This window comes from Protomyctophum parallelum (genome assembly GCF_964188405.1).
Source record: "Protomyctophum parallelum genome assembly, chromosome: 12".
NCBI lineage: Eukaryota > Metazoa > Chordata > Actinopteri > Myctophiformes > Myctophidae > Protomyctophum > Protomyctophum parallelum.
In genome coordinates, this window is record NC_139712.1 from 39,441,097 (window position 1) to 39,648,596 (window position 207,500).

General features: G+C 43.4%; 5 protein-coding genes across 6 annotated transcripts; 2 read left to right on the top strand and 3 right to left on the bottom strand.

Moving 5' to 3' along the window:
• Positions 1–22,903: 22,903 nt before the first annotated feature.
• Positions 22,904–26,735, bottom strand: prdm14 (PR domain containing 14; the record flags this gene model as incomplete). The annotated part of the gene is made up of 8 exons (XM_083777789.1): positions 22,904–23,061; positions 23,259–23,466; positions 24,350–24,451; positions 24,818–25,020; positions 25,173–25,443; positions 25,607–25,767; positions 25,880–25,933; positions 26,084–26,735. The coding sequence occupies 8 exons, from the start codon at positions 26,733–26,735 to the stop codon at positions 22,904–22,906; spliced, it is 1,809 nt and encodes a 602-aa protein (XP_083633915.1).
• A 1,737-nt stretch (positions 26,736–28,472) lies between these two features.
• On the bottom strand, positions 28,473–129,548 carry ncoa2 (nuclear receptor coactivator 2). Its single transcript, XM_083778260.1, is given in 26 exon segments — positions 28,473–32,729; positions 35,177–35,372; positions 38,112–38,289; positions 40,306–40,786; positions 42,256–42,333; positions 42,881–43,177; positions 48,298–48,475; positions 48,697–48,826; positions 49,577–49,780; positions 51,533–51,739; positions 52,726–52,933; positions 60,400–61,777; positions 62,281–62,428; positions 63,821–63,961; positions 69,962–70,063; positions 72,115–72,186; positions 72,189–72,230; positions 72,233–72,301; positions 73,789–73,794; positions 73,797–73,867; positions 73,869–73,963; positions 84,278–84,381; positions 90,606–90,778; positions 95,025–95,132; positions 107,682–107,775; positions 129,408–129,548. Coding segments are annotated over 24 exon segments (4,659 nt in total). The 5' UTR covers positions 95,114–95,132; positions 107,682–107,775; positions 129,408–129,548; the 3' UTR covers positions 28,473–32,717.
• A 987-nt stretch (positions 129,549–130,535) lies between these two features.
• tram1 (translocation associated membrane protein 1) lies at positions 130,536–138,858 on the bottom strand. 2 transcript variants are annotated; one of them, XM_083778169.1, is made up of 11 exons: positions 138,589–138,858; positions 137,341–137,404; positions 135,523–135,641; positions 135,223–135,339; positions 135,069–135,127; positions 134,631–134,715; positions 134,285–134,355; positions 133,953–134,057; positions 133,653–133,796; positions 133,255–133,406; positions 130,536–131,811 (listed from the first exon to the last, which is right to left on the bottom strand). In XM_083778169.1, exons 1-11 carry the CDS (start codon positions 138,709–138,711, stop codon positions 131,741–131,743), a joined length of 1,110 nt encoding a protein of 369 aa, XP_083634295.1. In that variant the 5' UTR covers positions 138,712–138,858; the 3' UTR covers positions 130,536–131,740. The 2 variants fall into 2 exon arrangements, with proteins under 2 accessions (XP_083634295.1, XP_083634294.1); XM_083778168.1 differs by having other exon boundaries at positions 135,523–135,644.
• A 4,204-nt stretch (positions 138,859–143,062) lies between these two features.
• On the top strand, positions 143,063–145,253 carry LOC310867671 (XK-related protein 9-like; the record flags this gene model as incomplete). The annotated part of the gene is made up of 3 exons (XM_083777790.1): positions 143,063–143,121; positions 143,312–143,535; positions 144,480–145,253. 3 exons carry the CDS (start codon positions 143,063–143,065, stop codon positions 145,115–145,117), a joined length of 921 nt encoding a protein of 306 aa, XP_083633916.1. The 3' UTR covers positions 145,118–145,253.
• Positions 145,254–147,331: 2,078 nt separating this feature from the next.
• On the top strand, positions 147,332–150,590 carry LOC310868265 (XK-related protein 9-like). Its single transcript, XM_083778619.1, has 4 exons — positions 147,332–147,372; positions 147,931–148,397; positions 148,774–148,997; positions 149,947–150,590. Exons 2-4 carry the CDS (start codon positions 148,060–148,062, stop codon positions 150,582–150,584), a joined length of 1,200 nt encoding a protein of 399 aa, XP_083634745.1. The 5' UTR covers positions 147,332–147,372; positions 147,931–148,059; the 3' UTR covers positions 150,585–150,590.
• The last annotated feature ends 56,910 nt before the right edge of the window (positions 150,591–207,500 follow it).

Here is a 207,500-nt window from a genome sequence, read left to right on the forward strand (position 1 = left end):
TTCAGGCATACAAGACAGTACAATATGAAACATTTTGACGTGTCATTCCGTTAGGATCCCTGATTTTCCACTACACACCTGAAAAAGACCCGAAGGAAACCGTACCATCCTGTGGTGCTGCTGACTCATCAGCTAATGGCTTTACAACCGCACTCAAATGTATATGAGGACCCTACGCTTGAACTATAAGGAAAGGAATCCTCTTCAATTAGCTCTGCTCTATGTACTCCTTTTGGTGGGTGAACTTGCATTCTTCTGAACAATGCTTTTGCTTTGTCAGTTCTGTGCCCACAGGACTACTCTCCAAAATGAGTTTGAGGCGCAGGTGGTCTGTACTTTTACCACGCCGAGAAAATCTGCAGGGATAATTGAACCCTGAGTGTAAACCCTCCTGGACCCTCATGACTCACCCTCAGAATAAGGACTGAGCGGTTATTGTCAACTAAGTGTTAGTGTCACTTAAGATAAGTGTTAAAAAGTGCAAGTGCCCCAAAAATAAAGACCTTCCATCCCCTACGCCCCACGGCCTGTGGATACCCTTGCTGTGCGAAGAAATCCAAGCAGATTGGCCTCATGCTTATGCTAATTTAGCGAATCCCCACACCCCCCAAACGGCTGATGGATAAAGCTAGGTCACCCCCATCGGTGGCCTTAACATAGCCTACTCCATGACAAAGGCCCACTGAATGCTCCTTTCCTAATAAATCATGAGGACATTAACAAATAATGCCTCTGCTAAGAAAAGAGCACAAGAGACCCCTTCTGAGCGGCGATCTTTAACATTGATAAAACACTGCATTGATTGGCAAACAACAACTACAACTACGGCCTAGAATTCCCTCCTACCGAGAATGTCACTATGGGGAACTCTGGGTTTAGTAAAATTAACATTCCAAGCAACATAGTAGGCTACCTTGCCAATGTTTCATTGTTTCCCTAAAATATATAATATTAACTTTAGTCAATGACAATTTACAATTACTATGTAATGAGTGAGTGGCATGAATAGTCAACAAATGACAAATGGTCACATACTGTAAATTTAGTGGCAGGGAAACAATTTAGTGCTACAAAGCAACTAGGACACCAGGTAATTATCAAAGTAGACAACAACAATAAAGTCTGTATTAAACACATTAGTCATGATATAAACAATGCAATCATTGCAGATACAGTGACATACAACTCACAATAATAAATGCTTACAAACTCACACCTATGTAAGTTAATTACACCTTTTATCCATTGCTATGATTGTACTCTTTAAAAAAATGAAATCTTAATTAAAAAACAGCATGCCCCATCCATCTTAGTCAAAAGGAACAGAAAAGATCAAGAGTGCAATGATATGCTCGGAGAAATATAGACAATGATTAACTTGTATTTGTATTTCTTGGAAGCGTATTCATCATTTCAATGTCAACAACATTTAGGGACACTTCAGATTTATGTGGTGATAAGAATAATTCCTAAATCGATATATAGATAAAATATAAAGATAATATCTGTGAAGCTAGCTGACTATTAAAGGACAGGTAGATATGCTAGAAGGTGGAAAGAGCCATTTAGCCTTTTCAGAGGCTCAGCAGAGACCCCTAGTTTACTGTAAACACAGAGCTATTTCAAGCTCTCCTCCATACCTCTAAATGATATGGAAATGGTCAATACCTTCGGGGCTTTGACCCTCTTCAAGACTACAACACTTCCCCTCACAATGTTAGAGGGGGGGCTGCCAAACATTTCATATTCATGGGAAACAATTACCTCCATATGAATAAGCCTTATACTCCAGTAAGGCTTAAGCCACCAAGTGAAGTACGGCTGGGAGTTTCTGCAGGGCCCTTGGGCTAAGCTATTAGGTGATCACCATCAGTTCAGCTGTAGCTGTTTATAGGGAAGCCTGGGAAGGAACTGTCTGTGTGTGTGTGTGTGTGTGTGTGTGTGTGTGTGTGTGTGTGTGTGTGTGTGTGTGTGTGTGTGTGTGTGTGTGTGTGTGTGTGTGTGTGTGTGTGTGTGTGTGTGTGTGTGTGTGTGTGGCTTGTCTGATTGCTTGTCTGATTGCAGGTGTGCTGAATGGATATGTTAAATGTGAATAAGTGACTTCCTTTGTGCCTCTTTGTTTTTTTTAAAGGAAGCATTATAAATCCATAGTGATTAAAGGTCTGTTTTGTTCATTGGCTCCTCATTAACAACCCACAAGAAATAATAATAAAATGTTTACCTTGTTTAATTAAACCACACCAAGAAGATTGTTTAGTGAAACACAAGCTACCCAGCTTTCTGAATTTCAATGTCTAGCTGCAATCTGATTCATTTAACTAAAAGAGTTAAATGAACACAGAGTTTCAGGGACGCCTGAGTATGTGCAACCTCATCCCCTGAAGAAAAGGCTCATCTGCTCATCCCACTAATTACCAACTGGCCATACTGTAAATGGGCCACTCCTGGTAATCAGCCTAAAGCTGGGAGGATGGATGGATGGATGGATGGATGGATGGATGGATGGATGGATGGATGGATGGATGGATGGATGGATGGAAACAAGACTGCAAGGACTTTTTTCGGTGATATCCTTTTAGATTACAGTAAGTGTTTGACTGTACTCTGTACTGCCTAATAAAGTAATCAATGGATGGATGGATGGATGGATGGATGGATGGATGGATGGAAAGATGAATAGATGGAAGGATAGGAAGATGAATAGATAGATAGATAGATAGATAGATAGATAGATAGATAGATAGATAGATAGATAGATAGATAGATAGATAGATAGATAGATAGATAGATAGATAGATAGATACATAGATACATAGATAGATAGATAGATCAAAAGGGGAGATAAATGCAATAGAAAGAAGGTGTCATTCACTGACGCCGTTTCCCCCCTTTTTCTCTTTTGTACATAGTGTTTTGTTTTTGTTGTTGATTATTGTGTTATTTTTGTGCTATGCTGATTCATTGAATACATAGGACTGGTGCGGGGATGGGTGCATTTCAATAGGCAGCACCCCTGCAGAGAGAGACCCAATGCTTTGTGCCTTAAAACCCCAATCTAACGCCCTGCCTAATTTCCCAGTCTTTAACTCCTGATGTCTTTATCCTCATTCATGCTGCAGCTCAGGATTATCCCAATGCCAGGATTAGGGTTGGGGTTTTAAAGGATTTTATTCCTGAATGTAGATGTGAATCTGCCTTATAGTGAGGAAAAAATGATTTCTCTCTGCCAAAATCCACAGCACTGCACTTGCTGACAATATTACTTCAGTTTTGTAGAAGATAAATTCATAATTTAAAAAGTAAAACATGTATAGCAGATTTTAGAGTGCTGACAAAGTGTCCCGTTTCCTTCAACAATAGAATCGGTAGCAGTAGAATCACCTGGGTATATGAATGTTGAATTTCACCTGTTCTAATCGTAATCTCCGAGAGATATAGTTTAGATTAGAACAATAATGACTCCCAAATTTATTTGGCTTTTTTGGGCTTTCCATGATTTATGAATCCAAGTAGACTACTCAATATTTTGACAAGGAATTATATTTTTACATCCACATTGCCATAGTCGTGGTCAGTGCAAATAGTTTGAAGGTTTAGATGCGTCTCCATTTCATTCTAATGAATGATTAAAAAACACTGTTGTTGTTCCTTGCCTTGCACCCAGTCATCTGATGCAAGCTTGTACACACACACACACACACACACACACACACACACACACACACACACACACACACACACACACACACACACACACACACACACACACACACACACACACACTTTACAGTTCTAAGATGCTTGAAACACAGCTGGCAATAGAGCAATGCCTTCTGCCCCCTGATCCACACTTCTGCACACACACCCACAATGCTGTTGCAGAGGTGTTTGCACTGTAATTACCACTACACTGTCTTTGTTTGGGCCATAATCCAGGGGATCCATTGTTGGCTGCACGTGCCTGCTCCTTCATTAGGACTAGTATATGCCCTCCTCCTCGGACTGGGACCACCCCCCAAAAGGCTGTCTCCTTTTCACCCCCCTCCCTCCCCTCACAGGAGAAGTGTGCTGCACCACAAAAGGGCCTGAAGAAGAGCCGTAATTAGCCCCGCAACGGAGAGCCCTCAGCATGGGTCAGGAGGAATGCCGCACAAAGAACTAACTTTTATATGATGCTTTTAAAGCAAACACTGGAGCCTGCCGCCTCATGCCTGCCTCACTGACCACCGTGCAGCAGAAGCACTCTCATCACAGGCCTTTATTGTGACCAGCAAACAACATAGTCATTCCTCTTCATCTGCTGTGGGTTAGCCAGTGGCCAATCTGAGAACCCATCGTCAAAAAATAAATGGAAATAAATGGAAAAACAGCGCCCTCTTTTCCTTTGTATTTGATATTGATGGAGTCAACAGTCTGTCTCGAGAGACTAGCCAGTGGCAGACAGTGAAGGAAGAATAAAATAAACAAAATCAACAGTTAGGCTGTTCCTGTATTAGTCGAATCCCATGTCAGTCATTTGTACTGTTCAATGAGGGCAATTGGAATCTGGGAGGAGATGAACAAAATTACCAGTTCTTTTTGTACACTGTGGTATGTGTTGCTGATCATTTTAGGGACTGATTTTGCACGCATGCGCACAGATGTGAGCACGCACACCCCAATTCTCTGGACTACGTACCTATCCAGTCTTTGCTAACTAAGAGTCAGTACCAACAGGTTTCCAGTCTGAACCACATGTGTATCTGCCCTCCAGGATTCGCATCAATGATCGTCAGGCTTAAATAAACCCTCTGTGGTTGTTCTTTATCGATCAGGTGATCCAGTCATCAGATAAACTATCAGACCTACGGAGGACTTGTGCTGTAATTGAGCTGCTCTTTGTGCATGCTGTGTGCGCGACGCATGCATGCACGAATGTCTGTGTGTGCTCTGTATTTTTGTGTACAATGTTTATATGTATGTCTGTATGTATGCTGTTGGTGGATTATCAACAACCGTTGAGCTAACATTTGTCCATTTCAAACCAAATGGGGTGTGTGTGTGTGTGTGTTCCCCGTGCTAATTATGAGTTGTAAAGCGGATTGTGATTGTGGTTGCTGATTTGAGTCCCCAAGGGGGGTGAGTATTCATTCTGTGTACTGCACTGTGTGATTAAAAGGTGGGAGGGTGGGGGCAAAGTTTAGAATGAGAGGTGGAGCCAGTCAATAGAAACAGCAGACAATCATCAGGGGTCCTCCTTCACAACTATGTTATCCGCTGTCCACCAATAGTTCTGGTTCTGTGACATTATAACGTTATAACGTGCTTAGTTTTATTTTTTAACATTATTAAACATGCATTTAATTTGGTTTAATTGAATTTCCCTATTTAGTAGTCAATTAATGGTTTAAATGAATTACATACACAGTAACACCTAACGTGTGTGATATTAATGTCACCTGCCACGTCTCTTGCCCTGCCCCCCCCCCCCCCCCCCCCTCCAACAGGAGACAGGTTTTAGGTCAACGGTCACAATTAAGGACAGAGCCGGTCACTCTGACTCTGCCCTGAGGGCTGCAGCCTGCCGTCATTAGGAGTGGTTGTTGTTTCTGAACAGACAGTCTGATGGCCAGGTTTATGGTTAATAGACCAAAGTGGGATATAGCAGTACCTGAGTGTCCCTCGCATCGCAGCAAAACTTTTAACACTGGACAGCAAACCCTTTTTTGGGGGGAATGGGACACCCATTTACGTATAAAAAAATCACACCCGTCTGAAGTGCAGGGGCGCTAATATAATAAAGTCTAATTCATGTTGATTAGGACCTAATCAACATGAATTAGACTTTATTATATTTACATCACCATTAAATCACCATTACATCACCTAATCATTAGGTGATGTAATGGTGATGTAAAAGTTAAAAGAAACTGTGTCAAATGTTAAATGGCATTTAATGTTTGTGTTAGGGACAAGATGACGTAAATTTTCCCTTCATTGTCAATGGTGTTTTTAAAACAAACATTGAACTAAAAACAAACATAAAACCTGTATATAGGAGGGTCTAGCGCCCCTCAAAAATCATTGAGCACTGCAGTGATGTTCCAAGATACATGTAGCCTATCTGTCTCACCATGTTATAATAGCACAAGGGATGACCCTTTCATCCAACATCTGCCACAGTTCTTTTTATTTTTGTTCCTAATTTTTATCCCACGATTTTGCAACCCATTTCTTTCCACCCAGTGTCAATTATCTAATGTAATCCTGGGCACTACACTTCCTCTGCCAACCTGGGGCGGCAGCGGACTGACCTCATGCTTCCTTCTATACATGAGGGAGTGGAGCAAGTACAAAGGCAGGTTCAGTTAAGTATAGAGGGTATAAGTGGTTAAAACACGCCTCCTGCTTGGTACTAGCTGCAATTCAACAATGTCCTTATGCGTACAGAGGTTCACCATATAACTCAAACAAAGTTACCTGTGTGAACACGAGGAGGACTATATCTCAGCCTCTAAATCAGGCCCTGTAGCTCATTAGATTTCCCCCACCTTTCTCCTCCTCTCCAGCGGACACTAGTGATGGGGTTGCGTGTGGAGAAGCACCATCATCACTCACGGCTCCTCTCGTAAATCCAGCCAGGCTCGGCCGGGCCGCCGTGCAAACCAAATGAGCTCATCTTTCTCCTCCCTCTCCCCCAGTGTTGCCATTGTCTGTGAAATATTGAGGATGATGATACTGGTGATTATCGATGATTTCCATGGTTGTTTATGTCATTACAGGAGGGACTGTTGCATCCTATTTGAGACAGGATGAATCGGCTGTCTTCAGTGCACTGTTTGGATCACCTGGCTGATTGTATTTCAGCTGTTGATTAACTACGACTAGATTAAAACTGGGATATACAATATATGCCAAACAGCAAGAGCAATAACTCCCAACTGTGTGATTCTTTTGCCACCAAACAAATAAATTCCTCTGGAGAGACAGCAGACAGACTGATGTACCTTTCGCCTAACTGCACCTTGAATATGTCTGGAATCTATGGAATATACCGTAGACTAATAGGTATCCACTGAGGCGATGAATCACTGTGGCTGAAAAAGTAATAGATAAAAAAAGCTAAGATGTTAAGAAATAAGAATGCTGAAAGAAAAACAAAGTATACAGCTCGCATAAAAAACCTGGAAGGACAGAGAGAGAGAGAGAGAGAGAGAGAGAGAGATGATGAGTTCTCTATCTCTGTCCGTGGCCTCCCCTATAGACCCCCGCTCTCCTCTACTCTCTCTCTCTCTCCCTTTCCACGCTCCCTCTTCCTTTAATTACTATGTTCATGCTTGGCAGGCGCTGATGACTTGATTAAGCCTGCTGTGTGCAGTTCCAGTCTCTACCCCGCTGATGAATGAGGCTAAAGCTTATTAACTTACTCATTGTGATCAATAAGGCACTGGGCCCGAACATTGCAAGGACAGAGAGAAGCTGCTGCGTGCTGCCCTCTACAACAGGGAGGAAAAGAGCCAACACACACATGGTTAGCACATGTAAGCAATTCGCCACCCTTAGCAAATTCGCACTGGATTAAATTCTGACCTAAACAAGACTTTAAAACCTTCTTCAAGCAGGCTTTCATGTTATTTATTGCTACTCTAGCAAAACCAAGATTTTACTGTAATAATAATAATAAAACTTTATTTATATAGCACTTTTTTAAACAAAGTTACAAAGTGCTTTGACATCTTTCCAGAGGCAGCGGATGGTAAAAACCTATTCCCCTCGAGAGGCCTTTCAGTCCCACCAGGCTCCTGACAACTGAGTCGCTCATCATTGAAGCTAATGTGACCTCCAGCAGGAGCTGCCAGCATGCAGTATCCTATTCAGCTCGGATATTGTGTTAGGGGACATTCACTTCTGATGTAGTAAAGCCCAGAATATCCGATTATATGCATTAAGTGAGAAAAGTGCCAGATCCCACTGTCTATTTGTGTGCTCCTGACACTCCAAAGCCTAGTACAATGCATCTATTTTTGCAAGCTTTTTGGTGCTACGGGGTGTCAGTATCGATGTATTGCGGTCACTGATACAGGGCACACACACGTTAAGAGCTAAAAGTTGCCATTTGATTCATTTTTCATGTAGAAGAAAAGAGATGCTTCCTGCTTTAGAGAGGACACCTATCATATGATATCCCTCCATACGCCAGCCCTCTGTTGCCCGTGTCTGACTCTGGAACTATCTCTGATTGATTCAACAGGGGCTAACAGCACTTTGTAATGAGCACTATTAGACATCAGCGGGCTAGTCCAGGCTAGGCTGGCTAACCTACAGTACGTTAGTCCAGTCCTCACCAGGCTATAGGCTTAGGCACAGTGTTGCATCTATTAACCTCTGTTTGCCCTTCGCCTGTTGGTGTGTTTGGACTGTGTGCCTGAGTGTGAGCAGGCAGGTCTTCTGGGAAGAGCCCTTTAAGATGATGTTGTGGACCATTAACGCGCCTGCACTCGGCTCCATTTCAGAGGCATTGATCTGCTGCTCAACATTGCAGTCAGAGCAGTGGGGCAAGAGGAGCGTGGAGCAGAGGGGCAACAGTCAGGTTCTATGATGTGCTGAAAGGTACAGTATGGCTACTGCTGCCAGATCTACTATTGGATTCTAAGGCCTCTTTTAATATTAATTAATGTGGGAGGGAGGGTTGACTTGGAATTGTTTGAAAGCACTATCTGTCACACTTTGCTCAGTGCGAGGTAGTATGGGCCCAAAAAGGCATTAGATTCAAGACTCAAAGATGTTTTTATTCACCTTGTGTCCCGAAGTGGCAAAAATGGTGTTTTAACAAAACACAGCAAAACTATATACATGGCTGAACAGGTTGGCCCTCCTGGTCTACAGCCCTACATCGACTGATCCCCAGTGGCAGATCCTCCTTCTTATATATAGGCTAGGCCCCTCCCACTGGACCATACCAACCCTAATTGATTCCACAATTATAAAAGCCCCATGTCCAGAGACAATACTTTAACACTTGCATAATTCACATTTAAATCATTACACATTATCCACAATTCACATAAACCACATATTTATAATCAGAGTTCTCTCTCTATATACACACAAAACACTGATGGCATGTCCCCTACCCAAACCCACAGTTGGTAGGTGCAGCTCCCTACAATGGAGCCACCAATCAGTAATCAAGCAAGCGCCACACAATATACAGAGGTCAAAATAACAAATATCACTCTGCAACACAAATAATACCTCAAACTTTAACCCTGTGTTGAATTCAGTCTCAGTGGCAGGCTGAACTGCCACACTATCCCTGCCCCAATGTCATCTTTGATGCACAAAATAAGTTACGTAGGCTACCTTTCAATTTCCAAAAATATCAGCCAGGCCTGCATGCCTAAATAAGCACATCTAATTAGTCCTTTAACACCATTCTTATAAATTAGGCATTATGGTCGTGCACATTTTAGTTTGTTTAGTTTAGTCCATATTATACTTACCGTAATTATCTTCTTACATCATGTTTATGACATCATGATATCAGCTGGCAGCCTGGCAGCATCATGACTATGGCATCATTCTCATGGTGCCTTTCCCCACACCTGCAGCTAATTGAAGACAACGCTCTTTGATTGGTTGATGAATTGTCCACATTACCCGCACCCCCCCTGGTGTTCCAAAGTCCGCAACAACAAAGCATGTACTGTATAGATAATAGAATGTAAAGGCTATTGTGGACGTTGACTACTTGGGTTAATTTTAAGTCCGTTCAGCCTGTAGGCCTATAATGATCCCAGGCTGGAACCAATCAGCAGGGTTCCTGAAAGAAAAATGTAGGTTCTTTTTTGATCAGCTCGTGTATTTGCTCCCTATGATTTGCTCTAATATAGCTATACATCGTAGCTACATGGATTTATTTTAGAGAAAGTTTGCTGCTTTAATGTGCCAACTTCAGAACCTCTCAATAGGATTGGTTTATTGATTGATTTAATACTTTATTAACAGTTTGATGATTGTACAGAGGTATGGTTTACAAAGACTGTTAAAAACACAGAAGCCCTGGGGCTTGTTTCCGTTGTGGTTCTTTCCTCCATTAATATATGAGTACACAATGCACAAGGGTTGAAACTCACTCATTTAAATGTTCTAGATAGAAGCCAGCTTCTTTTTATATATATTGAAAAATGATTTATTTATCTGTTTGTTTGTTTCTTTTTCATTTGGAGTCTAGACACTCAACATTCCCCAATATTGACGCGAAATATAGAATACATTGTGTAGGCTAAAAAATTGATGCCTAGCTCTGCAGTTTTCACTGATTAATGTCCATTATGAGGGAGTTGGACTGCCTCTTACTGGCATCCAGACTCAGGGCCATCTTTCTGTGACTTCTATTACCTCCATCAATAAGCATTACCAATAATGTAGTCTCCGATGTATAGTTTCTATTATGTCAGGATTCATGTATTTTTCTTGTATTGAATATTTAATGTAGTCCATTGGAAAATGGTCTATTTAACCAAAATGTCCAAAAATATAAATGTACCAGCACTGCAAAAATAGTGATGGAAAAGGGACACATGGCAACATGGTAATTGATAACACATGACGAGAGAAAAGCAATAACGATTGTTGCCATCCTTAATTAATAGATCTAGTGTTGCCAGATGAATCAATGGCTGTCAGAAGATTGTCTGTGCAGGCCAAGATGAATCTCATGTGTTGGAGATTGTTAAAAAGCATAAACAGATCAATGGGGCTCCACTTTATAGGCTTGGATATGCCCTGGATATGCTTTCTTGCTGGTGTTTGAGCGTGTGGGGCCGATGGTTCAAATGGTAACTAGAGCTGTAACACAAAGCCGTTTAGCATATGGCATTTTTACCATGTAGAGGTAAACACAGTGGGGAGGCCTGGTGAACAGTAAAACACACTGCTACGGTCCCATCTCCCCATGGACTCACATAAGATGGACACACAAGCGTGCATGTGTGCACTGTGTGCGCGCAGTGCAAGCACACACACACACACACACACACACACACACACACACACACACACACACACACACACACACACACACACACACACACACATGCAGGGGATGCAGTGTCCAGTCCCAATGACAAGGCGAGGTCATTATGCTTGTTTATACACCAAACTATAGATGTTCTCTCCTTTTCTCTTTTTGAATCTGTTTTATTTTTTGGCATCTTTGTCGTGTTCTCTACCTCTGTTCTCAGTCTTCATATCTCTGTCTTCTTTCTATAATGTTCTCTAGCATTTCTGCCGGTCCCTTTTTCCTGGCTGCAGGTCACAGTGCATTTAAATCCGTCACGACACCAAAGGATGTTGATATCAGCTGTCAAACCTTAAACCCCTAATGGGACTTTTTTAAAGTGAAAACCTTAACAGATCAATGCACCCCCTTGGACTCGGGTTACAGAGGCCGTCAGTGACCACACGTGAAGGAGAGGAGAGTGGAGGACACAACAACACAAGCCCCATCCTTTAGATTAACCCAATCAGAGAAAGAGCAACCCATGAGACTGCAATATCTGCATGACGAACCATCTATGAACCAAGTTGACATTTGATTGAGTGCATGTCAAGGGCAGCGGTCATACCATGCCGGCTTGTGATGGACGTACTGTATTCATCAAAAGTAAATTTGTCCCATTTTGTCTATATGCCAATGTTGTTCACATTATAAAACGATAGTATTTCTACGTTAATGAAATCAGTGTTGTACCTATTCTGAAGAAAACCTGAAGACTATAGCAAGTCAGCCATACACTGACTGTGGCGTCAAAATGCAGCATGGTCCAGATCCATGTGTTTGGGATTTCATTAATTGTAGTATGACTGTACAGTCAAAGCTTTCATTGCACATTACATGAACAAACTAAGAACATTATAAAAAAGGCTTTTCCATATGGCATTGTCTTTATTAAAGATTTGCCTCAAACATGGACAAGTCTACATTTGTCTGTGTATACGGACACATTGATGACCCCTGGACTCCAGGGCCAATCACTTTGAGTGCTGCAGCCACCTTCTGTCCAGTCAGGAAACTTGCTTGGGTAAAAACGAGAGGCTTCTCTCTCTCCAAACAAACTGCTGAAAGGGCGTAAAAGGGCAGCGGTGGCAGGGTGTTAAGAAGTTAGATGCCGGGAAGCGGAGGCGGAGGTGATGCTAGGCTAGAGACAGGCCATAAAGCCACTGTTAGGGTACATTAGGTGGAGGAGAGGGTCATAAGGCTTCATGAATGTTTCAGCAGGACAGACCGGGCGGGAGGGAAGGGGGGTGGTGGGGCACTTGTCTTTCAGCTCCTCAGTAAAAAGCCCATCACAACTCGGTGGGGGAGAGTGTTGTGGCTCCAGGGTCAGGACACTCTGCTTCCCTATGGAACATGCGTGCACATCGTCGCTGTTGGGCAGAAACCTTGTATCCGCATTTTCCAACTTTCTGTGTTCTTTCTATGTTTTCCCTTAAGTCAGTGTCCTATGCTTTGTCACTTCACTAGTAATAGACCACACCTTCGCTCAAGATTAACAGTTTATTGAAACAGAATGAGATGAAACAACTTGGTTGAGAGATCGCAGGTGTATCTATGCTGTGGTGATTGCACCGGGGATTGGCCGGGTGATAATGAAAGGCAGGTGAGTTTGATAAGGAGGGAGGAGTTGTTGATAATGAGGGAGGAGTGGTTAAGGTCAAGCGGAAGGAGGTCTCTTCTCCCGAAACTGCGTTGTATAAATACAACTTCCCAAAAACAGTGTCACAAAACCTAGTGAAAACAGCCGATCACAAGCTCACAACAGGTTGCATCAGTATACTTTTGATTATTTCTTTAAGTGATTAAAGTGTGCGTGGGTTTTGTAAATATTGAACCAATTAAAAATATTAACAAGAGCTTGTAACTAAATAATAATAACTACATTGCATCCATTGGAACACAGACAGATTCTTCTTTTCCCATTTCCTGAAAAGGAACCGTTTTGGACATACAAGGTTTCCACCCGACAGTGCACAGGCCTGCACATGCCTTAGTGCCTCGGAAATCACTGCACTTCAGACACACCTCCACAGTTACACAATTATCTTGCATACACATACACACACATTGAGACATTTCTCACGCACACATGCATGCATGCACGCACGCACGTACGCACGCACGCACGCACGCACACTCTTACTTTACTTTGGTAGAGCACTCAGTGGTTGCCTCTTCCTCGGCAGGCTTCATCTTCATCACTGTCAACGCACTCATCAGCCTCTGGTTGAATCATTGCCTCTCTTACTTGGCGGAGCAGGTTTAGGGCCTTTGCATCTTGCATCCACTAACGCCTGGCGCCGCGACTAAGCATCAGGTGCTTAAACAGTCACTCCGGCGTTGCCGGTGTGGCCGCTATGCGCATCAACCGGGCATCAACACTTCGGGATCTTCGAGGGTCTTCTCCCCTTTGACCTCTCAGACCTTTGGGAGCTGCCTGGGGTCACGGCCAATTGTCCAGTGTGACAATAGACGAGGGTTTGGTTTGATACTGCCACACATCATTAGGCTGGTCTTCAAACAGAGTTTTGAAAAGGAAGACAGAGTCTGACATTGACAATGCCAGTGTTGATGCCCGAAGCCTCATTTATGCCCCATCATACAACCAGGTTGGGAAATCAAGTATAAAATATAGCTGCAAGCAGCTATAAGACGGGGTCACGCCCAAAAAGAAAAACATCACACTTGTGTGAAGTGAGGGTCACTCTTATCATCATACATCATCATACATCATACAAGGGGTTGTCTGTCAACTCTGTAGTGCCATAACCAGAGTCAGACTCCATTCGCATGTATGGAAATAAATAAAGATTTACTCATCTCAAACTAGGTCACTCTACTGTAGGTGGGTGCCTCGATCTACAGCCGGGGGGCCATTAGCGTTAGGTCACTGAGAAGTACTGAGAAGGCTTTTTATTGTTCAAGAAGAGCAAGTGTAACCGTGATTAGAGAAGCGAGGCAAACGAGGTGAACTAACTAGCTGATAAAGTGATTGTCCTTCCCTGTCTCCATGTCTTAAGCTTTGTTAAATGTGATTATTAACTATTGATGGGTATGACCCTGACCACTCCTCACTGCTCCCACTTCTATACATCATTGAGAGTGTATGTGTGTGTGTGTGTGTGTGTGTGTGTGTGTGTGTGTGTGTGTGTGTGTGTGTGTGTGTGTGTGTGTGTGTGACTGTGTGTGACTGTGTGTGTGTGTGTGTGTGTGTGTGTGTGTGTGTGTGGGTGTGTGTGTGACTGTGTGTGACTGTGTGTGTGTGTGTGTGTGTGCGTGCGTGCGTGTGTGCGTGCGTGCGTGCGTGCGTGCGTGCGTGCGTGCGTGCGTGCGAGCGTGCGAGAGAGAGAGAGAGAAATAGGTTGGTATTAGGCATGTTGGGTCTGCACTCTCATTCTCAGGACCATCCATGGGGGAATTGATCATTAGCCCTCCTGTGTGGCTGGTGACCATGTGCTCTGGGGGGGAGGGAGAGAGGGAGATGGTGGTGGTGGTGGTGGCGAGGCTAATCCAATAGCTAATCCAGTACAAGTGGGTTGAGATATCTCTGTCAACCTGTCCGTCTTCCTCCTCTCTCTTTTTTTTCTTTCTCCCTTTCTCACATGGACTCACACATGCACGCACCACGCAGTCCACGCACATACGCACGCATGCACCATGCACGCACGGACAAATAGAGAAAGAGAGAGACAGTCAGTATGCGAGCAAACAGTTCCTGTGTTTGATCAGAGTGGTTGGTCAGCCATACGTCTGTGAGTGTTACTGGTTAGTCTCTAAATGGACAGCTTAGGCGGGATTAGTTTGGCCAACAGAGGCAGGGATGTTGCCTGGTGGGGGCATGGACGCGCATGTGGTCAGAGTACAGTGTCCATATGTTGTGGAACCTGTCCTCCTCAGGGGAAACAAACACAACAGTAATTCTACTGTGTGGCTCACAGAATGTACACACCGTAAAACCCTGAGTGTCAATTTAACTCTCACTGTCTCAGAGTTAGATTAATACACTGGATTTTGCAATGCTCACAATTATTCTGGATCACTTATATAAATATATACTTCACATCTTTTGGGTAAATGGGTCTGTGATTATATCAAACTTAGACAAGGAAGATGGTGAAATGTTACATTTGGCGGAGCTGCAAAGATGGTGAAATGTTACATTTGGCGGAGCTGCAAGTACTATAATGGTGATCCGGATAAGCAGTAAACAACAAACAACATTGGATACTCCACTCTCTCTTTCCCACCCTCTCTTTCAAAGAAATTGAAACATTGATGTTGGAAATTAATCTTAAGTAGTAAAAAATTAAATAAAATAAAGCCATTAGACTAGAGCTAATAGAGCTTGCCCTGGTGAGAAATTGAATGTTGACCGTCAGATCAAACAAGAAATAGGAAATAGGACCAGAAATATAGGATTGCGTCAAAGGCCGTGTCCAACCTAGACACAGGATCTAAATGTGCAGTACCCCCCCCCCCCCCCCCCTCCTTTTTTCCTTTTTACATAATAGAGCTAAAAACGGCTCCTGTATTTTCTGCAGGACAAGTAAAGGGGCCAGCAGAGTGTGCCTTTCTACTGACCTATTGTACTATCAGCATGTGGTCCCACGGCCACTGTCCTAAAGCAGCAGTTAAAAGCCATTCCAGCCTTACCGCTGTCCCACTGACATTCACTGAGAGCGGTCCCACTGAGAGGTACATTCCCCAGCACCGCAGAGTGCTAGTCAGCATGAGGCAAACATCAACCGGTCTGGTACTTACATGACCACAGTCTGTTAAGACTAGTGGTTCTCAACCTGAGGGTCGGGACCCCCAGCCCAGCAGACCTTTTTAATACAAATAATAATATTAATAATAAATAAAAGACCATTACTGCAAAGTTATCAACAAACTATATTATAAGAATTGGTGAAACATTGGCCAAATCACATATATTTATGAGGCAAACATGAAAATAGCTGATCTACAAGCTCACAGCCCAAAGTGAGGCATTGTGAGCTTGTATAGATGTGCTATTTTCACAATATTTGTCAAACAACAACAGTTCCAAGTGCTTGTCAGGGTCCCCAGTTCAAATATTATTGTTTTGTGGGGGGTTGTGACTTAATTGTGCATGCATGCATGCATATTATGTTGGTCTAAAGTCTAAAATCACTGTGCAGTGATTTTCTCTGCACATGCAATTAAGTCTTCACATGGTGGTGGTTGTGTGCCATTGCCTGTGTGGAGGTGACATCATGCATGTGTGTACAAGTATAGAAGAGATGCAATGAAATACTGTAGTAGAGAGAGAGAGAGAGAGAGAGAGAGAGAGAGAGAGAGAGAGAGAGAGAGAGTACAGTATCTTCTGCTATAGTCACCCTGCTGCTGTCTTGATCACCCTGAGGAATAACAGTGGGGTCCATACAATGGCTCTGCGCATAAAGAGACATAAATAGCACACCAGGAACTATTGTGTGGCGTGGCGCATGGGGAGAAAACCCCTAGAACACTTTCTAACATTCTGAATGACAATGCAACATGTCAACCTACAAGCAGATTTACCTCATCACCAGCAGCACCGCATGCATCCCAATCAGCCTCGGGCTCACAGACAAGAATGAGGGTTCATTTAAATGGTTCAAACCGAAGTGAGAAAATGGTTACTTTAGGTTACTCTGACCAACCCAGATCCTTTCATATTCTAAAGCCTCCTCATTAACCAACCATAATGTAATTCGCCGTAACCTTCCATGTTTAATGAAATGTAACTTCTCTTCTACCCCGGATTTGAACCCGAGTCTCCTGCCAAGTGACATTTTTACCATTGAGCTAATAGCCTGCTTGCTAAAAGGGGATACATTGAATCTTGACCATCAGGTCAAACTTCATTTCAGATCCTGGGCTGTATTTTGCGTGTCTTAAGTACCAGGTCTTATTCCCTAACTTGAGTAAACTAAAGACCTGGAGGCGTGATCAATGCTCTTTGGCCACTCAGAATAGCCAAATGGCATTTATTTTATTATTTAAAGAATACTCAGCAAGAGTCCAATAGTCCATGCATTTCCTACAGCATCTGTCTGGTTCTCTAAATCCTGACCTCCAGGTAGGATATAAGTTAGAAGTTGGGATGGCTGTGCTGTGGGTGAAGTGGATTTAGGAGGTGGTCACAGTGTGCGGCCCCATGGGACCATAGTGGAACCCCACACCAGCCCCCACGACGTGGGATAAGGCCATCTGCCCTCTTCATGCACGCATCCCCCCTATAGCACGTGTGCACACATGCGCGCACACAAGTACGAACGCGTGCGCACAGCCACACAGAGCTCTGTAGCAGTATGGTGGAGCTTTGCTGACAGTGTTTGATCTCTCTTTCATCCATCCGACCAACAGCATGAGGGCCACTGAATCTCCCTGTCATCTGTAAAATCCTGGGTGTTCATTTAACTCTGGGAGAGTAACAATGGACCATTCAGCTCCAGTGTAGTACACCTCCCGCTATATGCCGTCACTGCCGGGCCCAGTGGAATGACACAATGCCACAATGTAGAAATGTGTAAAAGGCCTGTATTGGCATCAAAATATACTTAAGTAAATATAACTATTCAAACCGTATTAACAGTTTCAGCTAACGCAAGGATCATACAGAAAAGAATGCTACAGCTATACTACTATATACATTCAAGATATTCTTTCTTTCTTTCTTTTCTCTGGATCCTTCTTTTGTTCATTAATTTCTTTCTTTCTTGCTATATCTATCTCGCTCTCGGAGCTTAATTGTCACTCTGTCTTTGGAAGTGGTTGAGGTGCATGGTTCTATGGAGGCTTGTTGTTATGGAGGGATGGAAGGAGGGATGGAAGGAGGGATGGAAGGATGGATGGAAGGAGGGATGGAAGGATGGAGGAGACGGACAGATGAACAAAAGGCTGGTGTGGTTATAGCAACATTTATGAGTCCACTCAGCTGAGAGCCTGAGGGTCCTGTCTGGAACAGAGCCTAGCCTCAACGTTAGCTGTCTACAGCGTGCACGCACGCACGCACGCACGCACGCACGCACGCACGCACGCACGCACGCACGCACGCACGCACACACACACACACACACACACACACACACACACACACACACACACACACACACACACACACACACACACACACACACACACACACACACACACACACACACACACACACACACACACACACACACACACACACACACACACACAGAGAATACATACACTACACTGACAGCTATTAGACGATCAATAGAAGCTAATAGATCAGAGCAGCCGACCACTCAGCTAGACAGGCTTACTACTGACAGAGGAGAGGAGAGGAGAGGAGAGGAGAGGAGAGGAGAGGAGAGGAGAGGAGAGGAGAGGAGAGGAGAGGAGAGGAGAGGAGAGGAGAGGAGAGGAGAGGAGAGGAGAGGAGAGGAGAGGAGAGGAGAGGAGAGGAGAGGAGAGGAGAGGAGAGGAGAGGAGAGGAGAGGAGAGGAGAGGAGAGGAGAGGAGAGGAGAGGAGAGGAGAGGAGAGGAGAGGAGAGGAGAGGAGAGGAGAGGAGAGGAGAGGAGAGGAGATGCAGGCCCTCAGATAATATATTCAATTATACAAATGCTTATTCTATGTATCAATAAATTGCACATTTTAATCTGATTGAAGCAACATTTATCGGAGGCTTGACCATTGACTTGACATAAAGCATTGTGGTCTGCTATCAGGCATTATTTCAGAGTTATGGGCCCTTAATTTGCTTCAACCTCAGAGGGAATTAACCTAAGCGAACCTAAGCGATATAAAAAAGCCACTGCCCTTGTGATGGGAGGCTATATCATTAATATCACATTAATATAAAGATTAATCTGATGGATAGCTCTCCAGAGACGTGTTAACTCGCCCGGAGATTAAGTGTGAAATCAATTGGTATAAACGACCTGGATCAAAATTCTTCCTGACTGCACTGCCTGCACGGCATCTAAATCAACCAATCAGAATGATGCCGGTAAAGCGGCCTTGCCACTCGCTAACGGCCTGAGAGACAGATTCTCTGACAGCTCATTCTCTCTTCTTTTCCTTGTCTCTTTCCGTCTTTCATTCTTTCATTGTTTGGTCTGCCGTCCTTCTCCTCCGCCCCTCTGTTCTGTTGAACAACACCAAAGGGAGAGTGTCCTCCATTCATGGCAGTCCCTTCACAGGAGCGTGGGGGTTGTATACATGGGAGTGGCTGGCCCAATGAAGGTTGATCTACACTTGTTCAAGCATCCATATTTCTACCATTTGAAGGGAGAAGTAGGCTGTTAAACATTGGCTGAGAGGGTGACCCCCCTGACCCGGGGGCTGCTGTCCATCCGTTCTGGGTGATAACCAGGCAGGCTGGATGGAGGAGCCATGTTGCCTGGGGGACTATTAACCCGTCGCTCCCCCCCCCCCCCCCCCCCCCCCCCGCAGCAGCAACCATTTCAGCTATAGACCAACAGAGAATGCATGCAGCACACAAGTGGTCTGATCTTTCATTCTGTTAAAGCCAGAAAACCATCTTCCGCTGCTCGCATTTAGCTATAGTACTTATTTCTGCCACACCTTTTCCCCCAGCAAATGACTCTTGTTCATATTTCAAATATTCCTGTTGGTGACTTGTGTGTAACCACTTTGATTCAAACACAGGTTGCATGAGGAATTCTAATTAAAAAACAAACAAATCTAAAACATCTAATTCTTCAGTCAAACTGAGCTCACTGTAAAATACTGAGTGTTCATTTAATTATATATGTGTATAAATGAACTTTTTTTCTTTTTTACAGTGAGACATTATAGGCTTCTGGGCTTCAGACTGGGCAGTCCCCCCATGGCGTCTGTCTGCCCTGCTGGGAATCCAGATCCCCAGGACGAGTCCCTATACCTATAGTGTAGCGACCTGGATTCGAACCCAGGTCTCTTGCGCGGGAAACCAATCATCTATCCCTTAGCATTGTTAGCAACAGGGGAAGCCCCCCTCCCCTTGAACATGGTAGATATTAAAGTTCTGACCAGAATGCATGGGTACTCTGGGTACACTTGGTAAAATGTCAAATAAATAGAAATGTAGATAAATTAAAATAGTAAAACCAAAAGAGGTTCAGGTAACAGAAAAACAAATTCTGTATTTCTATTTATTCTCTCATCTTCTTCTTGCTCTCTCTCTTTCTAGAAGGTTGTTTTTCTTTTGTACAGTACACTCCTATACAGTGGTATCATCTCCCTGTCTTGTGGCTTGAGCCCTCCACGTCCGCATGCCGCTGGTTCACGCTGCATGGCCATCACAAAGGTCAAAGGTGACATAGAGGAACACAGAGACAAAGACTGAACACCGTGTCATCTGTCGGACCCCCCGCTGCCGCCACCATCGCTGTACCAATTGGAGCTTTCATCATCTGTCTCTGACTTTATACCCTGTTCATCTATATACCTCTCTGGACACTTTCTGTTTTCTGTTTCTCCACTTTTTCTTTTGCCGTTGCTTTTGTCTATACGTTGAACTCTCTCTTGTCTCTCTACAATCTATTCCTATATCTTACCATTGTCTTCCTCTATCTATCTGATTCATCTATCCATCTCATAACCATCTATCCATCCATTCATCAATTAATCAATCTATTCTACGCACCCATCCACTGCACCTATACTTCTCTCTCTGCTGTGATTTAGGACATGGGTCATCATCACATGCCGGCCTGTGATGGACATTTTTGTGAAACTTTATTTTTGCAATATACGCATAATAAGTGGTCAATAATATTACCAAAAACACCCACACCTGGCCCTAAATGTAGCCTACACTAGTGGACTCCTACAGTATATGTGCCAGTGTCCATGCCAATGTGCTATACACATTTTAAGTAGTATTTTTGCATTAAATAAATTGGGTGTCTTACCTACACTGAAGAACACTCCATGGCTGCAACAAAAATGCAGCATGGTTCAAGTTCTGTGGTTTCAATATAGGTCTTATCTGTACAGTCAGTGCACTTCATTTGCATATTGCATGAACAAACTAAAAACATAATGGGTCGGGAAAAAATATATGTTTTTCTTTTTTCAATCAAAGATTTGTCGCGGACAAGTCTTCCACTGGCACATTTGTCCGTGTATATATGGACACATTGATGACCCCTGCCTCATGCAGGAGAACACATTGGGACAGTTGCTGACAGTGAGGCACCATCAGAGTGCAGCAGATGGGTGTCCTTTGTGTCTGTGTGGCTGTTCATTCTCTCCTGGCAGGGACCACCTCATAGCTACACTCCATTGTCATTCATTTGGTACACAGAGGTTTGTTCATTTTCACTCAGTGGGCAGCGCAGAGCCTCCAGATCTCCATCCATCACACATGGGTAAATACTGAGGTTGACAGATGCATACAGTGAGGGTATACCAGAAGACTCGCCCCGGTGCTTGCCCGTTTTTCCTCCCGGAATTGTCACCAGTGAGGGGGATAACTTTGTAATATGCTATTGGCTGTTTGTATTCTTTTTGGAAAAATATAAAAAGGCTATATTATTTTACTTAAATTGACCCTATAAACAATTTAGTATTATTTAGTATATGTAAGGTTTTGCCCACTCAAATGGTACCTCGTCAGATAATCCCCACATAGCCTACAACAACTTCTGTGAACAGACTTCAATGTAGTAGCTTTTCATAAATTATATTTGTACTTAGGCTGTCTGCTGTCATGAAAGTTTATAGTTAGAGAAATTCAAAGTCCAGCCGTCTGCTGTCCAGCCTCTCCCACCCCTCACTGGGGGAAATTCTGGGAGGAAAACAGAAACGGGGCGAGTCTTCTTGTTACCCAGTGAGGAGGCTATATGTCAGGCTGAGGCTCGCACCTCCAGACCATCACAACCTCTCCGATAAACCTTCATCACATTTTTGTCTGACTGTGCGTGAAACCTATCGGTGGAAATGTGCTAAAACATTGTAGTAATAAACAACTGCATATAGTCCTCTTTATTTAACATTACATCTCGTATAGGCCTATGTTGCCTATAGGAGGCCCTTTGTTGACAGCAACACACAAGAAGGTAGAAACAGGACTGAATTGTTATTAAAAAAAAGAAGCTAAAATATAAATGTTGCTTGATCAAAAAAACCTGATTAAATATTCTTAATGAATCATCATGATAAATGACAATCACCGTTATTATGTTTTAGCTTTATATATTTATATATATTTATATATTTCTTTTTACAACTAATAGTTGCCATGATAGTCTATAGTATTTTTAAGATGCATGAATGAAGGCTTAATGAATGCCCACATAATAGCTATACTCGTCCAATTCATTATTCATTTTTGTCATTTCGATCTAAATTGCAAAACGAATAATGAATTGTTCCACTTTAACTTGACCAAAACAATAAGGAGACACATGTAGAAATATGTTCATGCTCAGAATTGTTTAGTAAAAATGTGCTCATGGTATACAAATACAAATACAGACACTTTCATTTGCTTTTGTGGCATAAATTAAGAGGTAGTGTAATGTTTGTAATGTTTTACACAAATTAAAGCTTAAAGCTTTTATCAACTTTGACGTCAAGTGAATAAGAATAATAGAAATAATACAATAATAATTATATAATAATAATACACGTATTTACATTGAGACTGACAAAAACATTGTAGAAAGAAAGCATTTATAGACACAAAACACCCCCATAATGCTAACAGCTCAAATAAATAGAGGCCTACATTTCTGTATTTTAACAATTTAAAATTGTCATATAGTTTAATTTAATATAATTATAAAACAAAATATTACATTTTAAACATATTCCAGCAAGCATCCAATTGGCACCTATGGAGCCGATGCCTCCTCCACCTCCACACATGAGGCCTAGTTCCATGGTCGATATTCCGGATTGATAACATTTAATCCGGCATAAGGGAAGTTTATTCCTGTGTGTTTCTGTGTGATGGAGTTGTCTTTTGCTTCATCCATGGAGCCTTTAGCTGGAGGCGACGGGACAATAGTGCTTTCCAAATGTGATCTGTCTGTAAAAAAGACAGGGAAGAAAGTTTATTAAATTACAGAATTGTAAATATGTGTCTAGGGCCTAATAACAGTAACATAAGCAATAACAGACCTATATCATAAGGCCCATTATAATAGTTACGACTATAATTTGATTATACTAATATTAAGTATTTTTAGTATTTTAATTATTTTGAAGATTGGTTAAATCTCTTACTCATGTGGTTCTTTAGGTCTTGCACGTCCTGGAACGCTTCCCCGCACACGTCGCAGGGGAACGCCTTTTCCTTGGCGTGCGTCCTGCGCACATGGCTGTCGTGCGCGGCGTGCGAGGCGAAGGCCTTCCCGCAGTGCTTGCATTTGAAGGGTCGCTCTCCGGAGTGCTGGCGAATGTGCGTGCGCAAAATGCTGGAAGCAGTGAAAGCCTGATGGAAGAAAATAAGAAAAATAATATTTAAATCCAGTGAGAAGTGAGAACAGTCACATTTAAATATACCAAATGTTAGACTTTTTCCTTAAATTAACAATTCGATTTGGGAACAAGGAGGGCGGGATAGAAGGGCAATTCGGCCCCCTTGAATAGGCCATTCATTGCGTTTTACGGCAAAATAATACACAGACAGACTGTACCGCGGCTTATCTTGATAACGAGGAGGAGGAGAAGGTCAAACAAAGCACTCATCGGGTAAATAAAAACAGGGAGGACAGCCAGGACAAAGAAACAAAAATACTTGGCCTCATTCGAGAGCCGTAAATTAAAAGTATAACCTCGGCGGACAAAAGGGTGGGTGTACATCTGGCGATAATTAGCATGTAAGTGTGTCCGTGGAGCGTGCCACGCCGTAATGAGCCAAATGTAGCACGAAATGAGGAAAAAAGCCAATTAGTGAATGGTCCGTTCAGATCTCTTATTTGTGAACGCGTGCATAAGAATAACGATGACGTCGACACGTATACGTTAACTTCGTGGTTCTGAACCTTTTCAGGCCGTGACCCCCAAAATAATCACATTTGACTGGGGACCCCTCCACCCTGCAGACAAGCACTTGGAATTGTATAAGTTGAGGCAATGCATTTTAGTAATGGTTGCCTCTTTCTTATTTTATTTGACAATTTGACTAGTTTTTATGTAGTTTTGATAACCTTTGATGAATGGTCTTTTTTATTTATTTTCTTATTTTTTGGAGGTATTAAAAGGTTCTTAAAAGTCCTTAAATTGGCACACGCCCAAAACAACAACAACAACAACAACAAACACGTGCATGCAGGGGGACCTATATTGCGTATATAATGCACAACCAAACCTACCTTATTACAGTAGACACACTTGTACGGTCGCTCTCCGGAGTGCACGCGCATGTGTTTGTTGAGACTGGACGACTGGGAGAAACTCTTCCCGCACACAGAGCACTGCGGATCACAATACAACATCATCAGTATTAGTTTAGATTCTAGACATGCTTTATTATTCGATCTGTCAATAAACATTTGCATTTATTTACGGCGCCATTGTCATTCAGCGCATGAAATGTGTTATGAAAGTGGAGGGAGCTGTCCTTTCAGCACCAAAGGCCCACACGCGCACACACACACACATGCATTCACACACACACACACACACACACACACACACACACACACACACACACACACACACACACACACACACACACACACACACACACACACACACACACACACACACACACACACACACACACACACAGCCACGCAATGGCAGTCAATATGAGTCATTATTATTAAATAAATGTATACCTTGTGAGGCCTGTGTTTCTCGTGCACGTGCAAGATGTGTATGCGCAATCTGTCTCTCTTCTCGAAGGACCTGTTGCACAGGTGACACGGGAACTTGCGGTCGCCCTGATCCACGCAACGCGTGTACTTGAGATGCTTGTCTCGATAGTACCTATATGCGAACACCTTCCCGCAGCGGTCACACTTAAAACCCTCTGCAGAATCTGGCAAAAAAGAAAATAAAAATGGGATATTAGGCTATAGTGCACATAGGAACATACTGCATGCACATGCATAAGCAAGGGAATATAAAGGGCTTATAAAGTTTCCCAAGTATTAGGCTATAATAATAACTATATAGGCTAATAATACTGACCTTCTGGGGGATTCTGCATCTCACTCTCCTCATTGGAGACCTTCAGAGTGAGTGGAATGCCCAGGAACTGCACGTAGCAGTCCCCATACCACACCAGCAGCTCCTTGCCCGGTGAGACCTCCTTACAGGCCTCGTAGAAGATCTGGCCCTGCACCTGCACCGCGATGAGGTTCTGCTCCTCCGGGAAACGGGCGCACTTCACCAGCGACATCCAGTTCCCCGAGGCCCCCCTGCCGTCCACGAAATGACTCAACCTGCCGTTCTCAAACACCTGCATGGGGGAGAGGGGTGTATGGGAGAGAATTTAGTTGTATGCTCAAATCACCCACTGTAGATTTGTTTATTTTAACAAGGAAAGAGATGATAAAAAGGACCAAAAAGAAAACAAGACAATCAATCCGCTGAACTTTTAAAGTAAAAATGCTATTTCTTACCTCCCACATCAGTGTGTTGTCATCGTATGTTTTGATCTCGCTGGTATTGACCAGTTTGCCCTGGAAGGGACCGAACCGCGTGCCTTTGGGGATGCCACTTTTATCCGTGAACACTCCGTAATGGGAGACGTTTCCACAAGTCTTCTGGAGGACTGTTAACCCTGCAAGACAGCAAATGGTATATAGTGTCAAACATTGGATACGTATTCAATTAGAAAGAGGAAGGAATTAGTCTATTAGGCCTCAAGTCTAAATAAAATGATATAGGCTTACCTTCAGGGAGTTCAAGAGTTTCACTATCCAAGGGGAGAATTCGGCTGTCAGAAACTACAAGGAAAAAATAGAAAATACATTTAATATAAAACCGTGATATGGGATACAAGCAATTAAACGTGCGTATAGGATTTGCACCATACTTTTATTTTGGCAGAGCATTCTCATATTATATTCCCCGAAAGAACCACGCGTAAAACGCACCTGACTTTTCGGGCATGGCGTGACACCCCACGTTCGGTTGTTGTTCGCTCCGGGAAGAGTAGCCGTAGAGGACCGCGAACAGGTCGTCTTCACTGAAACTGTAAGTGCGTGATTTATTTGGCTCCGCTGCGCCGCGGAGGAGGAACGATGAAGAAGAGGAGCCGTCCTTCGGCGGCGAGGTGGAGGCGGAGGAGGACCTGTCGCTGGAGGGGCTGCTGAAGTCCGACAGAGACATAGGTCCCACGGCGGCGTGCTCCGTCAGCACGGCGGCCACTGCAAGCTCCTCGTGGTGTTTGGAGTAAACGGCACCGTGGTGCCCGCCGGGCAGCATGTGGCTCAGATATGGGTGTTGCAAGACGTGTTGCACGGAGGCGTGGTGGTGCTGCTGGTGGCCATGGTGGTGGTGGTGGCCATGGAGGAACGGAGGAGCGCCGCCGGCGAAGTTGAGCGGCATGGAAGCTTGTGTGTCCGACACAAGGCGGCCCAGAGATTTGAGGGGATGGTGGAGGAGGCTGTGCGTCGTCCCCGTGAAGATGTCGATGTAGTGCTGCGCTCCATGGTGGGGGAGAGGGGCAGGGTAGAAACCCGAGCCGCGGCCAGGGCTGCCCTTGAGCAGGCTGGTGTGGTGGTAGCCCTTATTGTTGCCCTTCATCGCGGGAATAGTGGACAGTGATACAGACATCACAGCAGCGACTGTCCGTTGTTCAAATAAAGTTGATATTCTTTAATTGTTTGGATGGGAGAGAGAGAGAGGGTGGGGGGGTTAGTTGAGTTTATAGCTATAGCGAGGAACATAACAAAACAATTCATAACTTTGTATTGTATTTTTTTTTTAACTTAAGTTGATAGCTTATCTGATATATGCAGTTGTATTGAGCTGTCACTGTCACTGGCCCAGTTTGAGTATAGCTAATTTATTGTAAAAGATTAGGCTACAATATCTTGAATTTAAAAGCTCATTAGGCCTATATATATTATAAAACGGGCCCATATATATCACCCGAGTTAATGGACAAATGTTTTAAATGGAGGTCAAATGGAACAAACTGCTATTGATTAATGAAGACAGAGTTTGCAATATTTCCAGCTGAGAGCACACGGCACACGCAGAGTCGACTGATCATCAATTACAACTATCTTTATACGAGAAACACCAGATAGTGCTTTCTGTGATTTTTTTAGGAAGCGTTCCCCCAATCACTTGGTAAATAAATGGGACTTGAACCGGGAGACCTGACAAATCAGGGTCATGACACTCTAATTAAATCACACAATGGTTCAGCGGCAAAGGTCAACATTAATGAAGCATAGCCTTTTATAGACTTTGCAATAACAACGATTTAAACGTCAGCGGGACATTATTTGACTAATACAGCAGAAAACTCGATCGAGATAAAGGGGATTTAGACTAAAATTAAAAACGAATAATGACTCTGAGATGGTACGTATGGCCTAATTGTATATAGGCTATACCATTATCCATAGGAATGTTCCTTTACTCTGTGAATAGCTGTATTTTTTCATGCGTAAAGATATAACAACTGAACTTACCCGATAGCCTGAGTTTTTCGTTGTTGCGGAGAAATCATTTAAAGCTGGTGTAGGGTATCACTGAAGTAGGTCGAGTCATTTCAATGCAATTATAGCCTATGCCAAGCGTCCGTCCGTGTATAGTAAAATGAGAAACGGCGGTATATATATGTGTGGCAGGTAAACCTCAGAGCAGTCCTGTCCTGTTGTTAACTTAAGTGTGTGAGTGTTGATCTGAGATTCTGAGCCAGGCCCTCTTAAAGATGCTTCTCCGCGCGGTCTCCCTATTGGTCAGAAAACCCAAATGCATCTCAATGCCCACAGGAATACCTACCTTTTCACAGTAGTCACAGCATAATCACTGCTCACAGCATGCCCCCGTACAATCCATCCACCCCCCGTGCACCCCTCCTTTCATACCCCCCCTCCCTTTAGTTCAATTCAACTGGTTCAATTTCAATTGGGTTTTGTTGACATGGGAAACATACGTTTCCATTGCCAAAGCAACTATAAGCAAGTGTGAAAGAAAATAATCAAAACTATTATGTGTACAATTATAGGCCAATACTCCCTCTGTCTGATTTACGGCGTTGTTGATCAAAATGGGACATTGCCTATAATTTTGTGTTCTCATATCGTTATTCGTTGTGATAAATTATATAGAAAGTATCTTAAATAAATTACAATTAATCAGAGAATCCAAAAGGATATCATTGACATTTCTTTTCTTCATTATTCGTAATAGCTATTTGATTTAATATCGCTTTATTATGCAGGTGAATTAAATAAATAACGCCTCCCTTCAATGGCCCGTTGGCCGTTTCCATGCCTTTTCAAACGCAAAAAGGGTACTCCAATACACGTTGCAATAACAGAATTCTTTATTTACAAGGCAAATAGCATCAGCGAAGCCATATTAGTTCACAACTTGCATAACTGTGGTTTAACTTCTCTTGTATATCTAACTTTGCATAAAACGCTCACACTAGGGGTTATAAACGTCAATGCGGGTGTACAGTGTGATTTCCGTGAACAATGCAGGGAAAAAAAATACATTTCGGAACGCGCAACACTAAGCTTTCTCAAGAAAGTCCATATAATATATTACATATTGCTACATATTGCTTCAATATCCACATGTATCTTTTTTTCTCATACATAGTTCAAACAGTTCCGTGAGAGAGAGAGAGAGAGAGAAAAAAAAAACCGATATAGAAATTATAACACAGTCTTCAACCCAAGACAGAACAGTCTATGAACTGAGCAATGAGATAATGTGGCTTATTATACTTTTAGTAGCGCGCCGGTGTTTTCGCACCGAAAATAGTCGATCTGCAAGCTCACATCGCATGGCAGATCTGACATTTTCAGTGCGAGACACCTGATGCACAACTACGTATAAAATCAGGCTCGAGTCTTCCAGCAACTAAGATGAACTGAGCAATAATGCACTCAATAATGTACACGAATCATTTAGGCCTATACAAATTTATACAGACAGCTTAATGTACAAGAAAGAACGAGAACAGACGAAATCTAAGGCATTATGCTAGGGTTTTAGCATTTCAAGGTTCTTGCATTTTAGCTCTATGAAATTGGCAGACAATACAAAAACTACATTTAAACTTCTTGAAAACCATAGGTAAAGAAAACTCATTATTGTTAAGTGGGTCCAAAGCCTAGATGTATTTTTCTTAATTATCTCTTTTTTTGAGGGGCAAATATTTTGTGAGTTCCGTTATAAATGCTAAAAATGCACTGCTACACATGGCTTTAAGTCATTTCAAAATGTTGACAATCTTTGGAAATTTGCAAAGGGTTGTGAAGGGTTGTCATTCCTTAAAATGTCTCTAAAATGCTTGTTCTTCACAACTGCTGTTTTGTTTTATTTATTTATTTTTTTCTTACAAAGGAAACAGCATTTATCAAAACGTGTGATCTGTAAATTGTACAGCAAAGCTACTGTAGTATAACTTTATCGAAAGAGTCCCAAAGTTAGCTTGATAGAAAGTTCGAAATTCAGCATTACAATAATTCAAAATTAAAAAAAAAAGTTTGGGCAATATGCTATCTAAAGGCTTAAATGCAGTGCAACGGCACACCATGCTGCCAATAGGGCTTGACATATAGTTATTCTAGAGTCTCAGGCCATTAATGACAATACATTCAGATTGTTCCATTCTCAGCCCTATGATCCTGTAACATCTAACTTTGAATGCAAAGTGACATCAATTCGTTTTAAACCTGCTGTTCATGGGCCACAAAGCCTTTCTGTCCATTAGGTCCTTTTGTAAAAACCAAATAAAAAAACCAAGGCTGGCTTTTATTATTAAAAATAAATAAAAATAACATTATCATAATAAATCCAATCGAAAAGGCAAGGGATATTTGGCTTGCTCCAAGTCTTTCCTGGGTTAAAGTAGTTCATATCAAAAGTTTAATTTTTTTTATTTGAGGAAATACTTTTTGAGGTTATAGAGATGACTTTTGATCTGGTGACAGAAAAACCCCTATACTGGAGTCAAACAATGGCATGTTGTCACTGAACACTGTATAGTTGAACCAACTGCCTGAGGTCACAAAATATGGCTAAAATTTCTGTCAGAGAGGGTCAGTGACCATATGGCGGCCATGTATGACCGAACGGCAAAATGGCCACCATGCTATGGTCAGTGCAGTCTTAACTCTGACCTCTGCTATAGAAGATGGCTGGAGGCTGTGTCAATATGCAGATTAGATCCCATTGTCCATCTTCACATGATGGGTCATTTTGCTCTTGTCATATTTGATGATTGTAAAGAGTAAAATGTCCTCCGTGTATGGCCAAAGATCATCTGCACGCCTCAGTCAACGCTGCATAATCTAAAAGGACCGTGTGTGTGTACCAAGGTGCTTAAGTACCAGCGTCTTAAGGATGCTATTATACAGCTTGGCTACAGATGTAAACTACTTGTGTTCATATTTGGAAGCCTCTGTAATGTCCACAAATCAGTCGTGAGGGGCCTGCAGATTGCAGGCATGCCCAAGCCGAGAGCTAAGGCATCGGCAAAATTCTGTTCAGTGTCTGCAATAATTGGCAGTCGCCATATATGGAGAAGGCGATGCTTTCTGTACCCGTGATCTGTATCTGAAGCACTTGTTGTAGAGTTTTCTCAAGTTTGCGCATCCACTATTGTTTGTGTTCAAGAAATTTCTTGTAAAATGTGAATACAAATAAAGATGTTAAATGTGTGTGTGTGTGTGTGTGTGTATGTGCCTGCGTGTATGTGTAATGTGTATGTGAACTTTCTTGGTACAAATTGCAATAAAAAACTACTACTGCGTCCAAACACAGAGCAAACATGTCTTTCATCAGGAAACTGTACAAAAATTACAAAAACTAAACAAAAAGGGGCGAAAAAAAGAAAAAAGAAACCCTAAGATTCTCAAGTAATTGTTATTGCTTGTTTACATCACACCAGAACAGTTTGCACCTAGCAGCTTGTATGAAGCGTTGCACTCCAAACAACATAGAAAGCTGTTTATTCTGTTTATTTACTTTTTTTGAGTTATTGTATGGCTGTGTTGAATTTGTCCTGTTTATTTGACATTTTTTTCTTCTCCTTGATTTTTTCTGTTTGTCGTGTTCTACGCGAAAGGCAGAGAAGCAAGCGATTATCTGTACAGTGTATACACAGCACAGCCCCCCCCCCCACATCCCTGACCAGTAGAGAGACCACAAAGTCCTACTTCCACTCAGCCTCCGGACCCCCTGCGTCGTACCAAATCCTCCCATCTAACCAAACATGGGGGAAACACACATACCATACATATACATACACACAACCCTGCTCTGAGATGCAGTTTTAGACGAAACATTTTTGGGGTATAGGGAGGGGGCCGGGGGTACGAGGGGGACTACAACCCTAAGGAAGAAAATAAATAGGAAGAGAAAATGTTTTTAGTTTATTGGTATATACAATCTCTGTGATCCGTGATTTTAAAACCGTAATGCAGATTTTGACAACTTGTTCTTGTCTGAAAGTACAGGACCAAAGTATAATCCACAATCCAACTGTTATTAGAAGAGTCTCTTCAGAAAGAATACAACCATTACAGATAAAATAAAATTTCTTCTTTTTTTAAACAAGTGCCTCGTTCACACTTTTAACCATTTTAGAAATTATTTATTTTTTCCCCCGTCATTGCTACTAGAATAAAGAGTCATCTACAATAATTAAAAAGAATCTATACAGAAAAATAAAACTTAATTTAATACATGATAAACTTCTGCAGTGTTTGTCCAAGATCAGTTTTTCAAACCACATCTTCATTCTAGATTCTTATTCTCTCACTCAAAAAAAAGGGAAAAAAGAAAAATAACCTCAATTACTGAACAGCAAAAGAAAAAAGGCAAAACCGGCTGCATGTCCAAGCTCCATCCATAATCCACAACCTAACATGGAGGCTTTTGCTGCCATTTTGGAATCGCACAATCGAGGGAGAAAGGATGGTGTGTGTAAGGGAGAGGAGGTGTAACGAAAAGGTAAGGGGAGAAAAAAAACGGGGGGGCAAAAAAGACTGAGAAAAAAAAAATCAGTGTACATTGTTTTTGAGATGAGATTGTAAATGGCCGCAGTCCACTGAGAGGAATACATTCATCAGAGGAGGGATCCCCGCCAGACGCTATCCCCCCTCATCCTCCTTCAGCCAGTGTCTCCCCACCGGGAGGCCTACAGTAAGTCACAAAACGGTGAATGCAGCTGGACAGACAGACTGGCTCATCGCGAGGCTCTCCCTCTGGTGGGTTAGGCGTGTTGGGACAGCTTTACTGGGGGGCGATCCTTCCCCAGTCCTCGCTGCCTCCGTCTCCCCCACTCCCCTCTTCTCCCTGCCTCCGCCGAGGGCCAGGTTCCCACCGGAGAACACAAAGCAAAGGCAGGGAGAGGCCAGGTTGAGCGAGCGTGGGGACCTGGGGAGACGGGACAGGGGCATGGCTGGTGGCCTGGCTGATTCAAGGGGCCAAACGCCGGCTTGTTGGGTAGTCATGTAGTAAGAAGGACCAGCGTGCTGTGCTCCTTGAACCAGAGGCTCACTGAGGTGCTGGCTGTGGACTCCACGCGGGTCAACAGTACTTCTGCAGAGAAAGACAAAAGACAATTGAATTTTCCACTTGACGAAAATCATTGGATAGAGTTGCAATAACATCCAGGGGTTCATCCAAGTGTTAAACCTGAGTACTTTTTGCAAAAGCAACATCCATACATAATTGACATAATCTAAGTGGCAATATATTTCTATAAGCAAGAAAGGGGAGTAAATCAGGGGACAGATATAGCAGTACCTTATAACAGTCTGACGTGCACTGCAGACAATCAAATGGCACTTTGGTTAAATATTCATGGACTTTTATTGGGCTTAAAAGCATCAGAAGCAACAGCACTGTGTTTCCCACATAGCAAACAAACTGTAATAATGATTGTATGCATGGTTGGCATAAAATGAATGACACTGACCAGTAATGGAATGCGGAAGAGGTTGAAATATATATCTCAAGAATCAAGATACGATATATATCGCGATATTAGGTCCTCGATAACGATAATATCACGATATTCGATATATTGTATGAAATTTCATCAACGATATATCACGATATCTGCAACTCTTCGTGCTCGGACACAGGGAGGGACACACACATAGCTGTCTATAGGAGTGGTTGCACCACTCAAACACTAAATTAATACACAATAAACCTTTGCCTCATACTCTCATCAGAATACCTCACAAACACCACCAACTGACCATTATCACTGGTATCATCATAATGCCTCACAAACACCACCAACTGACCATTATCACTGGTATCATCATAATGCCTCACAAACACCACCAACTGACCATTATCACTGGTATCATCATAATGCCTCACAAACACCACCAACTGACCATTATCACTGGTATCATCATAATGCCTCACAAACACCACCAACTGACCATTATCACTGGTATCATCATAATACCTCACAAACACCAACTGACCATTATCAATGGTATCATCATAATACCTCACAAACACCACCAACTGACCAATTATCACTGGTATCATCAGAATGCCTCACAAACACCACCAACTGACCATTATCACTGGTATCATCATAATGCCTCACAAACACCACCAACTGACCATTATCACTGGTATCATCATAATACCTCACAAACACCACCAACTGACCATTATCACTGGTGTCAGTGGACTTGTCCACTGCTGGGGAAATGCATTCTGCATTTTGTATTCCCACAAAGCTGTTTGGACAAATCACCATCCAGTAATTCAGTACTTCTGGTTGCTGTGGAATCTGAGAGTGGGATTTGCTTTATTTTAGCTGGCATTTCCTCCTTTTCTAAACATGTTTTTTTGTTTTTTAATCAATATTTTAATAATCAATATCGATTATTTATCACGGGAGGACGTATCGATATATATCGCAATATCGATATTTCAGCACACCCCTAATACATATCAGACATCATACAATCCATTTACCGTACACTTCTGTTTTCCTGAGAAAAGAGTGTAAGGGATAGTACTCACCGCCAGCTCACCGTTTACAGCTTGATGAGTGAGTGTGTGTGTGTGTGTGTGGCACTGGCTTGCATGATTAGTCATCTTCTAGACTCAGCTACCGTATGACGATTTTGAAGTCCACACACAGTTCAGACGGTTCATCCTTTGAACTACAGTATGTACAGCAACGTCTACATGATGAGCTAATCGGTCTGGCGCTAAAGTGCCCACGGCTAATTACATCATTGTCCTCTATAAGTTCAAGTCAAGAAGCAGAACTCTGTCCAGAAGAGTTACATAAGCTAATGAGAGTAAATTATTCACTAGCAGTGCCGCTCAATAAACGCACACAGACACTTAGGGTCTTGCGATTAGACATATACCTACTTATGCCACTTGGAATGGGGAGAGGTAAAGAAATGCATTCAATTGTCCGGGGACCCCTTGTGCGGTTGTTTATTGTAAAAGAATAATCCTGTGGGCTCCATTTTATTTAAAAAGAATGAAGGTACCTTTTTATGGTTGAACTGTAGAGCTTCTGGGTTTTAAATCTCTCAAGAGGATCAGAACGTTGTCTCCCATCATTTGTCCACTAAAAGACCTTTATTATATTGTATAGCCATAGTCAACAACACATACCTGCTCTTGTCCCATCATTCCCATGGAGGGCATGCTGTTTTTTTGCGTTACTTTCTAACAAGACCAGTGTCTAACAAGACCCCGGAACGCACACAGTGACGTGCGCGCGCAAATAGCCTACATGTATCACGGGACAAAGGAGCTTGTGTCAGCATGTTGATCGTCTACTTTCTCCATTTGATTTGTCCTGATGTTGGGCGGGGAGATGGGGCTGCTTTAGCTCTGAGCAGATCCACATTGACACGCATGCAACTCCAGGACGCACGCAGGTAATTTATTTTCCTTCTTCCTTCACAGCCCCCCCATGGTGGACTGCACCGGTTGCACCATCAATATTTAAGCCACTGACCAAGACCATCCAGGACAGGTACACATACCTGTTCTTGACCCATGGAGGCCATGTTTGGCGAGGGCCCTGAAGCCAAGGAGGTGACACTCATCTGGCCCGCCATCTGACCCATGCTGCTGGGCGCCATGGAGACATTGTTGAGGTTCATTCCGTTGCCGTTGTACATGTTGCCATTATTCTGCTGTGCGAACTGGGGCGATGCCTGCTGCTGTTGTGTGAACATACTAGCAGAGAGAGAATAGAAGACAAGTTCAGAACTTCTGATGAAAACACAAACGAACATCACAGAATGAAGCAATGTAGTTGCTCACACAGCACACACAGTTCAGTAAGTTACATGCCTTCAATGAGTGAAGCGAGAGCTTTGGCCCTATGGTTTTGTTTTTGGACAGTAAACCTAGTGCACACTATCAAAGATGAAGATACTTAATTCAATTATTGTATCATTTGCAATTTCATTTGTGAACCAGCTTTATGAATAAAACCCTAAATGAAGAGGAGAAGAATCCGTTTTACACACTCACCAGTGGCCACACCTTCCTAGCCAGCTGAATCATGCATCCTACACTAAACAACAAATGGTTAATTTCAACATAAAAAAAAACAAAGGATTGGACAGATTGCGTTTCTAGCACATACTTTTATATATTTGATGAATGGGTTTGTTTGTTATGACCATTCATCAGAAATATAGATTGGGAACTAGGAAGATTCCTTTCGTATCTCAGCCCATTAAGGTGGTTGCACAACGGCCGCGTTTTTCGGAAAACCGATGGAGAAACGCAGCTAAAAATCTGAATTCGCATCCGATTCGCGCCCGGTGTGTGGAGAGTGGAGACCTTTAGTGCTTGATGTTTGTTGGGTGTGTGTTCAAGAAGACTGTCTTCTCTTATGGTGGTAAAAACAAGCAAACAAAATGGATTGCCAGTGTTGGCATGGATGTATTGATTGCCTGTCGTGTTCAGCCTCCACTAACACCGTGCCCACTGAAAAACATCAGAATGTGTACCAACAGAAAAGGGCTTTATACACTTGCTAATGAGAACAGACCAAAGAAGTGTGTAGTATTTTGTTCACAGCTAAAGTATTAATGCACACACACCATACTATCCACGTTTTTCCCCGCCAAGGCACTGGGGCTCCTTGTGTGTGTGGCTTTGCTTCCTTCAGGCCGCGTTGCCATGTCTGCCTATTATAAGCAACCTTTGACTTGTTGTTTTTTCTGTAAAGTCACTTGCAAATAAATTATTGGTAGTTGCTGGTTGATGTTTCTTTTGGGCTTGATTCTAAAGTGTACAGTAGTTGCTTATTTGGGCTTGCTTCCACATTTCTTCACATCAAGGAACCCCAGATGAATATGTAATTGTCCATGGACATACATCTGAACATTTTCTTTTGCCTTTTTTATTAAAATGTTTAACAAATATTCAAAATATTTCGATTTATTCTCAATGTGTTTTTAAATAACAGATGTATAACCTCACAATGTGTCGCTGTGAGCTTGTAGATCAGCTATTTTCATTTGTGGTTGTTTTCATAGACCTGGACACCTGGTTTCTCTTGCAAAACTGGCAAAACAGCAAGAGAAAGGAACTTGCACACACAAATGCAAAGACTTATGGGCCATATGAAAAAGATGAATACAATGTATGTTAAATTCACAGAAGTATTCTGACTTAATAGTGACATCTGGTGGCACAAACACAGTCTGCAGCAGTGTCAGAGCGCACCACGAGGCAGAGTGAGCGATCTCAGCCAAATAAATGACATATTTATAGTCATCGTGCTTGGTGCTTGTAGATCAACTATTTCCGAAATTAAGTACATTTTCTGGAGAAGAAAACAAGAATGACCGGCGTATCATTAACAGCCCGGTGGAACAAGCGTTCTCCGTTGTGCATCGGTCCCCCTTTTCTGCGGCGTTACAGACTGTTGAGACCATAGAGTTAACTTATAATGTATATCTAGAGAGCGGATGAGGAGCGACAGGCCTGCTATTCACTTCAATGGAAGTCTGGGGGCTTGGTTGAGAGTATGGGGTCAGACTCCCATTGGCTTAGGCGGCGTTTCAGAGGCGTCCCCGTTTGTCCTACCCGATTTCGCACCAGTGAGGGGTGGGAGGGCGATAGCCCTATACATGCAGATTCAAACACACTGCCTTATAGCTTATTTACTACAGCAAACAACCTTTACAATATTGTTTTAGTTCAGGATTCATAACTTGTAATATGCAATTGGCTGTTTGTATTCTTTTTGGATAAATATAAAAAGATACTCATGGAAAGGCTATATTATTTTACTTACTATATAAACCCTATATACAATTTAGTGTAAGGTTTTGCCCACTCAAATGGTACCTCGTCGTAGGATAATCCCCACATAGCCAATACAACAACTTCCGTGAACAGACTTCACTGTAGTAGGCTTTTTATAAATTATATTTGTTCTTAGGCTATCTGCTGTCATGAAAGTTTAGTCAAAGTTTCAACACCAAAGTAGTAGCTAGTAGTTGTGAATTAGCAAACTGAACATTTGTACTGAATGTTTCCTTTATCCTTGTGTTGCGCTTCTGTTTTCGCCGAAGCTTTAATACGCGTGTCCCGCCATGAGTGCCGTCCACAGGCCCCCAGCACCCTCCCACCCCTGGTGCGAAATCGGGTAGGAGACTCGGCCAGCCAATCAGGACTAGGTCACGCAAAAGGTCCTCATAGCTAACAGCAGAGATCATAAGCCAGGTTTCACCTGGCAAAAATATTAAATGCGTCAATGATTTCTTTGTACATAAAGTTATTGGTTATAACTGCCCTGTGCAATTTGTGATTACGAAGAATAAAAGGCAAAAATAGATACAAATTGTAACGTTCCATTGTTCAATGGATAAAACACAATTAAATCGCAATTATTTGTGTGACAATTAAATTGGTAATGGTGACAGTCCTATAACCCCGGCCAGTCATTCTCACCTGTTTCCCCCCACGTTGCCCTGTGGCCAGCCATTCATGTCAGGGGAGCCCTGGAAGGCAGCGTTGCCCTGGCCCTGCTGCATCATGGGGGATTGGGCGTGAGCCATGCGGGGGGAGAGCAGGGGGCTCTGTGGCGTGCCGGGACCTCCGAACCCTCCGTCTGCTTGCTGGCTCATACCTGCAGAGGGGAGTGACCGAGACCAGTCAGAGAGGCATAGCTACCACGCAACTTCAGTGAATGGAATAGTTCCAACAACCACTTACCAAAAGCTGTTACACCTCATGGAATTAGTTAGTTTGTAGCTTTTGCCATTAGTCCCTTGATTTTAATCACACATTAAAACTCACTTTTAATTAAATTTGTACCGTTTTACTTAATTTCCTCTCATTTATGTAGGCTACATTTTATTTTCCTACTGTATTTTTGGCAAGACATTTCCAGAGGAATGAATAAAGTTGTGTCTGAATGTGAAAATGTACTTTTACACATAATATGCATTAACAATGTGACAAAATAGTATAGCAAACGGCCCGTGGAGTGATCCTAATAACATTCGGATGTTTCACTGAGGAGGATTTCTCACTATTGTGGTGCATTGGTCTGGAATGGTGAGGAGGATTGCTCACTATTGTGGTGCATTGGTCTGGGATGGTGAGGATTGCTCACTATGGGTACATTGCTCTGGGACGGTGGTTACGAGTAAAGCAGAGGCAAGGTTAATATAACCTACATGCACAGCAGCACATTAGTAGTGAACAGGCAAGGGACTAGAGAGTGAGGGAATGAGGAAACAGAGGAAAGGAAAGCAGGATAGACACAGAGTTCAACACACAGCACCTTGACGCTTTATGTGCCAACCCACTGGCTGGTATCAGATTAAGAATGAGGGAACTGAACTCAAACATGTTGTTATGCCAACCCTGCAGGACAGCGATAGCATCCCAGATTATTAGATTATCCCCTGAATTACACCCCGCGGGGTCAGATCTATGGATTAGGTCTTCATTAGTGTGTTCTCCCTTTTTATTTGGCACTCATGAGACATGCGCTATATTTCACAGCATTCCAGTGTCCACAGTGTGTGGACATCCAGAATCATTGCATAGTGCCTGATTGTGTCATGTGCCCTTTGCGCCCTCTAGTGGTTACACAACAGATTGGTGATGTAATTATGTGGTCACCATGCAAGGCACCATTTTGAGCAGTACCTTGGACAATGGCAACATTATGATTGGAATTAAGGGATGATTACAAGTCTTAGTTTGCCTGCCTGGAGTGTTACGATCGGCCGAGAGTAGGACGTGCTACGTGACCCGCACCACATAATGGCGTTCAATGAATGCAGTCAATTGACGTGCGGCAATACGAATCATATGAGCGAGACTATGGGAACCATGTGATACTGTGTGACTGGAGACATACCATGTCCACGTGGACTGACACAATGACATACACAAACTGTATAGCTAAACCCCCCATTATTAACCCATTCTGACCTGAGATCAGATTCTAAAAATGTCTTCTACATCCTGACAGTTTTCTGAAAAAGCTATGTTTCTAGGTCAGTCATTCTTTGACTTTTCAAAAATAGCAGACCTACAAGCTCGTAGCGCGCCACCGAGTGGCACGCTATGAGCTTGTAGATCTGCTATTTTTCAATAGCTAAAGCATAACCTAATGCTAACACCAAAAGGGGTTCCCGCCCAAAATGGGTTTTAAGACCAGATTCTACAAATGTCTAAACAGTTTTCTTTAAAAACTATGTTTCTATATCAGTGCTTCTCAAACTATTTCATGTCAAGGACCTAAAAAATGATATGAATTTGGCCGCCGACCCCCCATCTGAAAATTCGTTGTTCCAGGGACCCCCCCAGAAGCAAAGATATGGGTTAAAAACCTTTACTGTGAAAGAATATATATTCAAAAGATTTGCGCCCGTTTTTATGATTTTTCAAAAATAGCAGATATACAAGCTTGTAGCATCTGCTATTTTTCCAACAGCTAGAGTTTAAAATAATGGTTAAAGTGATTAAAAGCTAAGGTGACACAGATGCGTTAATGTCTTAATGGGTCAACTCTTGAGAGCGTAAACATTAACCCAAACGGTAAGCGAACAATGAGGGTTTTGCTGTGTAGGCTGAGTGTGAAGACTAGGGGTGGAAGAGGGATGGAAAGGGGGGAGGGGGGCAGTACCTGAGTTGGGAAACTGAAAGACACTGTGCTGCATTTGTGGGCTGAGTACGGCCCCGTACTCCCTCATCATGTTTGCGTTTCCCATCATCATCTGGGAGGAGGAAGAGGAGGAGGAGGTGGAGGAGGTGCCATGCAGGTGGAGCTGGGGGTTGGGGGGGAGAGAGGGCAGGCTGGGGGAGAGAGGGGAGGAGAAGGGGCTGGTGGGGGGTGGTGGCGAGGCCAGGCCTGTACTGGTACCGTAGCTGGGCGGGTAGGGGAACTGCTGGGGGTTGGCCTGGGGGATCCGGGGGTTGCTCATGCCTCCGACGGCGGTGGCCATGTTGGGCGGCAGGTTGAGGCCCTGAGCCCGCATGGCCATGCTCCTCTGCTGCTGCGCCTGCTGGGCCTGCTGCACCTGCTGCGCCTGCTGCTGCCTCTGCCTCAGGTGGTTGGTCACCATCTCCCGCTGACGCTGGGCCAGCATCTGGGCGTTGATGGTCCCCTGGACGAGGGCCGAGGTGAAGAGGAAAGGCGAGACGGAGAAAACAAGAGACAGTGGTGTTGAGTTTATCCATTTGATTATCTAAGCCAGTGGTTAAGCCATTGTGGGTCAGGGCCCATGTGTCTGTTAGGTGCTATAATAATACAGCAACACATTATGTGAGCAGAGAAATGACCACTTAAACCCTATACATAGGGGATCTAATTCCCAAGGGCTCTATACTAGGCCCGCACTCATTTTCTTGATTTGGTTCTCAAACGTTTTTATGCCAAGGACCCCTGCATTGAAAAAAATCCAACATTGTCCTAAATTTTACATTTTTAAAATATCTTTTTCTAATAATTTCAAAAATAGCAGATCTATAAGCTTGTAGATCTGCTATTTTTTTAACTACTTTTGCTGCGGACCCCCTGGAAACCCCTTCAAGGACCCCTGGTGGTCCCCAGACCCCACTTCCCAATACTCTGCCTTCACCCTACCCCTGCTTTTGTAGTTTCCCTATGGAACGAAGCCATGAGCATAGGAGATAGTGATTAAAATGGGACACTTCACAACTTCACCCCTTTTTTCTTCCCCTAGTGGCTTTTCATGAAGATGAATTTGGCTGACAATCAAATGTTGTTTACTGGTATGGGTATCTACCTATCTATCTTTTCTTTTCTAAATCTTTTTCTTTTCGTTTTATAACAGTATGGGTGTCAAGTCAGATTCATAGAAAAAAATAAATAAAATATCAGATTTTAGTATCAGTGACTGGGGTAAACTGTATGATCGTGGGCAGACATAATGGAAAGACTGTTATTACTACCTATCTATCTACATAAGCCCACCTAATCTTTGATCTGTAACACATTTCACTGTTGTTCACTTTTCCGCTGTTCTAGCCCCCACATTTACAATTTAAATCTTACATTTCCCCAGACCTATCAGTAAATAAGCAGAGATCTCAGATCATGTAGCTATGAGAGACTATGTTGAGACATGGGTAACTGGAAGAGTGGGTCCCATCCCATATAAAATTACATTTAAGGCCCAATATGTCTAAAAATGCTACAAATTGCTATAAAACCTGTTTTATAGCAAGTTGAGAAGGGTAGGTCTGATAATGATGTACCGTGCTTGTTCAAATCATGTTACTTAACATGACTTGACTTCCGACCATTTTCCAAGGCATGCATTTATTCTTTTTACATTTTGGGGTGGGGGGGGGGGGGGGGAATAACAGCCTCAAGGTTTCAGGTGTCCACTGGACTTATAGCAGTGACAAGCATGGATCAGTATGTCTGGGTCACTGATGAAAAGGGTTGAGGCGCTTCATGATATGGCATCAGGCAAAGTGAACATCAACTGATGAACGTGAGGGAGGATTAACCAGTGCTAATAAGAAGCAAAGGAATGGCAACTGGCAAGTGTGAGTCACAATAATATGTGGAGTTACGAATGTTGTAACGAGGGCAGTGGACACTGACCTGGTTAGGAGCACTGGCTCTTAGAGGTAGGTTCACATTGGACACACCGCCTATCTGGTTCATCATTGGCTGACGGTTCTGGTGGAGGGAGGGAGGGGATGAGAGAGAGACAGACAGAGAGATAGAGAGAGAGATTTTAACTCATTCACTAATAAAAAAAAATAGTGTAATTATAGATGTAGCATCATGTGATTACATTTGCCACCCACTTCTTCAAAGTGTGGAAGTGGAAGTCTGAAAGTTCAAATGAACTAACAGTAAATTAACTGAAATCCAAAAACAAAGAGTACAAATTGTCTGGTCTAGTTTATTTTCATTAAACAAAGAACACCTACAGTATATCATAAATACCACTAGTGGCCAGCAGGCGGCAGATTAACTCAAATACCCAAACGATTGCAGATATGTACAGGAGACCTGCCAAAATGTCAATCCCAAGGCTAACTACTACACCCTCCCCCATATCTGTGTGCACGATCAAACAGCTATTGATCAACCGCAAGGCCGAGTGGTTGCATCAGAGCGAGGACATGTAGCGAATCAATGTAGAACATTACTTCCAGCAGTGTGCAGGTTTGTCAGAGTGTGTGTGTGTGTGTGTGCGCGTGCGTGTGCACACTCATACCTGCTGTGCCTGTAGCCGATGCTGCAGCTGAAGCCGTAGTGTGTTGGGCTGGTTAGGGACCGGACCGGTTGGCCGGAGCCCAGGCCGGGTCTGCATTCTCAGCATGGGGTAACCTGGCCGCGGGCCCATCTGTCCAGCCATGGGGTGGAAGGCTGGGTCCTGCATGGGGTTGCCAGGGTAGCCCCTCTGGGCCATGTGGGAGGCCGGGTGGCCGAACTGCTGGCCATACATAGGGGGCTTCTGGTCGAGCATCATGGAGGGTTCCTGGGAGAACTGGTCCTGCTCCACGGACTGGCCCTGTCGAATCATTATTCATAAGGACATGCTTAGAGGCATGTTATGGGGTATGTGTCCGTGTTTCATATTTCTAGTGTGTTGTCTTTCCAGGTGCTGCTCCCTCTCCCCTCCATTACACCAGTGCAGTGAGTGACTGATTGAGCACCAGGTGCACACCTGGTGTATAATAAAGCAATAAGCGACTACAGCTTATTGCTTTTCTAATACGCTGAACAAATCACAGACATATCCCAATTAACAAGAGTTTTTAATAACAATTTCACAAGACAAAGAAATGTCTACAAGAAAGTAGTCCCCACGACTACCAGAACAAACCAGGAAGTTGTTGAGCAAATCCCAGATTCGATTCCTCAGCATTTTGTTGAGGTGTCCCTGGGATGAAATAGGTCTAATTATTATTGTCATAATAATAACAATGATGATGATGATTATTATTATTAATAATAAAAATACCTTGGAAACACTTATGTGCTCTGTCATTTGATCCCTAGAAACACCCTTTGCAATGTCTAGCTTAGAAACCTTTGACCTGGAGGTAAATCTATACTGTAATATAATGATGATAATAATAATAAAACTTTATTTGTATAGCACCTTTCATGACATGAAATGCAGCTAAAAGTGCTTTACTTTGAGCTGCATTTCATGTCATGAAAGGTGCTAGGCAACGACATTAAAAAACAAGCAGTAATGCAATACAGTGAGGACATGAATAACAAAAAATAAAAGATCAATTAAAAGCAATGTTGTAGAAGTGGGTCTTGAGCTGTGCTTTAAAAATGTCTACAGAGGCTGCCTGACGAAGGTACAGTGGGAGCTTGTTCCATGCTGACGGCCCGTATTTTTTAGTTGACATCTTTTTAGGCAAAGCGAGCAGGCCAGCAGTGGAAGACCTTAGGGGGCGGTTTGGGACATATTTAGGCAGGTAGTAATATGTTCTGTCATCTTAGTTCTAGTTAAAACTCTGGTTGCTGCATTTTGGACAAGTTGTAATCTGTCAGTTGTTTTCTTAGGCAGTCCTGAAAAAAGTGCATTGCTACTGTACTGTTACTTTCTACAGTCAGGTTGCCAAGTCTGCTTATTATTGATTCTTTCTGCTCACTAGAACCGATTATGAGAACTACTGTCTTATCCTCATTTAGCTTGAGAAAGTTCTCACTCATCCAACATTTGATGATAGACAGACAGGTCAACAGCGGGTCTAAAGCACAGGGATCATCTGGAGCCACAGAAAGATATAGTTGGGTATCATCAGCATAGAAATGAAAATTGACTCCGTGATTGGTAATGAGTTCAACCAATGGCAGTATGTACAAGGAGAATAGCAGAGGACCAAGAATCGAGCCCTGTGGAATACCAGAACTGATGTTGTGTTTGTCTGAGTCAAACTCGGCTAGATTGACAAAGTAACTTCTGTTTGATAGGTAGGAGGAAAACCAGGACAGGGCCGTACCAGACAGGCCTATAGTATCCAGTGCTCCAGACGCTGTATTAAAATTGAATGATCAATCGTGTCAAATGCAGCCGTTAGATCTAGAAGTAAGAGAACGGATACATGTTTCTTGTCAGCAGACACCCTAAAATCATTCATTACTTTTACAAGTGCTGTTTCTGTGCTGTGACCTTTCCTAAAGCCAGATTGGAATTTGTTATGCACATTATTGTTCTGTAGAAACACATCCAATTGATGAAAGATGCATTTTTCTAAAACCTTGCCCAGAAAGGGTAGATTTGAAATGGGTCGATAGTTACCCAAAACAGAGGGATCAAGATTGTGTTTCTTGAGTAGGGGCCTAACTACAGCAGTCTTCAGTGAGTCTGGAAAGACGCCCGATTGTAGAGAGCTGTTTACAATTTTTAGGATATCTCCAATCACACTGTCTAAGACCTCTTTGAGAAAGGTGGTGGGAATTGTATCCAATGAACAGGAGGATGATATGGTTTTGCGGAGTTCGTCTTCATCAATTGCGCAGAAAGATAATAGGCTCCCCCTGGAGAGATCTACCCTGGGACCATTAGCTGCTGTTTGAAGGTTTGAGCTAGCAGCAGCACCATTCATAATATCAGCTCTAATGTAAAAAAAATTGTTATGAAAAAAGCATGCAAACTCATTACACTTAGCTTTAGAAGCCGGGAATGACTGCTTGTAGGACTGGGGGGGGGGGGGGGGGTTTAAAAGTCGTTCAATGGTCGAGAATAGGACTCTGGCATTTTTCTTGTTCTCATTAATAATGCCAGAGAAATATGCCTGCCTTGCCAGACGCAAGGCTTTGTTAAAAAGCGACTGTTGACTTTTTAAGAATCTCTAGGTGGATGGTGAGTTTGTTTTTTCTCCAAGCTCGCTCAGCTCTACGACATTCTTGCTTCAGTGAGTGTGTGTGCTCATTTATCCAGGGTGTTACTCTGGTGTTATGTTTTTTTTTTTCTTTTTCAAAGCAGCCACTATGTCAAGAGCTGACTCTAGTTTAAGATTCCAGATGACGAGAGAACTCGTCGGCTGCAGATGAGCTAAAAAAACGCTTTTTTATGGTATATTCAGTGATGTTTTTCTCTAGATCAGAGACAGTCATATTAAAACACAGCAAATAGTGGTCTGATAGCTCAGGCCTTTCAATAGTCCTTTCCACAATGATGTTCAGACCTCTAGAAATCACCAGGTCCAGAGTGTGCCCATGTTTATGTGTAGGCCCAACAACATGTTGGATAAACTCAAAGGAGTGCAATAACTCTAAGAAACCCATAGCCACAGCATCTGTAGCATCATCCAGGTGAAGATTAAGATCACCTGAGATAAGAGTTCTGTCATAGTTAGTGGATCAGAAAAGTTCTGATATTTCTGTTAGAAATATTGCTTTACTGCATTTTGGCGGGCGATAAATGCTAATCATTGGCATAGATAGAGGATTGACCATGTAGTATAGTGGCCTGGTATTCAAAGGATGAAAAGCTGCCAAGGGTCAGAGCCTTGAATTTTAAAGTGCCTGAAAATATTATTGCCAGTCCACCTCCTTTCTTAGAGTGAATGAAACTGTAGTTTGCGGGACAGGCTGGTGCTAGGAGAACAGCTCCATCCGAGCCAAGCCATGTCTCTGTTAGAAAGATTATATCTAGCTTCTCTTTACAGATTATATCATTTACAGAGGAGGACTTATTTGTTAGTGACCTGATGTTAAATAAGGCAAGGTTAAGCTTGTTATCACATTTTTGGGGGCTGTGATGCCTGTGAGGTACAGTAACCAAACAGCATTCTCTCTCCAGACCACTCCTTGTCTTGGACACTATTTGAAATAGAAATGTTGTGAACCTCAACCTGTACAGTGATTGAAACACCAGGCTTTCTAGAAGCATGGGGTCCATACATGTTTGTTGCTGCGCATAATGGACCCTGTTCATATCAGTTATCAAATGTATTTTCTAGGCTATCTGGAGCTGGGCTTGACATATGGGACGCCACCAGTCGGAGACATCCTCTGGTAAGGGGGGTCGACTTTATTTTATTTATGTTTATCAGCTCCACCATGATAGAAGGCAAGAAAAAATAAATGAACCCTAAAAATGTTAATATCCACGTACGGATATGTTATTTACTTGTGTGCGGCAGCTGCTGTCTTTGCCCTTGTCGCTGATGCACATGCAACGCTGCCAATGTCTCTACACCGAAAACAATGGAGGTGGGGCATGGAAGCACCTGCTGTGTGTAAGCACCTACCACAACATTTATGTTGCCTGTCCCTGCACGCCAACACAGTACTGAAGGGCACGAGGACATAGAATCAGGGACCTTGCAGGAGATCTTTTTTACAGTCTAAAAGACTAAAAGACAAAGTAATTTATTGTCTTTGTGGAGAAGGAGCATTTAGTTTTTATGCACCACATATCTGGAACAAACTCCCAGACAATGGCAGGTCTGCTGCCACTCTCATTTATTTTAAATCACAGCTAAAGACCTTTCGGTTTGCCGCTGCCTTTCATTCAGGTTCTTTTGTGTTTCCTTTGCTTGATGTTTTGTGCAAAGCTTAAGCATATTGAATTGCCTCGTTGTTGAAATGTGCTATACAAATAATTAACGTGCCTTGCATTCTTTATAAGCACCGATATGCCTCATTAAGCTCAAATGGGAATATTTATTTGTGTGCCGATGCATTTCTGACAAGTAGTGAGAGCTAGGCACTTTGTAGCATAAGCCTAAAAATGGAAAACTGTTGTTCATTAAAGCTCAACTATGGCAGAATTGACGCCTTTTGTCAGAAAATATTGGACACACCCAACCCTGCCATACTGAATGGCTGCTGGTTGAGCAGAGGGGCTTTGCTCATCGTCATGAAGTGGTGTTCGTGACACTGTCTATCTTTAACAGGTGTTCCGGCACCTATAGGTGTTTCTATATTAGTAAACCAACAAAAGGTTTAAAAACGGATAGGGGTCTATTCCTACGAGTCCGCAACAATTGGATCACGCTCGGTGAAGTGAAAGGGAGTTGGATGCTTGCAGGCAGAATGCTTCTGTACAGATGTGACAAATAAATTAAAACGTTGCGGGTGAAAACCTAGCCAATCTACAAGCTCACAATGCCTCACATAGCGAGGCGTTGTGAGCCTGTAGATCTGTTATTTTCACAAATTTTGTACTCTCTTGTATGAAGTAGGGCATTAATTAAAAAAACAAAAATAAAATATAGAGATACAAGGTTTCTGCCTGACAGCAACAATGTAGTATATACAATCCTGTTTTGTCCTAAACCTTGAATCAGTAATCTAAGAATGTCCCCATTCTTGTTTTGAGTTGTGACTAAATACTATGACAGCATTTGTGCTTTTCAGCTTTGGGTGCATGTATGCATGCACGCGCACACACACACACACACACACACACACACACAAAAAGGTTATCCGTTATCTCTAGAAATAAAATGAATTTGACACCCCTGGACCAGAACAAACATCATAATGAAGACTTTGATGAAACCCAAAACAAAAACCCAAGAAGGAACTGAAAAGGATTTGATCACAAGCTACACGAGGATGAAGTACAGAGCGCCACTGCGCCAGTAATAATAATAATGTTAACAACAATGTTAATGTTAATAATTAATGGATAATAATAATGTTGGTGGGTCTCACCTGTCCTACCAGTCCAGGGATGCCAAGCGCACGGTCGATCTCCTCCAGGCCATCAAAGTCCTTCAACACTGTGTAAAGCTGGGACAGCAGAGCGCCCTCGTCTGACACACCTCCGTCAGCAGAGCCAGGCCCCGTCGTGCACAGTCCCAAATCATCCTGGGGACCCGGGTACACCGACCTACGGAAAGGACAGATTTATTTTTAAGAAGCCCTCAATGTGAGGAAAAACTAAAAAAATAGGTACCAGGGTAAGTCTCTGTAAGATTATTTTTATGTAGTACAAAATCAAACAAACTACGGTATGCCCTGGAAAGTTGACAGCAGTCATGTGACGTGTCAAATGTGGTATGAATTGTGGTGCTTTTTTTAAGTGATAGTATTATCAGTTAAGTATCTTACCTGTTTTGGTTGACAAAGGACGCCTGGTCAATGGGCATCATGCTGTCTGGCCATGGGGCTGTCTGATTGGGAGGGGGCTGCTGCGTAGAGAACTGGTGGGCTGCCATACCCATCTCCATACCTGGCTGGGCTAAAGGACCAAGGAAGGACAACATGTTAGAGAAGCCTCGGTTAAGGCGGACATTAGTTCACTCAGGAGTTGTGGAACAGCCTCCCCAATCCCATGGACTTGAGAGTGCCGCAGACAAACAGGCCTGAAAACGTTCCTATTTCAGAAGGCCTTTTTGTGTTAAATTGTTGTGACCGATGTCCTTTTGCGCTTGACTTTCTTTTTTAAATAACCCTGGATTTTTTCTATATTCAGTTATTTTAGTGTAGATTTTCGTCTTACACATTGACAATAAATGGAGAATTTACGTTTCCATGTCTGATCAAATCGACATATTAAGTCATGATGTACGATGATAAGAGTGCCCCTCACACACATTTTATTATCATAATTTCAGTATGAACTACAACCCATTGTAGTTATGAGACTGGCTTAGATATTATGAGACTGAGATGAGATTACTTTCTATGTTGTATCATGATAAGCCACAAGGTGGCAATCTTTACAACACTGAAGCAGTGATATTGCTGCTAATAGGCCCAGAATTGATCCAATGAGGTAAAAACTGCAAGTGCATTAAACTGGTGTGGTGTCTGTAGTGCAATGCTATGGCACACTTCTTTCAGGCTTGGTAAAGCCTCACTTCCCACCTGAAGAGAAGTATCTACTAGTAGTGAAGTGGGGGCTTTACTCTATTTGGTCAACATGAACGCATGAAACCGCATGTTTAAGCTACAATCTGCATTGCGTTCGAGTAGGACAGGCTCTCACCGTTGGCCATCATTGGGGACTGGAGCATCTGCCGGGGCCCTGGCTGACTGTTGGGCCTGAGAGGGGCGGTGTTGGGACCCATTCGGCCCTGCATGGCACCCTGCTGCCCGGGGCCAGAAGCCCCAGGAGGAGGTGCTGAAGCAGACCCGACCCAGCCCTCCTGCTGCTGCATGCCTGGCCGAGGACCGCCGGGACCCATGAGCCCTGGATGGAAGAAACACAAAGCCACGGCTGACAGTAAGGAACAGCAGCAGCAGATGCCAGATGAACTACAGATGCGGTATTGGTCTGAGACATCCACAATATAGTTCTAGAGGATATCACATGTGACAGTGACAGAGTTCTGCTCCAATGTGGTTGCCCCTAAATTTCCTGTGCAAGGAAGTGAGTCACTCTGCCAGCTGTGACTGACAGAGAGAGATAGATGTAAGTGATAGAAAATGCCACAGAATTGAATCACATGTACTGTAAAAGAGGCTTTCTGCAAAATGTCTGTGACAAAGTGGGCTGGCCTGTGGTTTCTCCATTGCCGTGGTTGGATTTACGTCAGTAACAATTGACAATAGAGGAAATCCAATGCTCGGTAATGCAAACTAGTTTGCGCAACAACAGATCAGTGTTACTTGTTAACTCCTGAGATTGATGTGGTAAATCCAACACTAGCAACCAGCCAAATGCAACTGAATTGCTGCAGTGCCTGGTGAATGCGTCTACTCCAGCTACCTCTTACTTGGCAGGCAACCAAACATCACTTAGAGGTTATACTTTACACGTCAGGGACGTGAAATAAGGTGCTTCTAAAATTTGTGATTTACCATCTATTGTTGCCAGGAGACCGGCTGTGCTGTGATTTACTAGAAAGACTTCTTATAATAAACAATTATTTGCCTAACAGAGGTGGCAACTCATGCACATTTTACAGACATACTGCATCTCTCAAGTTCTGACAAAGTAATTGTTTCTAACTTTGCTGTAACAGTCTTTAATTATGATAATTTGTCTTAATGCAGACGGTTGCTTTCCAAAGGTATGTTGCCCTTTTTCTTTTATTGTAGGTACCTTGCAAAGGAGCCAATCAGTATACAGTCTTTATCTATTTTTCCGGGCACACTGACAACCATTTACATATTTATCAAGGGATCAAGGGAGATGTTGCCAAGAGTGGAACAGCACTCAAAACTAGACGACACACAAATCTAGACCAGTGTTTCTCAAACTGACTGTAGGATAACAGGACCCGATCAGAACAGACCTGAGGAAATCTCTTAATTACTGGACCCAGTCCGAAAAGGAGACAAGGATCCGGAGCCGAGGATCATTAAAATTTCTTAGACCAGATCCGTACTGGAACCGATGCACAGGATACATTATAATATATACTTACAGTATAATGGACCCTTGCAGGTCTGCAACTCTGAGTATACAAAATTAGTAGTAAGTGTAAGTAAAAGTAAGTGACTTTAAAGGGTGTGTAGTGTGGTGCGGACCACGTTCACTGCACAGCCTTATGCAACGGTTTAAACTATTTCATTAAATATTGAACATTTTGTCAGGTTACAAACGCCTGGCTGGCACGCCCTGCACATAATTCTATTCAAACCGTTACAATTCCTACGCCAATTTTTCTGCTGCACTGATGATCAGCACAACAGCAAATATTTCTAATGGGATTTATCCGTCCTCAAATCTTCTATTAACGTCTAGGTGTGCCGTCATGCTCATTTCAGCTCGGCTGGAGAGCCCATTTCAAACAAATGCTTGGTCAGAAGAACTACCTGTAGTAATATTTAAATATTTCATTCCACTTTACTATTTTTTCTTCTTTTTTGGGTGACTCCTCTGAGTACCACCAGGGGTACTAGTACCAGTGGTTGGGAACCTCTGCTCTAGTCTAGACGATGGGACTATTTGCTGGCAAGCGGCAACACCAAACACACGCAGGCCATCTCCACCCACCTGCATTGACCATGCTGGCCTGATTGGCCATCATGCCGTGGTTTCCCGCCATGCCTTGCTGCTGTTGCTGCTGCATGAGCGTGTAGGGGCTGCTGGCCCTCATGGGGTACTGTAACGAAGGCTGCTGGGGGGACATGTTCATGTCCAGGGAGACGCTCCTCACAGGCAGCCCCCTGCCTGGCTGGCCCTGTCGGACAGCAGCAAAGTCTGACGGAAGAGAAGGACGTGTTGCGATGAGTAGGGCAAGGCAAGTAGCCATTAGAACCAATGACTGACTTAATCTTTGTGTAGAACGAAAATAGCAGATTTGCTCGTCTACATATCATCAACATACTATAATTCTGTCTGAATGTCTGTCTGTGTGTGTGTCTGTGTGTCAGAAACACCACCAATCACTCCCACCTTTCACACAGACATTGACCATAATAATATGGAGGTCTTAACGAAGCCCTTTTTCCAATTTAACAAATTATAAATTAATAATTAATTTATTAGTGAATTAAAAATGCGAAAACGCACCCAGGGTGCAGTACCCCCCACAGCCACAAAGGGGGGTCAATATCTCGGGTAAGGGCTAGTAACGTAAATTCTCCATTCATTGTCAATGGGATTTAATTATTGATTTTGTGTTAGGACAAAAATCTAAACTATAGCTGAATATAGGAGCAATTTTTTTTTTATCGTTCGCAATCGAGGTAAAAGATTTAAATAAAGTGGGATATTGATTTGAAGTGGTATCGCCCAGCCGTAGTTATGAGTAGATTGAGGGACAGGGTATAGTATAACTTCTTCGGCTGCGTTTACGCTCTTAAAATAGCTTTACATGACTGAGAGGATGATCAGTATAGCCACTGTGAGCTGCTCTCATGCAGTGGGTTTGTGCCACAAGTGTGCGTTTTGCGGACCAGGTGAATGCATAATATAGAAGAGCGCCTGCAATAAACTATTGATACTTCGCGGGTACAGGCTTTTGTGTAGACATAATATTGGCCCGACTGTCATTAGACTGACAACCTACCTCAAACCCTAACCTAACCATAATCACAAGCACGGAGCAGCGACCGTTGTTTCCGCATGTCGGTCCGTTGGTGTGTCTAATCTGCATCCCTACTTCGCAACAGTGCATCAAAAACGTGTCATGAGAGGAAGTACGGCGACATATTGCAGTGTTGATTTCTTTTGTTAGGACTCACTTCCAGGGACCATGCCAGGGCCCATGCCCCTGTGTTGCTGCTGCTGCTGCTGTGCGACCATGGCCGGGTTGGTCTCCGACATCTGCAGGATGTCGTTGATGATGTTCTGCTTGTCCATGGCGCTGGGCAGCGACACGGGCCTCTGCTCACAGAACAGCTGCGGCTGAGAGCTCTGCAGGTCGTTCAGGATGTCGTCGAGCTCCGATGACTGGGCAGGAGGCACAGAGAGAGAGAGAGAGAGAGACACACACACACACACACGAAAAACATTAGAGGAAGAAGAGTTTTCTAGAAAGATGTTATGTACTGTACACTATCCCCCATCCTCCTCCCCACCCACACAGGTTCTCAAACTATCTACAAACAAATATTCCAGATAAGAACCAAAAAAACTTTTTTGAAACTAGATCTAGAAGTTCACGTGTCACATTACACATTTTGAGCTTATATATAGGCTATTTTTAAATAATAACCGTTAAAGTGGTTAAACTGATTTTGATGCTATATTAACACCACAGAACTCCCAGGCCTAAAGGACCCCTGGGGGTAGCCGGATCGCACGTCTTTGAGAACCACCGACATCTTCTTTATCTGAGACATAAGGGGCCGGCTCGGCCTTGCTGATAATAAAGCAGCAACCCCAGCCTGAAATGGACCACTTTTCCTGAAAATCTAGGCCAGACTTCACATTGACTTGGCTTATCAGAAAACACATTACTCCTCCGCTGCTTATCGCCTTCCGTTTGTTACGTCAGACAGACACACTCACTACTACAGTTGCTCCTCATTTCCATGCCCAATATATCTTTGAAAAACATATTATAAGCCCCCCCCCCCCCCCAATAGCCGATCTACAAGCTTACACTTGTCAAATATATTTAGTGTGTAGCCCGTGGGAATAATATGGTACAACTAAATACAGGGAACATTCGGAAATACGGTCAACTAAGCACACAGGGTTTTAGAGTTGTCAAAGCTGTGATATAACAGAAAGGCTTTTTCAGGTTGACACGATGGGAGAAGGAAGGGTTATTATGAGATGGCTGGAGCTCGGTGGCCGCTGCCAAAGTTTGCACTGCTCTGTGCTCCCCTACTGAAAACACGTGCACTGGGCCTGCGCAGTGCAGTGTGCTGCCCCAAGGCTGCATTCACATGGGGACGCTCTGTTCATACAACAGCCTTAAACATAGCAAGGCCGTACTGGGAAAACTTGCACATATATACACAAACAGTGGGTGTGTATATACAGTATATATATATTATATATACACACACACACACACACACACACAACTAGTCCATAAGTTACCCATCGTTTCCAACCACCATCCCTCAGGGCTATGGGACTGCTGTCTGCAACCATGACAGACAATCATTGTCTGTTCACAAAAAACACTAACAAATTGCATCAATCTGTGCAAAAAGTGCAAAAGTGGTTTTGTCACTGTCATCGTACAGTGATTATGCCAATACAATGCCCGTGTGAAAGTTCAGATCGATTTGTCAGCCCACTGAGGAGAAAACGCAGTTCCAGACAGACGTTTTTATAGTAGGATAGTATGATAGGATACATATATATTTACACAAACTGTATCCAACCCGTATGTGCAAAACTAGGGCTGGGCAATTAACCCAAAATATATTGAATAACTGATCTGAAGTAATCTTGCTCATGTCGGTTAAACGAATAAAAGGTAAAGAAAACAAACTAGAATTAAATTTCTTCATGGTCGAAGACCAAAGCTGTATTGTTTTTGTCCCCCTCAGCAATAGTGTATATACTTTCGTTTTTTTTGTCGGTTGTTTTTTTGTCTGTCTTTTTCTGCCACTCTTTTCTTTTTGTCCTCCTGAAATGTTACAATCCGAAGTGATATTGCCCTGTTTGTTCCTGTTTTAAGTGTGGACTTGATGTCATATGAAAAAGGACTATACAGAGACATTGGAGTTGGAGCCACATGGAGGGGGGATGAGGGAGGGAAGAGGGGTGGGAAAAAAAAAGGAAGAATCTTGGGAATTGCTCGTGTGTCATATGTGAAAATGCTATCTGTAATGTACTGCTCTTTCCAAATAAAACAAATATTATAAACAAAAACAAAAAATTGAATTTCTTATACCAACGAATCGACAGGCGAATAGATTTGTCTTTATAATAGAGTAGACTAAACGGATTAGTCTGATTAAACACTTAACCCTGCATTATACAAAAACAGTGATGAGAGCCAATCAGCAAGCTCTCAACGTGCTTCACAGCACTTCACACATGCGTTGTGAGCTTGCGGATTGGCCATCTTCATTCATTAATTGTAATCGAGGCAACATTTCAAGATAATTGTGATATTGATTTGAAGTCAGTCACACACAAACACACACAGTCAGTCACACACACACACACACACACACACACACACGTACATGTATAGTATATTATATTATACGTATAGTGTGTGGGTGGAGTTCCAAGCATCATGGTTGTAGACTGTTCCTAAAGCGTGTTGGATAGAGATGGGTAAAGACACTATGATCTGCCACACAAGGAAGATTAAAACATTTAACATTTAACTAAAGTCACTGTTGGTAGATTCATTGTCCATGCTTATTTGTCTGATTAAAAACAAAAAGAGAATACCCTTTTTCCTCCAACCTCTCCCTCTATGCTTTTTCTCCATCATGTTTATTCATTGATGTTATGTCAATAACTAAACGTGCAGCAGCCGTCTTGGCCCCCTGTGTGAACTGGATTCTCCACAGGATTTGTTCAGATAAACAAAGGTTAAGTAAAAAGCTAAAAACAGGAAAGAAGATGCTCACTACAATAAAAAAGGAGTATAGTCCACATTATGCTGAACCATCAACATTGATTTTAGTATGCGCAGTGCTTCAGGGCGAGGGGGGCCCATGGGACTAAGGTAAATAAGTTGCACCGTCTGCGAGCCGCCACCAGAGAGCAGCACACAAAGTATTCCCTGCCACAGGGCCTGAATGTACAGAGAAACTGAGGGTTGTCCCTAGATGGGGTCTATGCTGGCCAATAACGACCTTAAAGTGACATGGACCCGTCCAGATATACCCACTACACTTCCTAGGAACTTCCTCAGTCATATAACAACAACGTGCCTCCGGATTCTATCATTCGTCCACTGACATGTGACGTCACAGGTAAAAGTTAGATCATTTTTTATTAAAAAGAAAAACAAATATAAAAATGTGTATATCAATGCTGTAGACGTCAATATTGCTCAGTAGTACATGGTGGGGTCAGCCATATTGGCAATGGCACAAACTAAACACCATGACTAAGGCAAATTATTGACAGTAATGAAATAGTAATATGCACAAAGTAACCCACGGAGTGTGCTGAAAGTGTGTCTCCGTCGATGCTCGACCATGTGTTCATCCACACCTGTCCATGCATACAGAAACGACAGCCACACACACACAACAAACAAACATATCTGCTCATTCTTTCTTACAGTGCCAGCCATGTCAAGATACGGGATATGGAGGGAGAACGAGAGAGAGAGAGAGAGAGAGAGAGTCCTAATGAGGTCAGGAATGATGTAATTCTCCTGTATGCTCTCAGATTGCCCTCTTCTTCCTCCTCTCCATTTCCCTCCCCTCCCACATTCTATTCTCCCCACTCCTTTGGTTGTCTCTACACCCTTGATGGCTCCTATTTCTATCAATCTCTATTATCCTCTTCTGTCCCTTCCCTTCTGTGCATCGCTACTCCTCTTGTGTGCATCGCGAGCCAGTTGTTTGGACCCGTAATGGAACGGTACATTATTATTACACACACAGCCAGAGGACTCGTGTCGTCACTGCTGACGCTTAAAGAATAAAAACATTCTGCTTCACATTAATGCTAGCACATACCTAATTATCATGTTCTAATGTCAGAGCAGGCTGTGCCTGCGATCGGGGCGGGAGGGAGGCAGCATGAGTCATGAGACATTTTAGAAGAAAGGGAACAGAGAGGAAGATGTGGGGAAGCAGAAGTGACAGTCCTGCTGAAGAAGATTGTGGGGGGGGGGGGGGGGGGGGGGGGGGGTTGCTTAAAATAGTCATGTTGAGAAAATTGGTGTATCCTCAAAAACAAATGAAAAAGCCTCTTGCTGAAGTCACAAGTGGGGCCGCTGCTGCAACCACAACAAAGACAGTTACTGCTGTAGGTGGTATATGACGTCTGACCACAGGGTGGGGTGGGGGGGAAGTCTCACAGAGAAAAAAACTAAAGCTCACACTGTGATTTCATGAGTTAGCGTCACCTTACCGCACTCGTTATCTTGTTATGCTTTGAACACGTAATCAGTGTTATTTTATTCTCTATCGTTCCATCTATCACAATATGCTGCTGAGGCTTGTGGTTTTGGAAGGCTGTCACCTATAACATGGATTTCCTTTTTTTTCTTTTCTTTTTTGAGTTTATAAAAACTGTTCTTGGGTCTCGTCTGTGGCGGTATCAACTCCATGCATAACTGATTCTCTATCAATTTGTTTGTTAATGTATTTGGGGAGAATAGCCGGCTTTTAGCCTAAATATAGGGGGTAAAGTTTGACAGTGTTCAATGGCTTGAGAGATGCTTACATAGAGTCAACATTAAGCTCATTGTAGGGTGGTTTCCTCACAGCTTTATCATACACTCATATTAACCAACCAAACATCATGGTCGACGTAAACCTGGTAGAGATAGGTAGATTAACCTTTTTTCTCATTTTGCGCAAAGCTGATGTGGAAACGGAATATTGCTTATTTTTGTCCCCCTCCGGTTTCTGCAGACATTTTAACCCATTTTGGGCAGGAACCCCTTTTGGTATTACTTGCTTTACGAGCTTGTAGGTCTGCTATTTTTGAAAAATCGAAGAACCACTGACACAGAAACATAGCTTTTTCAGAAAACTGCCAGGACATTTTTAGAATCTGATCTCAGGTCAGAATGGGTTAATGGTACAGTCTGTAGTCTCCACACACACACACACACACACACACACACACACACACACACACACACACACACACACACACACACACACACACACACACACACACACACACACACACACACACACACACACACACACACACACACACACACACACACACACACACACACACACACACACACACACACACACACACACACACACACACACACACACACACAGTGTTGATCTAGAGATAATACAGACCCCCCTGAGGCCGCGGAGATGCCTGCAGGTGATGCTGATGGGAGACCAGCGTGTACTGTACTGTACCATACCGTCACTACTTTCAGCCATCAGCCCAGCCTCTAGTGCTGAAAGCATGGCTCTGATTTCTCATTTAGCTCCGCTCTGGCCATCAATAATTCAGCCCTCAAACAATGACGGAGAGAAAGAGAGGAAGAGACGAGAGAGAAAAATAGAGGGTTTGATACATGGATAGATAGCTGGGAAGGAGAAGGGAGAGAGGGAGGGAGGGGTCAGCGAAGGGGGAGGGATTTTGCATGACAGTACAATCACTCTTCACACATGGCCAAGCAGTGATTCTCTCATAAAAGAACAGAAACTTGCTTGCACAAATATTAACCGCTCTAATGAAGTCATGGCTTGCTTAATGCCTAACAAAAGCCCTCTTTCCGGGCTGACAAAGAAACCTATGCTATTGTAGCCACCGGAAAATTTACATTAGGCCTCGCCATCACTGCTCGAAGCTTACAGTACGAGTGCTTTAATCACTGGACGACTGTGAAATGACAAATGAGACATCCCTCCCTCTGCTTCTTCATATTCTTTCCGGTTTGTAAGTGAGGGTGTAAAACCAATGCATCAACCGGTGCAATTTAGTGTGGTGTGGCGCAGCACACTAGTATCTTCATACAGACATACAGTGTGACAATCCGTCCAGTCTCAGTGGTATTGGATTCAAGTCAAATCGTTTGTCAGTTCCACAATAGCAGCCACTGTCTGTACATTGAACTGCTCAATCCCGATTTGACCACACTTTCCGAGGTCGTGTGGTTTAGTCTAAAATTTGACCCGTGACAGCAAAGACAAAACACCCCGACTTGGTGACAAAGTTACTCTGCAAACACACAGACTGCGGATTCCATTATGCCAGGGATCGCAGTCTTTCTCCAAGACCCTCGGAGGGCTCGACGACGACATGCAATGTTTGTCCCTGCGAGTCGACTCCCCTACTCCATCTGTTTAACCTTATTCTGCCTCTGAGGCGCCATCTCACCATACCTCAAAATGAGCGAGATGTTCCATTGTTTTTTTGTTACAGTTTTTTCCTCGCATGCACCCTCCCTCCCTCCCTTCTATATTCCCAAGCACCTCCTCCCACCTTCTCTCCTCCATCGCCATGGTAGCTGGTGTGGGCGGGGGGAGGGGGGTGTTATGCACGAGGCACGAGCATATGGCTCATCATTTTCACTGTGCCTGCCGAGGCTGGACTCTCTCCTGCTGGGAAGTTTCTACACCTCTCTCATCATCATCCCCACCTCCTCCCTCTCTCTCTCTCTCTCTCTCTCTCTTTTTCTCTGTCCTGCCTCTTGTTCATTTCAGCAGCAAAACTCATTATCCGCCCCATCTCCTTCTCTCTGGCGTATAAGCCCAAGTGGCCTGGCATATACATGCAGCTTCAATACACCCCCCCCCCCCCCCCCCCCCCAAGTCGTCTGTTTCGAGGGAAATGTGCCTCAGAAAGGGAAGAGAGAGGCAGAGAGAGAGAGAGAGAGAGAGAGACGCAGAGAGAGAGAGTATGATGAGATGTTCCGAACAGGCTCACTCACTGACAACAACTACATTGCTGCCTTCTTTCCCTCGAATCCTGCAGGAGGAGTCCAGGGCAGGACACACTACAAAACATGACCTCGTCGCTTCCTCCATTACATGGAAATATCAGGTTTCATGCAGGCAGCGCCGCCCTCCTCCTCTCATTCTCCCCTGCTCACGCTCTCCCTTCTCTTTTCCCCCCGCCTCTCCCCACTCTTCTCTCTTCCTACTCTCACACTCCGTCCAAGTGCCAGGGCTGACCAGAGCTCTTTGCCAAACCCCAATGACGGTGGCCAAATGCAACCAGGATCAAATGTGCTTGAGAGCCACGGGGGCTTTCTTCCAAATGTCAGTTGTTTTGAAGCCTGGGCTGATGGCTTCCCTCTAGCCTGAGTCGAGCCTGCACAGTACACAGAGCAGTGAATACAACCAGATGCAGCATGTGGATGTGCACGAAGGAAACCGTGCATGGTGTTTGTAGCGAGTGTGTATGTGGAAAGACAGAGAGAGAGATTATGTCTTAATAATATCGTCGACAAAGGCTGTACCCTTCACACCATGTGCGCATCCCGTGCGAATGCACAACTTGGTGGAGCATGCTAGACATCTGCTGTCTAACCCAGATTAACACTCACACAGTGGGGGAAGCAACTGGAGCAGTACAGGGTCACAAAGTTTTGGGCCCTTCTCGCTGTAATGGGCCAGTGAGAAAGGAGGTTACAGTAAATTTGAAGGAGCCTCGTGTCTCACAAGTTCGACAAGGACCCGCGCATGGAGTCCACGGAAGCCTGTGATTCAAGCATGACGACAAACTCTTAACAGCGCTCCCTGGACGTCCTTTGAGGGACTGATTTAGTAGGGTAACTGAGGTAAGTAGCACACATGAGGGGTGGGGGGGTGTGTACCAGTCAAACGTACCTGTTCAGCTCGGTCGTATCCTGCGTCCTGCTTCTCCGTCTTGATCAGAGGATGTTTCCCTCCCTCCACTTTCACCTCTCCGGGCTCCAGCTTGGGCACTTTGTCCTTCAGCCCTGAGTCGTCCTTATCCAGCAGGTAGCGCAGGAGCGCGTTGTCCTTCTTCTTGGGGCTCAGTGGCTCCTGTTTGGGGGTGAGCTCCCCCGATGCAGCAGCACCAGGGCCCGCGCCTCCGCCCCCTTGGGCCTGGTCGGCCATCTCTTTGCCTGTGGCCTCGGCGGTCAGTTTGGCCAGGTCCACAGGAGAGGTGCTGTTCTGGAGCAGCTGGTGGAGGATTTTGTGTTTCTCTTTGAGGGACGTGGCGTGGGCGCTTCCTGCCGGGTGGCCTCCTCCCCGGGACCCCGCCGCGGCCTGGTCCTTACCATCGCCCCCCGCATTGGGCGAGAGGGGCGACTCCAGGGGCTCCGACTTGGTGGTGAGAAGCTGCAAGAGTTTGGTGTGGCCCTTGTCGTGAAGACGGCCATGTGCATCGTGGCCCTCGGGGGGCGGCTCTCTCTCCTCTTTGGGTTCTGCCAGGTTACCGTCCGTCTGGCCCTGGCCGTGACCCTGAGCTAGCTCCGTGTGAGGTCCAAACGACTCACCTCCTCCGCTGCCGGGAGTGCCGTTGCCTCCACTGAACTTTGACATCAGGTGTTGGTTGACCCCCGACCCCAGTGTGACTCCACCTGGAGAGCCCATCTTCCTGTCGGGGGACCCCAGTGAGTGTGTGTGGGGATGTCCATGGCCGTGTCCAACCCCGTGGCACTCACTGAGGGCCTGCAGAGCGGACAGAGAGCTGCTGGTGTAGCTGTTAGCTTGACTGCTAGCTGCACCGCTGTTGCCCACACTTGCAGGCCCGGGCCCGCCACCACACATCCCCACCGGCGAGGGCGAGTGCAGGCCACCCGCAACACGAGGACTGCTCGCCCCTCCAGGGCTACCACGGTGCCGGGGAGACAACATAGAGTTCTGTTGGGGTGGATGAGGTCCTCCAGCTGGGCTGGGGCTGCCACGAGAGGGGCTGTTCATCCTCCAGTTGGGGCCCTGCTGTGGAGGCTGCATGCCCGCAGCGTGGCTGTGCAGTGGGGGACAGCCAAAGCGGTACCCCGGCATGTGGCCACCCATGGCCATTGGTTCCCTGGGGCCGGCGGGGCCCGGAGGGGAGAAGGGCGTGGTGTTACTGCTGACCGTCGTGTCCTGGCCCTGGTGCCCTGAACCGGGCAGACTGCCCGGGATTGGAGGAGTCATGGAGGGGGTGGAGGAGGTCACAGGTTTGGGGCCCATCCCTGTGGCCTGGCTGCCAGGGCCCATGTCCTGGCCCATACCACACACAGTCTGCTCCCTGGAGGTTAAACACACAACACAGTTGGTTAGCTTACAGTTCTTTCATGGCCTTGGGCGATCTCATCACATACCAGTACTTCATAACCACAAAGAATGAAGGGTGTTTAACTTCCACACAGAGACGTCATTGTAAGTCCCTCGGCCGTGTGAGGCCGCAGATAATCGCTGATCCACTGCAATGAGTCCATGTGAACACTGAGACTCCTCTGCAAACAAATGGCAGCTCGTCACTCACAGGGGCAGACGCACCATCCACGGACACAGAGCATGCAGGTCTGCACTGTGGCTTAATCCCTCTCTTAACGCCGTTTTCACCAGACTCAGACCACTGGCGAGCTTACATTCATTACTTACTGTATCTAATGCACACGGGACATATGCAGCCATGAGCTACGACAGGTCAAAACAAGAAAGTACCTGCTTCTCTCTCTCTCTCTCTCTCTCTCTCTCTCTCTCTCTCTCACACACACACACACTCACAATGGTAGGAAACAGGCATACCTCTGTAGAATGTGCAGTGACATGTAGAGCTGGGGTTCGTTGGTAGCAGGGGAGCGTACCAGCTTACTCTTGGTATGGGCTGACACGATGGTTCCATCAGAGAGGGAAAACCGGTAGATGGGACTGAATGCTTGGCCGTGACGCAGCACTGCGAATGCACAAGCGCACGCACACACATGAATGCACGCACACAGACGCGCGCACACACACACACACACACACACACACACACCACACACCACACACCACACACGCACAAGTACAGGAATTCGATAAGCCGTTTTGTAAGCCATTCATCATTTACACACTACATTGTGATAGAATGTCACATAGATTATTCAAAGTTAGTTTGTGTAAAGTCCACGTGATAAGCTCAGCAGCCATGCAGCAATTTAAGATATTACTTTATCAATTAGTCGTTTTAACCACTTAAGCCCCATCTACAACTAGCTCACACCAGCTGCTCAGCATTGAGCAGGTTCACAGGTTCACACGGTTCACATGGGAACCGCTCACCTCCCATGTATGACGTAAGAACTAAATGGCCACCGTATGAATATACAGTAGTAAATTACAGTAGCATAGCATACAGTACAACTGTACTGTTTGAACTTTGCCAGAAAATCTGTTTTCTGTTTAATCTAAAAAGGCAAGGTAAGTAAAAGCACTGGTCAGCTGCATATTAAATTTCGCTTATGGCATTAGGGAGTAAAAAGACAATTGGGCAGCGCCCCCCAGGTTGATTACATGATTACAAAATAGGGAGAGCAGGTTGAAAGTGATTAAGAAAAGACGTGAGAAGAAATGTTGCATTTGAATGCCATTTTGCATATTATGCATCATCTTGAACAGACGGGGACAGGTTTTAACTGGGATGTTCCTAGCCGAGGGCAGGGTAGGCCCGTCACAATTATTACATAATCGCAATTATTTGAGATAATCAATCGTTTCCATGTTGAAACATGTCCATAGATTTAAAAAACAATTCAAGAATATCAGAAATAGCAGATCTACAAGCTTATTACAAGTTGTAAGCTTGTAGATCAACTATTTCTGCTATTTTGTAAATGTTTTGGAAAGAACAAAATATTAAAAGTGATTGAATGGGTCAGTGATTTCTTTGTATATTTCAGTTATCATTATTATTCAGTTTATTATTCATATTCATATTTGCCCATGTGCAATTTGTGATTAAGAAGCCTAAAAGAGGCCTGGGCCGTGGCTCAGCGGTCTGGCTGGTAATCCAGTCTGGCAGTGTGCCGCGGGTTCGACTCCCGATCCCGACGGCCTTTACTGGATGTCACCCCCCCCCCATCTCTCTCTCCCCATTTCCTGTCAGCCTACTGTCTGTCCCGCCATAAAAAATATAAAATAAAGGCGAAAGCCACAAAAAAAAGAAAAAGCCTAAAAGAAACGTTCTAATGTTCAATGCCAAAAAACCCAATTAAATCAGTAATCACAATGATTTGTGCAACAATGAATGGTCAGATAAAATGTGTATGCCACGGTGAGAGGCCGAGGGCGGGGCTCAGTGGCTCACCTTCCTGCTGGTGTCTCTTGGCAAAGGACATCTCTCCATCGTTCTGCAGGTGAAACCTCTGGATGCAGCGTCGCACCAGGTCCTCCCAGCCTGGCTTCATCGACGCCCGCAATAGGCTGGTGTCCAGGGATGTGATCTTACCTGCGCGCACACACACACACACACACAGTTAGGAACCGATAGCCATTTTCATGGGGCAGTAGTGTGCGCCAAGCCGCCGACAACACAACCACTCTCTTGTTTCTGAAATCATGGACAAGGTCCTGGATTAGTATCTGAAGAAGAACAAAGACCCAATTCTTCCCCAATTGAATTCGTACTGTCTGACAGCTTCAGCAATTGACCACCCTCACATAACAGCCATTTTCGCTCTTATGTCACCGTTGCTCAGTGGTGTGTTAATGGAGTATGTGAGTGAGGGTGTTTTGACTATGTAGTGCGCACGCGCGCACACACACTCTTGTCAGGCTGCAGTACAAATGGAGGTAGCGATGCGTTTAATGGGCTGACAGACAGACAGACTGCTGTGGAGAGTGACAGCTGCTGAGACTGACTAAACACCTGTCACTGTTCTCAACACACAGCAAGGACACCACTGGACTCTACATGACACACACACACACACACACACACACACACACACACACACACACACACACACACACACACACACACACACACACACACACACACACACACACACACACACACACACACACACACACACACACACACACACACACACAAAAGGAAGCTAAATTATAAATTCCCGTCAGCCAGTGAGTGATGGTGTGTGTGTGCGAACGCTGTGTGAGAGAGCGTGCATGTGTGCAGATGCGTGTCTGTGAGTATGCCACACACAGACAAAACTATCACATCAAAGGGCAGGTGAGAGACAGCCGACGGTCTGTGTCTACATGCCAGTGCTCAGAAAGGTACTTTACCTCCCAGAGAGAGCTGGGATGGGAGAGGCGGGAAGTTGATGCATGGAACATACATTTTTAAATCCTAAGGGTATTTAACCAAGGATATAATCATGTTTTAAATATTTGAATCTCACAGGGATGAATTATGATGCGGTGGTAGCAGGGCCGTAGGGGGATTGGGTGTTTCTTCTTTAGCTTAAGCCGCTTGGTATGCTAACGTCTTTAGCATTGTTTGGATTCATTCACATGTGTTCAGCATTGAGCAGGTTCACACGGTTCACCCTCATGTCACATTCTCAATTTGTTTCTTTTTTTAAATATGCAGACGACACAACTGTCGTTGGCTATATTAAAAATGGTGACGAATCAGCCTACAGGGCAGAGGTGGCAGCCCTCGTAGACTGGTGCACTTCGAATAACCTTATCCTAAACCTGGCTAAGACCAAATAAATTATCTTTAATTATCGGAAAAAGGGGATTATGCCCCCATCCCTGGTTATCGATGACCAGCCTGTCGAAAGGGTCGACAGTTTTAAATTCCTTGGCACCACTATATGCTGCTCCCTGAAATGGGAAGTTAACACTAGTAACATCTTGAGTAAAGCCCAACAGAGGCTTCACTTCCTACGCCTCTTAAAGAAGTTCGGTGTGACTGGGGAGGCGTTGGTTCACTTCTACAGAGCCACTGTGGAGAGTGTCCTCGTCTTCTCAGTCACAGTGTGGTATGGTAATAGCCTGGTTAATAAACCAGACCGAATTGCCTACCGGCGGATTTCGGTCTGGAGAGGCTCAATTGTACGCCCATTTTCTACACACGAAAACGTGTGCGCCCAATAGGGACACGGTATGCAATATGCGCGGGCTTTGGTACAGTGACGTTCAATGCTTGAGACCTTTGACTGACAGTAGCTCTGACCAATTGCGTCAAAGAGAAAATGTTTCCCTGGAAATGAAATCCAAGCTGAGCCTCCCCAGACTAATATCCCGCGGATCCGTGCGATATTAGTCTGGTTTATTAACCAGGCTAGTATGGTAACACCACCGACTTAGAGAGGAAACGTCTGGAAAGGGTGGTACACACAGCGTCAAAAATCATTGGCCTCGACCTCCCATCCGTCTCCTCTATCTACACCATACGCACTAAGCGCAGAATGCAGAAGTTGATCGCCGACCCCTCCCACCCTGCCTGCTCTCTTTTCGCACCCCTGCCCTCAGGTAGGAGACTCCGGTCTCTAAAGTGCAATACCTCCCGTTTTAAGAACAGCACTTATCCCGAGGCTGTTCGCCTCTTGAATGCTGACCCTCTTTTCACTCGCACTTTACAGCGTGAAGCTGCTTTGTAAAACGATGAACTGTGATGAATTTGCTATTTATTTATTCAACATGAATTGTAACGTTTTGCATTCTTCTTATTTATTGGTCCCCCTCATATGATGTCTGTACTTTTGTATCGTGTTCTGTCTGATTATGTGATGTGAATATGTGTATATATCGTATGTATGTTTTTAGTGCACTGAAACAAATTCCAATCAACTCTGTTGACATGGCAATAGTCTTGAATCCATGTGAACCGCTCACCTCCCATGTATGATGTAAGAACAAAATGGCCGCCGTATGAACATACAGTAGTAAATTACAGTAGCATAGCATACAAAACAACTTTACTGCCAGAAAAGCAGTTTTTTGTTTTTTCTAAAAGGCAAGGTAAGTAAAAGCACTGGTCAGCTGCATATTATTTCGATTATGGCATTAGGGAGTAAAAAAAAGAGGGGTGCTGAGCTACATGACATGTATGACACAAATTTGATATGTTCAGAATACAGTGTTTCCCATAGGATAAAGTTGTAGCAGCAGTGGTGAAAATTCCTCAAAATAAGTCTGGTGTCTTTCATATTGACAGGTGTCGTGGTGGCCCTTTGGACACCTCCAGGCAAATATACTCTGTCTTTTTGTATTTGCAAGATTATTAAGACTAGTCCTTACCCAGATATTTGCCCCCCCTTGTGGCCGTGAAGGGTACTGCGCCCGGGTGCGTTTGTAATTGACTAATTAATTAATTAATAATCATTAATGTGTCAAATCGAAAAAAGGGCTTCGTTACGCCCTCCATATTCATATGGTCAATGCCTGTGTGAGTGGGAGTGATTGGTGCAGGCAGTAAGGAGCTACGGCAGTGTTTCTGACACACAGACACACACACAGACACACGGACAGACATTCGGTTAATTATAGTATGATTGATCTTAATTCACAGATGTTTCCTTGCACCTTTCAATCAATTGATTATGATTGAGGTAACGGTATTGCATGCTTGACATTAAAAAAAGGGTATCAACACGTTGCATTGCAACACAATCTTTTGGGGAGGCCATGCAATCTATGGAGTAAAGTTACGGGACTCTTTTTGTCTTTGGGAATTATCCTGATCATTTGGTTTGATTCAATGTTTCAATTGAATCAAACCCAGTGCCCGCTGTATGTGCATGCATAAAGTGAGTGGCAAAGTGAGTTTAACGTTGATTAAGATCATCTAATGCAGGGGTAACCAACCAGGGGTTCGCAAGCTACCAGTAGCTCGCACGAGCCATTCAAGTAGATCCCGGAGTGAGCGGGTGTCAGACTGACAGGCAGCCAGTCCATCACTACCAATACACAGAACGTGCATTTAGAATAGCTCGCCGTGATGGCCCCAGACATGTGTTGGGCCATCAACTGCGGTGTTTGTTTGTCTGACTATTATGCACAACTTGTGCATAATAGTCATGCATATCAGAACAGAACAGTATAAAAACCCACAGAGCTAAACAGCCTCTCACTCACTACTATACCTACACAGGCAAGCATGCAGTGACTACTCTACTCTGACTATGGAAGATCTGGCGGAAATAAATCATAAATAAATAATAATTTCCACCAGGAATTGGGAGCATGCATCCTTCCGACTTAGCCATGTTTTGGCTCAGTGCAAGGAACCATTTACGGACAGGGACATCGTTTAAGAATTGCTGAATGTCACGGTGGCCTGCTTGTTTTCTAACCATAAAAACAAGGAGGAATTTAAAGCATTGATAAACGTTTTCAAAGACTTGTCAATATGTGAATACTTTTCACTTCAAGTCCACTGATATGCCACGGACACCGCCCAGCTAATTGTGTTTTTCCCTGATTTTACCACCAAAGAGGACTTTCTAGCCCTTATTCTGTTGGAAAAAAAGGACCCGGGGTGAGGATGTGTACAATGCATTCAAGGATTTAATTGCGTGAGGACAAGATTCCTCTTCATAAAATCCTATCAATGACAACGGATAAAATGGAGATTTATGAACTGGTAACTGACTATCCACTGGAGGACAGAGCTAAAAAGCAGGACTTTTTTGTTTACTTGTGAGCAGAGAGAAGTATCCCCTGATTGTGTCTTGTGCACTCAAATGCCTATTTTGGCTCCACTTATGTTATGTGAAATGGCCTTTTCACAAATGAAAATTAAATCCAAGTTTAGAACTCGTATGACTGACTCATATCTTAATGATAGCCTCACACTGGCAATCACCTAAAAACGCTTGCAGATAATGTGCAGTCACAGCAGTCTCATTAAAGGTGGGCTGACACTGTCTGAAAGTATTGTATCAGTCACCATAACTGTTCAAATATATGATCATGTACTGTATGCATTTGTCATTTGAACATCTGTAAATATGAATATTCATCGAACTGAGAAACTAAATAGTGTGCTATATAAGCAATTAATTTCATGTCCTTTGCGTTTTGTTTTATTAAAAAAAAAACTCAACAAATAAGATAATAATATGTATATTTCTAATACATTTGTCTTCATATTTAGGCATTAATTATATAACTATCAGTTATTTATTCGTAAACTATAGTCTCTGGATGTGTGCACATGAATTGAGCCTGTCAGAAATCGCAAAAAACAAGTGTTTTTTTTAAACACATTTTAGTGGTAGATCATGGCTTACAATTGGAAATAAAATGGGCTCTTGGGCTTGAAAAGGTTGGTTACCACTGATCTAATGCAATCGGTTTTCTGTTTAGATATATGGGCTGTCAAAGCCAGAAAGTAGTTTTTTGCCACTCAGTAGGTGTTCCCGCATAACTTCCGGCTATAATGATGATGTCGCGCGCACACCCTCTATATGCTAGTATTGATGATCTGGTAAACGCAAAGTTAATTGACCTGAATATGAGGCGATAAACCTTTCTGCATACTAGTGGAAATAGACGGAGCTATTGAGAGAGTAGGACTACGACCACAGACTTCCATTCTAAGCTGTGAATATTTAAATATTCAAACATTGATTGCCAAAACCACCTTACAATTAATTCAAAATGTGTGTTTCTGTGTGCTCACAGATAACAAGAACAAGAAAAATGTGACATGAAGCTACAAACTGACTTAAGTGTGACTTAAAATTACAAATCTACAGCTACAACTCCAAACCACAGCTACAAATCAAAGTTGAGCTGATCTCAAAGTTTTACGTCACCAATTAGAGCCAATAATTGCTGCTCTGTTCTGTAAACAGAAGAAACCCTAGCCGCAATTTGCAACATTAGATTTTTTTAGAATGGGGTGAATCTAGAGTTGCAATACCCTCCATTGACATCCCATTGATCCAAATAGCATTTCTGATCTGCTTGTATTAACACTTAACCCGCCGCCATGAATTAATAGCGTATTGCCACTGTCCTACTTGGTGTTGATGTGCTAACGAACGGTGGCTAACGATACAATCGGATCAAAACATGGATTAAAGAATGTAAACCCTGGAAAACGGAGAAGCCGCGTTTGGCAGGCTAGTACTAATTTAACCCTCACCATTATCCTCTTTCAAACGGCAAAGCGTCTGTTTCATAAAAATCCACCGTAAACATATCAGCTACTTTCTGTCAAGAAATTCTGTGCAGGTGATTATTTTTCTAAGTGTTGGGGTTTGCACGAGCGCAGGGGTTCAGAATATGAGATTTAATCGATACAGATTTATCTGTAGTAGTATTATATTAATCAAAATTAATCCTACCGCTTTCTCTCGATTTCAAGGGTCATTTTTGTGCTGTTGGCTGTTAACCCATTTTTCAGAAAGCTGTCAAGATGTAGAATACATTTTGATATCTGATCTCAGGTCAGAATGGGTTAATCCTACCGCTCTCTCGATTTTCAAGGGTCATTTTTGTGCTGTTGGCTGCTAACCCGTACCTTGTAGGTCTTGGCGTGTGGTGAAGCTCTCATGGGTGGGCAGCATGGGCCTCTCCTTCATGGGCACCCTGCGAGCCACGCAGATCAGACATGACTGGAAGTCTGTGAGAGAGAGAGAGAGAGAGAGAGAGAGAGAGAGAGAGGTATAGACAAAGATGGAATGGAGGCAAAAGAAGGTGATAACAGCGAAGGGAGGATGGAAAACCGATGGAGGGAAAAGGAACAAGGGAGAGGAAAGAAAGAGGACACAGGAGAGAGGAGGGAAAAGGAGAAGGAGGATGGGGATATAATGAGAGAGAAATGAAATGCATGTTATTCCCAGGCAGCGTTATTAATACAGTTATTAATGAGCAGAGGGAACACAGCCCATAGCTCGGATCATGAGGGGGAGGAGTTGCTATTGCTGCTGGTGGGGGACATGATGGAGTGTGACCTTTGAGAGCTAGATGTGTGTGTGTGTGTGTGTGTGTGTGTGTGTGTGTGTGTGAGAGAGAGACTGGGTTCCCCCACCGAGCCTTCTCAACACTGGTGACATCTCCCCTGGCCCAACATTAAAGGCTGCTATCCCTCACTTCTGACAGTCGCCAAACACACACACAAGTCCGTGCCAAGTCCAGGACTGGGGTGACCCCGAAAATCTGCCATCCCAGCCTTCCAGTGTCAGTAATTCCCACAGACACACAAATACACATTCCTCGTGACTTGTAAACAGGCCCTCTTGGTGGTCTGGGCTTTAGATCTGCAAGTCTCTCTCAACTCTCTCCGTTTTCTTGCTCTCCTTCCTTCCTTCCTTCCTCTAACTGGATACATTCGTGCAAATGTAACAATTGAACACACACACACACACACACACACACACACACACACACACACACACACACACACACACACACACACAGGGCTCTAGGTGGTCTTTTTGCCAAGGTATGGCAGGCAGAACTGGCAGAACAGCTGCTCACAAAGAAAAGGCCCAAAGAGGATAAAGGCACAGAGAGACTGGAGCTCTGGAATGAAACTGAAGCCTTTTCACTACGTCTCTGTTACATTTAAGCAGAGCTGCAGTCAAAGAACTGGATTTAATATAGGTGTATATATTAGGGCTTAATTCTTATTTGTGCTTTAAAACACATTCACAACATAAATAAAACAAAAGTGCTTGTGACTAGATTCTAACTACATTGGATCCTTTGGAACACAGTTCTTTCTTCCATTTCCAAGTAACCATGTTGGACATAAGGTTTCCACCCGATATCAGCGTCAATATGCCATTTGAGGTCGTCGTGGTCTTTCAAAACAACACGGATGAAAACTAAAACGACTGTTTTGGTTATTGCGGTGACGATCATGCTCCAAACCGCGGCATTGTGCAGTTCCAAAGTGTAAAGCCGGGGAAAGCCAGCTGACCTCTCTGTGACTGTTAACAGACGGAAAAGAACAAACAGAGCGAACCAACCGGTTCCGAGGAACGCTTACAGATGTTTGCACGGGTCACTACTGCAGCGCCATGTCTCTGATTCTCCAATGCGTTGAAAATGCGAGAATGTTGAAAAATATATATATATTCATGTTTTCCACATGCTGTTGCTGCTACACTGAAAGCATACTCATGAATCCAGAGTGAAAATATCTGCGCTTCAAGAGTCAGAGGAACCCATTTGTGAGGAAATGTGGATGAATTATGAATGCACTGTGTAATGAATGCTGTCCAGTGTGGAGCGATGCAGTGGATAGAAAACGATGATCTTCACTTGTCCAACTTTTTTCCTTTTACCGTGACTAAACTACCCTCCTCTAGAGCCAGGCCGATGGTACATATCGGTTTGGCGAAATATCGGCCTTTAGTATGGTAATTTGTAAATTAAGTAATGCAGATGTTTAAGTATAATTCAACTCTTCTCTAACGGTCCATTCAGTTACCAACTTTCTTTTTAACCCCCTCAAGAACCACTGTGGTCCCGGACCACTGGTTGAAAACCACTGGCTAAAGTGGTTAAATAAAAAGTTATTTGTCGGTCAATATCAGAAATCTGGCATTGTCGGGCTCTACCCTCCTCCCTGGACATTGTGAGTCCAGAGAGGGGAAAGGGGGTGACTGTGCTGCACTGTGCTCAATCAAACCCCATTGGCCCCCTTTTCTCATCTCCTCTACGTACCATCTCCTTCCTCCTTAATGGATTTGGGCTCCGACACGGCAAAGCACTGCATAGTCTCGTATTTCTGCTGCTAGGCTCGTGCTCGCGGGACTCGTCCTGGTTGTCGCCGTGGGGTTCACCAGCATGCGACAGTTGAACGTGTGGCTGTTCCTCCTCGGACCCTCGCTGGACCACGGGACGCCGTTGACTAGGAGGAGACAGGGGGGAGAACGAGAGGTTGATTAGACAAAAAAAAGAGGCTTATTGTGGTTCCATTTAACATCCACTAAAAACACCTGCAATAAGTGTGACGATCCTCCTTCGTCAAAGATACGGGCACTTCAAAGATATATATATATGAGAGAGAGAGATATATATATATATAAATATGAGAGAGAGAGAGAGAGAGAGAGAGAGAGAAGAGATAGAGAGAGAGAGAAGGCAGCAGAGAGAGAGAAGCAGCAGAGAGTAGTTGCAGGGTAGAGATCAGTCATGATAAGCAGTTGTAAGTGTGAGCCCTGAGCCATCGCTCCACAGACATGTATCACAGCCAGGGCTCCATATGCACGTCCTCTAAAACGCCCTTGCCAATCTTTCCCTTCTCTCCTGACACACGCAAGCGCACACACACACACACGCAAGCGCGCGCACACACACACACACACACACACACACACACAACTTTCGCGCTAGCAAACTCCCTTTGCACTCCATCTGGTTGGTGATCTCATTGGGTGCATTGATAATCTCCCAGTATCTGGGACACGCAGCAGCCCTGCTGATCATTTCCAGGGTGCTCTGCTCTGCCACCCAGATGGACAGGCACTCAGATCTCCTTCTGAGCACCGGGAGGGATGATGGACCGATGGGCGGAAGAGGAGATCAGAGTAGAAGAGAGTTGGAGAGAGAGATAGAGAGGAAAGGGGAGACAGGAGCTCACTGCTGATGGAGGGCACTGACATACATTATCACCACCCACCTCTCTTGGGAGAGGACCAGAGAGCAGCAGAGTGGTAATAGAGATGGTCAGTTAGGGAGAAAGAGAGAAACAATGAAAAAAGAGAGGATGAGAGAAACAGTAAAAGAGAGGAAAGGAAGGGCATGCGATGAAGAGTGCACAGGAGTGATGCAGCTGACAGCGGAGAGAGACGACCAAAAAGGAAGTTAATTAGTCAAAAAGGAAGGGTGGGAGGGGGAGGGGGAGGGGAGAGAGAGAGAGAGAGAAAAGGCAAAAGACCAAGGCTGAGCATCAGCAACAGAGAGAATGAAGGGCACATAGTCTCTAAGCATGCAGTGCCAACCCTTGTGCCAATTTGGGGGTTTTTGGGTCCAATTTTACACAGTCAGAGTTAAGGAACACCGAGGATTTTATGGTGCTTACAATTGCTTATAGTATGCTTTTGAATTGGCCAGCTGTTCCATTTCAGTTCTGCAGCAGTTTAACTGGAAACGCTCTCCAACACATGAGCTAACGAACGGAGGAGGAGAAGATGGAGGGTGATGAGAGAGAAAGAACCGACTACTAGACACTAGAATGGAGGGTAGGGAAGGAGGAGAGAGAACCGTGTAGACTAGAGACTAGAAAAGGATCGAGGGTGGGTAGGGAAGGAGAGAGAGAGAGAGAGAGAGAGAGAGAGAAGACACAAAACCAACAGCAACAGACATCCCGTCAGAGAAGAAGAGTTGAGGGCTAACCGAGGATTTGGGCAGCAGGTTCTTGATGAACTCGGCGTGGTCGCCCACATGCAGGACGCTGTACACGCTGGTGTTCATGCTCCTCCTGGTTGTAGCGCAGATACTGCGTCACGTTCTCCGACACAAACACGATGTTGCCCTCCATGTTCACGACGAAGAAGAAGCCGTCCAGGGCCTGGAAGAGAAGAAGAACCGTTATTGTCACGTCACAGGTTGAAAATCGGTAACACTTCCAACACTCAGAAGTTCATGGTCTATTCGATGCATGCATTGATCACATTTATAAATGTTTATAATCAAGCATGACAACTTATAACCACGTTTAGAACGTATTAGGGCTGACCTCGATTAGTCGAATAGTCGACTAATCGATCGGAACGGGTCTCAGTCGACTGACCACCTCTTAGTCGATGTTCATCAAAAATAAAATAAAATAAAATTGTATATAAAAATACAATATTTACAAAAATATACAAAAATATTGTATTATTCCACTAGGTCTGTGGGGGACATAAACACATTTGAACATTCTGACTGTTCAAATCTCCAATGTGCATGTGGAGTGTGTCTGCCTGTGTGGCAATGTGCCACTGCCTGTGACTTCAATCGCACAGTGCGCTGGCCTGATAGACTCCAGAATCTCAATCTCACCTGCTGTGCTCAATCTGGCTAATGACAAGCCTCTCAGTTGTTAAAAAAAAGATTTGAACAGTCAGAATGTTCAAATGTGTTTATGTCCCCCACAGACCTAGTGGAATAATGCAATATTTTTGTATATTTTTGTAAATATTGTATTTTTATATACATTTTTTTTTTTTTGCTCAGTCGACTATTAGTCGACTAACAGCAAATGTATTCATCTATCAGTCGACTATACAAATCCTTAGTCGGGGACTAGAACGTATTATAAGTGCTGGTCCTAATGCATTATAAGCTCAGCAGAACAACACACTTATAACCGTCTTTGTTATAAATTGTTATGCATATTTATTTATAAACATTTATAACAAGTGTTAGGGGATGTTATCATGTTAATAGTTAACCCTTTTTTTTCCACTTAATTTTTATTGAAGGAAGAAACAGACAAGAAAAACAACAAACAGGACTATACGGAAAGAAAAAGAAGAGAAAAAGACAAAAAAGTAAAAGGGCTGCATTTTTCATATTACAAAAAACATTCAATGAAATCCTATTGCAATATCGCTAGGCTGAGAAGAGATTCCACTTTTCCCACTTTTTATAGAATTTATCCTCTTGTAGTCTAAGTATGAATGTTAGTTTTTCCATAGCATACAGTTCCTCAATAATGTCCACCCATTGATCTTTCGTTGGTGGGTCCTGTTGGCACCAGCGTCGTGTGATTGCTTTTTTACTTGATGCTAAGAGGATCTTGATTAAATATTTATCATGTATTAGAAACTCTTCAGGGATATTTCCCAACAGTAGAAAAGAAACAGTCAGAGGTATCTCAAAACACAGAATGGTCTCCAAGGTGGAGTGGATATCCTGCCAGTATTTCTGAATTTTAGGACAAGACCAGAAAATATGAGCATGGCCCGCCCCCTTGTGGCCACACTGTCTCCAGCATGGAATCTGTTTTCAATTGTCTTGACTTGATTTTGGGTGTAATAAAAAATCTCATTAGGTTCTTCCAACAGAATTCTCTCCACATTCTTGAGTTGGTGGATGTAATTTGTGTTTTGCACATGTTTACCCATTCCTCTGATGTGATGGTAATCTCCAACTCTTTCTCCCAATTAGTTTTAATGTACTCTGTGGAGTTAGTCCTAGCTGAAACCAGGTCATTATATATACTGGATACTACTCACTCATGCTTATATGCCTGAATAAAAACCTGTATGAGATCGTTTGAGGCCACCGGCTCGGATGCTTTCACCTCCCCCATGAAGTACTCTCGTATTTGGAGGTAAAAAAGTCCTTGTTATCTATACACATACACATATTTTTCAATTGTTCAAAGTTCAATAACACATTGCCTTTCATGGCAGTACAGTAAGAGGAAAAACCATACCGAGCCCATCGCCTGAAATGGGCGATCTCAACACCCTGATTGTCCTCTCCATTCTGAACTGTTTCACGACTTTGAACCAGGTATTTAAAGTAAATATTGTAAATGGGTCTAAAATGTCATAGTATGACTTAGCCTGGTCTTTGTTCCCAATTAAAGACTGAATAGGGATGTTGATTGATTACATTTCCAAAGCTTTCCATTTAGCCTCGCATTTATCATCACACCAACATATTAAAGGTCTTAATTGTGACGCATAATAGTAATCCCTCAAATTTGGGAGGGATAGTCCCCCTCTTTCTTTAGGGAGTTGTAAAGTTTGGAATCTTTTTCCGTTCCAGATAAATCTAGATATCATTTTGTCCCATTCACAAAACTGTTTGGCAGGCACCTCCACTGGTAGAGACTGAAAGAAATATAATATCCTAGGTATAACATTCATCTTGACTGCTTCTATTCTAGAACTTAAGTCCAAGGGTGACAGAGACCATCTCTCTATATCTTTTTTAATTTGTGTGATTATGGGTTGATAATTTGCTTCATAGAGTTTAGATAGGTCCTTAGTCAACCTTATTCCCAGATATTTAATTGATTTAGAGTTCCAATTGAAAGGGTAAAGTTCTTTTGATTCCTTTGAGGGCTTGTAATTATAAGAGTGTATCTGTGTTTTATCCACATTGAGTTCATAGACTGAGAACCGACCATACATTTCCAAGGAGCTCATTAATTTGGGGAGGCATCTATCCGGATTTTTAAAATAAATTAACAAATCATCTGCATATAAAGCTAGCTTCTGCTCATCATCATTTATAGGGATTCCTTGTATTTGAGGGTCTTCTCTGATTGCCTGGGCCAGGGGTTCTATAAAAATGGCGAACAGTGCTGGACTGCAGACGCAGCCTTGACGGACGCCACGTGACAGAGTGAATTGGTTCGAAAGGTGTCCATTTATTTTAACTCTTGCTGTGGGTTTTGTGTACAAAGTTTTGAAACATTTAATTGATTCTTCAGTAAAGCCAAATTTTTGCTTTAAAAGCATCGAGGCTTACTAAGACAGAGCTTATTTTATGTTGTTTTACGTGATTCATGACATGTAGAGTCCGCCTTATATTGTCTTGTGTTTGGCGTCCACGGATGAAGCCAGTCTGGCAAGTTTCGATGATCTCGGCCAAAAAGGTGTTCATGCGTTGGGCCATGATTGAGGCATATAATTTGTAATCAACATTCAGAATAGATATTGGCCTATATGAGCCACATAGGTCCTTATCTTTGCCCTCCTTAGGAATCACTGTTATGATTGCTTCGCTCCATGAGGGAGGGATTACTCCCTCCTTGAGAGTAAAATTAAAAGATGTCAGGAGTAAAGGCAAGATCTCAATCCGAAAAGTTTTAAACCATTCTGCTGGTAGGCCATCACTGCCTGGAGATTAATTTGTTTTGAGATTAGAAATTGCCTTTTCTATTTCCTCTATTGTTATTTTGGCAGTCATGATTTTATTTTCACCTTCTCCTATAGAGCACTGAAGTCTGACGTCACTTTCAGTAGAGGGCGTCAGTCCCCAGGTTCATGTATTTGTTTAGTTGCATTGAAATCGCCATAGGAGGATTTTTTGATTGCTTCATATAAGAACTGTGTTTGAAAAATAAACATGTCATCCCGGCCGCTTCACTCATATTGATATGAAGAATCAACTGACTGAGAGAAAACGCTATTGTTACTGCTGCTGAATTAGTTAGATTTTCGCTAGAAGCAGACTATCATATATGAGTGACTGACTGTTGCAAACGATACAGAGACACCTCCCTGACAATAACGCCGAGACAGCTTGTTTATTTTTGGACCACAACGCTTATAGTAGACGATATTAAGATCACCCCATGTTATTCTCCATAGAGAAACTATTTCCGCGAACCAGGGGAATCGTCGGGATGAGCGAGTTACGTCAGGACTTTGGTGCTCTATACAGGGGAGGTCTAAGGAATCCAGGAAAGATGTTGCTGCTTCCTTATTCACTTGAAATGGTTGCGTGTACAGATTTTTATAATACGTCTCAAAGGCTCCCTCGATATCATCCAGATTACTATATGTTTCTCCTGTTTAAGGATCTTTAATTTTATGGATTGCGTTATGAGTCTGTTGTTTACGTAGCCGCCTGGCCAATATTTTCGTAGCCTTTGGGCCTGATTCATAAAAAGTTTGTCTAATAAATCTGCATTTTTTCTCATAGTCATTCTTATAGACATCATCAATTTCCTTCCTAATACCCTTAATCTGTTGTAACTGATTATCTTGCTTGTCCTTATGTTGTTGTTCCAGTTGTTTTAATTTTGTGGTTAATTGTTGACGTTTGTAATCCTTTGCCTTCTTCAAAGTTGAAGCAATGGCAATCATCTTTCCTCTAAGTACGGCTTTAGCAGCATCCCATAGCATCACTGGGTTCACCTCACCATTATCATTGTCCTGTATATAAGTTTTAATATCTGATTTGATGCTCTCTGTGAGTAATTTGTTATTTAAAATTCCTGTATTGAGTCTCCATAGCGTATTTCTTGGTCTGCTGTCCAGATGTAAAGTCAAATAAACAGCAGCATGGTCAGATATATCAGTTGAACCCAATGCGCAATCTCTTATTCTATGTCTGTCACCCTTAGACATGAATATATAGTCAATTCTCCTGTGTACAGAATGAGGCACTGAAAAATGTGTGGTCTCTCTCGGACGGATGGAATTCTCGCCACACATCAAACATGCCTGATTCCTCCAGTAGAGCATTTATTGTTCTTGTTTGTGGAGATGTAGTTACCATTTTATTTGTTGTGTCCAATTTACTAAGTATATTATTTGCATCTGTTGCACAGATCAATATTCCTTCTGACTCTGTTATTATCAAGTTTACATTTCACCATGACATATCGTCCTTCTTTGTCATTATATTCTTTTATAATTTCTACATTTAAAGAGTTTGGGATTAATACAGCCACACCACGCTTATTTTCCGATTTAAAAGAGCTGTAGAAAGCATTTCTAAACCCAAACTTTTTCAGTTTCTCATGTTCCGTCCGAGAGAGATGCGTTTCCTGTAAAAATATTATTTGTGCCTTTTCACGTTTCATTTTACTGATGACTTTGCTCCGTTTAACTGGATTATTCAGCCCGTTTACATTGAGGGATATCACCTTAAAATTTCTATTAGCCATTGTACTTGGTTTTCACAGTAATAATGATGTATACAGCCCACAAAAACACATAAAAGCAAAAAAAAAACATAGAAAGAACGGATGGACAAAGGACATAAAACACAAAGCACCAGGTGGCTTCCAAGAAAGGAAAAAAGCTCCTGCCACCTCATGTCGTATCCCGATGGGAGGGTGGGGGGGGGAAAACTACACTCAAAGGTGAAGGCCCCCGCTGTATGTGGCTAAAAAGGCTAAGCTAAAATCCACACAAGCTGTGTCCACTATGACATGCCTGCTCAAAACTCCTTCGGTATATACAGTATATGATCTACAGGAGTCAGTTTCAATCTGACGAAAATAATAATGGTTATATTAGCCATGGTTCATGACTCTCGTATTCATACGAGAGTCATGAAGAAACTTTTTTGCGCTCGCTGCATTTACAAGATTTCCGTATATATAAACATTCAGATTTCATATATAAAGTACTCACAATTTGTCCCACGGGTGTTAGTTAGTTGCAGCTCCAGCGATTAGAATTTCTGCATCCCGCGTTGTTTAATAAAAAGCATTTTTATCCCAGGTGTTATTTTGCCATTGGCTTTCAACTACGCGCCCCTATCGGTCGGGAGGAGGGTGGCACTCGGTGTGTTCGATATACAGTAGGTACGCTGACCGCCCTGCCAATACAGACCAATAGGCGAGTGCGCTCCCAGTGTGCAACTGTGGATTTCCCAAACGAACCCCGTTTGAAAAAAGTAGCCGGGGAGCTCGGACAAAAATGCTTTTTATTAAACAACGCGGGACGCAGCAATTCTAATCGCTGGCGCTGCTACTAACTAACACCCGTGGGACACTTTGTGAGTACTTTATATTTGAAATCTGAATGTTTATATATACGGAAATCTTGTAAATGCAGCGAGCGCAAAAAACAGGGCAAAGTTTCTGCATGACTGTCATGATAATCATCATAATAATCATGGCAGTCATGTTCCAAAGATCCAAAGATATACTATGCCTAGAGATTCCTTTGCATTCAAGCACCTAACTCCAATTATTGGTCACTCATTTCACGAGTGGACAGAAACAGTATAGGCTAAAAGAAAAAGTTCAAACAAAGTTCAGTCAAGACTGTTCCGTAAATGCCTCTATACTCCAGCCTTTACTCAGACTAAACCCGCTCGCCTAAAAATAAAAAAATAAAAGAAATAGCCTATAATAAAATCATAGGCTTAGCAGGAGGGAGGGTGAGATAAGAGCCAAACATCTTCTCGATATATAAATTATGTTAGTTTCCTTGTTTCCTTCTATACTCCCCTCCTCATCGATAACTTAACCTGCAATGTAAATCATAAAATTATTACAGCCGTGCATGTACCCTGCAGGCCGAGCGTAATTAGGCGGACTATGGAGTAGAAAAAAATGAGAAAAAGGCCCCGTATGGGAGACTGAGAGGATCACACAAAAAACCCGTGTAGGACGTAAGACTTATAAAAAAAGAAAAAGAAAGCTGAGCTATAGCAATTAAGGGAGGGAGATTAAAAAAACGATCATCCGTTATCACCGCTGGTCTAAAGAAAAAAAAAAAGAAACTCAACTGCCCGGCCTAACCAAGGCACCTAGTAGTGTATAGTCATAGCGGTAGATGATCATATTAAGAATAATAAAAAGGTAGCCTATGAACCCCCAAACAGAACCGGTGTTATAAGTAGGCTCCTTCCAATCTCCCCCCTCGTCCCAACAGCTTATTCAACGGTGCGTTAATCAAAAGGTTAATCATCAGCCGTGCGTGCAAGCCACGCATAATTGAAACACAATTAGGTGTGATGAGAAAGACCGTAACAAAAAAGAAAGGCCTATATATACATACATACACAGTACTCATATATATACACATGCAACACACATACATAATTGCATATACATATATCCACACCATACACTCACACACGTGCACATACATACACAGGCCATACATACGAATATATAATAGCCCATATATATATATATATATATATATATATACATACACATAATAGAAATAAAAAGCCAAAGCATACGTCTACCTCTGTCAGCAAAGGAAAAAATAACCAATAAACTAAACCACTCAGTAAAGCCTCTATGAAAATAAAATAAAAAGGCTCGGCCCAAGGCCCCTCCTAGAAAGTAAGGAATAATAATATCAAAAGACTCATCAACCTCATAGGAAATCTAAGCTAAAATACCCTAAGTGCGCTCTGGATTCATTCGGTACTTATCTTTCTTCTCTTATTTAGTTTGGCCGGATTGGCCCCACTGGAAAGCTTTAAGTTTTTCTTTTGCTCGTTGAACTGCTTCGTTGCGGCTCGGCTTCCCTCCAGTGCGTTGCCACGGCATTCTGAGGTCTGAGGTCATCAGTTCTTTTTTCAAATCTTCTTTAAAAGAGGCTATCTCACTGGTCAGGTCCTTTTTAAAGTCTCTTATTTCTTTGGTGATGTTTTTGCCTTCTGCCTTCTGGAGTAAGTCACCTGTTGCTTCCTCGTTGCCAACAGCGTGTCCTGCTTCGTCCATTTCGTTGAATTCTGTGTTTTTTCCCCGTATATCTTTCACTGTATGACTCCTTGTTTGTCTCCTCTCGTTCATTCCAAAAGGAAATTTGCAATTAAAACATTTAAATTCGATTTTAGAGAGGTTTATGCATTTTACCGGAGAGAGCTGAAAAGTCAAGCGGCCATGTGTTTAGCCACTCCTACCGGAACTCTAGTTAATCAATTAATTGATCATTAAGAAACTCAATTAAACATAACAGTTAACAATGAATCGAGAATTCTGTGGTTCCATCATTGGGTTGTTTTCTGTGAATGTAATGCTGTCTGCGTGCGCGCTGCCAAGGAATGCATGGGTTAAGAAAAGCCCCCCCCTCACCTTGGTAGCCACAGAAACGTCTCCTTTTGCTTGTGATGTGACAGACAAGACAGTGCAGAGTGCACTTTTGATTTCATTTTATTCCTCATACAAAGATGCCATTGCCTGGACCTGTATCTCAGATGGTTTAAGGAATATAATATGCCTTTTGTATTCTTTCTGTATATCAGCAAAATGTACATTATTATGTTAGTCATTGAGGGAAATTAAGATTCTCCGATTATTATTTTTTAAATGCCGCTTATTTGGCAGTTATATGGGGGCCCACTTGCTATATCCTCACAGCCTCACAAGTTGGGAATGGCTGTAATACAGACACTACTTCTAAGCTGCCACAGTGTGCATGGCACATCCGTCACTTGTGCACATTGAAGCATGGATGATGTGGGAGCAGGATGATGGGTACATGTACATGACGTGTGTGCGGGAGGTGGATGATGAGGGAGGGGAAGTGCCTAATTGAAAGAATACAGCCCCAGGTCAGCCATTAGGTACAAGACGGTGTCAATTAGGCCTTCGAAACGCTCAGGCCCCTTGGGGCAGGGAGGGAGGGGGTGACGGGGGGTGACTGTAAAGCTCCAATGGCTGGTGTCATAACAAGAGAGCCATGCCAACATTGCTGATCTGCACATCTGCTTAAAAATCAACGAGAGTAATCAACAGGAGATTAATCAAATGAAACTCGAACTACGGGTTCGAGATGGTACACAAACTTTCCATAAACTGCACATTTTCAGAATCAACTGAAACCCCACTGTGGATAACTTCAATCTTTCGCCGCATGTCAGCGGGCCATTTTAAAAGAGAGTCGTGTGGTTGTGCAAGTGCCGTCTGTGCGAGTGCACGAAGGCTGCACACACTGGGCAAGTAGGGCAAACAGACAGAGCAAACACTCTCTTCTGCCAGATGTTGCCTTCTTCCACACGTTCTTTCACAACAGCGTTAGCAAACACTTTGATTTACAATGCCCTGATTAAATATACACTGCAGAGACGCCCCAACACAGCGACACATGTACACAATCGATTTCTCAGTGCTTCAACATTCCCCCACCACACACACACACACACTAATCTTCCATGTTATCTCTCTGCCCCCAAACCGCTTGGCAACTGGCTCCCTCCTCTGCAACATGACATTATGTTGCATAACTGCCCACGTTAACTGCCGTATTAAATGAAGTGGGAAGAGTGTGTGGCAGCCCCTGTTCCAAGTCCGGTCACCCATAGGGACAATACTACCGATTTCACCAATCTCCCTTATAGTAAGGACTGAAGGAGCAATATGTGCTCACAAAGTGCATAGAATAAATTATTGTTATGACTTCCGAGATATAGTAGCAACTAACAAGCAGTGGCTATCTGCTGGGGAGTGCTGAGGAGTGGGAACTGTGGTTGACCATGGCAGAATTTCGACATGACACAAAAGCAACAGTTTCTGATTAAATTCATGAAAATCATTTGTGCCCAGTCAACATGCCGAGTAGTAGCGGTGCCATGCATGGCATGCAAACCTTATGCCTGTGTGTGGCACAACAAGGCTGGCTCCCAGAGGGTTAAAACAAAAGCACACGGTTTTGTCAGGGACTTCTGTCTGCCCATGCAGGCATAAGGGTGGGCAGTCAAGGGCCTCGGAGGTAGGTCGCACGGCCGAGTTTCCTGCGGCGGCCGTTGCCCACAGACCATGACGTAATGAGCTCCTGCTGGAGGATGGGAGTCGTGGCGGAAGCTGATAGCGGGTGTGAATGGATGGTTCTTGTGTTTTGGGGGCTGCTGAACATATGGGAAAGCATGCAGCCTGCACTGGGCTATTTTTAGACGTGAGTTAGCATGTCGATTCAGTGACGCTGGACCAGGAGAGCTATAAATAATCCATGACAAGACAAATCGAGCTGTGAACAGAGGGAAGAACACTGCGCTAGAGCACGAGAGAGAGAGAGAGAGAGAGAGGAAGAGGAAGCAAACAAGAAAAAGAGTGGGAGGTGGGTGGGTTGGAGGAAGAGCGGAGAGACTCAATGGACTTATTCATCCACGGCTGTTGCTTTCTTTCCCATTAAACGTCAGCACTTCAGTGGCCCTCCGTAGGACAACGAGGCCATTGCTCTGCCCTGTGATTTACGGCCATTCTGAGGCACATACAAGACGCTGGCAGCATTATTCCTGCACAGCTACACACTCAAGACCCTGCTGCTGATGGCCCACTTGGGTGGCTCTCTGTGGACAGCCTTCTTCATTGTAGCCCCTATCACGACGTGAAAGGGGAAATATCTCCCTAAATATTTTAGGGAGGTTCCTAGTCTTTTGCCATCATGTCTGATATAACTAACTCATTGAACTAAACTCGCGTCCTTCCCCATGGAGAGGGACAAACGCTACCCACCTCTAGCATCATTGGTCCCAAGGCATCTTTGTCGATCACACTTTGGCCCGTCGACGAGACGTCAGCCTTCTGCACCTCTTCTTCATTGGCTGCTGCTGCCTTCTCTGTGGATGAGGAGTCAATAAGAACACAATAAGAAAAGGAGCATGGATCCTAATTAATTAAATAAATGGTACATTGCTCTGTTTGCATGCTCAGTTATTAAGCTATAGAGTGAAATAGTTTGTGGTCCTAAAACCTGGAAAGTGAGTCGACAATCGGTTCCTTCATCGAATTTTCAATGCTTTTTCTGCCCATAGTTTCGTTCTATGACAACTTATGGCTGTAAATCACAAGTTCACAACCCTTCATTTTAAACTTTTGTTAAAGTGTTGATTTGTTTTAGATTATCTTGTTAGCTTTAACACAACTGAGCACAAACGGAATCAAATTGATGTGATAACAAAGAAAAATAAATAGGGCTGTAGTGAATATCATCTATTCATCCAGTTAAGTGTTATGTCAAAATATTCAGTGGTCAGCCCAAAAATCAGCGATTGCCAATACAGGTACATACTGTACATATTCACACGAGAACATCTCCCCAGTCCTTAACGCGTCCAGTGCCACGGCGGGGTTACTATAGTAACGTGACGGCAGTCTCTCATTTGAGGAGCACAAACGAGATTAAATTACATGTCTTTCTGCTGGCGAGCACCTGTATCTCACCATCTAGCTGACCAATTTGTTCTTTTCAGGAGTAAAGCTCACAGCAATGAGAGGAGACCAAGTGACGTTCACGCAGTGTAGACTATACTGTAGAGTACCATCCTACCCCAGTGTAGACTATACTGTAGAGTACCATCCTACCCCAGTTTGCACCTGACCATTGCAAGCAACAATGTGGCGAATTGGAAACACACCCATCTAAGTTTCATTTTAACATAGTTGTCGTCTTTTTAATAAGACGGACAAAATAATAAATCCTGCTGGCTAATCAATCAGTCCCTCTCTCTCTCTCTCGTAACTAAAGGGACGTGTAAAGTGTGTGGGGCACAGGGGCAGCCAACTTACATTTTAAATCGCACCCTTTGATTAACTGGTGATAAAAACATAAGCGACACAAGGAATTCCTATCCAGACTTTGCAGATTACAGAGAAATTTGAATGACAGCAATCAGTTAAGAATGATGTGCAGGATCTCATGAGAGCAGGGCAAATGTGTCCTTGCACCGTCAAGCGTGCACTGCACAGCGATGCTTTGCATACTATTTAGAAACCAGCTACTGTAGATATAAATAATTAGGTTTCACTTACATTTTTACGGCACGTCTTAAAAAAAATAAACAAGGCTTTGCTCTTAAACCGGTACAGTAGCTAATAAAGAGACAACTAAGAAATAGAAAGCTATTTCCTCTCTACTCCGCTCCATTCAATACCGGGGACAGGATACATTACATTGGAAAAATAAAATGTCAAAAATCACCCCCCAAAATCGTCCCCAAAACCCGCAGACCATGGACTCATAATTGCCAATATGCAATCTCCCAAGCCTAATGAGTGTGCGTATGTATTTTTCCAGGCATAACAAAGGCCTCCTATAGAGCCAAGCCGTAAAAATAATAAAATCATCCATCGGATTAAACGACTTAGTCGTTTTTATTAGGCTAAAATCAACTGTCTTTAAATAGAACTCATCAGTTCCATCATCAAGTAGGCCTAGATGGCTAATCCAATAAGGACATAAAATAATGATTAAATAATAATCTCGCCCTGGGCTTATAGCAACTCTTAGGTAATGAATTGAACAGTTTTGATTGGTGATGCCAGCCTGTGGCATCAGAGAGAACGAGAAAGAAAAGTTTTCTCTAATGCCACAAGCCAGGCTTGTTTCTCCAGGCATTACAGATCAAAAACTGTTCAATTAGTGCCTACGCTATAGCAATAGCAATAAAATAACCTCTTTTTGCAAAATGATAAGGCTTATAGCAACATTATGCTACAATGGCAATGGCAGAAGGAAAACAAGAATGACTCACGTCACTCATAACTGCCAGGTGCAGCAAAGAGACTATGGGTTTTTATCTCCCATTGGTTTAGAGGATACGGCTTCATGTTGCAGCGTTCAGACTATGGGTTTTATCTCCCATTGGCTTAGAGGCACCCAATCGTGAAAAAGTGTCCACTAGGACCTCACTACTGTGATCTTTTATCATAGACTATTATTATTATTTCTTTTTTATTATGTAAAAAGGTGGGCAAAATAAGCTTTATGCTTCAGCCCATACCTTTTGGGCTAAAATAGTCACTATGTTGACTAATCAATGTAAATTGCTTAACATGGTTGTTAAGCAATTTACATTGATTAGTCAACATAGTTTTGTTTTTAAATGACCGAAATAAAGATTCAAACTCAACTCAAACTCAACTAGTCTCAACATGGACAGTATAAAAACAGGGTAGCGGGAGCTGTAACCTAAAGAGAGAGTACTGTTCCTAGTGGTCTTGGACTTGATAAGTTATAGTATATCAGCTTGTTTAGACTATACACGTCATTGTCACTACTACTTTAGCATAAAAAAGAGAGGCTACCGTTCCCAGTGGTCTAGTACGTGATAACTTTTGTCATGTTCTGGGACAAGAATATCAGCTTGTTTACATTGTCTGGTAGAGCGTCTACCAGAGTATCAACGTCATGACATACAAAATGCTATTTTGTACAGAACAAATTTTATAAAACTACATTTACTAACGTGAATGTATAATTGCCAGTGGTGACAGTGCTTTTGCACGTTTCAGGTGAATATGGGAAGTGAATAATTTGGTCATTATTTGGTCAGTGTAGCGATGTGATGATACTGGAGTGATGATACTGAAGTGATGATACTGGAGGATTATGACAGTGTGTCACTGTCACATTAGTTCTGTGTGTGCGCGCGCGTGCGTGTGTGTGCGTGAGTGTGTGCGAGCCGTTTGAGATCTGCTTTAGAGGTGCACAAAATCAAATAATATATTTTTCGAGAGCTCTTCCAAAAACAGCAGTTCACATGACAACACGGGCCTACAGCTCACTTATTCAACCGAAGCAACACTGATCTCAAGCGTGGCAACAGAAACACTCTTATACAGCGTTAAAAAGGTTTTACTTTATCTTTTAAAACAGTCCGGTGTGCTTTTAAACAGGTCACTTGTGAGCCAGACCTTTTAACAAGGCTCTCTCTACTGTCACAAAGCATTCACATGCTGCCCCATTGTCGAAACACGTTGCCATGGTGTAAACCCAGGCACTTAGCAACCGATGGGGTGAAAGGTTGCGGTAAATGAGTGCAAGTGAGTTGGAGCATGCAGCTGCCATGCTGGTTCTAGCCATAGGATGGATGGCATCGTCAACGTACCAAAAGAAAGAGCTATTATGGAATGAAGGAGAACAACCGCTTCTTCCACTGGGTAAACAATTCCTGATTCCAGATACGAGCTGGTTTATAATTTCTGTATAATCGGAAAACAAGGCATCATGTTTGCCCCAAAACAGAATTATTTATAACCCTCACCTAAACCAAACCTCAACTTTATGGGAGATCCTAACCTTACGTGACACGTTGAAGCATTTTATGATCATCGATCTCTAAAGGGATGCGTTTGTTGCTTCTCAGCTTAGTGTGAAATATAGACAGCTGCCTGAGACAGCTGAGTGTTGAGCGGACATTTCAGTATACAGGTTAACGTTAGTCACCAACGGCATGTACAAAGAAGCCATGGGCTTATAGACCTGAAAGCCACAAGACAAATGCATTCAGTATGTCTCGTCAGATAAGATAAGATTGCTTTCATCTGCAGTCATTAAGACTCATTATTCAGTGAGGTAGCTGTTATTAGGTTATAGTTTTTTACATGAAATGAACATATGGAGTATACTGCAGGCTCCAGTCCATCCCATACCTGCAAAATGAAGCTCCCCATTTCTCCATGTGAGTGATTGGGTTAATAGCCGTGCAGAGAAGCCTTATGTTCAGAGTGCGGGCTGCCCTACTTTTGAAGATGATCATGAGAGGAGGAATGAGGGGGCCAACGGAGTAACTGGAGGGGGACGCATTTGATTGTTGCACTGCGCCCATGTGACGGCTGACCATATGGTGAGGAAATTCTGTGGCCCGAAAAATGGGAACAAATCCATTGCCTTTCGGGGTTTTTTTTTGTGGTGGTGGTGGGGGGGGGGGGGTACAGATGTGTGTGAGGAGGTTTCGCCCTGCTGCGGTGGCACACGCACCGACTCTCTCATTCTCTCACACAGTATTAATGATGTTTGCATCAGCAGGGCCTCTGCAGGCCCAGCAGGGCCCAGTAAACCAGCACAGCTGCCCCGAGTACAAAGCCATCACTCAGCACCGTGGCAGCCCTCAGTGGCTCCAACTATCTCCTGCCAGGCGCTACTGTCCTTCTGCAGGTACACGGCTGAAACTAATGGCCACGTACACCATCCAGACATCTACCAGATGTTTCAAGCGGTATTAGTACAGTTCTGTAAACTGGCATTTAGAACACTAGGAAAAGTTAGGGTCACCAGTGACCACAAATTTCTCTTTAAACACAGGTCAGTGTTTATCAGGCTGAATGTAAGAGAACTCCTCTCTGATCCAAGTGCAGTTCAGAGCAGATCAGCCCCCAGACTATTGGGGCTGAGTTGTAATATAGTATTAGTAGGCTAGCAGCCCAGAGTGTAAAAGTAGCTATAAAATTCCCTGCTATGCCATTACTTTATGGGCACTATAAAGAAATCAATTACCCGCCATATTGTCTATTAAGACCAAACAAGCTTGAAACATTGCCTGGCTTAGTGGGTGAGTCGTCCCCCCCCACCCCCAAGTACACAAATCCACCCAGAATTCAATTAAGGAAATGTATGGAGACAACATGAGATAAAACATACAGGGATACATTAAGTGTTGCCTTTGGAGGCCTCTATTTCAAAGTCCATCCTCAAAGCAAAAGTGTCTTCTTGTGTTAAATCTGTGCACTTCGAGTCCCTGCATCCGGTATAGTGCTACCATAAGCAGTTACTGGAAGAGGAAATAAGAAATATTCTCCACTGCTAAACTGTTATTTCCACAGTCTTACAATCCCAGTCACCAGGGAAGTGGACCAGGACTTATGGTAGTGAAGTTCTAAAACAACTGCCGGTGTAAAAACTTCTAAATGAGGTACCAGGGCTTACACGGTTCATAAAAAGGGTATCAGGGAACAAGAAACAGACGTTTTGTGCCCTCACTGAACTGTACAAGAACTGTACAGTTCTTTACAGTGTCTCTTCCAAGGCGAATAAGGCATCTGTAGTTGGCGGTGAACAAAGAAAAACAAGTCCTGTTAAGCTTTGTGGTCCATGTACAAACAAAATAACTGCCTTCAGAGGGCGGGCAGGGGATGTCACTCTGACTCCAGCCTGGCATAAAAAAGGAGAGCAACGAAAGCAGCTGAGAAAGGGAGAGAGGAGCAAAAGAAATGGGTGGGGGAGGGAGGGACGGAGTTTGTGTTTGTGTGCGAATCATTTTTTGCATCACATTGCTTGCCATTACATAACGCCTGGCTCTATGCGAGTCACAAAAAAAATAAGTCGACATCCTCGGCCAGCCAGTCTGACTCACATTTACCTAGAGCTCTCCGCTCATTGCTTAGTAGATTCATGCTACTGGTTCTCACGGAGGGAATCATACAAGTTCATCATAAACAAATCAACATTTACAAATATTCATTCTAATGTACAAACTTTATACTACACAAACATTTATAGATTACTATTCAGTCTAATTACTAGGAATAGCCTCATCCTATTCACAACATACGTACAAAACAGCATTACCTTTATCCTATTCACAACATTACAAACCACAATAGAAACACTGCTATTCACCTAACCGTATACACCTTACACACAGTTTAATTAACTAGGTTATTTACACGACACATTATATGGAGGCTTTTATCAGGGTCTTATCAGCGGTGTGGCGAAGGTGTGAGAGACAAAGCAGCCAAGTTGAATGGTAACTAAGGATTCATTACAGCAGTGGCTCACGATGGAGAGCGGCCGTCTTGGAATAAAACGAAGTTTCCTCCAAGACACCCCAACTGCTCCCGACGAGCAGGTTGGTGCCTTGCATGGTTACCTCTGTCATCTGTGTGTGAATGGGTGTGTAAATTGTACATTGTAAAGCGCTTTGGAGAAAAGCGCTATGCAAATGCAATCCATTGACCAGTTACTATGCCGAAAGTCCTATTCATTAACACTGAGACTTTATTGAACAGGCATACGCCGTAAATAATTAAGAGTCAATGCTGAAAATGGTGCTCCTCGTACCTTGCTCCTTTATCTGTCTGATCTGCTTCACAGTTTCCTTAAGGATTGCACATTTGTCAGGCTTGACGTTGAAGTTGTCGATATCGTTGAAGTTGGCGAAGATCAGCTCGGCCAGCTCCTCGATGTATTTGTTCTCGTGCTCGCGATTGCGTTTCTCGTTGCTCCGCTTGGGGCTGTGAAGACAAAAGGGAAAAACCATGTAGTGATACGATGGAACAGGGAGGAACAGAGGATGCCAGGGAGACGTTAAAGCGAGAGGAAGCCGAAGACAAAAAACTGAAGGAACACAACCTAAGGAAAGGGTGAATAAAATGATGCTAGAACGTAGTATTAAAGCAAGGGTGTTCATGTGTGTTTGGTACTGTCAAAGAGACACAGAGAGAGAGAGAGAGAGAGAGAGAGAGACAGACAGACAGACACACACACACGCACACAAACACACCACATTCTGCTCACAGCAGGAGAACAAATAGGTGAGCAGGGCACAGAGCGTGGGGCAGAACATCAAAGCAGTTCAATGTATACACCTCCACCAAGGTTCAGTGTCATCAGTCATCTGTGGACAACACGGCTCTAATGGCTTCCACCGCACAGCATTCACGCTAACCTTGGCATGGAGCAGAGTTCGGAACGATGGTGAAGGCCGGGGTCAAACTATGCCCCCCTGCCCCCCCCCCCCCCCCCCCCCCACACACACACACAGCTCTAGCTAAATATATCTGCAGTCAGCCAGTCAGCATTTTCTTGTTTTTTTTTTCTTTTCTGTTTTGCAAGCATGAAGCACCGCTGCATCAATAAAGACAACGCCTGTGTGCCTGTCTGCAGATGAATTATGCAGATTTACATTTATAGGCTTCAGCAGACTCTCTGTACCCCAGGGTTAGAAGTCACAGTGACAGTAAGCTATTCTTAGCGACTGTGCCTACTTCATCACAGGGCCCCATCAAATTGAAGTAGTCACGAATCGGATATCCACTCAAGTTAAATGTCTTAAGTGTTACTGCTACGGTCGTCTTTGTTCAACCAAATATGGCAGAGATGAACTTGTTAAGGGGGGATGGGGCATAGTTTGACCCGCTCCGTGCCCTGTTCACCCATCTGGTGGCGCATACCTAACTGCGGAGAGACATGGGAAGCCAAACAGCTCCTATTCAGTACCTCTGATAACATCAAGGTGGAGGAACTGATGGAGAGGGTTCAGAGAATCCAGGAAGCACAAGGTGAGGTCTGGAGGGTCATCAATGAGATGACTGGACGGAAGGACTGTGAGGGACTCAGCCCTGAGAGCCCTCCGAGTGACAACTTGGTTCAACCACTTCCGAAGGTTGCTGGGCACAACGTAGATGGAGAGGAGGAAGACATACCACCATTCCTCCAGAACCTCAACATCAACGATGGTCCCTTCACGGTCAGTGAGTTAGCCAGGGCGAAAGCCTCGCTGAGAAAGGGCAAAAGTGCTGGGCCGGACGGCATACCCCCAGAGGTTGTAAAGAACCGTGGGCTCAACAACATCATCCTACGGTTCTGTAATCTTGCCCTGCTAAACAACAAGGTGCCTTACATGTGGTCTCTCTCCAACATCATCCCGTGCCTGGGGGGACCTCTCAAAGCCAAACAACTACCAGCCTGACATGTATCACAGCAAAGGTCTACAACCGTATGATCGTGAACCGGATACGGCATTCCATTTACCCTCACAACGCAATAGAAACCATGTACGCAGGGACAAGGGCCAAGGTGGTGACCCCAGATGGCAGCAGTGAGGAGTTTGACATCTTGGCTGGGGTACTGCAAAGGGACACCCTTCCTGGAAGGGACACCCTTTCTCTTCGTCATAGTCCTGGACTACACGTTAAGGAAGGCCATCAGTGGACGAGAGCAGGATCTTATTCTTGACCTCACCCTAACACCAAAGACGACACCCCACAGTAGTCCTGACGGACCTGGACTACGCGGACGACATCAGCCTGCTCTCCGACCACGTGGAACAAGCTCAGGAGTTCCTGAACAGAGTGGAGTCAGAGTGTGCCAAGGTTGGCCTCTGGCTGAATGCCCAGACAACTGAAGTTATCACTTATAACATCCCAGCTGAGCATTCACCTCTGATAACAACAGGAGGCACTGCTCTGAAGAAAGTCAAGGACTTCAAGTACTTTGGCTCATGGGTCAACTCCATGGAGCAAGATCTTGCCAGTGTATGGAACTCCAACCTCTCCCATCAAACCAAACTCAGCTTCTTCTATGCAACGGTAGAGTCTGTTCTCCTATACGGCAGTGAATGCTGGATCCTGAAGCCAACCCTGCAAGTCTCTAGACGGGTGCTACACCAGAATGCTGCATGCTCAGCAAGAGACTAGTACCCATGTGCCAACAAGAATCTGTATGTTGGAATGCCATGGGTGAGCCAAAGAATAGCAGCCAGGAGAATGAGACTAGCACGACACTGCCAAAGACACAAGTTAGTGCTGTGGCAACCAACACACGGGCACACGAGGAGTAGAGGACGTCCCACATTAACATATGATATGTGGATGTACTACGCAGGAGCACAAAGCACCAACGAACTGGCCAGATGTATGGAGAACCGGGATGACTGGAAGCGACGATGGAGGGCTCATCTGAGGACGACCCAGAGAGAGTAAGTACAAAACTATACAAGAAAAATGTTGGTGTAACTAAGATATCCTCCATTTAAAATGCATGTATTGTCAATTCCAAGTCTCAATTACAACTTTCACAGTAGGCATTTCCTGGATTCATACACGGCCAGCACAGCTTCGTGTTTTGTTGATGTTAGTTCGTGGTTCTTGTGTTTTTGCTGAGAGACAGTTCTTTTGCTGAGAGACAGTTCTTTTGCTGTCCAAACAAAGAACTGATTAGAGATTAGCTATGGATCCAAACCAGCCCTCAAAATAGCTTGATGGGAAAGGGATAACAGTCGGTTTACATTCCAATCATTCGATAACCTTTATCCAATGACACACTGCCTTTATTATTACTATTTAAGTTTGTCTTGAATATGTGCTCCATGGCACTCAGGGTTATTGTGGTGTCTTGTTTCTTTGAGTGGTTAGTTACAAAATGAATGAACAATGTTACTTTCTGTATTTATTTTATGTGAAAACTAGAGTTGTTCCGATACTGGTATTCAGTACTCTGAACTGGCCCCGATACTTTGACCCGAGTACCAAAACATCCAATTGACACTTTGCTGAACAAATGCAACGGGAGCAAGTCTGACTCAACACTGCAGCAAATCGTCAAAAACAGCCAAAATTAGGGCTGTAACAATACATTTAATCCATTATTTTCAAAAGATACTCAATAATCTACAAAATAGCTGATCTACAAGCTCACAGGCGTGTAGCTTGTGCAGTAGATCTGCAATTTGTGTTTGTGACCACTGACCTTGTAGACCTGCTATTTGTGCTATTTTTTTGCGACACTAAAATATAGGGCTTCAGAGCTTAATCATACCAATTAATTTAGTAAATTATAAAACATTCTATTCAAAGTATTCATGTTGATTTGAATTGATAATAGAATAAGAGAATATCTATATTAACAAGTGAGAAGTTGTCACGTGGCGCAAGCGAACTAGCCAATGAAAAGATGTGCGCAAAGCGAACTAGCCAATGAAAAGATGTGCGCATGAAAACAGTTCGCAACCCCCCCCCCACCCCCCTCCCTCTTTGGCTGCTGTAATGTGATCTCCCCTATGGATCTCCCTCTCCGGCGTCTCCGCACTCCGCAGAGAAACCTTACCTCACGGATAGTCGCCTCACCATTTAGCTTATTCCTTCTAAATCTCTGAATTTAAAATATAGCTCGCTCAGCGAATGTCTTAGTTACATTAACATTGTTCTTATAAAGTACTTGGTTTGTACCTAACTACTACGATTAGATAGATCGCGTTTGTTATTTCGCTACTGCCAGTACTTCTGATTGCACGCACGCGCACACACACACACACACACACACAACACTACCCCGTGTCCCACACACACAACACTGACTGAGAGGGAAACAAGCAACCAGGTCTATGAAAATGTTAACAGGCCAGATCAAGTCAGAAAATCCGAAAAAGTCAGAAAATAAATCTAGAATAAGCAACAATATTGCTGACTGTCAAACATCATTGTCCAATGTTGTTTTAGAGCAGTGGTTCTCAAACATTTTCATGTCATGGACCACTAATATTCTATATATATATATATATATATATTATATATTATATATATATTTACTATATATACACACCGGTATATATACAGTGTGTATATATACACACTGTACCCCCCGAAAAAAGGTATCGATAGCATAATCACTAAGAAGATAATAACCAAAATAATAGTTAATACCAGGAGGTCTTTAGGGAAAGTCTGTCCCCCAATTTGAGTGTGGATTGGTAAGACTCACCTGGGGCCCAGGAGTTCGGTGGAACATTCTTTGCGTTTTCGTGACTCTGCCCTGGCAGGGTCAGATGGGTTTTCACCGACTCCACTCATCCTCAATGCATATCAGCGTCTGTGCAGGAGAGAGCACACACACATACCAAAGTCTGTTAGGATTTAATATGTGACGGTACGGACAACACAACCAGCAGAACAACTTCTGATGGGTTGACCCAAGCATGCCCTGAAATGTAACAACTGCAATGGGAGGGGGTGACAATTTGTTCCGAGTGCATAGCCATGGACACGTACACTTACACACAAGCACAAACCTGTGCTGGGGGCACTGGTTGATCCACTCCCGGAGAAATGAGCCAAAATGGAGCGGAGAGAACGAGATTCAATCATTTCTCACTGATGGTACAGCGTTCCCCAGAGAGGAAGAAATGGGAGCACAGTCCCCCCCCCACCCCACAGCCCAAGACTGTGTGTTCAGCTAGGGAGGCACTAAGAAAAACCCATACAATACCATATAAAAAAGGCAGGCCAAATCACAGCAGCAGCAAACATCATGTTCCCGTGTTTACGGACGATAATATGAGCTATTCAGGTTATGGAATCGCCTTACCCAACTGCCAGAAGAGGGGCTTACAAAAATTGTATTTAATTGGAATAAAATATGTAATCATCCGTGGATAAGAGAGGTCTCCTCAATTTTCTCAATTTCTGACTTAAAACAAATTTTTTAAATAACCTTCATTGTAACATTAATACAGTCAAATATAAACTGTCAATGTTATCAGCAGAAATGGAGGGTGGACATTGTGAAGAAGGCGAAATTGAGAAGTTATATTCAATTTAAGAGGATTACATGACTGAACATTATGTTGCATTTAATTTAAAAAGAGGACAGAGGTCCCTCTGTGCCCAGCTAAGATCTGGTGCTTTACCTCTGGCAGTTGAGGTTGGCAGATATACTGGCCTTCCTGAGGAGCAGCGACTGTGTGCTCTTTGTGACCTGGGAGTTTAGAGGATGAGTTTCATTTTGTTTTCTATTGTCCACTATACCATGATTTAAGAAACGTTTTATTTGAAAAAATTCAGGATAAGAACCCAGATCTGTTTTGGATGTCTGAGTATTGTCTGAGTCTGGGTATTTTATGTTAAATTGGTTGTTCAGTAATGAAGTTTTTGTTTTTGGAAAATGTATAGAGAAAGCATGGCAGTTACGTTGGAGAACGATGTATCCATGAGTAACTGTCTATTTGTGTATATGTATTATTATATATGTACAATTTTGTGAGTGTCTTGTAAGCCCATGCGGGCTGGGCATCTTATGATGTAGGACACTTTAATAAAAACTCTATCTGTCCATCTATTGCAATTTCCAAGAGGGTTTCCTGCACAATGTTATTGGCATGGTGCCGCGCCATGCTTGAATTTAATCCCGCCATGCTAAGAGATGCAAAAAAAATGGGAATCATGGTGTGTGTGATATGAAATGTGAGCTTCCATCATATTCAAGTGCTTTTGGAGATAAATGAGAAAGACCTCATGCAGTCACTTTCAGTAGTAGAGGGGAGCTGTATGTGTCTGTACACAGGTGATGGTCGTTGATGCTCATTAATACATCAGGCAATTATGTTTCTGCCCTGTCAAATAGGTCTACATCTATCCTAAGATGCCATCAAAGAAAGCTTTTTTTACATGTTAAGTTTGTTAACTCGAGCTAGGTTCTAAACAAGAAAGCATGTTTATAGTTGTTGCACAGAAATTAGGTCATTTTACATGAAAAGTAATGCTACTTTTGCAATGTGTGTGCTGGCTCAACACCTGCCAACACACACCTGCAGATGTGCCAGGCAGTCACAGGTGTGTGACTGGCACCAATGAGCATGGGTCCTGCAACTTTGACAGAGATCAGTCTGTGGTACAGTTGTGCCTGTAAATCTCTGCAAGAACAGGGTGAGGAACCCATCTTTTTGGGATGCTGTCTCCCTGGTATACGGCCACTTCGAGGTGTCTTTGACTGGACCTGTCAGGACTCTGAGATCTTGCTGTGTGGGCTGGATTCTGCAGCATGTTCTGGTGCCCCCGTTTACAGAACGTGGTCTATCATACATCTAAGCATGGAATTTCAAATAATTATCATTATAGTCCTCATGCTCGGTGTGAATGGCGCTTAAAACATATACCGTAATTTCCGGACTATAAGCCGCGACTTTTTACCCATGATTTGAACCCTGCTTATACAACGGTGCGGCTAATCTATGGATTTTTACAGCTAACGCAGAGCCATCTAAGGCTCTGAGCTAACGAAACGGCCGAAAACTAGGGGGCCACCTGCGGCTTATAGTCCGGTGCGGCTTGTATACGTACATATTTGGGATTTTCCCTGAATTTGGCTGGTGCGGCTTATATTCAGGTGCGCCTTATAGTCCGGAAATTACGGTACTTAACCACAATGTTTTACATATTTAGCTCACTGTCTATAAACAATAAAACATATACTTTTTCCCATTTCTTGACCTTCATTTCAGTATGGTATGCAAATTAACTATACTTAACTTGCTTGAGCTAGGTTATCCATCACAGTGAACCTTTGTTTTACGTCAAAGTTATTAACTTTGCCCAATGACTTGTAGACAATCTGCAAAACATGCAATAACGTTGGTATTGTGCTTTAAATATCAAATGATGTATCCAAGTATCCATCTCATGTTATTGTAATAAATAAACTTTTGGACTAAGAAAAGCCCTAATGAGAAGGCTTCACAACCTCTCCTTGTCAGGGCCATCTCATGAACCAATTAAGCCCGATGTGACACATTGTGAGCTTGTAGATCAGTCATATTTTAAATGTTATATTTTTAAATTAATGATTTGTGCCAGGATGCTAGGTAGAAACTAGTTAATGGTCCAGGCTAGATGACCTCTGTGCCATTCTCGCTGCTTTATCCTATCTGAAAAACCTATTTTAAAAAGTCTTTTTATCAAGTAAATAAAAAGATATGCATATGCAAAGTAAATACCGGTATGCTATGCAAAGAAATAAGAATGCACTGTTGCCTGGTTGCTATAGATCACTCTAGCAGCAGATATGTTTTGTGTATTACTACTAGTATACACAATGTAATGACAATACGGCTGAAATGTTTTGTGTATTACTTTTACTACTAGTATACACAGACAATACGGCTGCCTCCAGTAGTGTAAGTGACACTGCACACAGCGCTACCTTGGATTTCCTTCTGACCTTAGATTTAAATGCCATCACCTGATGGCATTTAATCTGAACCGTGTCTTCTGATCTGAATATAAACGTAAAGAAAGAGTGATGTGACAAGATGAGAGCCCCAACTGGAGAGGCATGCACAAGTTCATGTCCTCATGAGATCCGGAAAATTCTCCATAAAAGACTTATCCCTTCCCTCCGCCTACGAGTCGTCACAGAGTTTTGTCTGTGTTGACCACGGCAGTAAATGAAAAATGATTAATTATTCAAAGGAGTAATGGCTTTTTAATCACCACCATCATGTGCACCACAACCTGATGGCAGTTAATGGAGTTGGCTTTCAACATGGGTGGATATATCAGTGCAGTAAATCAGATCAGATGCGTACTTTGGCACAATTGTGCACCCCTGTATATTCTTCCAGAAAAAAGGTACAGTACAGTTGAAACTTGAATGACAATGAAGTGAGAATCCTGCTCTGCCCATCAGCCATATGCTGCATTCACACTTGCGGCGACATGTCGGCCATATGCTGCACTCACACTTGCGGTGACAAAACGACAGGCTACAAATAATTTTCAATGGAAGCCAATGACACGAAGGTACAAAAACACTTGTCGCTGCATGACGGGCAGCGCTCCAATGACGCATTGAAGCGTCAATCAATTATATGTTTTTATTTCCCCAGTTCCACTCCCCCTCCCTCAACCCACAATTCCTGCTCTGTTCCGTAAAAGGAAGATAAATTCCTTCTTGCCGTTAACAAGTTCCCTGTGCTATTTAAATCTATTATTATTATCTAACCTATCCTCTACATTTACGCAGTATTGCTTGAGCAACACTTTTAAATGGAGACTTGCGGCAATGTAGCTGGCTGCGCTTGGACGCTTTGTAGCTTTTGTCACCACAGGTGTGAACGCATCAATACTTGCAGCATGGTCAGGTCGTACCGAAAATTGGTGGGCAAAATGAAAGACAATACAGAAAGCGACACATACCGAGGCCGTGGGTAGATAAAAATAACAAAAGCATAACCATGGAAACAGCGACAGCACACAGTGTTCGCTCCTCAGTCATTACATAAGGCAGAGCACAACACAGCACAATCTAGAGCAGAGTGGGAACAGTGTAGCTTTGCAGAAGCCTGCGTAACTTAATGGAGAGCTAGCCACCATGCTACAGTACCTTGAGTCTAGCTCCCTATTGGCCTGCAGTGGCCTACTTAAAGCGAATGGTAGGGGCCCCGTGTGCTCAAATGGCTGAAATCAAAGCCGTGGTGACTGGGCAGAGGGGAGGAAGGAGACTCGGAAGGGTGGAAAAACACACAGACTCGATTTCGTGACAGTGACTTGAAAGCGAGTGGCTTTCATCGGCCTGTGTAACATATGGATTCATTCGTTAAACAAAGGGCTGGCAGCAATACAGAGACACAGATAAACAACCGGGGTGTGTTTGGGTGTGTGGCACGCTTTGTCCTCACATTACAGTCTTTTTGGGAGCCGTAAGGGGCGTCTTTATGCTGTGGTACGGTTCTGTCCCTGAAATTACACTAGGGTGTCTCTCTACACAGCAGAGGTTACACGCCTTATTAATGACAACAGAAACGGGCCATTAAACTATGGTAGCCGAGCCGTGCTCTCCAGTCTCCGTCCTCATTGGTTGTCTCCTGGTCTTCCAGCGCAAGTTACCATGGGGATTCCAAAGCTGATTGGCTGCACTTGTCCCTTTGGGTTGAAAATGATTGGTTGCCTCCCTCTCCTTGACATGGCAAAAACGGTGGGGTCACCGTTCATTGAGAGAAATCAGGGACACTGGATGTACATGGCACGTCTCAATGACACCAATACAGGCGGTTGGCTGGACAGCCAGGCCGGTAAGCTGACAGACAGCCACGGCATTGCTGTTGCTGGGGAACCCAATCCTTGCATGAGCAGATCTGGTGTTGGGAAAACTTAGTTCTGAAACTTGTTCATGTCAAAGGACCCCCAAATGAATATGTATTTGTGGTTAAACCGATGTTGAAGATGTTGAAGTATTATCAACTAACTTTGCTGGGGGCCCCCCACTTTGAGGACCACCATTATAGAATTCTCAGACAATACCCCAAATCCCTACATTTAGAGTGGTTACTGTAAGGTGCCATGTCATTGAGTTAATTATCTACAATACATCAGTACAGTGGAGAATAGCTATTCCCCGAGCAAAGCTCAACGTCAATCGCTAAAGGTCAGTAATGTATAGTGCTATACACTGTGTATATACATACAGGGATAATATGCTCACAACTCTTCATTTCATTTAAAGTAAAGCCTATGCTGTTTGCATTTGGTGGACAGTTGAAAGTTGGGTCCAGTTCCAGTCTACACATTATAAGAAGCATACGGGTCAATTATTCCTGAGGTACTCTTGCGTCATGTGATGAATAATGAAAAGGCCGTGATTCATAGCAGTTGATTTCACACGCACGGAGGACACGCAAGCACGCAATCAAGCTATGATTAAGCTTTAATTATAAATAATAAAGTACATTCCCACAAATACATACTGCATTGAGTTATTAAAAAGATGGTCGACAAAAGGAACTTTCTCAAGCTTTATGAAGATTTTCATATAACACTACTGCTGTTTGATACAAATTGATGCAGCCCCCTGCTACCCCCGCCCCCCCCCCCACACACACACACACACACACACACTCACACACACAATATTAACAAACAGTGGAGCTGATGACGATTACAATGCCCACAGTGTTAATGCTTTGAATGTGGTCACCTCTCCGTGTTCCGTCCCTGATGATTTTCTCTCTGTCGTAGGACAAAATGTCCATTCATTACACAACATAAACAACAACAAAAGAATACGAACAAAACAAATAAATAATATGGCCTAGGCCGTGGCTCAGCGGTCCAGGCACCTTGGCTGGTAATCCAGTCTGGCAGTGTGCCGCGGGTTTGACTCTTGATCCCGACGGCCTTTACTGCATGTCGCCTACTGTCTGTCCCTCCATAAAAAATAAAAGGCGAAAGCCACACAAAAAAAACCATTTAAAAAATCTAAAAAACGAATAAATAATATGAAATAATAATAGCACACACACAAATCAAATTTTCACCTTGCCATTTAAATAATTTCACTGAGAGAAAAACAAGAAACGATGACAGTCATATTATTACCAGCTGCTTGTATATTTGCTGTGGTGGTCCACAGTAAAAAATAGCAGATCTACAAGCTCCCGAGAGATATGAATAATATGATGCATTGTGAGCTTGTAGATGGGCTATTTAACCATTTTATTTTAATTTGTTTATTTGTTAATATATGTATATTTTGAAAAGGAATGGTTTTGGTCATATAAGGTTTCCACCTGACAGCAATATATGGTTCAGTATCAGTCAGTATGAGCAGATTCCATTCAAATTGGCTAATATGACCGCCTATGAATTCCACAGGCCTGGGTATACAACCTGACCTGGCGGGGATATGTGGCCCGGGCCTGGCCGGCCGCTCAGCACTCACATCAAGTGAGTTGTCTCTGTTGCGAGTGACTAATTCTCGTACCCGTTGCCGTGGGGCAACGGTCTTCCCCACGCCCACCCGCTCCTCTAAGCTCACTAAGTGGCTCGGTAATGAAGTTTAAAAGATGTATGCACATAGCGCAAACAACACATGTTAACTGAGCCATGTATGATAATGTAATAGACGAACAACACATGTGTGCGACCACGCGACAGACTATCAAATATGAAGGACTGACTATCGTAAACGATACAGACTAGAGACACCTCGGCAACAATATCGCAGAGACAGTGATTTATTTCCCAAATGCCTATGGTCATCAATTTCCACATGACTGTGTTGTTGCTGTGAATCTTCATGCCGTGCAGACGGTGTGAGGTTGCCAACTGTCGTGCCAAAAATAAGCTAACCAACCTCCAAAAATCAGGCAAGCAACTGTGGGGGAAAAAACAATCCAAGTGTGGCTGGAAATAAGCGGACTTGGCAACCCTGGTTAATGCTGGCTTACGACATTGAGGGGGCAGAAAACGGCGCGCTCGAGCACTGTTCATGCAGCCTGAACTGGGACAAGAGCTATTTTAAGCATGTGAGCCGCCATTGGACTGGCCCCATGAAGTGAATGGAGTTATCAGACGACAAACTAGGTGGCGAACTTGTCATGTACATTTCCAGGGTATTCTGCTTTGCAAGCAGCTGGTAAAAAGTAACAAATATTTTCATTCAACTTTCGCAATCTTCATGAGTTTCGCTTTCACTTCACCAGAGATTCCAGCATTTCGTGTCCATTTCATTGTAGTTTGTCTACTTTTTGGGTGGACTGACAAACATTTATACATACAGTACATTATGTATGCATGTACTGTATGTATGAATGTACGGACGGACGTATGTCATACATACGATCAAATGCTGTTATCGACATGGTGGCTGAAAATGTCCAGAATACAGCTATAAAGATGTTGCAATGTTTTTCTTAAGTGCTCACTCTGGTTCTAAAGAGTAGGAGATAGTGAGGGCCAGAGAACAAAAATCACTTACTGCTAGTTCTATAATTACATCAACATTGGGGTATCTGGCCAGTAGCTGATGTAATAACCTTATGGGGTCACGTTACAGTTACCAGCCTGCGGAATGGCTCTGGAGCCGTCAAACTAAACAGGAAGTGCTCATACAGCCGAGCATAGGCGGGTTAAATCCCACAGTACAGTACAGAATTCCATTTGCATGCAGTTCTCCTCGGCTCAGAGTGAGAAGAGAAAGGTGGTGGTGGGCTGATAGGTCAATGAAGCCATAACTTCATTAGTCGCGTGATTGACTGGCACTTTCTGGACGGCCTCTGCCATCACTTACAAGTTCAGGCTGTCATCTTCTGGGGTTCATTTGGACCGGAAAGTCAGGACATATGGCTCATCAATCATAACACACTACCTTGTGTCAGGCATGGATGGAGACCCTAGAAATCACTGGGTGGGGGGTTGTCTGGATTCACATGGGAAATCCATGCCATATTTTACACAAACTGCTCTCGAGCTACCGTCTTTCAATCTAGTAGCAGGTAATGTCACATTTCCATACCAGCAACACAAGGGGAACCGTGGAAAAGGGTGGCGTCTGCAGCACTCGGGCTGAACTCTCCCATGTATGTATGAGCATGTCAGTTCCATACAAACAGGACATCACAGGAAGGCGCTAGTCACAAAACTCAACCTTCTAGGTGGATGCAAGTAGGGAAGGCAGAGTGGTTATGTAACGTTAGGCACCAAGAGTGGTTTTCAGTTGGTGAGGAGCCAATGTCACACAATACGGGGGTGGCTTTTCACACTTTTGGGTATGATATCCGTGTCTTCGGTCTACTACTTGGGATGCTTTTTTTTTTTTTTTAAGCAGTGCTTTAGCTTAGAAATCTTACTGGAAATGAAAGCTAGGAATATATGACTGGAAAAGAGGCAAAAGGCTACTGGTACTGGTCCACTACCCTCCCATATATAGTAGTTTTGCTGCTTCCAACAGTTATGATGGAGCTTAGGTTTCCACTCGCACAACTGTAGTAAACAGTAAACACCCATGCCCTGGGGGAGCAAACACACACACACACAGTCTCACACACACACACACACACACGACAGTAACCACACTTCTGTGTTTGCATGCTGACGTGTGAGCCCTGCCTGTGTGAACTCAGCATTTCTCAGTTCATTACAGCGTTTCATCTACATCAGGGCTCATGTGTTCGGCTGACTCAAGGGGTGCAAATGATGGGTTAGATTATTATGGCAACGTAGCGGCCATGCCACTGCCTGAGCCACATGGCCTCAGAGCAGTGTCGTCAACTTTCCAATACCTCAAGTGGCTCACCTTGCGAAAAGTTCAACAAACAAACGGCATGTACTTGTCAAAGCTACAAGACATTTTGAACATTCTTTCGGCATTCTTTTCAACTCAGTGATGTTGTTAGGTACCAGTCCTGCATCTCTGACGTATTTAAATCCAAAGGACGCACTGTTACTTACTTACTATTGATGCTTCCAGTGACACACCCAATTTTACCCAGATAATACTATACTATTGTTTCTACCTAAAACCACTCAACCCCTCGTTTCCTATGTGTTTCATCATGGGAAAAAGCACAAGATAAGCACTACCTGTCAGACTGGCAGCACCTCGCTAACCGTCTGCTTGCCTCTTGTTTGACATTAATTATCAATTGCTTCTCACCTGAAAGACCTTTATGCAGCAAGCAGCTTACCAACCAGCAGTAGTGAAGTTCATTTGAGACTGAACAATCAGTGAACATTATAGACACCGTGGCAAGTTGGTGATGTAAAAATAAGAGCTACATTGACTTGTAATGCGTTTATGCGTTTTTGAGTGGTGCAACCACTCCCTTACGGAGCTATGCGTGTGTGTGGGTGGGTGGCTGGCTGGGTATGAGCACGAAAACAGCATGGTTGTTTTTCACCACCTGTGCACAACCTAACACACACACAAACACACACGCATATATTAAGTTTAACTGTATATATATATATATATATATGATGCTTTCGGGTGTGCCAGTACAGTACAGTGCCAGTACAGTACACTAGAGGGTACAGTAGAGGGACCGCCACACGGTAACTGTCATTTCTCAACCATTTCGGACGCGGGCGGCTTGCCGGCCCCCTGGGCGCGTTCCTGGGGGTCTGGAACTGAAATGTTACACATTGAGGTAAATTAAGATTCTCAGATTTCTCTTTTTAAATGCCGCTTATCAACTAACCGGTTAATCAATCAATAAGGTTATCAATTATCGATTAATGAATGAATCGATAATTGACATCGCTAACACAAAGATGACTATGCGTTACGGACAAGTAATTCAGAAATATATATTACACATTAACCTTTATCATACATGGTGATAATGTTGCTAAACATAGATCTGCGTTATCCAACTAGCTAGGCAGGGACAGAACCACAACAGCAAGCTTAAGAAAGACTAAACAATGACAGGACAGCTCAACAAACAGACAAACAGACAGACAGACAGACAAACAGACAAGACAGACAGACAGACAAAACACAGCCTAAAGTTTGAAAAATCAATTGACTTTGAGATCCCAGAGTGTAGTTGAGTGTAGGTGATTGGAGGTGTGTGTGGTTGCTCATATCTTAGGTGACACAGGAGCAGACTCTCCTGGTCTGAGCTGGAGCCACACAGTCTGGCTAGGAGGAATGCAAAGACAACGAGGGGGGGGGGGGGGGGGGGGGCTGCTGCTCAAAGTGTATCCAGACAGACAGAGTTTCTCTGTATTGCACACAGCGCATCACCCACTGTATGACAGCACTACAGAAAACACGTCAAAGCACTACTAACAAACACTTGTACCTTCACCTGTGACTTAATGTCAACAAACAAACAAAAGAACGACCAATACAAATACCCTGCCAATCTCTGCCAGTGGTTGACTGCCAAGGGGGGGGGCTTGTGTGCCATTCCAGTAATCATGTGGGTTAGCAGGGCTTTGGTTGTATGAGGCACACCCAGTGCTTACGGGGGCCCCAGAGAGTGCCAGGCATCAAAAGCCAGTGGGGAAGTGTTTGAAGTCTCGTGCACTGTAATAATGAAAGCCCTTACAGTGGGTGCCAAACCACTCCAAAACAGCTTTAGGAGGGCACTGAACAATGTCTGCTTGGTTCCTGGGCTGTCCTTAAGCGGACAAAAAAAGAGAAAGAAGCAGGACCGTTGAGAGAGACAGAAAGAAAGTAAACTGTTACTGAATACTGTTGCTGCTGTGCTGCTGGTCGATTGCATCACTGGACACTGAAACCCTCCCCCACCCGCTCCTGAAAGCAGTGGCTGAAAGGGGGTGGAGTGGGGGTGGTGGTGGGGGGGCCATTCTCAATTTACAGCTCAATATCTGCAGGGGTGGGAGAGTTGCCGGGAGAGCCAAGACACATACAGAGACATGGTTGGGATCGTGTCAGATGGTATTAAAGACAAACACGTGTAATTAAAAACATTATTGATTTCAACACGGGCAGCGGGAGTGAACCCTCCGGCCTTGCAGACAACTGTGTTACCTCGAAACAGATGTTCTGCCATCGGCTCTATGCAGCGAACATAGAAGAACACCATGGTATCCAACACACCCACAACGTGCGCAATTTTAGATATGTAGGTCTCGCAACACTCGCAACACTAAGGGATCAGATCAATGGGCGGACACGAGCTATAGGGAAAGAGAGTGATTAAACTGTATGCGGAGAGCGAGAGAGAGAGAGAGAGAGAGAGAGGGGGGGGGGGTGAGAGAGAGAGAGAGAGAGAGAGAGAGGGGGCGAAAGAGAACGCACAGGAGGAGGAGGGGAAAACAGAAGATAATAAGCAGGTCAGGAGTCAGAGCATGTCTGTCTTTATTCCTGTGCCATATATGGTTCAGTCTCATTCTTTATGCAAAGGGGGTGGGGCGGCGTGGTGAAGCGAGTTGGGTTCAGACTCCGGCATGCATACACAGTACACAGACACTTTGCATTAGTCCTCGACTGCCACACGGTTCCACTCAAGAGCTTCTCCACCCCAGAATCACTGCAAGGTAATGGCTCTAAAGTGCCAGAGCCCCCCCCATTTACCGAAAGCTGATCATGCTCATGAATCTTTAACACTAGGAGTCACTTCAGAATGTCGCAGAAAGAGGAGAGGAGGGCTGTTACAACATAAGTTGCGGAATATGGGGAGAGGGGAGGGTGCAGACGTTCCGACATGCGCTGCGGCTTAAAAATCACCCGTGCTGCGGGTTACAAATCACCTATTACAATAGAAACCAGATTATTCTACATGAAATCGACAACTGATACATGTGCACACAGCACCTTATGGACAGTGGGACACGTTATTTAAAAATGCATTTCGACTAATGGTAGCCTCTAATTTCAGAGCAGCTGCTGTATTTGAAGACAGCGGTGTGTGCTGGCAAAACTCCAGGCAGCGTACGTGCATGAGCATGAGAGGGGAAGAAGTCTAGATATGCAGGCCATCTCCCTGCAGCAGCTGCACTCATCATGGTGGCCAGAAAACTGAGATAAAGCAAGATGTTCACACTCATAGTGTCGCTCATCAAATGGTGGAGAAACTCAGCTCAGATATCACAGCCACCCTTTACGCACTCAAACTACAAAGATACAGCTGAGAAAACACCTTTTCTCCAAATCAATGAGCCTGGATGGAGGGACATCACACATGAGAACAAAAACAAAGTGCATGATGCAGTATAGGGTCATGCCTGGGGCGAGTTCCAATGAACATGGTTTAGGCTTAAAAGAGTAGCCCTTTAATGAGCAGGGAGAAGGCTTCACCGCGGCTGTTGGTGTCCCTCACTGTAGTGTTGGGAGGAGGTTATATACAAGGCATTATTACATAAGCAGAAAGATGGCCATGACTGCACTTCTCACCTTGGCTTCAGTCCAGGGGATCCCTCAGGGCATAGTTGCAGGAATACAACACTGGGAAACCTTTTAGAATCATCCACGCCTCCCTGCTGAAGAACTGTAAAAAAAAATGAAAGGAATAAAAATACAGTCAGGATATACAGTATAGTAGTATATACAGTTACTCAGAATTTTGTCAGAACCGGCACAACTCAGCAACATGGTCCAGTTAAGGTAGCAACAATAGTCCAAGTGGTGCTGAAGCAGGACAATCACAGGTCCTTAGTAGTGTTAAATGCAAGACTGAAACTAGCTACGAGTTTGTCAATAGCTCCACTTAGCTAGTCGTTAGCAGACTAGTAACAGGCCTACAGCTCTGCACTGCACATGATTAGCGTTAGTTTAACGTAGAGCTCTAAGTGGAGTGTCTACAGGGTCCATCTCCTGGGAGACCTTGCAACCTTATTACATCCTGGAATACAGTACGTCTTTTTAATCATGACACACAATTAATTAGACAGGATAAAGGGGTTTCAATTGAAGTCATCTTGTTCAGATAATTAGGAAAAGCAACTACTTGTTCAAAGAAAATGAAACAAGAACAAATGACATGCAGTAAAGTCACTGTGACTGGGATACAGTCACCTTTTAAAGCATGAAGCCTTTCCAATGCTCCTTTATTTGTAAATCTGTGTATATAAAACATATATCCCTTATCACATCTCTTAATTACACCAACATTGTTCATGTGAAGCAGTTTGTTTATCCTTATTTACTGAAATGATAACCGCTATAGTTATTTGGCCTCCGGCGGGGTAAGCGAGCCCCTCTGGCCAGGCACATAGCTCGGCAGAGGGGGCACAAAGCCGCCTTGATGGCTGGCGAGTAAAGACGACAGTCAGCAAATGTAAGTAAGTAAGGTTGTTTGTCACGGTGTAACAATTAATAAATGCATGTCAACGCCGGTAACACCACATAGCCCACTTTCATTAATATATTGTCAACCAGTAGGTGTCCTACTCGACATTTGGCAGTGATCCAGGAACAGAAACCAAACCAGATGGCATGCTAATTTCCAAACGGACAAGGTGTTAGGTGGGTGCACGATCAAAACATACAATGATAGGATAAACAAACCAGCAGCAATCCATAATGTCCTTTTCACAATTTTATTTTCCTCACAAGACCAACAACGGACGTGTTTCAGCTCAAACAGCCTTCATCGGCGTTGTTGACGACTCAAACAGGACATAATTTGATTAATTGAGAGCACATCATCAACGCTACAGGTTGTTGTGAAGGAAAAAAAAAAATCACACTCAGACTCAAAGTACAAGCTCGTACTGAGTTCAATGCAATATTAATCAATACTGAATGATGTTATCTATTTATGGAAACAAGCTGTGGCAGTGCCATCTGTCTGTCCCGTCTGTACCCAGCCCTGTTCCCAGCACCAGCCAGCGGAAGCCGCACATGTGTCCGCTGTGGCCAGCCAGAATATCTAGCGTACAGCTTCGGAGATCCAGAACGCGGAATCTGTGACCGCCCCTTTAGAGCGATGGGAAAAAGAAGGCAGAAATTCTCATGAAACGCCCACATTCCAGGATGTAGTATGTAGGACTTGGGATGGTCTCCCCGTCAAAAAAGGACTCCATCGTGGCATTTGGCAACGCAGTAATGAGGCCAGAGAATCATTTTAGAGGCACACACGCACACCACACGTAGCCGATGTAAGTAGAGCCAGCCGGCCCTTCTACACTGTGGAGATTTCTCTCAAATACCTGCCAACTGAGCCAGCTGAGGAATGCGTTCACGTGAGGTCATAATGTGATGACGTAATAGGAGACCGAATCCCCTTTTGAACCCTGGCCTGCACAAGTTCACAGCCAGAGAGCCATGCGGAGAGGCTCACCCAAACAAAACAGGATGTGATGAATGTGTGGGATTTTCTAAAGACGACAGGAGATAAGAAAACGGATATTTATTGGAATATATGTTGTATTAGTTGTAAAGCAAAAAAGGAATCCCCAATTGCCACAAATGCATTCGTAAACTAAAACTATGGTTTGTGTTCTGCCGTCACGTCTGCTTTGATATTTCAAAACAGTGTTTTTCAACTCCGCCTTCCTCTTGGCCCCCCCGACCCACCCAACCCACCTCCCCCTCGGCTCTCAGTTCTCATCCTCTGGAGGAATTTCCTCTGAGCATTAGTGCTCTGTCACATGTTCAGTCTCAGCACTGCCAGTGACACTCCACCCTCCCACCCACACACACCCCCACCGGCTGCTCTGTGGACTGCTTTGGCCCCATTATGGAGAAACTATACAGAGACAATTTACCATATTGATTGAAAAGCATCAGGAGCCATCACAGCCAATCAAAAAGCGTGGATTGTTCTATTGGGATGTGAGTGTTATTAAATATATATGAGCATATCTATGGAAAGGATCAGTGGATCATAGTGCTTCTATTTGAAAAGCAAATAAGCGGGTACAAACAATGATACCGGAACTTGATTTTGAATAATTTAATTTACACATGGAACTTTACTCTTTAACATATGCTCTCGCCCAAAATGTAAAACATTTTTCGAAAATAGATGCATAGCAGGTTGGCAACCCAGCGTGAGCAGCTTGTAGATCTGCTATTTTAGAACCAGCAGTGACAACGGCCAACGGGACCACCAGTGGTCGCCGGACCACAGTGAACATAGTAGAGATGTTTTTCTTTATGAAAATATTATCTGTTCTAAAGGCAATATTGTCATCCAAACAGGACAGGGCTATAGGCCTACCAAAGTGTGCCTGGGATGTGTCTGTGTAGCTGCATGACTGAGAGGAATGTGACTGGAGTGGAGATTGACTCCAATCAAGATACAGGTTTGGTGGATTTAGCAGGTGTTGGGAATTCACCACCAGTGGTCCTTGAGGGGGTTCCAGGCAAGGGGCCAGCTAGGCACTCCAATGTTGAAGCGCTGGGCCCTAGTGGTAAGAGGAAGGACTGTAGGTGGACCCGTGGATTCATGACGAGGAAACCCCGTGCAGCTGAGCTTTAACATTGAGCGCTCGGTTGCACTTCCGCATTTGACCTCCAAATTTTGGAGGTCAAATGCGGAAGTGCGCCCAAAAAGGCGGAAATAGACGGTCCCTCCGGCGGCTTCAAAACGCCACTGAGCAACTTCCACTGACATGAATAGCGGAGGGGCGGAGCTTCGCGCCAGTTCAGTCTCTATCCTTTTAATACTCTATGGTTCCAGGTGGTCCTCATCTAAAAGATGGAGTTAGTAACCAAATGGACCCTTATTAACTCTCAAGAGTATTGTTAATTATTTACATTACTTAATTTCCAAGATATGAAAAGAGTTGAAACCAACTGCATTATTGGTGCTGATTGAGACAATTTCCGCAATTGAAGCTTTTATTTGTAGGGTTCATATAAAAAAAGTCCACCCCCCCCCCCCCCCCCCCAAACGGTTAATATTGAATTATACCAATTGATTTTCATTTTGGACACATCCCTAACACATAGTAGACCTAAAATCAGAAGCGACTCTAGCGAGTGTCATCACACACACACACACACACACACACACACACACACACACACACACACACAACTTCTGAAAACGTATGTTGCCGTTATTACATGCATGCATAGTTTTTTGTGCGTTATGAACTGATTACAATGAGCTTTTATTACATTTTAGTTATTACATTGTGAGGCGTAATTACATGGATAGTGTAATCTAACACTATCCATCTAACACATTGGCGTAATCTAAACAACCACACACACACAGCCCTGCCAAGTCTGACACTGAGCCTTACTGCACCTCCCCCCAGCTGCCTCCAAAAAGACAAAAAACGTGTGTGAGTGAAAACACAACTTAGAAATTCATACTCCTTCCACAATGTTTTACAGGATAGGACATATACCTGAAAACACATGTGAACACAGATGCGGTAAGAGACAGTATACAAAGCCGTATGCCTGCACACTCAGAGGATCTTTGGCTTTGGCTCACTGACCAACACATCCACTGTCCTCCTGCCATCTGTTGGCATTTTGTGGGAGATCAGAGTTCTACAGGTTAAAAGTTCAAGCTCCCATTAAACGGACAGCAGCCAATTAAAATGTACCTATGGAGTGAGAGAAAAGCCATAGTTTCCACGGTCTTTATGACAAACAACTCGATATCTGTCAAAGGAAAATGAAACTGAATTGGTAAAAGTTACTAATTTAAAGAGCGTTGCTGATGATGCGGCTGGACTACAATTTCAAGTTCACGCAGTGGTGACCATGGTACACAGAAGCTTAAAGGATAGGGAGTATCATTTTGTGACCTCAGAACTCACATTTCCAACCGTGCGGAGACAGATTCTAATCTCTGGGCCTACCGACAAAGGTCTCCGGTAGACAACTTGCTTGTCTCCCGTCAGCACCATTTAGTGATGATATGATCAGACTCAGAGTATGTGAGCAGGACAGTCTTAAAGCCAGAGATTCAGACCGAGTCATTGTAATCCACTACTTTCTCCTGGAGCGGAGATGAACTCCACTTGTGTTAAAAGGCTTTGTCGCCCGGGCTCTGCTAACAGCGCTAACAAGCCGGGCGGCTAATGATCAGCCCTCTCAGGAGGCTGGGGATTAGATGGGGACCAGCAGCAAATATTTCACAGAAACAGAAATTTACCATAATCGCCAGGTCACGGGGGCTAAACACCAATGGAGCCCCTGCTGGCAGCCTTTTGAATAGCCCACTAATGGCCCCTTGATTCAATAAGAATCAGAGTTGATGTCTGACCTAATGGCAGCACCCTGGGCTTGTGCTGCTCCATAGAGGTCGGGTCAAGTCTCAGCCAACATCCTGCTCCTAACCAATAATCAATAGGCTTTGTTCCACCTTGGGAAGTCCTGCAAACAAACAATTACCCATCTAAGGTGTTGTGACACAGGATTATCAGCATAATTAACCGCTATTGCAACCAAATGTGATACAGAATGACTTGGAATATTTGGAAAATCTTGGTTGTGAAAGTCATCATCAACTACTGTCCCAAGTGTAGCTTACACGTTTGCTGGGCTCAGGTGGTAGAGGGGCTGCTTTGGAAGGTTCCTGGTTAAATCCCAGGCTCCTCCTGGCTTCGTGTGTTCTTGAACAAGACGATAAACCCAGAACTGCTCCCAATGAGCAGGTTGGTGTCTTGCATAGTTTTCCATACCATCGGTGTGAATGTACAATATGTGAATGTAGTGGGTGAATGTAATAGACAAACAGATTGATGGAGCGGCCTTTTATGAGGGGGGGGGGGGGGGGAATTCACCCACTTCTGTATACCTGTAGAAACTTGTGATGTGACAAAGCTGATTATAATTCTGAGCTTTGGATATGCACCATTGGATTTGGAATGCACCAATTACTGGGTAGCTCAGATTACTGTTAACTAAATTAATTGAGTGGGTTGTGCTAGAGTTGTTCCAATACCGATACTGATATTGGTTACTCGGGCGATAACACAATCAAGTACTCGTACTCGGAACCGGCCCCGATACTTTGACCCGAGTACCAAAACATCCAAAATCCAAATGACACTAGGCTGAACGAATGAAACAGGAGCAAATCTGACAAAAAAAACAGCCGATCTACAAGCATAAATGACAACTGACAAGTATAGATCGGAGATCAATCTGCATCTATGAGAAAAAGGGGCTCAAATAAGTGGTTACTCAACAAAAATAAAGTACTCGTATCGGCGAGTACTAAAAATTAAGTACTCATACTCTGTCTGAAATAAATGGTATTGGGACAACTCTAGGTTGTGCTGAAGAATACATTTTGAATTAGGCTGAAAAACCTTTCCATGGCTAATAATAAGGGCCCTGCATGAACTCCACCTTCAAAAAGACACTATTATTTATTGCACTGGCCACGTGCCTGCAGATTTCAGCTCTCTTCTGGGTGCAGTTGCCTCATGTCTTTATCCAGCCATATGCCAAAGGCCTTTACATCTGTTGCTCAAATAGGAGCCCTGCCAGCTCCTTCGGCTGTGACCACAGGGAGGATAAACACAAATGTGTTAGGCCTATTATCAGGACTGATAAGACGCGTTGTAAAAAAGGTGAGTCATTCCGACACGACAAAGCAAACGTGTGCTTAAGAGTCAGATAGATAATGCAGACAGTGAAATGAGAACGAGATACGAGGGGTGAGAAAATTACGTTTGTAAAACTGTACCATCCCTTTAAGAGTTTGTGCAGCTCATCTTGTGACCACATTCTGCACGTCTACTGCATGTCTATTGTGCCTGCTTGTTTGTGCCTGCTTGTGCCTGTGTGTGTGTGTGTGTGTGTGTGTGTGTCTCTCTCTCTCTCCCTCTCCATGATCCCCTTCCTGGCCGAGACTGTCACGGTGAGTTAGGAATTAGTTCCCCCAGGGGCCCGGAGGCTGTACAGTAGCAGCAGACCAAAGATAAAGCAATGCCATCTAAAGCAGCAAGAGGAGTGGAGAGAAATCAGCTGACACAAGTCTGTCTCTTGATCAGCTGCGCACTACAGAGAAGAATGGTGTGGATGTCCACCAATCAGGTTCACACAGGGGAGTGTAACATGCACATTGTACACAATCACACGCAATAATGCATGCTAACCTAGAACAATTCCTGTTCTCAACCTCTTGAGGGGGCAGCGGCTGTCCACCTCTGAACAGCGCTCAGTGGGTCAATGGAGACCCAAATCGGTCTCCATTGACCGAATGAGTTGGTTCCAACTCCATATTTTCCCCCTGGTCCCCTCTGGGGTTTAAGAGGTTAACTCCTTGAACACCGTGATAGTATAGAACCCTTTGACTGCCCCCCTTCCTTAACCTGACACCGCCAGCTGGTGGCAGCAGTGAGGTCCTCCTCCTGCTTCCCATCTGGACTCTCTCGGGCAGAGACGATACACTCCGATCAAATGCTGATCGGAGCGATATGCGGCCGTATGCGGCCGCTAGAGGCGGGATCAACACGAGACTGGTGACGTATTGTAGCTGTGCCACAGTGCAGATGTAAACACAACCTAACACGACTACAACTCGAAATTATTATGGATATATCAGATTTTTGTCCCGCTGCTTCGGGTTCATCGTTTCTGCTTGAGAGACCAGATGCAGGCAGGAGGAGGTAACTTGTGAACTCAATACTGCCGCAATCTGGCAGAGTTTAATTCCAATACGTTTTGTATTGTATGTAGTATTATATGAGTTACTGATTAGTACCGTTAATAAAATATTAAATCAATATATATATATATTATGTAGCTACTGCCGTAACTCTGGACTTTATCACCCCGGCTGGGTCACCCGAGTGAGGGGTATGATGTTCGCGAGACCCGAAACCCCGATGACCTTGTGATACATCACTGAGGAGTGAGGATACATCCCAGGTGCATCCAAGCAATATATTTTCGTTCTATATATTAATTATATGCACATAAAATGCATGCCCATGCGCGCGTGCAGAGTCTGCACACCCACACCAAATCTATGTATAGTCGATGTTTTTCATATTCTATAGAATAGCCTGGGTTGCTCAGGCGAATACTGGACAACTCGCCCCGGTGCTTGCCCATTTTTCCTCCCGGAATTTTCCCCAGTGAGGGGGATAACTTTGTAATATGCTATTGGCTGTTTGTATTCTTTTTGGAAAAATATAAAAAGATACTCCTGTGGAAAGGCTATATTATTTGACTTATATTGAACCTATAAACAATTTTGTCTTATTTAGTATATGTAAGGTTTTGCCACCTCAAATGGTACCTCATCAGATAATCCCCACATATCCTACAACAACTTCTGTGAACAGACTTCACTGTAGTAGCTTTTCATAAATTATATTTGTACTTAGGCTGTTCTGCTGTCATGAAAGTTTATAGTTAGAGAAATTCAAAGTCCAGCCGTCTGCTGTCCAGCCTCTCCCACCCCTCACTGGGGAAAATTCTGGGAGGAAAACAGAAACGGGGCGAGTAGTCTTGTTACCGCTCAGGCAGAGCTTCAATACCGGGCACCACCAACTCAGCGTGTGAGTAGCACGACTTGTGCGGTAAGTATTTGGAGCTGACAGTAGGTGTGGCCGGCACTCTACCTCAGCAACCCGTCACCTCACCGGTCTAGTAGTCCATTGTATTGCTCGGCTGAATGATAGACAATAAGCCACTCCAACCTAATGTCCTTATTTATTTTATTTAACCAGTAAAACCACATTGAGACTGAAGTCTCTTTTACAAATGTGAACTGGCCAAGAGAAGAGGCAAAATAAGTGACACAGCTCTGCCACTGCCAGTAACAATAAATATGACAAAAAACAGGACAAACATACAGTGCTCCTAATACAGTACCCACTACCGAAGGAGCTCAAAGGGAGAACAGGAACGTCTAGAAAATGCAAACAAAAAAGACTAATAAATAAAAACTAAGCAACGAACTTTGCTAGTAAACTAAAAAGCAACATTTGCTATACGTCAAAGCAGGAGCAGTGTTTGGGAAGTGTGCCCATGGCAATCCTTTTAAAGAAGCACAGCAGCCAGTCTGGTCTGTAGGTCATTCCAAGACCAGGGTCCGAAATAAGCAAGGCTTTATTTCCAGCCTCAGATTTTGTTGGGGGCACGACTAGGGATGTCCCGATACACTTTTTTTGCTTCCGATCCGATCCAGATACCTCAATTTCTGCGTTAGCCGATACCGAATACAGATACCAGTGTCGTGATCTCATGTTTTGTTTATAGCTATATCTCGTGTTGTGTTTATAGCAGACTCCTCACTCAAATGTGCACTTGCAGTTTGGGCAACTCCAAAGCAAACTCCACATGTCCCAACATTGTATTTACCTGCCATAGTGTCAACCCCTTCCTTACCCCTGTGTCGGATCTGTGGTTAGACTGGCATATTCACCGATACCGATATGACCCGATATGACAAATAAGGGCCGATCCGATACTTTTCCCGATACCGATACAGTATTGCACAACGTAGCGCAGCCAAGCATTTGATCTGAGATTGAGAGTTTGACAAGTTCAAATTTAGAACAAATGTAAAGTGGGAGATTGCCAAGATTACCTATAGAAACAACAATAGATGGTATGCGTGTGACATCATCATAACCGGAAGTTATGTGTGAATGCCTACTGAGTGGTAAAAAACTACTTTCTGGCCTTGACAGCCCATAAATCTAAACAGAAATGTACTGTATCTGATTCCATTACATGATGTTAAACAGTGTTAAACTCAATTTGCCATTCACTTTATGCATGCGCATACCTTCTATATGTACAATAAAGAAAATCTCTCCATGCATGTTTCTACCCATCTCTGTGTTCCTACACATCCCATGTTGCATTTTGCAGGAAAGCACCAACCTGGCACGAACATACAGTACTTTGCCTCCATCATCAAACCAATTCATATTTGCTGACATCAATTATTGTATTTACATACAGCAAACAAGGACAATGTTGCTAAAGCTAGCTAAAAAACACTCCAGTGACGTCGCTGGCGTAAACCTTTCAGCAGAACTTAAGTGGCGTTTCAGAGACACACAGACGACTGGCTGGTAATGCAACATTAGCCCTACCAGATATAGAGATAGCTTTTCAATTTGTGATAGCATTACTTTAATGCCGGGTTGCTTTGTTAAAGCAGAATTCTCTTTTCTCCGACCAATGTTATAGCAGCAGGATAATGGTTCTGTTGAACATGCTCAGGGTTGGACTGCTAAACCTCAGTATTACCTGATTAAGTCCTGCAGCCTGCTCTGACAGCGGCACACATAATTGGAACAGACAGAGTGAAGAGCAAAGCGAAGCGGCTTTCTCTTCTCATTCGTCATTTGCCTCCCATTTGCACGATCCCCTGGTGAGACACCAAGACACAGCCGGGTCAGGTAGACCCTAGAGCCATTGGCCATTTAACCTTTATAGTGGAGTGCGTGTGTGACAGCATCTCTTTTTTTATTTTTATATATATATATTTTTTTTGTCCCACGATTTTGTAACCCATTTTTCACCCCTGTGTCAATCATCCTGTGATGTGATCCTGGGCTCTACACACCCTCCGCCAACCTAGGGAGAGCAACGGACTTAACTCATTCTTCCTTCATGCTTGAGTGTCCAAGTTGCTCCTTTACACCTGACAGGGGGGAGTTTCCCTGGTTGGACGTAGCGCGTGCAAAGAACACGTTATTCCAACCAGTTCCTTTCCCCTCCATCAGGCGTCCCGGCTGGCCAGGGGGAGGCAGTTTAGAGACCAGGATTACTGCATGTTTTTGTGAGGGTAACTACCCTAGGGGACACAGGGAGAACATGCAAACTCCACACAGAAAGGCCCTTTCGCCAACCCCGCCTTCGGGTATGGGCACTGATGACGCGGAGGAGGAAACACGCCGCCAGCACCCACAGCGTCCCGAGCGGGAATCGAAGTGTGACAGCATCTCAATTCTAGAAGAGATACTTCTAGTATCATGTTGACTGTTGAGTATTCAGTGCATAAGGTCTTACTTCACCATCACTCGACATAGTTTGAGGTAGGCTAAAATGCCAAGTGAAGGGGCTCAGGTCCGATTCTACTGAGTGTTTACAAAGTCAGTCAAATACAATTGCAGTGTTTAGGAACACTGTGTTTAGGAAATACAATTTAGTGTTAGTGTTTACCGGTAGTTATATAGTATTTACATATTGCATCTATTGTTATTTACATAATTTCTGTATAAATAATTATTGATCAATTTATCTTGATCTTGGGTTCTTGCTTTAGGTGGTCTTAAAAACAGTGTGTGAAATGGATTTTGATGTCGTTCCCTTTACACCATCTTTCAAATCACTCTGTAGCAACAGTCGAAGCTCCACCTGGTCAAACGCCACTGCCATTCGCCTGCCCAACCACTGTTTAGTATGGTTTAGTTTAGGGCTGCACAATATTTCAAAGGAATAGTCATAGCAAATTAGCAATATCAACATGTGCAGTAAACGTATCGCAAAAGATAGCTTGGATTGGATTGCAATGAATGGTAGAGCTTAATTTCATCCAGAGCTTGACAGAGCTCAGCTCCGGTACCTGTCACTTAACCCATTCTGACCTGAGATCAGATTCTAAAAATGTCTGTTTGAAAATGAGTTTTCTGAAAAAGCTATGTTTCTATGTCAGTCGTTCTTTGATTTTTCAAAAATAGGAGACCTACAAGCTTGTAGCACGCCACTCGGTGGCACGCTATGAGCTTGTAGATCTGATATTTTTAATTAGCTTAAGCATAACGTAATGCTAACACCAAAAGGGGTTCCCGCCTAAAATGGGTTAAGTGTTGAGGCAGCTCCGGTACCAGTAGGGGGCGCTCCGCTATGGGAGCCTCCCATATGGGAGCCAATTGGTCCTATACGCAGACTGCGCAGGGCCCCCAATTCCATAAAAGGCCTCCAAAGAACTACATTCAAAGAACGTCTTTGTGCAGTGAGTGTACGCTGCTCAGAAGGATGAAATCTTCCGTCAGCCTTAGTGATCAGAGACATGCCGACGCCGTAGTAGTTATTTCTACCACGTGGAAACGCCCCCTTTCAAAGTATTTTTGCTTCGGTGTAATCGGTTCAGGTTCGGACGGGAGAGTTTATTTTTAGACAACAACACACGGAATCTATCAGTCTATCATCATGAAGCGACTTTATCCGTTCAGGATATGAAAAAAGAAAAGGCGTCAGACTGAACTACGGCAGCAGGAATCAGGTAAATAAACATGTCAACTTGCAGCCTTGCAGTGTCCTGTGCTGTGAATGTTACTTCTTCTTGTCAGGGGTGTCACTAGGATCCAAACGGAGCTATCAGGTGGTCAAAGTGTGTGTGTGTGTGTGTGTGGGGGGGGGTGAAATCACCTATACACTAGTGCGGGTGTTGCGACTCAGTGAATGGTGGTGACGCGCCTGGTTGTTGTTGTTGTTGTACAGGCTGAGCCACGCTGGTGGCTAGCGGTCGGGCTAGCAGTACTGCTGCTGCAGTTTGTAATCAATAATCATCTATCTTATCATGGCATGGTGACTCGCTGTAGTCTCACTCTCTGACTGTACAGTCCGTGGCTGTGCAGTCCGATTTGTGAAAAAGTGTTTGGTAGTGTATTGGTACTGTGTTTGGTACTGCCTGGCTGTCACTCTGGGGCAGCATTACCACCAAATAAGCGGCATAAATACACCCAAACCCGACGAAAAACCGACATATGAATGAAGTTTAAGTTTATTACTTAATATGCAAATATGCAAAACACACGCTCACAGGTCACAGCTAAGCCTCTCACTGGGACAAATAGGACAAATTGTCAAATGAAAAAATAAAATGAAAAAATAAACAAACTAGAAAACCATCTTGCATCCAAATTGGTGTGACATTGAACACATGAGATGCGAGTTTGGTGAAAACAGGGGGGGGGGGGGGGGGGGGTAATGGTTTGTTATAAACTCTGTTTTCCATATGTAATAAAATGATCAAATGTTTTCCAAATGGGAGAGGTACATGTGTCTGTCGTGTGTTGACACTCCTGTGCTGCTAAGGCGAACTGTCGGTGCCGCTCGGCACATCATGCTTGTTGTGGTTTCACTGGTTTGAGAATAGATCCCATCGTCCCAGGGTGTGGGTATCTTAGCAACACTGAATGCGCTGTCCCATTGGTCGTGTGCAGCTCTGAGCTTCCGAGAACCCGGGTTCACAGCTCACACAGGGCAGTGGCACAGACAGGTCCGTTGACCGTGGAACAACATGCATCCCGTTAATTACGGGACTCATGACAGGCTGCAGACAGTTGGGACATAGCCGATAGCACTGCTCCTTCTGTGTCTATTTTTTATTATTGTGCAATTTGTGCTTTGATGCACCTGCACAAGTTGTGTTGCTTACAGGAATGCATAGTTGCGATAGTCAACTGCTGCAAAACAAAAAACAGTTAGCCTAAAGAATTCTGAGGCATCATGGCGGCAGGTTCAAGTTTCATCAAAGTAGTGTCGGATGGTTTGACTTCATGGCCATTCAGCTAGCATCGCATTGGCCGCGTCGTTACCTGTTACCTACTTTTAGTTTCATAAAAGTAGTGTCGGATGGTTTGACTTAAAGGCGCAGTGAAACGGAAATGGTGAACAACATGAAAATGGTGTTTCCACATGAAACACCGGTCTGAAGTTTCTGAACTAATCAGAGCGTCGCATCCCTTCAGGCGATGGGACGGTAGCTAGGGACGGTGGCTATGCTAAACGCAACACGCATGGTGTCTGTTTGTTTACCAATCAGATTGTCGGCCAGCTACACCAGTTTACTGTTATGTGGCTTATTTCTACCCTATAATGTTTTCGGATACATATTTTAGCGTGATGATTAAGTTGAAACCGAGTAATACACTGTCTGGATGTTATATTGAATGGGAACAAAAACTGAGGATTTCTGTAATCAATAGCAGCTGTGCTGGACGGAGGCGCAGTAATGGGGAATTAAACGGGTGAGCTTCATTGTTATTGGCTTTTATCGATGTGTATCTCTACACGTCATCACGCAGCACGTTTTCGTTTTAATAAATAAATAATGCAATCGTTTTTATGGACCTTTGATATAAAAACACACAGAAATGAGAATTTTCACATTTATTTGGCATCCATTGTTAGGTATGCCCATATGATGACCACGGATATGGTTTAAAAGTGTGAAAAACGTCTTTTTCATTTCACTGCACCTTTAATGATGTTCAGCTAGCATCCCATGGCTGAGAGGTCGGCTAGAGGCAAAGTGTGGCTGGTTGCCTAGATACGAGGCAACCAATACGGCAGGCAATGAGAATGATAGCTTGCTAGTACGACGAGGCAGCCAATGAAGAATGATAGCTTGCTAGTAAGGGCACTATGGCAGCCAATGAGAGATATCTTGCTAGTCCAGAAAGGCAAACCGATCGTTCATAAAACAGTTCTGCTGTGCTTCACACAGCAACTGATAAAAAGGGCAGGGTACACTTTGTTGTTTTTCTTTTTTTCTAAATATTTGTTCTGCCCTTCACTTCATCTCCGCCTGTAATCTAGGTTACTTTGTTATTGACAACGTGAACACACCCCCCCCCCCCCCTCGGTCATAAACCTTGTTTTGACCAGAGATAAAGGCGATTGAAAGAAACAGAGTGGATGAGGGTGCACGAGAAATTCAAGATGGCGCGCTCCATTGTTGTTGACAACATCAGCTAGCAACCCACTGCTAAAGTAGTATCACGACCCGATCGATCATAATCGCTATACAAGACCATTTGGCGTAGATTAACGCCATTGGCCGTTTCAAATTGTGCTACTGTTATCTACTACAAATAATTAAAGGGACATTTCACCGCTGGAAGAAACTGCAGTCACTTACTTAATGTTAATACCATTTGTACTAGATAAAAGTAGCACAATTTTAAATTTGCACACTATGGCCAGAAGAATGATGTCTATGTGTTTGACTAGGTTTGCAAGAATTGCTGAATTCATACAATGCCCATAATGCATTAGTGCACTTTCCCTCCTTTGTTGAGAGGGGGGAGGCTGCATGGAGGTGTGACTTTGTAGTCCAGGAAGGAAGTGAGACCATGTTTTCATGACAGGATTTTGGTCATGAACATGGCATCTACAAAAACATATTACACACATAAAAACCCCAAGAAAGTGTTTGTGTCCTAAACATCATTAAAATAAGCTCTGGTTGCAAAAGGGGTGAAGTGGCCCTTTAACATTGAGTGACTGCAGTTTCTTCCAGTGGTGAAATGTTCCTTTAAGTCAGCTGTGTAAGCAAATCCCAAACCAGTTGTTCTCAAGAACCCAATTGCTGCGATTGGTCTAAATGCGTTCAGAGAACTTCAGACTCCTACTACTATAGTAGGAAGTAGTGCAATTAGTTTAGAGTAGAGCAACAATATATATTGTTTTTAAAGGAAGCTAACGATTATCCTCAGAGAAAACTCTCTCCAGTCCTTAGTCTTGTGAAGTCACCCCAGATGCCTGCCTGCGGATGCATGCGTGTGCCGCTGCCAGGCCCATAAATCATGTTAACCCCCAACTGAAAAATATATAGTCAATGTACTACAGGCAGCCCTTGCTAACCATAGGGTGAAAGTGAAGGTTTTTTTAAACTATCCTCAACTGAGGGGAATCGCTTGGATACTGCCTGTATGTCTGAAGAACAGTAAGCACTGCAGGCAAAACACATATGTCACCCAAGAAACACAGCTGAGTCAGCAGGGAGAGAGCGAAAGAGAGGGACACTGACATGCCTTTATTTCAGTGACGCCTGGTATCAGGCTGGTCAGAGTTTGACCCTTGCTCTATGTACAGAGTGAAAAGCCAGAAACTGAATCCACACATTTCTCTGGCTTTATGTCAAGAGGACGAGAACCACCCCTGTTCTCACCATGACGTGTCACACACACACACTACCTCAGCCCAACGCATGGTGTACCAGCAGTGGTACAGTGTTGCACTACCTTCACTTGAAACAAACACTCAACTACTCAATTTCTTCACTAGTCATTCTCAGAAGATATTTTTGGGCCACCCACCCACTCTAGCAGGCGGATAACTCAATCAAACTTCTCTCTACCCGGTGCCAAGGATTAATTCCACCATGGGCAGTGGGCATATTGCCAACCACATGCTAGCATCCAGCGCGCCACACACACACACACACACACACACACACACACACACACACACACAGGAACAGCATCCTTACTAGTTGGCTCATCCCAATATGAATATAAATAAGCAATTCATTTTAAATCTTGTCTCTTACAAGCATTGAAATGATGAGAATACAACACAGACAATCTCTTCTCTAAGTGAAGTTGAAACTGAAATCCTGCGTGTTTCAAAACTAACAACAAACTGCTAGTTTCTCACAGCTCAGCAGTTTGGGAACTCGGCCTGTGCCGGCACGGTATATACGACGCCATGAGGGAAAACAGCAGCAGAAGCAGCACTGTCACACTCGGTGGTCATGTGACCTCTGTAGGCCCCTCCATGCAAGTCAACCTGGCTGAGGGCACCTTCTTTGCAATGGGGAGCAGACAACACAATATCATCTGGCCTGGGGAAATCAATATGCACTTTACTGTGGCTGACCTATGTAAGTGGAGAGGAGCCTGGCCTGTCAGAATCATTGGGTTGCCTAAGGGCCTGAAGATCACTGGAGCCCTGCTGAGTTTTTTGTAAAAAAAGAAAAAAGGAGGTTACTGAATACCGATTACATATTCTCCTTCTTGCATTGCAGTATTCCATTACATCATAGCTATTGCTGTGTGAAAATAACAGGTGTTTCCAGCAACTAAGTAGTTTGTTGTAACCAAAACAGAAAATGAACAACATCCGTGGTCGTTTTAGTAGAAAGTTGGTGCAATGTGATGCTGCTACCTGCATTCTGTCCTACAATTACAATACAATGCCCGACAATTTTTGATTTCAGATTAGCATGCACCTTAATGCAATTGTCTTCCATACTAGTCCTCTTTCCTTATTGGCTGGCTAATGTGTCGAGTTCATTCTAGGTTGATGATTGATACAATCATCCCAAAGGTAATTATATAGGCTATACCGCAAACAAGAACTGTTAACTCTAAGCAAGAGAAGACCAACTCTTTAGCATTGATGGATTATGAGGTCAGCTAATAATCACAATTTGACGGCAAGAATTGGAGTGGAACCTGAGAAACCACAACTTCTCCTCCAAGTCCTACAAGCTTGTACGCTCCCATTTTTCCTCCTACCCTTAGCTACTTTTCCTCTCTCTTCCTCTGTTGCAAAAATAATGTGCCAGGCCCATTACCCCACAGCTCATCCCTCACGCCCACCGAGGACCTGTCACACCGCTGTTGCCATGACAACACAAACGCAGAGGCAGCAGGGTGAAGATGCTCACTTGCTCACCGAGGAGACAAGGCTAACAGATACAAGGGGTAGGGGTTAAAAGGTCTGTGAGTCATGTAAATAATACACTGTGGGCCACATACGATATGTGATGGACAGAACACATCTATAGCTCAGTTACAATGTGAATCTTCTGAAAATGACTTGCATGTTGTTTAATTGGTCACATTATGCCAAGCCGTCTATCCGTCAGTTTAGAATGATTGAATTATTCAGCCATTAGCAAAAAAAAAGGGGGGGGGAGACAAAGTAACAGCTGCAGATTACTTCAGTAAACAGTAAAGAAGGGTGCACTACATCTTTCTTTGCCAAACGCAACTCAGCAGCGCTGTAGTGTAGTTCCTTCTAACATTGGGTCTTTGTGTGCAGTGTGTTGTTTTATGCAGGGCCAAGTAGCAAGTTGCAACATCATTATGGAAGCCTAGATTTCCTCCAGCCTCTTAGCCATGAACACTGTCATTTGACACCCCACATTAAAAGAGCCTGTATGAGACGGGAGGCATGGTGTTGTTCATAAGATCGCCATGCTAAGCACCAGAGACAGGGATGTCATTTTCCAGCCTGGTTCAAATGACTCAACCTAATGTCTAACACATTAGGAAAACAGTGTGGAAACCAGAGCAGCGGTGTAGTTCACTGGTATTTTTGTCAAGTTTGGAAAGAGTTTCTCCATTTTATAGTACCTTTAAACACAAGGATAACTAGCCTTAGAGGACAACTTTCGTTTTTTTCAACCAAGGTTCATGTTTTAGGTTGTTATTAGAGAAAGTAAAAGTGTGTTAATTTCTTTTCATTTGCTGCTTTCTTTCATTTTAGAGATTTTAGCTCTTTTTGACAGGGGGGCGGGGGCATTCGAGCATGGGGCTAAATATGTATTTTTTTTACAAAATCTTATGGTGATTTATCTTTGTATTATTTACTATAGTCCTAATAAACCCCAGGAAATTACATCTGGCCACAGAAGATCACAGGATCTACTGAATGTGAAGGTAGCCTACTGGGGGAAGGCTTATACTGTGTGTATAGGCTCAATATGTCAATATGACGTCAATGTCAGTTTGTCATAACAACCTAAAACATGAACCTTGGTTGAAAAAAACTAAAGTTGTCCTTTAAGGAACAGTTATTCAATTAAGACCCACTTCTACAACATTGCTTTTAATTGATCTTTTATTTTTTTGTTATTCATGTCCTCACTGTATTGCATTACTGCTTGTTTTTTAATGTCGTTGCCTCACTTTTCTTTTATTCTCCATTGTTCTGTAAAGCACTTTGAGCTGCATTTCATGTCATGAAAGGTGCTATACAAATAAAGTTTTATTATTATTATTGTTAATAGTGTGACTATGACATTTCAGCAGCACGTCACTTCACGAACTGTGAAGCTATACATTTGTCTGCCAAATCTGCATGAAGCCAACGGTAACGAGTAACAACTCAAGAATAAACTAGCAGTGTATGCGTAGAATAGATGCAAGAGAACAAGGGTCAAATGATTACACAGTATCACTCAAAGTGACACAACAGAGCCATCTATCACAGGGCAAAGGCCAATATGAGTACAAGATGAGATTTGACTCAAAGCACATCAGAATTAGTTCTTTTTGCAGATTTCTCCTGTGGGTTACCGTACATGAGAGTACGTCAGATATCAGAACTGTGGATGAGGATGGATTGAGGGAATAAAAATGACTAGAAAGATTGGAGTTGGCTAGAGGTAAAGGAGGAACAAATTGGGGATAGGGAGAGAAAACAAAAGTCAACTATGGAGAAAGACATATCAAACGAAAAAAAGAGTGAATAGACACCAACATTTCCCACATACTTGTATGAGCATGACAAATAAATCTCTTGAATCTTTAAAGAAAACAATTTGTTTTCAAGTCATGTGAATTGTGAAGAGCAGGGCAGTAGTTTGGCACACACAAAAGAGAAATTAGATGTTTGCCCGGAACCCAAACTAGTGAATATAGCAAATCTACAAGCTCACAACACGTCGCTTGTAGATCTACTATTTTCACTACTTATTAAACATGTTTTCTAATTTATGGAATTTTAGATTTTCTCCCATTCATTTACTGAAAAGAAATCATCGAATTTTGCTTTGAATTAATGTAAATCTTTGCTTTTTTGGGAATGTTTTTTGAAATTGTTTGAAATATTAAAAACAAAATGTAGGAAACAAAAAATTAAAAGGGACCCATAAAAATGTGTTCGCGACCCAGTGTTTGGCAAACAGTGCTCTAAAGTCTAAACTTTAAGCATTCAGGCAGAGCCATAGTCCATAGTTCTAGGTAACAGACATGCATTGTGCCTAGTTAGTGTGAGAAAACCTCCAGTCTGATATCCTTGTATAAACATCCACATACTAGTCACTCACATGGATTCCTAAGCTGTCACTATGCCACCAGCACCCTCATTCTTGCATTGTTATTTTGTCAGTGTTCACTAAAATGACCTTTGTTTTCACATGTAACAGAATGCTAGTTTCAACTAATGCAGAGTTGCACACTATGCAACCAAGCATTTATGATAGCAGTATACAATATATGTATACAAGAATACTATAGCAGTGTGTGCTGCCAAACTGTATCACTATCAAGCCATGGATCTGTGTGCAATATAGCCACTGGTTTAATTTTAATGTCCATTGTCCTCACCTACCACACACACAATGAGAATAAGTTCACTTAAACTTGCAGTTTTCCCTTTCAAATGTTTTGCTGTCCAAGGACTAAATCGGGCACTGCCCATATGTAAGCAAAACTTAAATGTTTTGAGCTTGTAGATCGGCTATTTTTGCTACTTGTGTGTGACATTGAAAGACAAAGTAGAGCATTAATTACGAAAAAGGTCAAAATACCGAGAACATGTTTCTACCCGACAGCAATGTGGCCCTTTGGAGTGGGTGTGGAAATATAGTGGCCCTTGCTCCATCATCAAAGCTGCCCACTCCTGGGGCCTGGACTAATTCATATACCATTCATTGGATGAAACCAAATTGAGGTACTAACCTAATTCTGTGTGGTAGTAAACCAAAATATGACCCACAATCCAGGAGTTAGGTCGTTTTTTTGCACGTAACTACTACTAGCTAAGGCTTGAATTTATCCCACCGTCATAGTTGTCCAACATGTCAACACTCATATCGGTGATGATTGACATGAGCGCTGCTCACCTCAGGTAGGAAGAGTGATGATGATGTAACAGAACACTGCTTGACTGGTTCCACAGGCTGTGTGCGTTCCAGAGCATTAGGAAGAGCAGCGTTGACAAACATTGAAATTACACAAGCCATCCATCTGCCTGTATAGCCCTGAATCAGCCAAGCAGCAGTGCCAGTGCTCAATTCACAACAAATACAACCCACGAGTTGGAGCTCCACGAGTTGGAGCTCCACGAGTTGGAGCTTCAATTTAAGAGAACCAACAGTCTATTCAATCGACCACACAGCTTCTACTTAATGTCCACAAAGTGCTATTATCATCATCATCATCATCATCATCATCAACAGTAACCTATTAGGTTTGACTGTAGCACCTGCACGCACGGCCCTGCGATTTCGACCGTTGACCACTACTTAATAGCAGATGATGCGCAATGTATAATCTGATCGGAACAGTGGCGAGTATTACAAGTTCAAAGCGAAGGCTTTAACGTGTGATTAAAGGGAAGCAAAAACAGCAACACAACAGGCAAAAGAGACAACAGCGGTTCACCTCGCCGCTGTCGTTTATATGCACAGTGCCGTGCAAAGTTCACACACACACACACACACACACACACACACACACTAAACTGAGCCGAGGGAGACGATCTAAGATACTTGTTTCATTAGTTATTCACTTTGTTTTCAAGCGACAGCAACGTGTTGTCAAAACGACACCGATAATAAAACAAGAAATGTAGAACAACAAGTGAATTTAAAAGCCCGCTCGACACGAACACACAGATTCGATTCTTCTGGAAGCGTTGTGGCGCTTGCCAAAAATAGCAGATCTACAGAGACGAGATAACGCGTGATTGTTGTTATTAGCTTGTAGATCCGTTCTTTTTTTGGCTAGCGACACCGCCGTTCGTCCAAGACGAGCAAAGGAAGGCAGCAGCCAGTCAGTCAAGCTGAAGTAGCGAGTTAGCATGCTGCTAAGCAGAGAGAGAGAGAACTTGGTGCCCCAGTGCTTCCCTGCGTGTGTTGCACTCAGTGCACTCACTGTCACCCCGCTTCACACACACTGCCTGCCCTGTACTGTACTGTACCGTTCCGTTCCTAACGTCACTCAACACGTTATGTCACACGTATAACTTAAGTGACCCGTGCAACAACACCAAAAAAAACAACAAACAAAACGTGTCGGGACACAAAACATTGCACACTTTTTTGGACATTTGCATTTTTTTTTATCGTCACACGAATCTTTCCTTTGCTCGACCGACACCACTAAAAGAAAATTACGATATTTTCACTGTAGTTTAAATAAAAGTGTATGCCCCCCCCCCCCTCCTGAAAGCTTTTTTTTTTGTCGAGCGAAGCGAAACGGCTCGCGCGACGACGTATAACAATAATAAAATAAACCAAGTGAGTTCCGCCGCTGCAGTTAATATAAACACTGACACAACATTAGCAACGACGCTAACGCTAGTAGCAAGCAAGATCAAGCTAATGCCGAGCAGGCAGAGCCATAGAGAAAGAGAGACCGCTGGCTCAGTCCAGACACAGCCGAGATTGAAGCCCCCTTCGTTTGCTCGCGTTGTGACCCCACACATTTCATAACAAAAACAACAACGGCGGAGACCACACACTCAACGCAGCTCCGTACTTACGATGGTAAACTTTTAGGGTTGTTATCCTGGCCGTTTAAATCCCCGTTACCACCGCGAGCGGCTCTTCTCCTGACCTTCGCAGTAGTGGAACAACATTTGTGCTGCTGGCTAACTGTGCCGCCATGTTAAACTCCTCCTGCTCAAACCCAACCAACGCTGCTGACTGTTTATCTCGCTGCTGCTGTCTGTCTGTCTGTCCGCCAACCCCCCCCCCCCCCTCCCCCTCTACCACTACCACCACCACACACATACACACGCATGTATGTAGGCTAGTACGCACGTCACACACACACACACACACACACACACACACACCACCAGATCACGGGGCACCCAGGATCAATTCAGTTTAATACCGGGGGTCTGTGTCAACATTCAGCAGTGAGTAACCTGTCAGATGACACGGTGTTATTTCCTCTCTTCTATGACTTGATTGTCAGATCGGAGATTATGATCTCACGTTATATTTATTTATATATTCACACACCAAATTGTTTAGTTTTTTTGTATGTGACAGTATGCACGAAATGATCTAGACTGCAGCAGCCACGAATAAATAAACCGATCAGGGACAGGGATCATTACATACCGGTAAATGTAATTCAATTTCAAAAGATGTTTGTCCAAAATCACTACAATCTACTGTTCATGAACTACTATAGTTAGATGCGCCTTTTAAATCAAAATGTGTGCTACAGCGCCACCAAGTGGATTATGGATACCACCTAACCCAAATAAATCCCAGACCCTCTTGGTCACCATAGCAATTCATTATTTAAGTGTTTTCTCTTTTGCCTGGAGGTGCAAAGTCTTATACAATAATAACCAATAATAGGCCCATTCAAATCACCAACAATAGCAATATCTCGGTTTAATCTAAAATCAGTCCACTACACTTGATATGTCTGTAAATTACTTTTTAATGGAAATAAGTGAAATGGAAACATAGCCTATAAATGCTCTATCATACTGCTTCTCAATTGGCACAAGTGATGGTAGGCAAAACAGAAAACAGGATATACTCACTCAGTCCATGATTTTACGACAAATTATATTCTTGTGGACATTTTCAAGGTACGCAATAATACGCACGGGCAAACAAATACAAACCATTCCTCAAGTCATACATAGAAAATAAATGTGGACCACACAAGACTTTAATCAACCTTAATACTCCTCAATACAGTCTACCTTACCATTAAAGACTCATTTCTTAGTAAACCATGAGTTTGCTCATTGGTTTATAGTGTTTTAAATAAAACTGGCCAAAGTTGAATACATGTCATTTGTATACATGGCGTATTTAAAGTGATGCGTTCTATGGTGGGCCTCTTGGTATGCTGGGCTGACACTGTTAGATGTAGTTACATGGACACCTTAGCTGGCAGTGTTCCATTAAATATTTAGCACACTACAGGGCTGAGAATCAACCCATTGCCACTGTAATGTTACATCCTTCCCTTTTAAGCACTCTCTTCTCTATTCAGTACAGAACATGGAAAACAACTTAAGGTTTCTTGTATGTACACATTCTTGTGGTCCTCTGTAAATGAGTCAGTGACATACAAAAATGTTTAGGCTTAAAAAAAAAAACAGGGCCTGGGTTCATTTTACAGCTCCCAGAAATGGAAACCTCCAATTACATGTGTGTATGTTCCTCTTCTGCTAGTCACATACTAAATGATTTGTAATTAAAAAAAAGATTGTGTTTGTGTGCAACTGTCAATTATAGAACAGTATTAAGTGAAGGAGAATTACAAGGTCCCAGCATAGTGTGTAAATACATCTCTCATAGAACGTATAAGAGGAGATACAGGTCAAGGCTCTGAACTAGCAATTATAAAAAAACGTCAATACATTTTTGTTTAATTGCCAAAAAAAAAGAACAAAACAATCGGGTCTATAAAGCATCTAATACAAATGCATGAAATGATCTGACTAGGAAAAACATCAAACACTGAAGTCATCATTCCTGAATTCTTAAATCCAAACACCCTGTACAAAACAACTGGTATCAATAGGCACTTTTAAATAAGATCTTTTTTTTTTTTCTTTACTTTTTTCTTTTAGTTTGTTTGTTTTCGGTTTAATTTGTATTGGCACAGCAGAGCAATGATTCTTAAATCAAGGCGTGCTGGACAAACTGGCAACAAGCAAAGCTAAATGCATTCTGGCCCTTTGAGTCCAGCTGGGAGGTCAGTCCTGTGTGGGAGCTTCAAATGCATATTATATTGGAGAGCTGGAGGATTGGTTAGTGGGATACAGCCAGTGAGGCTCAGGGAGGGAGGGGATCTTTGGGAGGGAAAAGACAGGAAGGATCCTGGGGTGAATATTTATGACGACTTCTCTTTTCTTGCTCTCGGTGAATCCGCTCCGTTGGCACTAACTCCATTCACCCCATTGGCTGAAAACAAATGACAGGTCAAAGTTACACCTGATGGGATAATTAGTTATACAATACCTAGTACCATACTGTATCAATGGGTTGTTTTCAGTTTTCACAACAGGGAGTTTGCGAGGATAATTCTTAATACTGTACTTTGATAAAGGTCTGTTTTCATGGTAAATACACTCAACACAGAGCCATAGAGTATAGACAGAGTTATGCAAACTCTGTTCACTTCATGTGGCCAGTCCAATGGCGGCTCTTCTACATGCTATTGGTTTGTCCCCAATCGAAGGCTCCACATAGGGACAACCGGAAGTTTACGGAGTGCATTGGAGTCTATGGGCTCACGCAAGTACATGAACCACGTGACCGGGCTATTTTCTGCCCCCTCAATATCGCAACTCTTCTATTAGATGGCCCTGGGGCCAGATTCAGGAAGGAAATTCACAACCAGGTGTAAAGGAAGTGCTTAAATGAGAGTGTATAATCCGTACGATCAATCTCACGTGTCATTCACCAAAGGTGGTGTAATGGCTTAATTTGTGCGGATCGCGGGTGTATCTCATTTCGCCTCTTTCCCAAGCTATTCGCCTGGTGTCGCCTGGTGTAATTGAAGATCCACGGTCATTTCACGCCATATACGGCAACAGGAAATATCTTTCCTCGGGTGAAAAACGTCATCACAGCCAGGGCTGCAATATGCATAGATCTCCAAGCTTACAACTGTGAACGTGGTGCTCCGCGATGCATCGCACCATATTAACTTGTTGATCAGCTGATTTTGACAGGTGAGTCTCTCGCAATGTCAACGGACAGATCTTCAAGCTAACAGCGTCGGTACCCTAGAGTAAACAAAACTGTCGGAACCAGGTCGGGAAGCACGGTGCACCACATAGCAACATTATTATAAATTAATACCGCGACACAAATGGATATGGATAGGTGCTCATGCAGGGACATTATGGCACGATAGTCTTATTTAAATCATTACGTGAAACTTAATTTGGCTGAGTGTCAACATGCTGAGTGACCTAGCTAATAATTCAGCTCTGAATGAAACTCATAGCCTACAAAATAAATACAAATACAAAGAGTGGAATTTGCATCATGCCTATATTATGCATAACATAAGCTAAGCAACACCTTTTTTTTCTTTTATATATGCATGCATGTAAATGTTTGGCACATACATATATTGTTTGAGGTTTGGTGACCATTAATTGATTCAGCATGAAGACTAAAGCATTCTAAATACATATACTCAATTACGCATGCCTTGATCACTGGCACGGCACTCTCCGAGCTGACGTGGAAATGAGCGGAATGTACGACCAAAGTCACGGCCAAGTTCAAATGATGAATTCCACACATAATGTGGAAATGGTCGTAAATGTCGGTACCATCAAAATATGAGCGTAAACGGCGTTGTGAATCTGGCCCTTAGTGTTTTTCACTCACCTTTGTCTTTCTTTGACTTGCTCTTGGCAGGAGCTTGTTTCTTCTTCAAGGTCTGAGCCTGGGCATGCTCCCTCCACCGGCGAAGCTGGAAGTTGATGAACTTCCACATCATGAAGGCCTGAGTGATGCAGATGGCAGCCAACAAAGTAATCCTGGCAGAAAAAGAAGAATCGGTAAAATGCAAGTAACTTGAGATGCCAGTGTAGATAGAGGTTATATTGATGGCTTCTCCTCATTATATTGGAAACTGTATTTTGAATGACTTGATAAATGTTCAAGTTGAAATGCAGTTGCTTGTAAACTTCCACAGCAGAATCTTTAGCAAGAAACTTTGAATAATAATAAAGTGTTTTATTCTAGAATAATATTGCCTCATTTCCCATTTCACACAAACTTACCGAACAAAGAGTACATTAAAGTTTCCTGCAGCCAGATCAAGGCCTTGTTGATCAGCTGTGGCGAGGCCAAAGCCCACAGTGAGTACAGATAAGGACAGAGTCAGCAGCCGTCCAAGGACAAACAAGATGGCCCATATGGTAAACCTAGAATGCACATGAGGTTAGACCACAAAGATAATTTCCTCTCATTTCTATAATTCTAAAAGAAAAATAATTTAGAACATAAGACTCAATAATAATATCAGTATCTCAGTTCGGGTGAATTAGGATTTCCTTAAACAAAAGGAGGTGAGAACTCACCCTGTCTGCCTGTTCTCATTGCTGAAATAGACCAGACGGGAGATGTGGAAGAGTAGTTCAACAAAGTAGTGCAGCACTAGCAGGACTAAACCCAGACGATTCAAGCTGAGAGACACAAAAAATAAATCATTATTCTCCTTTGTTACAAGCAACATGGACAGGACAGAGGCAGACCCTGGAAGAGCCTTGGGCCGCGCTCTGATTACCTATGATGTTCTTTCACGCGTTACATTCTCTTCAAGGACAGGCTTACAATGAAAGGAAAATGCACATGTACAGAGCAATCAAGAACACACTTTTAAATTAAGGCTTTGCAAAGTGATAGTTCTTACTTCAGAATATAAGCGCCTGCAATGTGGATCAGGTACAGGAAGATGTACACCAGCTGGCGTGGAATGTCCTCCTAAGGAGAAACCAGAAAGACAGCCATAGTCAGCCATAAACACAATATTTACAGCACTGTGGATATGGATCTGCATGTACACCATCTTCCATTGTCTCTGTATTAATAGCAGCGCTTGTACACAAAAAGAATGGTTCTTTAAAACAATGCAATCATACTGAAGGAAGTCAAACAGGAAATAGCCTCTGGGTCCAACTCAGAGCCACGTCATGCTATTATTTAAATATGGGGTCAACCATACGTGCAGGTGTGTGCATACTCTGCAACACACTTACCCTCTTAGTCTTTTGGAAGTACAGTTCTGGGAGTGCATGTAACCAGTATCCCATCTGACAGATATAGTAGAATTTCATCTGGAATCTTAACAAAAAAAATACCCACAACAAACAAACACACACTTGTTTGACATAATCCATCTGGATTGAACTCTACCAATGCAAGTGTTATAAAGACCCACTGTGAGCATACAAATGAGTGAAATCCAATCCCATCTAATTCCTGAACGCTTATGCAAATGTGTGCTTAGAAAGGCAAAATGGCATGCTTGGCAAACCAATGGCTTCAACTAGGCTATTCGAGACTGGATTAGCTAGTAGTAGTACCTACTGTTTATATGCCATTTTACAACTGTATAACAAGAAATACTAAACTTGAAGACAAAAGCAAAGGATTGACCATGTTAGACTCAATGCAGTTAGTCCGTGAATACTCACGGCATCAATGTATGGGGATAACCTTCCCACAGGCTCACAGGATTGGATAGGAAGTTTTCCTGAAAGAAATATCAGGTAACCGAGTTGAAAGTCACAAATCGCACGTGGACAAAATGAACAATGAAATACCAGTGAATGCCAGTGAATTACATACAGACATCAGGATGCTTGTACCCCAGCCAAAGGAGAAGAGGTAGAAGGCACTGAGCTGGCCAGACTCATTGAACTTGCTGTGCTTGGTCTTGGAGAAATGCATCTTTCTGTTGATTTTCTGTACAGAGAAACAGTAAACAAACAATATATAACAGTGAATTACGGTAGGATGTAAATTGTGTTGGGTTTGTATGCATGTGCAAATATATACTATATAACACTTACATATATAACAGTGAATTAGGATGTAAATTGTGTTGGGTTTGTATGTATGTGCAAATATATACTATATAACACTTACATCTAGTACATACTCCTGGATGATGGCATGCATAATAATGGCCACCAGCATGTAGAAGAAGACTGTAGCCAGGTCCTTGATACCGTGATGGAAATGGTTGATAGCCGTCTCCTCTGGGCCTTCTGGAACACAGAGGTCACTGAGTAAATCAACAGGTACAGTAAAACCTTTTCATACAAACATCAGCCCTTGATTAACATTAATTATGGAAGTGCTTGAATGGCCAAAGCTCTACTCTGACTAGCCTCGGAAACCCAGACGTTCTTGTTTCCAGGGAGAAAACTCTGTGACTGTCTGTCTGACAGTCACAGAGTTAATGTAAACTAAAGTTGTCATGAAAACTGATGACAGTTGTGTGAACATATGCATTTAAAGAAAATCATTACCTATCATAGCAGCACAAGTAATAACAATGATGATAATAACTGTATTTATGTTACACCTTTAGAGCCCACAGCAAAAACTGCTTCACCACACTGAACCATCAAGAGTCAAATCAGAGTAAAGAATAACACAAAATGTATCGGTGCCCATCTCATTCTAGACTAGTGTATCCCTTATCAAACATAATGGGTATGACCCACTTCTCTACTACATACAGACTGAAGCAGGATCCCATGTGTACAGTCACACGTCACAGTCAGCATAAGTCAAGTAAGTATGGGGCAGTGAGAAGTCATGTGACACTGTCAGTGAAGTGCAGCCAGCATGTCTGTTACGTACATCATCTGCATCAAGAGGGGATGAGGATATTTTTTTACTAATTCCTCATAATGGCTGCTCAGAACCAGCTAGTCCAATCAATATAACTAGGTGATAGACAAAATCAAATATTACAATATCTTAAACCGTTTAATCAAAAATCAAAAATAAAGGTTGATATATGTTGCTGTACACAGCAACAACCTCAAAAGGGGTTCATGGAGGGAAAGGTATAGTTACTGTATGTATATGGGTTCCCGGTTTAAATGAGTTAAAACAACATCGATATAATAATGTATTGTCCTGCTCTATATCACACATAACTCCATATAGAAATATCATGCGCAACGCAAATACCACAGCACCTACAAGAAACATAAATGGCTGTATGTAAGCATATTTGCCGTTATTTATCTTATTAGATACAATGAGTAAATGAGTTACAGAGATATCCAAGTATAAGGTCCCTCTGATAAGGGCACAAGCTCAACCACCATCTGGCATCTAAAATATAGTTAGTGACATTGGTTTCCCAACATTTTCATGTCAAGGAGTCAGGACCCCCAAATCGATAAGTATTTGGCCACAGACCCCATTTGAAAATATTTTGTGCCAGGGAACCACATGACATAAGAGAACTTTGAGAGCCAATACTGTAGAGAACACATTTCTGAGGATGTACGTACGTGTACCACTAGACACTAATCTATCAGACATTGGCAAAGAAAATGTTAACCTTGAGATGAGCAGGACTTGATTTGAGAGGCCTATATTGCACCTTAGCCCAAATTTGCCAAGAACAACCTTGCCACAAGAGAACTTTATAAATCAGACAGACTAAATATAGCTCCAAAGGAAAGCAACGTGCTCTCAAATGGGTTTTCGTGTAAGGCCATGCAAGTACCGCTCTAGAATCCTAATGAGTAGTATCTAATAAGACATTCCAACTTACATAAAACTTCTGCCTTTTGGCCACTGCACTCAAAATAATAAACTACCGTCTGTCTGACTCACTCCACACTCAAAACAGCACAGAGTGTGTGTGTGTGTGTGTGTGTGTGTGTGTGTGTGTGTGTGTGTGTGTGTGTGTGTGTAACAAATAGAATAAAAACATACCATTTGTTGAGATAGTGACGTTGTATTGGACCGTTATGAATAACACCGCAACTTTTGAAGTGACCTGTACAAAGGGAAATGTTTTAGACGATGTGATCATTATGATGATATATGTCGATATGTACATTAATAATTATATAATAACCAAATATTACCAAATGACGGTAAATATGTGATTATGTTCTTTTTGTGGCATATTGAAAAATGTACAGACTTACATTTGACCATACACGATTCCCCATATGTCCATATGTCAAGTAAGGGAGTGATATTTTCGGAGTGGCATTTAAGGATTTGAAATGTAAACACTATTTACAATTATGATTCTCTGGGCCTTATGGATGACAAATAATATGTAATGTACATGATTATTTTAAAAGGTAAGAACATTAGATGATCAAACTCAAAGCATATATGCATCACCGAAGTGTAATGACCAGAACAAAACTGCAACTCCCATGATGCAAGTAAATCCAGGAGGAAGTCGGTCTAGCGCTCAGTTTCACTAAAGGATGAAATGCACTTGATTTCAAAAACTCATATTTGAGTGGAAAGATTGTCCACCGTAATGTAAAGCCACATCACAGCGCTGACGCTAGTCGGCGTGTCTATCTTAAGCCTTTGGGGTGGTTTCAAAACCATCTTCGCCTCCTCCAAAGTCAACTTAGGCTTTTTCGATCAAGCAGGTTTTCGTTGACAGTCGCTCTGTGATTGCCACGTATAACGTACTCTACGCATAAAACCCAAACCATGTTGTTGTATTGCACAATACTATAACCATATGGCGTCTGCATCGCCACTCAAATCTAACAGAATGTGTCATTCCGTAAATCAGCACTGAAGGCAAATAACAGCTTTATGATCTATTATATCTGTAATATAATGATTCGTAGTAATGATTAATAACACGAGAAGGCGCGAGAGGTGGACGAGGGATACCAATTATATGTCCAGCACGCTCTCTCAAAAACCAAACACTTATATCCAAGGCCAAAATGATCGGAATATCTTTATGATCCCCGAGATAAGATAAACGAACCCAATAAACCAAAAACTTTCGATTTCAAGAGGAAGTAGTGTGAAGAGCAGAGGCAGACAGCCATGTCAGTTTCCAACAGGGGAGATGAGGACAGTCCCCCTCCCCTCTGCATCATCACTCACTATAAGCGACCTGTTCACTGCCAAACAATACATTCTCTCCAAATGGACGGACATTAAAGGCCATTCAACATGTGGACGGGACCATACCTCAAACATGAGCCCGAGAAGGAACACCATAGCAACACAGGAAACAATATCTGCATGGTTCTGGATGACAAACTCGTGGCTGAGAACCGGCGGCGTCTTGGTGGTCTTTTTTCGGATTCCCATTTTGAGAGAAAAAGATCAATGCAACTTTTCTCGGGCCACGGCACCAATGCGATGCAACGCGTGTGTTGTTATTGTGTTTTTGTTTGTCGCTCTTTCTGTCCTGCTCCTCAGTCACAACCATGGGCCAGGCAGAAATTGAATGGCGTGTCACTCTTCTTCTTGTGGGAGGTTCTACAGAGGAGGACCCCGAGCCTAGATCCCATAGCCCGTGTGTGAGGACGATCGGCCGGGCTGTGATTGGCCAGTTGTTGTTGGTTGTCGGGGCAACCGTATTTTCGCTCTTCTTTTTAAGTGGTGCAACCACTTCATTAAGTAGCTTTGTGTGTGCCTGGCTGGCTGGCTACCTGTGTCTGACTCTGAGCACGAAAATAGAATTTGGTTGTTTTTCAAAACCAAGTGTCACTGTTGTGCAGCCTAACACACACACATATTAACTGTATATATGATGATTTCAGGTGTATCAGTACAGTACAGTACAATATGGGACCCCCTGGGGACCCCCACATGGTAACTCTGTCATTTGTCAACCATTTCGGACGCAGGGTGGCTTGCCGGAACCGGCCCCCTGGCCACGTTCCTGGGGGTCTGGAGGACCCCCACAAGGTAACTCTGTCATTTCTCGTCCATTTCGGATGTGGGGCGGCTAGCCGGAACCGGGCCGGCACCCTGGGCGTGTTCCTCTGGACCTGGAAGTTGCACGGAGTTGCACCACGGGTGTGATTTATCTTAAAAATGAAATTTCCTTATTCCCTTTTTGCTGTTGTCAAACTTTTTCATGACCCTCATCTGAAAATATACTAGGCCTACACAGTGCCAGGCTTCACAAATATTCCACTTACGGTATCTCTTTTTGAGGCCCTCCTATGTCCATATTTTAGTGTGTGTGCAAACACAAACTTTGTCCTAATAGTCAGAGAATATTGTCAGAATAATGTCAAATCTGGGAATACATTCCAAGAAACTTCCTCACCAATGTGTTTGTAAAGGTGTCTACTAACATATTCCACAATGTTTCTTTCTATTCAGCAAGTTGGGGTACCATTAACATATAAGGCAAAAAGTTCTAAATTTCATTATGCTTTAAGTAGCATGATGTGACGAGTGGCATCCTAACCAGATGCCCCCACCTAAACTGTCTCCTTTTCAGGCAAGGAGCAGCGACTCTACTCCGAGTCTCTCTCGGGTGACTGAACTTCTCACCTTCTCACCCTATGCCACACCCGTCGGAGATTGACTGATTGTGATACTATTAAAGTTAAACACATTTAGCTGGATACCCCTGGAACGCCCCAAGGACCCTTTGGGGTCCCTGACATGTGATTTTGGAGAAAGCCCCGGCCTCAAAACTTTAGATGTGTGAAACTGGAAACCACGTGTAAATTAACATAGCAACCACTTCTAAAATATCAGACTATTTTTTTCTGCTCACAAAATAACGTCGCCTCGAATTGAAACGTCAGCGGTTGCCTGAGAACAAACATAACCCATCATCACAGGGCTTCCCTCTGGGCCATGGGATCTTGTAGCTGAGAAACGTTTCATCCACAGGCGAGAACATGGTTGTGTGTCGCCCCCTGCATGTGTGGAGTAAGGAGGGCACCATAGTGGACAGTTTCAATTTCACGGACTTCCAATTTGATATAAAGTTGGCCATGGCAGGGGCCACCATTAAAAACGATTTTGTCTTAGGCACTCCAATTAATAAGATATTTTATTGTTTAGAGTCAGACAATAGAGAAAGTCTGGTCATTTTTCTGCAGAGACCCACAGGAACCAATTTTATATAAAGAACATATCAGCAAAAAAAACACACAAGTCTGGTTGGGAGTTGTTTAAGAATGTACAGTTAGAGTTCCCTATACAGTTTTCCAACGAAAGCCCTATTCATACTCCTATTGATTCACCAACCTATGTGCCAGCCCCCCCCCCCCCCCTCCTGGTGTGTGTGTGTGTGTGTGTGTGTGTGTGTGTGTGTGTGTGTGTGTGTGTGTGTGTGTGTGTGTGTGTGTGTGTGTGTGTGTGTGTGTGTGTGTGTGTGTGTGTGTGTGTGTACGCGTGTGAGTGTGCGTGTGTGTGCGCGCATGTGATTGCATTCACATGCCTGTGGTAAGTTCAGTTCATGTCATGCTCCCATGGCTTACAGCATGTCTTTGCCACACACAGAGACACAGTGTGTGTGTGTGTGTGTGTGTGTGTGTGTGTGTGTGCATGTGTGTGTGTGTTCACGTGGGTCTAATTTCTCTAAAAATGCCGAACCATATATCTGTACCATATATCATTTCTGATATATAGTACAGATATTTTGTGATGTTTTTTATATTGGCTAAAAATAAATATTCCCCATAACTTTTGATTATATAATATGTATAATATAATAGCAATAACTGGAATGGAATGAGAAACGTGACAGGTCTCTAGCTCTCCAGCAGACAGAGGGCGGTGACTACTACGGCCTAAGGAATTATAATTTATGACTAATGCAGTAAATACATTCTAGGAGGACACACAAACCAGTTTTTCAAGCCTCCTTTTTTCAATGCAGAGAAAGTTTAACATACCACTTTTTACGTCGAAAAGGATTCATGGCCCCACATTAAAGTTGCTGTTTTTAATGCAAAAAAGTGAAATAGCCCCTTTCTACAAGTCTCTTAAATGTAATGCTGGTGTTTAATTTATCTTGAGAGCTTCCAATAAAACTGAATCATCATGCTGTCACCCTTTTGGACTTTTTGTGGTCCTAGTTTCCACGATACCCGCTGCCTGTCACACAGCCCTGCACTGAGAGGGAACTGGGAACTTTTACATTTCAGGAAGTTAGTCTGTGGCAAAGACAAAGGGAGCATGACATGTAAATGTAGTATATCACACCACAGACATGTGAATACAATCACATGCATGAACACACACACACACACACACACACACACACACACACACACACACACACACACACACACACACACGCCCACATGCGCCCACACGCACCCACACACACCCACACACACATGGGTGGAGCTTGTCACGCGAAACTCCACGCGGAGTGCTGAGAGACACCTGCCACTATATAGCCTATGCTTGTAGTGGAGGCTGTAGAGCACTGTACAATGGACAGAAGAAACCGGTAAGTACTATTAAAGATCATTTATTTTATGGCTGTTTTGTGCCACGTATGCTTGTCAACTTTGTCCAATTATATGAAATAGATCTACCTATTTCAAAACTATGTTTGATTAAACTGTGATTGGTATTATGTGAACAATTCACAATTCATCTACACTGCAGGGTCTGTATCTAGAAATAGATAAATAATAGATGTATAGATAGAACTTTGTTAAATGAAATACCGGTATATGTGAGGAAAATGGACCAAACCAAAGAAGCTGCCAGTCTTTGGTGATTTGGTGCTACCTGTAAATAAATCTAAACAAGTTTAAATTACCTGTATATCAGAAACAGGATATAAAAAGCCTATATGTTATGTTTTAAGAGTCAATGTATTAATGTGATCTAATCAAGGGATTTGAAAATGTCTCTCTGGTGAGTGTGATAAAAGCATTGCAAGCTAGTAGATTAGATAAGTGAGCAACATTATGTCATGGTTTTATAACCCCTGTTGATAATCTTGCTTGTTATTTGTCCCATTGCACAGATAAAGCCAAGGGCACTGTGAGACATGAATGTAACAATTGCTTTAAGTTTAATTTGCACTTTTATTCATTAGTTATATAGTAGCACAAAAACATATAGTATCACTATCTTATGTTTATGATGCACAACTGTAGGTCCTTTGTGGTTGTCTTTACAGATAGTCCAGAACCTGCAGCAATAAGACATCCAATGAGACACCAAGGAAACAAACACGGAACCATCTCAAACCACTTGACACATCTACATTCGATAAACAACAAAACCTTCAACAGAAACAGCAACCAGAATGCCAGGCTATAGCTACAATAGACTGCGATGGATATTAGCCTTAACTGGACTGGTTCTCTATGTTGTGGACATTGGGTCAGATGTCGGACTGGCGCTGGAGTATTTTAGAGACGGACATTATGCATGGGGTGGGCTGACTCTTGCGTTTGTACTGATTGGGCTGATTGGGACTCAAGCCTTCAGCTATGCCTGGTATAGTGATGATATACAAGAAGAGTTACAAGATAATACCCCTGTAATGAAGGACTCTGATGTTAATAACCTAATATCATCTATACAAGAAGAGTTACGAGATAATACCCCTGTAATGAAGGACTCTGATGTTAATATCCCTATACTGATAGCCCAAAAACTGATGACTGACGTATCAGGGATGTCCAGAAAGTCATGTTTTCCATGCCTCCATCTATTTGGCATGGGCATCTTCACCAGGTATGAGACCCAAAATGATGATGATGATGATGATGATGATTGGTATGTGAGCCATGCTGCTAGTGAATGATGATCGTATAATGGTATCTGTAGCAAGTGATGTTGTCAGTATACTTCAAACTGGATGGACTGTATTGTGTACTGCATTTCAGATGCAGACATCTGGAAGAGTCTTGAGAGTAAACATGCTTTCTAAGTTGCCTCTCCACTGTTTATGCCTGTCCACTGTTAGGTTTTATCGCCTGCTGAAGAAAGGGTTTCTTGTGCTGTGGAAGAAGACGAAGAAGACACCTGATTATGAGGAGAAAATCACCCAGCAGCACAAGATTCTGGTTGACATGGCTACTGATCTGAGCATGCTCATCATGTTTGAGGCATTCCTGGAGGGCGCCCCCCAGCTGATACTCCAGGTTTATATCATGCTGCAAAGTGATACCGAGCCATCCAACTTGCGGTGTGAGTACTAGTAAGATGCCTGAGGGCGAGAAGCGACCTCGCCATATATGGAGCGTGTCTTGAGTGTACAGGGTTTTATGAGGTCAGATCAACATATGGAATGTCAGAACAGGTCAGCTCCATATATAGAGATCTAAGGGTGTCTTGAGTGTACAGGGTTTGATGAGGGCCCAGGGCCAGGTAGGGCCGGGACAAAATTATTGGGCCAACAGGGAGACATCGAAGAGGAAGGACGGATGGGGAAGGATCAACATATGGAACAGGTTCTGACATATATGCATATACTAATATTGATGACATCAGGGATCTCCATATATATAAGAGCTTAATCCCTGATGATGTCATAGTAATGTTACGAGACCTGGGCACAATATATGGGGGCTTTCCCCATGTATGGGTATTTTGAGTGATAAACGCATGATTTCATAGTTACAGTAACTGCAATAATGTACTGTGGTAATTGTTCAGTATAAATCAACACACTTGTCTATTTGAGTCTCACTATCCATAGGCCTATATTCAGAATTTGGTGGCACCATCAACAAAACCAATGCAAGCTAACATTAGAGCTGTGCATGAAGGTGTGTGGCCATGTTGTGATTTAATTACGTAATAGGTACAGCAGGGTACCAGCACTCACTTTTTATCCATTTAGGATTCTTTATTAAAGGTATCCCCCCCAGCAGCATGCTGCTGCTGCTGCTGGGGTGGATACCTTTAATAAAACAAATAATCCTAAATGGATAAAAAGTGAGTGATAATATTCCTTTCTATAGAAAATTCCTACCAGAACCTTCTTATACTGTGAAGTGTGAACTACTCGGCTTCTCCTCTCTTCAATAGGTAAAGGCCCAGGGTGACATACAGACACACAGCCTCATCGTCATCATTGCAATAGCTTCATATATCAACTAATAACTTTGATCATATCTGTTACCTTTCAGATGTAACCACGGCACTATCCTTCTGCAGCATCGCCTGGGCTTTGGTGGATTACCAGCGCTGGCTGCGCAGATCTCTACCCCAAGTCAAAGAGATGCCATGTGGCTTCCCACTAGTCTTCTACCTCCTCTACAAACTCTTTACTATCACCGCCCACATCCTCAGCTACTGCCTGCTCCTCACACTGAGCATCTACAGTGCCGTGGCCATTGCTTTCATCTGGCTTCTGGGGACAATCTGGGCCTGCCTTCTTAAAACTGACTTCTGCGGACAATGGACAAAACTTGAGGGGCTCTACAGGGCGATGATAGGAGTCGTCCTCACATTCAGCTTTTTCAATGCCAAAGGAAAGGACACAAAATTACCAATGATTTTCTATTACTTGTTGCACTTCATCTTAAACACTTTGGCTCCGATACTGCTGGTAGTGATCAAGCCAGAGGTGTGCAGAAGTAAGTATTTTTTGCCAGTCACTTGGGTGATCTTTGGAGGTACAGTGCTCGGGTTCTTCTGTCTTTGTGTTTACTATGCTGGCCTGCATCCCAGTAGAAATCAGAGGGCGGTAGATGAACCGGATGGCCTGGAAAAAACAATACAAACAGCTGCCATGCAGAGAATGAGGAACTTCATGCAACCTTGATATGGCTCCTTCTTCCACAATAATCACTATATATATTTTTTTTAAGATATATTTTTCGTGGCTTTCGCCTTTATTTTCTTTTTTATAAAGAGGGATAGGTATACAGTAGGCTGACAGGAAATGGGTAGATAGAGATGGGGGGTGACACGCAGTAAAGGCTGTCGGGATCGGACACACACACACACACACACACACACACACACACACACACACACACACACACACACACACACACACACACACACACACACACACACACACACACACACACACACTTTAAATAATTGTATTTATTTACATTTTATTTATTTTATACAATTTAGAGCCAGGACATGAGTGGATTTAATGATGTCCTGTATGTCATAATGTTTGATGTGGACCTCAGGAAAAATAAGTGCTGCTTCTTTCAAATGAAATGAAATTTAGCCAGATGTAGTTTCCTATAGAAACCTTGCACTTTATATATTTTTTTATGGAATGGATGACTTACCATCTCTCTTGCCAATGTATGATAGAAAGTTTGACATGATTCTGTGGATTGTATCTTGTATTTTGAAGCCTTTTACAATGTCAAAATATGCTGGGTCAAATATACCGTTAAACCCTGAGTTTCTCTCAAGGTTATAAATAAACAAGTTTCTTCAGGGCAGTGACATAGAATTGTGATGTAGGATTCTTTCATCTAAATTCGACTGATGTCCCCCCCCCCCCCCCCCCAATATTATTGTTAAAATGTTTCTAAAATACTCAAAATGTTTCACATTTCTTCAAGATCTGTAGAAATTAGTCGATGCGTGTACAAGCTCACAGTGCATCCCTTTGTAGATTGGCTAATTCAAATGGCCAATCTTTCCAGGGTGTACAGGGTTAAACTGATTGTGATGCTATAACTCATTTTAGTTTGGACTCCCCATAGCCCCATCAAGGACCCCTAGAGGTCCCCGGACCTGACTTTCAGAACCACTGGTATAAAACATGGATTTCACAGCTGTACAGTGAAAATAGCAATAACTGGAATGGAATGAGAAATTATTTGACTGGTCTCTAGCTCTCCAGCAGACAGAGGGCGGTGACTACTACGGCCTAATGAATTATAATTTATGACTAATGCCGTTCAGTCAGACAACTCAAGAAGGATGTAATATATATATTTATTGAATATAGATGAGCAAAGCAGAATATTTATTATGGTTTGGCGATGTATTGGATCTGCTTTTTAGGTACTCAGATCAAGCGCATCAGTCCCGGCCATAGGGACTCTGAATCCCCCGTACCTAAACAGTAGATCCAAAATGACAGGTGGTAGCTGGGGTGGAGGTGGGTGAACAGCAGGTTTGTATACAGCGGCTCGCTGAAACAGCAGCAGCAAGCAAGCAAGCAGGCAGAGGAATGCAAACCTCCAGTTAAAGTAGCCAGTATGAAGATGGATTGAGTGTGTGATTGGCTGAGTGAATCATGTGAATGAGAGTGTGATGCTGAGGCGGCCCAATTAACGGCCGGCAGCAACTGCACTGAGGTTCCCTGACTGAACTTGCTCTGCGCATGTCTACGACAGGCACAAATGCTCATTAAATACATTCTAGGAGGACACACAAACCAGTTTTTCAAGCCTCCTTTTTTCAATGCAGAGAAATTTTAACATACCACTTTTTACGTCTGAAAGGATTCATGGGCCCACATTAAATTTGCTGTTTTTAATGCAAAAAAGTTAAATAGCCCCTTTCTACAAGTCTCTTAAATGTTAATGCTGGTGTTTAATTTATCTTGAGAGCTTCCAATAAAACTGAATCATCATGCTGTCACCCTTTTGGACTTTTTGTGGTCCTAGTTTCCACGATACCCGCTGCCTGTCACACAGCCCTGCACTGAGAGGGAACTGGGAACTTTTACATTTCAGGAAGTTAGTCTGTGGTTTGCCACAGACTAACTTCCTGAAATGTAAAAGTTAAGTTAATGCAAAGGTAGCATGACATGTAAATGTAGTATACCACACCACAGACATGTGAATACAATCACATGCATGAACACACACACACACACACACACACACACACACACACACACACACACACACACACACACACACACACACACACACACACACACACCCACACACACCCACACACACCCACACCCACATGGGTGGAGCTTGTCACGTGACTTTCAAGAAAGAAACTCTACGCTGAGAGACACCTGCCACTATATATGCGTGTAGTGGAGGCTGTAGAGCACTGTACAATGGACAGAAGAAACTGGTAAGTACTATTAAAGATCATTTATTTTATGGCTGTTTTGTGCCACGTATGCTTGTCAACTTTGTCCAATTATATGAAATAGATCTACCTATTTCAAAACTATGTTTGATTAAACTGTGATTGGTATTATGTGAACAATTCACAATTCATCTACACTGCAGGGTCTGTATCTAGAAATAGATAAATAATAGATGTATAGATAGTTGTTAAATGAAATATATGTGAGGAAAGTTTTAAGAGTCAATGTATTAACGTGATCTAATCAAGGGATTTGAAAATGTCTCTCTGGTGAGTGTGATAAAAGCATTGCTGGGACATTGCAAGCTACAGTAGTAGATTAGATAAGTGAGCAACATTATGTCATGGTTTTATAACCCCTGTTGATAATCTTGCTTGTTATTTGTCCCATTGCACAGATAAAGCCAAGGGCACTGTGAGACATGAATGTAACAATTGCTTAGTTTAATTTGCACTTTTATTCATTAGTTATGTGAAGCACAAAAACATATAGTATCACTATCTTATGTTTATGATGCACAACTGTGCTTGTCTTTACAGATAGTCCAGAACCTGCAGCAATAAGACATCCAATGAGACACCAAGGAAACAAACACGGAACCATCTCAAACCACTTGACACATCTACATTCGATAAACAACAAAACCTTCAACAGAAACAGCAACCAGAATGCCAGGCTATAACTACAATAGACTGCGATGGATATTAGCCTTAACTGGACTGGTTCTCTATGTTGTGGACATTGGGTCAGATGTCGGACTGGGGCTGGAGTATTTTAGAGACGGACATTATGCATGGGGTGGGCTGACTCTTGCGTTTGTACTGACTGGGCTGGTTGCGACTCAAGCCTTCAGCTATGCCTGGTATTGTGATGAGATACAAGAAGAGTTACAAGATAATACCCCAGATGATTATATCCTAATATCATCTATGACTGACGTATCAGGGATGTCCAGAAATTCATGTTTTCCATGCCTCCATCTATTTGGCATGGGCATCTTCACCAGGTATGAGACCCAAAATGATGATGATGATGATGACAAAGATGCTGCTGTTGCAGCTTTGACCACAATAATGAATGTTCCTTACAATATACTGTAAACAACACATTTCTGGTACATAATACCAAGATATATTCTTCTCAAGCAGCACAAACTACTGCAAGTCTACACCCTGTTGGTTGACTATGATTGGTATGTGAGCCATGCTGCTAGGGAATGATGATCGTATAATGGTATCTGTAGCAAGTGATGTTGTCAGTATACTTCAAACTGGATGGACTGCATTGTGTACTGCATTTCAGATGCAGACATCTGGAAGAGTCTTGAGAGTAAACATGCTTTCTAAGTTGCCTCTCCACTGTTTATGCCTGTCCACTGTTAGGTATTATTGCCTGCTGAAGAAAGGGTTTCCTGTGGTGTGGAAGAAGACGAAGAAGACACCTGATTATGAGGAGAAAATCACCCAGCAGCACAAGATTCTGGTTGACATGGCTACTGATCTGAGCATGCTCATCATGTTTGAGGCATTCCTGGAGGGCGCCCCCCAGCTGATACTCCAGGTTTATATCATGCTGCAAAGTGATACCGAGCCATCCAACTTGCGGTGTGAGTACTAGTAAGATGCCTGAGGGCGAGAAGCGACCCCGCCATATATGGAGCGTGTCTTGAGTGTACAGGGTTTTATGAGGTCAGATCAACATATGGAATGTCAGAACAGGTCAGCTCCATATATAGAGATCTAAGGGTGTCTTGAGTGTACAGGGTTTGATGAGGGCCAAGGGCCAGGTAGGGCCGGGAAATAATTTTTGGGCCAACAGGGAGACATCGAAGAGGAAGGACGGATGGGGAAGGATCAACATATGGAACAGGTTCTGACATATATGCATAATTATACTAATATTGATGACATCAGGGATCTCCATATATATAAGAGCTTAATCCCTGATGATGTCATAGTATACGAGACCTGGGCACAATATATGGGGGCTTTCCCCATGTATGGGTATTTTGAGTGATAAACGCATGATTTCATAGTTACAGTAACTGCAATAATGTACTGTGGTAATTGTTCAGTATAAATCAACACACTTGTCTATTTGAGTCTCACTATCCATAGGCCTATATTCAGAATTTGGTGGCACCATCAACAAAACCAATGCAAGCTAACATTAGAGCTGTGCATGAAGGTATGTGGCCATGTTGTGATTTAATTACGTAATAGGTACAGCAGGGTACCAGCACTCACTTTTTATCCATTTAGGATTCTTTATTAAAGGTATCCCCCCCCCAGCAGCATGCTGCTGCTGCTGCTGCTGGGGTGGATACCTTTAATAAAACAAAGAATCCTAAATGGATAAAAAGTGAGTGATAATATTCCTTTCTATAGAAAATTCCTACCAGAACCTTCTTATACTGTGAAGTGTGAACTACTCGGCTTCTCCTCTCTTCAATAGGTAAAGGCCCAGGGTGACATACAGACACACAGCCTCATCGTCATCATTGCAATAGCTTCATATATCAACTAATAACTTTGATCATATCTGTTACCTTTCAGATGTAACCACGGCACTATCCTTCTGCAGCATCGCCTGGACTTTGGTGGATTACCAGCTCTGGCTGCGCAGATCTCAACCCCAAGTCAAAGAGATGCCATGTGGCTTCCCACTAGTCTTCTACCTCCTCTACAAACTCTTTACTATCACCGCCCACATCCTCAGCTACTGCCTGCTCCTCACACTGAGCATCTACAGTGCCGTGGCCATTGCTTTCATCTGGCTTCTGGGGACAATCTGGGCCTTCCTTCTTAAAACTGACTTCTGCGGACAATGGACAAAACTTGAGAGGCTCTACAGGGCGACGATAGGAGTCGTCCTCACATTCAGCTTTTTCAATGCCAAAGGAAAGGACACAAAATTACCAACGATTTTCTATTACTTGTTGCACTTCATCTTAAACACTTTGGCTCCGATACTGCTGGGAGTGATCAAGCCAGAGGTGTGCAGAAGTAAGTATTTTTTGCCAGTCACTTGCGTGATCTTTGGAGGTACAGTGCTCGGGTTGATCTGTCTTTGTGTTTACTATGCTGGCCTGCATCCCAGTAGAAATCAGAGGGCGGTAGATGAACCGGATGGCCTGGAAAAAACAATACAAACAGCTGCCATGCGGAGAATGAGGAACTTCATGCAACCTTGATATGGATCGTTCTTCCACAATAATCACTATATTATTATATTATTATGAGAGCACAAAAGGCATACAGTGCTGCCGAAGCTTAAACTGTGTACAATCGAAGTGTTCTTTCTGCTCATTGACAATGACTTATAGGCCAGCCAAAAGCGTTGTGTGTGTGTGTGTGTGTGTGTGTGTGTGTGTGTGTGTGTGTGTGTGTGTGTGTGTGTGTGTGTGTGTGTGTATGTGCGTGTGCGCGCGCACACACACACACACACACACACACACACACACACACACACACACACACACACACACACACACACACACACACACACACACACACACACACACACACACACACACACACACTTTAAATAATTGTATTTATTTATATTTTATTTATTTTCTACAATTTTGAGCCAGGACACAAAGTTTGACATGATTCTGTGGATTGTACTGTATCTTGTATTTTGAAGCCTTTTACAATGTCAAAATATGCTGGGTCAAATATACCGTTAAAACCTGAGTTTCTCTCAAGGTTATAAATAAACAAGTGTCTTCAGAAAGTGACAATAGAATTGTGAAGTAGGATTCTTTCATCTAAATTTGACTGATTTCCACTTTGCTGTCCGGAAAAGTCACACAGCACAAAATGATAGCAATACAATGTCACCTGATTAAGTGTTGCGTGTACTGTACTGGAGGTAATTTTTAATTGTAAAGCTGCAACTGCAAGTCATATATTTAACACAAGGTGGCACTACTGGCTAGATTGACACTTTTGAAACAAGTTGATGTAGTAGTCTATGAAGCAGACATACTGTATGGTGTTATTCATCACCACTACAGGGCCAACATGATAATGATTACAGACTGTATCTTCCATTTTTAGTATTCCAGGGTTACCAATTCATGATCTCAAAATACAGCATAGAGAGAGGATTATCTGGTAATGAGGCAGCTTGATGTACTGTACAAGTAAACCCCCTGGACATGATGTACAAGCCCCTGAACAACCCCTTGAACATGACGCTAGTATGTCGCAGTATTAGTATTATCCCAATCCAACCCTTGATGCTGAGGGGTGCATGTGTTTGGCCCGACAGGCATTAATCTGACACCCTACCCAAAACCCCAACCCTAACCTCACAGAAAGCCACAGGTTAGTTTTAACCTGCCACGGGTTAGTTTTAACCGGCCTGCACGCATGTCGGGAGCAACGGTGTTGTCGGACTAATGCCTGTCGGTCTGTTAGTATATCTAACCAACGTATGCACCCCGATGCTGAGTGCCAATTGGGGAGGCACTGGGTCCTTTGGTATGATCCCAGTGTCCCAGTCTCAGGGCGGACACTCTAGTTTTGAAATGATACATTTTCAAACACATGTTAAGTAATACCAGAGGTTCAGGCCCTGAGATCTACACCCACATCGCACTCGATCTGACCGATATACCCTATTCGGGCGTATCAGGCACCCACGGGACACATAAACAAATCGGTGGGGTTAATCATCATCATCTTTCGGGGAGGAATCAAAAACGACACATCTAATAATACATGGTTACTGTTGTGTCAGTAACCTGACTTAATTGTGTCTGTTGTGTCGGGCCCACTGTCGTCACCTGCCTTTGAGGAGCCCCCACTGGCCCGGGAGGACCTGGAGGGCCTCCGTCCTACTCGTCCCGCCAGGTGCCACCCCAGCCCGTAAGAGTGACAAATATCACTCTCCACACTCAGCTTCCCTCTTTCCCTTCTCTTATATGCTTTAGACCAGCGGTTCCCAAACCTTTTTGGCCATGCACCCTCTGTTACCTCCCGACCTAACTGATGCACCCCCTGCTACCTCCCGACCTAACTGATTCACCCCCCACATGGAAATATAAATTGCATAAGCAATATAGAGACGTATATTTCCTTTGTATCCACATACCTGAATATGGCATATATGCAGCATAGGCTATATTCTGCATTACTTGCCATATATTGGCATAATATGTTAATATATTTCAAATAAAACCATAGCACCACCATTAGACTTTTCATGTTGTGCACCCCCTAGAAGGCGCTCGCGCACCACAAGGGGTGCACGCACCACAGTTTGGGAACTACTGCTTTAGACAGAAGACTAAATAAGGAGGAAATAACATCACTATATGAATGACTTCTGAGGTCATCAGTTTAACGCCACAAAACATTTAATTTGCCAAAAAGAAAATGTATGAAAAACTAAAGGTACCCCAGTTGAACTGTGCTTATATCAATGTTAAAACAAAACAAAAGGCCCTTCTTGACTATTATGATTTAATGGAGTATGTAATTATGGGACTTGGTGATAAACATTGATTTTACTGCCCTCTTCTGGCCAGCCACTTTTCCAAGGAAAAAGCATGAGCAGAGGACGCTGTACGTGATGACTCTGAGGTCCTCATCATGGCATCAGCAAACAAATCAGTCAGCTCTATATGGGCACAAAAGGGGGCATCCCCATATGAGCATATATACTGATGACATGGCAACCCTCTCGACTTGACTCTAACGTAATGGTGCTTTATTGTGCATACTCAGACACAGACAGACAGACAGACAGACAGACATGTACACTTAGGCACACTCAGTCTTGCGCTCAGGCTTGCACACACATATAGAACCACATATAAGCCCTCCATGGGTTTCTTTTCTCACCTGCACATGTTTCTTTTTTATTGATGTTACCTTTTTTTGTGCGAATAAACTAAAGTAAACATCAGCGATCTGGGCATAAAAGGGACTCTCCATATTTGAGCATAAAGGGGACATGAACTGACAATCTCCATATATGGGCATATCGCATATACTGATGACATCAGGGATATCCATATATAGGCATGAAAAGAACAAGGCTGACAGATACAGAGATCTCCATATGGGCATATCAGATCGGAGATGCAACATAGACCTTTAGTTATGTGAAGGCTTGTAATATGGTTTGTTTGGACGAATGCCTTGTTGCAGCAAGTTTGGAATGCTATGGTTGCCATCTCTGCTGCCCTGACATCATAGCAACTCCATACTCCATCCATATACTCCATACAGTATATGGATCCGGTGGAGACATCTAGTGTTGACATCATGCTGATGTGAAACTCCAGCTCAATGTGACATCAGAGAGCCAAACAAGGGTTCGGGGTCGCGGCACGCCATGAGAGGATATTAAAGCAGTGTTTCCCCGAATCTGCACTTATCTAAATAATTCTCAATAATATCTTATCAATCAACCTTCAAGACTCTAGACCAGCCTCCCACCAGGAGAGAGTCCAGCACCATACACACCAGGCTATTAGGCCTTACAACGCAACCTCTGCCGTGTACAGGCCAAACTCTTCTTAATCACAAGGGACTCAGTTAAGTTCTTATCCAACACAGATCAAACTAAATTAAACTTCTACTACTAAAATTGGGATATGCAGGTAAGAAAGACCAAACTGATTCCTCACATCATGACACTCTACAGGAATTTACATTGACCAACATTCAACTGCCTGCTAACCAACTGACATGGTTAGCAATCAACGTACTATTACATGCATTATGAAAACTTCTTGACATCTTGAATTATGTAGTTGGTTTAGATCAGTGGTTCCCAATAGGGCTGCAACAGTTAATTGAATGAATCAATTGAAAAAAAGAAGAAAAAAAAAAAGAAATTAAAAAAAAGAAAAAAGAAAGAAAGAAAAGAAATGTGAATCAATAGTTTAATACAATAATAGTTTAGTAATCAATCCCTATTTGGGGCATGTGAGGGCTTATTACCATTACACTGTTAGTTGTGTTTTTGACATCTAACCATAGTCTTTTGCTTCCCTGTCTCTTTTCCCCAGGCTGATGTCAGCCAGTCATCGTTTAATACAATCAGCCAAGAAAAAAACAAGGCATGAGTGTAAATGTATGTAAGCAGTGTGACAAGACCTTCAGGAGCTTGAGCTTGCTGACAAGACACATCCGTACCCACACAGGAGAGAGACCATTCAGCTGCGAACAGTGTGACAAGTGTTTCAGCCAGTTGGGTACACTGACAAAACACCATCTTAACCACATGGAAGAAAAACCTTTCACCTGTAAACAGGAAAAGTGTGGCAAGTCCTTCAGGTGGTTAGATGCCCTGCAAAGACACGCTCGTACCCACACAGGCGAGAGACCCTTTCACTGCAAACACTGTAAAAATAGTTTCTCCCAGTCAGGTAACCTGAAAATACACTAATGTATCCACACAGGAGAGAGACCTTACCACTGTGAAAAGAGTTTCAACCAGTCAAGTGCTCTGACTACACATAAGAAGAAACACACAAACTGAACTTGATTTTTGCTTCACCATTGTGTTTAAACTAATAGATAAGGGTTTCATGAAAGAATGTGGTGTTTGTGCAGTTTTCTCAACAGCTTTTGAGGAATCTGCTATTGAGTGCCCGTGTAATTTGATATAACTCTTTAATGTCATTTAGACACATAACTTCTAAATGAGCCGGCTGGTGCCTTATCTTCAAACATACTGTAGCACATTATGTTTGTTTTTAAATTCTGTCAATTACAATTTAGTGGCAAAGGTTATTCTTGTACATTAAGGCCACCAAAAAGTTAAAATAAATACTCTTCAAACCACAAATTCAACGTGTAATTTCGTGACGAATGCAACAACAGTGATTCTTCCTCAATATAGCGTTGAGTTTGATTACTTTCACTGTGAAAAACCAAATTATTATTATTATTCAGTTTCCTCATCATCTTCATCTTCTTCTGAAAGTTATCATCTTTATCTTCCTCGTGTCATCATCTTCTCATAGTCATCTTCTGTGCTTTCTGCTCTTAATTTCCGTTTGTTGCTATTTAGCGATATGGGCATCTCTTTTCTGTAACATGTTTTCTTTTACGGGGTGTAAAGTAGTTAGCCCCACGCCCAACCCCCAACCTGGAGGGCTAGGTGCTGCTTTTCGTCGGACCTCTCCCCATAGACGATCTTGACTTTGCTGATGACCTTGCTCTTCTATCCCACACCCAACATCAAATGCAGGAGAAGACAAACATAGTCTCAGCCATCTCAACACGCCTTGGCCTCACCATCCACAGAGGAAAGGTCCTTAAAATAAACACTGACAACGTTACTCCCATCACATTAGAGGGCGAAGCACTAGAGGAGGTGGAGAGCTTTACCTATCTAGGCAGTATCATGGACAAACTGGGCGGGACAGACGCTGACGTGAAAGTTAGGATGGGAAAGGCAAGAGCAGCTTTCCACCCTGGCTGAAGAATGTCTGGGGATCCTCAGATCTTCCCAAAAAAAACAACAACATCTTTAACTTTAAAGCCTGTTCTGCTGTATGGAGCAGAAACTTGGAGAATAACTGTTAACACCATGAAGAAACTCCAGACTTTCATAAACACCTGAGAAGAATCCTCCGAATCCACTGGCCTAAACACAATCAGCAACCTGGAACTGTGGCAGCAATCAGGCCAACACCCTGTGGAAGAAGAAATACTACAAAGACGCTGGCGATGGATTGGCCACACCCTTCGCAAGCCTGCATCTAGTATCACAAGATAGTTACGGCCTGTTCTGGAACCCACAAGGGAGAAGGAAAAGGGGCAGACCAAGAAACACCTGGTGGCGTGACCTGATGTAGATGGGAAGAGATCTGGCCATACATGGGGACAGCTGGAGAAAATGGCCCAGGACTGAGATGCCCGGAGAGCTCTTGTTCGTGGCCTATGCCCAAGGTTGGGCGATAGGCGTAAGTAAGTACAGTAAGCATCTCTTTTACGGAAATTGTTTTATTGAACTCAGCTGCCTGTAAACTGGTTTTGGCCATGCCAGTAATCATCCTTTTAATCATTATATCCTTTGAGCTTCCCTTTCCTCCCATAATGATGTGTGTTCATAGTTACACAATCATATTTATTAACCACTTTCAACCTGTCATCCTTATTTTTCATTTTTTTTATTACAAAAATAGTAGCTTGCAGATTGCAATTTTTGTTTTCAATTGGGCTTAAGCGGTTAAATAAACCTACCCCTCTCAACTACCAAACATTGATTCTTGGTCATGAGTGGCAGCTAAAATGTTCTCCCCACCCAAGAAATGATGAACACAGGGGTCATTGACGAGCTAACTAGGAATAACAAACCGGGGCTAATTTTGTTTTGACTACCATCAAAATATTGTGCAAGTCAAGCTGTAGAGCTGAGGACACCGTTTCCTCCGAGCTGGGGCAGTGGAGGATGGCGCGTGCACTGTGCTTGACTGGCCCACTGTGAGCTCACCTGGGAGGAACGCTGACAAACCACAGGGTCCACAGACCACAACGGTAGTTGGCTCTCAAATAAACGAAGGCTTCCCCCCCTCCCCTCATTTAACTCTGCCAAACCTGGGGCCTTTTGACTTGTTTATTTAAAGGGGCCACTTTCACTTTCATCTGTCAGTTGCGTTCTGTCAAAGGTACTCTATAAAATGGCAAATCTAGGCGAGGAACTTCTGTTGGATCGGAAATTATTTTCTTCCAGGTAATTATTAGAGACTAGAGTGGAGTTTTACATCACATTGCCCTGCAATGGACAGTACAGCTCTTCAATTCTTGTTCTATATTGACCCAGACAGAGCTATTCTTGCACAGCAGATGAGATTTGAGACCAGGAACAATAATAACACTGGTGGTGGGTCATTCCACCTGTAGAGAACTCCCTGTCTATGGCTCTTCATTAAAAAATAAAATGAAACAAGACTTTGTCATCAGAGGGGCAGATGATGAATGCTTTCCTTTCAGTGTACTGTATATTTCCATGGTTTCAGTGGTCTAATGCAGTGTAAACCTGCCAGGGAGAGGGATTTTATTGGGAGGGGAAGATGCATTATTTTGTCCTGAAGCCCTCTGCCCCCTTTCTCTCTCTGGCTGCAGATGCCTCTGGCTGTGACTCACCCCATAGCCCTGCCAGGGACCAGTCACAACCCATTGAGATGAGAAGTGTTGAGTAAAGCATTACCTCCCTCTCTCGAGGAGAAAACAAGCAGAGAAAACTCTGGCACTGACAGCCATTCGGTAATTTCCACTTCTGGCACTGAGAGTTTAATACCTAGTAATCTCTCACTCTGATCTCACTATAATGCACCTCCAGAGGGCCTGGACAGTATGGTGAAAATCTGAGAAAATAATAGCAAATCAAAGATGATTACACAAGACAGTCAGAGATTAATCCAATACAGTACACTGTTGGCCTTCGTTTATTGCAGCAAGAGGGATCAAGGGCTTCATGCTGACTGTTGATCACCGGGTACATCTTGCATGAGAACATGAGCACAGATATGTACGCACACACGCAAACACGCACGCATGCACACACACACACACACACACACACACACACACACACACACACACACACACACACACACACACACACACACACACACACACACACACACACACACACGCACACGCACTACTACACTACAACTATCAAAATACTACTTCGTTTGAATAAGAGGCTCTTGGGTCTTAACCATTGCCAGTCTCTGACCCCTCTATAGCCATCACTAGACCTACTGCTTTTCACCGAATCTTATCTATTTGTTTTCCATCACCACTTCCTGTAACACACGGTCAGGAGCGGGGCATTCCAGCGCACGGCCGTACCCACAATTTGTACAGACACAATAAACCCCGGAGAGGCAGGCTGTTTTTCATTAGGGCTTCAAAGTCCATATAAACCATGATTAATGAAGCCCTGAGATGTAGTATGTCTTTAATTATTATGACTTGACTGCTGCACCAGCGCCTCAGATGCATTAGCAGTGCCGGCGATCTGTACACGTCTGCCTGGCTCATTCTGACATGGACCCTTTGCCTCATTCCTGGAGAATTCCCTAAAATTGGGACTTAAGGGGGTTGGGGCGGAGAGAGAGTGGTACATGCCCCCCCCCCCCTCTTTTGCAATGGCACAGAAGTTTCTTTAATCACTGTACACGCACGCTAACAAATGAGTTTGGGCAGTGACAGATTGGAGAGCGGGCCAAGGCTAATTACATGCAGTGGGTTGCTGTGTGATCAGAGGGTGGCATTGCATTACCCAGAAGGCTCTGTAAATAAAGCCCTCATGCAATGAATGAGGATACTGTAAAAATGCATTACGCCGCCGAGCACAATGGCCTAGCCATTGTTACTGTTTGGACCTCTGCCCCAGAGTACCTAGCTGGCATACTGTGAGAAAGACTATAAATGGAAAGGCAATCTGGGCTGGAGCAGAAATAAAAGTGAGGTCAGTTGTTGCTATAAAGCTGACAAGAGGCACTGATTTGTAGGCCTGTGTTGCCTGGCTGTGTGTATACACAGAATCAACTTCAGGTAGGGCACCTCCGATGCGGGAGTGGATCCATGACTCACACTTGTTTCTTATTCTCATAGAGGCTTTTTAATAGGCACTTTGTCACCTGCAATCCAATAGGTGGCAAGGGAATATTAATAGCTAGACAGACTGCACTGCACACAGTAAAGGCATGGCTACCTCCTTAGTAAGGTTGTAGTAACTGTGAAATAAGAATAGGCTTTTCTTGCAGCAGCACAGATATAGATCAGCCCTGAAAATTTTAAATTACCTTTGCTTTATTGTTTTACCACTTACTGTAAGCCCTATACTTTTAGTTTTAGTATGATGAACAGCGAAAATAGCTGATCTACGTGCTCACGAGTCACAACGGGTCATATCGCAATGCATTGTTTGCTTATAGGCTATTTGAGAATTATTTAATATTTGAGTGGCGATAGCCCGTCCTATGTCCAGCTTTTGGTGTGTGTGTGTGTGTGTGTGTGTGTGTGTGTGTGTGTGTGTGTGTGTGTGTGTGTGTGTGTCGCAAAATTTGTTCAAACACAAACATTAAATGCCATTGACAATGAACGGACAATTCTTTGTGTTTGTGCAAACACAAACATTGCGTAACACAAACATTGATGACGAAAGTGAGGATGAAATTGTGATTGGCAACAATGAGATGATGTATGATGATAAGAGCGCCCCTCACTTCACACGGGTGTGATCGTTTTGCCTATAATGACATGCCTAAAATAGGGACACTAGATTTAAAGTGTCTAATTTGTGCTATTGTTGTCAGCTGGAGTATAGTGTAAGGAAGGTCCAACATTGGGAGACAACATACATCGATACAGTGTACAATTGTACATGGAGAGCTGTTAGGGAGTTACAGTGTGAATATCTTATTCTGACATTGGGGCTATATCACTCAGCTTGATTAACCACTTCCTCTTTGAAATCACATTTTATTCATTTCTAAGGAATGCAATGTGATTTAAAGTTAAAGGTTAAAGTCCCATACTATTTGTCACATACATTTCTGTATGCGACATTTGTTCTCCAACCCTTGATGCTGAGTGCCAAGCAGGGAGGGTCCCATTTTTACAGTATTTGGTATGACCCAGCCAGGGATCAAACCTCGACCTCCCAGTTTCAGGGCGGACACTCTAACCACAAGGCCACTGAGCTGGTTTCAAAGAGGGCTGAACCAGGCTACCTATCGCCGCCCACATCCAAATAAGGAATGGTACTGTAGTGTACTGTAGTACTGTAGAGTAGAGTGCACAAAGATTTAAGTTGGATTAATTATTCCAAATGTATTACCAACAAACCAGTCTCAACTTGATAAACTGTTTATTATAAAAGTAATAAATTACCTTAGAATGACCTAAGACTCTTGAGATCCAGACAACCACCATCCAGCCAGCTCAAACAATAGCGATAGATTTCTAATTAACATCATGGAAACTCAAACGTGTTCCTTCTTGGATATTTCTCAGTACAGTATTCACAACTTTCTTTACTGATTTGGAAACTCTAATAGGATACAACATTTTTAAGGTGTGCTGATTTCACTCAATGCTAATTTCCAAACACCAGCTCAAATTAAAGGTCAACTTCGCCCATTCTTAACCGTATTGTGAAATCAGATTTTCACAGTTAACCTCGCAGTAGAACAATATGGACTGGACAGTTGGCAAAGTTGACCTTTAAAGCCACGAGAGGCTTCAAGCATTCAACGGCCAATGAAATGAAATAGACAACAAGCCACTCTGCACCGTGCACTGCACCCCAGCCTGCATTCAACAGGACAACAAAGCAAACATAGACTGGAAGCTCATTTGTATCATCGTCGTTCACAGCAGGTGGGTTGTTTCACAGTCGTGTTAATCTGTGAGTCCTAAATAGAGCATACAGACATCATATGCTCTCTCTGCTGCTCACGCGCGCACGCACGCACGCACGCACGCACGCACACACACACACACACACACACACACACACACACACACACACACACACACACACACACACACACACACACACACACACACACACACACACACACACACACACACACACACACACACACACACACACACCACAAGGAGATAGAAAACAGAAGCCATGTTTGTATTGGGCATGCTCCCGGTGCACACAGGATGATGGATTATAGAGTGTTCCTGTTTATTTATGCTGGGCTGGGCAGAGGGATATGGGCATGAATCTCGTGCATTTATCCGCCCCACGTAGGGTCCACACACAATCAGCCAGAAAATACAATTGTATGTTATGAATGGGCAACGGGGCTCGCCCACACCCACGTGCGCACGCACAAACACACACACACACACACACACACACACACACACACACACACACACACACACACACACACACACACACACACACACACACACACACACACACACACACACACACACACACACACACACACACACACACACACACACACACACACACACACACACACACACACACACACCTCCCATGGAAGGGGAAGCTTGTCTTGATTAACCTGGCCAGTGGAGCCCGACATGTTTTCCTTCATACGTCATGGCCTGTTCCCAGCGTGGCTCAGTGGAAGCCATCCATTCTAGTTTGTCTGCACTTTGTCTGTTTGAATCTTTTCCTAATCAGTATTTTTCAGCGACGTCGCACTGGCCTTGTCCAGGAAGTGATGAGTGATGACTGTCATGAAAAAAGGAAGTTTTACTCATTTCATTCTCTCTCCCCTGTTGTTTTTCTTTTTCTTTTCCTTCTAACTGCTGTAGCGAATAAAAAAGCAATTTGGATTATTATGGCAGAATAAAAACGTGGAAAAAGTATTGTCAAAGTATTGCTGGAACAAAATTCCAGCAAGAAGAGCGCACGCACGCACGCACGCACGCACGCACGCACGCACGCACGCACGCACGCACGCACGCTCTCTCTCACACACACACACACACACACACACACACACACACACACACACACACACACACACACACACACACACACACAGTACAGGAAACGGTCTTCAGATAAGAGTTGACAGAGGGAGGAGAGCATCAGCATGAGCCATGAAAACAGCGAGGACAGGAACACAGCATCTGTATCTGCTTGACCACGGCGACTGATGTTTCTCTTTCACAAAACGTCTCGTCGGGCCATATACGACACACACTACAGCTTAATACCCCCTCGACAACACTCGGTGTCACCCCAATATCAGTAGGACCACGGATCCTGGATGGAGAAAAAGATGCTATGCCTGATTATAACAGGAGGTCAGGTCTTTGATGCTGGTCTGGTGAAATTTGTTATACGTTAAGCCAGTGCTAATGTGATTATGGACATTGATCCATTAAATCTACTGTAAAAATGCAGCCTGCACTAGTTTTGAACTCGATACTGGGGAGAAACGTGAGAGGCACTGTGAAACATTAAAGACTCTTTGATGTAATATTTAACCCATCTGCAGCGGTCGAGGGGGGGAAATGTCCATAAAATGCATTTGGGTCCGGAGCGAGAGGGACAGGACGATGTGAGAAATGGGATGTGTGATTTTCTCTCTGGTCTCTCGCGGTGCCGTGGCAGTGGGCATGAAAAGGGACAACTGCCCGCCACGATTACCCCCGGAGGACTTTTTATCCGGGCCATAAAACCAGGCTCTCGGTGCCCCGCCGTGGAACTCCCCCGCCTGCCAGGATCAGACATAAGTCTCAGAGGACTTTGCGAGCGCCTGTCACCCCCTCCTCTTCTGCCACGGGTAACAAGGGCATGGTTTTACTCCAAGCATATACTAATGCGGGGGACTAGTCTTGCATGTGCTTTTGCATGCATGTCTGTGCGTTGCTATTCGTGAATATGTAAGTTCATTACTCAGCATTGTGTAATATATAGCGGCAAGTCAGGATATGTAATATGGTCTAAGAACGGTTTACGATTCTTTCATCCTGTTAAGAATAACCAACATTTAATGCGTTGTTGTTCAAGTCCCACCTTCACTTTCCCTCCAAATGGTACATACTGTATCTCCTTTGGATATATTATAATGACCTATACATACCTACACCATATATATATATATATATATATATAGTTTAGAAAAACTCTTAAAAGGTGAATATATGTATATATCTTTTTCTTTCTTTCATTTTTCAAAACAAATAATAATAATTGAATATGATACATTAAATAGATGAATAGTAGTGCTAGACATGGTCAAGGAATAATCAGACAATACATTTAAACGGATCAGTGAGCAAAATCTCTGCTTTTGTCCCCCTTTGTTTGAGTGCGTATACCGGCCTACAGGGACTTCCCAGTCAGAAATTGGTGTCAAATAAAACCGTAAACTGCATGTTTTCATTTATGCACATGGGTAGAACTTTATCAACTTCCTCCATTTAGAAAGGTAAAAACACAGAAGTGAGATCAGATTAGCATCGAGGGGCCGTCCGTCTGTCTGCGCTCTTGCGGGTGTCAAAAGGCTGTCAGTGCAGGGTCTCCCTGGGATGTCTGCGGGGCACGGCCTTTCAATCTGGCGCATAATGCAACAAAGGTGTGGTGACTGAGTAATCTCCTTAAACAGGGTCCCTGGTGAAACCAGGGGTTCAGTCCCGCGGCCCCGGAGCCACTACCGCTCTGTTCAGAAGGGAGGAAACTATGGTCTGTTCCAGCCCCCATTCAGATCCCAACCCAGATAAAAACACACCAGTGACATCATCGTCTCCCCCTGTTAAAAAAAGAAGAATCCCAGCGGTCCCCCTTATTAGCATGTGCAGTGTAGCGGGCAGCGGGAATAATAATGTGTTCTCCCTCTCACACTGACCGGGCTGTTTGGGCCGAAACCACAGAGCCTGAGTCAGCAGCCAAGCTAAATAACAGTCAGGGTGGAAGATGGTCGAAGCATCACAATTAGAGATAGTTTATTTTGCATGCTGCCCATGCCAAAGGGAACTCAGTTATAGGCTATAATTTGCGCCAAAGATGTTTGAGAGTTTATGCTGTTGGAGAAATCCGTGCAAGGTTTCTGAAGTTTCTTGGAGGCTGGGTGAACGCTTGGTAAAGGAGCAGCGTGTTATTCTAGATGTCTACGAGGCCTGGAGAGCATTCAAAAGAGTTGGTGCAAATCTCAATACCTCAAGGCAGGCCTTTATACATGCAGTGTGTGTGTGTGCGTGCATGCGTGCGTGCGTGCGTGCGTGAGAGAGAGAGAGAGAGAGATGGAGAGAGATGGAGGGAGAGAGAGGGAGAGAGAGGGAGGCATAGAGAGAGAATTCGGGTGAAACTTCCACCGTGGAAATAAGAGCTTGTTATTCGAAAGCCACTGGAGGAACTCTGCAAACTCTCCCCAGGGCTCCAATATTAACAAACTACTCTGTGATAGGAGCTGTAACTGTGACTTATGATTATTATTGATCATTTTACGAACGCTGTGAAGCGCAGGTATGGTTTATGCCACTCCAGGGTCCTCTCATGGCTGCTGGACTCAACCATATAGACCCTGGGAGGGCCCCGAGTTCAGGCAGACCCCCCACTCCATCCCCCCGCACCCTATCCAATCACACGCACGCACGGCACACGCACGCACGCACGCACGCACATACACACACACGCAGGATCATTATGAGGCTCCCACAGCACCTGTATAGCAGGCAGTGCCCCTCAGGGTTGTTGGCTTATTTATGTGGCTTATAGGGCCCTGGGCTGCTGCTGCAACCCGAGGGTGAGATGGGGTCGAGAGAGGAAGGCACAAACCTTAAGGTGACTTTAAGGTTGCTAAGGATACACACACAGTCAACCAACCAGTGACAGTCGTGGACAGACCCCGAGGATTCATTAATAAGGTGAAACACTATATGTGCCCCCCACCCCCACCCCCTAACTGTTAAACAGTCCCACGTGCCATTGACAGAAATACTGTATGCTGTCATGAGTAGACTTCAGTGCATCTATCCAGCTCATTTAGAAGTGGGTAAAAATATACATGTCTACAAATTTGTGAAAATAACTTTAATACGGTAAATATGTTTGTCCGCAGGACACCGGGTTTAAGTTAATTGTAGAGTTCTTTGAGAATGATAAAATGTTATCAAACGAGTTATCATATTACACTTCCTTCAACTACTGTTTAGTTTAGTGCATGTATCATGTGCATGTTACTCTCTTTGCCCAGCAGATGGCGATATATATGCATGAAAACGATGCACACTGCATACAGGCCGAGGGCAGAGGCCTTGCAGAGGTTTGTTATTGACGGCCCTTCTCTAAGCAGAGGCCATTGGTCAGAAAGACACTTGATACGGCATCATTACCGTCATAGCCACTCCGTGCTAATTAGACTGGCCCAAGCTTTATTTGGTGAGTTACACGAGCGAAATGCTCTTTGCCTAATTACCTCTATTAATAAATGGGCCTACCAGACTACTAGGCTACACCATATGTATTGTTTTAAAGACAATATGCCTCTAACTCATGTTACTCCGTTGGAGAAGCAAGCCTAAGCATTGATGTTAAAATATCCTAAGTAAATCAAGGTTCTGTTTTTCTATCTAAAAGGGACAAAATGGTATTTGGTAAAGTTTGTTGTACAAAATGACCAAAAACTAAAATACAATAAATAGAATAAAGATCATAACAAGAATACGAAAAATAATGGAATAAAAATTTTAAAAAGAATAAGAATAAGAATAATGGAAATAATTGTATAGGCTATATTCTTTTTCAAATAAATAGAAACAATAATAAAAGCACAAAGGCACATAGCCTACTGAATTAATGGATTAATATAGGATTTCTCTAGTGTAGTTTATTTCAGTTTTTTAAGTTTAAATGTGTTTTAAATTTGGTATCACAATGATTAAATAAGCTTTGTGTGTTATTAATTAATAAAAGGTAAATTATCCACGTCAACAATTTGCATCATTGTTAGTAATAATGTAGATAACGTAGATTATTTTAGTCTCTTGATATTGAAATTATCAATGCTTAAGGTTACAATTTTAACATTATCTTGTCGACTTACAGAAATATAGTGGAATTAATTAGGGCTTTTAATGGGCTATTTACGTCAAGTTATATTAAATAACATTAGGATTACTAGTATTTATGCTTTAGGTAGCCTAATACACTTATAGGTTATTTGGCCAATATAATTTCTAATAGGCCTATACCTATCAATATCGAACGTGGATATTGATATAGATAAATATTATTATTTCTCATTGTTAGGTTATTAGGTTTTTATTAAAAGATTATTGGTTATACATTTCTATATAAACATTTCTCCGTTGGCGGTCTAAATGGCCATAAATTTCACACAATATTATCCATCGATTTATTCAACAAAAAAGAGCAGCTCTCTCCGGTATGCTACAGTACAAGCTACTGTAAATGTCCCCACTCATAACACCAGGTGATCAATAACGTGACGGTAGATTCCATGGGAGAGGGAGAAGCTTGACAGTAAAAGGAATATTGTGTTTCAAGACGCCTGATTGAGAGAAGTTCAAGTTTCACGTCTAAAATGAAATGGCCAGCAATACAGCACACGATTAATGTTAACACACAAAAATAGATGTGGAGGGGAAAGTCTAAAAGTTTTTGAAGTGCAAATAAATGTGTCAATAAATGTCAAAATCTCAAAATTCTAATCTTAAACAAATGTGGTCTGATCATTACTAGCATTGTGTATTATTGCCAAGATAGCTATAGGAAAATATTAGTAGACTATTAATCAGATCTCGCTAAATATCATTTGCGAGAGACTTGCGTTCCAGATGGGCGGTGCTTAGTTGGCTATAATGAGAGCCAACAACCACAGGCTAGATGTACACTGTATATTTGAAGGACAGCTTGACAACTAACTTGCCATTAGCCTATCTGTACTGTCCAGTAAACCCCTTTAGGTTAAAAGCCTTAGAATTATTTAGTATATGATCCGGCTCTTAAACCAAAACTCATTTTCTCATGCCTCCAGCGTTCCCACCTGTCAGGTAACATGGACAGTGATAAAGCCTCCCATCTCATTCAAACACTTTGCCAGGAAGTGACGGCCTAGTGCACCTACTTAATGATTTCCACAGGAGAGGCCGAGCATGACAGACGCCAAAGAATCAGACCTCATCTCTCTCTCTCTCTCTCTCTCACACACACACACACACACACACACACACACACACACACACACACACACACACACACACACACACACACACACACACACACACACACACACACACACACACGCACACACACACACACACACACACACACACACAGCATCCCCATGCTATCTATCAGAGGGATACTCTACTTGGTCCAGCGCGTCCCAGTCTTACCAAGCCCTATGTTTGTATAAGCTTGATTTTCACAACTGGAAAGTGATAGCCATCTGCCCAGGCAGGCTGGAGGGATATCATATGTGAGCAGGTAACTGACAGCTATTAAAATCGCACAGACTAAGTCCCCGGTCCCACTCACTCTCTCTCTCTCTCTCTCTCTCCTTCTCACACACGTCGTACACGCACGCATGCACATACGCACGCACGTCAAGGGAATAGAGTTCAGCAGCACAGTTCACAGAGTTAAAAGAGACTAAAAGAGAAAGGGTGATACAGAGAGAGAGAGAGAGAGAGAAAGGGAGAGAGAGAGGGAGGGAGGGAGAGAGAGCTATGAAATATAGCGCTTTGAAACAGGCGCCAGTCCGACAGATATCCTAACAACGGCAGCAGGACATACCAAGCAGAGAAACCTAGCACTGATGTGGATGGTGATTTATGAGTGCAACATTTGATAAACGGACTGTAACAAGACGTTCAATTCCGACCGATAGTAAAACTGAGCGTGTAGACCACGGCTCAGGTGCAAAGTGTATCCACCAAAAAATAGCAAGTATACATTCAGGATGGGCAAAACAGACAGACAGACAGACAGACAGACAGACAGACAGACAGACAGACAGGTCGGTCAGGCAGGTATACAGGGAGGTAGGTCAGGGAGGTAGGTCAGGGAGTCAGCAGTGTTCCCTGCAGGCCCTGTTGCTGTCTCCTGCTCTACAGGTAGTGTGGGAAGTCTATCCCCCCTCACCCGCCTACCCCCCCCCCCCCCCCCCTCGGTCGCCCCTCTCAAAGGGCGTGTGCGACCCCGTGATGACATATGACCTCTTCAATGGCCCTCCCGAGCCGCATCTGTCATTTCTCCCCCAAACCGTGTTCCCATTTTCATCTCAGGCCCTGCAGTAAGCTCGAAATTACAGGAAAGAACCTTGCTAGCTTCCTCCTCCTCGTCGCTGGACTTTTAAGCCCGGTTGACACTTTATCGTACGGCGGTGTCGTGCGCCGAAAATAGCAGATCTAGAAGCTCACAACTCGCCACATTCGCGACGCATTGTGAGCTTGTAGATCGACACATTTTCGGCTCACGGCATTGTTGTACGACAGAGATTAGGCATAACGCAATCTCACCTAAACTTCAACAGTGCTGATTTATTGACAGGAAACAGGTACACCGCATGTGATTGTAATTGAAATATGTAGCATGGATCGGTCACAAAGTAAATTTTCTGACATAAATTCCACGCTATAATAACTAACATGCAGATTGTAGCCTACGTATGTACAGTATTATTTGTTTTAATCTCACAAATCACTACAGTCATCATAAATGTAAAATGTTTAGGTTATAATACAAGGATCGTTCTGTAATTCAGCACCAGATATGTCTGTAAAATAATATTTTCTTTTTTCTGAATGAGAAATGCACAGCCCACGTAGAGAGCATCAAAAAGTGAGATGAACATCTTATTATTCAGAAAGGGGGTCTGCCATTCCTCCAGCTATCTGTAATGGTCTAATTACACTGTAAAGGCCTCTCCATTGGCATCTATGTAATGACTGAGCCCCCCAGTAGAATACAGGTTGACATAAGACTGGCTTCAGCTCACACACACGCACACGCACACGCACGCACACGCACACGCGCACGCGCACGCGCACGCGCACGCACACGCACACGCACACGCACACGCACACGCACACGCACACGCACACGCACACGCACACACACACACACACACACACACACACACACACACACACACACACACACACACACACACACACACACACACGGCCATCCAGGCCTGTAGCATAGCAGACCAGCACTGATCCATCTGACAGAATGAGCGCATTCGGAAGCCATTGAGGTGGAACATGCAGGAGAGCTCCTGAGTCTCTGACAAGATAAAGATATCAGGAGCAGACAAGGGCAAAGGAACATATTGATGGAGAGGGCCTCTCTCTCAGGGCACACTGACACCAGATACCTGCTATTTAAAACAGTGGTTTCGCTTGCTCATGGATTTGTCCACCCTGCACTGCCATTGTCCAACTGCGAGGGCGACGGCGAACTCCTCTCTCGGTCTCTCGGTTCTTTTCGTTGTCAGTTGTTATGTGTGTCTCTCTCTCTCTCTGTTCTCTTTGTCTTTCTCTCTCACTCTATCCCTCCGTTTCTTTCTTTCCTCCTTTCTCTCCCCTCTCTCACAGTCTCCATAGCTCTGATGGTCTTTTACAGAGTGTGAAGCAGACGAACACAGTCACCCCTATAACTGCTAATGCTTCAGGCGTAAGGCACCGCCTTTGGCCCCTAATGAAATCGGAATATGGGTTATGGAGTTCCAAACTGGATCATATTAAAACGATCCTCTCCGCAATGTCTCTTCCTCATGTCTCGATTCAGAGTTAACCATTAGAGTCACTCCAGTCTTTCAGGGCGAGGGGGGCCCCCGGCTCGGGGCTGTCTGTCTGTCTGGCAGGGGGCCAGTGCCCCTCTGTGGAGGGATGCTGAGATCCACTCTAGCCATTGGCCGTTCACGGGAGTGTCAGTGACAGTGAGGTTTGGGCAACAGCTGAAAGAGGCTGGCAGCGTGAGCCTTTATGGGGGAGGGTTCACTCCTTCTCTGTCGGTTATCAGCAGAGTTCTGCCTAATCTCTCAAAAGGGGTAACAATATAGTAGCATAATGTGGAAGGGTAGTGAGCGTAACTTGAAATTCAGTTGTCAGTGATGTTCTTTTTTTTTTGCGCATTGTTCGAATAGTTTTTCGCACAAGCTTTACACAAAAAAGTACAAGAAGTAGCAGGCATGGGCGCGCGCACAAACATACGCACACGCACGCACACACGCAGACAAAAAAGTACAAGTAACAGGCACACGCACACACGCGCACACACACAAAGCGCATGCACGCATGCACGCATGCACAAACATAAAATGGCATGAGAAAATGTACATTTAAATTGCCAAAGTGTCAAAAGTTATCCGAAAGAAACGGGGGAAGTATGTACAGTTGGAGGGGGTTCAGCATTGTGTTAACATGCACGCATGCATGCGCACACACACACACACACACACACACACGCACGCACCTTCATTGTCGCCCCCGGTCTCAGACAGACACCCCTCCCTCCCAGCTCCATTATCTCATTCCATCCTTCTACAGTGCACCACCCTCTCTCCCCTTCCTTGTCCCCGGCCCCTCCCATGTCCCAAAGCCCCCTTATAGCCACCCAGTCCCCCTGCAGCCCTCTGTGCTCCAGCCCCCCCCCCCCCCCCCCCCCCCCTCCAGTCACATACCCGTGCCCCTGACCTGTCACTCCCCTACACTGATGGATGGTCGGGGTCAGTGGTTCAGCTGTGGAGTTCAAGTCATACTCCTGAGCCCCCCCGTCCCCCAACCCCCCCCAACTCCCTTCTTCTTGTACTCCTGCCCCCGCCCCACATCCACCACCCCTTTCTTTTCCCCTCCTGCTTTCCTCCTTGCCTTCGCGGATCAAAACAATGTCAGAAACCTAAAGCCCAGCGCTCAGCTGAGAAAACTCATAACTCTCCCCTCAGCACCCACCTTCAAGCCCCCCCCCCCCGCACCCCACCCCACCCTCCCAGCCCCTCCTGACACCCACCGTTACCACTTTCATTCCTCGCCGGGTCCTCAAATAGCGCAGGCTTGCAGGGGCCACAATAAATCACCAAGGAGGGTCAGGCGGGGCCCAGAGTCAAGCCTCACCTCATATAGCATGGATAGAGCCAGGTCACTCACTGTCACCGGCTTCACCGCACCACGAGTTATCTCTTTATAATGACGCCTGGGTGCTGTCTGTGAATGCATGACTCTGTGTAGTAAACGTGCTTGTGTGTGTGCTTGTGTGCGCAGGGAAACTGGAAGTGCCCTCACTAAAAACGCCGGGACAACGCTCCACACGTCCCAAACTCTTCTCCCTTCTGGCTCCAAAACTGTGGAATGCACTTCCCATTGCAGTCAGAACTGCAGCATCACTCCCAATCTTCCGCCGTAGCCTGAAAACCCACCTTTTCAGACTCCATCATGGCCCATAGCACTTACCCTAACCCCTTCGATAGCATTTATGTTGGCTTAGATAGCATTTGACACAGACTTATAGCATGTTATGTAGACAGCACTATAATTGTATTGTATATAGTCATAGCACGCCATAGTACATATGTATAGCATAGTAGTGAATATGTATAGTTTATTATGTATAGTGTATGTATAGTTGAGTATGTATAGTCATATAGATATTCCGCTGTTACCTTCTTAGCTTACGCATGTTTCATGATAAATGCTTTTATGTGATGTATTCCCATGCTTTTGTTCTGCCTAAATGTAAGTCGCTCTGGATTAAGAGCGTCTGCTAAATGCCTAAATTGTAAATTGTAAATTGTAAATTGTTGTGTGTGTGTGTGTGTGTGTGTGTGTGTGTGTGTGTGTGTGTGTGTGTGTGTGTGTGTGGAGGTATAGTATACAGTAAGCTAGGTATGTACGACGTGCGTGGCTGTGCCGTATTGTCCGTCCATGTTTTGTTTACACAGTATTGGCTCCGGTGCCTCTGAGGGCTGCTCCCCTATAGCTGTTACCATTTGTTTCACTGAGTCAAAGAAACACTAATGTTTTAGCTGAAGTGCTTTTGGTGGCCTGTGGCTAATGTTGAAAGGCTGTGTTCCGTGCGGCGCTATTTACTGACTGATTGCTTGGTCTCCTGTCTGTGGACCTCGGGTCGTGTAGTTCCTGATCCCCCCCCATGTCCTAACTGCTCCATGGCAGAGTGTCTGGAGAGACTCAACTACCAGAGCTGAATCTAGACTGACACACGTTCTGCTCTTATGCTAATCACTCTGTTTGGGAACACTGAACCGACAAGGGGGTCGGTGCAGGGCTGGACGGGGGTTCGATGGGAGGCCGACAGATTCCAGTAGTTTTGAAACGTGGCAATTATCAGCAATAGCCTCCACCCCCACCATCACCACCACCAACCCCCGACCGAACCCACCAGAGTGGGCGGAAATGGCAGCAATCAGGCCCAATTTCCCTCAGAGAGGCTGGACGGGCAGGACTCGCATCCCAGAGACATGGGCCCTCGGTCGGGGAGGGAGAGCAACGCCAGACCCCCGTGAGGCCTGACAGATGGGAGCTGAGTGGGGCAGGTCCTGGGGCTGACAGCAATGTTGCCAAAATTGCTCTTGGATCGACTAACAATTAAGATATCAAAAGAGATCACGGCAGCTCACTGACAGCTGCTTCAATTGTTTGCACCTGCTGCTCTGGTGTTCTGCACATGTCTGGCATGGATTAGGCCGACTCGTGCTGGCCACATTTCACCTTTCCACAAGTGATTTACTCCAGAATCATCCTCGTCACCTCGCTAGCTCACCAAGTACACCCTGTAGCTGCTTTCCAATTACTAAAGGGAGGAAAAGGGGGTGGGAGTAGGCGGCTAATAGCATCATCATCATTAAAGAGTATCATTGTTTATCTCTCATCTGTCCTCTCATTGTCGCTCTACAGCAGTCTGACCCAGCTTGTGGCTTCCACTGTTGCACAACGTCTGTGTTCACAATTGCAACTTTCCACATGAATTATGAAAAAGCCACATGTGACCTGAGACCTCTGGTGTTTGCCAGTCTCTTTTAAATTCAGTGCACGTCACAGCTGTATATATTGTAGATAAAGAGCGTGTTGCGAGACAGTGGCTAGTGTGAAACCCCAGGGGTGTTTTCTTCTTCTTCTTTTTTTACGTTGCATGATTGGGTTCTCAGCACACTTGCAGCAGATCTTGATAAGCCTGTGAAAAGTGAACTCTCAGTCTGAACCTTAGAGTAATAAAGACAGCCTTTGTACTATTGGTACCCAATGCTTGATGGATGGATGGATGGATGGATGGATGAGTGGAATGCTGGATGGACATATGGGTGGATGGATGATCGGATGGGTGGATGGATAAGTTGACAGAAATGCTGGATGGGCATGGGTGGATGAAGGGATAGATGGATCATGGATGATGGAGTGATGGCTCAATAAAGGAAAACACAAAGAAATGTAAAAGATTTAAAAAAACAACACACCTGTGTGAACTGAGCAGTGCAACTATACGTACATGACTGTCGTACAATACTGCTGCAGTGGGCAATGGGTGTGTGTGCCACCCAACAGCGCCACCCCAGGTCACATAGCGCTACTGCAGCTGTCCGTGCTGAAACAGACAGACAGACAGACAGACAGACAGACAGACAGACAGACAGACAGACAGACAGACAGACAGACAGACAGACAGACAGACAGACAGACAGACAGACAGACAGACAGACAGACAGACAGACAGACAGACAGACAGACAGACAGACAGACAGAGCGAGCTGCGTGTTGGAGTGGTAAGGCACTGTTCAAAAAATTAAAAAAAAATGCTATGTCATCTACCAGAGCTCAGGTGCTATTGTGGGGAGGGGAGGGAAGAGAGAGAGAGAGAGAGAGAGATGGGAAACCTGCCTAGATCTTATACTCCATTGTATTGTGGCTACAAACCATAACTCTTCATAAAGTGATTATAATGTTTACATCCCGAATGAGTAGCAGATGGGGTCCTGTCTCTTTTATCAACTCCAAATGGTACTCTACAGTCTACAGGTACTTCTCAACAAAAAAAGAAAGTTCTGATTCTATACTGGTGTAATAAGTGTCTCTGTGTGTGTGTGTGTGTGTGTGTGTGTGTGTGTGTGTGTGTGTGTGTGTGTGTGTGTGTGTGTGTGTGTGTGTGTGTGTGTGTGTGTGTGTGCGCGTGCGCGTGTGTTTGTATGGACAGGTGGTGAGCATCCTTGGCTTTTGTCCTCAGGCATCTGTGTGTGGAGAGAAGCAGCTGAACAGAGAGACAGACACCTGGGAGATGCGCACGCACGCACGCATGCGCAAGCAAGCACGCACGCATGCAAGCATGCACGCACGCAAGCACGCACACACGCACGCACACACACACAGAGGTGTAATATTTGATTACCTGATGTAACATCCGGTCTGCCCTTTTCTTAATCCAATTCATGTAGCTATATAGGTGTATATATTTTAATGCAAATGATTGGGTTTGTACTACAACTACAAACATACACATAAAAAGTAATAATAATAATAATAAATAAGTAATGTTTTGCACCTTCAAAGTTAAATAAAAATATACTGTGTTGAAACCAGTCTTTATACTATAATATTAGAGGATGCACTGCCAACTAAATCTTTCCTACATCAGCCTGCTGATTGGCTGATGATTCATCATGTGATTACCTCCCATTATGTTTCCATCGGCTCTAGGCTCCATTAAAACCCCCTCCTGCTAGAACACAATAACACCAGTATATCCCCATCTGTGTGCTCTCATTGTCCTGGACTATAAGGCACGGTCGCCATGCTTTTACCTGACCGAAAGCTTCCTCTCTGGACGTGCGCGCGAGTTAGCCTGTGTGTGTGTGTGTGTATATTTGTACATGTTTTTGTATACATATTCATAGTGTGTATGTTTGTATAAGTACACTTAGTGTGCGCAGATTAGTGTCCACACAATTCTGAGGCATACCTGATATGAAAGCAATTTAAAAAAAAACTAAAAAACTCAAATGAGGGGCAGGAAGGAAGGATATGGAGGTGGCAGCCGGGACCCAGTCCCCCTCCACACCCTCCCTTCATCTGGCATGAGGAGACAGGGCCAGTTGTACCCATTGCCAACCCCTCTGGAGCCGGGCCAGTCCCCCCGGACCCTCTGGATCATATTCTAGCGCGGGCCGTTCCGTTGTGGCTGGTCGGCCCCCGACTGTGTAACTTTAGCTAGGCCTCTGACACAGCACAGGTATGTCCCCTGTGGCCCAGATTACCAGGGGACTGTGTAAACAGCACTGCTAATCTGAGGAAGTATTCTGTTGGCATATTTGCGCGGGCCGTCTCGGCGACAGGTCTGATATTTCATTTGGCTGCCCGTCACAGACGTCTGCCTCGCCGCAGCCGAGGGTAGAGAGGGGACATGCGAGTCATTTGTCCACTTCCGGTTCCAGTGTCACATGCATTTTGGTACAGCCTCACCAACTTAATGCCACGGAAGGTCAAGGTCCAAAGGTTGTCTTTCATTGTCTTCTTATAAGAGTAACATTTATTTTAGTTTCGCTCATTGTAGCAGCATAAGTAATAGTAATTAAAAAATATATATTACTAATAAAAAGTATATGATACAAGGTATACACAGTACAGTACTGTATAGTATAAACAACACATGTACTGTACTAGAACTTCGCCGCCCGATGGTTATTGCTTATAGTTTTCACCATGACATGAATAGGAGGCTCATAATTGGAGCGTCCCCCCGCTTCATAGTCTCCGACTCTCCGACACAGCGGAGAGAAAGAAAAATGGTTAAGTGTTTCTTCAGTGAGGACGTGCTGGTCTTCACCGTGTCATAGGAAAGCACAGTAGTGTCACACTTGTGTGTGTGTGTGTGTGTGTGTGTGTGTGTGTGTGTGTGTGTGTGTGTGTGTGTGTGTGTGTGTGTGTGTGTGTGTGTGTGTGTGTGTGTGTGTGTGTGTAGTGTGTAATTGCCGGGTGGTGCATCGGATGGTGTGTGTGTTGTGCAGAAACTCGGGTGGGCACATGTTGTCGTCGGAGCCAATGGAAAGACTGAGTCTGAGGTCAGAAGAAAAGCCAGGGCCGCTTTTTGTGAGCGAGTTGTGGTGTTTTAGTTTTGGTGTTTGTAAGGTAGCGTTGTGGGCCTGGCGTTGTTTGCGTGGACTTGGCTTGTTATATCTGTCACACAGTTTAGCAACAGTGTGTTAGTTCCGGGGGACTGGACATATATGGGTGTGTTAGGTGCCTGGTTTTCAAATGTATATATATAGATACAAGAAGTGAAGAGAAACAGTTTTGTACTGCTGTCCTAGTGCTTAAGGTGCCTCATAGGTTATCATCTAATGTAAACATATGATATTATGAGCATGCAGAAACTGTAAAGCGATCTGTGCCACTGTGCCACATTGAACTAAAAACAAACATTAAACCTCTCATCATTGTCAATGGCGTTTTTAACGAGGCCCATGCTGCTCTTCAAATGACTTTAAGAAATCCCTATATTACCCAACTGGCCTTTGTTCAATGGAGAGAAAGACTCCCTGTGTCTTTAAGTCCCTTTAATCTGCTAACAGCTTGGGCTTGAGCCACTTGGTCATTTCTTTGGCTCTCTTTCCATTGTCCTATATGTCATCTCCAGGCAGACACTGTTTAGATATTAATGGCTGCATGATGAGATGGCCTCCTTACAAGCCTGCCCTCACTGGATAATTGATCATGTAGTGAATGACAGGTGACGTGCTTCAGGTTTAGGTCCACCTGCCTCGCCGCATTACCCATGATTGACTGTTTACTTTGCTACACACCTTTTCCCCATGGTGTCTGCTCTCAAGGCCCCCAGGCCCAGATTATTTTACCTGAATTTAAAAGGTTTGGTTAGTCTTTCTTATCTAAAAAAACAATCGTCATTGCAGAAAAGTATTGGAGGTAGAATGGAACAGAACGGGGAACACATTGCTTGATGTTGCCGCGTAGCTGAGGTGGTGGGGTTCAGAAAATTCAGAGAAACAAAAGGATAAATCAGGCATTTCGGTAATAATTCTTACTGTGCAATGCAAACAAGGTCGAAAATCTATGACCGGTTGCTATGACAACTGCGCAGTGGAAGTAACTAATCCCAGAGCCAAATGAGAGAAGTAATGAGCATTCTTTTCTGACATGGCTGTGTTTATAGGAGCGCAGCTCTAGCATGTAAAGAGAGACGCATGGAAGCACTTCACTTCCTTGGAATAAAGTAATTAAGGATCTTGCTCCCTCTCTCTCTCCTTTTCTGTGTCTCTCTTGCTCTCTCAGCCAAAGAGCCCAGCTTCCCACGTCAGTCGATCATCGCCGCAACTTGACATCATGACCCGGACATTTAATTTATTGATCTTCATTTTATTCGGATGTTAAGGACCCTTTGCTCCTTTAAATTAATCCAGGTTAATTTGGCCAGGCCCCCTATCCCACCCAGCATGAATGGGCCCTCTGTTGGGCCGGGCCCCCGGCCCCTGGCCACCCAGTTTTATGGGAATCTGCAGTGAATTAGAAAATCTGTCAATGCGAGAGGAGCCGTGCGCGGCGCGGATATGCCGTGTCACTCCACCTGTAAAAGAGCTGCTCTTTGTCCATTATCTCCCAGGCTTACCTGAGGAGAGTTAACCTCGGGGTCAATGACATCTCTGTGGCGTTTCATGACTGGCTGGAGCTGGGCTGGGGTCTGAGGAGAGCCATTGTTAACACGGGGGGCTACAGACTCACGCTTCCTCCTGCCCTGGCTCTCGCCGTCAAATACCTCTGGGAAACAGATCTGTAAAGGGCAGTGATGGGAGCCATAAAGACATGATCACTTTCACATGGCACAGCAGCCCGTTCTATTGGCGCTTTATCACAGCAGATGGCCAGAGTGTCAATGAAATGATCAGCATCACGGTTTTAAGTGTTCCTTTGTTTAATTTACACCACACATTTTAGATTTGAGAGTAACACCTATCATCTTATCAAAAGAACACAGGGTTGTGATGGTTTGGGCTTTGCTCTCGTAACCTCTCTGCCTCTCTCGTTTGATTCTCGCCCATCTCTCTGTGTTATTTAATTATTCTAAGCATCCCAGAATGGGCTGTAATTTGCCTGTGTATATCTATTGCTCTCCCCATTATCACCAAAGTGGAAGATAATTGTAAAATTGTAGGAAAGATTTTGACATGGTGCAAATCCCCCCCACTGTCCAGACCCCGATTGTGAGTACAAAGAAAGGTATGTGTTTGTGGTTGTCTAGGGATAGTTCCAAAAGGAATCACAAAAAGCTTCTATGTATTAAGCACACGTTTCACAGATATAATCAGTCATTTTTTACTGTGGTCTAAATTTTAATAATGCCATTATTGTACCCGCAGAGAAAGCATACAAACTGAAGCGTAATCACGAGTCAGTTGAGGGTGTCTGTTTTGATAGGCTCCCCTGTTTAGACAAGTGTTATTTGAATAGGATTTGACATGCATGTAAATAGTGTTCTGGTGAGAGGCAGAAGGACAGGTGCAAAACACACAGATCCAGGTGTGCTGTCACAACTATACTATACTCTGTGTCACTAGAAACCACCTAGAAACATGAGCAATAAATAATACGTTTAATAGTATGTTATTTACAGTATCCTGTTTGTTGCAGTGGTATTCTATATCATCATAATATAAGTCTAGCCTGTGTGTTAGAATCTGAATTGAGTGCGCGAGGAATGAAAGGATTTGCCTAATTTGAGCGGTATTTTCAAGTCAGTCAAGCGTTTGTCAACAAAAGCCAACAAAGCGAGACAGACAGCTCTACGCTATATGCAAGCTGACTGCAAATTAAACAGTGCTGGACTGATTGCTGTCCGCTGTCCAAAATGGATTTATTTCAGCAAACACAAAACACAGAGAAATATGTCTTTTATGCTGATGTCCATGGGAAACGTGACATTTTCCCTTTGCTAAGCAGGACCATGCTATACAGAATTCAGCCTGTAAGCCAATCACACATAGATCCCCTCTTGTTGAGGACAGAGCCCCTTCTCTGCCTTGTTCCTTTTCTTGGAAAACTATGTATGTTGTGGCTGCATTCACCAACAGCCCCGTGGGGGTGCTAAGCAGGCAAGGGAACATGGCAGGCCAAGCACATCACCTGTTCCTCCAACCAAAATAGGACACAACTTGAGATTCAATTTTAGCAGCCAACGGGACCAACCAACAGCAGCGACTGGGGCACAGCGACTGGTGATGACTGACAATCTCAGGCCTCCAGTCACAATCAACAGTCCCCCCGTGGCCTCGTTTCCCTGTACCTGCCCCTTAGCCTGCCCTGGCTGCCACTAATTATAGACCAGGACATTTGCATTCACTTTTAAATGCAAGCCTTGTCTGCAGTGTGCAGTGACACAGGGGGGTTATCCTGTGCGAGCACGTTCCATTATACATTTATATACCATCCAGTTCTCTGTGCTTCTGAGGAATGTTTCCAGAACTGATCTACAGAGCAACAACAAAAACTAAATTGTCCATTAATTAAATGGCAGAGGTTGGACAAAATTGCTTTATTTTGTTTCTCAACTGATTCTGACAGGACATTAGGTCTACTAGCCAGGATAGAAAATCTAAACACTCCTTGGGCTAAAAACGTCCATAGCTGTCATCACAAATGTGATGAGGTCAGCACATTTTGGGGACAAGTAGCTATGGTCAAATTTAGTCCAAGGAGTGTTTTTCATGCAAAAATAATGCTTTGAATGGATTCAGAATCATGAAAACCCCCTAGTTTGACACGTCACATTCTACTAAAAGCATAATGAAATTTAGAAAATATTACTTGGTACAATGGTGACATCTTGGATTAAGGCAAATTTAGGGTATTTGCAGTGAGCAGATTAGGGTAGATTTTTTTAATCCTGGCTAGTAGACCTAATGTCCTGTGTCAGTTGAGAAACTAAATAAAGCAATTTCGTCCAACCTGAGAGGTCTTTTTTTTACTTTAATTACTGGACTAAAAATACAACATCTTCTTCCTCTTTTTTTTCTTCTTCTTTTATTTTTTTGCTGAGACACATCCTTTAGAGTTAAGAAAGTGAAAGAAAGAGAAAAAATAACACTCGTGTGAAGTGAGCGGTACCTTTCATCACAATGATGACAGACAGATTTACACACAAAGCTGTGGATTGGAGCAGCTGCACCACTCAAAACTAATTATAAAAATAAATGCATGAGGTAGCACTGTATTCTAATCCAAGGAGCTTAATCAAAACATTGTGACTGAAATAATCAAAATGAACAATAATCAAATCCCCTCTGGCCCTCTCAAAGAAAGACTTTATTGGGTATCCGTGATTACAACAGCTGCATCTCACCGTATTCTGTATTGAATTTGTGAATCGTCTCACTGCCATGTATATAAAAATACAATAAACCGCAAAACAAATGTTTAGTTTTTTGGTTTTTTATTTTTATTGTTTTTATTTTTATTTATTTATTTTGGGGGGAGGGGGGGTGGGGTTGAAATCAAAACCAGCCCACTTGCAGCTCACGCTGGCTCTGTGAAATCTAAAGTGACAAAGCATTTCTCTCGCCATCTCTCCAAAGCCATGTCCAGACATTATAACCTGGTAAGCCGCGCACGTCCCACTCACTCATCATATGGAAAATATATACGAATACCTTTATTCTCCCCATCTCCATTTAATCCATTGTGACGTTTGCAGTGATTTTGGCTTGTAATTTGGCTCTTTCCATTAAGGAATATTACTGCTAAATGGATCCATTACCCAAGGGCCCCCTTCGTCATTGGTAAAGACTCGACCACCGCAGTGCTGTGAGGGAGGCATGCAGCCTGCAGTGCATGACAGGACAGAACAGACTCGCACCTGAGACAAACGCAGAACACACAGGACTCCTCTCTGGTCATCTATCGAATCCTATCGTACTAAGTATATAGACTGCAAACAATCAATTGCCTCCAAATATTGCTCAGGGGTCAGACTTTTGCACAGGATATTTTTTCCTTTTTCAATGTGCATATCATTTTTACACTTTGCATAAACAGTCGATCTGGACAAGGGCTGTAGAGTGATGCATCGATGTAATCGTTTACGTCAATGACTTAAGCATGTTGATTTGTCTGGAATGCAGCGATGCGCCTCACTGTTTACATTTATTTCCAGTAAACGGAAATGGCCTATACCACAGCAGCATACAGTAAATGCTGCAGCATCATGCATGAATGCATGCAAGAGAGAGAACACATAGCTAGTAGTATTTGGACTATTGCAGTGAGTGATGTCTGATTGTTGGTTGGTAGCCAATGCCTGGCAGCCGTCTTTTGTTGTGCTCCACACAGAGAACTCAAACTAACTGAGAGACGCTCGGGTGGTGCAGTGGTAAAGTACCTGCCCACCACCGCGGTGCGTCCGGCTGTGTCGAGCGTCTATACTACGAACACAATTGGCCGGTGATTGGGGGAGGGAAGCCGAGGGGGAAGGCCCGGGTGATATTTGTCACTGCACGTGCTTAAGGGCTGGGGTGGCACCTACCAGCAGGAGGAGTAGGATGGAGGCTCTACTGGACCGTTCAGTTTCACCTCATACGTCAAGTGGTTAATGTATGTTTTGTAATAATAATCGAAATCTACAAAGTAACTAGTAACTAAAGTTGTCAAATAAATACAGTGAATGTACAATATTTTGATCCAAAATGTAATTAAGTAGAATTGGAGTAAAAGTAAAAGTAAAGTACTAATATCTCAAAATTGTATTTAAGTACAGTACTTAAGTAAATGTACTTAGTTACTTTCCACCACTGCACTAGACCAAAGAAGACATCTTCAAATCAGACTCATAGTGGTGCTCGGTATACCAGCTGGTCACCGTAGCATAGGTTGTAAATCAAAATTACAAACATCCACAGTTCACATATATATGATATGATAGTTTTGCATTAATGTGAGTAGAAACCAAGTCCAAAATAAATGTTTGATGAAGATATTGTGCTATACTAACATTGCTCATACAATTTATTTATATTCGTTGCTGTCGGGAGGAAACCTCCTAACTTTATTTTTTAGGTTTTTGATATATATATATATATATATATATATATAATTTATTTATAAATCAGTGCTATTGAACACCCTTTACATCTGTGTGTTGTTTCAAAAATATTGAACCAATGGAAAGTAGTAAAAAACACTGGACAAAACCACTTAATTCAAACTGTCTGCTAAAGCAACTAACTCCACCACCTCTCCCCCTCTCATGAAAGTAATTCACAATATATAAAGTCATCAACTTTGATGTTATGAGGCAGTACTGCTTTGCTTTCAAAATATATTCTTAATTTCCTGGAAAAAAATATTTTTTTAATTTCCTGAAAATTTTACATTTTGTAGTTAGGTGGTTTCTTCCCAACAGCAGAGATATAGTTATGTAGACCTTGTTATAAATTAGTGGGGGGAATACTGTTTCAGCTTCACCCAGGTGATGATGATGAGTGCACTGTGGGGGCCATTAGGGGTCAAGTGTCTTGCTCAGGGACACTTTGACACGTATTACGGGGCGGGCCGGCAGGTGTTCTGGTGACCTGATTACTAAACGATCTCTCTTAACCAAGATTAACCTAGTCGGCCATCCCACCCATGACCTTACATTCCATTATAAAATAAAATGCCAGATCATGGAAATTATTTAAACAGATACAAGGGGTTTAAACATTGAGTATAGCATCATTTTGTTTCACGAGGAGTCAGACAATGAGTGCCCATTATAGCCATTAGTTATCTTTGTCTAATTTCAAACAAATAATAAAATTGCCAGAGAATAAGAGAATTCTGGAGGACAATCACAAACACAGTGAAAAAAGGCATTCGAAAGTATCAAAGTATTCTTATTACCTATATGTTTATAAAATGTAGAAACATTGCCCTCTTTCCACAGTAGAAATTGCTGTGGATATGTACTATGCAGGCAGACAGCACTGCAGTAATCCATCTGTCAAATCCATGCATGCAATTTAAGGAACAATCACGCCAGCAAAAAGCACATCCATCACCTGGTGAAAGAGGCAACATTTAGCATGTACAATAACAGGGGCCTTATATAAGAATCACATTGTCTACTGAAGACCTGTGTTGAGATGTTGGCTATTTTCCTCCCTGTAAGGATCATGGCAGCATTGACAGAGCCCTATAGCCCGTGGGCTTTTTTGTCACCGATATGGCTGCACTGTCCCCTAAATGGGTGACACTGACACTAGGATGTCACCCGTACTTTGTTCGTTAGCGTGCCTCCACCTCTCCACCCTTCACCCCCTCAGGGTGATTCCCAGCCTCGGCTTCTCTCACCCCTCCCTTTGTATTGAGAGGGCAAACAATGCAGCTTGTGCCCGCGAGGTTACTTTTACACCTCCGAGCTTTGTTGTCCCCTCCTCCCCCTCTTCCCCTCCGCCCTCCTCCTCTGACATCTACAAAAATGACATGGCCGATCAATTGCACAAAAAAAAACGTTTTTTGAGGACTTTTGGATAAGTGCGAGTGCATGCATGTGTCCCGCGGGGCTTTTTCCCGAGCAACAATACACGCAGGGCCTCATTGTTGTTTGTGTGTCATTATGATGGCAGCCTCGGCGCATATAGCGTGACAGCGTCCTGACAACAGCTCCGTTCAGATTTAATACTGAGCGACGTATCACTTGATAATCATGAACAGATTCAAATCCTCCATGCAGTTCATATTAAAGAATAGCGTAGCTGGCATTGGAGATGTCCGCAAGGAAACCGTGCTTTATGGAAAATCACTGGTATTACTATTATTATCATTTTTTTTACAATGCTTGATTTGCGTTGATGGGAAGCACTCAAGCACACACCCTGACCCAAATGAAAGATTGACGTCTTTAGATTTTCTTTTGTTTCAATAACATTGGCCGCCGTGGCTTTGGATGGTGTTTTACTGTGTGTTGAGTTCAAATACGTTTCCTATAAAAGACATGCAGCTGTGTCACAGTAAACCCGGGGAATTCTCTGCCTGGTCAACTGTGTCTGACTGAGGACCTCAAGTCATTAGAGGCTAATGTACATCCTGACATTCTCCTTTGAATTACGATCACTACTAACAAATGTCATGCCACCCCACGGTTTACTTAGTTGTTACGTGTCGGAGTTATGTAATTGGTGCCCGTTCTGCCGACATTCTGCCTCGCCGGTGAAGCGTGCCCGCAGATCTGTTTCCTCGTTGCTATTAAGTGCCTTGTATCCTTTCTCTGGTCTTAACCATGATGACAATGCTTTCCAAAGCCCAATCATTTAGATTCCTGTAAACAGACCACTACTTTCATGAGAGCACACTACACAGTGAATACCCTCTAATAGCGCATATCAATTGCTATTAGGAACAGGAGAAAAAAAGAACGGGGGGGGGTGGAACACAGGGTCTGATTATCTCAGAGACTAATAGGCCAAATAAATAGTACGCTCTGAGTGATTTGGCCCAGATGGACCCCCGAGTCTTTGGGAGTTTGAGCAGTCCAGGGTTTAGGAGAGGAGTCAGGGGTACCTGCCCTGCCGCTGCATCCCCTCATCATTAAGAGCTTAGTGTCCCAAATGGATTTTACAGTCACTGCTCTGGGAGGCAGGCAGGCATGGAGGCTAGCAGACGCTCCAGGCTATACACAGTCCCAATGAAAAACACTTGTGGAGTGAGTCTGCCATACACATGCAGATCAAACAACCTGTGCTCTACCATGTTTGGGCCTTTTGAACACACAGCACTAATGGCTATGCTATCAGTGAACAGCTAAAATGTTTTAAAAAGTGAAAGGCGAAATGGGTGAATTTTACAGAGTAAAACTACATTTGCAGAGTTGTGCCAGTGAAGGCTGATGGAATCCCCCCAAAACTGATTGTGCAGCAGAATGCAACTCCTGGCTAGCTTCCCATTAGATCAACGTATGTCTGTCCCCTACTGTCTGGCTAATTTGTGTAGTGTGTAAATAAGCCAGAGCCGCAACACTGGGCTTTGTCACAGTCATGGCCATGGAAATGAGCCATAGCATGTCAACAGAGTCAAAGCTGTTCAGATCAACTTCCTTGTCCTGTCTCATTTGGGATTTAATTGTCATGCCGTTGGGACAATGCTTAGGCCCGCCTGTCTTTCGATGACGTTTGTCATTGCTGTTGTATACTTGATTTACTAACAGTCAGTCTGTCCATCTCAATGACTGCCAGCCGTCGGCCTGTCTGTTTGTCTGCCTGTCACTCTCTCACTTCCTCCCCTTTGTAACCTCACTCTTCTGACAGTTACTCTCATCAGTATAGGAACAATGAAGGGCGGAGAATGAAATCGTGAGGTGGCTCCAGGACTGGTGCGCGCGTGTGTGCGCGCATGCATGCGTGTGTTGAGTGTGTGACTGTTTTTCATATTTTAAAAACTTCACCATTAGCCAACAACCTCTTCTCATGTCTGTCGGTCTCTCAGCCACAGTGACCTCGAATAATTTACGCAATTTGCTCCTATATAAAAGAAACCCTAATAAATAATAATGACTGTGCGTAGCAGCCAACATTCTGTCATAGCGGAGCAGCGAGTGCAGCAAAGTCCAGAGAAGCGCAGTCCCATTCGTTCCATTCTACTTTCTATTCATTGGCCTGCTATGTCTATATGCAGTGCCACATGGTTGCAGTGAAGTTGACCCCAATCTGGCCGGTCAGTCCCATTTGTGAGACATGGAGCCTGTCTTTTATCAGTACCCATTAGAGGGGACAGGGGTTTGGTTTGAGTGCATTTTAGTGCGTTTTAATGCATGTAGTGTTTGTGTGGGTGCCAAGTTTATGTGTGTGTGTGTGTGTGTGTGTGTGTGTGTGTGTGTGTGTGTGTGTGTGTGTGACTTTTTTGAGAAGCCACATTAATCTCCATGAGTGAGCGCTAGCAGGTGTTAGCCTATATCACTCCTAATTGTCATGGCAACAGAGTCATGGCACCTGGAGGCGGCCACTGAGGCCATGAACACACGCAAGCGACACACACACACACACACACACACACACACACACACAGTGGTGTAGGTGACAGTGTCTTTTCCATATAGTGATTGCCAATGATGGCAGACACAGGACAGTATTTTACTTATTTTACTAATTGTTTTCCGTTTCTTTTAGCCAACCGTGGTTCTCACACAGACATCTTATGGACATGATATGACCTAACCAAATCAACGAGGCTATCTTAAAGAAACAACTAAATAGAAGACTAGAAGAGCACAACTCTGTTCAAGGGCACCATCTATTTATCCCCTACAGACTCTTAAGCACAAGATGAGACTGACCTTAAGTTCAGGCTCGACTATGAAATGTCTGTCTTATAGTGTAATCATTTCAGCTGGGGTCAAGTACTGATGGGTTTTGGGAAGAGCTCTCTTAATGCACCCTTAAGTCCTCCGGCTCTTCTACTACATATGTCTGGCAGACGGAGGTAAATGACAGCTTGTGGAGGAAATACTTGAGGATGACGTTGGGATGTCGTTCCGGCACTGCCAGGAGGGCCCAAAGTGGGTGACACGCACGCCACGATTGCCAGGGGACACTTGCCGAGCCTGGGCCTGGATCTGCTATACATGATTCTGGGTTCATATATCCTAACCTAAACATAACCGCAAGCATGGGAGCAGTGTATGTTCGGGCAGTTCCCTCCCCATATATCAGAATGTTTTGGCCACTGCCATCAGCTCCCCTCTATGTGTCATCCGTTCTAATGGCCTGGTGGCTACACTGGGGACGGAACAGAACCGTACACAGGTAGGTGGCTGCACCGATAATCCGTCCGTCAAGCGCAGAGTTCCGTATTTATTTATTTTGAAGGGAATGCGAAGGGCTGCGTAACCACCGAGGTCACGCGGAAAAATAGAGCAAGATTCACACACGGAGCTTACACACAACCTGCGCACCCACCGCAGCTTGGTTCCATTTATTATAGTGACAGGCAGCCAATTCCGTCCCCAGTGTAGCCCAGGCCTAAGAGGTAAAGGTGAGTGTGGTACTCCAGTGTAGCCCAGGCCTAAGAGGTAAAGGTGAGTGTGGTACTCCAATGTAGCCCAGGCCTAAGAGGTAAAGGTGAGTGTGGTACTCCAATGTAGCCCAGGCCTAAGAGGTAAAGGTGAGTGAGGTACTGTACACACAATAAGGACAAATATCAAATCAGAATAAGTGAGATAGTGATAATTAGCAAAACAGGAAAGGAGCATGACAAGAGGAAAGGAGAGCAGGGAATTAAATCAGGAGGAAAATAAATGACCTTGCAAGTTGGAACTGACTTCGGCTGAGAGACCCGTTTTATGCGGGTGTTGTTTACGCCATGCAGGAGTTGATGCTAGCAGCACTATTAGCTAGCAGAACGCCGCTACCTAATGCTGGGTGGCAGCTCTGTGAGGCCTGCCCCCCCCTGGCCAGCCCAGCTGTCATCTTTCTAATGATTTCTTTATTTTGCAGGAAGAGCTTGTCGCCAGGGGAAACGCGCCACTTCCGGCTCTGGGAAACCCGACGCTGGGTCAGACTGACGCTGGAACCCGCTACGTCTGCAGCCACATCGCTAGGGACCTGCGTGCCCTTTCATCCTGCCTGTGTTTCTTTGCTTTCTTTCTCTCTCTATCCACACAGTCATCAGTATCACACTCCCTTTTTAAAGCTCCTATACTCGTCCTCAGGGGGGGGGGGGGGCTTTTCCTCTCGATAGAAAAAGATTTTCTTTTAACGTTTAAATGATTATTTATTCATATCTTTTGGTAGCGCATATGGAAAAAGCCCTTTGATGCGGAAGAGATTATAGAACATGTTCTGATTGTCTGCCCTTTAGGGATGTATTCCGAGTCGCCTACTGTGCCAGTGAAGTAGTAAGAGTACATTAACTTTTGATTGCTTTGAGCTTTTAATAGTTTGAATTGCACTCATCAATCATCACACTGCAAGGTCAGCATTTCTTCAGGTGACCATTATGAGTTCCTGTGGGAGAAATGTAAACTATTGTACTGTTTCTGTAATTTATCCGTCTATCTGATTAAAAATATATATTTAAAAAACATTTCTATGTTAGGCACTCTTCTGTCATATAGTCCAATGCTGTAAAGGGATATCTCAAACTTAAACAAACTCAAAACACAAATTACAATACGTGACAAATAATTTCTTGTCACTAACCCCCCTTTTTTCCTCGCATGTAAGGGTATTTGTAAACCTTCTATCGCAATCGATTGCATTAAAACATCAATATCTTATCGACTACGTTTGAACTGCAAAATTGATTCTGTAACGTATCCGAGAGCCATTAATGAGTTCAGTCAGATGGAGGTGAGAGGGGTTACAGGCCTGCATTGACTGATCTCACCCTGGAGGAACACCTCTCTCAGGGGTACCATGCATGTACAACCCCCTCCCGGAGTATACCCGCTCTCCCGCATTAGAAACACACTGGGTCTTGAAGAGAAGAAAATCAACCACCCACTCCTCCTCCTACCCGCCCGCTTGTCCTCTCCCCTCCTCTCCTCTCCCCTTCCCCTCCACCCTTCTCCTTGCTAAGCATAATCAGCCCCAGCCTCCCAATCATGAAACCCAAGTTGAGCACGTCTTACGGCCAGTCCTCCTCCCCCCCGGTTTCTCTCCGGGCTCCTGCTAGCTTGCTGCTGATTGTTCCAGAAACAACAGATGGAAATTGTGAGCGTAAACATGTAAATATTGCAGGAGTCATGGCTGAGAGCAGCGCTGGGCACAGAGGTCTCCTCCTGCCACAATGGCAAAGCTATTATTATTACAACATGAAAAGCCGCTAGAGCCTTCAGAAATCAACCACTCCACATCAGATATGATAGCTGTCATACTCAGGACTGCAACACAGAAGCATAAACACACGTGTGCACACGCACAATGCGCCGGCAAACCAACATGAAAGAGATATGGAAATCAAGCCTATGGTCGTGCATGAGTCAATGTTCGGTTGATTGAGTATGATGAACTCACATCTACAGTACAGTATGACTGTATGGCAGAGGTACGCGCGGCCACTAAACAATGATGCACTTCACAAATGATCAAAGGGGTGCTATGGGGTTGCACGTTGCAAAGCCGGCGGAAAACAGCCTGGTATTCATATTTCGAAATGAAAAGCATTTTCATAACAAATAAAAAACAGGGCCTTTTAATACTGTATCTTGGAACAATTAATTAGAATATGTCAAAACTGAACTCGATCGGGAGAAAAACAATGATAAAAGCAAAGACACAAAGAGAAAATGTCTAAATGCTGATACTGATTAGTGTGTGTGTGTGTGTGTGTGTGTGTGTGTGTGTGACTGTGTGTGTGTGCGTGTGTGTGTAATTGTCGGCATTATGATGGGACTTAATTGTGGTATAACAATCTATATAAGAGCACCTGAAAGTCAAAGCATGTGGTGCAGTGGAAATGTAAACATTTTCTAAGACTGATTGGTATCCAAACCACAGGACCGTTACCCGTCAAGACCAAGAAATGTCTCCTAACATGATGAGTGTGTGTGTGTGTGTGTGTGTGTGTGTGTGTGTGTGTGTGTGTGTGTGTGTGTGTGCACTGCGTATGCATGCGTGTGTGTCGCGCACATGTGTGTCTGTATTTGTGTGCATGTAAATGATTATGCATGATTGAAACGGAGGCCTGCTCAAGACACTGAAAAGGCTCTGGTTAAAATCAGGGAGTGTGCATTGCAGCAGACTGACAATACCATCATACAATCTAAACTCTCCTTGATTTGATTTCTGGCAACAACAAAAAATAAATAAAGAAAAAAAGAAGCCAACCCCAAACAGAGAAAAGGCAACGTTGCAGTCACAGGGAGTAAGCCTCGATGAACCAGACAAATGTTTTTCCAAGTTCATGAATTGGTCAAAACTTGGCAGTTGACATTTGAAACATGAAACTAGACATTTTGAGAGGAGAAAAAAAAAGTAGATAAACAACAAAGATTTCTGGCCAGTGAAATATCCACATATGAATATATCACTTAAACAAGCTACATCTGCAATTAATAAGATATTTGATCGTACATTTGTATACATGATTTTATACTACTTGAAAGAGTCCTCCCTTATTATTGTTGTGCTGAATCGGTGCATCTCCAAGCCAGATGTCCAAGGCTACTGTGCACAGGGGTTTGGAGAGCAAAGACGGCCATGGCAAAAACATACTAATTTGCAGCGTTAACCAAAATGTAATTGAGGGTTTGATGCCAACGTCAACTACACTCCTATGCAGATTCTGAATCTCTGAAATGTCATGGGGGGGCAGCTTGCCAAAACATGTTATCGGGCGAACGCCTCTTCCGGGTTCTTGGTTAATGTTGAGATCTGTCCTGTATAGTAATGGAGCTTGTTGGTCAGACTGCAGGCCCATTGTGTGGATAGTGAGCTGCGATCCCTGCCTTGACTTAGCTCCGCCATTAAAGCGCAGTGATTGACAGCTGGGACCGGCCTGGTAACTCTGCTGGGGGCTCAACACTACGGTGAGGCTGCCATTGATATCCGTTGTGTAATTTTCTATTGGCAGGTGGGTGATGGCTGTGATTAAATCTGGGCTTTAGCTCCTGCCATCAGCATTATTGTGTCGGGATTTCCCGAGTCCCGCTCTCAGTATCCTCTGTCACATTCTGTCATGCCAGCTTTGGGCCCTGCCAGCTGGCCCCGTGGCATGGCATAACACAGACTTAGCTAGCCCCCGAAGGGCCCCTGGCAATGCTATTCTCTCTCTCTCTCTTCCTCTCTCTGCCCCCATCCTCTCACTTTCCCACCCCCCCATTCAAAGCCCCGCGCTGTCATCCGGCAACACAGCGTCGTTTATTTTTGCTTCCTTACCATTCCTCTGTGCCCGTGGATCTGTCCATCACGTCTCCTAGATCAGCTGGGAGCGCTGGTGGAGGGGGGTCAGGCCAGGTTCATGACCATGTAATGTATGTGGGGGTGTTAGTGATTACTGCTGGGACACACATAGGCCTGGCCTGGTGGAGGCATGTTGTGGGCATAGATTGCGACACGGAGTAAAGGTCAGGCGCGCTGGGGAAGAGAGAGGTTTCCTATTGGTGTGTTTGTTTAAGAGCTCGTGGACAGAAGAGCAATGGCAGCTCTCATTGGCTTTGGCTGAGGCCACTTTACCTCACACACATAATTGGGAGGTTTCGGTGTGAGTTTAAATCTTCCCTGGGCTGCCAACATACCAATTAATTACCCAATTAGCCCACCTGATAAGTCACACATTATAGTGCAAACAAGGTCAATGGGATGCATACAACTATTATGCCAAAAATAGAATGCCAAATAATCCAACCACAACAATCTGCATTCTCTAAATAATAAATGTGACCTGAAATAGGATACATTGGTCAGCTAACTTGTTAGTAACGCTGTTGACATAAAAAAGCTATTATAGACTATAATTATGTACTCTGTTTATAGAATAACATATATTTAGATAGTTGATGTAATCTGTATATATTAATGTTACTTGTACATATAATATTCCTTAATTTGATATATAAATGTGCATAATAATCCTACATTTGATAAATACACAGTATTTCAATTTACTGGTTACATTTATCTGAAAAAATAAATAATATGACATATTGGGAGACAATGCATTTGCATTATTAGTGCCATAAAATTACAACTTTCAATTAAATAATGAAACAGAACTTCTGCATCCCTTAGAAACAAAAAAACTAGTTCAGAAATTATCACTGGAAAATACATTAGTGTGGACTAAATTGATCATGCAAAGGAGCTCTTACTGTATGTTCCAAACTATAATCTTCATAGATTAAGAGTTTGTACAAAAAAGAAAAGAAACACTAAAACAAAACAGCTTTTATCTTTCTTCAGAAACTATATGTATCTAATAAGAAAGCCATGCCGTCTACAACATTTACATTAATATAGGTTCAATTTACCTTAATCCCAGTTACTCAAAGCTACAATATGAACAAATACATTGTACACAGCCAGACAGACCAAACATCTGATCTATAGCCTTGAGTTATAACTAGAATAAACACTATGTGATGTCATGCATGATATCACCATACAATTATATAGCGCTACTAGATACCGGTAATTGTTATATCAAGGTTAAGGCTGGGAAAATGAATGCTGCTTTGTGACCTGGACGATCGGCTACATAATCGTTCATTTAACCATAATTGAGGCAAAAGTTTGAAAGTAATATAAGAGCTCAATAAAATCATATAGAAACAAACCCCACACGATCAAGGCTCTAGTTCATTCACTATGATGATCCAAAGCATACATGGGCAACTGGCGGCCATTGTCCATGGCGGCACATGGGCAATTGCATGGGTCTTTTTTATGTCCAATGTATTTGCATTTAAATTCATAAAGTTGACATATAAGTATGAGTATAATATATTCAAAAATAGCAAAAGAAAAAATCAGGATTTCAATTCAAATATAGCAAAAATAGCTGATCAGCTATTTTTGCTATATTTGAATTGAAATCCAGATTTTTTTTTTAGATCAGAGTGAGTGTGGAAATATAGTGGCCCTCTCCATCGTCAAAGTTGCCCAACCCCTGATCCAAAGCATCACATGGCTGCTGTAACGTTGAGATCACCCTATAATTAGTACGGCATACTGCATATTGTTTTTGGATTCCTCGAAACATGTGGTGGATCATCTTACCCAATGGCTCGACTTACCGTACCCCATTCTCCCCTAGCAATATGAACAGGTATGTATGGCTTTTTAAATGTAGTTTTAACTTAGCATGATCTCACTATATTATAATTTAAATTTGGTGCAGCTTTGTTTGAATTCTGTCTCCAACAGTGACAGTTAGCTCAGCGCAGCAAGACTATTTTCTGGCATAGGTCAGGTGCATCATCAGCACATTGAACTCCTGAATAACACGCATCATGCTGTGGATGTGTCAATATTTTGAAGTGGTGTCATCCGATCTAATGAGGGACAAATTGTCACCCAGAAATACAGAGAGGGAGTCTATTATCTATTGTTTTTAGCCAGGGTTGGATTGGGCATGCATACCTCTGCTTTTGATATCTCCTCTTTTGGTCATTCTTCTTATTATTATTATTACCCTTATTATTATTATTATTTATTTTGTTAATATTCAAAATGTGTCAAAATGTTATTTTATTTGTTGTGAAAGAAAGTGTTTTGCAAAGAAATATAGGGCTTGCAATTTGTCCAACTCCTTATTTGTGGCTGGAGATATATCCAGTTACAGTGGAACTTCTAGGAACGTGGCTCCTCAATATATAATACATATAATCGTGATCCATAAGAATGTATATTTTTGCTACTGCTTTTGTTTATGTTGCACAATGAGACAAAGAGATATAACGGTTAAAGCCAGAGAGTCAAATGCACTGTGGTTCCATCCATTGTGTCTTTCATTGTATTATGTGCAACGTGCAATGCAATGAATGGCCTTGACTGCGGCAGTGTACACACATCTAGTACACATCTGTCTGTCTGGCCAGCCTGCTTTTCAAAAGCACACAATTTCTTGGGCCGTTTGGGAATATTGGTCAACCACCAAAAATGGTGTGCTTCTGTGTGTGTGTGTGTGTGTGTGTGTGTGTGTGTGTGTGTGTGTGTGTGCACGCGAGCGTGTGTGCGTGAGTGTACTGTACTTGTGTCTGCACATGGCATAACATGTGTACAAGTGTATGCGCACCGCTTTGATGCCTGCAAAGAACGACAAATGCCAAAACACACAGCGGACCTTGGATGTGTGCTGGGAGAGGGCCGGCTATCCCTAATTTCAGCACTGCTGCTAAGGCTTGGAAAAATATTCGTTGAAAATCATCATTATTACAGTGTGTTTTCATTTCATCTGCTGTAGTACAGTATCTACCATTGATTCTGCCTAAATCTGACTTTCTTTATTATTTACCTTCGGTATCTATATCTGTTTACCTTGGGCGTGGGCGCGTCCTTTGGGTGCTTAAAATGATTTAGACGATGACCTCATCCAGTGTATGCGCTTGTCACTTGAACTCGGCAGTAAGCACGCAATTGGTTTTTAGAGTGCACTTTGCTAGACGTTTCTTGTTTAAGTGGATGTAAATGATATATTTTCACACGTCGCTGAATACTCTCAGAGCCAGGAGAGTTGTCACAGCACGGGCCAGCTCAGCAGTTTGCCCTGCCGGTAGACATACACGTTGGCACATCATGGAAGGTAATATTTGTCACGTGGAGAGCGGCCCGCATGCACCCGGCGAAAGAGCATACCGATGCTGTGACACACGCTCCAGCCGTGATCCCCGCCGCAAAAAGACTGTAATCCAGAGGGCATCAAACAATCAGATTCACGATTTATTTTAACTCGTGAAATAGCCCCTTTCAATTCCCCTCCATCATGTGCGATTTGTGGTAAACTAGCATGCTCGTATGCGCAGCACACACATACACACACACACACACACACACAATGTCTGGAACTCAATGTATCCCTATGGCATTAGCCACATTAGGGGTAAGCAGCGTTATTCTGCCTTTGCTCCTGCTAGACTCATCAGTTATCCTCTATGTCTGCCATCCCCTCCTCCTGTTTGTTTTAACAAAAATCCCACTCTCCGAGTGAGTAGGAGTACAGAGAGCGGGTGTGCGACGGACCCGAAAAAAGGAAAAACACATCTTTCATGTCTAAATAAATCTGACAAAAGAAATGCTTTATGAACTGCCACCTCAAGGTAGTCCTAAAAAGCTGCAGAGAGCAAAGTGGCCGTAACGTTTAATCCAATTGGCTTCTTACCTCCAAAACCATCTTAGCAGATGGTATGGCCGTAATATGAAAGTTATTCACCCACTCACTAACGTCTGTGTGTCTGTTATATCACCATGTCCTGTTATTCTTTATGGCTTCCATAGGCACTAAAGAGGAGAGAAGTTATTTTCTTTTCATTACCTCTCTCTCTTGGGGGACTGAGAGACTTGGGCCAGCTCTTCCCCTTCGGTCCAGAAATTCTTTTCAATTAAAGGTCTATCCTACCAGATGGTAGAGACATTAGGGCAGTTTGCTCTATGGATGTGCCGCCCCGGCATCCAGTGGACAGCCATTTAATTTACCAGGCAGTAAATCTTAAGGCACCTAATGCCCCACAGCAAAGCCCGCCAGCGCCACATACACACATACAGTAGACACACACACAGATACACTAACACACACACACACACACACACAGGCCAGGCCAGATCGCACTGAACGCTAAGCGCTGCTGCCACTGCGCTGAACTTTTACCACGCGCTCTCCGGATCACACATGTATTGTCTTCGCCACGGATGAGGCCGATCAATTAAAAGGATGAGGTCTAAAAAAAGGGCCATTTGTAAAATGCACGTCCTCTAAGAACCAGGGCCAAAACAGCAGCAGAGAGCATTGGAAGCGTGAATAATTTATCCCGAAACCCTATCACAGCGTTTGTATCAGTTTCCATCATAAAGTTTGGATGGTGGAGAGTGGGTGGAGGAGAAGAATACATCAGCCTCTGTGACAGCCTCTACAGGGAGGGTACAGTGGTGGGGTCTCCTGGGCAGCCACATACACATAAATCCACTCTCTGTCATAAGGGGGGGGGGGGGGGGGTCAGGGAAAAGGAACTGGCACCATCAGGGTGTAGCACAGTAGGGCCTCAACTGTACCATGCCTGATCTAAACCTTACATCTTCCAAACATCGAGGCTTGAAAATGTGAGGAAAACAGAACTGTATACGGGGCAAAATTGATTGACTGAAACATGCTCAGCTCCAATGAGCTGTGCGTGATTAGAATCAGGTAGATCACGTGACCTTTAAATACAGGTTTGACGATGCGTTCCAGATACTGTAAAGAACCCGCCCATATTGTCCTGTACCAGCTTGTACACTAACATCAACTCATGGTAAACATATGATTTTTGAGTGGTGCAACCAGTCCAAGGAACAGCAATGTCTGTGTTCACCTATGTGACGTTAATGAGCACCAGTGTAATGAGTACCAGTAGGGGCGCTGTTGTGCCAGAGAGAGAGAGAGAGAGAGAGAGAGGTGGTGGTGGTGGGGGGTGAGTTGCACCACTCAGTTCACACGATAGGATATAGTAATGATATAGTATAAGGATATAGTATCATTCTAACAACCAGCCCTCTTGTATAATGCAAAAAATAAATACTCACATGGCCACATGGCACACAGCATCGATGAAAGGTGAAGTGAGATGCTTCTGGGGGTTATTAATGACTCATTCATTTCAGCCATCTTCTCTTTGTTGAGCAGTAGTGATGATACAGCTGTAGGAAAAAAGTTGACACTTTCTCAGTTTGGAGAATTAGGGTGCACTTCAGTGTGGTGAGCTACAAGTGAAAGCCCCCCCCCCCCCTCTTTCACTTGTAGCTCACCACACTGAAGTCCTCATGATGAAAAGATAATTTTACATTTGGGAGCGAATCTGCTCTGATTCCATAATACATATACCAGACACTGATTGCTTATCAAAGTCAATTGCCCACCATGTCAAATATCACATAATGCTTTTCCTTTACTTTAGCTCATTTGAAATACGAGTGTATGATGAGAACCAGAGACCTCCACAAGGACCCGGAGGACAACGAGAAAGGGAACTTGGCCCCCAGGAAGACGTGGAAAAAACAAACAACACAACACACCAACACCATTTTCCTTCTTTACCTGTCAAATAGGACAAAGGGATGGGTCACAAAGAGACATGGAAAAGAAAGCGTTAGAAATATTGCCCTGAAGGAAAAGAATGATCTATTCAATTGTGTGTTGGGAAAATAGAGGAAAAAAAGATGGCAGGGGGTTAGTGTTTCCTGTAGCGTGTACACCTGATTTTATGGTAATGATGGTGAAGGCCAGCTATTGTGTAAATACTGTCTCCAGTGCTTCCTGTACATGGATGCAAATTGGATATTTGATATCTGATATCTGACAAATATAGATGGCCTCTTTTGTGTGTTGAAATACATTAACACACGTCTCCTTGTGATTTTACTCTTACTTACACGCTACCTACCAGCTGCGTGTCTGTATTCTATAGCTTTGAAGATAATGTGGAAATTCTAGTAACGCGATATGCCAATCACTGGAAGAAAGACATCAGAATTCTTGTATTTATTTTTGATGAAAGCAAATCATAGCCCACATTTTGCGGAGCGTTTCCGGTCACGTTGCGAGGCTTTGTGAAAACAACAGTGCTCCTATAGTATGTGAGTGAGTGAGTGAGAAGTGGCTCGGCTAGATCCCGGGCAGTAATCACAGCCCATAACTCCCACTGTTCCCAGCTGAGAGCGAAGAGGAGATGGGGAGGGGGGGGGGGGGGGGGGTAGGGGGGGATCTGACTGACTGTCTGCTACCGCTGACAAGCTGCACGGTTCACCGCGTTCTGCTTCTGAACCCCTGGCCAAACCTCCTCCTGTCCCAGTGGAAGGTGCCATTTTCTGCAAGAGTGAGTAAATGTCTAGTTTTTTTTCTCTTCCACTTTTTCCTTTTCTTTTTTCTTTTATTTTGAGACTGCGTCTCGGTAGGCTGTTCTCCCCCTCGCAGACGATCGACGTTCCCCTGTCCCAAATGGAACTCTGGGATATATCGGAGGATATCCTGCTGTGTTGAAATGAGACTCCGTCAAAACAAGGGGCTGCTGTCAAGGCCTGGGTCCAGCACTGTTTTTACATAGTGGTCTACCTGGTCCGGGTGGTCCTCAGTCATTAATATGTAGCAAGTAAGTTTGGATTTTTTTTAAGACTATAATTTGTAAATACACAATCAAATCCAGTGTGAGGTCCATTTATTTACATGGTGAAATTAATTAACACACTTATTCCATTTTGTTGTAGAACTTAACACTCGCTTTACTGTAGGCCCTACTGCAGGGATATTCAAATGGCGGCCCGTGGGCCACATGTGGCCCGCGGAGCGCCCCCTTGTGGCCCCTGGAAGAATTTTGAAAAAAAAAAAAAAAAATCATTTTTTTTTTTTTTTTTTTTTAGAATAATCAGAGGGATAATAAAAGTTACAGGTATGGTGTGTGCGATATTAATTGTGAGATTACCATAATGACGGTAATCATTAAAGGACCACTTTTCAACCTATCTTCATATAGGCCTATAAGTCCTCACTAATAATCATGATAAAATGACACGTTTTTTTCTACTCGGTCTGTGTCACATAGGAGGGCTGTGGGCAGTTCAGAAACCCACCCAACAGTGACATCAATGGAGAATCCAAGCTAATATAAACTGCAGGCTTTCTAGTCCTGAAAAGTTGCAATGCGAAAATGGAAGCCATCATTCTCACAATAATAAACCCTGTTCCAGGTCCATTTGGTTCCATTTGTACACTCTCAGAGTTACAGACCCATAAGGGTATACCTGTATAGACATATTATCCTGCTTATTACTGTGCGGAAATATACATAAATCTTCGTGTTTGAGCACAAAAAGCATTTTGAGAACCCACAAATTTCCGCGCTTCGCGCGCACACTGTGCAGCCCCCCACACACAATCATTCTACAGTTGTGGCCCCCGGCCTAATCTAATTGAATACCCCTGCCCTACTGTATGTGCATTGCATTGATCCACAAGGCATGGTATGTAGCAACTCATAATGTAATAACGGCTCATAATGTAATAATTTAAATGTAATAAAAACTCATAATGTTTATGTAACACATTATTACATTGCTATAAGGTACTAACATACTCAACAGTTAGGGGTTCACTAGTGCCTTGCTCAGGAACACTTATAGACAGAAGGAGCCGGAGATCGAACCATGAACCATTTGATTCCAAAAACGGACACTCTACCTCCTGTGCCGCCCACCACACTGTGGTACGGTCCCTGCTGTGCTTATCATTCAATCTATCTTGGTCTACATTAACATATGACAATTTTCTTTTTTTCTCCTTTCAGACGGAGGGGTTTTTAGGGTGAAGTGTCACCTTACTCACCATCCATAAATAGAACGTGCAGAGTATATCCCCCTGTGGAGGTGAACTCATATCATGTTAGCAAAGTTGAGTAGGTGCTAACCTGCTGCTGGCAACCTGCACACCAAACAATACTTGTCACAGAGAAACACAGAAATCGGATCACTGTTGTGTGAATAGTCAACTAATGTTATGTGGAGTAAAACACTAGAAAGTGTAACGCAATCTAACTGTATTGTTGTTAAGTGCTGGTTCCCTTGACAGAATTACATTTCAAGTGATTGAGTAACAGAAGGATTGCTAAAGATGTCTTCAACAAGCATGATGTAGATGCTTTAAAAAAAGGAAAATAACGACTAAATAATGGTTTCAAGAAATTCTAAATAAAAAAAGATAACTTCCTTAGAAGTTTTTGATAATCCATTAGATTTTAAATCAAGAGAGTATATGTTGATGATTTCTTTCCTGCTTTTCATCAGTGTGGGAAAGTTGCCAAGCAGCTCAGAAGTAAATCTTATAGAGTTTAGTTTAGTGCCTCTCACAAAGAGAACACACGGCACGCAGGCGAGATTAGCTTCAACTTTTGATGCCATATCAGCTGCAGTTATATGTTCAAAATACTAATGGCGGGCAGCATTTTGTCATGGCATGACAACCTCTCTGGGAGATCAGGGCTTATTAGAGCGATGTTGCTTTAGAGAGAATCAAAGGGGTGAAAAAGCCCTTGTGGTAACATTATCTTACGATTGCACAAAAGCAGCACAGAGGTTTCAGTCAATCTGTTACAAATTATCTGGTGTGGTTTTTAACAGGCTTAATCATCAGACCCTCAATTAGAGAACGGGCCTTGCGGTGACATGTTTTACAGTGTGCAACAATAGGTTGCATTAAAAGCATGTCAATTACACAAACCTCAACGTAGCTATTAACACAGCTGCCATAGACAGACAGACCACAGTGTCATTTTAAGGTCTGACATCGTGCTTGCCCTGAGATTTACCTGCACAGGTTTTGTGGAAAACCTGTGCAAACCTAAAAAATATCCTGAGGCATCGAACGACCCGCCTGAGAAACCACAAAACACAAGCCTGCTTCCTTCCGAAATGCCCTCCTCCACCCAGGAAAAGTCTACGAGCCGTCGGTGCCAGCAAAGACGACGTGATAACTAATATAGGATACCTCTGCGATGCCTTGCAGGCACAGGGCCATTGTTGCCGTGGACTTTTGAAGCATGGGAATAATATCAAAGTGTTACATACTGACAGAGCTTTGAACACTTAGATTCTGGCGCACTGACAAGAGAACCTTAGACAATAAGAGAGATGGAGAGAGAGAAAGAGGGGTGTGTGTGTGTGTGTGTGTGTGTGTGTGTGTGTGTGTGTGTGTGTGTGTGTGTGTGTGTGTGTGTGTGTGTGTGTGTGTGTGTGAGGGTGTGTGTGTGTGTGTGTGTGTGTGTGTGTGTGTGTGTGTGTGTGTGTGTGTGTGTGTGTGTGTGTGTGTGCGTGTGTGTTTTGTTGTGGCATTTGGGGGTTTTCCAGCATCCCACTGCCACAAACCTTGATCCAGTTTCAGATCCAAACATCGAGTGTTATGTGAATGCATTTGCTCTTCAACTTAATTTGCGTGAACGGGAGAGACATGGCCACAGACTGTAGGCCCCCAGGTATTACTGACTGCAACATGACATCTTGACAAGACAGCTTCCATTTAGAGGGAGGAGTAGGGCGCTCACACAAGTCCTGGCACATGAGTGCACTGTCAGACAGATGGGTCACACAAACATGCAGTGTTTGAGACCGTGGACACACACACACACACACACACACACACAGAAACACGCACACACTCACACTGCACGCATGCATACACATGAACGATGCATGATTATCAGGAATGTGTGTCTGAAATACACAGCATTAGAAGGCGGCCTTGGCCTCTGTAGCACAACAGAACAGACTGGCCAGGGTGGAATGCCAAATACTTCCAATCATCCCATTTCCACAAGGAACGAGCCTGTCAAACTGGTATCCTCTATATCTGATGGACAGAGAGAGAGAGAGAGAGAGAGTCTGGCCAGTTGCAGTCTGTAGTGCTCCCCTGCTCCCCAGCCAACGCAGGAAATGAAGAAATAGGATCACATCAAAATATGCAAGCCCCTATCATCCTCAGCACACCTTTCCAAAGCCCAGAGACAAGCCAACGTAGGATTTGGGAGATTAACATCCTTCCAGATGAAACACTTCTATAGGGTTTGTCAATGTGTTTCCTCGACGAGCCAAAAAAATGTACCGATGATTAAAGCAAAACAAACCATATTTGTAGAGAAGTATGTCTGGAAGACTAGCCAACAAAGACAAAAGTCCTCTGCACAGGAATTCCGCCATGACAGTCTGACTAGCATGCCAAATATGAGCTAGCATATTTATATTATTTCAAAGCGAAGCAAACAAACAACTGTGCATTTTCTCACAAGGAATGGGACAATTAAAGCCTTACAGAAGTTGTGTGCTGGTGTCGCATACCTAAACTTTCTACGAGTTCTCAATGCTCGCTGCATGTGATGTGTTGTGAGCCTGTAGATCTGCTATCCTAATCAAATCAGACATTAAGGTGCATATCGCATCATCTCATAGCAAATTCTAAGTATAAAATGTAGCCTTTTGCGACCGCAAGTCGCATTTACTATGAAAATTTGCATTTCCCGTCAATCCGTTAGTCCGTCATCCCCCACGCCTCCATAAATGGTCACGCATCATGACATCACGTCTAGTCACCCACGCCTCCATATATTGTCACGCATTGTGACATCATATCTCCATATATGGTCACGCAAACACGCATTGTGACTATATCCAGAAAACCGCTGAGGTCCTGCTGGGTCACAATGTACAATGTCACTGGCAAAACTCAGAGACACTGATGGGGCTGCAATCGAAAACATCTTTCAAAAAGTGACCTCGACCAGTCATTTCTTTATAAACTCAAGCTGGAGACATGTGTATACAACGGTGACAATCAAGTGGACACCACAGTAATGGAAATCCAACCAGTGGATACCAGTGGCGGCAAAAAATAGAGTTCTCAACCGAAAATGATGGCCCGGCCCTACCTGGGCCCTAACTGGGGTGGCCCGCCTGGCCTTACTAATTAGCACACATTTTACACCCTACCTGGCCCGAAAACATGAAGAAAAAAAATCCATATATTATGTGAAAACGGATTACGGGCATGGCACTTAAACAGTTAAAGAAAAATATCACAATATGGTCATATTATATTGATATTCCCATATATGGGCTTAATATTGATGACATCAGGGATCTCCATATATGGGCATTCCCAGAGAATGAGCATTGTACTAATTCAATCCCTGTTATGCCCATACATTTTACGTCGCTTCTCGCTCTTAGGCGTCTTACTGGTATGTGTTTTCTAAGTCGTTTCTATTTAGTGAAATTTAATATAATTAGAAGATATTTAATATTTCTGGCCTATATTTAGCCCTTAAACAGTACTCTGCTGGATGTGTAGTGATTCAACCCTACAGTATATGACCAGAGAAGAAATGTTGCCTTTGTATGTTTCTGCACTGACACAGGTTGCATGCCAACGTTCAATGTTGCGTCCACAGGTTAGGTTGGGTTATGTAACTTTAAAATAGGACTGAGTCAACTGTCAACATGACCGCATCTAGGCACATTGACAAGCAATGTTTGGGGTATAGAAAAACGTTCATCTTTGCAGAAACAAAGTGAGTGTGCAGTGATGTTTTCTCTGGCAACCAGGCTGAGTGATTACTGCTGATGGACAGGCCTGGAGTTGAACTGGCGTTCCAATGGTCTGTAGGCCTGCACGATTCAGACCCGTGACGGTTGGGTTCCATCAATACCTTTGTACAGTAAATGTAATTTCTTAGTTTTTTTGTCATCTCCATGTTGGCACACTATGAAGTAAAACAGCAACCTGTGTCACTGGAAGCATGTGGATTCAATTTTCACGCTTAATTGACACTATGGGGGTCAGTATAGTGAAGCTAGAAGCAGGGTAGATACAAGATCGACAGATCTCGAGAGCTTGGCGTTGCAACCAACTGAGCTAAACCATGACAGCTGCTCAGTTCATACATGTTATGTATCATTAATATTTGAAGATTGAAATGTAATGTGATCATTGGACAATCCCTAGCAAGCATCCCTATAGACTAGAGCGTTGCAGTCCTGCCCCCTTTCAGAATGACGAGGGCACCAGGAAATAATTCCCATTAATTTTTCCGTTTCCAAAAGTATTTATTTAAAGGCATTTAAGCCTCGGACAAAACCAACACCCGAGTTGACAAATCATGACAATAAACATTTTTTTTGGGGCCGAACAAATAATTAGAAAGAAGGGGGGGAAAGTGTGTGTGAGAGAGAGAGAGAGAGAGAGAGAGAGTCTGAACTTGATTGACTGTACCATAGGGGCTATACAGACAATAGAGAGAAAAGCACTAACTTGTTAACAATAAAGTTCAAGTTCAATGTCAAGTGAAACTATCAGTCCATATCTGCTTATTATGAAGAAATAAATGCTGTATACGTTTTTTGTAAGAAGACTTTTCTGAGTGAGTTAGTCCTGTGCATGAGTAGTAGGCTATAGTTTAACTATAATTTAGAAATAATACTACTTCACAAAAACGAATGTGACTTTTGTATCTTAAATAACTTTTTGTAATTTGTCTTTGAAAAGGGAATCACATTAGAGATGATGAACATCGAGTATAAAAGTGCAAAGAAATAAATCATCCTACACATGAGAAAGTCGCTCAAATCAATAGTAGCCTACTGCCAGTCTGCCACCCGTGACCAGAGGTTACACTAGTATTATCAACCAATTTAGACGTACTCAGAGCATGGAAATCGGCAACAGCTGCAGCTGACACAATTAATATACCGGTAGGTGTTATTTTGAGTTCAAATGTACAGCAGATATGATGCAATTTACAATTGGAATGTATTCATGTAGACTTTGTTATTTAATTTAACTTACAAACTTGACACTTCCTTGTTGATGACGTTGATTCCACTACAACCTCGCGAGGCTCGCGTCACCAGGCTTTCCACCTCAGGAGGGACTGAGAACAAATGAACATTGACACAGCAACCACGTTTAATTGACACCAGCGGGTTCAGAGCAGACATGTGATGAACAGTATTGGAACGAGATTACTTTCTAGTTGACCTTACCTGTGTTCATTTATTCACACATCAAATAAAGGTAGAGATCGGGTCGAGCAGTACATGTGATTAAAGGGTAAGACCACTTTTTTTGAGGTTTGGGTTGTGTAGTTACTTTGCCATGATGCAACTCCAAATGTGGACAAGAAATAAAAAATAACTGCTCCAGTGATTAGAAATTGATAATTCAAAATTTGCTCCTCATTGACTTACATTGTATCTAAAACAGCTCTCAAAGTCACTCTTTTAGTACGTAAACAAACACAAACAATGTTGATTCAGACAATATAGAGCATCACCAAAACTCATGCTGTTTTATTTTTTCATAAAAATGTTTTCTTCCTGTTGATTTTACTATTTGAAGATCTGGATCCAGATCCACGGATCCAGTCCGGGTTTTCTTCCCAATAAAATGGACAAATCAACAGGAAGAAAACATTTTTATGAAAAAATAAAACAGCATGAGTTTTGGTGATGCTCTATATTGTCTGAATCAACATTGTTTGTGTTTGTTTACGTACTAAAAGAGTGACTTTGAGAGCTGTTTTAGCTACAATGTAAGTCAATGAGGAGCAAATTTTGAATTATCAATTTCTAATCACTGGAGCAGTTATTTTTTATTTCTTGTCCACATTTGGAGTTGCATCATGGCAAAGTAACTACACAACCCAAACCTTAAAAAAAGTTGTCTTACCCTTTAAACTGGGAACAAGAACAGCTGGGTCCAATATCAACTCGTTAAGAATTCAGGGTGTGCTTGCCAGTGATAAAGGCACAACAAAAGGATTCCTCCCAAATCATAATATAGCCTACTTGCAGAGGGAATGTTTTTTTTTTTTTTTACAAATGGACCCGTTGCAGTACGATGCGCGCGCGCGCGCGCGCGTGTGTGTGTGTGTGTGTGTGTGTGTGCGTGCGTGTGATTTATGTGAGCTGATTGCAGACACTAATATGTGTAAGTGGACTAAATAAAGATGTCCGGATGGGAGAAATATAAATAGATGTGAAAAGAGATATGAGGGCAGAGAAAGTTGGTGGGTGGGAGAGAGGGAAGGAGAATGTGAGTGGCTGCAAGAGAGATAGAGTATAACAAGAGAGAGAGGGAAAATTGCAAGAGGAGGAAAAGTTGCATAGGCCTATGGTGGTTTTGGAGCAGGTGGGGCTGCATGTCTCCTATGGGCAGTGATTACTCTTGGCTGAGGTCTACCCTCCCTGCAGCTAGCAAAACATTATCTGTGGCTCCGTAAATTCCCTTTTATTTGATTTCTCTCCTCTCTCTCTCTCTCTCTCTCTCTCTCTCTCTCTCTCTCTCTCTCTCTCTCTCCAGGCAAGAGTTCCGTGACTGCAGCTCTGCTGTATGCACACTTCCTGGCCTCAACAGTTTAAAACATGTCTTCATAAATCCTCCTGTGGTTTATAAAGCCTTGATGCGTTGTGTGATGTTAAGGAAGGGAAAATACATTTCCGTGGTGTAAACATATGTGTGATGCTGTCACTCAGGCGTGTTATAATCAGGGTGTAATAAACTCAGGCCTCTGATTGATTCGCCTCTCAATAACAAACACACTGGGTGAAAATTATGCTAGACACACACAGACACACACACACACACACGTGCATGCATGCACGCACGCACGAACGCACACTCACACACACACACACACACACACACACACACACATGCACATATGATATGTGCACCAACAAAACAGCATCATTACGCAAACTCTCTGTCTGCAACTTGGATTACAGTGTCACAAACATTAAAAAACATGGTCTCTTTAAAGTAATCATGGACATGAATTATATACCTTTTTTGACTGTAACTATTTACAAAAGACCTTTGCTGAATAACACCCATTTCAAAGAAACAGAGGGGAAAAAAAGAAAACACAGATATTTATACCAGACCAGCTTGGGTGGATTTCTCTCCTCTCTGTTCCTTTCTTCATAGAGACGTGGAGAGCTCATAAAGAGGCCGGGGAGAGAGGATTGGGGTGATGTAATTTGCTCTTAGCGTCAGTGAGAAGAAGTCCGGTGATTTAGCAGGAGAGCGGTGAAGACATGACAGAGACTAATTGCTTTCATTAATCACGTTTCACAGGGCCCATTCCGAGGTAAACTAATTGAAATCCTCTTACCTGTCAGGGCGCCAACCATTGTGCACGGGCAGGAGTCATGCAGTGAGGGGAGCGGAGGGGAGGGGTGGTAAAGGTGGAGGAGGGGGGTGCAGGATAAGGAACAGGCAGGAAATGAAGCTTTAACTACAAATAAACCATGTCTTTGTCTAGACAAATCTCTTTTCAAGCCGTAATGCTCTCTGAAATGTGTTAATGTCATGTAAAGTCTTTCAGGGGGCTGCGGAGCAGCGGCGAAGCCAAGCGCAAATGTGGCTCGGGAAGAAAGGCTCTTTTCCGGCATAAAATACCAAATCAAATTATTCCCTTTGGCCCAGCTGCCAGTGGCGTCGAGAGAGAGGGGCTTTAGGCCTAATACCCCTGTGTGTGACAGGGGTCATTACCGGGGCCCCTTTATGGTAGAATACAACTGAGACATCAGAACAGCCCAGTCTACACAGAGAGATAGACACAGAAGGCAGATTGGAGGACAGAGAGACAATTTCAAACCAAAGGTAGTAGACATACTCGAAGCATTGGAATGCAGACAAAGCAGACTGTACGGTACACAGTAAAATCCTGAGTGTTCATTTGAACTGTGAGAGCATAAAGATGTCTATATTTGAACACTCAATAGAAAATCAGCTTTGAACACTTTCACTAATGTCCACATTAAAGCCTAGCACTTAAATAGTAAATGGACTGCATTTACTGGTATAGGTAAATAGCTAGGTATAGCTTTTTCTAGTAGCCTATTTCCAACCACTCAAATGCTCAATGTATTTCACAATCATGCACCCATTCACAATTTCACACACCACAACGGTCGAACACTGTTCATTATGACTTTGTGTAACATGCAGTGCACATTCACGGCAGAATCAACCATGCAGGGTAGTCTACCAAGCTGCTCATCTGTTGGCTTCAGTGTCTTATTCAAGGACACTTCAACACAGCCGGGGATCGAACCGAGATGGATGCCTCCTGACCTGAGCCACTGCCGCCCTCTTGGATGAATGGATATGTCATTACCTGTGATGCATTGCACATGTAATTTGAGTTCAGCATTTATTTGTTAATTACTGTTGCACTGTTCACTAGTAAGAGACCACACCTCTACTTAAGTTTGACAGTTTATTGAAACGAAATGAGATGAATGTGGAATGGGATGGTTAGGGCGAGACTCTGGGTGGGGGGCGAAGTCTCGGGACCTGACGGCCATCATTGCTCTACTCGAGGAGCCTGACAAGCAGGTGTATTTATACTAGGGGGGGCAGTCAGACAGATATTTTGTGAAGCCACTAAGGAAATCGTAGTTCATATAATGGCCTGTTGTGGCGCTGTCATTGGA

Bases quoted from the DNA above. Each gene is read 5' to 3' on its own strand.
- tram1 (XM_083778168.1), bottom strand. From the start codon at position 138,711: ATGGGAATCCGAAAAAAGACCACCAAGACGCCGCCGGTTCTCAGCCAC. The intron at 134,058-134,284 runs GTAAGAACTATC...TGTGTCTCTCAG, and splicing joins GCAGGCGCTTATATTCTGAA to CTTGAATCGTCTGGGTTTAG. The intron at 133,407-133,652 runs GTAAGTTTGTGT...TTTTTCTGCCAG, and splicing joins TTTAATGTACTCTTTGTTCG to GATTACTTTGTTGGCTGCCA.
- LOC310868265 (XM_083778619.1), top strand. From the start codon at position 148,060: ATGCCAGGCTATAACTACAATAGACTGCGATGGATATTAGCCTTAACT. The intron at 148,398-148,773 runs GTATGAGACCCA...GTCCACTGTTAG, and splicing joins GGCATGGGCATCTTCACCAG to GTATTATTGCCTGCTGAAGA. The intron at 148,998-149,946 runs GTGAGTACTAGT...GTTACCTTTCAG, and splicing joins CGAGCCATCCAACTTGCGGT to ATGTAACCACGGCACTATCC.